We start from the raw sequence: 288,358 nt of genomic DNA on the forward strand, positions 1-288,358 counted from the left end.
AAAATGTATGGTACTGATGGTTAAACATGAGCACTTTCCATGTACTAAAATTAGTTGTCTTAGTGTGTTAAGGTGGTGTAACTGAGCAAGAGGGAGTTGAAGCTACGACACCTGGCACACCACTCACGAACTGCCAAGGAACGAGGACGACAGCAATGAAGGGAGCACAAAGCTGACGATGATGATGGCATGCAAACCACGCCCTGAATCGACGGGCCGGTGGTCAACTCAGCAGCCAAGGAGAGCTGAGATCCAGCACCTCTGTGTATGACAAAGAGGTCAGTCCTGGTCTCTCTACACAGTGCGGATCAGGGGCAGCAATGAAGAGGTACAAGAAGGTTTCTATATTTGTTGCTCACCACGTCAGGTGGAGCGACAGCCCAGCTGACCTTTTGTGCCTAATGACACCAACTTTGAGGGCGTGAGCAAAAAATAGGCTCTCATCTGATCACGGTCCCTCCCTTGCCCTAAAGCGTCTATAGAAGGGGCAATGACCTGTGGCTGAGCTGCGAGAGGTCACCAATCACAGATGCACCGATGGGATCTTGGGCGTGTCGGACAAGATGTCAACAATGAGCTCTTAGGTGAGAGCCATCCTGCCTCAAAAAGATGCGGGTGCCTGTGGCGCCATCTCCATAATCGACGTTGCTCTCTTCTCAGCCGTTAGCCATCCCTCAACTTGCTAGTCAGAACTAATGTCACTTCCGTTCCTGCAAGAAACTTGTGCCGTGTGTGTGAGTGTGTCAGTGTGGATTCAAATGAATAACATGCACCTCAACAAAGTACTCATTTGTTCTGTTTATGAATTATGTTATAAGAAGGTTATGATTTTATAAATGTGCCATTTGTTAAAACGTCATATATTTGTCATGCCACGTCTGTTTTTGTTAGAATAAGATTTCATACTTATACCTTGTTACAAATACACAACAGTGGTTGCTCAATATGCAATGATTCTTGTCATTTTGCTTGTGTTATATATATATATATATATATATATATATATATATATATATATATATATATATATATAACGTCCAGAGACAGACACAAAAAAAACCTTTATTTATAAAATGTCAAAGGGGGGTTCACATATAATTTAATGAGAGCAACTACTATCAACTTCACAAAATGTTACACGAATATTGTTCATGTATATTTTTAGTAATTTAAGTCGAGTAGGGATGGATAACTGAGAGTGAATGGACCTTAAGCTATAATTGCGGGTTTTGCCATTCAAATGACAAGCACAGAGGTGCTTAAACATGTGTATTTGGCCTTTGCGACGTGTGTCCTTGTAATATAATTGTAGTTTTCTTTTGAGCACTCTGACCAATAATTGTCTCAGGAATCGGCAGAGATTAAAGTAAAATTAAACTAAATAATGACCACATCTTTAACAGTAAATCCAGTCACTGAAGGCAGGTACCCTAGGAATGAGTGGGAGTTTGCCTCAGAGAGGAGGCAGTGGTAATCAATCGCCCAGAACTACTCATGCAAACGGATTAAAAATACCAGTTATAGAGATTTAATTCTGTACCACAGGTGCTAACACCATAAGAGTCATCACCTGTACTACAAAATTGATTTGAAGAGAGGGGCTATGTAAGACGGCAAGAACTATGCCCCTTACATGAAGTCATTAAAGATCACCTAACTCACATAGAGCGAACAGTAGGGCTGAACAAAATGACTGACAAGGCACAATGCATCTTGTAGTGGGTATAGTATGGATGTAGTGAAATAATTAATGTCGGGTGATGGTTTTAAAGTAATTCACATGACATGAAAACTTTGTGGAAACGAGACACTTTACTGGACGCTAGGGAAGTATTTGACTGCGGCCGGCCGGGGGAGCGGCTAAGGGAAGCGACAATAGGCAGCTTAGGGTGGCTCAAGCTCTGAGAAAGCGGTAACGGTGCGCGGCCTCCAGCCGCCTTAAGATGAGTGACAGTGAGTGGGTTGTTGACCCCAACTCCATGCTGCTGTACCGGGAAACAGATGGAGAACTTGTACGCCTGTTGATAAAAGTCTGTCGTCCCATTTTCTGTGAAACATGCGACAAAGCCGCGCAAGCTACTGTGGAGCGGTCAACAGAGGTCAAAATATGCGTGTTCGTGACTATAGCAACTTCACGCTGAATTCACGGTCCGCAGAGTATGAAGTAAATCAGGTGAAGAGCAACAGCATGAAATACGCCGGCCTCCGATGGGAACGTAGGACCAAGGAGTTTGAAGTACTCTCCTGGGAGTCAGAATTCCGGAAAACTTGGTGTTTGTGCAGACGCTAACCTTGATGGGTGGCCTGGGGGGGAGCTAAATAGAAGAAGTTGAGAGGAAGGGAAATTTTGTGGGAATTTGTTCACTTCCCAGAGCAGGCATTGGTCGGTGCTAGGAAGCGTCGCATAATTAACGCGACTTGCACTGCAATTGGCATAAGTGATTTTGCTGGAGGGGAACCCGAGGCGAAGAGCGGACTGGCAGAAGTCTCAGTAGAGGTCTTCCGTTCCCAGCTTGCCTAGAGTGCGGACGTGGCGTCCTTTACTCAGCTTGCCTGAGAAAGAGTGAGCATCTCTGCAGTTTAGGACATAGCAAATGGAACGATTGAGCTTGGAGATAGAAAGTTTTGGTTCAGCTATGTACTGAGCAAGATAGCTAGGAGTGAATAGACGAGCGCAGCCTTGCAGCACCACGAGGTCGGCCGACGTCCACACAACGACGCCGTATAACCACGCTGTGTTCGGTGATATTGCGCCTGCTCTGGCCACTGATTAATTTGTTGGATCACGTCGGCAAAGTTTCCACGAGGGTTTCATGGGCCGTGTACTGTAGAATTCTTCTCGCACTTCACATTATGCCTGGGTCAGTCGCTAGGAATTACTTCTGAGTTATCGAGCTTTACTCCACGCAAACGCAATTTATTACCACTGCCTGGTAGGAGAGTCATGTAATGTGATGATTGAAGGTCGTAAGTTAAAATAAATTTGTGATAATCGACTGCATCTGTTTTCAATCACGTAGTTGAAATCCCAAGTCACTTTCTTAATTAATCTTATGTTCAACATTTGCATCTGGTGTTCAATGGCTGCATATAGCATCAATGTGCACCCCTTCTTAATTAAAAGTGATCAATTCTGAATCAATTAATGTCAACACTGCAACCGCAGTTCAATCAGGAGTCACAGGGCCTTATTACTTTCTTTGCATTATCCGATATTGCGGCAGTTTTGCACTCTCTGTTGATCTGTTAGTCAATTAGCTGGGGTGAACACACGCCAAAACCAGATAACTGACGGGTGGGGTGTTACAACACATTTAAATGAACATTTTCCCCAGAAATGGATTAGTCGTGCTGCTGTGGCCACCCAGATCACCCAATTTAACACCAATGGATTCTTGTGTTGGGGATGGATAAAAGACATAGTTTATGAGTAAAAAGTCAATACATGGGAGGCATTACCCACTCGTATTATGAAAGCAATAGACGAAATTAAGAACAACCCTGTGATACTAAAACAAAATATGTTCATACATGTGCAGCTAAATGCATTGAACTCGGTGGAGACATTTTTGAATATTTATTGTGAAACTGTATGTACACTGTACAACTTCCTTAACACCGATCTTTGTTTTTCCAGTTGAACATGAATTCGCGTGTGCTATGGTGTTAGTAAATGCAGATTATCTGAAACATTCATAAGTTTCAGTTAATGTTATTATCATCATGTTTCCAAAATTAAATTCTCTATAACTTGAAAATGTTTAGCAATTGTCTCGAATTTAAAAAACAAATTGGGCAAAGTAGTTAATAAATTAAGAATTTTATGAAACTACTTCTTTGCTTCTCTGAATGTTCTGGAAAACCGCTGCAGATAATGTCTGGGACATATTTTATTAGATTGACCAGATGAATAACAACAAAATAAATGAAAATCGGGCTTTGCTTTAACCTCGTACAGTTTTTCAATGGCTTCATATTAGCGAAGTCGCTAAATTCCAGGAAGAATCTTTTATTAGCTGTAGCTCTGTAACTAAGCATTTGTGGACCTATGTTTATATGAATTTTTTTCATTAGTTTAACTTGTAAAATAACATATTAAAATATTTGCATACCTTCGTGAATGACCCTGTATATTCCTATTCTTTCTTAACAGAAAAACCACTTGTACTTCCAGAAGCAGTGAAAGGGTACCTGCCGATCACTGTTTTCACTTTTTTCAGTAATAAAACTAAAACACATTGAAAATGAATGCAGTACAGCAGCAATTACTCCCGACACTTGCGACTGAATGCTTGTGTTTCGAAATACTGCCACCCGGTGGAGGTAGCGGAAGGAAAATGCTGCAACAAAGTAAACCTAGCTGAACTTTTTGTGGCATTACTAATGTTCTTAATATTAGATTGTGATACCAACATGCATTCAAAAGACTTTGGTGCCATCGAACATACATCTTGCTACTCAGTTAACTGATTCTATGGGAAATGATTGAAAGATGATATTGTCACTTTACACTAAGCTAAAGAAACAGCATCAAGTACACTGATATACACACCTTTCAACGTGAATAGAGACAAGTACAGTTTGCTGATGTAAGTAAGCAAATATGCACAAGTAAATACTTGTGCACCTCCCCCCCCCCCACGACTACCCTTATATTTGGCTTAAACCACATGCAGACGTGTAGCTAAAGTGACACAACATCTAATGGCATAGTGAAGTGGCACTGCGGTTGCACACATGAACACCCCCTCCCCCCCACGACTAGCCTTATATTTAGCTTAAACCACATGCAGACGTGTAGCTAAAGTGAACACAACATCTAATGGCATAGTGAAGTGGCACTGTGGTTGCACTCATGAACACCCAAATTTCAATGCCATCACTCAAGAGCCGCAACTTCTACCATGACACAAAAACGAAGACTCCAGGCAGCAGTGGTGGAGGGCAAATGGCGTCACAAAATACAACCAAGTTGAATTTCTTCTTGTGGCACTAGACTGTTCCCCCAGGGGGTGAGTCTAATTGCACACTCGTATAGTCACGTGTGAAGTCATTATGACGTTTACATGCTGTAATTATTGAATCTGACCTCCACACACAGCTTTGAGCTTTCCAGTATGACCAGGGAGATAGACTATTGCGAGTCTGACTTACTTGGCACGAGACATCAGAGAAGTCATTAGTCACAGCTAAAGATAAATTTAACTTCTCATAGTTGCAGCATTTTTGCTGAAAACAGGTGACCAAAGATATTTTTTTCTCAAATAACAGTCTGAAGTGACTGTACTCAGCTGACAGTAATTGCAAATATTTCTTTATATCAGTAAAATGCAAACTTTTCTTAACATGACTCATTTGACACTGAACACATTTTAAAATTTGCTCTAGTACTCACATTGTAATTACCAAATGATGAATACTGGATTGAAAAATTCTGTTTTCGACGAAAATAGGATGAAGATATTAAACTAATTGGAAAAATAGTCTATAGCCTGTTATGCCCTTCTAGATCTATGTTTCGTGTGTCAGGGTAGGCTGCTTTTCTTAAACACATTGTCGTTAGCCATGCCCTAAGCTTTTAGGATTGTGATGAGTAAGACTTCACATTTCACTGATATGATATGTGTAACTGTTTGACAATAAGAAGAACATACTTTGGCGTTAGACATTTCTGTATTTAATTTTAATAACTGAATCATTTCTGAGGGCAATTCACTACTTGTGTTGAGGTACTATGGACTCTGTTTCACACTGCTACTTGGCGGCAATTTTTGTGTTTAAAAAAAAGTTATCCTCACGAGTTTCGAACATTGTACTTCTCTCATGGCGTAACTTCATTTAACTGGCTGTGCCACTGTAATGTTGATGCATGGTTTCCCAAATTTACCATTTAAAAAGCCAATTGTGGGCTCCTTTTTTCCAAAATTTTGCAGGTGCACATTTTCAAAGAAAATACACACAACAGTAGCTTCCAAAATTGCAGTGAATGTACCATTTGAGCTGGCCCTTTAAGCAGCTTCCAAAAATAGCTACCGCAGTTTAGTGCCTCAAACGATCACAAAAGTCTGTATGTGGTCTCTGCTATCTTTGATACAGCGTGTACATTTCATAATGACGTCGTGTGCCACGCTATCAGCGTGCATGCAATAATAGCGGTACTACACATGTGCATATGGCGAATACTGAGAACCGAGCAGCCGAGCGAAAGGGGTATTCGTCATAGCATTCACCGAACATTCACAAAATGGTTAGCACTTCGCACCACCCATGCGCACTTTGCTGAGCATCAAGCACTTTGGCAACAATGAATATTCGCCAAGCTCTGTACAGATAGGTATGGATAGCGATTCCGAACTTATAATTAATAGTTCTGTTGCATTTTTGGTAATGGTTTGCAGCAGAATGTTGATCAAGAAAAAGAAAGAGAAGCAGACAGTGTCACTGAACCAAATCAGAGAAACGTGTCATCCTTTGTGATGTGATATTTGCACCAGCTACCATTTTAGTGCATATCTAGTTACAGAAAAAGTCTGATGAAATAATAGTTTTTATTATAACTAACATACTGTAAGTGTGAAGTGATTTTTCCATTTTGTCCCCCTAATGCAAAATAAATATTTGTTTTTATTTTCTTGTGGGCGAGATGCTCACTTGTCTATCAATACATGGGAGGTGAAACTCATGATAAACAACTGTTTGTTACTGCTCATTAATTTTATCATCAACTCTAATGTTTTTCATTATGTACAAAACGTCTCTTTATTATGTGTGCTTTTATCACGAACTTTCAGACACCAGAATGTGAAATATAACCACCTCTCAATGTTCCTCAAAATAAAAGTAATTCGTCAGTCGCAAACAGCTATTTATCGAGAATTTCATCTATAACATATTTTCGTTTGTTAACAGAGGGATTCTGTTAATATAATGGTTTTGTTATAAGCATAGTGACACACACACACACACACACACACACACACACACACACACACACACACACATAAGGTCAGATTTGTTAAAGAAATTTTCTGGACGATTCGAAAAAATCTGCAGACTGCAAACGAACTTTTTACAGAATTAATTGTAGTGGAGATAAATACGAATTGGGGAAAGGCAATTTCAGTGACCTGCCGTTAATCTGACATTTCTGGCAAAAGACGACACTTTAAAAGCTTTCACTACCTGTTCAAAACTATACCACAACTTATTTCCAAAATAGGCCCAGAGGTTTGCACTGCCATGATCAAAAAGCTACCAAACATTTTATATTGCAGACAGTATTTTTTAAATAAAGTTTATTTAAATGGACTAACAACATCATTAACAGTGAGATATTCTGTAGTATCTGGAGAATCGCTAGAGTAATAGTGATGGTCAGAAGAATAGACGATTTCTATACCATTTGTTCGTTATTGTACAACTTCAAAACTAAAAAAAAAAAAAACAATTCAAGTTAAAAAGCAAATAAATAAAAATGTAATATGCACTGCTTTTGATGTCAACATAATTAAAGCTTCTAGGTAGTGATTTATTCATCGGGTACCGTGACCTAACCCAAAAGTGCACTACTATTATCATTTATATACATAACTGCTGATTATTCACTATGTCAACGAAAATAATCACATGTGTAACAGACTTAGTTAATCCCAATAGCACGCTATGAAAAATTTTGTATCATAACTACACAAAAAGTTACAATGAGTCATGGTTGATAAAAAAATTGTTTATCCAAGAGCATTTGCAATAGCACGAATATGATGAGGTGAATCCAAAGCACTGCTTAGCGATTATTCGCTCCCTTTGAAGTGGGAATAAAGACCGATACGGAGCAGGCACGGTGAACATTGGTCGATTTTCGTATTTTCGTTCGGAAAGCAGTAAGTGACCCTACCACACTAGCTGCAGTTCAGCGAAGAGGCGCTTCGTAATCCCCATATGCGGGCTGCCTGGCGCCGCCTTAAGACTCGTTCCCTTGACAACAGGGACATCTATCGATGCCTTCGAGCAAGGCAAAGTACATGTTTAAAAGTAGCGTAGGTTCTAATTAAGGCGCGTTGGAATATCTTTGTGGTATAGTCTGTGGTGAGGCTTTAACATGTGTTTATGTTATGGAAAGCGCACGTGGGTTGTGTGTTTATGTTGTTACAAATTGTGAATTGTGGCCGGTTACTTTCGAATTCCATCAATGAAGCTTTCAGAAATGGTTTGTACAGAAGTTATGGAAGACTATGTTGAAGGAAAAATCGGTGCCAAGCAACTACTGATTGCTTATATGACATTACATATAACGTGTTTTCCTTTATTTTCTGCAAACCACTTTACCCACGTCACTAGTATGTTATTTGATGAGTTACATTATCAGATATAGAACAACAGCTCTATTTTCTGTAATATGTTCTAATCTCTCTGTATGTAGTAAATTGCTGTAAATAATCAAAAAATCCGTAGTCAACTCGTGCAGTTCTTGATGTACAGGACTTCCATTTGAGACTAGAAGGGGAAACGTCGCCTGTGCCCAATGCCATATTGCTTTTCTATACCGTGTTCCTTACTCTTTGAAACACATTGGGGTTGGAAACTATGTTATGTGGCAATTCCGATAGTCTGCTTAACTTTGCTTATTTGTTTGCATTACTGGAATGTGTGAAAACGGCTTTTGCTGTACGTGTTATAGACGTAAAGGAGTTAAACAGAATGTTTGATTCTATCTGGTTGGATGATTCTATGACCTAGCGCCGCATAGTTCTGGTCGTAAGGATCAGAATACATAGAATTTTAATTTCCCAGAGAATCTATTATTTACTAGGCATATTCATATGCCTTTGTATGCAGTTGCCTCTGTCTAAAATTCCTTCTCTTTACGTTCAAAATACGTTTCCTCCTCAACTTGTTTCTTTTCCTAAAGTACTTAATGGAATTTTTTGATTGTAATCATGAGTTTTCAACGCAGTCATCTGTAATTTCGAAATGGATATTATATGCACTGTTGCCAAGGACATACTTTTCGTTAACATTTTTAATTGAATGTTACAAGTATTAAGAATGCAGCCGTGCATGATAGGCAGTATCTTTAACATTAACTGTCTCAGATGCTGTTTTGGGATTTTTGACAGCTCAAAAATTATGCCTTTCATTTGGACATCATTTAGGACTCCTTCCCAATGTCTGCATTTTTTTGTGATATACACAGTATGCACCAAAATACTCCTTGGAGATTTGTCTTTTACCAAGTGAGGTGGCACAGTGGTTAGTACACTGGACTCGCATTTGGGAGGATGACGTTTCAATCCCCCGCCCAGCCATCCTGATTTAGGTTTTCTGTGGTTTCCCTAAATTGCTCCAGGCAAATGCTGGGATGGTTCCTTTGAAAGGGCACGGCAGACTTCCTGCCCCGTCCTTCCCTAATCCGATGAGACCGATAACCTTTGGCCTCTTCCCCCAAACAACCACAACCAAAGATTTATCTTTTATCTGCTCCAGCGTTTCTGCATTTTTCTTGGACTTTAAATTTTTATAATGGAAAGTTGATTCAATATGGATTGGACATAGACATTGGCCTAACTACCATTCAGTCTATTACTCCAATAATTATTTTGTATTCACATTTGTTGGCGTTTTATCTCATAATGGTACCATCAGCTTCCAATCTAGTGAAGACCTCAGTTTATGCTACAGGGAGGGTTAATATTGCACACTAGCCTATTTCAGTATCTACGTCTACATGGTTACTCTGCAATTCACACTTATGTGCATGGCGGATGGTTCATCAAACCGTTTTCATACTACTTCTCTACCATTCCACTCTTGAATGGCGAGTGGAAAAAAGGAACCCCTAAATCTTTCTGTTCAATCTCTGATTTCTCTTACTTTATTATGAAGATCATTTCTCCCTATGTAGGTGGGTGTCAACAAAATATTTACACATTCGGAAGGGAAAGTTGGTGATAGAAATTTCGTAAATAGATGTCGCCACAAAGAAAACTGCCTTTGGTTCAGTGACTGCCACCCCCAACTCACGTATCATATCAGTGACACTCTTGCCCCTATTGCGCGATAACACGAAATGAGCTGCCCTTCTTTGCACTTTTTCGATGTCCTCCGTCAATCCTACCTGGTAAGGATCCCATACCGCACAGCAGTATTCCAGCAGAGGACGGACAAGTGTAATGTAGGCTGTATCTTTAGTGGGCTTGTCGCATCTTTTAAGTGTTCTGCAAACAAAGCGGAGTCTTTGTTTCACCCTCCCCACAATATTATCTATGTGGTGTTTCCAATTTAAGTTGCTCATAAATGTAATTCCTAGGTATTTACTCAAATTGACAGCCCTTAGATTTGTGCGATTTATCGTATACCCAAAATTTATCGAATTTTTTGTAGTATCCATGTGGATGGCCTCACACTTTTCTTTGTTTAGTGCCAATTGCCACTTTTCGCACCATACAGAAATTCCCTCTAGATCATTTTGTAATTGGAATTGATTGTCTGATGATTTTACTCCGATGGTAAGTTATAGCGTCATCTGCAAAAGATCTAAGGGGGCTGCTCAGATTATCACCTAGATCATTTATGTAAATCAGGAACAGCAGAGGGCCTTCACACTACGTTGCGGAATGCCAGATATCACTTCTGTTCTACTCGATGATTTACCGTCTATCGCTACGAACTGTGACTTCTCTGGGAGGAAATCACGAATCCAGTCACACAACTGAGATGATACTCCATATGCAGGCAATTTGATTAATAGTCACTTGTGAGGAACGGTATCAGAAACCTTCTGGAAATCTAGGAATATGGAACCGATCCGAGATACCTTGTAGACAGCACTCATTACTTCAAGGGAATAAAGAGCTGGCTGTGTGGCACAAGAACGATATTTTCTGAATCTGTGTTGGTTATGTATCAATAAGTAATTTTCTTCAAGGTGATTCATAATGTTTGAGTACAGTATATGCTCCAAACTCCTACTGCAACTGAGGTCAGTGATATGAGTCTGTAATTCAATGGGTTACTCCTATTTCCTTTCTTGAATATTGGTGTGACCTGTGCTACTTTCCAGTCTTTAGGAACAGACCTTTTGTCAAGTGAGCAGTTGTATATGATTGCTAAGAAAGGTGCTGTTGTGTCTGCATACTCTGAGAGGAACCTGATTGGTGTACCATCTGGACCAGAAGACTTGCCTTTCTTAAGTGATTTGAGTCGTTTCGCAACACCTAAGGTATCTACTTTTAAGTGACTCATGCTAACAGCTGTTCTGGTTTCGAATTCTGGAATATTTACTTCATCTTCTTTCGCGAAGGAATTACAGAAAACTGAGTTTAGTAACTCTGCTTTAGTGGCACCACCCTCTGTAACATTTCCATCACTATTACGCAGTGACAGTATTGACTGTTTTTTGCCACTGATGTACTTTACATATTACCAGAATCTCTTTGGGTTTTCTACCATATTTTGAGACAATATTTCATTGTGGAAACTATTAAAAGCATCTCGCATTGATGTCCGCACCAAATTTTGAGCTTCCATGAAACTTAGCCAGTCTTGGGGATTTTGCATTCTTCTGAATTTGGCATGCTTTGTTTGTTGCTTCTGCAACATTGTTCTGATGTGTTTTGTGTACTATGGTGGATCAGTCCCATCTCTTATTAACTTATGCGGTATGAATCTATCCATTGCTGTCGATACAGTATCTTTGAATTTGAGCCATATCTGGTCTACACTTACATAATTAGCTTGGAAGGAATGGAGACTCTCTCTTAGGAAAACATCAAGCGAATTATTATCTGCTGTTTTAAATAGATATATTTTGCGTTTATTTTTAGTGGTTTTGGTTGATATGGTTTTGAGCCTTGCTACAATGACCTTGTGTTCACTAATCCCTGAATCTGTCATGATGCTCTCTGTTAGAGTAGGATTATTTGTGGCTAAGAGGTCAAGTGTGTTTTTGCAACCATTTACAATTCGTGTGGGCTCATGAACTAATTTTTCAAAGTAATTCTCAGAGAAAGCATTTAGTACAATTTCGGAAGATGTTTGCTGTCTACCACCAGCTTTGAACATGTATTTTCACCAACAAATCGAGTGTAGATTGAAGTATCTGTATGAGACTGTATGAGTGGGGTACTTATTTGTAATGAGATTCAAGTTTTCTGTACTGTATGAGTGGGGTACTTATTTGTAATGAGATTCAAGTTTTCTTTGAAGCGTTCAGCTGTTATATCATCTGAGTCAGGGGGGTGGGTAGAAGAAGCCAATTATTATTTTGGTACGGCTATTGAGTATAACTTCTACCCATAGTAATTTGCAGGAACTATCTATTTCAACTTCACTAAAAACTACTACTAACAGACACAAACACACCACCACCTACCTTATTTAATCTATTCTTTCTGAACACGGTTTGCGCCTCTGTAAAAATTTCGGCAGAATTTATCTCTGGCTTTAGCCAGCTTTCTGTTCCTATAAAGATTTCAGCTTGACTCATTTCATCCTAACTTAGACTTCGGACTACACTAAAGTTCTGTTAGTAACTAGATTCCTGGGGGAAGGCACTCCACGACTTATAAAGCTTCAGGGACACTGTTTATGTAAGAAATAATTACCAACTTGTGATACTTCCATAAAGAATTTTTCACTCTGCAGTGAAGTGTGCGCTGATATGAAACTTCCTGTTCAGACCAAAACAGTGTGCTAGACAAAAGTTTCAACTTGGGACCTTTACTTTCAACGGGCAAGTGCTCCACTGACTGAGCTACCTAAACGTGACTCATGACCTGCCTTTGGGATTAACGAAGACAGGGATATCAGCTGTCTCCTTTGACCAGTGAAGTCATCGCCATGTCAAACGTCACCATGCATGCTAAAAATCCATATTCTGATAGTATCCAACATGGCGATCAAAACATAGACAGTGACACCCATAAAAATGCAAATAACATGTGAACCAGTACACTGACTAAATCCGATGAAATTAACAGGCCAGCCACTGAAAGAATGGGACTCTGGGTGAACACACTAATTTTCAGTAATAAAAACACCACCACCATTCAAAATGTAGCACTATGCAAAAAACATAACACTCGAAACTGCACAAAACTAAAACCCTACAAAACCATTCCAAACTCACCATAAGATCATGGTATTCCAAATCTCCATTTCATCTATATAGCTCAACCCTAGACCAGGTTACCAGTAAAACCCCCACCCTCCCAACTTCAAAAGCGTTTATCCCAATCTCCAGTTCACGTACATAGCTCAACCCTAGGCTGAGATACCAATAACTAACTCCCCCCCCCCCCCCCCCCCTCCCCACAATTACAAAATCCGATATCCTGCTCTCCAGTTCACCTATATAGCTCAACCCTAGACTGAGATACCATTAAACACCCACACAACTACAAAAGCTGGTATCCCAGTCTCCAGTCAATGGCATTTCTGTTGCATGCTGCAATTCGTAACAGTTTGTGTGTGCAGTGAATTATGAGAGGTGAACATGATGAATGATGAGTCGGCTAGAACAAGATGGTGGAACCCATGAAAAATGGTTTTGCGGTAAACGTTGTAAGTTGATCAAGGTTTTTATAGCTAAATCATGGGAGAAGGTAGGTGGATCAATGTTTATTAATAAAAGTGTCACATGTTCTATATGTCAATAAACATTGAGTCATCTGCCTTCTCCCATGATTTAATTAAGAACATTAATCCACTTACTCGATAGTTGAGTTAGCACCTAAAAGAACAGTTCAAATTTTACAATGTAATCTGTTTCATATGACAGCATTCTGCTCAATATATTCCATTGTGCAACCATGTAATTTTGTACACTCCACGTCATGACATCTGTAACACAGTAAATGACACTATAACAGACCTCACAAACACGTCACCACTGCATAATTAAACCACTACAGTACTCCACCTCTTCACACACCGTGCCCTCTACAGCATTTCACTTCCACTTCAAAACAAATATACCATGACGTGATGACTTTACACAACACGTCGTGGCACAGTATAACTATGTCACGGGTCAAAAGAGACAGGTGGTATCCTATAACCAAGTATACCCCCCTGTCCTCACACCTTACTTCCATCAGTACCATACCTCCTACCTTCCAAAATTCACAGCAATTCTCTTGCGAAACTTGCGGGACTAGCATCCCAGAAAGAAAGGGAATTGTGGAGACTTAGCTTACCCACAGGCTGGATGATGTTTTCAGAAAGAATTTATCACTCTGCAGCAGAATGTACACAGCTGTGGAACTTCATGGCAGATTAAAACTGTTTGTCAGACCTAGACTCAAACATGGGGCTTTTGCCTTTTATAGGCAAGTGCTTTGCTGCTATGAGGACAGGTAGTGAGTTGTCCTTGGGTAGTTAAGTCAATAGAGAACGTGCTCATGAAAATCAAAGGTCCAAAGTTTGAGTCTCAATCCAGTGCACTGTTTTAATCTACCAGGAAATTTCAGCTTATGAAACTTGTTTGCATTTACAATACAGGCCACGAATTTTAATGTAACTTTTGTTACAAAATGTCCCATACATTTCAAATTTATTGAGCACTCACAATACGGAATCTTTTTGTGGGAAATACGGAAGCGTCCGATCCCGCCCGTCTGCTTTGACCCATGACGTCACAAATATGGCGGAAACGACCATAAACCACGATTCCAATATGGCGCATATAAAGTCATTACGTACACATTATGAGGACGAAAATACATCGAAAAACAAACACAAACACGTTCCACAAAAAGCCTAATGACACTAACGGGACAGGCGCGGGAAATAGGGGGTTTTTGGGTGGGGACAAACTAAATATAAACAAATTTAGACACCCATCCCCATACAAAACCACGCAAAACGACGAAAGAAACTGCCATCACAAAACTCCCCAAATACCACTAAACATAATATCACCTGGAATCGGACACCTCCCTTGAGCTACATAGCTCAACAGCAGCTCCCGATCCCATAAATTGGGATTGAACACTTCCCTTGACCTATATAGCTCAACAGCAGCTCCCGATCTCATAAATTGGGATTGAACACTTCCCTTGACCTATATAGCTCAACAGCAGCTCCCGATCCCATAAATTAGGACCTAACACTTCCCTTGACCTATATAGCTCAAAAACATCTCCTGATACCAACATTCACAGCCACACATTGGGATCGAACACTTCCCTTTATCTCTTATCGTTACGACATCTCCACATTCAGCCGTCCATGGTCCGCGACGCCGGAACTTTAAGTAAGCCTCATTTCTTCACGACATACTGAGCACTTCACGACTTCATCCAAAAATCCGAATAGTTGAAGAAATTTTATTAGAGACAACGCACTGTCCCCCATCATAGCCGACAACCGAAAACTGTTGACCCTGTCAGTCATATCCAAACCTACCAAAGACATAAAAAAAGCAATTTACCAAAACTCACACACGACGCCACATTCGCAAACTAAACCAAAAACATCACCTAACACGCCACCAGAGAGCACCACTGATCGCATGAAAACAACACCTACAAACACGCCACTCTCACAAACTAAATTCCGCGCCGTCGTGACGTCACACACCACAACAGCCTTACGTCACGGGTCAAAGCCGACGGGTGGGATCGGACTCTTCGGTCGACCCTTTTTGTGAAGTAATTACTACATATGAATTTGAGTGATTTTATGTCAAGTGCTCTAGCTTCAGAGATGTGCTTCATTTATCTGTCCCATTTTTCATTACAGTTTTGCCAAACAACAAAAGGTAAGAATAAAAAACCTTGTAGTTGGCAAATTTTAATACAACCCATGAAGGAGTCATTAAATTTTGTCAGGATAAAATTAATTTCAGGTGTTCATATCGTGCTCTTTTCACATAGATGATTTATGAGGCACAGCTTTTTTTGACTTATTATCTTAAATTATGAAACCTGCAAGTTTTGTCACTTGAGGGCTTATAGTATATTAGTATATGAGATGACTGAAGTGGGGAGGGGGGGGGGGGGGAGAACTGGAGAGATGAGTGGCTTTTTAACTCAGAAGGGTACAGGGTTCAGATTAAGAGAACTATTCGATAGAAGATGTCGCCTTTGACCAGTGATGTAGGAAACATGTGACAAATGTCTAAACAATATGGCAAATATAATGATGTGACCATAATCAGGTTTTTTTTTATTTCTACATTTGTCACCTTCCAACCTAACATAGACCTCCACAAAGCTAAAGATGAATCTGTTGGCTAAACCAATTTACAACAAAACTGTGAATATATACACCAAAATGTGATGTCACAGCAGCCGCTAACAATATACCACTGGTCAAAGGTGACAACTTATATAGAAACTTCTCTTGACCGTTGGTTTTTACTTGCACTAACTGCCATTTGAAAGAACATTCTCTTCTCTACAAAATATCAGATTTCTACAATTGCTTTTTTCCTACCTTTACCCATTAAATTTTCACGTACAAATCAATATTTTTGAGCATCACAGGCTGTACTAGTGGTATTGTAAGATACTTAATTGCCTGCAGCCATCTTTATGATCTTATTTACAAGATCATAAGGATGGCTGTAGGTGTTTTATTTTCTTATAATGGTGAATGGCTGTGGTCCCCAAGACCTCCAGTCAAAAGAAAGGACATACAAAAACTTACTGGTAATGTGTTGAGAAGTGATTATAAGTGACAGTCAAATTAATGGTTTGTGTTGCTCCATTAAGGTTTTTGCTGCTACCAGTTGCTTAAAAAGTAATGGGTTGCCCAAAATGTCTAGTACCAGTCATCACCTTTGACTCGAGGTCTATTTGTTTTGTGCTATGTGCTGTCATGATTGCGCAGTGTATTTGAAATGGATCATGTTTGAAGAGGACATTTTATTGTGTGTGATGGTGCTCTCTAGTGTTGTGTTGATGTTTCAAAGTTGCTTTTGAGTGTTGTTAGCAAGTGATTGGACTGATGCAGTCCAGTTTGTCCAGTGTTATATATTACTTGACTACTTCTTATTGCATTTATATGTTTTGAACTACGTTACTGAATAATTGTAGTGTTGGCGGTTACTGTCTGTACATTTGTGGGCGGCTTTGGAATTGTTAGTTGGTGTGTGGTTAATGGTAAGGTGTTTAATTTTTGCGTTGCATTATTGGTTGTGGATATGTCTGGGAATTCGTTAGTAAGTCTTTGCATGTTGCAATGGGCGATGATGTGATGACATCGCAAAGTTCAAGTTGTGTGGTCTGGCCAAGAAGTCAGTCAGCTTGTGGAAAATTTATGGAATTAATTAAAGTTGCCGACTAGGAATTAATATATGTGGTGTGACCACCATAATAATGTTTGACGATCTATTCAGAGGGGTTTACTGCTTCAGGCTAGGCTGTTCAGTCATGATATTCTTTTGTTTGTCCCTGCCCAAAAATCCCTAATTCCTGCAGTTGTCCCGTTGGGTTTCATGTTCCTCTTTGATTTATTTTGATTATATTTTGTATTATGGGATGGTTTCACCTACTTGTATTTTTAATTTTTGAATGTGTGACGTCATGCTCACCATGTTGCGTAAGTGCAAAATGGTGATGTCTACCATCTTGATGACCTCATGGGTCAAAGCTGGTAACCAGTAGTGGACGTTTTAATATTTCCCGCCAACGGCGCCCTCTGAGTGTTCTAGGCAAGGTTGGGCGAACTTTTTCAGGTTCCCAATTTTGTAAGCTAGCTAGTTTTTTAATAGAGGTTCACAGGCCTTGTGTTGTTTTATTAGGTAACTCTCTAAGCCCTTGAGATACTTAGCACAGGTTCCCAACTCTCGTGTATAGGTATTTTTATCGTTTGAATAGAAATTCCTGGGGGGAGAGTGGGAGGGAGAAATGGGGGAAAAAGAATAAATAAAAAAATAAAAAAAAGAATTAGTACTGCGGTGATTCTAAGTTTTTGTCAGCTGTTTTGTAACAACTGTTTCTGAGAAACTAACACCGATCCAGTGACACATAACAAGTGGTTAGATTTGTGGCAATATGCTGATCAGGGATTCAACATATAGGGTTTTGAACTGGCCAATACAACTATCATGAAGGGCCTGTATGCTTCGCGAACTTTGTCAGTCCATCATTCTCCTCAAATAAGATTATACAAACGTTGACAACAAAATAGCCATTGTCATGCGTAAATTTATACATGTATTGCAGCATACTGTCTTGTTTACAGGCTGAAATCCCACATTTTGTAGATCTGTCTGTTGGTTCTGTTATTTTTGTAACAATTGACAAGTCCTTGGACACTAATTTCATCTTTTTTTCCAAATTAATTTAAATGAATTGGTGATATTGTCTTTCTCCAACAATTTTTAAGCTGAGGAAAATCTTTCTTCCTGAGAATTTCAGGCTGATACAGTTGAGCCTTCTAAACAAAAATGAATTTTCCTTGATGGGTAGTGTTTTCCTTGTGTATTCAGGTGATAGGGATAGTAGCCGTTGTCATGCAGGATACACATAATTGTTCCTTGGGCTTCGCATAATCTGCCACCTCCCTACACCTTTTGTCTGCCGAAAGGACCAATGATCACTCAAACATCAAAAAAGGACTTGGAAATATTGTGTTATGTGATTGGTGTCTGTGAGCGTACTTGGTTTCGTATAGCTGTGCTGCCTCTTGATCATTTCCATCTGCATGACAGTTCACAAACACCACCTCTGCTTGTTCCCAATGTCAATACAAGACCATTCTGCTGCTTACGGTATGCTGTGTCCATCGGGCAGCCTGCAGCCTACAAGGAACGGGAAGTTCTTGGTCAGAGAAACTGTCATTCGTCAGTGCTATCTACCAAGGCAGTGATCCGGAAACATGTTCATTTTTTCCCTCCAGGTTCCACATGTTTTTCCTCTAGTGAGGAATCCATCTTTTCAGTTTGTTGATTTTATTAATGATTACCCTGTGTATACTAAAAGTACGTGAGAGATGCTGTGTTTCCATCCTAATTTTATTGCCTCAAAATATGTTTCACAGATTGAAACATTCAAAGAACAAACCAAAGATTCAGTCAGCAAGCAAAAGACAAACAAAAAATTACACAGTATAGTTCACGCGTGAATGGCCGAAGGGCAGGCAGAGCAACATTGAAGACTCTGCCAGCACATGTCCCTGGATGTGAAGCTTGGATGGTATGACTTGGAGAAGGGGAAGGAGATACTGGACTCATACTTGTGCCTGTGTGTGGACAGTGTACAGAACACGAGACTGGCATTTTCAACATATTGTGCCCGCTGGACACTGACATCCAGCTGTTTACCCATGAACTGTTTCTTCACAAATTATGTTGGTGGACGTTGAGGAATCACAACAAAAAATTTAATTCACATAACTAACTTAATCCTCATCTCTGTCTGGCTCAGATAGAGCGTAATGTAATGTTCCACTCCTCAGCAAATTGCGGTAACATTTTTAGTATTACTTTGGTAGCTGTGCTTCATACATTTTGAGGAGAACTTTAATTATTTCTTTTGCAGTCGGCAACTTTATGAGTGTGCCTTTGGAACAGACATACATGCTGAAGGTTGTCTCTTTCTTTATAAGGCCACTTCTGTAATCACCTTTATCAAATTCTGCTCCATAAATTGCTGAAAAGTTTGTTTCTTTCATAGTTTAGGGTGCAAAAACTATACATTGGATTTTAAGTATCTCTTTCTGGTCACTTAATGTTTGTCATACAGAGTAGTGTTGATGAGAAAAGGACAAAGGTTCCTCATGTACCTTCAAATGATTTGTATCCAGAGACGTACACTGACACATGCTTTTCTTCTCTTACCTTGATGGGAAACAGGGCGCACTCCATATTTTTCTATTTTAAGAGGTACTTATTGCTTCGCTACACAGCACAGTCACATACATACATGGGAGGAGATCCGGAGCAGAATCCAAGGGAAGCACTTATTCCTAAATTAGACAATTTGAGCATAAGCAAAGCAAAGTCTGTAAGGCCTCCTGGAGCAGAGTCCAAAGGACAGCAATCGTTTGTTTGTCCAAAGATTAGTCTGTAAGCAGAGGCCAGGTCACAGCGATGTCAATGATGGTGTACAAAACTTGAGGCAGATGGAGCATGTTGAGAGCAAGACATGAAGTCCAGAATGATGTTTTCACTTTGCAGCAGAGAGTATGCTGATATGTAACTTCCTGGCAGATTAAAACTGTGTGCTGAACCTTTTCCTTTTGTGGCAAGTGCTCTAACTACTGAGCTACTCAAGCACGACTCCATACCCGTCCTCATAGCCAGTATCTTATCTCCTACCTTCCGAACTCCACAGAAGCTCTTCTGTCTTGTGAGTCTAGCACTCCTGGAAGAAAGGATATTGCAGAGACATGGCTTAGCCACAGCCTTGGGGGGGGGGGGGGGGGGTGTTTCTGGGATGAAATTTTCACTCTGCAGTGGAGTAGGTAGAAGATGAGGTACCAGTGGAAGTCAAGCTGTGAGGACAGGTCATGATTTCTGCAAGGGTAGCTCATTCAGTAAAGCACTTGCCCACAAAAGCAAAGTTCCTGAGTTCGAGTCTCAGTCCAGCCCACAGCTTTAATTTGCCAGGAAGTTTCAAGACACAAAGTGCCTGTAGCTGATTCTGGCCAGTCTTTTATACAGCCTTGGTTGAGTGGAACAGCCCAGGTCACTTTGAGCTGCCAGTGTGGCTTGGAGATCAACTGAAAATTGGCAGAACCCTCTCACTGTGTTCCAGTAGTGCGGGAACTAACACCGGTTTGTATAAACCCTACATGTTATCAATGGCAGTTTCTATAGGTCGCTACTAGTTAATGTCTAGCGGCTGTGTACCTGCCTCAGTGGTGCTGTCTGTTGTTGCAGTCTGTCTCTGGAACTAGCTCCATATTTATGTCTTCTATTTCTAGCCAGAATAAACATTTCTATGTGACAAGTTAAAAAAAAAAAATGTGGTAGACAAGCTACAAGTTTGGATGGTTCTTACACAGGGTGATACATATAGAAACAAACATAGAATTTTGTGCCGACCCACATTCGTCCATCTGACAGCACTGCCATGTGCGTGATGTCTGGTAGCGCTGTGATGTAGTCGCATGTAGACACACATGATGATTTAAACTGACCCTCTTTTTTACATTCATCTCATTCCACAAGTAAAAGGTGCTGTATTGATTTCCCAAGTTGTTTATGGTAAGGCTAAATGTTATCAATTTTCCCATGTTACATTTAGGGGTTAGTACAACTTATACAGGGCGTCCCGGGAAAAATGATGATTTGAAGCAAAAAAGTCTAGCAAACGTGGGCTCTAAAATGCATATCTTAAGAGCTATGAGCACTTGTTCATCCTTGCCAGTGTGAAACACATCTCTTCTACTGAGCAACTGGTCATAGTTCTTAAGGTGTGCATTTCAGAGCCCTTGGTTATTTGATTTTTTTGCTTTGAATGTTTGCTCCTGTCACATTCATAAATATTGACCATTCCTCTTGGGGCACTCTGTTGGTGGAAATTTACAGCCACTTCTCTTGAATATTCATTATGCTTCTTTTGAGACAGATCTTTTCTCTGTAAACGCTTGTCATGATTTTTATCTCTTCAACAACTTCTCTGTAAGTGATGCAAATGCAAAACATTTACAATGGCAATTTTTAATTGATTATAGAACTGTAAACTGTTCTCATGGAATATTTGGCTGTACTTTAGAAAATACTTTAACTTGCAATTGTCTACTTCACATTTGACTTTATAATCATTTTTCTTAGTGTGCCTCCATAGATGAGTGCTCAGTGTGTCTGCTATATGGAGAACCTGGGTTCAATTCCTGGTACTGAGAGGGACTTCTCTGGTGGTAGGACTGGAATGGGAACATTCATATTTGTGATGTCACTTAAGGAGATAACTTAGTAATTGAATGTGACATAGTAACTTCATGGTCTGAAAAGCTTACAGCAGCTAGGAAAGTGGTGTGCTAACCCCCATTCCCATCTTATAGTGCATTCAAATGCTTCCTTTTGGCACAGGATGATGTGGCAGCTGGGCAGCATTGTGTGGTCATGTAGACCTGATCATGGAGCTCTTTTGTAACTATAAAATTCAAGATCAAATAAAAATATCTCCTACGTGAGTTTTGTTTATGGTAGTGTAATTTACTGAAAGAACAACTGAAGATGCTCTGCTACATGATCGTCACCACATTCTGATAGTTTATTATGTGGATTATGTCTGCCACATTTCCCTTGCTCAACAATACCATCACAGAATTTAGTAATCAGACTTGCACATGTTCACTATTTATTGTTTGTCACCCCATCAATATATTGAAGCATTCTCACATCATTGATAATATTTACAAAAGGTGGCAGTTGATAACAAGGTTTTACAGGTTAAAATGTCAAACACTCAAAAGAAAGTGTGTGCTGGAATTATATTAGATATTGCTTGCAAGCAACAGAAAACATCCAAAAAGTTGAAATGGGCCTGAGAGTGGTTGAAAAAAGTGGAGGGGCTGGTTACATGTTAATTTACTGACCAAAATCAGAACCACAGATCTGAAAGATTTCATAAATTATTTTCCAGTGCGTCCTGCATCATATGACAAGTTATTAATGCCATTATGAGACAAAATAGTGAAGCAGAATAAGTAGATTAGAGAGGCAATCACAGTTGATGAGAGATTAGGAGTAACTTTGAGATTTCTGCCAACAGACAAGTCGTCCAAAAGTTAAGATCTGTAATATCATCAAACATAGTAAAATTCTGTGGAAAGCTGTGAAGAAATGATATGTGGCTGGCAAGGGTAAACTTCTGGCAATTAACGTAACACTTTTTTTTACGTTCTGGGATAATTTGGTGAAATGGACATAGATGATGTGACTTACCAAACAAAAGTGCTGGCAGGTCGATAGACACACAAACATACACCAAAATTCAAGCTTTCACAACCAATGGTTGCTTCATCAGGAAAGAGGGAAGGAGAGGGAAAGACGAGGGTTTTAAGGGAGAGGGTAAGGAGTCATTCCAATCCCGGTAGTGGAAAGACTTACCTTAGGGGGAAAAAAGGACAGGTATACACTCGTGCACACACACACACATAACCATCCGCACATACACAGACACAAGCAGACATTTGTAAAGGCAAAGAGTTTGGGCAGAGATGTCAGTCGAGGTGGAAGTAAAGAGGCAAAGATGTCTTTCCCTCTCCTTCCCTCTTTCCTGATGAAGCAACCATTGGTTGCGAAAGCTTGAATTTTGTGTGTATGTTTGTGTTTCTATCGACCTGCCAGCGCTTTTGTTTGGTAAGTCACATCATCTTTTTGTTTCAGATATATTTTTCCCACGTGGAATGTTTCCATATATATATCATTGACCTCTTACTAATCGTAGCAGATATATGACATTTTTTAATAAATGGATGCATTTTTCCTTACTGCTGTGTAATTCACTAAGCTGTACTATATTTTCAAATTAACAAATTCAGCAGTGTCATAGAACATCCTGTGTGACCACCCTAAAGTGGTTTAAACAATATTTACCCTTGCATAGATCTATTAAAATTGTTTTCTTTAAAAAGACTACTTGAAAAATTGAACTTGAGAAATGATGTGCATAAGGCGAATTGGAAACATAAACAGTGCACACTAGTGCCATATGATTGGTTCACGAAGCTTTGTCAACATCTAAATGGAGAATATTGGCAAACTGTCAATACTTGACATCACACGGTCAGTATGTGTTGATAATACGAAGAATATTTTGAGAGCCATTGGTATTGCTTGTCAATATCTCTATTATTGACAGTATGTCAATATGGGCCTTCAGCTGATCAGTTTGGCAATATTATTGAACATGTGAGGACCCCTTAAGAGCACTTTTCACCATAGCTGCTGTCAGTTTTTAACAAATCTTGGTAAGTACCTCTTTTCGCCTTGTATTGTGAGCAAATAAAAATAGCTGAAATGCCTTTAAGTATTTTGTATATTCCTTGTTGTGTTGGAGAGAGAGAGAGAGAGAGAGAGAGAGAGAGAGAGAGAGAGAGAGAGAGATTGATTTTGATTGAGACTTTGCTTTATAAGTCGTAACTGGTACCTGAATTTTGTTTGCCACCTCCTTAAATGATCAGCTTCTTCACCAGTTGGTGTCGTATTATAATGGAATAAGTTATTGTTCTTTAAGATGTAAAGTATGACTCTGTTGGTTACTTGGCCATATTGCGGATAGCTTTGAGCCCAAGTTTTTGTAGCTTATACCTAAGGGACCACTGTTGTAAGTAAATACGATCAAACAGCAATCTGCTTTTCATGAGAAAAGGAGATTGCTTGGCACACAAACTTCCTTCAAACCACATGTCCTGCTACATCAAAATTGGTCAGTGGAGTTCAGCACCATACTATTGTACAAGATCATAATCCAATAACTGTAACTAAGAAATTGTGAGAGGTTGTTACGTATTGAATGAAAACTATAGAGAATGCATTGCCTTTCCTGTATTTTAGTGAACTTTGTACACTTATAATTCTGTCGATTGATAGCCAGCGATGACAATGAAGTTCACCTCCTTTTCCAAAAACAAGATATTTCTATTCTTCACTTCCAGAAAATTTGTATACATAAATGTTTGGCAACTCTTACACGTACTTTACTCAGTTTTATCACTGCAATAGCAATTTTCATTACATGTAACAATACGTAATGGCCTAACAACAGGTCCTCTTTCCACAAGATACAGATTAACATTCTTCTTCTTCTTCTTCTTCTTCTTCTTCCTCTCTCTCTCTCTCTCTCTCTCTCTCTCTCTCCCTCCCTCTCCCTCCCTCTCTCTCTCTCTCTCTCTCTCTCTCTCCCCCCCCCTCCCCCCTCCCCCCCTCTCTCCCCCTTTTTTTTCCCCATGCTCAAAGATTCACAACTACTATCATTGCGGGGACTGCACACTAAAAGAGTCTCTTGCTGTCCAGCTGCACTTCACTTCAAGTACTTTTTGAATCTCATTTACATTTACAGTATTACATACATTACTGAGCTTCTCAGAATACAATAAGGAACAAATTAGTTTAAAAAAGGGGCAGTGAGGCTCACATAACATTGCATGGTCTTATGTTTCTGAAAGAACTGTGTATTTTGATTTTGTGGCTTTATTAGCTGATATAAAATATTTGTGCTTACCCCTTTCTGACAAGTAGCAGTCAGCATGGATCACCCCAAGTGCTTTGTACCTCTGGGTCCATTGTACTATTCTCCTTTCAGCCCCTATTAATTCCTCAAATTCTTCATCTGATATTCTCAGTTTGTTGACAACTGCAAACCAGGAAATGGAATTGTGAATGTCTCTAAACAGTTTGTGATTATGGTACATTTAGACACCATTGTGGAAGTGACTGATGAAGCTCAAGTGAGTTAACAAAGATGAGTACTTGTTGTACTACAATTTTTACCTAGGATATCATAATGCATGACTGTGAGCATGCATTCTGCAGCTGTTATTACCATGATGTACAGCAGAGTCCTCATTGCTGGTTGTCTTAGTACAGCTTAAAGGATGGAATTCATCAGATGAATCCTAATGATCTGATGCTGACCAAACGAGCTTCCAATAGAGCTAGAATCATCTGTGGAAGAAAGAATGTGTTACTTGAAACTGAGAATACAAGAATTACTTTTGAATGCATTATGGGAACAGCAGTGATCAATGTCTTGTAAATAATTACTATTAAAAACAGTCTTGATCACGATTTATTTAACAAGGTGACCGGTTTCGACCACTACTGTGGTCATCTTCAGACCATTGAGTAGGAACTCCTTTCTGTTGGAGAATGATTCTCCAACAGAAAGGGGTTCCTACTCAATGGTCTGAAGATGACCACAGTAGTGGTCGAAACCGGTCACCTTGTTAAATAAATCGTGATCAAGACTGTTTTTAATAGTAATTATTGAGAATACAAGACTTATTTAAACTTCTTAAGTATAAAAACAAAACATTTTTTACTGAGTAAATTGGTGTACTCTGTACCTATCAAAAGTTGTTATTTATATTTAATGTACCAAACATTTGTTGAGATGCTAATGCACATTTTGTTTTTGACACTCCTTAATAAGATGTTGAAAGCATTTAATTTTCTTTTTACATTTTACCATTCTGATAATTATGTTCCCTCTTTTAGCTGTATTGTGCAGTCAGTGTACATAACAAAACCATGAGAAATGAAACTTCATCTGCATATAAATCAGAATCATCATTTTTGCAAATTACTGACTTTAGCCTAATGCGGATGATAAAATACGTGTTAGAAGATGCAGTTCAATGGTGCCAAAGGCTGATACCATTGCCCAGTGAGATTCTTCCTCTGTACATTTGAAATGCGGGGTGTCCAATTTTTATGTTGCAAAATGTTGAAGGTTAGCTGGCAGTGAAATATATTAGATTGAGAACTTGTAGCAATACCCTTTTCTCAGGTATGGGAAGAGCTGTGACAGGGCGTCAAAGAAAAAAAAAAGCACTCAAAAACTCCTGCTTAACATAATCATTTGGGCCATATTGCACTGCTAGAAGTTCTATTTCAACTGCATGGAGTTCTTAACCATAAGTTGAATGACCCTTTTTTGTTACATTTTCCATTTCTTCCCACTCTTCCTCTACATCAGTTTTCTTGTGTCCCTGCAGAAGAGGAGTTTAGTAGCCGTGACACTATGGTGTGGTGGACTATAATTGGTTCGTGCATCAAGGATCCACTCTTGGAACATATGACATGGGCTACTTGTCCTCACACACACACACACACACACACACACACACAGAGAGAGAGAGAGAGAGAGAGAGAGAGAGAGAGAGAGAGAGAGAGAGAGAGAGAGGGTGGTGGGTGGGGGGGGGGGGGGGGGGTGAATGAATGAATCTGTGCTAGTGGTGCTCCTCTTCCAACTGTTGATGTTGCACTTACAAAGTTGTTGATCACTTAGCAGCTGTTCTTCATGTAGTAAGTGAACCATAGATGGTGTCTGGTCAGGGAGTCCATGTAAGAGCTGTTTAGTAAAATACCAACTTTAACCAAAATCTACTCATTTTGCGACGAACTGTTGCCTTGTAGACATGCTCTGTGTTGCACTTACTGCTAGATTATAATGCCAGCTGCCATTTACGCTGCCTGTGGCATTTGTATACCAACCCTTTTTATAATTTGAAGTATGCCATCACCATTAATGTCTCAGCTTGAATTGCATTAATTGCTGTAATAATTTCTGTATAAAAAGCAAAACACCCAAATATCTATTGACTTTGCATATGACTGTAAACACACATTTTCTCTAGCTATAATCATTTACATTGAGGCACCATCATCTTCGGGTGTCCCTCCTTTCTTCATACCTTTGTACACCTCATCTGAAATTTCTCTTTGAACGTGGTTATTTTCATTATTAATTATTTATTGTCTCAACCTGTTTTATTTAAAAAATATCATCTTAACTGATGAAATATGATGTTTTTCCAGCAGGAGTTTTTGTTTTATAGCCTTCATACTCTTATTGTTTCCAGTTGTTTCTCCTGGCAAATTTTCATTGTACCTTCTCAAATTCTCTTAATGACATTTACAAAAAGGGTTGGTTATTCAACATATTTTGTCAAGATGGCATTTGCTTGAAGTTCTCCTGTTTCATTAGTGACGCGAGTTCTAAATTAATGAAAAATGTTGACTTTGCGCCGCCCGAAGTGGCCGTGCGGTTAAAGGCGCTGCAGTCTGGAACCGCAAGACCGCTATGGTCGCAGGTTCGAATCCTGCCTCGGGCATGGATGTTTGTGATGTCCTTAGGTTAGTTAGGTTTAACTAGTTCTAAGTTCTAGGGGACTAATGACCTCAGCAGTTGAGTCCCATAGTGCTCAGAGCCATTTTTTGTTGACTTTGCTGTAAACACATGGAATAAAATGGATTACATATGATAGGAATTTGTTTCTGCTTAATATTAACCAGTCTTTTGTATCACAAAGCTAGAAATATTACTCCAGCAAGCATATGTTTCTTGTTTGTTGTTATTGTGAAAACTTTCATTGTTGTTGGGCCTGGTGATCTAGCGGTAAAGCACATGCCTGGAAACCAAAAGGTTGGAGAACCAAATCCTGGCCAGACCATAGAAATTTTTAGTCTGCTTGTGATCTAGTCTTCATCTCTCATTGATGTGAAGATTCACCAGGAAGGCCATGTGGTGAGGATTTAACTTCAAACTGTAGGTCCCCTTTCACTCGTTGGTTAACTATGTTAGAGTAGGAAGACACAACTCACTGAAGTGGTGTTCAATTGAAAGACTTGCACTCGGTGACTGAGCCTTATTATTATTATTATTATTATTATTATTGTGATACCTATCATTGGCAAAAAGGTTACATGTGCTGACCAAGTAAAACATAGTTGTTGATAATTTTTTTTCTTTGGACATTGTTATTGTCATCATTCTTCATTCTTGAACATTTATGTGTGTGCTACTTATATGCCAATTATATTTTGTTTGTTTTTAATGGTATAGTTACAGATCACATTGTTTGTTTTTGTTATCAGATGGCCCCTGTAGAAGAAGATGGCGATGATGAAGTCAGTATAAGTTATGAATCTGAAAGTGGTGCTTCTGAAATTGTATCTGACCATGAGGGTTCTGAGAATGAGGTGGTCAGTGAATCGGAAACTCAAGAAGCTAGAAATGTGGTCACAGCAGAAAAAAGGAAATTGGAGGTATAAAAACCCTAAATGTTTATCTGTTTTGTCTCTTATTTGTTTTGTTACTTCTGTACTTCAGTGGTAATTCATAGTCCAGTTTAAAGCCTCATTGACTAATGTTCTAGGGTTCACCTGACAGAAGCAGAAAGAAGAGAAAGGCATCCCAAAATGATTTATTGAAGCCACCCACTGTGAAGGAGTTGAATCGGCTTAGGGAAACACAGAACTTGTTTCATTCAAATATATTTCGGCTGCAGGTTGGTGAACATTTTCCCCATGTATGATATGCAAAATCACAATCCTTAAAAAAACTCTTCACATGTCGCTAGTCAGTCTTTAGTAAGGCTCACTTCAAAGTTTTCTGTTAACAATTTTGACTGGAAAAATTTTAGCTGCTAATGACTCACCACATGCGTCAGGAAGGCAACAGAAAATGAGTGTCCCTGAGTTGCAGAGATCAAGCTTTTATAGGACGTATGTATTACACTTCACAAAATAGACATTGTTGACATTCAAGAAATGTTCCAAACAAACCATTAACTTGCACCATGAGCACTGAATGGAAAATGGCATGTCACAGTGATCATGAAGCTTTGCACCATCAAGATCGAAGGTGAACGTCTTGGGAGTTAAAAATCATGCAGGACATTCACCAAGGTATCCACTCTTGAAGAGTGTGTATAGAATCATATTGGTGTAATGGGCTGATGAGAACTGATGGATTGTGGTGTCATGCAGCTGAATGTGGAACAGTCTGTTGTGGAAATTATTGTGTAACTGGCTGTCCTTTAAACCGTTGCTGCAGAAAATCCAATAATATGTTTTGCAGATGGGGGGATACAAACATCCAAAGGCTGAATTCGTCCAGAGTGTTGCAGGTGGTTCACACACTTTTCAATAGGGGTACAGGATTGTCACAAATTCTGGAAATCGGGGACTATCAGGGAATTTCTAACGTGTTGGGGGGGGGGGGACTGGAAAAATCTTGCTTATGTCTCAGTAGATGAAATGGTTCATTTACTAAGTTGTGTCATTGTTGGAGGGCACAGCTGAGTACGTGCTCTGCTTCCCTACTCCCTCATTCCTGCTGCTTCTCCCTTTCCTACCATTCCACTCAGCTTGCGGTCAGTGCTGCCACCATTTCTTGCCACTAGCCTAGCAGCTGCCAACAAGAGGCAGGGAAGCTGGAAGAGTGATTTGTTTCAATCTGATCCTCAGAGATTGTTGATGCAGCAGACGGAGACAGTGATTTGTATGAGTGACTGTGTGAGTGTGTGTATGCTCTCATTTTCTGACAAAGGCTATGACCGAAAATTTAATTGTGAGAGTGTGATTGTATTTTCTACTTGCCTGTCTGCGGCTCAGTGATCATCTTTACGGTCAGTTGTTACCTATCCTCATTAATATTGATTCTCAGAGTATTTGCACAAGCTATTTGTTGCATGGTCTCATTTCATCAACATGGCGTGTGTGACATGTGAGTATCTGGCCACGTGCGTGGACTTCCACGAAGGGCCAAAACCGCAGGCTATTTCTGCGGGTATCTCTCTAATGGATCAGGCCTGATGATGTGATGCCCTTCATTTCCCAGTAATGTGCAAGCCCTGTCCATCAGATCTAGTCTCACCGATCTGCCTGCAGGCCTGGTCTGTTTGTGTGTGGCATGATGTGGTGGAGTTTAGTGGTTTATGTGAGGACCCAGTACTGCATTGCTCCTCAGCAGGCCATAGGACATGGGTGATGGATTTCAGGAATAGTGACTGTCTCACTGCAAGTACATTGTACAGTGCAGCATTTTATAGATATTCTATTTCTTATAGTACATTTTAGCACTTTGAAAATAATTTATATATTAGAAAGTATGGACAATAAGGAGAAGAAAATTGTGGCAGTCACTGGTGGTTTATATGCTATATACTCATATATTTCTCGAAAGAAAAATCACACAGTACCTGTAAAATAGTAGACGTAGCACAGCGGCTAATAACCGACAATAACGAACGTAGTAGAACCATGGACCTTGCCATTGGTGGTGAGGCTTGCGTGCCTCAGCGATACAGGTAGCCGTACCATAGGTGCAACCACAACGGAGGGTATGTGTTGAGAGTCCAGAAAAATATGTGGTTCCGGCAGAGGGGCAGGAGCCTTTTCAGTAGTTGTAGGGACAATGGTCTGGATGATTGACTGATCTGACCGTGCAACATTAACCAAAATGGCCGTGCTGTGCTGGTACTGCGAATGGCTGAAAGCAAGGGGAAATTACAGCCATAATTTTTCCCTAGGACATGCAGCTGTACTGTATGGTTAAATGATGGGGTAAAATATTCCGGTGGTAAAATAGTCCTGCATTCGGATCTCTGGCTGGGGAGTACTCAAGAGAATTCATTATCATTAGAAAGAAAACTGGCTTTCTACTGATCAGAGCATGGAATGTCATATCCCTTAATTGGGCAGGTAGGTTAGAAAATTTAAAAAAAGGAATTGGGTAGGTTAAAGTTGGATATAGTGGGAATTAGTGAAGAATGGTGGCAGGAGGAACAAGACTTCTGGTCAGGTGAATACAGGGTTATCAATACAAAATCAAATAAAGGTAATGCAGGAGCAGGTTTAATAATGAATAAAAAAACAGAAGCGCAGGTAACTACTATGAACAGCATAGTGAACGCATTATTGTAGCCAAGATAGACACAAAGCCTACACCTACCACAGTAGTACAAGTTTATGTGCCAACTAGCTCCTCAGATAATGAAGAGATTGAAGAAAAGTGTGATGGGTAAAAGAAATTATTCAGATAGTGAAGGCAGACAAAAATTTAATAGTCGTGGGGGACTGGAATTCGATAGCAGGAAAAGGAGAAGAAGGAAAATTAGTAGGTGAATATGGAATGGGGATAAGGAATGAAAGAGGAAGCCGCCTGGTAGAATTTTGCACAGAGCATAACTTAATCATAGCTAACACTTGGTTTAAGAATCATGAAAGAAGGTTGTATACTTGGAAGAGGCCTGGAGACATTGGAAGGTTTCAGATAGATTGTATAATGGTAAGACAGAGATTTAGAAACCAGGTTTTGAACTGTATGACATCTCCAGGGGTAGATGTTGTCACTGACCAAAGTTTATTGGTTGTGAACTGTAGTTTTAAACTGAAGAAACTGCAAAAAGGTGGAAATTTAAGGAGATCGGACCTGGGTAAACTGAAAGAACCAGAGATTGTAGAGAGTTTCAGAGAGATCATTAGATAACGATTCAGAAGAACAGGGGAAAGAATTACAGTAGAAAAGAATGGGTAGATTTGAGAGATGAAATAGTGAAGGCAGTGGAGGATCAAGTAGGTAAAAAGACGAGGGCTAGTAGAAATTCTTGGGTAACAGAACACACATTCAATTTAATTGATGAAAGGAGAAAATACAAAAATGCATTAAATGAGGCAGGCAAAAAGGAATACAAACATCTCAAAAATGAGATTGACAGGAAGTGTAAAATGGCTAAGCAGGGGTGGCTAGAGGACAAATTTAAGGATGTAGAGGCATATATCACTCGGGGGTAAGATAGACACCGCCAACAGGAAAATTAAAGAGACCTTTGGCGAAAAGAGAACCACTTGTATAAATATCAAGAGTTCAGACGGATAACCATATTAATCAAAGAAGGGAAAGCAGAAAGGTGGAACGAGTATGTAGAGGGTCTATACAAGGGTGTGTACTTGAGGGCAATATTATGGAAATGGAAGAGCATGTAGGTGAAGATGAAATGGGAGATAGGATACTGAGTGAAGAATTTGACAGAGCACTGAAAGAAAGTCGAAACAAAGCCCCGGAAGTAGACAACATTCCATTAGAGCTACTGATAGCCTCGGGAGAGCCAGCCCTAACAAAACTCTATCGTCTGGTGAGCAAGATGTATGAGACAGGCGAAATACCCTCAGACTTCAAGAAGAATATACAAATTCCAATCCCAAAGAAAGCAGGTGTTGACAGCTGTGAAAATTACCGAACTATCAGTTTAGTAAGTCACGACTGCAAAGTACTGACATGGATTCTTTACAGACGAATGGAAAAACTGGTGGAAACCAACCTTGGGGAAGATCAGTTCAGATTCCGTATAAATGTTGGAACATGTGAGGCAATACTGATCCTATGACTTATCTTAGAAGATAGATTAAGGAAGGGCAAACCTACGTTTCTAGAATTTGTAGATTTAGAGAAAGCTTTTGACAATGTTGACTGGAATACTCTCTTTCAAATTCTGAAGGTGGCAGGGGTCAAATACAGGGAGCAAAAGGCTATTTACAATTTGTACAGAAAGTAGATGGCAGTTACAAGAGTCGAGGGGCCATGAAAGAGAAGCAGTGGTTGGGAAGAGAATGAGGCAGGATTGTAGCCTATCCCTGATGTCATTCAATCTATACATGGAGCAAGCAGTAAATGGAAAAAAAAAAGAAAAATTTGGAGTAGGTATTAAAATCTGTGGAGAAGGAATAAAAACCTTGAGGTTTGCCAAGGACATTGTACTTCTGTCAGAGACAGCAAAGGACCTGGAAGAGCAGTTGAACGGAATGGACACTGTCTTTGAAAGGCGGCCATAAGATGAACATCAACAAAAGCAAAATGAGGATAATGGAATGTAGTCGAATGAAATCAGGTGATGCTGAGGCAATTGGCTCAGGAAATGAGACACTTTGAGTAGTAGATGTGTTTTCCTATTTTGGGAGCAAAATAACTGATGATGGGTGAAGTAGGGAGGATATAAAATGTAGACTGGCTATGGCAAGGAACGCATTTCGGAAGAAGAGAGATTTGTTAACATCGAGTATGGATTTAGGTGTCAGGAAGTCTTTTTTGAGATTATTTGTATGGTGTGTAGCTATGTACAGATGTGGAAACATGGACGATGAATAGTTTACACAAGAAGGTAATAGAAGCCTTCAAAAGGTGGTGCTACAGAAGAATGCTGAAGATTAGATGGGTCTGTCACATAACTAATGAGGAGGTACACAATAGAATTGGGGAGGAAGAGGAATTTGTGGCATGACGTGACTAGAAGGAGGGATCACTTGGTAGGACATGTTCTGGGGCATCAAGGGATCACCAGTTTAGTATTGGAGAGAAGCATGCTGAGGATTATAGGGATAAAAATCGTTGTATAGGGTATAGGGTAAAAATCGTTGAGGGAGACCAACTGATGAATACAATAAGCAGATTTAGAAGGATATAGGTTGCAGTAGTTACTCAGAGGTGAAGAAGCTTGCACAGGATAGAGTAGCATGGAGATATACATCAAACCAGTCTGGACTGTGGACCACAACAACAGTAGAACAAACATTTTATTGACGGTCAACTGTAGTGTTGGTTTATACAACTCTTCCCTGCCAATACCCTTCTTTCAAGAGGTCTTCTGAAATCAGTGAAGGTATTTTAAATCTGTGTTGTGACTCCAAGAAAATGCAATTTTTGTCACCAAATGTGTTTCTTTTTATTAAAATACAATAATAACAGTAGTCTTAATGAAACACATGTTCTATTTGGCTTGCTTTCTCCATCTACAAACAGTTAATTACAGAAGATGATGTTGGTAGTCATAATTTTTGCTCACATAGGAGAGGAATACAGGAATCCTAATTTTTTTTTGTCAACTGATGTCTTTAATTACACTTGAGATTTCAGAATTTGTCAGTGCAAAATGCTAAAAGTTGGCTGAAAATATTACGGAATTTCGCTTGGGGATACTTGTGGCAACCCTGGGATAGTTAGCTGTAAAGGAGTATGATATTTATATGCAGACCAGGATTCAAGATAAAGCAAGTTATTTTGACCAGCTGTTGGCCAAAAGCAGTGCCCATACCATAATTGTAGTTCTGTTATGCTTATTTTTCCCACTTTTGCTTGCTGTGACGTAAGTGTTTCGTACTGCCCTTGAAAAATCGTGCATATGTGAAAGATCATAGGGGGCACAGCATCTCCAACTCCTCACAGTGCAATAAAAAACTTTCCAGCTATTTGCCATCCAGAGTGACAGTTGACATAATTGTATACGAATGTGCTAAGGCATTGATGTTAGTTGATCTTGATGCAACTCTCGTACCTCTTAATTCCAGGGTTCCTTCGTATGCATTTCCCCTTCAGATCCTGATTGGCTCAAGTGGAAAACAAATTCCTTATTGAATGATGCAATTAGTTTGCTTATCACATTTACAGATTTTCGGACCGATATTATAGTTTGCTGTGCATAGTCAAGTTGACTCTTTTTTGAAATTTCTTTATCTTATGACTCCCAATTCTGTAGCAGTGTTTGAAATTATGCAACCATCCACTGCTTCCCTGGAAATCCCTATAATCTATGTTTCATGCTGTTTGATGTGCATAACTTAGTAGGTCACCGTCATGCACAGCCTGTAAATTGTATTGAGCATCCTTGAAACAGGAAAACACCAGTTTTTGTAGCAAGTGTGCCTTTTTCTCCCTTGAATATTCACAGTTTTTGTTATGCTCTACACTGTCACATTGCTGTGGACTTATTCGGAATCTGTTCATAATTGTTTTTTTAATGTGCTTCGAATGATCTTCCGTGTACTTAATTATGTTTAGTACCCGCTCCTTGGACAATGATTGTCTTTTACTGCATTTCAATGAAGATAGGATTTGTGGTTCTCTGTCCGACAAGGATGATGGACTACATGGGTTGACACCTGTTTCAGTATCACTTTCACTTGCTAAGCACATATAGTCATCATCGTACTCCTCATATATGAGAGGCTGTCGAAAAGCTGCTAGCACGAGATAGTTAGTGTAATGTCTCATACAAACACCACCACCTACTTTTATGGTGACCCTTTGTGGGTATGCAAGTCAAATTTCATGGCTCCAGCTTCATTACTATCGCTGCTAGGATACGTTGTATACCATAGCATAAGCAAAATGGCGAATATCAAGAGAACCAAGAACTGTGTTGTGATTGAATATCTTCATTTGAAGGGAATGATGCCTAAGTAATTTGCGGGATACACTTGAGGACAGTGCTCTGTCTTACGCAACAGTGAAAAACTGGCTGTCTGACTTCAAACACGGAGGAACGAGCATGGAAGATGCGCCAAGGAGCGGAAGCCCTGTCACTGTTGCCACTGATGAAACAGTGACTGCAATTCACGATATGATTTTGCAGGTTCATTGAACAGTGTTGCAGCACGTTGAAACCACACTTGGAATCTCCCATGATATTGTTGTGGATATTTTTGGAATGCGGTAAGTTTCATCTCTGTGGGTCCTGAGAGACTTGAATGCAGATCAGAGATGTGAGCGTGTGCAGTGTTGTGAATAAGTTGTCTGCCAATTTGAAAGGGATGAAGATGAATTTCTTGCAAGGTATGTGATAATGGACAAAACGTGGGTTCACCACTTTCATCCTGAGACAGAAAAACAGTCACAACAATGGAAACATCCTTCATCCTGTACCCCAAAAAAATTCTGGATGCAAAAATCAGGCGGTAAAGTGATGGCATCGCTCATCTGGTATGCAGAAGGGGTAATTATGATGGATTACTTGCAAAAGGGTGTAAGTATCAATGCATCACAGTATTCCACCCTCCTGCACCATTTGAAAGGAGAGAAAAAGAAAAAAAGTTGCGGAAAATTGGTGCACGGAATTCTTTTGCATCAACAACACACCGGCACACAAAGACCTCGCAACTCTTGAAAACCTGTGTGACTGCAGGTTTGAATTGTTATGTCATCCACCATATTCTCCAGATTTGGCTCCATCAGACTTTTCTTTTCCCAAACCTAAAAAAGACCTCACAGGAGGACCGTTTTCCAATGATGATGCAGTGATTGATGCTGTGAACGCTTGGTTGGACTCAAAATCAACTTTTATTTGAATGGTTTGCATAATTTATCTGAGTGTGTCTGCAAGTATATTAGTGTACGTGGGTGTTTTATTGAAAAATTAATTGGAATTATGAAATTTCGGTCATTCTTTATTGGGTAGGCTAGAAACTTTTCGACCCCCCCTCGTATGTTGCACGCACAGTTGAGTATACAGGGTGGTCAATTGATTGTGACCAGGCCAAATATCTCATGAAATAAGTGTCAAACACAAAAACTACAAAAAAACGAAACTTGTCTAGCTTGACGGTGGAAACCAGATGGTGCTGTGGTTGGCCCGTTAGATGGCGCTGTCATAGGTCAAATGGATATCAACCTCTCTCTCTTTTTTTTTTTTTTTTTTTTTTTTTTTTTTTTTTTTTTTTATTATTAAAAAAATAGAAACCCCCATTTTTTATTGCATATTCATGTAGTACGTAAAGAAATATGAATGTTTTAGTTTGCCACTTTTTTCGCTTTGTGGTAGATGGCGCTGTAATAGTCACAAACATATGGTTCACAGTTTTAGACGAACAGTTGGTAACAGGTAGGTTTTTTAAATTAAAATACAGAATGTAGGTACATATGAACATTTTATTTCGGTTGTTCCAGTGTGATACATGTACCTTTGTGAACTTATAATTTCTGAGAACGCATGTTGTAACAGCATGATTGCCTGTAAATACCACATTAATGCAATAAAAACTCAAAATGATGTCCATCAGCCTCAATGCATTTGGCAATAAGTGTAACGACATTCCTCTCAACAGCAAGTAGTTCACCTTCCGTAATGTTCGCACTTGCATTGACAATGCGCTGACGCATGTTGTCAGTGGATCACGATAGCAAATATCCTTCAACTTTCCCCACAGAAAGAAATCCTGGGATGTCAGATCCGGTGAATGTGCAGGCCATGGTATGGTGCTTTGACAACCAATCCACCTATCATGAAATATGCTATTCAATACCGCTTCAACTGCACGCGAGCTATGTGCCGGACATCCATCATGCTGGAAGTACATTGCCATTCTGTCATGCAGTGAAACATCTTGTAGTAACATCGGTAGAACATTACGTAGGAAATCAGAATACATTGCACCATTTAGATTGCCATCGATAAAATGGGGGCCAGTTATCCTTTCTGCCATAATGCCGCACCATACATTAACCCGCCAAGGTCGCTGATGTTCCACTTGTCACAGCCATCGTGGATTTTCCATTGCCCAATAGTGCATATTATGCTGGTTTATGTTACCGCTGTTGGTGAACGACGCTTTGTCGTTAAATAGAACGCGTGCAAAAAATCTATCTTTTTCCCATAATTTCTCTTGTGCCCAGTGGCAGAACTGTACATGACGTTCAAAGTCGTTGTCATGCAATTCCTGGTGCATATAAATATGGTACGGGCTCAATTGATGTTGATGTAGCGTTCTCAACACCGACGTTTTTGAGATTCTCGATTCTCGCGCAATATGTCTGCTACTGATGTGCGGATTAACTGTGACAGCAGCTAAAACACCTACTTGAGCGTCATCATTTGTTGCAGGTCATGGTTGACGTTTCACATGTGACTGAACACTTCCTGTTTCCTTAAATAACGTAACTATCCGGCGAACGGTCCGGACACTTCGATGATGTCGTCCACGATACCGAGCAGCATACATAGCACATGCCCATTGGGCATTTTGATCATAATAGCCATACATCAACATGATATCGACCTTTTCTGCAGTTGGTAAACGGTCCATTTTAACATCGGTAATGTATCATGAAGCAAATACCGTCCACACTGGCGGAATGTTGCATGATATCACGTACTTATATGTTTGTGACTATTACAATGCCATCTGTCACAAAGCGAAAAAAGTGGTCCAACTAAAACATTCATATTTTTTTACGTACTACACGAATGTGTAATAAAAATGGGGTTTCCTATTTAAAAAGACGCAGTTGATATCCGTTTGACCTATGGCAGTGCCATCTAGCGAGCCAACCATAGTGCCATCTGGTTTACCCCTTCAAGCTAGACAAGTTTCGTTCTTTGTAATTTTTTCGTTTGATGCTTATTTCGTGAGATATTTGGCCCACTCACTATCAACGGACGACCCTGTATATGAGATCACACTTTCCAGTGGCTCATCTTGCAGAAAAGCTAATCTTTCATCTACCACTTCTTTGTCACTCTTCAAAATTTCTTAGTTTCCTTTTTGATGGAATGTCAACTTAGGCAACTGTTGTTGTAGGTATAATGCAAAATTTGCTTTGTTTATCTTTGCCTTTGCTCTGCTTTGTATCAATACTAGTATCTCTGTAGTACTGTTGTGAATTACTTATCAACTGTGTTCTGTAGCATCATGCTGTGCTCACCATTGGATATCTCCAGTCCCACCCCGTTACCATTAGCAGCCGGTATTGTGGTTGCTGGTAGACAATATGTGGGGCATCGAATGTTGTAAACGTCATTGGCCTTTTGTGACGTCCCATTCAAGAAGTTCCTTGTTAATTTTGTTTGTTTCACCAATAGAAGACATCAAATGAATATTGATGAGGTTAAACCCAAATAGCAAATTGTCAAATGTACAATAAAAATAATTCACAATGACATATTACTTGCTAAAAGAAAACGAAGATGTGTAACAAATAAGCAACAAAATGATAAGAAAATTGTTGATAAATTTCCTGCTGCTGTTTCTCTGTCTATGTTCTTGTACTGCCACTTGTTATTTCAAAAATTATTGTGTTAGTAGTAAAATAAATCCTCAGTTCATGTTATCATGTTAACATGTAGGTGCTCATTGTGGGACATCATCAGCTGAAGAAATCGTAAAAACCACTTGATGAAGCAAATCATTTTTCATACTGTACCTCCAGTTATAAATACAGCATATTTTTCCCATCAAACCTAATTTTTTGTGTTGTTTGTTTGTAGTAAGAGTACAGTTAAATATTCCATTTGGGAAATGATATAAACAGTGCAACAGAAGAGAAAGAGTGTTAATGAAATTTATTGTATTTCAGATAGAAGAAATGCTAAAGGAAGTTAAAGTGAAAGCAAAATACGTGAAATTATTAAGTAATTGGTTTGAGAATTTGAAATGTAGTTTGGAACAGATTGAAGAATCAGAAAAGTATGATGTAAGTAAGATCATAATTTCGTTTTATTTCATGCTTTTGTCTTCTTTTGTATTTTGTAATGGTCGTATGTGTACCAAAACATCACATTTTTCTTGACACATTTATAGAATTGTTCATGACTGTGCATGCATGCATGCTTAAATAACAATAATTTTTCATAGTATTTTCAAGATAAAATTGTTAATTAAAGTTTTTGATATTTATTTCCTGAGTTTGTTATTGGAGTTTGGAAAAGTACCAGAGATGAAGTGAGGTGTAGTGCTCTCTTAAACTGTAGTGTGCTGTGAGCTACAAGGGTCCCTCGCCAATTCGTGAACAAATCAGAAAACTCAACCAGTACATATTGACTGTGTACAGATTTGGTGAATCTGGGCTTCTGAGCAGGAGGCTTGTTAGCACTGGAAGCCCTTAACGCCTCCAAACTCTGGATTTATCCCATAATATTCTTCTGGGTTGTGTAGTTGTGTACCATTGTATCAGCTGCTACATCATTTTATAACATAATATGGCCTACAACTCTCAAGAATTTTATTTTATGTAAGCTGCTAATGGGTGAAGAAGCCTGTTAACTTAACTTTGAACATGATTTAGTTACCTTTGTTTAACATATCGGTTCCCAAAGCAGTCATTAGTGGAAAGTGGGAGACCTCACATGAAATATTTCCATGCTGCTGTGAATAGTTTCAGAACACGTGTGAAGGGTTTGGAAGCATTAGCACTGGAAACATACTGATTCTACACACATCAAAAAAAGTTTTACATCACCCTGGTTCCCAGAACTCCTGAAGATAGACGTTGACAGTGGATATATTGTCACAGACACAGTCCCTTTGACTGTGCAGAGCTGTCACTAAACCCTCCCAAAGATGTAAACAACCATGCATGAGCAGTGCCTATTAGACGGAGGGGATCCAACAGCCGATCAGTTCCAGTCATTCCACCAGGAAGGAGGTACACGGCTCATGTTGTCTGTAGTTCACCCATGCCTAGACAGTCAATACCGCAGTTTGATCATGTCTCCATTGTCACTTTGTGCCAGAAAGGGCTCTCAACAAGGGAAGTGTCCTGGTGTCTTGGAGTGAACCAAAGCGATGTTGTTCGAATATGGAGGAGATACAGAGAGACAGGACCTGTCAATGACATGCCTTGCTCAGGCTGCCCAAGGGCTACTACTGCAGTGGATGATGGCTACCTACTGATTATGGCTTGGAGAAATACTGATAGCAATGCCACCACATTGAATAATGCTTTTCGTGCAGCCAGAGGTTGTTGTTTTATGACTCAAAATGTGTGCAATAGACTGCATGATGCACAACTTCACTCCCAACGTCCATAGCGAGGTCCACCTTCGCAACCACTACACCATGCAGCGCGGTACAGATGGGTCCAACAACATGCCGAATGGACTGCTCAGTATTGGCATCATGTTCTCTTCACGGATGAGTGTCACATATGCCTTCAACCAGACAATCGTCGGAGATGTGTTTGGAGGCAACCTGGTCAGGCTGAATGCCTTTAGACACACTGTCCAGTGAGTGCAGCAAGGTGGAGGGTCCCTGATGTTTTGGGGTGGCATTATGTGGGGCTGACATACCCTGCTGGTGATCATGAAAGGCGCAGTAACGGTTGTACGGTATGTGACGCCATCCTCCAACCTATAGTGCAACCATATCGACAGCATATTGGTGACACATTCGTCTTCATGGATGACAATTCGCGCCCTCATCGTGCACGTCTTGTGAATTACTTCCTTCAGGATAACGACATCGCTCGAGTGGAGTGGCCAATATGTTTTCCAGGCATGAACCCTATCAATCCTGCCTGGGATAGATTGAAAAGGGCTGTTTATGGACGGCATAACCCACCAACCACTCTGAGGAATCTACGCGGAATTGCCATTGAGGAGTGGGACAATCTGAACCAACAGTGCCTTGATGAACTTGTGGATAGTATGCCTTGACGAATACAGGAATGCATCAATACAAGAGGACATGCTACGCTACTGGGTATTAGAGGTACTGGTTTGTACAGCTATCTGGACCACCACCTCTGAAGGTTTCTCTGTATGGTGGTACAACATGCAATGTGTGGTTTTCATGAGCAATGAAAAGGGTGGAAATGGTATTTATAGTGATCTCTATTACAATTTTCTGTTCAGGTTCCGGAATTCTCGGAGCCGAGGTGATGCAAAACTTTTTTTGATGTGTGTATATCAGCTGACATCCCTGTGCTTGGACATTGGCCCACTCCTATGGCATGAACTTAGTGAAGATGGGCTAAAGCTTGAGTGGTCATCTAAGTCCACACAAAACTTACTCAAGTAGTCGCTGTAAAACATTAGTTTGTATCCAATGAAATTGTGAGTAGAAACAGTCTCTCTGATATAATTTCACAATTCCACTAACAGTTTTGACTTTTAATATATTTTAATGCTCAAAATGTGGGGATACTGGGAGATAAAGATCTCTCTCTCTGTCTCTCTCTCATTTTTACTTTCTATGGACTAAAACAAGTCCAAGCTATAAACGCGCTTTGTTGCTGACTCCTCAACACTATTTTGAAGAGCTTTAAAGTAGCATCTCTGGTCGTTGTAAGAGAATTTTTCTTTTGTGTTGTCATTTGATTTGTGTTTTAGCACAATTTTTATAAAATAGTTGGATGTGTTGGACAGTTCTAGAGAGAAATCCTGTCAGAACTGGATCGAGTGGATCATATTTTAATGAGGAATTTTACCCATTTGACCACAATTTTGCTTATTTTTTCTACATTTAAGGAAAATGTTTCCTGGTTTGGTGTGACCCGCCACAAATTCATCTTCCGTGTCAACTTCTTCATCTCAGAGTAGCACTTGTGGCCTATATCCTCAATTATATGTTGGATATATTCCAATCTCTACCTTCCTCTACAATTTTACCCTCTGCGGCTACCTTTAGTACCATGTAAGTTATTCCCTGATGTCTTAACAGATTTCCTACCGTACTGTCCCTTCTTCTTGTCTGTCTTTTCCACATATTCTTTCCCTCGCTGATTCTCCAAAGAACCTCCTCATTTCTGAACTTATCAGTATATCTAATTTGCAACATTCTTCTGTAGCGGCATGTCTCAAATTCTTTGTTTCTTTTTTTCCGCTTTTCCCACAGTCTGTGTTCACTAATTGTTCACTAACATACAATGCTATACCCCAAACATACATTCTCGAGAATTTCTTCCTCAAATTAAGGCCTGTGTTTGAAATTAGTAGACTTATTGTGGCCAGAAATTCCCATTTTGCTACTGTTAGTCAGGTTTTTATAATCTCGTTGCTGTGTCTGTTGTGGGTTATTTTGTTGCCAGGTAGCAGAATTCTGTAAATCCATCTACTTCTTTATCACCAATCCTGGTGTTAAGTTTCGTGTTGTTCTCATTTTTGCTACTTCTTGTTACTTTCGTCTTTCTTCGATTAACTCTCAGCCCATATTCTAAATTAACTCTCAGCCCATATTCTGTACACATTAGACTTCATTCCATTCAGAAAATCCTGTACTTATTGTTCACTTTCAGTGAGGATAGCAATGTCATCAGCGAATCTTATCATTGATATCCTTTCACCTTGAATTTTCATTACACTCTTGAACCTTTCTTTTATTTCTGTCATTGCTTCTTCAATGTATAGATTGAACAGTAGGGGCGAAAGACTACATCTCTGTCTTGCACCCTTCTTAATCTGAGCATTGCATTCTTGGTTTTCCACTCTTATTGTTCCCTCTTGGCTCTTGTACATATTGCACGTTACCCGTCTTTCCCTACATCATACCACTATTTTTCTCAGTAGAATAAAAAGCATAATTGCTACTCACCATATAGCAGAGCTGCTGAGTCACAGATAGATACAACAAAAAGACTCAAACAAAGCTTTCGGGCTAACAGGCCCTCATCCGAATTTCTTGATGCAATAATTTACCAACAGCCGTATGTATTGTAGAAATGTAATCAATGAATCTGAACCAGGTGAGGGGCTTTGGATGTTTAGGAAGGATTCCTCTCCCCCACCCTCCGTATAATCTCCCAACTGCACCAGCTGCCCTACCCTCTCTCCACACTACATGCTCCCTAGCAACATTTCACTGTCCCCCACCCCTATCCTGCCGTACCTCCCCCTCCTAGCCCCAACCCCCTCCTTACCCCCACCCAGTTGCCTCTCCCATCATGCACTACTGATGCTGCTTGTAATTCAGAAAATCCTGTACTTATTGTTCACTTTCAGTGAGGATAGCAATGTCATCAGCGAATCTTATCATTGATATCCTTTCACCTTGAATTTTCATTACACTCTTGAACCTTTCTTTTATTTCTGTCATTGCTTCTTCAATGTATAGATTGAACAGTAGGGGCGAAAGACTACATCTCTGTCTTGCACCCTTCTTAATCTGAGCATTGCATTCTTGGTTTTCCACTCTTATTGTTCCCTCTTGGCTCTTGTACATATTGCACGTTACCCGTCTTTCCCTACATCATACCACTATTTTTCTCAGTAGAATAAAAAGCATAATTGCTACTCACCATATAGCAGAGCTGCTGAGTCACAGATAGATACAACAAAAAGACTCAAACAAAGCTTTCGGGCTAACAGGCCCTCATCCGAATTTCTTGATGCAATAATTTACCAACAGCCGTATGTATTGTAGAAATGTAATCAATGAATCTGAACCAGGTGAGGGGCTTTGGATGTTTAGGAAGGATTCCTCTCCCCCACCCTCCGTATAATCTCCCAACTGCACCAGCTGCCCTACCCTCTCTCCACACTACATGCTCCCTAGCAACATTTCACTGTCCCCCACCCCTATCCTGCCGTACCTCCCCCTCCTAGCCCCAACCCCCTCCTTACCCCCACCCAGTTGCCTCTCCCATCATGCACTACTGATGCTGCTTGTAATGTGGCTTCAGCTGCCAGAGACTGTGGTCACGCGTGTGAGAGTTGCATTTGCATGGGTGTGTGTGCATGTCTGGCGTCCATTTTTGATAAAGGCCTTGTTGGTCGAAAGCTTATTTTGTGACAGTCTTTTTGTTGTGCCTATCTGCGACTCAGCATCTCTGCTATATGGTGAGTAGCAACTATGCTTTTCATAATATTGTTACATTGCATCCTCGATTTTCCTTTGTTTGATTACTATTTGTTTTACTTGCAGCTGTTTAAAGTGTGCTATTAGGTCTCAACCTAACCACATTCTTGGTCACGTGTCCTGTGCTGTAATTGGCTGACAGAAGCAAGTCAAGCAGATGCCATGTTGATTTCAGTGTCTGTGTATTTGGTGGTTTTCATATTTGTTTGTGACCACTACAAAAATATGCAGTTTCAGTGATACATTGCATTAAATATCTGTCCAAAAGTGTCATTTCTTTGTCCAGTGTGTTGTGCTCAGGTATCAGGAAATGTGACGTTGGTCTCTAAAACTCTTAATAAATATGACCATACTCAACATTATGATATATGGCTGTTCATTAAGTTTATATGTGAAGTAGACTGAATCATCATCCTGTTGGGCTCATGAGAATGTGTGTGGAAGTTTTGTGATAAATCTGTTAAAAAAATATACTCTGTACTTTGGAGCCTTTCTGGCCAGACTTCGAATGATACAAATAAAATACACATGGTTTTGTCAAACATAGAAAGTATTAATTAACAGTTTCAATAGGAATGTTTTCAGTATACAGGGTCATTAAACCCTAATCTTCTACATCTATGTCAATGTCCTACAGTTGATGTACATTGGCATGTTGAAGCAATACCTCCACTTCATCAGTTGCCACAAGCTAGCCACCGTTGGTTGTTGCATCTGGAGGGATGAGCAGTTCCTCTCCAAATATATCTAGGGTCTCACTGAGGCCTTCACAGATGGAAATTACCCTCCCAACCTTGTGTTGAAAAAGCTCTCACTTGCCTTGTCTCTCCAACCACCTACCTCCCCCTACATACCTGCCATTTGGCCAGAAAGCAGAATGCCTCTCATGACTCAGTACCACCCAGCTATGGAGTGAATCACTTTCTCTTCCAGGGTTTTGACTAGCTCTTCTCGTATCCTGAAATTAAGACTATCCTAACCACTATCCTCTCCACCTCTCCCATAATGTACTGTGCCACCCACTGAACTATTGCAATATCCTTGTCGGTCCGTACTCCACCCCTGCGCCATACCTCTTGGCACATGGGACGTATCCCTCTGATAGACCTGGATGCAAGACCTGTCCCATACATTCTCCCATGACCACCTTCTCCAGCCCAGTCAGAGGCTTCTTCTATCCCATCGAAGGCAGGGCTACAAACTGAACTGCAACAACTGTGGTGCTTTTTACATGGGCATGATAGCTGTCTGTCTGCATGAATGGCCACTGCCAAACTGTGGCCAAGAGAGAGCCAGATAATCCATTTGCTGAGCATACTGCCTGGCACAGTGTGCTTCACTTCTGTGATTGCTTCACAGCCTGTGCCATCTGGATCCTTCACACCAACACCAGCTTTTCTGAATTGCGCAGGTGGAAACTCTCCCTGCGATATATCCTATGTTCACATAAACCCTCTGGCTTCAACCTTTGCTAGTCCCTATCCTCCATCTGTCTGTCCCCTTTCCTACTCCCAGTCCAGCTCTACACAACCTTCTAGTCTGACCACAAACTCACTAGTCTTTTTCTTTATCTCTATTTGTCTCCTTTACTATTCCCCCTTCCCCTTCCCTATGCCTCACTACTGAGAGTCTGCATTCCCCAACAAGCAGCACTTCACCTTCCCCCACTCCTACTATCTATCCTGTCCCCTCCACTCCCCATGCCTCCTGCTTACCCCACCAACCATTCCAGGTTGCTGCTGCCACCAGGAGCAGACATAGCCTGCTGTCCAGCAGCAGCAGCTGGAGACAGTGATTTTGGGAAAAGGCATTTTGGATGAAAGCTAAAATGTATACCACTGTGTTCTTTGTGCGTGTCTGTGACTATCTCCTGTATATATGGTGAGCAGCAATCTATCCTTTTCATTATAATCTAAATAACACAACATGTATTTATAAGATACACATTGATGAGAAGTAAGTCACTGAGTCATGTAAACTGCAGTGAAGCCATTGTTCCTTTGAAACAGATTTTGCAAACAGTGAAATGAACAGCATGGAATCAATTCTTCTTGATGTGGCACAAAAAAATTCTGGACACAATGTAGTTGGTGCAAATAACTTCTTGTGGTGTAGAGATCACTCTTCTTCCAAATTTTTGTTTTAAAAATTAATTAACACAAGGTGAGATGTCTCATAATTAAGGAAAGAAGTTCTCACTCTTAAGTCTCATGGAGCATCATGAAACAAACAACTGCTGATGCCTTTGGTGGCTGGGGCACAAACTATTTGACAGCTATGATGTACAGTGGATGACTGTCTCATTTGCTGCATCAGCCACTCTAGGGAGAAGAGGAGGATCATTCAGATATCTTGTTGGTAAATGAACTCGACATCTGGAGTGCATTCTTCTTCAGTCAGGGTATGAGTCTGTTTTGGATAGTTATACTTTTGTTTGAGGCTGTGGCCGGTTTTGAGACACAAGTGTAAGCAGCATTTCTGGAAATAAATATGCTGGTTTTATCCTGTTAATTGAGACAGTAGTATTGTTACCTTTTAGAACCATGTCCAGTGTTCATTCCCTTCTTTTGATCACCCAAAGTGGGCCTTCCTTAGTTTGTAGAGATGGTTTGACACAGTCTGTATGCAAAATATCATGCATGCATTTTTACAGGTTACAATGCATGAAAGTAGGTGCTGTTTGTGTTTGGAGGCTTGGTGTGGGCAAATGGATGCAGAGTGGTTCCTCATGCAACATGATATCTTATGAATCTTAGTCCATTAGCTGTGAAGAGCTCATATTGATGAGTTTGCTTGGCAGCTGAAGTGTCTTGCCACATGTGAGCTCCACTGACAATGAGTCTATGTCTGATCTGTAGATAGTGCGAAGGCCAAGTAAGGCCGTAGATAATACAGTTGTCTAGCTGGTAGTGTTGCTCATTAATGCAACCTGTAGAGATCAGTGCCATCATTCGCTCATACCATTGCTCACCAGGTGGTAACTGGTTGTCTGGTAATGTAGTGTGCCACAGAATTTGCTGAGTTGGTTAAATGACTCTGACTAGAATTGTTGGTCACAGTCCATAGTAATCTATAGCAGACAGCCAAAGTGAGAAACCCAATTTGAAGTTAAGGCAAAGGCTAGCGTCTTCACAATATTCTGTCGACTGCTATAGCTTTAGGCCGGTGGGTAAAATGATCAGTGGCAGTAAATAGAGGACACTGAGTATTAGGAGGAAGTGAACCCAGAACAGCAATGTGCACATGCTCGAAGCGCATGGATGTGTCTGGAAATTCTCCAGGGGCACATTCACATGATAGGCTATTTTACTGTGCTGACAATGAAAGCACGTGCGAACTTACTCTTGATGGTTCTGCAAATCAGAACAGATAAAGTGTTTTGACACCAAGCGAGCTGATTCTCTAACACCACAGTGCCATAGGTTGTGGAGGCTGTCGAAAACAGTCTGTGGAAAGTGGGTCGCATAAATGGGTGTGATCTTCCATTGGAAATGTCACACTATAGATTGATGTCAGAATCAGGAATGTTAACAAGTCGTAATTGAAGGCTGGATGATACATTGAGTGGTAGCTTTTGGAGTTCCTCATCAGATTCTTTTGGATTTGCAAGCAGATCAAAATCAGTAAAATTTGTCACACTGTTACACGTGACAGACAATTGGTAACCAATCTGTTGGTACAGAAAATGTGGTGGCTATTAGTGCTAAATTGAGCAATAAATTCCAGGTGGTTGTACTGCTGTAGTGAACACTTTTTATTGTTCTGACTGAAGTCCTAGATAAGTGGCTTGTGATCAGTAAATATCATGAATTCTCTGGTCACCAGCTATGGCCAGAAACACCTAATTGCTTCATATACTGGCAGAAGCTCAAGACATAACTACTCCATTTCCTTTGAGAAGTGGAGAGCTTACACAAGAAGGAGGCCAGCAGGGTATGCCAAGAGTGCAGCATATGCTAGGCTTTGCTTTGCTGCATTAAAAGCAGAGCTCATCTCATCTGTCCAGTGAATGGATGAATTCTCAGCAGTCTTGAGTCCAGTAAGTCCTGCAGTTAGTGGTTCTTGCAATTCAGCTGAGGGGGCAGATGTCACTAGTAAAAATTCAGCATCGCAAACAATCAGCATAGCTTCTAGTTAGTTTAGTCTCCAGTCCTTATATCTTCATGTTGGCTTCCAGTTACTCTGGTATTGGCAATGATTCCGCAAGCAAATAAGGCCGGGAAAGCTAATCTGAGGCTTGACGAAAATGCACTTAGCAGTCTTCAACATCATCACACCATCCTATTCTAGGCATTTGAAAACCTCCATCAGGTGTTGTTGATGTTTTTGCTGTGGGTGAAGAGGCGAGGATCTCATCCAAGTATGGAAAACATAATGACAGTTTCTGCAGCACAGTCAGTGAACCTCTGCTATTACTGAGCAATATTGCACAAACCAAATGTCAGATAAAGACTTTCGAATAAACTGAATGGAGTAATTATAGCAGTCTTTGGAATGTCTATATTTGCCACAGGAATTAGCGTTTGTTGAGACCAGTATGCTAACGTAGTTGCATAATTGAGAACATAATTGTAGCCTCTTAGTAAAGGTGCTGGATATCTGTCTGGTGTTCTTGCATTCAGCACTCAGTATTCACCACAAGGGTGCCACACACTATGGATTTTGAGTACAGGACGAGAGGTGAAGACCAAGGACTACAAGAAGAGTGAATAACACCTTCCCTGACCATTGAGCTAAATTCTGACTTTTGCATTTGGGAGCTAAATGTCTGGGGTGACACGAAGCTGGCAAACCATTGATATTTTTGATAAAATGGACAGTATTGTCACGTACCTCCTTCGACGTGGCAGGTGGTCAGGTTACGGCTGGAAACTCTCCAGCAATTTGGCATATCTGCTTTGTGCCACTTGAACTAACCTGGTGCTATGAATCACTGCACTGCATTGAAATCAAGAAGCAGAAAGTCCGGTGATACTGTTGGTGAGCTGTGCATTTGCTTCGTCATGTTACAGAAGGTAATAAGCCAGGAAGTTGGCTCCAGTTGTAGGCTCTGTGACACCCACTGCAGTAAAATAACAGATGAAAGGATGACAGAGCCCTAAGTCCACCTCAATATTTTCTGTACCATAAGTGGCTATTGATGAATTGTTAGTGGCAGAAAGGCAGAACAAAGTTGGTGGCCAACAATTATACAGGAAAGTCTATGGATAAATGCATAAATCCGAGCCTATGTCCAAAAGAAATTTCTATTCAATTTTCCAATCACTACTATAGAGATACTGAGAGACTGTATGGCAGTTGGCTAGGACTATGTTTGACTGCCACTGTCATTTGAGTTGGTGCAAGGTGATGTGCACTTGCACCTCTGATTCCCAAATTTCCGGTGAAAGCAAAAACGTACAGGTGACTGCTCTGCATCGCTAGATCTGATGAGTTCATTCTGGAATGTCTGTCTGATCTTCTGCAGTAATGACATCTATCCCTATTGTGATCGCGTTGCGCCAGGATCTCGCTCAATTGACAGTGTGTCCACTTCCTCAGAAGGCAATCATAATCCACCTGCATTACCACTGATAACAAGACACTGTCCCACGAAGTCACTACAGCACTGACTGACTGCAGCATTATTGCATCCTGAATTCTATGAGCCAGAGCAGATCTGCAACAGTGTCGTAGGGAATTTCTGTCTGAGATGCTACTGTGAATTAGACTGAGCTGGAAGATGGCTATTCCTGAGTATATTCCCATGCAGACTTTACTACACAGGTCCCTCAGGTATTGTGACTGCATTCTGTCTTCAATGTCTTCTTGCATTAACATTTGCCATATGCGCTTCTCTTGTGATCTAGACACTCAGTGAATCAACTCTGTCTTCACTTTACAGCATGAATCTTGTACAGGAGATGCTGTGGTGACATTGGCTATTTTGGCTGCATAGTGGTGGTTGAACTAACTGACCACTAGAGCAAATGTTGTAGAATCTGTGGTTATTCCTGCATAATAAAATCTAGCTTCCACTCTTGCAAACTAGAGCACCAGATTGTGAGGTCATTACTTACAAGCTACTCGTTCATGGAAAGCAAGTAATTGAGACTTGTAAACTGCAGTAAAGTGGCTGTTCCGTCGAGGCAGATGACAAAATGAACAGCATGGAAGCAGTTCTTCTTGGCAAGGTGCAGAAGATATCTTGATGTGTCGTGGTTTTCTTGTGGCATAGAAAACTATTTTCTTCAGCACTTTGCTTTCAGAATTAATTAACACAAGGCAGGATGTGTCTCCACTAAGGCAAAGAAGTTCTTGCTCCAAGTTCCATGAAGCAGGATTAAAAAACCAGTGCCGAAATAAGAACACCTCTGGCGGGTGGCCCTCAAGCTAATTGACAGCTACAATGTACAGCAGGTGACTGTCTTATTTGCTACGATGAGTACCAAGGATTATGTAAATACAGTGTTGTTGACTGTCATGTATACAAGCTGTGTAAATTCATTTGAGGTCTTATATTAGGTCTATAACTAGATAAAATTGATTGAAATTGTTAACTGCTCTGATAACATACATGGTTAAAAAGCAATGTTACATTCCTTCCTGAATTTTCCGAAGTTTAATATAAAAAGTATGTTGGGTTTTGTTTAACAAACCTTGAAAACCATTAAACAATGGAAAATCCATCACACACACACACACACACACACACACATTCACACAAGCACAACTCAGTGGGCAGAGACAGTGGTTTGTGTGTGTGTGTGTGTGTGTGTGTGTGTGTGTGTGTGTGTAGGGGGGTGTGTTTTTGTTTGTTTGTTTGTTTTCTGCTTTAGGAGAAGGCCTTTTGGGTGAAAACTCATTTGTTTAGCAGTCTTTTTGTTGCATTTCTCTGCAGCTCAACATGTTTTCTATATGGTGAATAGCAATCTGCCCTTTTCATAACACTGCCTAAAGTGCGTGTCATTTACGACGGCGGCCGAGTTTAGGTTCATTCTGCGCATCTGACGTCACAAAACACAGGCAGCCAATGAACAGAGAACGACGTTGCCAGAGCTCGACTGCAGTGCAGAGCACGGACGAGTGTCTTCAGTTTTAGAAACGTTCAGTCATAAATAAAGTAATTGAACAAAAGCAATGCCTTGATAGCACACTTTCTTTTATAGAAAGTTTGGAAAAAGCATTCTTTATACCACTTGCTTCATATTCTATTAATTAATTAAACCAAACAAGCAATAAGCCTCTTAATTCCGGCGATAGCAAGGAAAGGTGCTTGTATCATACTCACTAACCGCTTTTTCGCAATAAAGAACAGCGGTAATTGTTTATTTCCTATTGTAATTCGACGAAATGTGAATAATTCATAGTCATACCAACAGTGTTTGTCGGTATTTTGCGTGACATTTTAAAGTGCTTCGTGAATTCAAATGAGTGACGAGCTGTGTTAGCGTAATGGTTAAAGTGTTTAGCTGTGAAGTGAAAGATTCTGAATTCAGACCTTGTTCGGTGCTTAATATTTTTTTAATTTAAAAACAATATCGAAGTACTTTACTTCATGAATTTTATTCGTTTGAATGTAATTTTTTGAAATTTCATGTTGCAACTAAAACCGACCATACGGAAAGTATACGCTATGAACTTTTACCTGTGCAAACTCTTCAAAATTTCGTGCAATGGTTTACTACATCTAATGCTGCACAATAACTGCATTTAACATCGAAACAAAATTATGTCATTTATGGGGGGAAGGTATCAGCCAAGAAGATGTGTAAAAATCAAATTTTTGGGCCAAATAGTTTTTGTGAAATCGAATGATAAAGTGTGTCAAAGCAGTCGAAACACCATGTATGTGTCTGCGCAGGTGAGCAGTTCAGTGATGACAAAATCGCGCACAGCGTGGAATGCAGGGAGCACATCTCCGTAGCAGTGAAAGGGTTAATGTGGCCATGGTGACTTTACTTCATAAACTGCGCGCTCTCCCTAAACGTAAGTTTGCGAACTATACTATGGTGCTGCTTCTCTTGGCGTTTGCAACTGGCAATGCAGCAATCTCCCGCATCTGGGCGGGCATGTGCGAACCGCCAAGATAAAAGAATTTAACTATAGTTAACCATTAAATATCTCAAAACAAGAATACTGCGAGTAACACCACTTGAGCTGGGAGGGGCTAAAATGTAAAGCCTTTAGCCATCCAAAGAGGAGAGACATTGCTCTCGCAAGGTATGACAGATATGGTCTAGGTCAGTACAGCCATGGCTTGTTGGTCCCAAAGTATAAAAAAAATTTACTGTCTGCAGGACAATTAGTGTTTACTACATTTTTTATAGGCTCAATTCCAGTTTCAGCAAATCAACTTTTCTTTTAGTTCTTAATATATAAATTTCTGTTATTTATTTCATATCTAGATGTTTTCTATGTCATTGGCCATTCGTATTTCTGTGCACATGGTTCATGGTGTTAAAGACAAAGTATTTGTTAGAATGACTTCTTGCTGTAATTGTCAGTAATGATATACATTCTAAGGGACTCACTCTCTTCATTATTATTTATTTATTTGTTGCAATAAATGATTTATTGTAGTTGCATCACTGTTCATTAATTTATTTTTGGTCTTTCATTCATGAGCTAGACAGTACTGGTAAGTGCTCTTTATTTTACTTTTTGAGTCTTTACTCTGTTACATATGTTCCAGAGCATATTTTTCTTAACTGCATATATTAACATTGTTTATTTTGTGCTAATAGAGAGCAGTGTGATTTTTTTCTTAATGACTACTAATGAGGTCTCTTAAAAAATTATGGAACTTCTATTTTTCATGCAATAAAATATCTTAGTGACATACTGTAAGTGGCTCTGTACCCATCACAACCTTCCAAGGAAACACATTGTTTTAGATCATTAATATCTTGTTCAATTCAAGGCTACTGTTGTTTGAGTAAAGGATGATACAGTATTTGTGGCAGTTCATGTAATGAGTGATTTTCAGGGACAGCAATGTGGTGCAAAATTTTGCAAGTAATCGAAGGAAACAATTGTAGAAACATAAAGGAAGTTTATGGAGAAGGTGCTCTGAGTCAAACACAGTATTATGAACTGTTTTCCTGATTCAAAAGTGTCTGTAAATCAATATTAGGTTACCTGTGAACAGAAAGACCTTTGATCTCATCTGTTAGCACACAACTCTCCTACAAACCATCACTGTATTGGTGTAGTCTTTCACATCAGACTACTTGAAGACACATTATTCTAGGGCAGCCCCACCAGTGGGACATCTGTGGTTGCGTCCCCATCTTTATATGGTCCATCCAGTCTGAGTTTTTTTGTCTCAAGTTGGTATCATGCTGTTGCGTCATTTTGAGCAGGAGAATGGTGTCCCTCAGCACAATGTTTTAAGTCTTACCTTCTTTGCCACAGCCACAAACAGTTACATGTGTTTGGTGAAGAAAGCTGTACAATGATCCTAATTTGTGGGGATTTTGCAGTTTTGTGTTCCTCCTCCATTGTTGCAGCAGTAATTCGTTGCTTGCAACTTATGGTGCAGAATTTAGAGGAGTGGGCTGCAAAGACAGGGTTTACATTTTCTGCAAAAAAGTGGGGGTGAGATTTCTGGGCCTTATTTTTGACTCAAAATTGTTGTGGTTAGCACACCTAAAGGACCTGAAGGCAAGGGCCCAGAAGGCACTGAATATCTTGAAGTGTCTTAGCCACAGGTCTTGGGGTGTGGACAGAGCATGTATTCTCCAGTTTTATAGAGCGATTGTGGCTGGACTGTGCTTGCACAGTTTACAGTCAGCGAGGCGTCCTTACCTGAAGATTGTTGACACTATACTATAGGCCATGGGGGATCCAGCTAGGCACAAGTGCTCCATACCCAGTCTCTGTGCTGGGGATGGGGATCCACTTATCATCCGGCTGCAACTCCTTCCCATTTCACCAGCATAGCATATCATTGCTCGTATAGCTATGGAAGACATCTTTATCAATCATCCATGGGCAGCAAGGCCATTTGGGATCCATGCGATGTGTGAACTCACATCACTTGGTGTGGAGCAAGTTCAGCTCCAAATCCAGGGTCTGAACTGCCTGTTACCCTGGTTGCTACAGATGCCCAGAGGGATTTTAGATTTAGTGCAGTACAGGAGAGGTTGCACATATGTGTATATTTTTAATACATTATTTTATGACATTTTAAGTGAGCACCACAACTCCTTAGCTACATTTATGAGAGCTGCTTTGTTTGCTCTGTTGTTTTCCGTGATTGCGTCCTCAAGTTCCGATTGCATCATGAGTTTATGATCTTTGACATGGAGTTATACATGATGTTGCGGGAAGTGGAGCAGATGCAGATGAGATTTGTAATGTGTGCTAAATTCCTTGTCTGTTCTGATTCCCTGTGTGTCCTTCACTCTCTGTAAAACTTGTACCCAGCAGATAAAGTCGTTCAGAATGTCCTCCAGTTACAAAGAGTGAGGAAGGAGGTGTCATTCTGCTGGCTGCCCGAGCACGTGGGTATTGCAGGGAACAAAAGGGCAGATGTAGCAGCCTGTGAGGAGTGTTGTGATCTTTAGTTAGTTGAGTGTGTCATCCCCCTGCCTGCTATCGCCTTACTGTTGAGGTACAGAATCATGCGTTGGTGGGAGGAAGAGCGGCTTTAAGTGGCAGACTATAAGCTGCGTCTGGTAAAGTCCATAACAAGGCTGTGTTATACAGGCTTCCACCCATGGATACAGGATGGGGTTCTCCTTACTCATCATCGCATAGACCAAAATTCTACTATGCATGGCTTCTTGCCTTGGTGAGTGGACCCTCCAATATGCGGTATTTGTTGTGTACGAATGACTGTACTTCATAATTTATTAGACTACATTTCATTTTCATAGGGCAGCGGCATATTTGTAGACAGATGTTAAAACAAATGTGATGAGAGTTTTAATGTTTTGTCTGAGCATAAGCTGATGTCTTGTCTAATACAGCGCCTCCAGATCTGAGTTGACAATAGGCAGTGTACTGGAGTGTTGTAAAGTTTGCAGTGGATCAGTTCCCAGACTGTCCAATCATTGAAATTCTTTTTAACCTTCCACATAGCAGGCGTAAGTCCAGAAAGTGTGTCCGAGATCTCAACTATATTCATCAACCTATTCCTTGCGATTTAGATTAGTGATGATCTAATTCAACTCTCTGGAAAAGACCAGTGAATTATATTGACATGCCACCCACATGCAAGCAACTGCCAAGCAAAATCTGGAGCTGCCTCCACCACTTTAGAACCATGCATATATGACAGGCAGTCAAAAGAAAACTGAACACCCACCACAATATGATGAAGAAATGATCCCATTCAAAAGTAATCACCACATGTGTTAAGATATTTATCCCACTGGGAGATGAGAAAATTAATTCCTGTTTTGTAGATCACAGTTGGCCACTGACAGATCCACAATTGTACCAACTCCTACACTTTCTCATGTGACTGAAACTGACTCCATGCACGTTTCTCTTCAGGTTGCCGAAAATGTGAAAATCACATGGTGCAAGATCAGGGCTATATGGAGGAAGGTTGCAGTGTTTCTCAGCCAAACTGCTGAAGCGTAACCTTTACCCAATTGTCAGTGTGGGGGTGGGCATTATTGTGCAAGAGGGTGATTCCGTCCGACAGCATTGTGATAGCCTGACGGCAAATGGTAAAGCTAACAATGGAAATGTCCCATATCTCGCCCTCCAAAGAAATCCATAGCTGTCCACACAAGTACCTTTGTAGAATCTGCAATGTGCCGTATAGTCAAAATGCCTGGGAATGCTGTCAGGCAGAAGCAGCCTGTTGTGTGATAATGCTCACCCCCACACTGCGAATTTGACAAAGGCTTTGCTTCAGTGATTTGGCTGGTAAACTCTGCAACTTCCTCTGTGTAGTGCAGATCTTTCTCCATGCATTTTTCACATCGTTCGTGTCCTGAAAAAATACATGTATATATGTCAATTTCAGTCAGATGAGGAAGTGCGAGAACAGGTGTGGCTGTGGATCCATCAATGACCAAACATGTTCTACGAGATGAGAATTGATTGCATCATCTCCCAGTGGGTAAATGTCTTAATGCAGATGATGATTATTTTTGAATGGCACCATTCTGTGGTCCCATTATGTCAGGTACTCAATTTCATTTGAATGACCCTTGTAAAGATGGAAAACAGCCCTTCATAAATGATGCATCGTACATAGCCCTAAATGTGATTATGGCACAATGAATAGTGTATCACATTACTGGAGAATGTCCAAGATTATTGTTTCAAGGAGACTGGAATATCTTCATAAAAGCTTCTCTGAAGGCTATCTCTTGATTAAGCTCCTTGAGCAAAGAACTGTTATGGAACTGTGAAATTAATATCTTTTAACATTAATTTGATCTAATTGAACACTAGTTTGTTAACAATTTTGTTTGTTTGTTTTATTTTTCTATTTAACATGTCTCAAATTTTCCTACAGTTTTACCATGCACTAAAAAGTTTGTTCCTTGTATAATGATCAAAGGGCAGAACAATGATACAGTGAGTGTTAGTGAGCTGTTCCTTGAAAAAGTAGACAGTGACATAACATCCATGTAAAAAAATTATCAGTGGAGACAAACTGAGTGAGGTGACGTAGTGGTTAGCACACTAGACTTGCATTCGGGATGACGACGGTTCAAACCCGCATCTGGCAGACCTTATTTAGGTTTTCCGTGATTTTCCAAATTCGCTTCAGGCAAATGCTGAGATGGTTCCTTGAAAGGGCATGGCCGACTTTCTTCCTCATCCTTCCCCCAATCCGATCGGACCTCTGAACTTGCTGTTTGGTCCCCTCCCCGAAATCAACCAACCAGCCAACTGGAGACAAGTGTGGGATTACAGCTATGACAGTCCAGTTATCACCATGTGTTTGGTGAGGAATTGGGTTGAGGGAGAAGAGATGTGGCAAGACAACTCATGGTTCCTTCCTCATCACAACAAGCCTGCTCACTGAACTTTGCCAGTTTTTACCCCCCCCCCCCCCCCCCAAAAAAAAAAAAAAAAAAAAAAAAAAAAAAAAAAAAAAAAAAAAAAAAAAAAAAAACACCTGCCACAATTCTCTCCAGAGTTTGCCCCATGTGCCTCTGTTATTTTCAAAATCAAAACTGAAAACTGTCCTGAAGCGACACTGCCTGTTTGTGGACATGGAAAGGGGGGTGGGGATACTTTGAAGCAGACCAGTTCTGAATATCTGTGACTTGATTAAAATTACTTGATTATGAGAAAAAAGTTGGTTATTTTTTCAAACAGGCCTCTTGTTAATAGCACATTAATAACAAATACAGGTAATAGTTAAATACGTTCTACAGTTTCAAATATATTTTGTTTTTTGCTTTTATTTTGTAGCTTACAAATCAGAAATGGCTAAAGAAGCTGAAAGTAAGGATGCCTCTTATTCCCAACCTTGTTTGCAATAAAGGTATCTTCCAATTTCTTCGACCAGCTTCTATTTCCCTGATTGGCTCTTGGAGGCTACAGTGCTGTGTTGGGCCAGATGTCACTGTGGACCTCAATGTTGAAATGCCACAGGTTTGTCAATAAAATTATCATTTAAAACCTAATGAAAGTAAATATTGTTAAATGTTGTTGTTCTTTGTGGGACCAGGCTATAAAGAGCAATTGCATAAACAGCAATTGCATGTGATACTGTGCTGACACTGTTGTTTATCTTATCTCTGTGTTAATTATGTGACTAGCATTTTTAGGTTGATAATTGGAAATTATCAAGTAGTACTCCTATGAGAGTAAGGGATCTCAATGTGAAACTTTCATTAATGTGCATACAGTAAATCAGAATGTGTTAACATCAGTCTTACTTTTAGCTAGTTGCTGTGTTATTTCCTTGCAGCTCTTTGTTCTTTTTTTAATGCCTTGTACTTATTTGACAATATGAATAATGTATATTATGATGCACTGAGGGAAAAGTCTGTATTAAACATGAATAATTGAGGAAGTACGTTTCTACTGGTTACTGCAGGTGGTTATTCAGATGATGACGATATCTTACATTTTAGTTTTAGTTTTTATTGGCTGTCAGACATTTGAAACTAATTCAACATTTCATGATGTCATGGGAAGTAGTTTTTCAGCTTTATAATGCAGGGATGCATTTCCTTTTAGAACATCAGTTTTGCTGATTCATATCATGCAGAAACAAATAACAAAATATTTGCAATTAAAATCACTCCACTCCAAAACTACCACAGTAGCACTGGTACTGCAACTGTAATAGATCTTTAGATACAGAAAAAATAACCAAGACTATTTTTTCTGCGCCTACTAAATATTTGCATGTCGGAAATAATATAATTCAAACGGATGCATTTTTATTGATAAAAGATTGTAGGACACTTGTTTGTTCCACAACTCTTTTCTAAAAAAGGTCTGGACATGGCAGGAGTGTAACGTACCACCTATAGATGCCAGTGTCATACCAGTTTCATAAAAAATACATGAAGTTACTGCTTTGTTAAATTTGACAGTGACTGTTGAAATTGGGATAAATGTAATGCATAAATATCTGATGTTGACATTCTGTCCCACTGATTTTCCATCAAATGTGAGTCTGCCATAATATATCCTTCTTGATAATCATTAGTAACTAAAGATCATTTTGCAGTTGTTGTTGGTTCATTGTACTTATTTTTTCAATGAAATGTACTAATGTGGCACTGATGGCACACAAATAATTATCCAGTGTTAACAGGTTTGTCACTCATATAATGAGGTTAATGGTATGAGGAAAAGGAAAGTTTGCTACTCACCATAAAGATGACATGTTGAATTGCAGACAGGCATGACAATGATTACCCTCTCTGGCAGCTCGTATTGGAATGCAGTCTGGAGTGGGGCAGGGGGGGAGGGGGAGGGCTGGGGGGAGTAGAGCACTGTCTGATGGAGCATGCAGAAACTTGATGGAGGCTTGAGAAGACTGTCAGGCACAGTGTTGGGAGGCTGTGGAGCAGGGAGGTGGGGGGGGGGGGGGGGTGGGGGGGGGAGGAGGCAGGGAGTGGTAAAGGGGAGGAGCAGATAAGGGGAAAAATAAGCAGGTGCATTGGCGGAGTGTGGCACACAATGAGGGTTAGGGGATGTGAATAGGAAGGAATGATAGGACAGAGGGGCAGAGGGGATGGAGCCTGTTGGGTGGAGGGTGTGACACAGTAGGTTACCTTAGGTTGAGGCCGGGATAATTAACCCCCACCCCCCCACACCTTTTTATCCAACAACCCTCCAATACTGTGCCTGGCAGTCTTGTTGTGCCTCTGTATAGTTGCTGCATGCTCTGCCAGACAGCACTCTCTTCTGCCTTCACCTGTACCCTGATATCCCCCCCCCCCCCCCCTTTCCTGCCGCACTCCAGATTACAGCTCAACGTGAAAACTGCATGTGACTCCAAAGGCTTTCCCGGCGTAATAATTGATAATATTCTTCTCAGGTGTGCAGCCGTGTTGTAACGTCATCTTGACACAGTATTTCAGCGGTCCAACTGGCCGCCATCTTCAGGTGAGAGTGCTGGTACATGATCTCGCCGCAGTTCCGGCGAGATCATGTACCAGCACTCTCACCTGAAGATGGCGGCCAGTTGGACCGCTGAAATATTGTGTCAAGATGACGTTTTGATCCGGCTGCACACCTGGGAAGAATATGATGACAGCTACATTTCGGCCTGACCTGCCAGATGTGGCAGTGAAGTGTGCTTGAGGTGTCCTTGCTCGTGTGAATGTGTCCTTGTTCATGTGAATGTGTGCTTGAGGTGTCATTGCTTGTCCGAATGTGTGTTTCTTCTTTCTGGCGAGGCCTTTGGCTGAAAGCTAAATGTGTAACAGTCTTTTCGATATGCCTGTCTGCAACGTGATGTGTCATCTTTACAGTGGCTAGCAGTCTTTCCTTTTCCTATTATTGTTGATATTCCAACCTGGAGTTTCCATTGTGTGATATAATGAGATTAAGTCTAATATTTCCTATCAAACAAAATTGTTTGCTTTTCTGACATCAGATGTCAACTGAATAGAACGTACTGTGTGAGAAGCAATTACTGTCACATAGAGGAAAGGATAAACCGTTCAATTGATGTTTCCCAGTTTCACAGCACAGGACAGAGAAAATGATGTATGTTATGGTATTTTGTTATAAACAAATGTTTTTTTCATTATGATGGTACAAAATCACAATTTTCTTGTAATTATTTAGCTTATTGGTTAAATAAAATATTTGTATCCTTACAATTAAGTTCTTAGTTTAAGAATAAAGGAGACCACTTACAAAAAGGCAGAAGTGTTGAGTCATCAACAGGTCACATTATCTATTATGTGTCTGTTGATGATTCAGAAGGAAAGACCAGTTACAGGGCTGATATAGGTGGTGAAAGGATGGTGCATAGGGCAAGTCTTTTAGTCTCAGGGCTTAGGCCATAGGGTAGCGAGGTGGGTGCAGAAGGAGCATAGGATCTGACAAGAATATTGCGGACATTGGGAGGGCGACAAAAGGCTATTCGAGGTGTAGTGGGCAATAATTTAGACATATTATCATCCCATCAGGTAAGTCTCCCCTGACTTGGGGTCCTGGGTGATTTTACCAAAATCTATCCCTTTTCCTAGACCTCTCAAGTCCTTTTTCTCACCCCGCTTCGTTCCCCTTCAACCCTTATGCCTGAAGCAGGAGCCACTGGCTCCAAAAGCTTGCCTAATTATAACTTTCTTTTGTGTGTGTGTTCTGATGCCGCATGGTGAGTTGATTTTGTATCTATTCAATTAAATTATTTTGCAATAAAAGTTCAGTTTCACAACTAATATAGCTTCTGCATCATCTACATCAGATGTAGATTATATGCTTAATTCAGTTTCTGAGGCTATTTTCAAGAGATACCACATTTACAATCAAAATTAATCATGCAGGCCTTCGTAACAAATTTGAACATACTCAACTGCTCTCTTCTCTTTATTGTTTCTCTTTGTTGCCTTCAATAATTGTCACTGTAGTATCTAAAAATCAGATGATGTTTTTTTCCTTATTATCCACTAGAACAACCATCAGATTCTTCTTGCTTTATCCTGTGGGACGAGAGCTGAGAACTACATTTGTATCTCTTTCATCAACATCAGTGAAACTAATTTATTGCACTATGCCTGCTATCTCTGGGTGGAATAATGCTGGAACTTTCCCATTCATTACTTGGAACTGGTGCAGCATCAGACAGTGTTTTACTCCATATTATCATTCATACATTTTGGAATGATAGTGGACCACTCTTCTTCACTATATCATTCATCTCCATTTGCATCAGTTACCATCTTAATCTTAAACAATCACCAGAACGATTTGGTAGTAAAGTCATCAGCACCTTGTTCTGCAATGGAATTTGAGAAAACTTTAGACTTTAAATGTGTCAAAAGCCTCCTGGTGTATGGGGTGCATAATGTAGTGGTGTTAGGAATAAACATGATGTTGATATTTTCATTCAACTCTCTGTTGGAAAATGGGTAACTCGGAATTTAGTATAGCAAGAGTGCCTGCTGCAAGAAAGCTGATGATGTTGCAGTCTGCTCACATAAACTTTCGTAGCGGGCAAGCATAAGGCCAGCTAGTGGCTGCCTTACTCACATTTGCTGTCATACCTTTGCCTTTACAACTGTACAACTGCACAACAACTGCCACTACTGGTTACCTGGACTTGATTTAGAGTTGTGTTGTTCAGTATTTGATCTGATGAGTGTGTCGTTTCCAACACTGCAAGACTCAAGTGGAAATTCTTATTTATGTAGTTCAGTAAACGTGCATAAAGAAGTAGTAATGCTTGGACTTTTATCAGGGTGTATACACCCCAGAACAACGGGAAATCTGGGGAAAACATGGGAATTCTTGCATCTGGGAAAAATGCAAGTAAAACTCAGGAATTTTTAGAACTCCAGGAAGTTTTCAGTAAAATTGTTGTAATTTTGACTGCTAAGAACTGATAATATAATGAAGAATTTTACTTTAGCCCACTGTCACAGAATAATACTGCAGCAATAAAACAGAAAAAAGAGAATAACACCAAAATAAAATGTTAGTTGCAAAGAAAATGCATCATTTACGACAACAAAACACATTGCACCCACAAGCATCTGCCAACCACAAAATGTGTGAAAGGTTTTAGGACAAAAAATATGCGGTATTTTGTAACAGTGAATAACTTTCAATGAGTGTGACGTCACAAGCGTGAATATTTCAAACCGGTCACGGAAAAATATTTCGAATGGCGAATTTAAAAGTGTCACTTTCAAATTAAATTTCCTTTTACGCAAGATGAGTGATGTTACATGTGAGTATATGTAATGAATTTCTTATATCACAGAATGTTTGACTCTCATTCAAAACTTAACACTTTGAGGACCAGCCACTTAGAAAAATTTCGGGCCCAGAAGACAAGCCATTTAAACCATTATTTGAAATTTTACTGCCATATTTGTGTTAGATATATCTCAAAGGGTAACACACACTAAGAAAGATCAAACTTCAAGATCAGTTTTTAATACAGGGTGTCCAGAAAAGGACTCCCTGATTTCAAAATTAAATATCTCGAAAACAAAGATCGATAGAGGAATGCAGTAAACGGTATGTTTATTGTGAAAGCTGTAAGAAGTTTATACAGCAGTTTGAAATAATAGTTACAAAAGCTGCTAACAGATGGTGCTGTAATCGCCATACGTAATGCCTAGTATAAATAGTGATCCGAAGCCCAGAGTGATCAGTTCCACTATTGAAACGTGAAAGGAGGTTAGCGTACCGAAGGAAGAGATTAAAACCATGTACTCCATTGAACAACGCGTTTTTCTGGTGCTAGAGTACCACAGGTTAGAAGAGAGTCCTACGGCAACAAGGCGAAGTTTTCAAGCACGATTTAATGTTCCAAAAGGACCCGATGCGAAAACCGTTTGTATGCTCTTCGCAAAATTTCAACGAACAGGCAGCGTAACTGATGATCTAGTGGGGTATGTTGGCCGCAAGCAAACTGCAGTTACGCCTGAAAATATCGCCACAGTTTCTGGAATTATTCAGCGAAATCCAATGTCATCCGTCTGTAGAATTGTGTCTGAGACTTGTTTGAAGTGTTCCAGCACGCAGAAAATACTGAGAAAGAGCCTACACGTGTTTCCATTCAAAATTCAAACGCACCAGGCCATACCCGTACAAGCTGTGCAACAAAGGGCTGCCTTTGCTAATCAGATGCTCACAATGATTGATAGTGAAGGATTAGATGTTGGCTGCATCTGGTTTACAGATGAGGCACACTTCCACCTGCATGGATACGTGAATAAGCAGAACTGGTGATTTTGGGGTTCCGAAAAGCCATATTGGTGTGAAGCGAAACCCCTGTATTCTCCTAAAGTTACTGTGTGGGCTGCAGTATGCAGCAGAGGCATTATTGGCCCTTTTCTCATTCGAGGAACGGTCACTGGTGCACGTTACGTTGCAATTTTGGAACAATTTGTCGCCACACAGCAAGCGTTAGAGGATCAACCAGGTACTGAATGGTTTATGCAAGATGGAGCCCGACCACATCGGACCGAACAAGTGTTTCGCTTTCTTGAGGAATACTTCAGGAATCGAGTCATTGCTTTGGAATATCCCAAATTTACTGGCGCAGTAATGGATTGACCTCCATATTCGCCGGATTTGACTCCCTGTGACTTTTTTTTGTGGGGCACAGTGAAAGACATGGTCTACCCGAAGCATCCCGCCACACTGGACGAGCTTGAATCGGCAATCTCTGTGGCATGTGAACCCATTTCGGTTGAGACACTACGAAATGTGATTGCGAATTTCATTCTTCATTTGCGCCACCTCTGTAGTGCCAATGGTGAACATTTTGAAAACATTGTGATGTGATTGTTTGCAAAGATTGTTTTCATATGATTATGTCACTTATGTATGCTGATATGAGCTGTACAGCGTCCAGCGCCATCTGTTAGCAACTTTTGTAACTATTATTTCAAACTGCTGTATAAACTTCTTACAGCTTTCACATAAACATACCGTTTACTGCATTCCTCTATTGATCTTTGTTTTCGAGATATTTAATTTTGAAATCAGGGAGTCCTTTTCTGGACACCCTGTATTTATTGTATTTCTTTCATAGATTACAAATTATGCAATAATGATGGCAAAAAGTATAATTATCCTTAAAAAAAAAAAGAAAGAAAAAAAGGCAAGGTGAGTTCAGCAATTTCACATGTAATTGGGTTTTCTATAGAAAAGGCAGAGGGCTTGACAGAACATGTATTTAGCCAGGTAACCCACAAAATATTCAGTGCACAGTAGTAAAATTTATGATCGTGCTTATCACAAATATACAGCTGCTGGGATTTAAACTGTGCTATTAGGACTTCGAAAAAAAAAAAAAAAAAAAAAAAAAAAAAACAACAACAGCGAAAAATTTTTTGATGGCCGACATTTTATGTGAAAGCTTAACTTTTCATGTAGCTATACTGTATGTATATTACTTTAAACCATTAACTTTTCTCGTTTGCGTATTTGCACTACTTAACTTGCTTGGCAGACTACATAACTTGTCCTACTCTTTGAGTATCTGCTATTGTTGGCTGATGAGATCATGTGACATGAACTATGCTGGGTTTTGTTTCCTAAAGTGCCAGGAACTTCTACGCCAGTTTATAAAACCCATACCATTCAAAGGATTGACAAATTTGACAGCTCTAAGGGAAAGTATATTTCCACTTAACACAGGAAAAATGTACTCTCACTCCAGAGCTAGTGTATTCTCACATGGGGAAAGGTGTATCTTCACCCAGGAAAAAGTGTATTTTTAACCACGAAATCAGGAATTTTTTTCTTGTCCACATATACACCATGTATATTCAGTCAGGAACTATTGCATATCAGTCAGGAAAAATTGCATATATTTTTGTCCAAGAGCAATTATTTTGTTTTCTTTTTTGAAGACAAGTTTAATCTGTTGTTAAACAAAGTTTATTTGTGTTTAGTAAATGTTGCAGACCCTAAAGAGAGGGTTACAGTAGAGGAAATTATTGAGGAGAAAAAAAGGATAATTTTTAAAAGAATTTTTATTTGCAATGAAATATTCTCAGAATATCAGAGTAATCTTGAAGTGACAATTGAACACATTTCCTACTCATCATCTTCAGTTGAAATCTCAAGATGATGAATCTCATTGAAACTCAGTGAAACATTGCTTCAGGATGTTATTGCCATGAGAATAATTCATCAGTGAAATTCACCAAGAAAGCCTGAAAGGAATTTTTTTCTTTCCCAAATATGTCTTTGATTTCTTATTCAATTTTTTGGTCGAAATCAATGGAAAATGAGAATGCCATCCAAACAGAGGAGAACATAGATTTTAGTTTTCTTGAGACCAAGTATAAGTTTTTCGCTAATATAAATAAATGTTTAGCTGCAACAAATTCCTGAGTGGAGCAATACATAAAATGAGGGAAGGCAACCACTTACCTGTAGTGGACCAGTGCGTGGAGCACAAAAACACGTTAACAGGAACTGTCCACATATACACCATGTATATTCAGTCAGGAACTATTGCATATCAGTCAGGAAAAATTGCATATATTTTTGTCCAAGAGCAATTATTTTGTTTTCTTTTTTGAAGACAAGTTTAATCTGTTGTTAAACAAAGTTTATTTGTGTTTAGTAAATGTTGCAGACCCTAAAGAGAGGGTTACAGTAGAGGAAATTATTGAGGAGAAAAAAAGGATAATTTTTAAAAGAATTTTTATTTGCAATGAAATATTCTCAGAATATCAGAGTAATCTTGAAGTGACAATTGAACACATTTCCTACTCATCATCTTCAGTTGAAATCTCAAGATGATGAATCTCATTGAAACTCAGTGAAACATTGCTTCAGGATGTTATTGCCATGAGAATAATTCATCAGTGAAATTCACCAAGAAAGCCTGAAAGGAATTTTTTTCTTTCCCAAATATGTCTTTGATTTCTTATTCAATTTTTTGGTCGAAATCAATGGAAAATGAGAATGCCATCCAAACAGAGGAGAACATAGATTTTAGTTTTCTTGAGACCAAGTATAAGTTTTTCGCTAATATAAATAAATGTTTAGCTGCAACAAATTCCTGAGTGGAGCAATACATAAAATGAGGGAAGGCAACCACTTACCTGTAGTGGACCAGTGCGTGGAGCACAAAAACACGTTAACAGGAACAGTACCTACAATAGCTGTTGAAGCACTTGCTCTTTTTCTAGCAAAAGTACACACATTCACACATACACAACCACACACACACACACACACACACACACACACTCCACAGGAAGTGTGTATTTGGGTGTCTGTGTGGTTATGTATGTGTGAAAGTGTGTACTTTTGCTAGAAAAAGAGCAAGTGCTTGAAAGCTAATGTGACTGCTGTTTCTGTTTGGCGTTTCTGTGCTTCACGCATTGGTCGTCTATGGATAAGTGTGATGCCAGAAATTTTTTCAAAATAAAGCTGTTTCACCCAGAATAAATTCTGCTTTGTTGAGGAACTTTTCTGTGTCACATTTTGCCTCAGTGCAACTTTAAACTCTTCTTCATGAATTTGTCTGTCACAAGTTTCACTCTTGTATCTTGTAAACCAAATTTATGCTTCTTTGGGCAGAGAGATGTAAATCTATTATCCACAATTTTCATCAGGCAAAAAAAAACGAAGGAAAAAAAAGTAGACTAGTGACCTGTTCTGGCTTCATGTGGTAGCACTAAGTATTTACAGCCAAAGACTTGTCTGGCATAGCAATAATAAAATATATACACAAATCTTCATTTTGAATCTGTCCATCCATTAGTGAAAACAATATCAAAATACCTATAGTAATTACTGTGATTAGCTTTCACGTACAAACAGAAACAAGTGATGAGATACTTTAATTTATAATATGTGTAGATTCTGTTCAAGCTTTGCTGTACTCCTCACTCACAGCAGTTGATTCCTCAACTGCTTTCCCCATGAGACACCACTTCATCTACAGCTGACCAGCTCTTAGTTTCCATCATTGCCATTAGATGTCACTCCTAATGCCTATTAAATATGGAACAGGTAACAATACATATATTACACACTCATGATTGCTGTAATTACAAATTACATTCACAAACCTTCATCAGGAATTGGTGTATCTGTTAGTGAAAACCATATCAAAATGCCTGTAACACTTACTGATATTAATGTTGACATGCAGACAGAAAAATGTGGTGGATGACATTGATTTAGTAATTTGTATAGAGTTGTCATTTTCTCTGTTCTGCGCTGTAGTAGTATTATAAAAGTCCTTCACACTACGTAGCATATTATTCACCTCCTAGAAAATATGCCAATGGAAACATTTTGAACATAGTTGAGTTCCTTCAGTTGTGACTCGTATGTTTCTGATGGTAGTTGTGGCAACTTACAGCCATGTTTGTTAATGGTTCCAGGAATTGGGGATTGTGTAGCAGGAGAATTTTGTGGTTGGGGAGAAGGTACTGCATGGAGGTTTGGGCTTGGTTGATATGCTTTTGCAGGTCTATGTTGGTGGGGGCTAAGGATTGGCAGAATCTGAACAGGTGGAGGTCATTGTGAAAGGAGGGGTGGCAGCCAGAGGTGGGTAATTTGATGGTAAGGGAATTAGGGGGGGGGGGGAGATACCACGAGCCAAGCAACAATGCAGGAACAGAATGTGGGACTGGGATCTGGCTAGGGATAAGGAAACTTTTCTGTATTGATGCAGATGGAAGGAGAAAGGATCCATGGTGGTGGAAAAATGCGAAAAATTACATAAATAATGTAGAATTGCATCCAAAAAATTTTGCAGAAGTACACCCAATAAGTGTCAAAATTTTCCAAAAAGGATGAAATGGATTCAAAAGCCGGACACCACCAGCAATACCTCTACTTCGACAGCTGCCACCCGTTCCATACCAAGAAGTCCCTTCCATACAGCCTAGCCACCCACTCTCGTCGCACCTGTACGAAAATAAATCTCCCGTTCCTTATCTTTCCACTACCTCCCAAAGTCCCACCATCCAGCCACAGAGGAGCATTCCCCTCGTAACTCAGTACCACCCAGGACTGGAGCAAATGAATTACATTCTCCGCCAGGGTTTCGATTACTTCTCGGCCTGCCTTGAAATGAGAAATGTCTTGCCTACTATTCTTTCCATCCATCCCACAGTGATATTCCGCCATCCACCAAACCTACACAGTATACTTGTATATCCTTACACAACCGCTGCTCCCAATCCCTTACCTCATGACTCATACCCCTGTAATAGATCTAGATGCAACACCTGTCCCATACATCCTCCCACCACCACCTACTCCAGTCCGGTCACTAACATTATGTATCCCATCACAGGCTACCTGTGAAACCAGTCATGCTGTCTACAAGCTAAGCTGCAACCACTGTGCTGCAATCAATGTAGGCATGACAACCAACAAGCTGTCTGTTTGCATGAATGGCCACCCACAAACTGTGGCCAAGGAACAAATGGACCACCCTGTTGCTGAACACACTGCCAAACATGATATCCTTCATTTCAATGAGTGCTTCACAGCCTGTGCCATATGGATCCTATCAACCAATGCCAGCTTTTCTGAATTGCACTGACGGAAACTTTCACTGCAATACATCCTACGTTCCCGTAACCCTCCTGGCCTCAACTTTTGTTAGTCACTGTCCTCACCCATCAGCCCCTTCCCTGATCCCATTCCAGCACTACACATCCGTCATTCCACCACCACACCCAGTCTTTCTATTTCTCTCCTTTTCTGCTACCCCCCTCTCCACATCTCCCCTGCCCTCCGTCTAACCTGCAGCACTTCACTGTCCGCGACCCCCCACCATACTATCCCTCCTACTCCCCACCCCAGTCTCCTCCTTACCCCCACCCAGTCACCATTCCGATCATGCACTGGTCCTGCTGCTCGTAGTGTGCTTTCAGTTGCCTGAGGCTGCAGTCATGCGTCTGAGTTGCATTTGCGTGCGTGCGTGCGTGCGTGCGCACGTGTGTGTGTGTGTGTGTGTGTGTGTGTGGTGTGTGTGTGTTGTTGATGAAGGCCAATGGCTGAAAGCTTTAATTGTGAGACCTGCAAGCATGTCTGAAGGAACAGACACTGCTGACAGTTTGCAGCCATATTAAATTATGAAATGTATTCTAGCAAAGTGGCAGGCAGGCACTACAGCATGTCAAAAGTGATAGCTACTTTAGTTTTAACAGTTAAAGGACTTCCTGTATGCATGGTTGTTGTGTTGTATGCCACATCAGCCAATTCTAGATAAACAGTTAAATCATTCTGAAGCTCCAAGTTCAATTATTCTAAAACATGGAAAATTTGCTCATAAAGCTCATAACAAGTGTGGTTTCTTGATAAAAATGTTAAACTTGTGAAACATTCATGTACACACTTAAACTTAAAGGCTTCTCTTCTATGCGGGTGTACTCTCCATATATTTGTGATAACTGATAACTTGGAGTGAAACTTGAGGTACATTTTGATGAAGGTGTTCTCATATAGTGGCTTCCATATGTTGGTATCAGATGTGTGGCTGCCTGACTCACTTGACTTTTGAATCAGTGAGTTGGTTTCTAAGCGAATGTGCCCTGTGTTGTCACCGCCATCACCATCAATAATACTGGAGAATGAAGCTTATGTTTTTGTAACAACAGTGGTTATAAACATTTTACTAATGTCAGGAGTCCATGCTGTAGAAATGGTGAGTAATTGCCCATTGACTCATAGATGGTTTAATAATCTCATTTTCTGCTTGTTATATCTTCAACTTTTTTTCTTTGCTGCCTGATTTTTTGCAGTTGTGATAAAGTTTGAGGCATGAGTGTGTTTAGAATAATTTCAAGTAACCCAAAATCCTCAAAAAAAGTTCTTCTCCTCTCCAAAATGAATTTTCACTTGGAAATGGATCCTGCACCAGTTTGAGACATTCTGGCAGGTTAAAATTGTGTGCCAGAATTGGATTTGAGCTCAGAATGTTTGTCTTTCACAGGCAGTTACTCGACCATTCGAATTATTTGAGCACAACTCACAACCCATACTCATAGGAAAGAGACGTGTCTAAAGTAAACTTGTGAGAGCAGTTTGTGAGCCATGCCTGGGCAGCTCAGTTGGTTGAACAGTTGCCCATGAAAGGCATAGGCTCCGGGTCTGCATTCTAGTCTAGCACACACAGTTCAATCTACCAGGATGCTTCAGTCCTTCCCCTTTCATTTCCTGCAAAACGTTCCTCACACTTGGGTTTGTGTTCATTCATTTCCAAGTACTGCTTGTGTGACTCTTGTTTTCCACTGCTTTCTGTTTATTTTTCTCTTTTGTGATTTTCCTGTCACATGACCAACCATTTTTTTTAGGTTGAGCGAGGGTTGTAGCGGGGATAACCTTTTACCACCTGATTGGTTATTTCTGAACTTAGTATTCCCAGTATCTTCTGTTTCAGTATCAATTTCTGTTGAACTAGAAGTTCATCCTTGCACATATGTCAGATCTTCATTGTCAGAATTGACAAAAATTTTCAAAGTCTTTCTGGGCCTGAATCTATCAGAGAGGGGAAAAGAAAGTGTCTGAGAGCATTAGGATCATCGAAATTGATGTAGACTGAATTCAGAATTTTGCCTCAATGACATACTGATGCAAACATTGGCAACAGCAAAATGTTGTTTCCTCTTGTTGTGAGCTGTCATCACCCTTTCTGCACATACAAACTATCTTGAGTCCTTTGACTAATTGTAGTCACTCTTAATGCACTTGAAATAAGGCATTTTATTTAGACAAGTAATACCATTGCGAAGCAAATTTTCACTACAGATGCATTAACAAGCCTGAATAATGCTAGGAATACCTCTTTGAACTAATAATAATAATAATAATAATAATAATAATGATATTGCTAATGCAATGTCAATAATGTGATAGCAAAAGCAACAGGAAAGACAACAGTGATACCAGGAACCTGAGCTATCTGAGTCTATTCAGAAGAGTGTATATGGATGTAAACCTTTTTTGTTTATATTAGAAAACTGGGGGATGAGAGGGACTTAGGAAACTGGGGGATTAGAGGGACAAATCACTTATTTCCTTCTGCTCAGAGGCTCTATATATTTATGCATGTTAACCCGCAAATGTACAGAGTCATACTGTCTAAAGAATTCTTAATAGACATACATACTTTCGCTAACATAAAGATATTACTATTCTTTGTCTCGCTTTTACTTGTTTTTGAACTTATACCCCTTTGTGTAAAGAAAAGGAAATTGATGTTGTAAACAATTAAATCATCCTGAACTGGTGGGATAACAAGATGGATTGTTTTGTTCTTTAGTTAACTCTTGATTGCTACATAGATGCTCTCCGTATTCTGTACTGTGTGCAGCTTTGATGTTACCTTATTGCTCGCATAAGGGTGCATTTATTCCACCACCGTGATGCTCAGTGGTGTGACCCAGCGATGATGTCTCACATCCACTGTGTCTTACCAGCCCATTTAACCCGCACAATTGCTGCTCACTGCACCACTTGATCCAATCTTCACCAGACCATGATATCAAGGTGATTTGTGTTTTGCACTGCAACCATTGCTGTATCTACTGGAACTTGAGCCATGATTGGCTGCTCCAAGGTTACTCCAGCAGTGCTGCATTTGCTTCCACAAGCACTCTGCTAGCTGTGTGAGTAGCTGCATTGTAATTACCCGTGGGAGCAGTGAGGCTGCAGCATAAATTCGACAAGGCTCCTGGCGGGCAGTGAGGTGTAATGTGCCAGCAGCGAGCAGCGAATTGCCAACGGTGAAGCTGCAACATACATGTACCCTAACAGTGCAACCTGTGCTGAGAGACAAGTGTTCCAGCTGCTACAAAATACACATCTGATTTTAAGAAAACTGTTTGCTGAAGAATATTGATTTTTGCACATTTTACTGTCTGATACCTTTGCTTGATAAAGGATTTAATTTCTTTTGCTATTTGCCACAGTTATTGTGCACCATTAAATTACATAAGGCACTGCACGAAATTTTAAAGAATTTACAGAGGTAAAAATCATTGCATTTGCTTTGCATATGGTTGGCTTTTGGCTCCTACGTTTCTGTGTATGAAATATAGATAAGATGTTGAAACTTTATTTAAAATTGAGAGCAGGATGAGACCTCGTTTTGTTTTTGAGCTATTGGTTGTTATATCTGGCGGATGGCTTCATGCCGCATGCCCAATTCCATCCCTGCACATTGGGAATTGTGGTCATAACAATTTTCATATTTCATAAACACTTTGAGATATCAAAACGAGGTTTCCCACAAATGATAGCATGCAGTGAGGCACATATGTTGTACAGTAAATACTCGAAACTGTTTTTTCACTGAGATGTAGAAGCAATTCATTTGCAGTATTGAGAGAGTTGACGGAACGGGATGTGTATACACATCGATAGTGCTTAAGGAAAACCCAGGGCTGTGTTTAAACATGTCATCAGCATCTGGGGAGTGGTAAGCATGACAAGTCAACTTGAGCAGTGAAAGGGTAAAATCTACATGTTAATGCTTAATTTTGGATTGAACAACTACTGTCTTTTATACATTTTTCTGCCCATTTACAAGTAGAACTTCTAGTGTGTACAAATACAGTTCTGCTCCAGTGATAGATCTGAAGAAGATCTGCGTCAGGATAGACAACACTCATTATTGCTGTTGCTGCTTCATGGGAACCAATGGCACAGCTATTATAATTGATGTGTGATTTAATCATGACTTTTGTAAAATGAAGAATACAGTTAAGGAAAGTATAAGTGGAGTTTAAGTTATGATCTGATACTTTTAAAGTTTTCTACGTACTATTTATTTTTATTAACACTTCCCTGTTTTGTAATTCATCATTTTTATGATGGTCTCACAGTTGCATTCTTTATGTGTGGTTTTATCTGCCAATGATTTAACATTTTCTTCCAAAAGATCAAGTTGGTTTCAGTGTACTACAGTTTGCTAGTTGTTACACTGTGGTATATGCTGAATAGCAAATAATATTAACTTTTTAGATTTCTTCATTTCCAAGCCAGCCGCTGTGGCCGAGCAGTTCTAGGTGCTTCACTCCAGAACCACACTGCTGCTACAGTTGCAGGTTCGACTCCTGCCTCGGGCATGGATGTGTGTGATGTCCTTAGTTTAGTTAGGTTTAAGTAGTTCTAAGTCTCGGGGACTGATGACCTCAGATGTTAAGCCCCATAGTGGTTAGAGCCATTTGAGCCTTCATTTCCAACATTTTTTGTTTTCTTTGAATCTTGCATCTACACACTTGTTGCATGTTGTGCATCAGGAGTCATTCTTCTGATTTAATTTCTGTTACTATACATTTTTTTGTGTTTTTAGTTAACTGTTACTAATTATGACATTTCTCTTGTTTTGCAAGTGTAGGCATGCTTCCTAAAAACTGATTACTTGAACCAGAGGTATCATCAGAAACGTGCCTTGTACCTTGCATACTTGGCTTCATATTTACAAGAGAGTGATTTACTTGAGGAAGTGATGTTCCATACATGGTGTGGCAATACATTGAAACCAGTATTAAAACTAAAGCCAGCTGGTAAATTAAGCAAACATGTAACTGTGTTGTTGCATTTGTCAGCTGAATCAACATCTTTGAAGATGACTCGATTTTCACCTTCAAAAAATAATGTGAGGCAATCATGGTATTTTGGTGACTCTGATGGTACTGATAGTGGTAAGTTTTAATAAATTTTTTGTTGTTGCAGTAGTTACAGATAAAAATAGCCATTTATACTTGGTACCATTGTCAAAAATTCTTGATTGATTTAGTGACATATATCCTGTAAATATAACACTGATGCTACGTAAGATAATTGCTTACTCAAAACAGGGAGGCCAAGTATAATAAATGGGAAATGTGTTGCATATCACTAATGGAAATAATTTTCATTTGAGTAGAAGATATATATCCTACAAAATCAAATGTCAGTAATTTTGTTCTTATGAATTCCAAAGTTAGTTACAATTTGAAAGCTGTTAAGTTCCATTGCTAATTTCATGATATTAAGTAGCGATGTAAAGCTAACTCTGGAGTTATGGTTGCATATTATTCATTTTGTCACTATGCTATTTCTTCGCACTCCCCAATATCTCTCTGTCAGACTTGGGTTTCTGAAAGTACTGCAGTTATTCCTGGATGTTAAGAGTACAATCCAGTGTCCAGATTCTTGAAATAAATGCAACACCTCTCGGAAATGAGGTGCTGTATATTAAACTCTCATTTACAATGACTGTGCATATCAAAGATTGCTTATTACTTGGAAAATCACAAATATATTAATATGGGTTATATCCAAAAAAGCCTGTAAAATTTAACAGATTCCATTTGAGTATCACAGATAACAATTTCTCCCTTGATCCTGTGATATCATTGTGGTTGTCACAGCCATCATTCTTCCACAGGTCACACATATCTCCAAGGCAGGACCTGACTCTGTGGAACAAATCGTGCAAGCTGCAATTATTGTGAACATAATAAGACTGCTATTATTGTCCCAGCTGGTAGATACACTGTGGCTGTCCACTCCAGAACACATCCACATAAAGAAAACAAACTTCCAAACAACAGGCTGTACCAGTTCATTGCTTAAATGAACTTTGTTGTTGTCTTCAGTCCAGATACTGGTTTGATGCAGCTCTCTGTGCTACTCTATCCTGTACAAACTTCTTCATTTCCAAGTAACTGCTGCACCCTACATCCTTCTGAATCTGCTTAATGTATTTGTCTCTTGGTCCCCCTCTATATGATTTTTACCCTCCGCACTGCCCTCCAGTACTAAATTGGTGATCCCTTGATGCCTCAGAACATGTCCTACCAACCGTTCCCTTCTTCTAGACAAGTTGTGCAACTAATTCCTCTTCTCCCCAATTCTATTCAGTACTTCCTCATTAGTTACATGGTCTACCCATCTCATCTTTCAACACTCTTCTGTAGCACCACATTTCGAAAGCTTCTATTCTCTTCTTGTCTAAACTATTTATCATCCACGTTTCACATCCATACATGGCTACACACCATACAAATACCTTGAGAAAAAATTTCCTGACACTTAATTCTATACTCAATGTTGGCAAATTTCTCTTCTTCAGAAATGCTTTTCTTGCCATTACCAGTCTGCAGTTTATACCATCCCTACTTGAACTATCATCAGTTATTTTGCTCCCCAAATAGCAAAACACATCTGCTACTTTAAGGGTCTCACTTCCTAATATAATTCCCTCAGCATCACCTGATTTAGTTAGACTATATTCCATTATCCTCGTTTTGCATTTGTTGATGTTCATCTTATATCCTCCTTTCAAGACACTGTCCATTCCGTTCAACTGCTTTTCCAGGTACTTTGCTGTCTCTGACAGAATTACAATGTCATTAGCAGACCTAAAGGTTTTTATTTCTTCTCCATGGATTTTAATTCATATTCCAATTTTTTCTTTTGATTCCTTTACTGCTTTCTCAATGTATAGATTGAATAACATCGAGGATAGGCTACAACCCTACCTCATTCCCTTTCCAACCACTGCTTCCCTTTCATGCCCCTTGACTCTTATAACTGCCATCTGGTTTCTGTACAAATTCTAAATAGCCTTTCACTCCCTGTATTTGACCCCTGCCACCTTCAGAATTTGAAAGAGAGTATTCCAGTCAACATTGTCAAAAGCTTTCTCTAAGTCTACAAATGCTAGAAACGAAGGTTTGCCTTTCCTTAATCAATCTTCTAAGATAAGTCATAGGATCAGTATTCCCTCACGTGTTCCAACATTTATACAGAATCCAAACTGGTCGTCCCCAAGGTTGGTTTCTACCAGTTGTTTCCATTTGTCTGTAAAGAATTCATGTCAGTATTTTTACTAAATTGATAGTTCGGTAATTTTCACAGCTGTCTACACCTGCTTTCTTTGGGGTTGGAATTTGTATATTCTTCTTGAAGTCTGAGGGTATTTCGCCTGTCTCATACATCTTGCTCACCAGACGGTACAGCTGGCTTTCCCAAGGCTATCAGTAGCTCTAAAGGAATGTTGTCGACTCCCGGGGCTTTGTTTCGACTTTCTTTCAGTGCTCTGTCAAATTCTTCATGCAGTATCATATCTCCCATTTCATCTTCACCTACATCCTCTTCCATTTCCATAATATTGCCCTCAAGTACACGCCCTTGTATAGACCCTCTACATACTCCTTCCACCTTTCTGCTTTCCCTTCTTTGCCTAGAACTGGTTTTCCATCTGAACTCTTGATATTCATACCAGTGGTTCTCTTTTCTCCAAAGGTCTCTTTAATTTTACTGTTGGCAGTATCTATCTTACCCCCTAGTGATATATGCCTCTAAATCCTAGATTTGTCCTCAAGCTACCCCTGCTTAGCCATTTTACACTTCCTGTCAATCTCATTTTTGAGGTGGTTGTGTTCCTTTTTGCCTGCTTCATTTAATGCATTTTTGTATTTTCTCCTTTCATCAGTTAAATTCAATATCTGTTCTGTTACCCAAGGATTTCTACTAATCCTCATCTTTTTACCTACTTGATTCTCCACTGCCTTCACTATTTCATCTCTCAAATCTACCCATTCTCCTTCTACTATATTTCTGTCCCCTGTTCTTGTCAATTGTTCCACAATGCTCTCTCTGAAACACTCTACAACATCTGATTCTTTTAGTTTATCCAGCTCCCATCTCCTTAAATTCCCACCTTCTTGCAGTTTCTTCAGTTTCAATCTACAGTTCATAACCTATAGCTTGTGGTCAGAATCCACATCTGCTTCTGGAAATGTAGTATGATTTAAAACCTGGTTCCTAAATCTCTGTCTTACCATTATGTAATCTATCTGAAACATTCCAGTGTCTCCAGGCTTCTTCCACGTATACAACCTTCTTTCATGATTCTTAAACCAAGTGTTAGCTGTGATAAAGTTAATGCTCTGTGCAAAATTCTACCAGACAGCTTCCTCTTTCATTCCTTACCTTCTACTTTTCCTTCTCTTCCTTTTCCTACTATCGAATTCCAGTCGTCCATGGCTATTAAATTTTCATCTCCCTTCACTGTGTGAATAATTTCTTTTATCTCATCATACATTTCTTCAAACTCTTCATTGTCTGCGGAGCTAATTGGCATATAAACTTGTGGTATGCGTGGGCTTTGTGTCTACCTTAGCTACAGTAATGCGTTCACTATGCTGTTCATAGTATCTTATCCGTGCTCCTATTTTTTTTTTTTTTCCCCCATTGTTAAACTACTCCTGCATTACTTCTATTTGATTTTGTATTTATAACCCTGTATTCACCTGACCAGAAGTCTTGCTCCTCCTGCCACCGAACTTCATTAATTCGCACGAAATCTAATTTTAACCTATCCATTTCCCTTTTCAGATTTTCTGACCTACCTGCTTGATTAAGGAGTCTGACATTCCATGCTCCGATCCGTAGAATGCCAGTTTTGTTTCTCCTGATAACGAGAACACCATCATCATTTAACCATACAGTAAAGCTGCATGCCCTTGGAAAAATTACAGCTAGAGTTTCCCGTTGTTTTCAGTACCAGCACAGCAAAGCTATTTTGGTTAATGTTACAAGGTCATATCAGTCAATCATCCAGACTGTTCCCCCTGCAACTACAGAAAAGGCTGCTATCCCTCTTCAGGAACCACACATTTGCATCACCTCTCAGGAGATACCCCTCCATTGTGGTTGCACCTACAGTACAGCTATCTGCATTGCTAAGGGACGCAAGCCTTCCCACCAGTGGCAAGGTCCATGGTTCATATTTGTCGGCTCATCAGATGGTTGTGCAACACATAACATCAGCAAAGTGATATGCTGTACTGTAATGCACTAAAGTTTAAGAATCAATTAACTTTTTCAGAATATATTGTTTATCCACTGCTAATTCACAGAAAATATGAACAAATGAATATTTTCTCTTCCTAATAGTGTTCTATCATTATCGATTACAAATAAATGATGAAAAAGAGGAGAATCCAGGGTGGAATGTGATGATATGATGAAAAGGATAGTTGCTGCTCATCATACAGCGGAGATGCTGAGTCGCAGATAGGCACAACAAAAAGACTAACAGAAAGTGAGCTTTCAGCCAACAAAGCCTTCGTTGAAAATAAAGAAAAACACACACACACACACACACACACACACACACACACACACACACACACACACACACACGCACACGACCACTATTGTCTCTGGCTGCTGAGGTTAGACTGGGCCAGTATGACCTCTGTTGTCTATTTTTGATGAAGATCTTGTTGACCAAAAGCTGACATTCTGACAGGCTTTTTGTTGTGCCTATCTGCGACTCAGCATCTCTGCTATATGATGAGTGGAATCTACCCTTTTCAAAATAAATTATGAATGTACACATAAGAGTCTACATCCAATAATTATTTCTTTTGCATTATTTGCTACTTGTACAAATATACTATCTGTCAATATTTCTTCATAGTATTACCACTTTTTCTGTGTTTAGCTGCAGTAATCAGAAGTGATTGTTTATTTGATTACTCATTGTTGACGGGGATAATGTGGCTGAAAGTTGTTGTGAACCATGCCTTGATTACGGGCCTTATGCAGTAACTGGAGGAAATATGAGGCAGTGGTGTCACGCGTTTATGGAACACTGTTAAATGTAACTATGGATGCGAGACATGGTAGCCTTAATGTGCAGGAAGACCATTTTGTTGATCTTATGAATACACACTGTTGGAAAATACTGGAGGGTTGAAAATGAACTTTTTATTCACATTTCGACTGCTTATAAAACATACATTTCTTTCACTAGTGTGGAATGTGGAAAAAGTGTAGTACATCATGTCAGTTGTGATTGTGTGACCAAATAAGCTATGCTGTTAATGGATATCAGGGAATGGTAATAATATGTGAAGGGTGTTGCCAGACTCTTTTGGAAACTTACACATTCTCTTCTGAAACAGCGCGTGGATGATGTAAACAAAATCAGTGTTTGACCTTAGAAGAAAATATGGAAACGACATGATGTGAAGTTTGGATTAAGAATCTACACTTTTAGATTTTAATGTTAGTGCAGCATTTCGGCAGGTGATCTACAATGGGGTGAGCATTGTCTTGGATAGGGTGGGCAGAGGTAGAGAGATGTGAGAGGCAGGGAAATGGGCTGGGTTTGGATGGCTAGTGGCTCAGAAGGAGGCAGCTGGTTTGCTGACTAGGGTGTGAGAGGGGGAGGGATGGCAGGTGCGCAGGCTAGGTGCGTGATTCACAGTTGTCGAAGCCTATGGGAGTGGTGCACAATGAAGGTGACATAGGGACAGTTATCATTCCTTTCATCATATCGATTCCTCCCAACTCCTCCCCATATTACCTTGAGTGTGCACTGCTCCCCAAAGGCTCTGACAACTATGCATCACACACCTATCCCACACAACTGCCACTCCACCCTCCTGCATTCCTAGCTGGCAAACCAGCTGATTCATTCTGAACGGCTAGCCCCCCACCCCCAAACTCTGCTTCCTGCCTCTCTCTCTCTCTCTCTCTCTCTCTCTCTCTCTCTCTCTCTCTCTCTGCCCATGCCACCTGACACAATCCCCACCCCACCCTAGTCCACCCGCTGAAATACAGCACTAGCATTGCGTGTCCACTCAGTGCCACATGAGGGCATAGGCATCTGCACACACACACACACACACACACACACACACACACACGTGTGTGTGTGTGTGTGTGTGTGTGTGTGTGTTTCTTTCTATCTGTCTGTCTACCTGAGTGTCTGTCTTTTTACTCTAGCTCGAAAAAAGATTACTCTGAAAGCTATTAAGCTTTCTTTCTTTTTTGTGTTTGCACCTGTTGACAGCAACACCTCTGCCTTTTGGTGAGTGGTCTACTTTACTCCTGAAGTATTTACATTGTGCCAGAACCTTTGTACAAAATTATTATGTGTTGCAATTGATGGCTGTATAACAGACTGTTGTTCATAGCCAGAATAACAGCTGTCGAAAGGGGACTGCTTTCCATGGTTGGTGTATTTGTACATGAGTTACAGTGCATGTACAACCACAGAAAGGTTGAGGCACCATGTGTATGTGGGATTTTGATGTAAAGCAGGATGCATCAACAGTGACAAGGATGTTGGGGGAGAGGGATAAGAATGGATTTGAAACTTTTCAGGAGATTGTGGTTATCTTTTGTGTGTCATGGGAGATGCCCTTGAGATGCTGGTCTACCTGGACTGGGATGTGTTTGATAGGGACTTTGAAGCCCTCTGCAACAGGATAACCAGGATGGCTGTGTTTGTTTATTTTGGGAAGTAGGTAAAAGGTTGGCATGCTTGGGCCAGGACTGGCAAGGAATTCTGTGGATAAAGTTGTGATTTCTTGTGAGGGAGTTTATAAGATTTTCTGCAGCTCAGTCTGGATGGATGGCATACGGTCGTTAGGAACAGTTGTGAGCTAAAGATTTAGTTTGTAAAAGGAACAGATGTCGCAGGATCAAAGAGGGGCCTAGATGAGAAGTTTAGGACTGCACTTGTGGTTTGATTGTGGCTAGGATATGCGAGGAGGAGGACATTAAGTAGTTAATGCATACTGGGCTTCTTGGAGTGGAGTTGAGTAGTTATTGGGGACGGTGTTGTATATTGTGATTGTGGGAAAGAGGTGCTACTTTTGAAGCATTTGTCCAGTAAGATGCATAGTTGCCTCAGGTGGTGTGAGCCTCAATGAAAACATCAGAGGAATAAAATCCATTTGAGAGGGGGAGAGAAAGAGAGAGAGGTTGGTGAAGTTGTTGAGGGGTAGATGTAAAAGAGAGGTAAAGTAAATATGTTAAATATTCAGTTTTTGCAGACTTGGTAAATGTCTGGCTGCTGAATGTGTTATGAGGCCAGAGGAAATGATGAGAAACATTTTCAAGGCTCGCATACAAAACAAACCCACATAATCAAAGACCTCGCATAATGCACCGTAACGCTTACCTGGCAGACTCATATCAAGAGTGCATATGGTTAACATGTGTGTGAATTACCTGTGAAAATACAATGGATAGATTTTATTGGCCTCCAGACTTACCATATTTTCTCTTCCTCTTTGTTGCTGCAGATGGATGCATCAATTGGATATTGGACATGAATAAGCAGTGGATCTCATTAACTAATGAAGTTAGTAGAAGTTCAGGATGCCATTTTGAATATTTATTGGGATTAATGATCTAGTTAAACTCAGTGATTTGTAATGTATAAAAAAAATTTCTTTTCAAAAAAAGAAAAGAAAAGTGTGAATGGAATCACAGTCCACAGTCTGTGCTGCTATACTTATTGTATTAAAAAACAGAAAAATCATAAAATCTTTACAATGAGTTGCATAGATATATGATCAGAAACCTATCTGAGAACTGATTCAACTGATCTATGCTCTAGCAAACTGCAGCAAGGTTTTGTACATAATTGTACACTTTTGGGAGCCTTCAGCTGACTGCAAACAATAATTTGCTAATCAGTTGTCATACAAATCTTTTTTCATTGTGCTTATACAATAGAAGTCTCAAATTTACTCTTTCCCTTAGTCCTCATGATTTATCATAATTCCTTTTCTGTAAATTCTTATTAAAATAGCTAACTGAATTGTTGGTTGACTGTCAGGTTATCCCTGTGCTGTTTCCTCATGTCAAGTTGGAATTGTCCGTACGACCTTCGGTAACATTTTTACATACGTGATTTCACCATTTGTTGGCACTGGCGACTGCTGCTGTGTGGTTAGTAGAAGCTTTTTTCTGCCTTAATGTGGGTTTTGTTTAGTCCTGGAACCCTCTCTTACATATATGATCTCTTTCTCTTGAGTTGCAGACAGACACAATGAAGAGATTGCTTAATGTGTGACTTTCAAACAAAAAATCCTTCTTCAGAAGCAGGAAACACACATGCACGCAAATAGACACAATGAAGAGATTGCTTAACTTTTGATTTTCAGACAAAAAGTCCTTATTCAGAAGCAGAAATCACACACACACACACACACACACACACACACACACACACACACACACACACTGCCTTTATTTCACTCCAGATATTCTCCAGCATTGGCAATTGAGAGCTATTTTCTTTTAAAGAGTGTTGTTGGAATTTCTCTGTTTGTATTTAATGTTTGTTCAGAGACTGCTGTGAGTTTATTATACAGTTTTCTCCTAAACAGTGAATGAATATCAGAATGAATATTTTAATGCAGAGTATGCACTATTGTGAAATTTTCTGACAGATTGAAACTGTGTACTGGATTGGAATGTGAACTGGACTCTTGCCTTTCATGGACAGTGTTTGTTCTTTTTTGACAGAGCATTCAGACACTGCCCATGGCCCGTCGTCACAGCTTCAATTTAGTCGGTACCTTTCCCCTGCTTTGCGAACTCTGCAGAAGCTGACCTGCATACCACACTAAATTAGCACTGCTAAGGGACAGAATATTGTGGAGGATGATTAGCCACATTCTATGTTTCATTTCCAGAAGGAATCTTACACTCAGCAGCAGAATGTAGCATTGCAGCAGCACTATTATGATATTTCTTGACATTAAACACTCGGATGGATGAGAAATGAGTCTGAACCTTTGCCTTTCACAAGCAATAGTCACATTAAGTGAACTAACTAGGCCTGACTCAAACTCCACCTTCACAGCTCATTGCAGCTATTTGTCTTTGAAATATACAATAGGTATCAATCTTCCCAAAGTATACAAGTAGTATAATGCATCTCTACAGCTCAAGAGAACATTATTTCCTTATTTGTTTCTCAGAGAATGTCTTTTTCCTCTTTTCAACCACAACACTGGACAAAAGTAGAATTGATTCTGACAGGCATTGTATCACTGAGTGCTGTTTGCAATTGAAAGAATTCATAACAAGATATAACATTCATCTTTGTGTGACAACATATGTGCCAAAACCAGAACTTCTAGTTAAATAATGTGTGCTGTTATTTATGTTTGTTGTATGTAGATGCCGGAACGCCAACCCCTCATTACAATAGTAGCATTGCCAGAGATGTTGCTGCCTTAAGTTACAACGATTATCTTGTGCAGTTACTGGAGACACATAGTAACATTCGTGATGGGATTGTTTTATTGAAGGTGTGGCTTCGGCAAAGAGAACTTGATCAGGTATGGCTAGATATTTGTCTGAAACTTATTTTTCATTTAAAATATTATGTTGGCATTTGTGAGTCACTTCTGTTTTGTTTGATCTGTCTACATATTCAATACATTCCATAGGGTTTTGGAGGCTTCTCTGGCTTTATTATGACCATGTATGTTGCGTACCTTCTCAACATGCGTCGACTGAATAATTCAATGAGCAGCTACCAAATAGCACGTTACGTCTGGAACAGTTTAGGTATGTATAGTGAAATAGCCTACTTTACAGAGTTTGTCTGTGAAGTAATGAGACTAGCCACCGAGCAGCACTCCAGTCGCCAGCAGTGTGTTCCTCAGTGGGGGGATTTGTGTTGGGGGTCTAAACTAAACAACACACCAGGCAGCAGTCGTGTCCGAGCTCTGACACTGTGAGGATCATGCATGACACAAAAGCTGTTTTTGAGTCACAGTAGAAAATGTGAAAAATGAAACTTTCGCTGGAGCTTGTTACACAATTAAATTTTGCATTTATCTAGGCAAAACTGCTTCTGAGATACTTTCTGTGATTAAGGAGGCTTACAAAGATGACACCCTGTTATGGGCCTAGGTTTCCTGTGGTTCAATGAGTTGCAACGGACGGGAGACTGTTGAAGACATGGAGCGATCTGGACGCCCTTCAATGAATATTTTGGATGAAAATGTGGCCGAAGTGAAAAGTGCAAGGCATTTGTACCTCTGGGATGAACGTCAATTCCATTTTCTACAAAGACATTAAAGAGCACTTGCACAGAACCATCCAATTGGAACTACCAGAGACTGCTGATCATTGGAAGCTCCACCATGACATCACTCCGGCCCAAATTACCTTCATTGCTACCACCTACCTGCCTGGATAGAGATTGCAACCTTGCTGCAGCCACTGTAGATTCCAGATACAAGCTTATCAGACTTCATTCTATTCCCAAAACTGAAGAGAAGCCTGAAAGGTCTCCGTTTTGGTGATGTTCCTGCCATCCAGTGGGCTGTCACAGTGTCTGTGAAAGAGATTAAGTCAGCTGACTTGCTGGGAGCCTTTGCAACATGGAAATTGCATTGGCAGTGGTGTATCGGGACCCAAGGAGACTATGTTAGCAATTTTAACAATGTGCACCAACTGGATCAATAAATTCTTTTTAGCAGACCCAGTCTCTTTACTTTATGGACATACCCAGTATATAAGACAAATTTAACGCATAAATTGCAACTTTCAGCTCATATAGAGTTTTTAATAGTGTATATTTTCTTTTGTAGCACAGGCTGACTGGGTCACCAATGGTATTAGTTTAACACCAGCTGATGCTGATAATGTACCAACATTATCAGAATACCATGAACATTATGAAGTTGTGTTTGTGGATATTTCTGGTTTCTGTAACATCTGTGCCGATATGACAAAGGAGACCTTCCAGATGGTAATTAATTGCATGTGTTTTTGTTTACTAGAGCAAAATAGGATGTTTAAATCATGATTTATGTTTATTTGAACAATACAGAATTTGTACAGTTAGCTAAATAATTAATGCTCCTGATTTTGTTTAGCACTTTGCAGTGTGTAATGTATTTGGTGTTTTGGAGGCAGTTGTGTAATTTACTGTAATGCTTGATCTGAAAAGGACTGCATAGCAATAAAAGCACTTTGTGCTGCACACATTTTTCCTGATGACCCTGCTTGTTGTGTTGTGTGCACACCATGAGTTTTCTTGCTCTCAGTAGATTTTTAACATCATAGACACTCACAAATTGTGGTTACACCTGTCAGTAATGTTTTTAGTGCATTTCTTAAGTTATTATAATAGTAGCCAGACTTTATTATGATTGTAGTTCTCATTGACATGTGGTGTTGCAAAGATTAGAATCAGTCAGATGCTTTCATGCAAATTCTGTGAGAAATTCTGAAATTTTATGTGTTTGTTTGATGGGAAACTGACTTTCACCAAAGAAACAGAAGGTTGACTAGTATCAGGCACATAATTCAATTCTCAACTAGAAGAAAGGGATGAAACTGTAGAATGAACTAGCCAATGGAGTGAGAACTAATGAAAAGTAGATGAAATATGTGATTACTGACATTGATCTCGAAAAGTAGCTGTTGTGTGAAGAGCTGTGGATGATTGAAGTATGGATCATCACAGTATTATGAGCTTTAGAGAAGATTTTTCAGCACTTCATCAGAGTAAATTAACAACAGGTACGTGGTGTTCACTATTGTATACAAGATATGCGATACATTTGTAATTGAAGAATATCCTGAAGGCTTGAATGAGAAAATAAATGCTGATATTATATACGTAGTGCAACACATTTTTCATACATTTTCATTCTATAGGAACAATACATTTTCTTGAGAGATGCAATAATGGGATCATCATTCCAGTTACTGGCAGAGAAGGTTGAGAATACCACCGTTGTTTAACTAATCATGGCCCTCAGCTTGTAAGTCAAGTGGAAGATTGAACGAAAGACTTCAAAGGTTCTGTGCCAATCTAGGATGTGACATCCTAAATTTGTGTCATAGCATTGAGAAACGTAGGGTCCCCCTAAATGGGCCAGGACTGCAGTACACACCAGTGGGCAGCTACCAAATAGCATTTACATCAATAGGTGTGTATATTAGAGTAGTCTACTTTGCAGAGTTTGTCTGTGAAATAAAGACTGTCTGCAAAGCAACACACTAGTTGCCAGCAGTGAACTTACTGGCAGGGGGCTTTGTGTGTGCGGGGGGTCTAAGCTAAGCAACGCATCAGGCAGCAGTGTAATGTGCTAATAAAATAATAAAAATAAAAGTCCAGGTATTAAACATAATGTTACTTTGATCTACCATGACTATGTACGTAAAAGTGTGATTTACTTGACAGTTTTCATGGTGAACTGGCACTGGTACTATGTTCACTTTTAAGGGTTTCACCAATGAGTGTTGGAACTTAAATAGTGGCAACTATTTTTTCACAACTGATACAAAAGAGTTACATGTTTGCACCTGTTACTGTCCTTCAGAGTAGTCACCAGCATTGTGTAGAGGAAGCCACTTGGTAGAATTTTGCACAGAGCATAATCACTAACACATGGTTTAAGAATCATAAAAGGAGGTTGTATACTCGGAAGAGACCTGGAGACACCACAAGGTTCCAGATTGATTATATAATGGTAGGACAGAGATTTAGGAACCAGATTTTAAATTGTAAGACACTTGCGGGGCAGGTGTGAACATTGACCACAATTTGTTGGTTATGAACTGTAGATTAAAACTTAAGAAATTGGAAAAAGATAGGAAAATGAGGGGATTCGACCTGGATAAACTCAAAGAACCAGAGATTGTTGAGAGTTTCAGAGGGAGCATTAGACAACAGTTGACTAGAACAGAGGAAAGGAAACAGTTGAAAACAAATGGGTAGCTTTGAGAGATGAAATAGTTAAGGCAGCAGAGGATCAAGTATGTAAAAATATGAGGGCTTTTAGAAATCATTGGGTAACAGAAGAGATACTGAATTTAATTGATGAAAGAAGAAAATATAAAAATACAGTAAATGAAGCTGGAAAAAGAATACAAATGTCTAAAAAATGAGATTGACAGGAAATGCGTAATGGATAAGCAGGGATGGCTAGAGGACAAATGTAAGGCTGTAGAGGCTTATCTCACTAGGGGTAAGATAGATACTGCCTACAGGAAAATTAAAGAGACCTTTGGAGAGAAGAGAACCACGTGTATGAATATCAAGAGCTCGGATGGGAAACCAGTACTAACAAAAGAAAGGAAAAGGTGGAAGGAGTATATAGATGGTCTGTGCAAGGGAGAGAAACTAATAGGCAAGATTATAGAAAGGGTAGTGTATAAGGATGAAGATGAGAAGAATTTGATAGAGCTCTGAAAGATCTAAGTCGAAACAAGTCCCCTGGAGTAGACGATAGTCTGTCAGAACTATTGATAGCCTTTGGAGAGTCAACCATGACAAAACATATATGTCTGGTGAGCAAGATATATGAGACAGAAGAAATATCCTCAGAATTTGAAAATAATTTGATAATTGTAATTCGAAAGAAAGCAGTTGCTGACAAGTATGAAAGTTGCCAAACTATAAGTTTAATAAGTCATGGTTGCAAAATACTAATACAGATCCTTTACAGAAGAACCAAAGAACTGGTAAAAGCTGACCTTGAGGAAGATCAGTTTGAATTCCGGAGAAATATAGAAACAAATGTGGCATTACTGACTTGTTTCAGAAGATAGGTTAAAGAAAGGCAAACCTACATTTTTAGCGTTTGTAGACTTAGAGAAAGCTTTTGACAGGGTTGACTGGAACACTCTCTTTGAAATTCTGAAGGTAGCAAGGGTAAAATACAGGGAGCAAAAGGCTATTTACAACTTGTACAGCAACCAGACAGCAGTTATAAGAGTAGAGGGCCTTGAAAGGGAAGCTGTGGTTGTGAAGGGAGTGAGACAGTGTTGTAGCCTGTCTCCGATGTCCTTCAATCTGTACACTGAACAAACAGTAAAGGAAACCAAAGAAAAATTTGGAGTAGGAGTTAAAGTCCAGTGAGAAGAAATGAAATTTTTGAGGTTTGCTGATGACATTGTAATTCTGTCAGAGACAGCCAAAGGACTTGGAAGAGTAGTAGAATGATGTTGACATTGTCTTGCAAGGAGAACAGAAGATGAACATCATCAAAAGCAAAACAAGGATAATAGAAAGTAGTAGAATTAAATCAGGTGATTCTAAGGGAATTAGATTAGGAAACGAGACACTGAAGGTAGTATATGAGTTTTGCTACTTGGGCAGCAAAATAACTGTGAGGACCGAAGTAGAGAGGATATAAAATGTAGACTGGCAGTGACAAGACAAGCATTTCTGAACAAGAGTTTTTTTTTTTTTACATTGATAATAGATTTAAGTGTTAGGAAGTCTTCTCTGAAAGTATTTGTATGGAATGTAGCCATTACGGAAGTGAAACATGGATGATAAACAGTTCAGACAAAAGAGAATGGAAGCTTTCAAAATGTGACTCTACTGAAGAATGTTGAATTATAGATGGGTAGATCACATAACTAATGAGGAGGTACTGAACAGAATTGGGGAGACAAGAAATTTTTGGCACACCTTTACCAAAAGAAGAGATCAGTTAATAGGAAACATTCTGAGACATCAAGGGGTCACCAGTTTAGTATTGGAGGGAAGTGGGAGAGTAAAAATCGTAGAGGGAGACAAAGAGATGAATACAGTAAGCAGATTCAGAAGAAAGTAGGTTGCAGTAGTTATTGGAGATGAAGAGGCTCGCACAAGGATGAGTAGCATGGAGAGCTGCACCAAAACAATCTAAGGACTGAAGATCACAACAAAAACATCAATTTATTTTAAACAAAATGTTTTAATCTACATTATTGGCCAGTTTAAACTGTTCAATCATTTTAAAGTGCAGATGTACACTATGTGATCAAAAGTATCGGACACCCCCAAAAGCATGCGTTTTTCATATTGAGTGCATTGTGCTGCCACCTACTGCTAGGTACTCCATATCAGAAATCTCAGTAGTCATTAGACATCTTGGGAGAGCAGACTGGGGAACTCTGTGGCACTCACAGATTTCGAACATGCTCAGATGATTGTGGGTGTCACTTGTGTCATATGTCTGCACACGAGATTTCCACACTCCTAAACATCCCTAGGTCCACTGTTTCCAATGTGATAGTGAAGTGGAAATGTGAAAGGACACGTACAGCACAAAAGCGTACAGGCCGACCAAGTTTGTTGACTGATAGAGACTGCCAACGGTTGATAAGGGTTGTATTGTATAACAGGCAGACATCTATCCAGACCATCACACAGGAATTCCAGGAATTCCAAACTGCATCAGGATCCACTGCAAATACTATGACAGTTAGGCGGGAGGTGAGAAAACTTGGATTTCATGGTCGAGCAGCTGTTTGTAAGCCACACATCACACCGGTAAATGCCAAATGACGCCGGTAAATGGCAAATGACGCCTTGCTTGGTGTAAAGAGTTTAAATATTGGACAATTTAACAGTGGAAAAATGTTGTGTGGAGTGATAAATCACGGTACACAATGCGGCGATCTGATGGCAGTGTGTGCGTATGGCAAGTGCCCGGTGAACATCATCTGCCAGCACGTGTAGTGCCAACAGTAAAATTTGGAGGCAGTGTTGTTATGGTGCTGTCATGTTTCTCAAGGAGGGGGCTTGCGCCCCTTGTTGTTTTGTGTTTCACTATCACATTAAAGGCCTACATTGATGTTTTAAGCACCTTCTTACTTCCCACTGTTGAAGAGCAATTCGAGGATGGCAATTGCATCTTTCAACATGATCGAGCACCTGTTCATAATGCAAGTCCTGTGGCGGAGTGGTTACATGACAATAACATCCCTGTAATGGACTGGCCTACACAGAGCTGTGACCTGAATCCTATAGAACACCTTGGGGATGTTTTGGAACGCCGACTTCATGCCAGGCCTCACTGACCAACATTGATACCTCTCCTCAGTGTAGCGCTCCGTGTAGAATGGGCTGCCGTTCCCCAAGAAACCTTCCAGCACCTGATTGAATGTATGCCTGCGAGATTGGAAGCTGTCATCAAGACTAAGGGTGGGCCAACACCATATTGAATTCCAGCATTACTGATGGTTGGCGCGACGAACTTTTGTCATTTTCAGCCAGGTGTCTGGATACTTTTGATCACATAGTGTACATACATCCCGTACATACAGTATTAATAGATCATAAACTATGTCATAATAAAGAACACAGCCTGAGACTATACTTCAAGAGGATTGGCTTTTTGTAAACCACACTAAAAAGCATAATACTAGGTACTTCATCATAAATTTGGGCATACCTTCAGCACACTGTTTGCAACCAAGTATGGTGTTGTTTAGAGTATTTATAGGGTTCTGTAGTATTCCTTTATGATTGTTTTTTTTATTGTATTGTGACATGGTGTATGATGCTGTTAATTAATGCTGTAGTACAAGCAGAGAGAGGTTGAAGGTAACATGTGTACTGGCTATGCTAAGCAGATTTGAAAGACAGCTCTTAAAGTGAATTAGCCTCTAAATAAAAGCATTTTTCAGGCAGTTTGTCATCAGCATTATTTACAATTTTTATTAGTCAAGCATTGAAGGGATGTTGGTGTGAAGTGGTAACTCTTTAAGATTTGTGTTCGCTAGGATGGCTGTTTAAATCGTCGCCTATCCATCTGGATTGTGATTTTACTTGTTTTCCCTAAATTCATAAGGCAAATGCTGGAATTGTTGCTTGGATGAGGACAAGGTCAATTTTATGTCCTATCCTTTCCCAGTCTGAGTTTATACTCTTCATATAATGAACTTGCATCTACAAGACATTATAATGCAATTTTCATTCCCTGAATGGTATTTGGAAAGTGTATACACATGAGTATTCTAGCTGGGGAGTTGTTAAAAGAGAGCTGTTACAAGATTTGTTATTTTCTAAAGGTGGTCCGCAGCTCATGGTCTTGCGGTAGTGTTCTCGCTTCATGAGCACGGGGTCCCGGGTTCGATTCCCAGTGGGGTCAGGGATTTTCACCTGCCTTGAGATGACTGGGTGTTGTGTTGCCATCATCGTCATCATCATTCTTCCCCATTACAGTCGGAGGGAGGCAATGGCAAACTACCTCCACTAGGACCTCGCCTAGTACGGCAGTGCGGGTCTCCCACATCGTCCCATATGCTCTGTCAAGGAGTATTGGACATCATCATCATCACCACCACCACCACCACCACCACCACTCTTTGTGGTCAGGGAGTTGACAACACTTTCATGCAGCTTGCTGACAGCACTGTAACCTAAAGGAAATAACTGTCATTGCCTGATTTAATGAAATATGGGATCACTTAGATATCATATTCACTTCGTAGCTTTTGGAATTATCCTGTGACAAGATAGAGTGGGGACTTCTCCTCTCTGTCACACACGCACACTTGTGCCCCTACATGGTGCCAACTTGAATCATCTACTGTATTGTCTACCAAATACCATATTGACATACTCAGCATGTGTGAATGCGTGTGGCATGCTTAAATACTACATTAGAATTGGCCAACAAATTGCAATCACAGTTGAAAAATTCAATTATGTAAACTCATGCACAACTTGAACTTCAAAACAAAAATGTGAGTCAATAAGTAAACCCATAGTAACTGGAATACCAACATGCCAAGTGAAGTCATATCTCTGTGACCACTAAAAGTAGGACTCACATTTGAAGGAGTGTTTTATGTGAATTAGTTCATACTACCAACTTTTAAAATATTTAATATTCTTCCAGAAACACCCTGTATGTATCTTGTAGCGATCATGGAAATAAAATGACAGAGGTTAGGGCATGTAGGAGTTATTCGGTTAGTCATTAATCCCTCACAGCATATGTGATTGGAATAGGACAGTGAGTGACTAAAATGATATGAAGTACTTTGCACTAATGCAGACTAAAGTTGTGGATGTAGATCTGTGCTAGACTAGGACTTGAACACAGAGTCTTGCTGTTTTTTTTTTCCTATTTTTCTTTTTGCGAGCAGTACTCATGCTAATGAGGTATCCGTGTGCAACTCCCACCTGCAAAATGGATGATTGGAATTTATGAAATAATGGAATGATTGTACTACTTCTGCACTTTAAACTGGATTTAAGAAAAAATGTCATTTTTATCAAATATGTATTTTTTCCTGTGTGGTAACGTTTTCGTAAGGAAAAAGCAATAGTGTTTTAAAAAACCTGGTTGGTCTATGTATCAGTAGAGTTTGAATGCTTCATACTGCTTTCTTTTAGTAGGCCGGAAGTTCCGTGATTAACCACATGTGGTTCAAAATCTGCATGCCTACTCGTGCATTCCTACAGTTGAGCAAAACAGACTCCAACCAGCCATCAGACTAGTGACTTTGGCAGTCTGAAGAGTGGATGTTTTGCTTCTTTGCTAGCACAACTACTACTCTTAAGCAGTTGAACTTTGTTCTGTGATAAGTGCTCTTATCTGAATACATTTCAGTATGGCATCAACAATCACTACTAAGATTAAAGGAGGATATTCCATTTCTCTTTGTTTTTTTATCATTGGACCCCATTAGGATGAGATGTGTGATACAATATTCTAGACTGTGTAATTTTTAAGTTCTGCATATTTTGAGGTTATCTGTAGAAAATGCTAATTTGTTAGTATATCTCTGCTTAGCAAGCCATAAATGCTCATTGCCTCATTTTCTGTTGGAAACTATATCCTTCTGTGTCTATATTTTTGAAACATTTGAATAGCATTTGTTGTATGCAATGTCCAGTAGAGCGCTCACACATTTTACTATGCTTTCTGTATTTGAGTGTAGTTTTTTTTAGAATATTTCAGGATATTTGTTAGATTATCATTGTTTTTACTAAATTAGATCTGAATTGTTCTCAATGTATTATCAGAACTAAATGTTTTGAATGATTTTCATGACATAAGAACATTACGTGAAGGCCACATAAATTCATTGTTTCTTTCAGGTGAAAAGTGAAGCAGAACTGGCCATTAAATTTCTTGACAGTAACTCAGTCAACAGTTTCCAAGTTCTTTTTATGACTCGTATGCCTTTCTATCGTCAGTATGACCACATCTTCTGGTGAGTGAAATCTTTTTATCTAAAACATTAGGACTCTTAACTTTATGTAAGCCTGATGTGACCTAACATACAGATGATGTTGCAATTGGTATCTAAGACGTGTTGCAATAGAGTTGACAGTTTTTTAAACTTATGTATTTTACAGCAGGCATGATGGTTCGTGAAATAGTACACACACTATTCAGTTGTCATATAGTCATTTTTTCTTCTCATTTCATCTCTACATCTACATCTATGTACATACTCCCCAAGCCACCGAACAGTTCGTGGCGGAGAGGACCCTGTACCGCAATTAGTCGTTTCCTTTCCTGTTCCACTCACAGATAATACGAAGGAGAAATGACACTCTATATGACTCCATATGACCCCTAATTTTTTTGTATCTTGTCTTTGTGGATCCTATGCGAAATGTGTGTTGGTGACAGTAGGATTGTCTGCAGTCAGCTTCAAATGTGGCTCCTCTAAATTTTCTCAGTAGTGTTCTTTGAAATGAATGTCTTCTTCCCTCCATGGATTCCCACTTGAGCTCCTGAAGCGTATCTGTAACACTTACATGCTGATAGAATAACACTTGCATGATGATTGAACTTACCGGTAACAAATCTAGCAACTTACCTCTGAATTGCTTCGATGTTGTCATTCAGTCCAACCTGGTGCGGCTCCCAAACACTCGAGCAGTACTCAAGAATAGGTCACACTAGCATCCTATATGTGGTCTCCTTTACAGATGAACTACACTTTCCTAAAATTCTCCCAATAAATTGAAGTCAGCGATTAGCAGAAATTATATTAAATGCTTGTCTAAAAATTATGGTGAGCAATTAGTTCAGGAGCCTGCTCAAAGTGTAAATGGTTGTGAAAATATACTTGATCTCAACAAATAAGTCTGAGCAAATAGGGAGCATCATGACAGATACAGGAATTAGTGACCACAAGATCGTTGTCACAAGACAGACCACTGAAACATCAAAATCCACCAAAAGTAAATGCAAAATACATCTATTTAAAAAAGCAGATAAAAATTCGCTTGTAATCTTCATATGAGACAGCTTTCACTCTTTCCTAACTATGTAAGTGTGGACATGATGTGGTATAAGTTCAAAGAAATAGTATCTGAGGCATTTGAGAGATTTTCACCAAATAAATTAATAGAAAATGGTGCTGATTGCCCATAATACACAAAATGGGTCAATAACTGTTGCAGAACCAATGATGGTGAATGTTGTACTGAAGCTCAAAACTTAGCATGGATTTCAATGCAAGATGCTTTTAATAGCTTCCACAGTGAAACTCTGTCCTGAAATCTGACAGATAATCTGAAGAGATTCTGGTCATATGTAAAATATACCAGTGGCAAGACACAATCAATATCTTCACTGCACGATTCCAATGGTAATATAAATATTCTAGAATTCAAATTGAGAAAAACTGAGTAACTTAGAAGTAGATATTTTTGGTGTAGCAAAGCAGTTTAAATCATTTACTAAAGGCAAGTCTTACATTCCAGATAGCATACCAGTAAGATAGCTTTCAGAGTATGCTGATACAGCAGCCTCATACTTAGAAATCATATACAACCGCTCACACCGACCAAGGTGGCGCAGTGGTCAGCACACTGGACTCACATTCAGGAGGACGACAGTTCAATCCTGCGTCCGGCCATCCTGATTTAGGTTTTCCGTGATTTACCTATATCGCTTCAGGCAAATGCCGGGATGGGTGCTTTGAAAGGGCATGCTCGACTTCCTTCCTCATCCTCCCATAATCCAATGAGACTGATGACCTCGCTGTTTGGTCTCTTCCACCAAATCAGCCAACCAACTGCTCACTTGACGAGAGATCCATACCAAAAGACTGGGAAGTTGCACAGGTCACACCAGTACTCAACAAAGGAAATAGGAGTAATCTGCTAAATTATAGACCCATATCACTGACACTGATTTGCAGTAGAATTCTGGGAACATCTTCTGTGTTTGAACAATATGAATTACCTCAAAGGGAACAGCCATTTTATAAACGGTCAGCATGGTTTCAGAAAATTTCATTCTTGTGAAACACGGCTAGCTCTTTATGCACATGAAATAATGAGTGCTATCAGCAGTGGATCTCAAATTGATTCCATATGTCTATATTTCTAGATTTCTGGAAGGCTTTTGACACCGTTCCTCACAAGAGACTTCTAGTCAAACTGCGTGTCAATGGAATATTGCTTCAGCTGTGTGACTGGATCTGAGATTTCCTCTTAGAAAGGCCACAGAATGCAGTAATCAATGGAAAATCATTGATTAAAACAAAAGTGATAAACAACATTCCCCAAGGAAGTGTTTTAGGCCCTTGCTGTTTTTAATGTATATAAATGATTTAGGAGGTAAGCTGAACATTCCAGTTAGATTATTTGCAGATGATACTGTCATTTACCATCGAATAAAGTCATAAGAAGATCAAAACTAATTATAAAATGATTTAGACAAAGTATCTCTTTGATGTGAAAGATTGCAACTGACAATCAATAATGAGAAGTATGAGGTCATCCAAATGAGTACTAAAAGGAATTCATTAAATTTCAGTGACATGATACATCACACAAATCTAAAGGCTGTCAGGGATTACAATTACAACAATTTAAATTGGAACAATTATGAAGATAATGCTGTGGGTGACGTCTAACACAAGGAAGATGCAGCAAATCCACTGAAGAGATATCCTACACTACATTTGTCTGTCCACTGATAGAATACTGCTGTGTGGTGTGAGATGAGATCCTTACCAGATAAGATTGCCAGAGAATCAATAAAGTTCAAAGAAGGGCAGCTTATTTTATATTATTATGAAATACTCTTGAGAGTGTCTTGGATATAATATGCAAGCTGGAGTGGCAGTCATTAAAACAAAGCTGTTTTCATTGTAACAAGGTCTTTTCATGAAATTTCAGTCTTCAACTTTCTCCTCCAAATTCAAAGATATTCTGTTGATGCCCATCTGCACAGGGAGATATGATTATCATATAAAATAAGAGAAATTGGAGATCACACGGAAAGATGTAAGTATTCATTTTTCCCATGCACTGTTAGAGAGTGGAATGATAGCGAATAGTCTGAAAGTGGTTCAAAGAACCCACTGCCAGGCACTTAAAGTTGAATTGCAGAGTGGTAATGTAGATGTAGATATTCACAGGTGCATTCTCAGTGCCACTTTACTCTTCTGATCCTCTGACTTGTTTTGCAGTTGCAATCACTTCATTTCATATGTCTGTACCATTTCTCCCTTATCCCTGCCTTTACTTGAAATATGTACCTCCTTCTCATAGATTTCTGTTTATCATTATCATCATCATCAGCATCTGTTACTTCAGTATTACTGTTGGAAATAACTTACACCATAAATGTGGAGTGATCCACCATCTTATATCAGTTTCATGAGAGATAGTTGTAAATTTTTAAATGTCATGTGTAAAATTCAGGCTGTGACCATGAAGCTTTGTGATGGTGTTAAATGCACCTCTACATATTCAGCCTTCAGTACAAAATTTTTTTCTCATGAATGGATGACTTGATGGAGCCCTTGGTTATTGATATCTGCATCTTGGCTGTTCAGGAATTGTTTCATCTTGAAAATCAGCTTGTTGTCATTCTGGATATGCCTGCCACACAACAGTTTCTTCATCCAAGCAGAAAGGAAGAAGTCACTGTGTGCCATGTCTGGAGAAATTGGAAGCTGAAGAAAAATTAGATAGCTCAAATAAGCAGCATGTGTGACTGTGTAGTGTGCAGATCATGCTAGAATGTTGAAGTGGAAAAGCACCACCTTGGACAGCTTTCTGCAACACTTCATTATGACAGTCTCCTGTTATCTTATCAGATGATGTTGGTAGTATGCTCCTGTGATAGTTTCTTTTATGAGCATAATCTGTTAGCACCATGCCGTGGTAGTCCCAAAAAACACTCTGCATCACATTACTTGATGGTAATTGGGTCTTTTGTCTTACGTGGTGGTGGTGAATCCACGTGTTTTCACATCTTTTAGCTCCTTAGTTTCGTTGTCGTCTATGATAATTGGTTGGTTACAGAAGTCATTTGGCTTGGTCTGATACAGCTGCAACATTCCCTCTTTGGCGTCAGTTTGGTGTGCTTACTGAATGGGTGTAAGCAGTCCCAGAAGCCTGTGGGTAACGGCTTTCAAAATTTCAATATGTTGTAAATTGCTTCATGACTGATTTTCACTTTTCCACTACTGCCTCAATTGTGATACTCAATTCATCAGACACCAGGACCTCCTCTTCTCTTGCAATTTCTAGTGTTCACAGAGAAATGATCTGCCACATAGCTCATCATTATGACATATCTGTTCCTCGTAACCACTGTGTCGTATGACGGTGCATTGTTGCTGTGCAGTCAGCACGGATTATTGTGGTATTGCTCCCCTTCAGATGGAGAAAACTAATTATTGCATGATACCATATTTTTGTGGTGTGTTGTGTCGTTTTGTTTTGGCTCCTATGACAGCATGCTGTGGTAGCGTGGCATGGGATTTCATTATGTACAAGGGCTGCAAAATACGCCTACAAACAAGCAAAAAATTAAGTATGTAACTTCATTCTTTTAAAAGTAATAATTAAATATTTGCGACTGGCCCTCATGTAAAAGTGGTCTTTGAATTCAAAAGCTTCAGTTATTTTCTGTTACATGTATGTGGTGTGTTCATTGCTTGTAACTCTTATTAACATGCTAAGCGATTTTTTTTTATTGATCTTCTGGTCTTACTATCTGCTGCCCATAAAGCAGGGATGGCCAAGAATTCAGCTGTTGAATCATGTTCTGGCTTGCATGTCATAACCCTCAGCCTAACTGCACACTTTCCCCACTGCCGCACCATGCTGTCTGAACTTGAAGATGGTGGAAACTGCTAATGTGCTGTATTTAAGAAGTGGCAATGGAGTAACACTGCGCGAGACTTGATTTCATATTTCTCAACAACATAGAGCACAGACGAGACAAGTTTTCATTATTATTTAACTATTTTTGGTGCATGAAGATATAATTTTTATCTGGTACAAACTGTCACCATACAAACAGATGCAGACAGTTTCAAAGATTTTTGCACACAGTCTTCCACATAATTGTGGCTTATTTAGTTTCATAATTAAAAAAATGTTGTCACACATGCATGTTGATCAAAATATTGTAGCACTTTTGCAGTCTCATTATGGAGATGTGGAAACTCTAGCTGAGAAAAATAATGTATATGACCTGGACAGTTTTGATATAAAAGTATTTGTTTTTAAAACAGAAATTGCATTGCACATCAATCAGTTATGTCTGCACATGATGGGGTTGCTTTCAACTGAAAAGGCAAATGGTCTCAAACGCAGGTGTAAGACTGACAGTGTTTCAAAATGTTTGAAAAACTATCCTTGTAATTTTTTCAAGGCCACACTAAGTATATCAAACTTCGCATTTTCTTTAATGCCAGTGAACTTAGCCAACTCGATTGTGTTTTTTGTCAGAATTTTCCCCTTTGACAATGTGATTTTCTTTTTAATGCATTCCCATCAAGTCAGAAAAAAGTTCTTTGTAACCTTGCAGTGTCTCACTGTGGGTACTGTGTAATTAACTCCTCTTAAAGTGTGAGGTCTGTAATCCATTCAGGATGTTCTAATGTTTGTTCCTATACTCCTTTTTCCTTCATAAATTCAACAATAGTGGGTTCAAAATCAAAAAATTGCTTCAGGCATGCCGTTTGACTTAACCAACATACTTTTGCTGTTATATATAAAGTCTCCATTCTCCTCATTCAAGTCCACTGAAAACTGTTGCAACTGACATGAAATAATGAGTGTGACTTCAGAAACTTTACTATGCATATCAACAATTTCATCATGCCTGCAAATTTAGTGCAAACTGCTTCTTGATGTGCAGAACAATGAATCCCATGTGTTGATCATTGTAATTTGTTGCTCTTTCTTTGTCAACTAAATCTCTAAATCCTTTCTGCTTGGTGCTGTACTATAGTTTTACAGCAAATTTGCGTAGCCGTCATTTATGCAACTGCATAATATATATTGAGAATTCTCATCCTTTGTTTCTATCATTCCCATTGATTTTTCCAGGCTTTTCATGATAGAGCACTGGACTACCTCTTTTTGTGTAAGCAGCAACTGGACCTGTGAATGCCCTTCCTATCATGCTACAAATAGCAAACGATAAGCAGTGCTGACTCCATGATTCTGTGAAACTGAAAAGAGTTCTGCCAACCGAAAAATGCTGCAGAACAAACTAAATGAAATTTTCAGATGTACCAAGTACTTCTGAGAAGGACTGATCAAACCTGAGAAAGCCTGAACCTTGGCCTCCACATGCATCATACATTGTGCTCCTGTGTGGTTTGGTACACCATGACCAACCCTGCCATAATGTAATATCAGTGTCAAGAAAAAAACAAACAAACGTACTTAATTTTGAAATATGAAATGATTTGCATAAGTGCCAAGAAGCAAGCAGCAGTTAATGGAGCAAGTTTAATTATCCATTCATCGTGTAATGGAGATGATGTGCAGTCCATAGGCATATAAAAGCTGTAACATGACAGATGAGCTTATGAACTTAATTTCTTCTCCAGAGTCATACTGTGCATAAAGTTTCACCATTCTCACATGGGTCATGTTGGTTGGACCACATTGAACAAGCAAAATAGAAAGGAGTGATGAAGGGAGGGGAGGGGCAAGGGCTGAAAGAATGCAGGACAGCAGAAGAAGGAAATAGTTACTTTATATAGCATTAGGCAGAGCTGGAGCAGGCTTGGGTAGGGGTGTGTTTCTTGTGGTGACTTGGGAAAAGAGGAGTGGGCATTAAGGAAGAGTTGCAGGATAGGAAAGAGGAAAATCATTGAAAGAGAACAGTATAAAGATTCTTTGACTCATAAATCTCTGAATCAGATTAAAATGGAGCCAGAGTAAAGAAGTTCATTAGAATTGGAGAGAAAAGGAGTATGGGAACAGGAGACAGGGGCTGAGGAGGTTGAGGTGCAGGGACTAATAGAGACTGAGGCCAGGGAGATTGTGGTTGTAAACTACTTATTTGAGGGGCAATTCTCGCCCATGCTATTTAAAGAAGCAGTAACGTTTTTCTAGTGTGGTATGTGAGGGGCATGGGGGTGGAGGAGGAACGATGGCTTGAGATGTAAATCAGCTGTTAAAGTTGACCATGTTGTATTCACTGGCATCATCTGCTTTTAGGGAGTCAAACTTGTCCTTGCTAGGTTGACCACCCAGTTGCTGAGTACATCTCATGGCAGTCTTAGTGGTAATTGGGCCAATAACACATATTTTGATCCTGCAATCCCACTGACCTCAGTATCTTTAATTCAGTGTCTTCTATTCATCACTGTCTTGTTTTACCCCCCACCCACACCCCCATCTTCTCTGCCCTTTTCACAGTGTGCAACATGCCATCACTTCTGTTTACACCCAAATGAGCTTTTGTTGGTGCCATACTTCTCTCCCACTTCTTGTTGTCCCTTCCTTTCCTAGTTCTTACCTCTCCCTTCCATTTCTTCTTCCCCTTTACTTTGTTCATCTCATCCACTTCAACTGACAGGACTTCTACCTTAATGTAGCTACAGACTGTTCAACTGTGGTAGTATATGTACTCTGAAGAAGACTGAAAGTTCCCAAACTCCAGTTTTCCGGGTATTGTTAAAGTACAAATGTACTGTTCAGGGCCCTCTGTCATTGGTGACTGAGTGCTTTTCATTGTTTAAATTGAATCTTATTGAAATAACTATGAAGTTAATTTAAAATTTTAAACTGTGATTGTTAGCATTTTGTGACAGTATTTTGGACAAACATGTATTCTGACTTGTATATACAATCTTGTGTCTTTCCATGAAAATGTTTTTGTATTTTTAAATCACTTTCATAAATTAATCAGCCAGTTTATCCCAGTACTAACAGTTTGGCAAATTACATAAAAATGAAATTTCAAACAATGAAAGGTAACTGAAATAGCTGTATCTAATGCAAAAATGTGCACTTATAGGTGACAGTAATGCCGAGAGCAAGAATGTATGAGATTCTCTACCTCATTTTTACCAGGAGAATGCAGGCTGAAGTGGATAGTGTGTAAGTGTGCTGGAAGGAAATCTTACCATACTTTCGAGAAAGGTGTGTAAATTACCAAGTGCAGATCGACTGCTACATACAGCAGTTCATAGAATAAAGATGCATCCATTAATGGACAAATTGAAGAAGGAGAAGAATAAGTACACATTTTAAGAGCAGTGTGGTAATTTATCATGAATAGAAAAAAAAAGGCAGCAGATGAAATTGGAAATTCGTAGGAGTTAATGAAACATGTCTGAAGATAGAAAATTCACCGTGTTTGAGAGAACTGACAAGATAGAAAACATTTAGTCAGATCTGTGCATGCATAGATGGCTGATGAAAGGTAAAATAAAAAAATACAAGACCAGTGAAAGAGCAGGAGAAAAGAGAAAAATTAAGAGAGGAGAAAGAGGGAAATAAGACAGATGAAGAAAGAAGTAAATGATATTATCATAGGAAGACAAAGAAGGGCATTATTTGAACATATTTCTCCCTAGATAATTCTTCAAATGGAAGATATTTTTTTAATTTGTGGATAAAGGGGTTATTCCTCTCCGTAAATACAAATAATTAGTTGTTATTTATTATTATCTCAAAACTAACAAATACTTAGACTACAACAACATTTACTTGGTGTATTTTCTGATCAGCACTGTCACCTATAAGTGTTTGTTCCTGAGCTTTCTGTTGGATAAATACATAATTAATGCATGTTTAGGTGGTATGACTTGATGGCTTAGTGGGTAAGTGCCAGACTAAAAACAGAAAGGCCATGAACTTTGTTCTCAGTAAGTCCTAGAATTTTTCTGTCACTTACCATTTATTTCCCCCTCTGGAAATTATTTGTACATGTGAAAAATACCACTTTGCACCTATGTTGGGAGTCCATATTAAACTACAGGTACCATTATGACAAACTGGGAAAGTCAGTTCAGAAGCCATAAGAATACTTTCTTCATTAAGATGCCCAGTTAAACACTGTGGCATCCAAAACCAACCACAGCTTTATTTACTTTACGTAATAATAAGCATAACATAGATGAATGGCTTTGACAGTTAACACTACCAATGCAGCACAATTCAAGTGACCCCTGCATTTGGCAGTACTTCCTCTCCTTCCCATTGTGGAAGCACTGTGTGTAACTAGGAAAAGATGAAAATGCAGCCGACAGAGACAAACTGAACTGACTTCCTCAGTTGTACCAAGATTTCTAAAGTTAATGGATGTGGATCGGCTTCATATAACAACGCAGTTCTTTCCTGTCTCTACTGCTTCAAAATGAGTAAACAGAATAAGGCCGTGATGGCTGGTAATAGTCAACATTCTTTAAATCTAAAGTCTCTTAAAACTGTCATAAGCAACTTAGATAAAAATGATTCACCATCATCACTGTTTCTACTCAACTGTAAGTTTTTCAGACTTGAAACTGAAAGTCCAAACAGCGAATGTATTGTGGCTATTTATAAGTAAGGGTTGCTCACCTAAGATGGTTTGAATTATTGGACGTGCTAATTCAGTGTTGAAGTTTTTGAGCCACTTGAAATGAAAACGAGATGAACAAGCTGCTGAAGAGTATTGTGCTTACACTAAGGAGGTAAACAAGGTCAAAGAAGACTCACATTTACAAATAATGATGAATCGTCCAATTATGTTTTGTGAGATACATTTGACAGTGATCTTGCTAAGTTTTTGTATCCATTCCATGATTTTCTTGAATGCTATTCAAGACCAACTTTTTATTGAAATGCCTCTTCTTCATCTGCACATGTCCTACATTGGTGCAGGATTGGCACGGCTAATTTAAGGGGTGGCCAGATGCCCTTCCTGTCACCATCCTATTACGCCATGGGATGGAATATGTGTATCCCAAGTGGCTACATGTAGTGTTATTCATGTCAAAGTGAGCAAAAGTGTGTAACTGTTTGCAAAATCATGTAACTGAGGTGGGACTGGAGCACCAATCCTGTATCTCACCAGGTGAGATGTGGAAAACAGCCCAAAAAACCGTATCGAGGTTGGTCGGCACACCGACCTTCATCATTAATTCACCAGGCAGATTTGGTCTGTGGCTTGCACACCTCCCTGCCCAGCTTTAACCTGCCCCAGCTTTAACATGCCCAGCTATCTGAGCGGCTCTTTTTACTGAAATGCTAAACAATTTAAACATTTCAGATTAGACATAATTGGCTGAAGGACACTTACCAGAAAAATAAACATTTCCATCAGGAACAAGTTGCAGTAAAAAAATATTATTGTAAGATGAAGAATATAGAGGGTGGACCATTTTAATCTGTAATGTGGAATAAGTCAAGATAGAGATGAAATACAGCAAAATGTGTTACTTAAAAATTGTAGGTGGAAAAGAGGGTCACACTTTGCTGCTAATGGCCATGTCCTTGAATGTGATTTTCAAGGCGATTTTTTAAAATGGGAACCCTAATGTCTGATTTACGATTTGAAAAGAGCAGCAGATTTACGTATAAAATGATGTTATTCGAGATCATGGCAAGGTTCAATCAAGGTCAAAAAAGCAAATATGCTTTTAGTTCTAGTAGAGATTAATTCAGAATAGAGGAGGGGTACAGCAAAATACAATGTTAGATGCAAACAGGAAGGGGTATAAGGGTCACATATCATTACCATTAACCATGATTTTAAAGGTAATTATCAAACATCATTCGAAGACTGGGTTTTGTTTGGTGGAAATCCCCATTTGTGACATCGAATTTGGAAAGACCAAACAGAGATTTGAACTTCAAGTTGTAATTAACATGTTTATTGGCAAAAATAAATACATCACAGTGTATAAATGTTGCTGTGGCATTTGCAAGACAGAACAAACATAAATAAAAAGTAGATCATTTGTTTACAAGTCGTTGAATGAGTCCTCTTGCCTCTCGTATCTCAGGATCCCCTTTCAGTTTGTATCTAGCATTATATTTTGCTGTATCCCTCCACTATTCTAAATTAATCCCTACGAGAACTAAAAACATATTTGCATATTTGACCTTTATTGTGTGAACTATGACCTTGAATGATGTATCATTTTATATGTAAAATTTGCAGCTCTTTTCAAATATTGTGTTAAATATTAGGGTTCCCATTAAAAAAATCACTTTAACTTCCAAACCATCTTGAAAATCACATACAAGGTCACAGCTGGTAGTAGCAATGCATGACCCTCTTTGCCACCTACAACTTAATGTCTAAAACATTTTGCTATGTCTCATCTCCATCCCGAGTTACTCCCCATTATGGATTAAAAAGGTCCACACTGGTATATATGTACAATTTTTGCCACCTGGTTAAGCTGTAAAATTAGTTTTTTGGGTTATGATCCATCGAACTGATAACCTTGTTAGACATCCAAAACATAAGCATGGCGGAGAATTTCTGGAACTCATATCTACATTGTGAAGTCACAATGCTAGATGAAATTCACAGAGAATCAAGTTTAGACCCAGAAAGAGTTATTGCAACTGTAACTTATAATAGAAGCAATTTTGTAAAAGTATTAAAAGAGTTTGTTGTCTCTGTCAGTAGTTAAGTGGAGTCAGAGAAAGATTTGACAGATGAAGATGATGATCACGACTGTGATGAAGACGGTCATCTAGAAGTGTTGGAGTATTTCCATTTCAGTGAAAGTGCAGATATCACAGAATATGGCATCCAGTTGCCAGAACGCTTTCCTTGTGCTGCACATACACTAAATTTGTGTGATTCCCCAAGTGATACTAATATCCTGAAAATGGAGAATATATATAGCATAATTTGAAGTACATCCCAAAACAAGACAAAAATGTAAAGCTTTGTGAAATCCAGCTAGACGTGGAAAACCATGTGAAATAATTGAAAGTGATTTAGGACAAACTTGGACCAGCCATAGCATTAAAAGGTTGAATACTGTGTACAAATTTATTTGATATGAGGTGGGTTGATGCAGTTACATAGAGTTTTGGGTTTCAAAAATTTTGTAAGCAGAACTGAGCATGAATGCATAAAAGAGGTTGTAATGTGTTCGGGCACTATTGTTCAAGCTGTGGTATACTGCAGGACATATTATGGACTTCTCGTTCCATGCTTTGTGATTCTACATGAAAGGATGCAAAGACTTTTTTCATCTTTCTGTACCAATGGGAGAACATACAGCTGTTGCAGCACTGTCTTTCACACTGTTTAAAAATAAGTTGTTCACCTGCATTAATTGTCCCTGATCAAGGGAGACTTTCAACAAACTTCAAACATATAGTACTCAAGAAGTGTTGCAGGAATTGGGTGACGATTCTGAAAATGAAAGTGTGACAGAAAAAGAAAATTAGTTTCTCAAATTTGAATCAGATTCATGAGCTGAAACCGACAGGGAACCACAGCAAAGTTATTCACCAAAAACTAGAGCAGAACTTATGATTTTTCAAACTTTTGCTGAAGAAGATCTTGATTGAAGTCTGTGGTTATCCTGAAATAAAGACAGTTTTCAGAAGATCTAATCTTATATAATTATTTGTTAAAAAATTATCTTTTATTCATGCTCCCCTTTCTTCATAAATATTGAATAAATATTTTTATTTGTGTAAGTGAGTAGTCATTCAAATAAATATTTTTATCTGTTGTTCACAAATAATAATTTTTATTTGTACTCATTATTCCTCATTTGCATGGATTTTGTCCAGCTCTGTTTGAGACAGTAATTAGCTCACTTGGAAAAGGTGGTGAAGTAAGAAGTTGTTGGTTATTTAAAGACACCATCCCAACATTGGCCTGAAGTGATTTTGGGGCATCTCTGTAACTAGTCTGAGATCTGAGTGTTGCTCTCTCTTGGCTGAGAGTCCAATTTATTAACTATACTTGGAGTTACAAACAATAGCATGCAATTCAGACTTGTTCTTCACACCTATTTCATGCATGCATTCTCTTACAGCTGTGTATGTTGTAGGCAATTCAAGTGTTAAACATGATCGTAGCAAGTTATTTAGTAAATTTTTATTCTATTTGTTGTGAATTATCATTACTGATGGTGGTGGTAAGCAACAAATTCTACATTAGTGAGAGAAATAATTTGCAGGATACACGATTCTTTTTAGTGCAAAACGTGTGTGAATTTACCAGAAGTGTCACTTTGAACCAGCAACAATGCGTACCTTGTCCATGCCTTGACCTGAGCCAAGTGCCATCATTTGTGAACTATAGAGTGCAATCTCATTCAGTCTATTGCCTGCAGGATTTTGTGGTGCTTGTATTGGGAGTTTTGTATCCCATCAACATGTGTGTGATATTTTTACGATAAAAATAGCTAAGCCTCACTATGCTCTCGCTACTATGGGAAAAAGAATGAAAATATTGTTAACTGTTGTCTTGGTCACGAAGAATGAAATTAATCTCATATAGCATAATTATTCCTGAAGTTAAGAGCTGTATTTTTCATTTGCTTCCCCCCCCCCCCCCCTTCTTCTTCCTAGTCACCATCCACCTCTAACCACCCCCCCTCCCGCCCCCCTCAACTTTCCCTCTGTCATGTGTATAAACTGAAACAGACATTTACATGTTTAGTATGATGTCCTTTCATTTTAGTAAAATGTTGCAAAACTGTTGCTTTCCTACACCCTCAAATGTCCCACCATTTCCATTATCTTTTCTAAGTAAAATTATCCTGAATTGATGTTAAATTTATTTATTAAATGTGAAAAGGATAATACTGAAATGTTGTTTATATTGCAGTGTGAGAGATATGGAAAGCGTTGTGTCAACTCAAAGCCCCAAAAGTAAGCAACTAGACTGGTTAGGACAAGTGAGACCTTTGGCGTTGGCACTGATTCTTCCTCTAATACGAAGAGCTCTCGGATCTCGTGTATTGTTGTTGGGAGTCAGTTTAGGTGCTTCAAAGACTTGGAACCCAAGGCAGAAGCCACCTCTTGATGAACCTCATCTGGTGTTTGGATTGAGGCTTAACCCATCACATGCTTACAGTATCCTTGACAGAGGTCCTGAAGCTAATGTTCCAGAGGTAATGTCAGCACATTATGTATTAAGGTTAAACTTTTATTCATTCACTTTTATTTTAGGGACAGAATGAAAGGATTGAGGTATAGGAACAAAAATAATCTCTTTATTGTACTTCATTGAAATTTTATGAAATTATCAACTTGTGTTCTTGTCACTTAACTCAGTTTATGTTCATTGGTACAAGGCAAACTCCAATAGTTAAATTTTTCCTCATTAAATATTTAAGTCTTGTAAATGTTCAAGGCTAACATAAAAACAAGAAAGAAAGTTAATTCAAATAAGCGAGTGTAAAATATGTTCTCTTAGTTATGTAATCAAATCTGGCATGTGTTTACATTAGCAAAACATATAGTGCAATCTTACTATTACACTTGTCAAGGGCTTTTTAAAAAAATGTGTAAAATGCAGCAAAAATTAAAAGGTGGGAAATTTTTTTAATTGAATAATTGGTGTATGGAATCCCTCTCCCCTATGGTATATGTACATAATATGCACCAAAATATTCTTCAGAGACTTGTTTATTATCTGATGAAGGTTTTCTGAAGTTGGCACTATGTTTAGTCACTGATGTGATATCTCCTGGCACTTTGGCACAGCAAATCACACTAAAAGTAATGAGTTTTGGAGAGAGACAAACAGTCGTAAACTGAGGAGTAGCCATGTTGATGTAACTTTTTATGAAGCTATTGTGCCATATAATTTTCATATTTATACTTGTGTACTGTGAAAATATGCAGTTTAAGTGTTGTGCCATATTGAAGATCTCTCCAAAACCCATCATTTTAGTGCAATTTATTCTGCTAAAGTGTTGAGCAAAGCAATGTCAGTGGCCTATTGCCACAAATTGTTCTGACGTTTACCGATTCAGATCCGCTAAGTAGAGCTCCCACTGCTTGAAAATTAAAAAAAATAACTGCATAACATTTGCACCACAACAGTGTCATTTTATGCCAGTTGTGCCAGTTTTTTTCCATGAACATTGTTTCGTAAAATGGGAAATCGTGGGTTAATTATAGATATGTTTCTTAGGCAGAAGATTTCAGAAAATTCTGGGGCAGCAAATCAGAATTGCGGCGTTTCCAAGATGGAGGCATTGCAGAAGCAGTTGTATGGAAAAAAGGTGCTACATTGTCTGACAAAAGAGTTATTTGCCGCCTCATTGTTGAACATATTTTGAATATGCATCTTCAGATTGATCCAACTTCAAGCATTACTTATATAGCAGACCAAGTGGAGTCTGTTTTACAGTCACGGAAGGTAAGGACAATTTACTGGGATTTTCTTATATTCCTCATAATTATAATTACATTGTTATTACTTTTACTTCCATGAAAATGGAACTAAACTTTAATAATGATAACAAAATAGTTCTGACAAAACATTTAACACAAGAAATAGAAAAGATTGTATTTTATTTTCACCGTTAACGTGTACAATTAAGTATGTCATGGTGACTTATCACATTAATCATATTGTTGCCATGTATTGGTTTATCTTGATCTCTCAGCTGAGCTGTAAACTTGTAACATGCTGTTTCTCTGGTCATTTTCAGTTGGTTTCATTTCTGTCTTGTTCTACAAGGCTTGTTTATTATGCCTCAAAACTTGTGGGTTGTTAAACTCTTAGGTGTGCCTGTTGTTTCAGGCAGTGTGTGCCAATAAGAATCAGGCAAACCATGTAAAATGTCTCTGCTTAACTGTTGTGCATTTGTAACTAATGATGTGACTTAATTGGCATAATGATTAGGACACTGGAGTCACATTTGGGTGGAGTGGCATTCAGATCCCCTGTCTTGCCATCCAGATTTGTTTTCTGTGATTTCCATTAATTGGTTTAGGGCAATGTCTAGATGGTTTCCTAAAAAAGGATGTGGCTAATTTACTTCCCCATCAGTTTCCTATCTGAGCTCGCACATACACTCCTGGAAATTGAAATAAGAACACCGTGAATTCATTGTCCCAGGAAGGGGAAACTTTATTGACACATTCCTGGGGTCAGATACATCACATGATCACACTGACAGAACCACGGGCACATAGACACAGGCAACAGAGCATGCACAATGTCGGCACTAGTACAGTGTATATCCACCTTTCGCAGCAATGCAGGCTGCTATTCTCCCATGGAGACGATCGTAGAGATGCTGGATGTAGTCCTGTGGAACGGCTTGCCATGCCATTTCCACCTGGCGCCTCAGTTGGACCAGCGTTCGTGCTGGACGTGCAGACCGCGTGAGACGACGCTTCATCCAGTCCCAAACATGCTCAATGGGGGACAGATCCGGAGATCTTGCTGGCCAGGGTAGTTGACTTACACCTTCTAGAGCACGTTGGGTGGCACGGGATACATGCGGACGTGCATTGTGCTGTTGGAACAGCAAGTTCCCTTGCCGGTCTAGGAATGGTAGAACGATGGGTTCGATGACGTTTTGGATGTACCGTGCACTATTCAGTGTCCCCTCGACGATCACCAGTGGTGTACGGCCAGTGTAGGAGATCGCTCCCCACACCATGATGCCGGGTGTTGGCCCTGTGTGCCTCGGTCGCGTGCAGTCCTGATTGTGGCACTCACCTGCATGGCGCCAAACACGCATACGACCATCATTGGCACCAAGGCAGAAGCGACTCTCATCGCTGAAGACGACACGTCTCCATTCGTCCCTCCATTCGCGCCTGTCGCGACACCACTGGAGGCGGGCTGCACGATGTTGGGGCGTGAGCGGAAGACGGCCTAACGGTGTGTGGGACCGTAGCCCAGCTTCATGGAGACGGTTGCGAATGGTCCTCGCCGATACCCCAGGAGCAACAGTGTCCCTAATTTGCTGGGAAGTGGCGGTGCGGTCCCCTACGGCAATGCGTAGGATCCTATGGTCTTGGCGTGCATCCGTGCGTCGCTGCGGTCCGGTCCCAGGTCGACGGGCACGTGCACCTTCCGCCGACCACTGACGACAACATCGATGTACTGTGGAGACCTCACGCCCCACGTGTTGAGCAATTCGGCGGTACGTCCACCCGGCCTCCCGCATGCCCACTATACGCCCTCGCTCAAAGTCCGTCAACTGCACATACGATTCACGTCCACGCTGTCGCGGCATGCTACCAGTGTTAAAGACTGCGATGGAGCTCCGTATGCCACGGCAAACTGGCTGACACTGACGGCGGCGGTGCACAAATGCTGCGCAGCTAGCGCCATTCGACGGCCAACACCGCGGTTCCTGGTGTGTCCGCTGTGCCGTGCGTGTGATCATTGCTTGCACAGCCCTCTCGCAGTGTCCGGAGCAAGTATGGTGGGTCTGACACACCGGTGTCAATGTGTTCTTTTTTCCATTTCCAGGAGTGTATTTTGACAAAATAATAAATAGTAATGCTGAACTGAACTGTTATGTACTTTCTGCTTTCTCACTCAGTTTGTGTGGTCGTGGAATGATAGATGCTGAACACTATTCACTGTACTGACTGTGCAGTACACTGTAATAACGTGTTGTTAGAAAATGCACTGTTATCCAGTTGCACACTTCACTTGATTGATGTGTAAAAGGAAATTTAAGATTTGTTTATATAAGTGTCGAGTCTTTAACAAAAAATTCTATCATTATTGACAAAAAAATACCTTTGCCAGTCCAGCTTCCAGGGTATAATTAAGCTTCTTGGAATGGGCACTAAGTTATCATTTTAACTTATTTTTAAATATATGGTCACTAATGAGGCATTTTGTTAAATATACTTTTTTAAATTTTTAGAGTGCATTGTGCATATCTTATGAAGATCTCTATAAATAACTGCTTTCACAGATCAAACCTGCTGAATTTGAATATGGTACAGGTGAGGAGGCAACCCTAGCAGTGCTCTCTTCGTATGATGGACTCACAAAACAGCTTCGACAGTTGAAAGATTTGCCTCTGGAAATAAGCACTGTGCAGGGCAACTCAGCTGTATTTCGTTACTGTGAGGTAAATTTTTCAATTATATGAATCTTCAAGTTGAATGTGAAATTGTGTCATTAAGATTTAGTATTAGTTTGCAGTAGGTGCACCAGAACAAAGATGTGAAATAACAGTGTTATGCTGTTTATAATTTCTCACAGATTTATTGCCTATCATTCCATCCAGTACCAGTAGTGTGCAGTTTGAGCTGGATAACACTTGCAACTATCCAGTTCTCAGGATCTCACTGCCCCTTTATGCATTAAAATAAATTTGCTATAATTAATTGTGCTCCCCCTCAGGGGTGTAAATGATCTATTGTGAAATACAGTGACTAAATTTTGCAGTATGAAGAAATATTTATTAATGATATTCTGTCAGCTTCATAGGAGTATTAAGTGTTGTTGATTATCATCTTGTTGATTGCATATATTCAGCATTAACAGTATAAATTGTCTAATAATGTTTATGTAGTTATATTGATTAAGGTTTGTGGTGCAGTTGTTAAAGTGCAGATAATTATTTAAAACAATATACAATGATGATTCCATTTGGTATTAGAAAGCAAAAAGTTGACTGAATGTAGGGAAGAAAGAAAATCATTCTCTTCATTTAGAAGATAGGCTTATTATTGAATGATGCAAAGAGATCCATCCCATGTGTTCTATCTTTTGATTAATAATCATTTAAGTGCTTTTTACCCCCTCCCCTCCAATCTAAGTTCTGTCATTAGTTTCATGTTATTTTGCACCTTGATTGCTATGTCTTTATGTTACAGGTTTTCCCTCCACTTTCTACAACACACAAGTTACAACGAAGTACTTGTGCTGACCGCTCCTTGTGTTATATTTTTCTTGAAGATTCACCACATAAGCATATTCCACGATGGGTACTACCTGTTGAAGGTATGAGTTGTGATTCTGTCTGGAGTTGTAATTTTTAGCTTGTGGCATTAACACATTTTTGAATCAAAATAATCTTATTAATAGAAACAATGACAATACAGTTTTTCCTTAGTAAGTACTTTTTTTGCACAATCAAAGTGATAAATTTGAAATTCTAGCTGCTTGCATTTTATCATGACACTGAATTGCATTATTTCAGTGGAGTAATATATTGTGGAGTACACTTGGTTTTGTGACAGTTTTGCATTAAATTTAATTGCTGACATGGTTCCTTTGAAAGAATGTCATCCAGTTCCTGTCACTGTTGTACCCAATTTCAAGAAAGATTTGTAAGTGGTATAGAAAGAGGAAAGTGCTAGTTCCAGATTTAATTATTTATTTATTTTACAATTTTGAGTCCTCTAACTGGTTTGATGTGACTTGTAATGAATTCCTCTGCTGTGTTACTCTCTTCATCTTAGAGTAGCACTTGCACCCTATATCCTTAATTATTTGTTGGTTATATTCCAATCTCTGTCTTCCTCTGCAGTTTTGATGTCTACAGGTCATTCTGGTACCAAGGAAATTTTCTGTGGTGTCTTAAAAAGTGTCATATCATCATGTCCCATCTTCTTACCAGTATTTTCTACACATTCCTTTCTTTGCCTGTTCTGCAGAGAACCCCCTCAGTCCATAGCTTGCCACTCTATCTAATTTTCAATATAATTACATAACATTGCATCTCAGATGCCTTGTTCTCTGCTTTCCTGGTGTCCGCAGTCTGTCAATTTTGGTCAGAACACTGTCTTTGCCATTGCTAATCCACTTGTTATGTCCCCCTTTCTTTGTACATGATATGTTATTTTGCATCCTAGGTACCTGAATTACTCAGCTTCATCCAGTTCATGGTCACCAGTTTTGATATTTAATGTATTGCTAATATCATTTCTGTTACTCCTTATTACTTTCATCTTTCTTCAGTTTACTCTCAATCTGTATTCTTTACTTATTAGATTTTCCATTCCCATCAACACATTCTGTAATTCTTCTTCACTTTCACTGAGGATGTCAGTGTTATCAGTTAATCTCATCATTGATATCCTTTTACCCTGAATTTCAGTCCCACCCTTGAAACTTTCTTTTATTTTTGTCATTGTTTATTCAGTGTTCAGATTAAACAGTAGGAGAGAAGCACAGCATTCCTACCTGACACTACTGTTAGTCTGAACACTTCATTCATTGACTGCCATTCTTTTGTTCTCTCTTGGTTCTTGTGTGTATTGTATTGTATATTTCCTGTAGCTAAGCTACTGTTTTTCTCAGGATTTCCAACATCTTGCACCGAACAGTGGAAAGTTCAGGATGGAATAACAGCAGTATTATGAAAGCCCGAGCTCTTGGCCAGCCAAATGGCCTTATTTGGAAGGCGCACAGCCACTGTGAATGTCTGTGTGTGATTTTGTGTGTGTGTGTGTGTGTGTGTGTGTGTGTGTGTGTGTGTTTCCAAAAGCTTAAATTTTTGCAGTCTTATCTCTGTGCCTGTCTGCAACTCAGTGCCACCTGTATGTGATGAATAGCCTGTCCTTTTCATATCATCTTGCACTATTTTACTTTTTTTTTTTTTGTTTCTGTGTCAACAAATCCAGCAAACGTGTCTTGATTTTTCTGAAGTCCCCCTTCCATTATCAAGTGTAACAGCAGAACTGGTCTCTTTACCTGTCCTGAAGAGAAACTTGCGATTCTGTAATGGCTTCTCGATTTCCTTTTCCATTCTTCTGTGTATTATTTTTGTCAACAACCTAAGTGCTTGAGTTTTCAGGTTACTGTGTGATAATTCTCTCACTTACCTGTATCTGCTATCTTTGGAATTTTGTGGATGATATTTTTCTGAAATTCTGATGGCATGTGTCTGGTCTCACAGATTTTACATACCAACTTGAATAGTCATTTGTTTTAGAAATTCCAAAGGAACATTGTGTATCCCTTTTGCCTTATTTGATTGCAAGTCTTCCAAAACTCTATTTAAGTTAGACCATAATTCTCTATCACCTGTATCGCCCATTCTCAACTCCCATTTCTTCTTCTATCATGTCACCAGACAAGTCCTCCTCCTCGTAGAGACCTTCAGTGTACTCTTTCTACCTAAGCCCTCTCTCATCTGTTTTCAATGTCCGGCTCTGTAGCTGAGCAGTCGGCACAGCTGACTGCCATGCAGGGGGCCTGGGTTTGATTCCCGGCTGGGTTGGAGGTTTTCTCCACTCCGGGCTGGATGTTGTGTTTTCCTCAACATCATCAATATGCAAACCACGAACATGCCATCAACTAAAAGGACTTGCACTAGATGCCCGAACTACACCAGATGAGGTGCTTCGGTCAGTAATGCCGCATGATCGTTTCATTTCAACAGTGGAATTCTTGTCATACTCTCAGTGTTGATGCCATTGATTTTAATTTCACAGAAGTTTGTTTTTACTTTTCTGTATGCTGTATCAGTCGTGATGACCATTTCTTTTTCAATTTCATCACATTTTTCGTGGAGGCACATTGTCTTAGCTTTCATTTCTAAGTGATATATATTGTGTGGACTTTCTTTCACTGAACATTTTTGTATCACTTCATTTAGTTGAATTAAAATATTTTATCTGTTACCCAAGTTTATTCACATTTATCTTCCTTGGACTGATGATAGTGTGTCCAACTTCTGTGATCGCCACCTTTGGAGAGATCCATTTCTCTTCAACTGGACGGTCCATTGTGGTATTCAGTATTTCAATATTTACAGCCTTAGAGAACCTCAAACACATCTCATTAGTCGTCAGTATTTCTGTACCCCACTTCTTTCCACACTGATTTTGCTGGACTATTCTCTTATTTCTGGACTATTCTCTTAAATTTCAGCCTACTCTTCATCATTACTAAATTGTGAACGGAGTCCATATCTGCTCCTGGGTATGTCTAACAATCCAGTATCTTTGTTGCACCATAATGTATTCCAGCTGAAATCTTCCTGTGTCTCCAGGCCTTTTCCTAATAAACCACCTCCTCTTTTCATTTTTGTGTAGTGTACTCACTACTACTAACCAAAATTTATTGCAGAACTCAATTAGCCCTTCTGCTCTCTTATTCCTACTACCAAGCCCATATTCTCCTATATCTTCCTCTTTCCCTTCCATTCCCTTCCCTTTCCCTACTATCATGTTCTAATCCCCTATGATTATTAGATTACTATCTCCCTTTATATACTGAATTACCTATGAAGTACACTTATATACTTTCTCTACTTCTTCATCTTCTGCTTGTGACGTAGGCATGTGTACCTGCACTATTGCTGTTGGCATCAGTTTGCTGTCGATTCTGATGAGAACATCATTAAACTGTTCACAATAGCTCAGTCTCAGTCCTATCCTTCTGTTTGAAATAAAGAAGAGTAATGGATGTTCCTGGATTGAGCAATAGGAAAATAAGAGAAAGGCAACCGTTCACCTATAGCAGATAGATATGTTGAGCACAGAAACATATAACAGCATTCACACTATCTTTCAAGCACTAACTCTTTTTCTAACAACATTACACACATTCACACACACACACACACACACACATACACACACACACAAAAAAAAAAAAACCAAAAACCCAAATGCACACTCTCGTGGGCTTCACAGGTCTCAATGAATCATATTCTCATTTACCATTTATTCCTGCTGTTGATGTTACCCTGTATTTGTCTGACCAGAAGTCCTTATATTCTTTCAATTGCACTTCACTGAACACCCCCCCCCCCCCCCCTCTCAAATCAATCCCACCCACCCAAAAAATAAAAGGAAAGAAATCTTGGAAGACAGCAGTTAAGTAATAGGCTGTAAAGAGCATGGATTCAAAACAAGGGGCATCCTAGGGTAACATGTTTAATGCCTCATTGTTTCAGTTGACAGCACAATCATATTCAGTGTATCTATTGTGTCTTGCAGTACTCATTTTAAACAATTGTGTATATGATTTGTCCTTTTTCAATGCAGTTAACTCCTTGTGTAGTTAGGTGGAATACTTATGCTTCCTTCAAACCATTATTCTTGATAATCTTATATGTATCTTCAAAATATACTTTTGTTAAGTAATTACTATTCCCTTATTTACAGCTGTGCCATTTGCAGAGTGCATTAAAGAGGGTAGTAAGTGTGCTTTTAATCAGTTTGTATGTTGTTATGTGACTGATGAATTATAATTTTATGTAAAACTAAAAGTTTATTTCATCTGTCCTTGAGAAACTTCACTTAATGAATATTCATGGCTGTATTTCTTAATACTGCATTGTAGTGTGAGGAACTGAAGAAGAGTTTTTTGTTCTCAGTGGTCATTATATTGGCAGCAAGTGGAAAATGGCCAAATGACATAGAAGCTGTTCGCCGTATTCGAGCTGCTTTTAACATTAAAATATCTCAGTGCCTTCATGACCAGTTTAATTTAGCAGCACAACCATATCAGGATTATGTTGACATACTCAAGGTACTGCTCAGATGTCTATCTCTTTGTTTTATCGTTCAAGAATTTGAATGTAAAAATATGTGAGAAAGAAAGTTGCTACTCACTTTTAGTTAGTTAGTTAGTTAGTTAGTTATTTAGCTTAGTTAGTTAGTTTGTGTGTGTGTGTGTGTGTGTGTGTGTGTGTGTGTGTGTGTGTGCGGGCGGGCAGGCAGGCGCTCATGCGCGTATGTGCATATGTGTATGTGTATGTGTGTCTGTTGTTGATGAAGGCCATAATGGCCAAAAGCTTTAATTGTGCGAGTCTTTTTGTTGTATCTATCTGCAACCCAGAATCTCCTTTATATGATGAGTAGCAACTTCCTTCTCATATCTTAGTTTTATCTTTGTACTTTTTGAGTTTATTTTTGTGCTTTTTGATTAGTGTTTCATTTTTTGTGTTCCATGTTTTGTTCGTATTTTCTATGCTGATATGTCAAAGTTGTCAAGCCATTATGCTGTGAAAATGATGTCTGAATTTGCTGTTGGGATAGCATAAATCTGCTTATTCATTCTCATTAGCCCGGGTGCTATGGCACTACATTGTTTTATGCGAATATTGTTAAATCGCGCTCTGTTTCCCTTAATGAAACAGGTCGGTGTACTTGTCTATTACACATTTTCACAAAATTCTTGTAGCATAACTGTAGTATCTTGAGGCACAACTTCAAGAATATAAATTAATGAATGATACAACTATATCTCCTCAAATGGACGTAAAAAGACCCATGAAACTTTGGGAAAATTTGGCAAACAGTATACAGTTGCAGATATGGTGTTTAACTCTTCTTTAAGATCTAGTCTGTGTGCATGGAAATGAACAGCATAGCTAATGATTTATAGTCAGTTAGCCTTCTCAACTGATGAAACAACAATGGCTGGAATTGTTCTTAGCTACAGCACTGAATCCTTCCTTTTCCTCTCTTTTATCAATTGGAATAATTAAATTCAGGTTGTTAGCTTCACGATTCCTCAGAAGATGAGACTATGTTTTTTCAACCTTATTTGCTCTCTGATCACCATGCAAAATCCCGGATCTGTCCAGTAATTGGAATTTACTAACCATGTGCAGATCCCATTTGCTTATCCTACTAACACACTGACAATTTCTACACATCCACAAACATAAAATTAAAATTTTTGAAAAACTGAAGCAACTCTTAAGACTTGCAGCCAAAATGTACTTTTCTCTTTACACAATATTTTGACAAGTCCAGTAGTTGCTGTCATCATGTGCTGAGTATGGGTTTCATTGTGTGTTGTTTGGCCTGCAACTAATTTGATACAACTAAGACAACTACAGTATATAAACTGTCAAAGAAGGTGTTAAAACTGAAATGACAACACACTTGCAAATCCAAAAATCAATTTACTAAGAAAACCTCAAGGGCCGAGCAATTTCTTCAAAATGTTTTAGTTGATTCTTGATGACACTTAACCTTTTCAAGATGACACACTTTACTTTAAACCAGATGCTGTTGATTTACAGTTTTGTACTTTGTAATATCTTAATTCAAGAGCAGTGCAACTACAATTAGTAGTTGCTTCTAGCTTTCCTAATACTTGCTCAATATATTCTGTTTCCTTTGTGATTCTGAGGTGACAAGACTCATCTGCAGATCGAGATGCTTCTTAGTAGGTTACATCTAGTTTTGGTGCATAGTAAATCATCCAGCATTTAAATCTTCTGTCACTGTGTATATCATGGACATTTTCCTTGATCTGCCTTCCCTCCTAGTATTCCTGGTGGAGAGAAATCTAATAAACCTTTAATTTTTTTAACTATCTACTGCTTTTTTCATACTTAGTAAGTTTATTTATGTACACCATGGAAAGAAAATGTCACATTTCTCCTTCTTCTTCTTCCTCTACTCGTAGTACTACTACTACTATTACTACTACTACTACTACTACTGCCACTACTGCTGCTGCTGCTGCTACTACTACTACTACTACTACTACTGCTGCTGATTTGTTCATGCTTTGTAAATAAAGTAAATGATTACATATGTAATCATGAGTATCTGCACAAAGCATAGCTTAGTTGTCTGAATTTTATGTGCAATAGAATATTTAAGTTTTTTTATTATATAACTTTAATTTTTTACTATTTGATTTTTTTGCAGAATTGGAATAAACTTGTAATTCAAAGAGAAGTTCACATAACTTCAATAATGTGTCTTTAATTTTTTTCCAGGATGGTTTTGTGTTTAGACTTCGTATAGCTTGCACTAGAGAAATAGCATTGTTAAAAGAAATGACCACACCACTTGGAGTAAGAAAGTACAGAGACACTCCACAGTCGTTAGCACTTGAAAAGAAAGTTGTTCACTCACCAAAATTGACAAGTGCATTGCATGGGTAATGTATATTAAGAGTAATCTTTTTAATTTATTCATACAAAACACTTTGGAATTGTAAGTTTTTTTTGACTTGATAAGAACTATGGTATCTAAGGTACAAATAACACTTGTATAGGTTTCTGTTACAGCTTTAGATAATTGTGTGTTATTGGTTTTGTTATGTTGTGCTTTAGTATTTCTCTTCCGTACAAACTAGAGACCTGGAATTTAATCATCAGTTGGCTCCATGATTTTTTGTGGCAAAAAATAGGATCCCCCCCACCCTCTCTCTCTTTCTCTCTCTGTCTCTCTCTCTCTTTCTCATGTGGTATGGCCATGGCTTAATCTGACATGAACTTAACTACCCGGACAGTTATAAGACAACTTGCAGTTAAACATAAATTCAAAACTACAGTGCACCTCGTACTTAACACATATTCAATGTACACTGCCAGAGATGAATGTATCAATAATCTAGAGGAAAAGACATTAGTACTAAATGAGGATTGCACTTTTAACCTTTGGATTTATCATTTTTTTCCATTTGCCAAATTTACTGCAAGGGAAAAGGGCTAACTCAGATCATGATTGCTGTTCTGCCATAAATTGTAGGATTTCTGTAACGTAATTCAATTATTTGAAAAAAGAGCATGTAAGGCTTCCTGCAGTGCAGTAGCTAGTAAAGACTTGTTGCCATAAACATTTTGATTGTCAGTTGCTCTACTCGGAATTTCCAGCATAAGTGGCACATGACTAAAATAATAAATATGGTTGTTTAATGTAACTCGGAGTCAGACTAGTTTCAAAATGTTACCAAGAAGGTGCACTTCCTTGACTCTGTGCGACTTACTGCCATTCTTATTTCTCCAGCCCATATAGTTTATGGTACTCATTCAAAATTTTATGAGTGAAAAGCAATAAATATGTTTGAATGCATGAATAGCTATTGCAATAGGCCAGGTAAAGTGTCACCAAGACTCAACTCATTTATTAAATAAAACACTTTAGTCAAGTACAACAAAATTCATGTTCTCAGAATAGGTCAGTTCCTTACTTTGCTGAGCCCTTCCTACATCCACTGTATGACTTCACATCCACCTAACACAGTGGGTACGTTTATTAACGTGTATCTGTGTCCAAGTTGGTGTATTATCTGAAGTATAACCCCACTTTTACATCCCTGGAATTATTATCTTCCCACTGTTTATGACATTTTTTATCGATCTCTAAAAATTCTCTGTGTTCAGAATGTTAATTCCACTTGCTTCTGCATCATCATAACATCTATTTCCCACCATTTACACTTAATGAATCAATGTTAATGGAGAAAAGGAAAAAAAGAAAAAGTGTAATTGAGATACACTAAAACAGAAAAAGTGCCAGACCACAAAGAAATAATCCAAATGGTACAGTAATTTTTAGATGTGAGGTACATGTCCAGACAAACAGAAAGTTGGATGATTTATTTAAGAGAAAGAGCTTCACAAATTTAGCAAGTCGATAAAGTGTTAGTCCACTTCTGGCCCTTATGCAAGCAGTTATTTGTCTTGTCAGGACCACTTTGGCTGTCATCCATGACACACTGATAGCACAGTATTGTGTCGATGGTATTCTGCAAATAGTTTTGTTGCCCTTCATGGCAAGCCATCTTGGGCTTACATTTCAGCAAGGTAAGGTCCACCTGCACACGGTGAGAGTTTCTACTGCAAGTCTTCTTGCTTGACAAACCTTACCTTGGCCAGCAAGGTCACCAAATCTCCCCAGTTGAGAATGTTTGGAGCATTATGTGCAGGGCTTTCTAACCAGCTCAGGATTTTGATGATTCTGATGCATCAATTGGATAAAATTTGGCACGATATCCATCAGGAGGACATCCAACAATTCTATCAGTCAGTGCCAGAGGTGGACTAGCATGTTATTGACTTGCTCAATTTGTAAAGCTCTTTCTCTTGAATAAAACACCCAATTTTCTGAAATTTTTGTCTATACATGTACATCACATCCACCGATTTCCATCCCATTTGGACACTTCTTTTGTGGTGCGTCGTTCGTGCGCCATTCCCCTATTCCCGCCCCCAATCTTAGAGTGTATAACGTTGCCAGCAAAGTGTTTATTTTCAAGTAGTGTTTAGAAATATTGCACAATAAACTTCATTGAACTTCCTAGGTTTGAATCAGTAGATGATGTTAAAAGTTGGAACAGTTCATGCCACTAGTCTCACTGCCAACTTAAATGTAACCATACTGTGTGGTATTGTTTATAGTTGAGTTATTGAACAAGGTGTTGGGTTGGGATAAAACTTCAGTAATATTCCTAATGTAAGAAAATTTGGCAATGGTAAACACAGCTATGGTAGTACGTCTTCCGGATAATATACGTACTTCTTTCAAACCATTTCAGGTGTGGCACCTCTTTGTGAAGTACGTGGGAGTTGTTGAAATATTATTTTGTAAAAAAAGAAATAAACTTTAACTTTGATTTGCAGGGAGATGTTATAAAGTGGTGTATGGCATATTGCTTTTTATGGAATATGTACAGCAGTGTTTTCCTAAGTGGTTCGTAGGTTGGAACTAAAAGAAAAGACTAAGCAATTTTAATAAAATCATATTCGTCACAAACCTTTGGCACTTCTTTCGGAATACGTCCTGGTTTTCAAGGCACGGGTTGGAAAAGGACCTAACAACACAGCTAAAATTTAACTGCAAATTCCATTCTGTATTGTGCCCTACATTATATTTCATGATGATGTTATGTATCTATGTACATATAACTTCATGACGAACTTTGTAGGATGCCACGTTAAGCTTTGAAACTGTCCAAGTTTTGTGACAGAGGGCAAAGAGTTAAGATTTTGTCAATATGCGATGTGCGAAGTGGACTCAAAATTTACTCTTTTTCTCATTTATAGATGAAATCGGGCATAAATTTTAACACTTGAATGGCTTGTATTAATACCGGTATTATGCATGTAATTGTGCAGTTAACTTAATTTCTCCAAATTCCCAACATTAATGCAGTGGTTATTGTTTTTACATTTGGCCAGGCAAAAACAATTTGGAAAATTGTATTGATAGTTTTACGTAAAATAAGGGAAAAAACATTCACCTACCTATAGAGGATTGGGTGTTGCACACAGAAACATGTAATAGGAAACTGTTAACACTAGTATAAGGCCCCACACTATCCTGCTACCAGCCGGCTGCTGTGACCGAACAGTTCTAGGCGCTTCAGTCCGGAACCGCGCTGCTGTTACGGTCGCAGGTTCGAATCCTGTCTTGGGCATGGATGTGTGTGATGTCCTTAGGTTGGTTAGGTTTAAGTAGTTCTAAGTCTAGGAGACTTATGACTTCTGATGTTAAGTCCAATAGTGCTTAGAGCCATTTGAACCATTTTATCCTGCTACCCACGCCTTGGCTCGTGTGACCTTCCCTACCCAGTCCCCACCTCTACCCAGGCAACTACTTGCAATAGGAAGTGTCACTGCTACCGCAGGTTAAATATACTTCTTGTCTGCAGTTTGATGTTTCGCTGGCTACTATTATTATTTGCTTTGTTTTATTATTACTCGCGTAACAACTAATATATGAAATTAAATATGTTACTACGAAAAGAGCCCCAAAATACCTTTTAGTGATGCTGTGCTGTGACTTTCTTTCGATCATTAATTTTCAACAAAACAAAATATATTATGTTCTTATTCTTCTGGGTGTGGCTTTCTATTAAAGGAACATTTTTTCGTTACTGTAACTCACTATAAAGTTCAACGTATCTTCCTTACTTTATAGTTATTGAAAAGGTTAATGAAAATTACTTTGTTATCCATAGTGATGTTACAGTACGCAATGATTGTTCAACGTCAAAATTTTGCAGTGGATTTTTGTTAACAGTAAAACACCAATAAGTACCACGACTAACACGAGAACATGAGACTATTATCGGAGAAAAAAGATGTTTTTACTATTAGGTTTGCCAGACCAGAACTACGCACAGCAAGATTTCTTTTATGTTATGAAGGTAAATTATCTTTTTACACTGTTAGTAATATATTATCAGCAGCCCGCGTCAACCTGTAAAACACATCATAAAATCTGCTGCTCTGCTCTGCAATTCCGAAAGCTGAAAGAAATAATTTTACTTCACTATTACCTGCCCGCTTCTTTGCGGTATGATAGATTTCATTTAATGCAGTTTGAATGTGCCGCGGCAGCGGCTCGTTCGTTCGTAGCGCAGCTCTGCACCACGAATAATATTTAAATAACTGAAAATGTCTTAAAGGGATGGGATAAAATACCAGGCAAGCTTATTACAAATCACAATGCAAGGTTTCAATAAGTAACTCCATTCCAAACATTTAAACAAATCAATTAATTACACACCTTTCCAAGTCTATGTCTAATGGCGTGCCTCTCACAATCTTGACAAAAGAATGCTACGCTAGCGTACAATATAACGTCACAGGCTATCCTACTCACGTAACTCCAAGAAGACGACAGAGAAATTAATGTTTGTTCTGTACTATTTATACTAGTCACATATTCTCATCTTTGTTTGATATTTAATAAGTATCGTCTGTGGCGGTTTCAGTACTCGCCGACACAGATATTATCTAAATAAAAAAAAAAAAAAATCAGTTCATAATTCCATACAAGAACAAAACATGACACACAATGTTTTCTCTTTATTACATAATATGTCTTTTGCTAAGAGACGTTACAGATGTCATATATATATGTATGGTTGTATGTAACATTTGTCCAGGTCTCATAATTACTTTCAGACTTATGCTAAATTTTTGCAGCACACATCAAAACTTTCGAATGTTTCTATGAATTTGAAAACCAGATAGCAAAAAATTCACCAGAAGTAATTGGAGAAAAACTAAATCCTGGATTTTTCATCAAATATGTTGGTTAATAATAAAAATCAAGTATATGCTTGAAACATAATTTCCCAAAATTTACACAATTTTTTATGAAGTTCCCTGAAAAGTGTAAAAGTGTTTCACTTTATTTGCTATTTTTACAAGAAGACTGTGGCTAGTGTTGTTACAAGTTCATGATGATGTATTTTAAATGTGGGTATGGCTCTAGTGGCTCAGAACTTCTGAAGGTAACTACAGTATCCATAAATCAGTAGGGTCTTTTTAATTTTGTGTACCCATCTACATCTGTATCTCCTCCTAAACTTATAGTTCACAAGCCATCTTACAGTCGTCCATCCTGATTTAGGTTTTCCGTGCTTTCCCTAAATCGCTCCAGGCAAATGCCGGGATGGTTCCTTTCAAAGGGCACGGCCGACTTCCTTCCCCGTCCTTCCCTAATCCGATGAGACCGATGACCTCGCTGTTTGGTCTCCTTCCCCAAAACCAACCAACCAACCATCTTTCAGTGTGTGGCAGAGGGTTCGTCTGGTATCACTATTTCCCCACTTACCTGTTCCAACCTCAAATGGTGCACAGGAGAAACTACTTTCAATGAGCTTTCATATGAGCTCACATTTCTCTTGATTTTCTTCATTTGGTCAGTTCACGAAACATGTGTAGATGGAAGTAATATATTGCCTGACTCTTCTGGGAACATACATTCTCAGACTTTTAACAGTAAACTTCTCCATGATGCTTGTCTTGTAGCATCTGCAACTGGATATTTCTTAATAATCTTACTCATGCATGAGATTGTGATGAAAGATGCTACCCTTTGTTATACCTTTTATGTCTTTTCTGTTAATCCAAGACTGACAGGCAGTACTCAGAATGGGTCAAACAAGTATTACGTAAACCATTAATTTCATTGGTGAATTACGTTTTCTGAAGATTCTCCCAGTGAAGAACTTTGGCTTTCTTCCCCCCCCCCCCCCCCCTCCCCCCTCACACACACACACACACACACACACACACACACACACACACACACACACACACACACACACACCTAGATTTTGTGTCATTCTAATACAAGTCACTGTGGATGCTTACTGTTAGATATTTTACAGTTTTTACTGTAAACAGTGATTTAGCACCAGAAGTGCAGTTTAAAAGCGACGGGTTTATCTGCGTATTTGTCCACAATGCATTACAATAATTTATATGTAAGGTCAACTGCCAGCCCCCGTACCAATCGCTGAGCCTCTGCATGTCTTACTGCATTTCACTGCAGCCTTTTGGTCTTACAGCCTGCTTATAAGCAACAGTGTAATCCACATGGACTTTCTTACGTGTCAGTTTTGCCCTATTACGAATGATTGTTGAGTTCTGTCTGCTAATAAGTTCTGAATCCAGTCACAAATCTGGTTCAATACAAGGTAAACTCATACTTTGTTTGTTAAATGACAACATATAGCTGTATCAAGTGCATTCCAGAAGTCAAGGACCATCGCATTAACTGGGATGCCATTGCCATTAACTGGGATGCCATTGACTGATGCACTCTGGATCTTGTGCACAAACAGGATGAGCTGAGTTTCACAACAATTTTTTTTGTGGAATCCATGTCAATTTTTAAAGAGGTGATTTTTTTCGTTCTCCATACAGATCATAATGTGAGACTATAAAATGTGTTCTATAGTTCTGCAACAGATTTATGTCAGCGATACATGCCTATAATCATGTTTATCACTTGAATGATTTTTCTTAAAAACAAGAATGAGGTGCACTTGTATCGAATCATTAGCTACCATTCATTGCTGTAGTGACATACAATAAGCTACTGTTAGAAGGGGAGCAATGTGTTTCGTGTACCCTGTGTAGAATCTCACACGTGTCTCATCAGTGCCCTTATATTATTGATAATTTTAATTTATTTATTATTCTGCAGTCACTTAATTCAGTAACTGCCATCTATTGATTTGTGTGATGGTTGAAAGAGGAAGCCAAATTACAGTCTTCAGAAGACAAAATTCGCTATTTCGGCTTTCTTTCTGTCATCTTCCATTTTGGTGCCAGTGTGGTCACAGAGTGACCAAATAGATGATTTTAATCCACTTACTGGTATCAGGTAAGGTTAAAAATTACTAAGTTTTTTTAGTCAAGATTGGTTAGCAAAATTTTACTTTTGAGTTAATTGAACACTTCTCACATTGCCTCTTCATACTGAGTTTGGCTTCATTCTGCTTTTATCAACAAGACTTTAACCCAAATCTGTGATGAAGATTTTTGTTTCTGAGAACTTTTCTAGTATTGTGGATTGTACCATCTCTTACTGGTCTAAAGCATTTTGTGCAGTGATTTGTTCTGCTTTATATTTTCGGCTCTGGAGTTAAATATATGATGTTGACTGCTATGATATTCTTTAATTTTTTTTTTTGTTACTCTTACGTAACAAACATATTCTTCTCACCTTTGTTAACATTCCTTGGAACACCTGCAACAACAGTAACATGATCACCGATACTCTGCTCTTCATTAACTGGTTCAGGAAGTTCAAGACTTTTGGTTCTATAACTAACTGCTTGAAGTGTCTTCCAGATAAAACATTCAGTTAGTCTCACTTGAATCCCTGTCACTACAGCTATGAAGGCAGGTGGTATACTGTAACATCTGATTACCACATGTGACCCACCTTTTACACTATTCTTTACCTAGTTTAATTTACAATAGGATCTGTAATAAAGTCACTAGATATTGTTGAGTAGTTTACAACTTTAAATACACTGCCACTATTGGCATCTAGCCTGTCCTAGCAAGAATTTGAATTCAGAATTTCGCTGCCAGATCTTTATTTGATAGCATTAAGAGGAGTACTGACAACTTATGTGTAGAGAATCTATGTTGTGACTGTCATGACATTAAAAGTGTAGTAGCATTTCACTACACGGCTAGTCATAGTTGAAGCCATTTTTGCCATCCAAATACCAGGGAGTAATGATATATAGTAAAATAAGTATCTTGTAAAGAAAACAAATGCAGATTACAGACAGTCTGTTACTAAACACATCACATGAAGATGCCATTAGTGATCTTTATCCTTGTAGGGCAGACTTGTGCTTGTATTCTTAGTTTCTACTTTATTTTATGTTCTAGAATATATAACACTATTATCATTTTCTCTTTTATTTGTTTTTGTGGACCAAGATTATACAGTATTCTGCTGTTGCAGTTTGCATCAGGAGTATCCATCATATGGACCAACCACGTGTTTGGCAAAACGGTGGCTATCTTCACAGATGCTTGATGATAGTCATATGCCTGCTATGGCTGTAGAACTAATTGTTGCATCACTGTATTCATCTCCTGGGCCGTATCAGCCACCTCAACAACCACAATGTGCTTTTTTCCGTTTTCTTCATAGACTTGCATACACTGATTGGCACATGGAGCCATTGATTGTCAACATAAATAATGAACTCGACAGTAAGTTGAAGTTTTTTGCCTTACAAAAATTAACTGTACATTAAAATTAACTCTACATGGAAAATTTTCTGTAATTTTATTCAGTTGATTACCTGTCACTTCCCTGCAGCTAGAGTTAAAAACGCTGTGTACAGTAAAAGTTTAATATATGTTATTTTTAAATCAAACATCTTGGGATGTGGCACAAAAAATGTTTATATGTATTCTCTTTCCTGTGAAGATCTCATCAGTAAAATGGAATGAAACATTCATAGTTGTAAAATGTAAGAATTTTAACAGTACTAGTAAATATCTGGATTACAAATATTGAGCTCCATCCTAATTGTGTAAAGAGAAAAGTGGAGAAACCAGGACTATATGAAAAGACTTGATTGTTTACAAAGTGTTCAACTAGTCAGTCAGACTCAGACTATGAATAGGGGTTAGTGTACTGGAATTCATAAAAATATTCTTTTTTTTCCTCTGAAATGAAGTGCTATTTTATTTGTAATGCTGCTGGCTCAGTTGTGACTCCAGGTTCAGTGAGTGCAAACCATTCATTAATCTTTATTGTTGTTTATAACCTAATTTTTTTATTACGATAATGAAAATTCACACCCCAGAGTTGGGTGACAGTGTTTACATGTGGTTGCCCAGGAAAATGAATACGTTGGATAGGAAGTGATGATGGCAACTGGGAGAAGGGAGATGTTTGGGTCAAAGAGGGGATAGAGAGGTACTGGTAGATGGGAGAAGTGGAGATGTGTATTTCAGCAGCAGTGCCAAAATGAGTGTTAAATAATGACAGAACTGAGTGGATAGTGTGTGTCACTATTTAATTGGCAACAGAAATTCATCCTTATTTGGTGATGATTTATAAGGAGTTTTCTCCTTGATTTTCAGATTGGTAACTTAATACAAACATACTTAAACTTTGGTTGAAAATGATCTATGTGGAGAACACCCCAAAATCATAACCATAGATATAAACATAAGGGAAGTACACAACATTAACTGAAGGATGATTAAATGTTTATTAAATAGATTATGCTGCAGGCATAGTTCAGGAAAGAATATAGTACAGTTTAGATAAGAAATTAGTCATGAAAACAGCTTCTTCTAGAGGTTTGCTACATTTGTTGATTGTTAAAAAAAAAGTTTTGCATGCTGAATTACGAGGGCAGTTCAATAAGTAATGCAACACTTTTTTTTTCTCGGCCAATTTTGGTTGAAAAAACCGGAAATTTCTTGTGGAATATTTTCAAACATTCCCGGTTCGTCTCGTATAGTTTCATTGACTTCCGACAGGTGGCAGCGCTGTACGGAGCTGTTAAAATGGTGTCTGTAACGGATGTGCATTGCAAACAACGGGCAGTGATTGAGTTTCTTTTGGCGGAAAACCAGGGCATCTCAGATATTCATAGGCGCTTGCAGAATGTCTACGGTGATCTGGCAGTGGACAAAAGCACGGTGAGACGTTGGGCAAAGCGTGTGTCATCATCGCCGCAAGGTCAAGCAAGACTGTCTGATCTCCCGCGTGCGGGCCGGCCGTGCACAGCTGTGACTCCTGCAATGGCGGAGCGTGCGAACACACTCGTTCGAGATGATCGACGGATCACCATCAAACAACTCAGTGCTCAACTTGACATCTCTGTTGGTAGTGCTGTCACAATTGTTCACCAGTTGGGATATTCAAAGGTTTGTTTCCGCTGGGTCCCTCGTTGTCTAACCGAACACCATAAAGAGCAAAGGAGAACCATCTGTGCGGAATTGCTTGCTCGTCATGTGGCTGAGGGTGACAATTTCTTGTCAAAGATTGTTACAGGCGATGAAACATGGGTTCATCACTTCGAACCTGAAACAAAACGGCAATCAATGGAGTGGCGCCACACCCACTCCCCTACCAAGAAAAAGTTTAAAGCCATACCCTGAGCCGGTAAAGTCATGGTTACAGTCTTCTGGGACGCTGAAGGGGTTATTCTGTTCGATGTCCTTCCCCATGGTCAAACGATCAACTCTGAAGTGTATTGTGCTACTCTTCAGAAATTGAATAAACGACTTCAGCGTGTTCGTAGGCACAAAAATCTGAACGAACTTCTCCTTCTTCATGACAACGCAAGACCTCACACAAGTCTTCGCACCCGAGAGGAGCTCACAAAACTTCAGTGGACTGTTCTTCCTCATGTACCCTACAGCCCCGATCTCGCACCGTCGGATTTCCATATGTTTGGCCCAATGAAGGATGCAATCCGTGGGAGGCACTACGCGAATGATGAAGAAGTTATTGATGCAGTACGACGTTGGCTCCGACATCGACCAGTGGAATGGTACCGTGCAGGCATACAGGCCCTCATTTCAAGGTGGCGTAAGGCCGTAGCATTGAATGGAGATTACGTTGAAAAATAGTGTTGTGTAGCTAAAAGATTGGGGAATAACCTGGTGTATTTCAATGCTGAATAAAACAACCCCTGTTTCAGAAAAAAAATGTGTTGCATTACTTATTGAACTGCCCTCGTATTACTGTGGATGTCGTGTTTGGCACTTGGGAATCATAGGAATTGTTGAAAAATGTGGCATATTTATGGGATTTGCTACCCTCTGGAAAATTCCAGAAGCTAAAGAACTTTGTGACTGGAAAATGTTTAATCAATTGAAATGATTTTGCCAAGCATAAAGGGCCAGAAGCACCTTGGATGATGCTTCAGAAGGTGAACTAGGGGCACAATTGGTGCCCTGGTACTTAAGCCTGCTGGTTAGTATGAGGAATTGGGAGCATTCGGAATCATGCTTGGATGCAGCGATGTGGGCATCAGTGACTGTGGTTGCAGAGGCTGTGTGGAGTCCTCCACCTCCATGCCTGTGTCCATGGAAACCACTGCTGGTGTTCTGCAAGGGCGAGCTTTTTATGTCAGGGTGCATCATGAGCAGCAGTGCAGCCAGTTGGCACAGACTGAGTTGGCTGGTATGCCAGTACTCCAAACCCCTCTCTGGCACGTCTCATCAGACGTAAGGCACCAGCCATCAGTGGTAACATTGTCTCCCATGGAGGAGCTCTGCTGGGCCGTGATCATTTATGGGAGTGGTTGTATACGGAGGAATATCTTGAGCAATGCTTTGGTGATGGTGGTTACCAACAGCTTCAATATTTGGTGCTTAAATGTATGTACCATACATTCAACTTTGTCATTGGAGGATAGGTGAAATGGTGGACTGAAAAGGTTTTTTGTGGTATTGAAGGTGCAGAAATGATGTAAGAGCTGTCACTATCAGTTGGAGACCATTGGCTGATATAGTGGTTCGGGAAAGTCCTTCAATGGCCAGAATGTGGAGGAGCACTTTAATTGTCATGTCCATTATGATGGATGCCATGCTGACCACATATGGATAATTAGAATAAGCATCCACAACTATTAACCACTAGAGCCCAGAAAAGGGCCCACAAACTCCAAATGAAGGCAGCCTAGTAGCAATAGTGAAGTCGAAAGCAGGAAGAGTGATCGCCTGACCATATATCATGTTGCCATTTATTATGACCAGGATTTGCCAAAAGATTGGGGACAACTCGGGGAATCCACTGAGGCTGGCCAACCAACTTGGGGCTGTCAGTACGATGACAACAACAGTAATAATGGAGGAAATGAATACTGGAGACAGCATTATAACAAACAAATTCTGCAAGCAAACTAAGAAAGAAACCAAGATGTAGTGGAATTTAAACAAAGACACAGTGGTATGTTACGGCTAGCGATAAAATTGCGAGGTGAATACATCACTGAAAGCGTGAGCTTTATAAGGGTGCTGGAATCACTTATTGACTGGGAAGAGGGGAGTGGCATTGCAGTACAGCAATTCTAATGTTTGTATCGGTAGCAATGCCACATATCAGCTGAGATCAAGCAAGATTCATGCATTCCGGCAGGCTTTGAAAATCATTTACGTGATCATCCAGTTTTTTGTCATATCTTTATGTTTGTGCAGCCAAACATTCCTCGTTTTGTGTATGTATACCATAATCTTCCCACCCTTCTTCACTCCCTTCCCATCTTTGATAAATATTGCTTTACTCTTTGTGGCCACCATGAAGAACATTTTTTGGCCTGTGTTGACACGTGGACTATTCTTTTAAAGAAAACAGTGTCACCCGATATTTATTAGTGAATTCTTTTTGAAGATTAAATCACTTCTGATTACTCAGAATAACCTGTTAAGTTTTATAAAAATCATTGTAAGAACTAATACTCTCTGTTTCAGACAAGAGTTACTTTATCTGGCCAACACATTCAGTAACTTCCCATTTATGAATGTGGCCTCATGATTTTTTTGTATTTATTTAACATTGCTGTGTGGTATATCATGTCTCTTTGCAGTGTTTAATTTATTGTTATTATTATTATTATTATTATTGCAGATGAGACCGTGACTTCAGTTGATAAACATTTCCACAATGCTCGCAAGTCTCTTCCACCACTCTTTATTGCCACACCAGGTGACACTGTGCATTCAGTATGGACTAAAGAAGCTCCATCCTTAGCAGTACTTGTACATGTCACTTCCCTTGCAGTGGAAGCACTGAAAGTTATAGAAGAGCAATTATCTACTTTTTCTCTTCATTACCAGGTAACATATCAGCTTGTTACAAAGCTTATGAAATAAATGTGAGTCAATATTTTGTTTTAAAAAGATTTATTTGTAATTTCCTTTTATTTATTTATTTTATATTTATTTATTACAGGCACTATTTTCTCCAGCATTAGATTTTTATGATGTTGTCATATACTTACATCCATCATTAATTTCACGAAGAAGTGAATCGTTGCAAGCTAAAGTTGACAAGGAACCTTCAAAACTTCCACCATATAAACCACAACAACCAGAAAAAATCCCCATTGTTGGATTTGATCCAGTTCAGTGCTATTTAAGGGAATTGCGAGTAAGTAATCATGATTCACTAAATTTTAGGAGGAAGTGATTTGTGATCCATATACTTACTAGAATAAACTTAAAAAAGATGGGCAAAATAAAAGTGGCACATAAATTTTTTATAAGGCTGATGTAGAATTGACACTTGTCAGTGAACAGGAAAACTGCCCATCAGAGAAAATGCTGGAAACTGTGAATTTAATATACCATTGCTTACTTTCATATGTCTGCATATGCGCATCTCCTGCATGCTCTATTCAGAGTACTTTGCTTTGTCATTATGTTTGAGTGAGTGAGAGGAGAAGATGTGTTTAGTGACCAATGCAACACAAAATGGTGTTCATGATAGAACAGCACGTGTTCATTGTCACATGTTATGCGAATCACAATTTGTGGAAAATGTGTGCAAGATTCTTTGTGCAAAACCTCTGGCAAAGTCTTCAATGGAAAACTTAGTGACAAAATGGGATGAAATGGACCTGGCAAATATAACCTGTAACCATCTGAAAAGAATTAGAACATCAGAAAAATTTTCCGAATGAAGGAAAGCGTCAAACAAAGTGCGACAAAACCTCAATGCCATTTACCTGTGCAAATGTGAATTAAGAGGTCATCATGTTGAAACGTTATGAAGAAGAACTTTCATGTGTATCCTTACAAATTTACTTTTGCGCATGAATTTTAAAGTATCCAGCTGAATTTTCATGTGTTGGATTCTGCTGGTGGTTTTTTAGTGAGCTGACATCAGTACTTTTCGATCCTCAGTTTTTCATTTCTTCAGTTTAGGCCTGGTCTAGCTTGTATGTGAACTCATGGAACATGCACCATTATGGATCAGAAGATCCCCCTCTTTACTTTGAAGAGCCATTGCATAATCTCAAGATTGGTGTTTGGTGCCCATTACCCAGTTTCCACATCATAACTGTTAAAATGCTGACCATTATGTCCAGAAACTGTTCATGATCATTAATCTGCATGTGGATCAACTCAAAAGAAGGTCTAACAAGAGCATGCAATGCCTTGGTAACCTTGTGACGAGTATACGAGGCATTCCGTGAGGAGAGGACAATGAGCAGAGACAGTGCAATCTCCTGCCTATCTTGATCGCCTGATCTCTTTCCCTGGAGTTTTTTTTCCTGAGAGCCAAATTGAAGGGTCAGATGTACTCAAATAATTTTCACACACTGAAAGAGTTACAGCAAAACATTGAAAATGCTATTGCTGCCATCCATTAGAGCTGCTACAAGTCAAGAACAGCATTGCATCAATATCAATGACTGTCATTTCCAGCATCTTCTGTGATGGTCATTAACAGGGGTCAATATCATGTCTGTCTTATTCTAAATATTTTCCAGACCAGTTTTATTTTGCGCACACTATAACTCAGAATAATAATACGAGGGTTGTAGCAAAAGTGAGGTTCCCATATGTTTTAAAAATAGAAAACATTGTTTATTGTTATTAATTTATATATCATTGAAAAGCTTACACTTTTGTCTATTTTTCAACGTAGTCTCCATTTTTTTCGATGCACTTTTGAAGACGGTGCCCCAGCTTTTGTATCCCTATGTCGAAGAAGTCTCCCGTCAATCCGTTGAGGAAACGTGTGAACCCTGCTCAGACTTCATCATCGCTCTTGAAACGTTTGCCACCTAATTGTTCCTTTAGCTTGGGGAAGAGGTGATAATCGCTGCAGGCTAAGTCCGGGCTGTACAGGGGCTGGGCCACAACAGTCCACCCAGATTTCTTCAAAAGCTCCTGTGTTTGATGAGCGACGTGGGGTCGAGTGTTGTCGTGAAGAAGCACTACTCCCTCCATCAGTCGTCCTTTCCGGCGATTCCGGATTGCTCGCCAGAGTATGGTCAATGTTTCACAGTATCTGTTGGAGTCATCCCAGGTTGCATGAAATTGATGAGGAGTACCCCCTTCCAATCTCAAAATACAGTCGCCATGACCTTTCCTGCTGACTGCATTTATTTGAACGCCACTGACGAGATTGTTGTTTTGTTTTGGGGGTGTAATGAAACACCCACGTTTCATCTCCTGTGATGATAGAGTCCAACAACTTCTCCTTGCTGCCTCCCCCGTCATACTGTCGAAGAAACTTGCAGGCACAGTCAAGGCGTTGCTCCTTGTGTCCGTCAGTCAGAATCCGGAGGACCCAACGTTTCTGTTAAAGTTCTTTCAATTGTGCCATGAGACGTTTCAGGAATGCGTTCAACAAGTTCACGGACAGTGACCCTCAGATCTTTGAGCAGCTCACTGTTGATCTTCTGGACAATTGCATCCGAAACTGGTGGTCTTCCATTCCATTCTTCATCTTGAACTTCTGTGCAACCCTCAGCAAAGCCCTGCACCATTTGCTGATGTGCTGAATGGGCATGCACTCTTCACTATGAACCTCAGTCAGCTGCCGATGACCAAGCGAGGTGGCGCAGTGGATAGACACTGGACTCGCATTCGGGAGGACGACGGTTCAATCCCGCGTCCGGCCATCCTGATTTAGGTTTTCCGTGATTTCCCTAAATCACTCCAGGCCAATGCCGGGATGGTTCCTCTGAAAGGGCACGGCCGACTTCCTTCCCCATCCTTCCCTAATCCGATGAGACCGATGACCACGCTGTCTGGTCTCCTTCCCCAAACCAACCAACCAACCAGCTGCCGATGAATCTCCATGGGCAGTAACTTCCTTGTGTGGAGAAACTGGATTACTGTTCGAACCTAGCACTTAGCGGGAGCGGTGAATAACACTTCCACCTCTGATGACTGCCAAGCCAACACCGAGCGACACAGTGAATTGTGGACAGGTGGGCTCGAGAGTAGGGGAACCGCTGCGCACGGCACTGTTGTCATATTTAGCATAGCACCTTCCCTTGAGGCTGTAGCTCATTTGGAACCTTACTTGTGGTACATCCCTCGTATGAGGTAGGCATACTGGAAAATCTTGTATAATAATACACTGAACTTGCATACACTTCAAAATTGCATACACTTTAAAATTTCTATTGTAGATGTTCATAGGCATAGGTGTTTACGATAGGATTGTTTTAATAAACTTATTCTTTCAAAATTTATGTGTAAATATATTAAGTCTGATCATTACATGTGAGGAGACTCATGAGCAAGGTTAAGCTTTGAGGTTCTTGTAGGAATGTAGAAAGGGAAAAGTTGAAGAAATGCAGATGCAAACCAAAAAGTGCACGTTTCATTTTATTATACAGGGGGTGTCACACAGTTTGGGTCAAGTTGAAACAGGTGATAGTGGGTTCACAACTAATTATGTAAGATAGGTAACCAATGGTCTGAAACATATTTATTGTGGACTTACACAGCATACACTGCATAACAACAACATGAACAGTAATTGTTCAGACAGATAACTGCCAGTCTTAGTGCATATATGGCAACAGCACATGAAGTTCCAGTGCACTAGATGTTCTGTCACACTATCTCAGAGATCTCTGTTGTACCAGAAGACAGGCAACTTGGATCCTAGCAAGCAACCTTCATTCGTTCCTATGGGGTTTATACACCAATGTCTTGATGTGACCCCAGGGAAAAAAGTTCAGAGGCATGAGATCTGGCATCCGCACTGGCCTTGGAATATAGGACAGGACCACCTGTTCCAATCCAAAGATGAGGGTGCTCACAGACATTAATATTGAAGTGCGCTGGTGCACTATTGTGTTGAAACCACATTTTTTTATGGACAACAAGGGTTACAGTCTCCAAGAACTGTGGCAGTACATATTGCAGGAACACCAGGTAATGCAGACAAGTCAGATGGGGAGGCAGCAGATAAGGCTGTGTTACGGTGATCTTAGACAATGTCCCCCATATGTTGCAAGAAAATCATTGCTGGTGGCCACCAATGTGGGTGCTGTGGCGGTTGTCCTGATTCCAGACATGGCTGTTGAAAATACCATTGTGGGTGAACGAAGCCTCATCCATGAACAATAGAAACTGTAGTAAGTTCGGCACTGCAGTGGATAATCGATTTGACAGAAGTGAACAGAGTGCTCAAAATCTGTTAGTCCCATTGCTTGGACACATTCGTTATGATAGGGGTGTAGTACCTGTTCCACCAGTACTCTCCACACTGTGTCCTTCAAAGTGCACATTTCACGAGCAAGTTGACTGGGGCTTATTGCTGGGTGTTGGCCACATGATTGAGCACCATCTCCTCAAAGTCTGGTGTTCAGACATGTCTTTGGCGGGAACCTTGGCTGGTTCCCTGTGGCGAGAATGACCCCATCTCTTGTAAGTTGGTATTCAGGAAAGCAAAATTCTTCCAATGAGAATGATACCTTTTGGGAAATCATTCTCTATTATTCATGCTGCTTTACCATTTTCTGTACGTTCGTGCTGCTTTAAGGGCACTACATCCTACTGGTCCTTACATTAAATGCATGTCTGCCAACTCTCCTGACGAGAAACATTTCATCTTTGACTATGCATCTTGCACTGTACGCAGTAACACATCACGAGCTGTCTGGTGCAATGGACAACTGACATCAGGGATAGTGGCATGCACACACCACAGGTTAATGTGCTGGTGCGATGCATTGGTTGTCACATGACACATATGCTATGAACTAAGTTGTTGCTGCCCGTTCCAGTGTCTGTCCAGTGTACATCAGACACCCAGGATCTTTGTGAGAGTGTGGCAGAACTGCATGCACTGTTTCAATACATACATTGAGACTGGCAGTTGCTGCTTTGAATGGTTACTATCGGCTACATTTTTGTTATGCAGTGTACACGTATGCTTTGTATGTCCATAACACAATATATATGCATTTCCAATCATTGGTTTCCTACCTTCATGTAATCAGTTGAGGACCCACTATCGCCTGTTTCAATTTGACCCAAAAGGTTTGAGAAACCCTGTGTACTAGCTAAAATTCACACGTTTGGTGGTTGATACACCAGAGCTACTAAGAGAATAGATTGGGAAAATAAACACATTAGAGCATTAGAGGGAAACATGAATTAAGTAGCACAGGAGAAAAGTTGGAACAAGACATGGTAACAGAAACAGAAAGCCACAATGAATTGAAGAGAACAAAATGGGTGAAATTGAACAGAAACCACTAAAGGGATAGTTCCTGGGATTAAAGCATCTTGTGCTATGAAAAGGGAGGTCTGTACTTGAGAGCTGAAATTCCATTACCACCAGCACTGTAAAGTCATACAGTCTAATATAGCACTGAATATAAAGAATTTTGAAAATATAATGTAACTTGATAGCTAAAAAAAACTACTTACCAAGTGATAGCAGGAGGACACACATATAAAGATTAAGGAAAAGTGCAGGCTTTTAGAGCCACTGGCTCCTTCTGGCAGAAGAGCAGAAGGGGAAGGAAAAGGAATGAAGGAAAAGAACTAATGAGGTTTGGGAAATGGACTTCTACCATCTCTAATACTCCAAAATCATCCAGTCTGTTTTTTAAAAAGTGAAACAGGTGCAATACACTCAGATAATAAAAAAGTGGGAAAGTGAGTAAAAAGCAATAAGAAAGAACAGCATTAACCAAGACTGTAAGAAAAATACTGTATCAAATGAAATTAAGCCCCCATAAAATACACTCCTGGAAATGGAAAAAAGAACACATTGACACCGGTGTGTCAGACCCACCATACTTGCTCCGGACACTGCGAGAGGGCTGTACAAGCAATGATCACACGCACGGCACAGCGGACACACCAGGAACCGCGGTGTTGGCCGTCGAATGGCGCTAGCTGCGCAGCATTTGTGCACCGCCGCCGTCAGTGTCAGCCAGTTTGCCGTGGCATACGGAGCTCCATCGCAGTCTTTAACACTGGTAGCATGCCGCGACAGCGTGGACGTGAACCGTATGTGCAGTTGACGGACTTTGAGCGAGGGCGTATAGTGGGCATGCGGGAGGCCGGGTGGACGTACCGCCGGATTGCTCAACACGTGGGGCGTGAGGTCTCCACAGTACATCGATGTTGTCGCCAGTGGTCGGCGGAAGGTGCACGTGCCCGTCGACCTGGGACCGGACCGCAGCGACGCACGGATGCACGCCAAGACCGTAGGATCCTACGCAGTGCTGTAGGGGACCGCACCGCCACTTCCCAGCAAATTAGGGACACTGTTGCTCCTGGGGTATCGGCGAGGACCATTCGCAACCGTCTCCATGAAGCTGGGCTACGGTCCCGCACACCGTTAGGCCGTCTTCTGCTCACGCCCCAACATCGTGCAGCCCGCCTCCAGCCGTGTCGCGACAGGCGTGAATGGAGGGACGAATGGAGACGTGTCGTCTTCAGCGATGAGAGTCGCTTCTGCCTTGGTGCCAATGATGGTCGTATGCGTGTTTGGCGCCGTGCAGGTGAGCGCCACAATCAGGACTGCATACGACCGAGGCACACAGGGCCAACACCCGGCATCATGGTGTGGGGAGCGATCTCCTACACTGGCCGTACACCACTGGTGATCGTCGAGGGGACACTGAATAGTGCACGGTACATCCAAACCGTCATCGAACCCATCGTTCTACCATTCCTAGACCGGCAAGGGAACTTGCTGTTCCAACAGGACAATGCACGTCCGCATGTATCCCGTGCCACCCAACGTGCTCTAGAAGGTGTAAGTCAACTACCCTGGCCAGCAAGATCTCCGGATCTGTCCCCCATTGAGCATGTTTGGGACTGGATGAAGCATCGTCTCACGCGGTCTGCACGTCCAGCACGAACGCTGGTCCAACTGAGGCGCCAGGTGGAAATGGCATGGCAAGCCGTTCCACAGGACTACATCCAGCATCTCTACGATCGTCTCCATGGGAGAATAGCAGCCTGCATTGCTGCGAAAGGTGGATATACACTGTACTAGTGCCGACATTGTGCATGCTCTGTTGCCTGTGTCTATGTGCCTGTGGTTCTGTCAGTGTGATCATGTGATGTATCTGACCCCAGGAATGTGTCAATAAAGTTTCCCCTTCCTGGGACAATGAATTCACGGTGTTCTTATTTTAATTTCCAGGAGTGTAGCTCTTGCAGGAACGCTGAGACATTCAAATCAATGATCTCCAAATTCAGTGATTACATCTGTGCAAACATTGCATGCACAAGCAACAGGCATTACTTTCAAAATTATTTAAATGGATAGTTAAAAAATCTACTCACCAGGCAGCAGCAGAACACTCACGTAAAGACAGTTGTAACTGGCAAGCTATCAGAGCCAGTGGCTCTTTCTTCAGGCATAAGGTTGAAGGGGAAGGAACAGGAGTGAAGGAAAAGGGCTGGAGAGGTCTAGGAAAAGGGGTAGATTTTGGGAAAGTCACCCAGAACCGCGGGTCTGGGAAGACTTACTGTACGGGATGAGAAGGAAAGACTTTCCTTCTCAATGTACCAGTGCTTTTAAACAGAATTCATTTAGAGCTTTTATGTTCTTGCAAGGTGGCAAGGACAGTGTGCAACAACTGAGGACTTTCATAGTTGCACCTGTGTATACCTTTATTAAAAGCACATATGTTTCTGGATAACAGCTTAGATCGTCTGCGTTCACTGAGTAACATAAGCAAGTCCGATGATATAGCAGTCCTTGATGGATGTTAGAACAGTGTCTGTAGAGCAGTGCAGGGCGATGTTTTGGGGTGACAGTGTGGTGTAGTGAGTCCTGTTATGATGCCTTGATGCGAGGATGGTCTGGCACAGAGACAGCTCAATGTGGAGACGTCTCAAAGCAGTGACAGCATGGTGCAGAAACAGCTCAACACAGAGATGGCAGTCCAGAACTGAGTGAGCGATGAAGTGCAGCTACCTGCTGAGGATCATACTGTACCTTAAATATCAAGCAGGCAGAAGAATATCCAAGGGAGTTTGACAAGCATGTGACCTGTGTATGGAAACTGGTCTCATGACGGGACTGCTGCTGTTTGTTGGTGCGCATGCTGCTCGGGAATGTGGCTGCTGCCCCCCTGGTGGCACCTGGAACAACTGGTGTGTAAACATATTGTCTGTAAATGATACCATTTCTGCAACACACAATGCTCATGTGATATTTTTAAAGAATCTCTGCCGAAGGAACACCTGTGGGCCAAGTGCAGGCAAACCCGTAGGGCGTAGGCATTGTTCTGGAAATAGCTGATGCATGGGTGGGTATAATAATAGCACTTAACTTATGATATAAAATCCACCACATACAGGCTTAAACTGCAAGAGACATAATCCAGTATGGCTTCCGATGTAAAAGCAATCTAAAGCAAAAATCGGATTGATCTGATTCTGGCTTTCATACTTGAAAATGCACAACATGTAAGTCCATGTTCTGATGTCACAAACCTGGATCAGCTCCTCATCCATGTCGCATTTGAGGATGGCATAAGCAAATTACAGGATTCATCATGCTGCTAAAAATTAGTAATTCTGTTGGCTTTGATGGTGTTCCTTGCAGAATATTAAAAACATTGTGTTGACTTGATAGGATTACTCTTAAGTTATTTTCGGAATCAATTACATTTCCTCACAGCAATACTATGCCATTGAAAGTTCTCTGTGATGTGATCTGTAGAATATGGTTAACAAATGAATTAATTAAGTAGTTAATTAATGAGAGAGAAGGAGAGAACTGTGAGGGAAAGAAAGGGGGTGGAGCCGGAGTATGGGGTATTGATAAAGCTCTCAAAATAGATAGCATCAGAAAACCAACACACATAAAAATGATGAGTGCTGAAGAATTGTCACCAGGATGCAAACTTCAATAAGTGGCACTGAATGAGTGACTAAAATGCACTGCTAAGGAGGCCGCAAAACTGAGAGAATACTTTGTATGGCAGTGTGACTCAGAATTAGCCAGTGTTCATGTAATTTTACTTTTAATGCTTGGCAGCACTTTTAACTTTTAGATGGTCATATGTTACACTTTTGGTTCAGATAACAATATGGGAAGGATAGAATCCTACTTACCATGTAGAGGAGGTGTTGAGTTGCAGACAGGCACAATGTGTCTGTGATTCAGTGCCTCCTCTATCTAGTGGGTAGCACTTTGTCCTTTCCATAATGCTATTATTCCATCCTGGACTTCCCGTTTGCTTTGGTACAAAAATTGACAACACTGAATTGCAGAGTGCAGTTGTCTGGCTGGGGCTTAGCTGTATGGCTGTGAAACACGTCTGCATCATGTAAAACAAGTTAAAACTGTAAGATCTTTTCTGTTTTAACAATTTTGTTAGTAAAGTGGGTATCATGTAAGTGAATTGGAGGGTGTCCTCTTATTGTCAAACCATGCAAGGTAAAGCAATGATGTATCCAAGAGGAGAGGTAATTTCAGACTTGTTAACACAAATGTTTGCATTTTTATTCCTACTTTATATTTGGTGAAACTAGGAACTTACAGATGATAACTGTTATGAGAGTAGCACATTTAATTGTTTTATCCTGTTATAATATTTTACAAAAAGTGAAAATAATTTTTAATTCCAACAGCAAAATTATGGTGAATATGCCCTCTTCTTTCATGATACTTATGGTGGAGATGTAATTGGAGTATTATGGAAACCCACAGCAAAGGAGCAAAAAGAATTTAAGGTGAGTCAGTAATATTTGAAATATGAAAATTTACAGGATATTCTTAAATAAACCAGCGTCCTTTCCAAAATAAGCCAGCTAAAGAACACTACTCCATGTGCATTGACACATTCACTGCCACAATGCCACAGGTAGACACACCAGAGCCTCATGCCTGATGCTGTGTGCCTACTGGTGGACACAAGATCCACTCTGTTTGGTACAGTCTATCTTTGGATGACGTATTTGTAATACAATCAGTCAGTTGCAACCTTTTTATGAAACATACACAGTGGATGAACAGTGCCCATAAATGTTATCTTGGGTTGGTGAGATATTGTCAGTTTAGCCCTGGTTGCAATTGCAGCTTCTCACAGTTCTATGTCGTAGAGATTTCTTGCACTCCATCACCATCACCACAGTCACTGCTGTTGCTATCACTTGTATCCACAATCTCATTTTCTATGTCAGAAAACTCTGATAATGCTACATCACGGACATCAAAATTTGATATTTCCAACAGCCTTAGTAATTCATCGGTGAAACGAGTCATTTTTTGACATTTACCAAGTCGTACCATCCCACTAGTTAACAGTTTGGAAACAATTTGAACTAAAACCTCTTACGCTTGTACTATATGATAGGAAAATCTCACTGTTGATACCAAAATATGAAACAGCAGTCACTTTTATTGTGGATTTAGAGTGATGTTGAAATTTTCCAAGAATCAGTAATACGAGGCGTGTTTTTTAAGTAAGTACCATTTTGAAATAAAAAAAAAAGATGTGCTAAGATATCTCAATAATTTTATTTTTACATGAAAGCCTGTACCTTAATCTACTTTTCTACATAATTTCCGCCAATATTGAGACACTTGTCATAACGTTGTACCAGTTTTTGAATACCCTCCTCATAGGAATCTGCTGCCTGACTTGTTAACCATTGTATCACCACACCACTGTTTTGACTTCGTCATCGTCTTGAAGACACTGACCGCCCAGGTGTTTCTCCAAGTGCAGGAACAGATGGTAGTCACTGGGCGCAAGATCGGGCTGTACGGAGGATGACCTAGTGTTTCTCATCGAAAAGATGTGATGAGATCTTTGGTCTGATTCACCACATGTGGACGGGCATTGTCTTGCAGCAAAACGATGCCCTTGCTCAACTTCCATGAACTGTTGCTTTGATTCTGGTGTTACGTAGGCCACCCATGTTTCATCGCCTGTAATAATTTGGCTTAAGAAATCATCACCGTCGTTGTGGTAGCACTCAAGGAAAGTCAATGCACTGTCTAAATGTTTGGTTTTGTGCACATCTGTCAAAATTTTTGGTAATTCTAGTGCTTGGTCACAATGCCATACAAAACACTACGAGAAACATTAGGAAAGTCATCCCGCAGGGAGGAAATCGTAAAGCGTCTGTTTCCTCTCACCTTATTGTCCACTTCCTGCACCAAACTTTCATTAACGACCAAAGTACACCCACTCTGTTCTTCATTATGCACATTTGTGCGGCCATCTTTAAATGCTCTCACCCACTTTCTTACCTTTCCATCACTCATAATGTTTTCTCCGTAAACTGCACAGATCTCACAATGAATTTCCTTTAGCACTAAGAAATCTTATAACAGCCCATACTTCACAGTCGCCGGGACTCACGATTATCGGAGGCATTTTAACACTCAGTACACAATGTAAACAAGGAAGAATCAGACTGTAATGGTGTCCGTGCATAGATTAAGGTATAGGCTTTCATGTAAAAATAAAATTATTGAGCTATCTTAGCACGCCTTTTTTATATTTCAAAACGGTACTTACTTAAAAAACATGCCTCGTAATAACCTAGTTGAAGGTAAAGTTGGAAAAAAAAAAAAAAATGTTGAACAAGATATTGTGTCTGATTTAGTGTACACAGGTGGTGACTCAACCAAGAAGTATATAATAAAGCGCAGTATTGCACTATATGCTGTATTAAACAGAGTGGAGCATGTGGCCGCCACTGGGCACAATGGCATCAGCTGTAAGGCTCTGCTGCATGTGCCCATAGCCTTGTGGTAGTCATCATGTTAAACAGCAGAGCAGAACATTCCTCGAGTCCCTTAAAGCTTTTATTAACGATTCTGACAACAGTTGCAGCATTTATATTAGGCGAACAGTTTCGAAACTTGCTGCTTCATTTTCAAGCCTAGCCTGCTGAGGCTACAAAAAGCAGAACATAGTTGTTGGTGAACAGTGAATATAAAGTGCTTTTACAATAAAAAGTTCAAATATAACAGAAATTAATTATTTGAATACAAACATACCTGCACTGACCATGTCTGATCTTAATAATAAAACATCAAAGTGGCAACACATGCATTATGCATGCTTACCCATGCATCTTACCAAGTCAAAATAACTGGAAGTCAACATAGCCCACAGCACCAGGAAAATTTTGGTGGCAGTAGCGTTATGCCTCATGTACAAGCGCACATCCGTAGCCAATGAGCGTGTTGCGTTTTAAATATGGATGCATCTAAGCACCCTTATTAAACCTAACATCTATACAGTGAATGGCAATGACAAATGTACAAGTATGACACAAATATAGATACTAGTGTTGCATGTACCCATTACATATATGAACATAAGACAAGCATTTCGTGTTCAAGTGCACGTCTATGGCCAATGGACGCATTAAATTAAAATGGGGTCATCACAGTAACTTAATTAACCAGCACATTTAATATAAATACAGTGGAACAAATCATGTTTGAGTGGAACAAATCATGTTTGTTTCTCCATTACAAATTTTGCGTTATACATACAGATGGTTGTCTTCAAAATGTCCACATAAACAAATACACTGAAGAGCAAAAGAAACTGGTACACGTGCCTAATATCATGTAGGGCCCCAGCAAGCAAGCAGAAGTGCCGCAACATGAGATGGCATGGACTTGACCAATGTCTGAAGTAGTGCTGGAGGGAACTGACACCATGAGTCTTGCAGTGTTGTCCATAAATCCGTAAGAGTACAATGGGGTAGAGATCTCTTCTGAAAAGCATGTTGCAAAGCATCCGAGTTATGCTCAATAATATTCATGTCTGGGGAGTTTGGTGGTCAGTGGAAGTGTTTATACTCAGAAGAGTTTTTCTAGAGACACTCTGTTGTAATTCAGGACGTGCTGGGTGTCACATTGTCCTGCTGGAATTGCGCAAGTTCATCGGAATGCAAATGGACAGGAATGGATGCAGGTGATCAGACAGGGTGCTTACATAAGTGTCACCTGTCAGAGAAATGTCTAGATTTATCACGGCTTCCATATAAGTCCAACTGCACACACCCCACCCCATTACAGAGCTTCCACCAGCTTGAACAGTCCCTTGCTGACAGGCAAGATCCATGGATTCATGAGGTTGTCTCTGTACCTGTACACACCCACTCGCTCGAGACTTGTCCAACCAGCCAACATGTTTCGTCATCAGCAGTCCAATGCGATGTTGATGGGCCCAGGCAAGGCATAAAGCTTTGAGTTGTGCAGCCATCAAGGGTACACGAATGGGCCTCCAGCTCCGAAAGCCCATATTGATGGTGTTTCATTGAACGGTTCACCCGCTAACACTTGTTGATGGCCCAGCATTGAAATCTGCAACAGTTTGCAGAAGGGTTGGACTTCTGTCACATTGAACAATTCTCTTCAGTCGTCGTTGGTCCTCTTCTTGTAGGATCTCTTTTGGACCGCAGCGATGTCAGAGATATGATGTTTTACTGGATTCCTGATATTCACGGTACACTCGTGAAATGGTCGTAAGGGAAAATCCCCACTTCATTGTTACCTCGGAGATGCTGTGTCCCGTTGCTAATGTGTCGACTATAACACCACATTCAAATTCACTTAAATTTTGATAACCTGCCAATGTAGCAGCAGCAACCGATCTAACAACTACGCCAGACACTCGTTGTCTTTATAAAGGCTTTGCCGAGCTGAGTGCTGTATTTGGCCTGTTAACATATATCTGTATTTCAATGCGCATGTGTGTATCAGTTTCTTTAGCGCTTCAGTGTAGTTTACATACATGAAACATTTAAAAACAATACCAATCATTTGTTTAGCCAATAAGTTTGTAGAAAACAGTTACATAGTCTTGTTAAAACAGTGTCTCATGGCACAGAATAATTACATCTCATCATATGTGACCATCTTGAAATTGCCTTCTCCTGTACTCAAAGTGTGTCCTGTTCATGCGAGTCCTGTTGTCACATATGACAGAGAGTAAATACTGAAATACGGATACTCAAGCATTTTACATAATTCCAAACAATTACTGGTCATGCTTGCTGCATGAACAACCTGTTTCATACAGTGCCCCATTGATTACAGCGCCAGTCAGATACAAACATCATGACCCGAAATAATTTACTAACTAGCCGTGCTAATCTAATTACAGATGCACTTAAATGCTCTCATATGAAACATTGTGTACATTTCATAAAATAGGCAGTATTTCCTAGGTATTCATTGTGAGATCGTCATAAATTATTTTGGGCACCTAATGCTGTAGGTAAAAATTGAAAAGGCCATTTTGTGAAGCCAGCATGTGCGTAAACCTACACACTCTCACCTAAAAACAAACTAAAATTAAATTAAATTAAAATTAAATTAAATTAAAATTCAAGAAATAAAATTTAAAAAGTGAAAACACAAAATTTAAAAATTCAGGCCATTGTGTTTAGCTTTTGTGCGTCAACATTTTTGCACACCGTAGAATATTTAGAAACCATTTAATCATAGAGAACACAATATACTTACCTTAGTCTCTGTTAATATCCTTGTAATACCATCAAGAAATTATCTGGAAATGGCACTGGTGTTCCAGAATGTGTGAAAAAAAAAAGTGGTGACATTAAGTGGGCATTTAGTGAACAAGCACAAGGCAGTCGCTTATGATGAAATATCGTAATGATTCTGTGCCACGAGACACTGTTTTAGTAGGATTGTGTAACTGTTTCTTACAAAACTTATTGGTTAAACAAGTGATATGTATTTTTTTAATTTTTTATACTCGAAAACTATTTATGTGTGTAGACTTTTGGAAGACAACCATCTCTATGTATAATGCATAATCTGTAATGGAGTAACAAATGTGATTTGCTTCATTGTACTATATATTAAATGTGACTGTTTAATAAAGGTGCTGCGATGCCCCCTATTTTAATTCGAAGTGTCCACTGGCCGTGGGTGCGTACTTGAACATGAAATGCTATTATTATGAAATATGTAATGGGTACTTGCGACACATGTTTTTGTGTAATACTTGTACATTTGTTGTTGTCATGAACTGTATTGATGTCAGGTTTAATAAAGTTGCTTAGAGGCTTGAAGCTAGCACCATCAAAAGTTTCCTGGTACTTTTGGTTATGTTGACCTCGTTTCATTTTGTCTTTTTAAGAGGCATGTGTGGATTGTGGTATTTATTCTGCAAACATTTATAAAGCATGTGTTACCACTTTGTTTTTTATTAAGATCAGGCACCGTCAGAGCAAATATGTTTGTATTCAAATAATTAATTTCTGTTGCTTTTGAACGTTTTATTGTAATACCATTTTTGTATTCACTGTTCACTGATGACTGTGCATGGCTTTTTGTAGCCTCAGTAGGCCAGGGTTGAAAATGAAGCTGTAAGGTTTGAAACTGTTCACCTAGTATAAATACTGCAACTGTTGACAGAATCATTAGGAAACACTTTAAGGAATTTAATAAAGATGCTGGGTCCCTGTCAACAAAATGTTGAAACTGAAGAAGCCTCAAGTCATTTTTTGTCATTAGTTGTTGTCACAATGGCTTAGTTTCTTTTAATTGGTGCTATTTTAATTAATTACTGTTGTATAATCCATAGTGTACAGGATTTCTTTCCTGTTTTTGGTGAATGCTGATAAATTATTTAAAGATTTATTAGCTTTTGATGGGAGGGATATTCTGTCCTTGTGCAGACACACAGAAGAGGCATTAATTTTTCAAAATCATTCACTATCCATTCATGGTCTGGGGTGTATGATTAGTGGGTTGGATAGAGAAGGTTCAAAGAAGAGTTGTGCAGTCACTCACATGTTTGTGTAATCAGTGAGAGAAATTCACAAAAATATTGATCAGACTCTAATGAGAAATGCTACAAGTATGGTAACGTGCATGTCGCTGCAAACAATTTTCAAAATTCTAAGGTCACACATTTTTTATTCCAACTTACAACTTGTGTTAGAGAAATGTGTCACACGCAGAGGGGTAGTAACAATATTTATTCTAGAGTGGTATATTTATTCTTGATTGGATCTTACACTCTGCAGTGGACTTCCTGACACTTTAAAACTGAGGGTCAGGCCAGGTCAACCTCTAGGCTACGGTTAAGCCATTTTTCCACAATATACTTTTTTCCAGGAGTGTTAGTCCAGCAAGTTATGCAAGAGAATGTCTGTGAAGTTTGGAAGGTGGGAGATGAGGTACAGGCAGAAGTGAAACTACGAGGCCAGGTTATGAGACATGCCATTAAGGGGGACTGGAACTGTGCATCTCTTTACAGTGTATAATATGTCTTTGTACACTATAAATAATTGTTCTTATTTGCTTGTGGAACATGCTATCCAACACATTCTTTGCTCCAAAGTACTTTCATTACTCTGTTTTCTTTCCTACTCCTTGTTTCACTCTTTTCATTATACCTCTTTTTCTCTTATTTCTTTATTGTTCCTTTCCTATGTTATTTATTTCTTTGACCACCACAGTGCCCCTCTTCACCTTCATTTCCCTTTGCTCTTCTGTTTGTTCTACCTCCGCAATTTTTTTTAATCGCCAACTACTGTAATAAGAATGTCATAACTCTGAAAGATAAGATTTTAAATGCTATTTTCATTTAATTTTGTCCTTGATTACCCTTTCCATGTTGTTAATGTATAGGTTATGCTGCACATTTCCTCCAGGAAACAGCATTAATTTTTATTTCAAATTGTATCTCCTGTTTCTGTTTATTTTTTCAGGTCTCAAATGTGAGAGGACACAAGTTAGTAAATTCAGAGTCATCACAAATCATTCCAAACATTGAAGCCTTTTCTGATGATTTCCTAGCATTAGGATCAGGTTTAGTTAAATCAGTAAAACAAAAATGTATGCAGTGAAACTGTAAATAACATGTAACTGTAAATATTGCATAAATGTAAATAAATGTTTTTATATTTATTCAGATACTTATTGTTGTTTGTAAATATTCCACTAAACATAACTTTTTTTTTTTTGAAAGTCTCTTCGGGTTTGCTGCCGGATCCTAAAATCAACTTGACTCGATATTTCGGCGATCCAACTGGTTGCCATCTTCAGTAAAATGCTGCTTCTGCAGATGAGTCCTGCTGAGAACTCAGTGGGACTCATCAGCATTTTCCTGAAGATGGCGACCAGTTGGATCACTGAAATATCAAGTCAAGTCGATTTAAGGATCCGGCAGCAAACCCGAAGAGACTTTCAAGACTTATTACGCCGGGAAAGCCTACGTAATCACACCATATTTTGCTTTTTTGTGACAAAAGATTGCTCATATTCAGTTGAGGATTTTATGAGAATATGTTACATGGATTGTAAAGATGAATGAAGTGATGTCATATAAACTAACAGTGCTGATTAAACTCTTTGATTTCTTTCCTCACCTTAGTCAGTTTCATACTGATAAGAGCCAAAGAACAGAGATTCCTGAGTGACAATCATCTTCAGATGCCTGTCCTTGGATGCTGCTTTGTGCATTCTGTTGTAAAGTAAGTGGGAGTCTGTCCACTTATCAGTCTACCTTACATGCGGAATTTTCATATTTTGTTTAAATACCATGCAATTCTCATCTAACAATTCCACAAGAGTACACCTATCAGAGTGTCATTTATGTCAACAAAGAATAACAACTATAGTGAGAATGTAAATTTCATTAAACCACCATCCAACTATTGGCTGTGATGCAAAATGCAATGCATAGTTTGCAGAAATTTTCATTATTGTGCTTCTAAATTATTAATATGTGTTGAAAATGTCTCTTAAGGTTTGAATGATAAAAGATTCTGATTAAAATGTTCCATGTACCACAGTGCAGGAGATTGCATCCAACAACGTTATTTCTGGTTTGTTGTTGTTGTCTTCTTCTTCTTCTTCTTCTTCAGTTCAAAAGCTTGTATGCTGCAGCTCTCCATGACACACTACCTTATGCATAAGTGGTACAACCATTTGTGTAAACTATGTTATTGTACAGGGTGATTTGAAAAGAAAGAACGAAACACATTTCGCATGTCACTGGATAGAGGAAAGCTCCAAATTTTATATTGACCCAGACACTGTACCACACATTGCTAGAGGAACGTGGAAATTGTAGCCCATTTTATTCCATTAACAGATCAACAAATCCTTGTTTATTGAATTGGCAGCTTCAACAATTCGATTTCTCAGCTCTTGAAGAGTAGCTGCCATAGTTGGGACAAAGACTCCATCTTTTGTGTACCCCCCACAGAAAAGAAAGGCTGGTGGTAATCGGGGGGGTGGGGGTCAGAAGCAATGAACAAGATCATCTTGTCCAATCCAGTATTGTTGTGTGGTGGTGGTAAGATAACACCGTACCTCAAGATGAAAGTAAGATGAGGCACCATCATGCATAAAAATGAAATCATTCGAATCTTCATTAAGATGAAGAAACAACCTATTTTGCAGCTTGTCTAGGTGTGACATTCCTGTCACAGTTTCCTCCAAAAATAGGAAGATCCATAAACTTTGTGAACAGAAGTGGCACAAAACACATTCAGTTTCAGTGAGTCTCTTTCACGTTTGATGATGACAACAGGATTTTGTGACCCCCAAATTCTTACGTTAGGGTGGTCTACTTTACCTGGTAGATGAAACATCGATTTGTACAAAAAGACAAGTCATCCAGAAAAGAACTAAAATGCAAAATTCATACCTTCTGTTATGGTCACCGGAACACAATTACTGCAGTATCTGCAACTAGTAAGGCTTCATATCGACATATCATTTCAGAACACACCTCAACATTGGTTGAGGTTCCTGGCTTGCCTATCATATGGACTCCCGAGGGCTCTGTATGAAGCATCTCAGATATGCTCGACATTGTCATCATGTGTGTGTGGCCGCCCAGTGTAGATGCAGCCAGTTTCCAAGATTTGTCAGGTTGTGCAGAGGTGGCTTCTTGCTGAATCAATGGCTGAATGCAGTTCTTTCTTTATGAATCATCTGGTATGTAGGTCTTGGCCTTGCTTAACAACTTTTAGCTTCTTTCTCTCTCACCCCCTCCCCCGCCTTCTCCTTCATTACCAAACTACCCATTGCTTTATACTTCTGAGTATGCTCTACTGACTAATGGTGTTGCCTGTAATTAACTGAAATGGCCTATCAGGCAGTATATTGTTAAGAAGACATTTATTTTTCTGCAGGATATTTACATGGGACAGCTGCTAGATAACAACCTGCCTCCACAAAGTATCATAAGCTGTAGACACGTCAATAAATACAGAAATAGTCTTTAGTTGTTTCTGGAAGCCAACTTCTGTGTAAGTATTCAATGAAAGTAATTGATATGCACAACTACAATTTGGTTGGAATCTGGCCGTTCAACAAGAATCTTTCCAAGTACCTTGATATGTATTCCGTTATACAGCAGTCTTTCAAGTAATTTGTACATCATACTCAGAAGGGCAATAGAACAATAACTTTGAGATTTATTATAGGTTACCTGGTTTTAAGATTTCAATGATCTTCATAAGTCGTAGCATGGATCCTGTTTGCAGGATATTGGAGAAAATTGGACTAGCCATGTCTTAGCAAAGGCTGTTCCAGCTGTTGTTCTTGGTGGCAGTCAGCTGGGTGCCCACGGGCACAGCCATACCTACTGGGCAGGGGTGCACAAATTGCGCACGTAGTAAAGGAGACAGTTACACACACAGGGATTGGAAAACGGGTCGCATGTCAACAGTGCATATAATAAATCTGAATGAGCAGACTATGACCAAGTAAAGAATTGTAGCATGATGTGTGCAACAGAAAAATTCAGTTTAAGTGAAATATAGTAATATTTTATTGTATTTGCAAAACAAGACATGTCTTTGGGATGAAATATTTGGAGTGAGACCTGTTGCTGGTGCATGTTGCAGAATGCTCTTCAGTGTTGGGTTGTGAAGTTGGGACCTTCCTGCAGTTTTTATCCTGTTCATAATGGAAAACACTTGTTCACTACAATATGTAGAGCCAAATCTAGAAATAATCGCAACTACATTACTGAGTAGCTTTGGAAACTCTCCTGCATGAACTATCTTAACAAACTGTTGTTGTAACATCTGTCTTTCAGCAGAGTGCAATTTTACTGCATTCCAAAGGATCAGTATCAGGTGCAGCAGAAAAATTGTGTGCTAAATAATTTGAATTCATTTTCTAGGTAATGAAGGTCTTTAAAGCTGGTCTGTAAAGACAAATGGAGTTGCACAATATCTTGTTGATAAGCCACGAACATGAGTCTAGAGGTAATTGTAGTGATGGAAGGCTTTTGAAAAAGTTAGATTTCAGGTAGCGAGCTGCAAACAAATGCAGCTTGTCCCTGAATGCAATTATTTTGTCATATTTGAGAGCACATGTGAGCAGCTTGGTGTGGAGGAGATAACAATTGAAACGAAAGAAACACGTGGAATCTGTACCATCATTTTTAACTCATTATGTACATAGTTGCAGTTTCTTATTCAGATAACAGCACTCTGGCTTTGATTGATGATTGTAAAATGTTAATTGTATTCTAAAAATTACTTCTTTTGAAAGTGAAATGGAGGAATCCCTACTTAAGGGTCTGGAAATATTAATTCCTGATATAAAACTTGAGCAAGCCCCAGTTTCAGTGCATTTAAACACACAGCTTTGAATAAAAGTTGTCTACAGCTGCTTTCATGAACAGATGACACTACAGTTCGAGTTTTGGTCATTGGATGCCTTGATGTTGTAAAAATTATAATAAACGTGTATAGAATAACCCAAGAGAATATGAACAATGTAGGAAAAAACAGATTGCTACTTACCATAAAGAAGACATGTCAAGTTGCAGACAGGCACAATTAAAAGGCACTACATAAAGCTTTCAGCCACATCCTTCATCAGTGAAAAACACACAGACACACACAACTACCAACTCCAGTATCTCGGGCTGAGATGTTGGGGCTGCTGGTCACGTACATGTGAGGTGTGCTTGCTCAAGTGTGTGTGCCATTTACTGACAAAGGCTGTGGCCGAAAGCTTCACACGAGCGTCTTTTAATTGTGCCTGTCTGCAACTTGACGTGTCTCCTTTATGGTAAGTAGCAATATGTCTTTTCCTATATTGCTAATATTCCTTCTTGGAGTTTCCAAGAGAGTATGGCTTAGAAAGGCTGACACAAGCCGAAGCTTTCACTCAAATGTGTGCTTTCAAGCTGGAAATATGTCCCGACCTGTGCATTTCTTTCTGTGCTGAGAATTTTTAATATAATTCACACACTTTCACCAACTTACCTTGTCGCAATGAGTAGCTTCTCAGCAGAAAAAATAGGAAGTCGAAAATGTGTGTCTTGCTTTGTCAGAGCAGTTGATATTAGTTGCTAAAAAAGTGGAAATTGTCTGGACTCATTCTACAGAATTTGTCCAATTTGTGTTCATGTTAAGAGAGCTCATGAGAAACCACAGTCACACTATGTTTGATATAACTGCATTGTACAGGAGCACCCAGTAATTTCTTTTCTTTTTCATTTGCTTGAGCTTTATATATTGATAAGCCGCAATATCGTCCTCTTCAGAAGAGCTCGTGATTGCAACAGGGACAGAATTGTTATTCATGCTATCGTGTTTGTCATAATGAAGACCACATAGCGTATCCTACCACCCATCATATCAACCCAGTGGGAACGCAAGTGTTGCTCCAATAAGTGTTGCATCATACGATCTTTATTGCAATGAATCTAATCACACATCATATCATCTCAATGTAAACTGTGCCAAATTGTTTCTTATTGCTTATCCTGCAAAGGGTAACACAATAATTGGTGAATATTGTACGGTTTTTGGGCCAACTGCATGAAAAATACATCACAAGATACCCAGATTGGAAAAAGAAAGGATCAAATCCTGTAGCATGGTATGCCTGCTAATAAAGATGCTTCAGCAATGGACACACTGAAGGATCAGAAGTACAAATTGTTCGGACATCAGTCTTATTCACAATATTTGGCAGTTTCTGACGTCTAGATATTTCCACGTACAAAACACTCTTTGAATCCAATAGAAATTGTGTCATCTTAAGTTAAGTATTGTGCAGATCACATATAATCATTAGAGACTGGATTATATGCATTTGCATTTTGCATATTCATTTGCGTATTTGCCTCCTTTTCACCGGTTATTTCATATTTTAACTAAAAACTAGTGACGATGCATATTTTCGCTCTATATATACAATATTTTAAAAACTTAGATGGCTGTCTCTAGCCTGATCTAATTTTGATGTCTCAAAGATTGACCATGACCTAGAACTGCGTGGAATCACTAACAACGAGGCCACTGCTGAGCGAAATCATTACAGAAGAGGAGCAGGAACAGGCACAGGCAGACAGAGTCAATGCTCCTGCGCCCGTGCCCCTGGATAATCCCCTCTGCTGTCATAGCGTATGCTTTGACAACAATGAAATTGAACTACACGAGCTTTTAGTCACATGTCCATTGTTTCAGTTCAGCTTTCTATTTACTTGTACACAGTTGAACATGTTTATGACGTGTAGTGTGCATGTTGTGCATAATGCTGCCTGAAAAAAGAAACATCGTTTTGTGGATAGCTGACCATCCTGGAACATTTTCACATGATGGAATTGTTTTATATTGTCGAGTTTGTGAGAAAAATGTTTCGTGAAAAAAAGAGTGTTTCAAATAGACCAGCACGTTAAGACAACTCATCATATCGCAAGAATGCAGAAGAAAGGACACAGCAACAGCTTCTGACAACAGCAAGTTGCAGTAGCAGGGATTTGCCCAAAGATAACCAAAAAAAGTCGGTTTAACATGGATCTATGTGAAACATTCATTGCAAGCAATATTTCACTTCTCAAACTTACAAAACCTATCCTCAAAGGCTTCCTGCACAAATATTGCTTAAATCAAAATATACCAGATGAATCAACATTGCGTAAAAATTACATATCGACAATTTACGTAAATGTTCTGGAAGAAATACACAATGAACTCGAGGACAGCATTATCTGGATTTCTGTTGATGAAGCTACAGACACTGTGGCTGTTACATTGCAAATTTAATTGTTGATGCTTTAAAAGAAGAGCCTCCTCCTTCCTATTTAGCGATCTGCAAAGAACTTGGAAAAGTAAATCATTCTATGTTCGCCAGATTTTTGAATGAGGGTATTAGAAAAATATTTCCAGAATCTTCTGCAGATGAAAGTGTGTTTTTGCTTATTTCAGATTCTGCTCCTTATATGATCAAAGAAGGGAAAAGCCCTCTGAGGATTTTATCCCAATTTGATTCATGTGACGTGCTTTGCTCATGGAGTACATTACCTTCTTGCTGAAGAAGTATGTTCCACATTTGTGAATTTCAATAAACTGATTTCATCCACAAAGAAAGTGTTTCTAAAGGCTCGTGCTCGCATCAAGAAGTACAAAGAAAAACTACCAAATGTGTCTTTATCTCCTGAATCAGTGGTAACTTGTTGGGGTACGTAGGTAGAAGCTGTGTTGTTTTACAATGAACATTTCGAGGCCATTATAAGGGTAGTAAACGACTTCGATAGTGCAAAGGCTTTGGCAGTTTGCCAATGCAAGGAAGCTTTTAATGATTCTGGTATTAAAAAAGCCATTGCTATCAGTAGCACTCATTTTTCCCATATACCTGCAAGTATTAAAATGCTTGAAACTTGAGGTTTGGCATTGAATGAATCTATTCAGTTAATGAATAACATTATTCTAGTGAACTCCTCATTGCCAGAGGTATACCCAAGAAAACTTTGAAAACATTTTAAACAACAACCCAGGCTCTGAATTCTTGTGCAAAATTGATAGTTTTATTAATGGGACAGGTGAACTTTTATCAGAAACAATAAGTGCCAAATTCAAATACTGCTCAGCTACCTCAGTTGTTGTACAATGGTCCTTTTTTGCTTATAAAAATATTTTGAGTGATCAAAGTAGTATTAATTAAAAGTTAATGCTGTTTGAAAAAATTCATGATTGTAGGTTGTTTTTTTAAATAAAATATTACGGAGTTTTTGAGCGTGCCCCTCTGCTTGTGATATATCTCAAAGTTGGTGGTTTCGCAGCAACTCACTCATGTCGCATCTGCTTGTTACCGACAACAATAGCAAAAAAGGAACAATTCTTGCAACATGGTATGCGTCCCCATTTTGCAAATTTTTAGAAAATAATCCCAGAAAGGCCACCTTCCTAACCTCTACCAGAAAGTATTCAGAAAATGATACCAGTGTTCTAAATGTACCAATTTTTTCCTTGGGCAGCACTCTTTCTCGTAACTGATATGCACAAGTTAGACTTTGAGATATAATGCATGCAGTAACCACCATGTCCTTCAATTATTTGATGTTGCATATTTTGACACTTTTCATGCATATTTTTAGCTTTTTATGATGTGTATAATCTTGTCTCTAATAATCACAATTCAGGGATGGAAATTACTTCATGGAAAAACATAGACCTACCAGGAGACTGTGATAAAAAATGTGAGAACTTTATGGATATCACTTTCACTGATAATATAGTGTAACTGAAAAGGTAAAAAATATATTCACCAAGCAGCAGCAGCAGGAGAAAACACATATAAAGGTATTTAAATTTGCAAGCTTTCGGAGCCAGTGGCTCCTCCTGGGAGAAGGGTTTAAGGGGAAGGAAGATGGATAAAGATACAGGAATGATGAGGTTTTGGGAATTGGGAGAGTTTGGAAAAGTTGCCCAGAACTACAGGTCACGGGTGACTTACCGGATGGGATGAGAAGGAAAGACTGATCACCCCTGCCTCTAGCTTTCCACTCCTATTAACTACACTATGTTTTGTCAGTAATCTCTGTCTTGCTTTGAATCTTATCACATATCATATCACCTCAATGCGAACCACACCAAATTGTTTCTTATTGTTTATCTTGCAAAGGGTAACACAATGACTGGTGAATCTTGTACGGTTTTCAAATTTTGTCCGATGCAATCCCCAACAATCAGTGTTTCCTTCCTATCACGTCTGGTGAGTCTCCCTGGACCCAGGGTTCTGGGTGACTTTCCCAAACTTTTCCCTTTTCCCAAATCTAACCAGCCCCTTTTATTCATTCCTCTTCCTTCCACTCCAACCCTTCTGGCACAAGGAATCACTAGCTCAAAAAGTTTGCAAATTTCCTTAATCTTTATATGTGTGTGTTCTCCTGCTGCCCGCTCGGTGAGTGGTTTCCAAACAAAGAATGTCAAGCCATATCTAGGATTAAGACCTGATAGTTGATATTTCCATTAGGGCAACTGTCGTACATATTGATCAAAAATATTTACTAATAACTTTCTCTGTAGCTCTGTTCATTAATTACTTTGCCTTGTTTCCCCCTGAATGAAGACTCAGTTAAATGGATTATGATTTTAAACAAGTTATAAGCTGCTGAATGTGAGAATCACTACATATACCTATGTTTCAGAAAAGACTTGGAGCTGTGTGAGTGTGTGTGTGTGTGGGGGGGGGGGGGGAGGGGGGGGAGGGGGAGAGGGAGTGTGTGTGTGTGTGTGTGTGTGTGTGTGTGTGTGTGTGTGTGCCCTGCGCACTTCTACTTCTGCATGATCAATGTTTTTGCTTCTATGATTTATATTTAGACAGTGTACCAGCTAGGTAAAATAAAGTTGTAATGCAGAACTCAAAACACTGCATACCACTTTTTGTTTTATTGAAGCATTGTATTACTCTCAAAATTATCTCCTTTCATTTGATTCACTGAATTATGATTTAATCCAAAGCTTGTGACACTGAAATATTTGATTTTTCCTCATTCACATCCAGTATTAGACTGTTTGTCAATTACACTTGGATATGCAAATATTTAAGATCCATAATAATTGGTTAGAACAAGTTTTATGAAAAAATTCATCATTTATTTTTTAAACAATCAGTTAGATCTACAGCAGCACAAGGCTATTGCTGCATCTGAAATACTGCACTTACTGATACAGTAACAAGTGCTCTTGAACATCTCCAGCTTACTGGCTGAACAGATGTATTTCATAGAAAAATACGATAATTTATTTATATTTTTCTTTCTTTATTCCTCATCTCCTCATCACTTTGCTGGGTGGTGGCATCAAATCCTGATCATTGACACCAAATCGATGATGTTCAATGAAGTCCAGAAGCTTTTCACTTGTAACTGGATCACGTATACTGTTGCACACAGCTGAAACAACAATTTGTTTTAATCACTGTGTAAATTAGCATACAGATTTTGTTCTTAACAGTAACTTAATTAAAAAAAGTGAGATACAAAAATATCTACTTTTATTAATATATAGTTTCAATTAATTTTTGAGACCAAAGAATTTATAAGGAGATCCATAAATGATAAAATACATGCATATAATGCATGCAGTTTAGTATTGGAGGGCAGCGTGGAGGGTAAAAATCGTAGAGGGAGACCAAGAGATGAATACACTAAGCAGATTCAGAAGGATGTAGGTTGCGGTAGGTACTGGGAGATGAAGAGGCTTGCACAGGATAGATTAGCATGGAGAGCTGCATCAAACCAGTCTCAGGACTGAAGACCACAACAACAACAACAACAACAACAACAACAAATGACCTAACCTTGCAGCATTAGAATTCTCTCTGTGAATAAACTGCTTACGTAACAGTTCAGTATAAGAGTCCAATTTGTTTTTTGTGAAATACAAATAATGGATGTACTAAATGAAATCACTCACACTGTGTAGCTGAAGTGTCACACACACTAATTAATGTTAAACACATAATATGGGAACATGTAGAGTGTATAACAAAAGAATCATTAACAAGAGAATTAAGAATGCAATTAAATGATATGGAGTGACATAATGAAGACAGCAAGTTTGGATGGAAAAATGTGTATTCGAGTTAGGATAAAATAGAAGTCATAAGAATGGAGACAAGTTTTTGTCTTCTACAGTGAGATCTGAGAAGATTAGTTTCTTGTTTGTTTCAGTGTCAATGATGAAATGTATTTCCGTGGCCTGTGTTGATATTTGTGTAAACAGCTGTGGTCAGATAACATAAGACAAGGAACGTCAATTCTGCAAATAGAGAAAACTAGCAAAGTCTTCCACAAGAGATCTAATTAGCCCACAATATAGAAACAGGCAAGTTTCAGATATACAGCTACACACAAGGCCAGGTCATAATCAAACAATTGCAGCAAAAATGATTACAAATCAGACTCGATATACAAACTGAACTGTAACAAACACTCATCAGACACAGCACACACACAATGTGCTCTATGCGCTACATGACTTTAATTATTATACAACAGAAAACAACAGCACACAAAACACACAAGAAGAGGAAACCCATAAAACATGAAAACATGGCATACACTGTCATTTAACAACAAAGTTACCCGTGGAGTGAGAAACATCATGACAAAGACGAGGAATAAAAGTAACATTCAGAAACCCATTTTAAGTTTATACTAACAAACCTGGCAATGCTTCACAATTGCTAAATATGTATAGGAATTGGATATATGTCCTAATCTCCTTCTGTTCTCCCGCCTATACCCCTCTCCTCTTCCCTCCCTCTGTCCATCTTCTGCTTCATGTTAATCTCTTGGCCCACAGTCTCTCTATCCATCTCCTGCTCCCTCATCTCTCTGTCCATATCCTCCTTCCCCTTCTTTAAATCCACTTTCTTCCCCCTTCTCTGTCCCTCTCCTCCTCCCTCCTTTCTCTGATCTTATTTACTGTTATTGAAAATGCAACCTTGATTGGGAACAGAAGTCAAAATGAATGTGTAAATCGGTTGGAACCATTAGCACATGAGGTATGAGAGAGACCTCTCCAGCTGCTAGATCTGTGAGGATAGTAGCTTAAATGACAGTATTTCACATGGTTTTAATCTACAAACAAGTAGGATTATAAAGTTAGCCATAAACACAACATTCCTGTTTTCTGTGAAAAATGACTGAAAAGGAAAACAAAACTGCATATTTTCACAGCACAGCTTAGGGTGTTCTTTCTCACAGACGGTTTAACAGAAAGTGTTTACTTTATAAGATGTCTATGGATCAAGTGGTTTGTGCACAGTCAAGCAGTCAGTGTGTCGGCCAAGAAGGTATTCATTTAACCGAAACTTTCCTTGAATTTGTGTGAGTTGAAACAACACAATTTCAGTAAGAGCACGAATTTATTGAAATGAAATAAATTGGAATTCATTGTTTTGACAATAATTTGTTTGTGTCTTTAATGTGGCCATCAAAATGCTTAGTGATGAACAATATTTCTTTGTCTTTACTTCCAGAGAGAAAATGAACAGTGCCGGTGGTTCAATGATCCTTGGGCATGTCACATACAACTGCCCATGGGAAAAACATGCCAATTTAAGATTTATTCCATACAATGGTTCAATGACCCTTGGGCACGTCACATACAACTGCCCATGGGAAAAACATGCCAATTTAAGATTTATTCCATACACACTGCCAATGATTAGCCTTGCGACTTATTAATCATTATTGCGAATGCAAGGCAAACTAGAAATTGGACATGCTTAAACTGAAACAGCAAGTCAGTTGAAATCAGTGGTATTCTTGAAATCAGAACAACAACTTCATCTTCGAACTTTCCTATCGTTATCATTGCTTCAATCACATTGTTTACCAGCTTCTTAAGGAGTCTTGTTCCATTACTTAGTTTCGGTTGGTTGAGATTGTGTAGCACGTTTATCACTGAGCCGACCCACAGCTGCAAACTGTTCCGTGGAATTCCTGGCAAATCCAATGAATTTAGGAATTTGATTGGATAACTGATGACTTCATCTGGATCAGTAATAGAATCGATCGAATTAAATGAATGCAATTATCCAGAGATCTGACTTTGAATTTTTATGTTCACATTGTCTATGTTCTTATTTTTTGCTGCCAAAATGGCTTGTTCGTAGACCAAACAAGGTTTCTGTAATTTGCAAAAATATTCGGGAACACTTCTGTGATCAGTTCTTTTTCGATGTTGTGAACTGATAAAAAATATGTGGGAATGAAATGAGATCACTGGAAGTGGGCAACTGAGTCCCAGATCACCAAGATAATTGGATAGAAAGTGATCTCCATGTCCTAAAGCACACCAATGCCCAGTATCAGTACAGTACAAAAAAGTAATTACACACAGAAAATCTCATCAATGACAAAACAAACTGTCACCAGTGGCATTATAATGCAAAGTGCAATATCGTAACCTGGAAACTGTGCTGTCAAACACAGCTAAAAGTCTATGAATGAGTGTGACAAAAATGTAAGTGTGTGACACAACAAAAAATGCAACAAAATATATCAGGAAACCTGAAAACCATATTACTCAGCTCTCAGCAAATTCAATTTGTCAAAGTTGACATATGATAAGGTTTTCTTGGCTCAACATACATTTTTATGGAGTTACAATTTACATATAATTTTATCTGAGCTTATTTGTAGCATGGATGGGTTGCTGTATTTACACACATCAAAAAAAGTTTTGCATCACCCCGGTTCCCAAAACTCCTGAAGATAAAAGTTGACTGTGGATATCACATCACAGACACAGACCTTTTGACTGTTCAGGGATGTCACTAAACCTGACCAAAGATGGAAACAACCATGCATGAGCAGCACCTATTAGATAGAGGAGGTCCGACAGCTGATCAGTTCCAGTCATTCCACCAGGAAGGAGGTACATGGCTCACGTTGTCTGTAGTTCAACCATACCTAGACGGTCAATACTGCAGTTCGATCTTGTCTGTATTGTTACTTCATACCAGGAAGGGCTCTCAACAAGAGAAGTGTCCAGGTGTCTCAGAGTGAACCAAAGCAATGTTGTTTGGACATGGAGGAGATACAGAGAGGCAGTAATTGTCGATGACGTGCCTCGCTCTGGCTGCCGTAGGGCTACTACGGCAGTAGATCACTGCTGCCTACGGATTATGGCTCACAGGAACCCTGACAGCAATGCCACCATGTTGAATAAAGCTTTTCGTGCAGCCACAGGACATCGTGTTATGACTCAAACTATGCGCAATAGGCTGCATGATGCGCAACTTCACTCCCGACATCCATGGCAAAGTCCATCTTTGCAATCACGGCACCACGCAGCGCAGTAGAGATGGGCCCAAAACCATGCTGAATGGACTGTTCAGGATTGGCATCACGTTCTCTTCACCGATGAGTGTCGCATATGCCTTCAACCAGACAATCGTCGGAGATGTGTTTGGAGGCAATCCAGTCAGGCTGAACGCCTTAGACACACTGTACAGCGAGTGCAGCAAGGTGGAGGTTCCCTGCTGTTTTGGGGTGGCATTATGTGGGGCCGACATATGCCGGTGGCATTATGTGGGGCCGACATATGCCGCTGGTGGTCATGGACGGTGCAGTAACGGCTGTACGATACGTGAACGCCATCCTCAGACTGATAGAGCAACCATATTGGCAGCATATTGGCGAGGCATTCGTCTTCATGGATGACAATTCACGCCCCCACCGTGCACATCTTGTGAATGACTTCCTTCAGAATAATGACATCACTCGACTAGAGTGGCCAGCATATTCTCCAGACATGAAACCTATCGAACATGCCTGGGATAGATTGAAAAGGGCTGTTTACGGACAACGTGACCCACCAACCACTCTGAGGGATCTACGCCGAATCACTGTTGAGGAGTGGGACAATCTGGACCAACAATGCCTTGATGAATTTGTGGATAGTACGCCGCGACGAATACAGGCATGCATCAATGCAAAGAGGATGTGCTACTGGGTATTAGAGGTACCAGTGTGTACAGCAATCTGGGCCACCACCTCTGAAGGTCTCGCTGTATGGTGGTTCAACATGCAATGTGTGGTTTCCATGAGCAATATGCTGCAGTTGTGCCTTTGGCAGTGTGCACAGATATCGCCAGGACAGGATGGTATGCTGCTAGGCACAGCATCAGGAGAGCAGTGCTGAAGGGGAAAAATGGGAGAGGAGAGAAGTAGAGAGAGGGAAAGTATATGTAGCTGAAAGACTTCCCACTTGCACAACTCAGAAAAGTTGGTGGTGATGGTGGAAAAAATACAGATGGCATGATCTGTGAAGCAGTCACTGGTGTCAACCACATTGTGTTGCATGGCATGTTTGGCAGTTGGGTGGTCCAGCTGTCTCCCGAACACAGTCTGACCTAGACTGTTCAAGCGAACAGACAGCTTGTCAATGGTCATGCCGACATAGGATGCTGCACAAGGGTGGCTGTTGAAGTGGTAAACTAGATTGTTGCTTTTGAAGGTGGCCTGCCTTTGATAGTGTAGGAAATGCCTGTGACAGGACTGTAGTAGGTGGAAGAGAGAGTATGTACATGACAGGTTTTCCAAATAGTTGCTTTGCAGGTATATGCGCAACAGGACAAGAGGTTGGAAGTGGGATGGAATATGGATAGAAAAGGATATTTGTGGAGGTTGGGAGGTCTGTGGCATACCACTGTGGAAAGGATGGGGAGGATATTCCTCATTTCATGGCATAATGAATGGTAGTCGAAACCCCAATGGGGAGAACATTTCTGGACAAAATGGGCTCAGTAATTCCAGTCTATGAAGGCATATTTAGAGAGAGAGGACTGCTCATCACTGCAGATGCGACAACCATGGGTGGCTTGGCTATATGGAAGGGAATTTCGGTATGGAATGGGCAGTAGTTGTAAAAATGGTGGTAATGTTGGTAGTTGGTAGGCTTGATGCGGACAGAGGTATTGATGGAACCACTCGTAAGGTGGAAGCCAACATTGAGAAAGGTGGATTGTTGGGCAGAAGGAGGGCCAGGCGAATCTAATGGGGGAGGTGGTGTCGAAGTTTTTTAGGAATGTGGAACTGTGTCCTCACCCTCAGATACCCTACAGTCTACTTTTTAAATGTGTCTGACATCTGGTACCTTGTTCATGTAGTGCATAGCGATCTACCCTAACTCGAATTGTTATCGTTATTCCACTCTGCATTATCATTCCAGAATTCCCTTTGTTTCAGATACTGAATTGAATTTACAGAATAAAAATGCAGCAAATAAAGGAAGCAAAAGGAAACATAGAAATCTCAAAAATTAGACTGACAAAAAGTTGAAAATGTCGAAGCAGGTAGGGCTCTAGAAGAAACACAAAGCTGTAGAAACATGCAATACTATGGGAAAATACATAAAATAAGGGCAAAGCAACCACTCACCTACAAAGGATTGATGAGTGGAGCACAGTAACACATAACCGACAACAAGATTCATACCAGCTTTCAGAGCACTCGCTCTTTTACCATCAATACATCTTTTACCATTCATGCACACAACCACACAGACTCCCAAACAAGTCACTCCGCTATAGGGGCGTGGTTGCCTTTCCCTTGTTTTATGTATTGCTCTCTCCAGAAATTTCCAATATTGTAATATTAAGGGAAATACATATGGCACCTACATGAAAATTAAAAAGAAGCAGCTGTATAAACATCAAAAGCTCTGGTGACAAGACAGTGCTAAGCAAAGAAGGGAAGGCAGAAAGAAAAGCAAAAGGGTTATATGAGGAGAAACAGCTTTGTGGATAACATTGTAGATCAGGAGCAGCAAGTAGACAAAAATTAGATGGGATATATCTTACAAGAAGAGTTTGACAGGACACTGAAGACTAAAGTTGAAAAAAGACACCTGTAGTGAATGCCATTCCATCAAAGTTACTGAGAGCCTTAAGACAGCCAGCCATGATAAACTTGTTGTACCTGGTATGAAAGATATATGACAAGTGAAATATCCTCACACTTAAGAAAACTGTAATAATCCCAATTTCAAAGAAGGGAGGTGCTGACAGATGTGAATAATACCAAGCCATCAGTTTACTAATAAGTCATAGTTACAAAATACCAACATGAATTGTTTAGAGGAAATCAGTTTGACTTCTGGAGAAATGCACAAAAATACAAAACAATACTGTCCCTATAACTTACCTTAAAAGACAGGATAAATAAAGGCAAGTCTACATTTGTAGCATTCATAGACCAAAGAAAAGCTTTTGACAATGTTCACTGGAATATACACTTTGAAATTCTGAAGGTAGCAGTGATAAAATACATGGAGCCAGATGTCATCCACATGTACAGAAATCAGATCACAGCTATAAGAGTTGATGGGCATGAAATGGAAGCATTAGTTAAAGGACTGAGACAGGCTTACAGTCTAGCCCGAATGTTATTTGATCTGTAAACTGAGCAAGTTGTGACAGAAAGCAAAGAGAAATTTTAATAGGCAATTAAAGTTCAGGAAGAAATGAAAACTTTGAGGTTTGACAATTGCATTGTAATTCTGTAAAGGATCGAAAAGGACTTAGAAAAGCAGTTGATTTGTATAGTTATAAAACACTTGAAATGAAAACACCTCAGCTGAGGGAATCAGATAAGGAAATGAGACATTAAAACTAGTAGATGGGTTTTGCTAATTGGGCAGCAAGATAACTGACTATGGCCAAAGTAGAGAGGATATAAAATTGTGGCTGGCAACAGCAAGAAAATCATTTCAGAGAAAGAGAAACTTGTCAGCAATGAATATAAATTTAAATCTAAGCACGTCTTTTTTCTAAGGTATTTGCCTGAAGTGTAACTTATTATGGAAGTGAAAAATGAACAATAAAAAGTTTACAGAACAAAAGAAAAGAAGGTGCAAAACTTCCTGGCAGATTAAAACTGTGTCCGGGTCAAGACTCGAATTCGGGACCTTTGCCTTTCGTGGGCAAGTGCTCTACCAACTGAGTTACCCAAGCACGACTCACGGCCCGTCCTCACAGCTTTACTTCTGCCAGTACCTCGTCTCCTACCTTCTCATTCTGAAAAGAAAAGAAGCTTTTGAAATGTGGTGTTATAATATATATTAATTAATTAATTAGTACTAGCTGTAGAACTGATATCCCGACATCCATAAGCAACACAATATTTACGAATGAACCTTCATTAATGCCAACTGGAAAGATATTTCAATTGAGCTGTGTGAGATGTAAAACCAGTCAATATTATTTTCAGGGGTAAGTTTTACAACAGATAACAGTTGTCTATAGAACAGTCTGCTATATCGTCGCCGGCCGGGGTGGCCGAGTGGTTCTAGGCACTACAGTCTGGAACCGCGCGACCGCTACGGTCGCAGGTTCGAATCCTGCCTCAGGCATGGATGTGTGTGATGTCCTTAGGTTAGTTAGGTTTAAGTAGTTCTAAGTTCTAGGGGGCTGATGACCTCAGATGTTAAGTCCCATAGTGCTCAGAGCCATTTGAACCATTTTTTTGCTATATCGTCCTAGAATCCTACGCAATACACTATATAATGTGAGTGTACAGGGAAGCCATCTGTTTCAACAGCTCTATAGATGGTGCACACTACTTGTGGCATTACTGAAATTGCAGGGTACCTCAAATGCCATTTTTCAACTGAACCTTGTTACAACTGATATAGGCTAGCTGAAATACCAAAACACCAAAACAAAAGGAGCTGATTGTAATCATGCAACACTAGAATTATTACTGTTGTGAGATTATTATTTTACTGGCAAAAACAATCATAATGGTAAAGATAAAACCCATGCAATTCAGTATTATATTTTCAAAAACTCATTACTTCTTTAGACTGAGTGAACTTACCTTTGGCTGTGTCAAAACTGTTGGGGAATGACTTATCAGTCCTTTCTCTCATGAAGACCCACTGGTTATCTTGAAATCGGCATTCAATTATTTTGTTATCAAATTCCTTTAGAGTTTTGTTGATCTTAATTGCTGCAAATGGCCGATCAAGACCACTTACGAAAAGTTGACCAACTTTTCGAGGTAGTATTCTGAAAAAGGTAACAAATTTACAAAAGTATATTTGGGCCTACACTTTCTTTACAATTTGATCCTTGGCAGTCAATTTCTAGCATCCTGAGAAAGTGGCCGTGTGTGTGTTTTTTTGTTTCTACTGCAAAATAAGGACTTTGTTCAGAAGCTTTATTGTTTTAGCAGTCTTTTCCTTTGTGACTGTGATCAATGCCTACTCTATACGGTGAGTAGCGATCTATTGTTCCCTAATTGTTGTTCACCCTTCTACTAACTTATATGTGAACTTAAACTTTTGTGCTGAGCCATTAAAACTTTGTATTCTTAATGTGAAAATTTAAAAACCAATTGCATTATTACATTGGGAAGTAAATAATTTTAACATTAATGGAATTTTCTGCTGTTGCTTGGCAGAAAATGGTAATGATATTAAATAACTATAGATAATTGAATGCACATATACAGTTCACTGTTGTAAACTTTAAAACCTCCGCCACAGATCATCATCTTTTGTTATATCTTTCTCTGGTTTCTAAGGAAAACATAGAAAATATTTGTCTGTCTAATGTACAACTAATTTTCTCAAGCAGTTGGCTGCAAAAGTTGCTTAAAAGTCTAAAACATATTCAGAGCAAGCTGACAAGCAGTCAAAAACAAGTGACCAAGAAGTTCAAGTTTCATTTTTGGAGTGTGTACTCTGCAAAATACTGTACAGTGAACAGCAGTGTGTACTTTGTGACTTTCCCCCTTTCCATTTATGTATGGAATGGGGGAAGAATGACTACCTATATGCTCTGAACTCACTATAATTTCTCTCATCATATTCTCACAGTTCATAACAGACATACTTTTCCTTTAGTAATGGTTCCCTAAATCTGCCCAACAGGGTTTTACAAGAACAGCAGACTTTCTTTCTAAGCATTCCTCTTAAATTACCTTAGCACCTATGTTACACTTTTACATGAGCTGGAATAAACTGTTAATGTGCTAGCAGTGTGTTTCTGCTGTCTCATCTATTTGATAAGGACTCAAAATGCTGGAGAGCACTCATATCTAACATGTGGTTTCCTTTAAAGATATACAACACTCACTCAGAATTCTTCTAACAAAGCAGAGTATTCCACTCACTTTCATGACTACTGATTTCATGTGTTTACCATAATTCAAACTGCTCTATAGCATTATTCCTAGATAAGTAAGGATTTGACAGTTTCAACATGTTTACCACTGATCCTTATAATTCAACCCTATCAGGTTCCTTCTCTTTTTCATGGGCACCACCGTGCATTGATCCAGTTGTAAAGGGAGCTGCCTAGCACTATGCTGTGTTATGAGCAGTTCTGTAAGGCGTGATATGGTTGCAGAATTTTAATAGTCAGCACTGTAGAAATGCTGGGGCCACGTAGCAATCTTTCACTTGGTATTATTCTGCAAAGCGTACCATCAAGTGCCATACAAGAAACAGTAAATTGCCACGTTTTCCTAAGGACTTGATTAGGATCATTACTTTGGCTGATGTATCAATGGCTTTAGGTGTCTGGTTTGTTACTCAGTTTTCAGTTCAGAACAAATATTGCTTTGTGAATATATCCTTTTGAGAATTGAGTGCAGAGTTATTACAACTTCACTGGTTCAACAAATAGACTCTATAAACAATGTTACATCAACAGTAGGGTACTGGAGGCAACACCTAAGTTGGCAACAATAGACTTATTCAGTGGTGCCCCAAGTGTTTCACAGATATGAATCCACAATTTATGGATCTCTGGAAAAAGTAGTTACAGCAGCAGTTGTAGGCAACCCTATCAAAACTGACTTCCTTTCCTAGTTTAAAGGAACATGAAGAACCGAGGGCAAATTATTTTTGTTACATTTCAAATCAAGCAACAACAGTGGTTTTGTTCCTTTCCTGCCAAGAAAATTATATGAACCAGCACAGGAATTATGTCCGGCAGTAGATTCTAGTAGCTTGTAATTTCAGTAATCTGCAATTTGCTCGCCAAGCACTACAGCCAGCAAACTAATATAGTAGCCAGGAGACTGAAATTTAATCATTACGGCAAGTAATATGGTCAATTGCATGCATAATACCTACAAATCTATATGTTCTAACCTGACAATTCATTTTCACATGTAAAAATTGGAATGTACCCTTTGCTGAATTGCTCGATCTGGACATATTTTTTTCTTTGCCCCTCAATAGAGAATTGCATTCAAAAGCACTTAGTTCAACTGATCTTTATCTCAGCAAAGTGCTCCAATTAGCTACATCATAATTTGAAGCTGGTTCATCCACACAACAGGTTTTGAGGGCAATGTGTTTAATAACAAGACATTATGATCAACAGGTGAGAAAACTATATTTTCATACTCATAGAGTGCATTTCATGAAGACCTCCCATGAGAAGTGGTACGTTAAGACAAAGACTGGCTCCTGGTTATCTCACTGTCAACATCAGAACATTTTTGAATCAGAACTGCAGTGTCACTGTTGGCCTCCAACCCGAGTAGCAGTTTATACAGGTCACATTTCTCCCACAACATCGTCAATAAGTCATGACCTGAGTGTTATGAGAAACACATAAGCCATCACTCCAACACCGAGACACAGAATAAACAGACCAAATACCTGGATATGATGTGTCAATATCACAGCAAGCAGCACTTCTGCATATTATTTCTACTGTGACCAGTAGCCAGCCAACATGACTGGCCAAACTGATGATTTCATTAATCATCATAACTGGCAAGGAGGGTTCCAGGTGGACAATGGAGGCACTGTGTTCCCTATTGATCTGCATTGCTCCCAAAAGTCACCTCACTGAAACTCCAGCTGCAAATCTTGTTTAATCTCTAGTCCTAAAAGTGGCAAGGCATATATGTTGTGAAAGGAGTGATCTGTAACACCATGTAAGTGATATATAAAAAGCCTTGCTAGTTTGGAATGGCATTTTATACAAGCATATGTGCTACTATGCTACTGGGCAAAATGAATTGTCACAGACAAATTGCCTACAATGGCAATACTCAGTACCTTGTTGCTGAGAAGCCAACAGAAAGTTCTGAAGTGTATAAGTTTTTCCGGAAGATAGAACATTGCCTCATCTTTGAGGTACACATTTGGAACAGTAGTATTTCTTCTTCTTCTTCTTCTTCTTTTGCTTCTTCTTATTCTGATATTATGGCTTACAACTGTACCCCTATCCTGAAGGCGAGTTGGTGACTTAATTAAAACCGCTTGACATAATGATACACTGTGGAGGAAACGTACATCTACTCCACAGTATATCGTTATGTCAAGTGGTTTTAATTAAGTCACCAACTCGCCCTGCAGATGGCTGTATGGTTATCTTCAAAGATTTCCCCTGCAGATGGTTGTACATTTATCAGTCAAAATATTGCAAGAATAAATATTGCTGTCCTGGATTCATATCTGAAAACTATGGAATAAGGCTCTAAATTATTCGTTTCACCATTTAGGTAATTTGGATTCCCCTCCCAACACCAGTGGCTTTCAACTCCAGAGAGGGGACTATCTCTACAAAACAGGCTTTTCTTGTGCTTTCAACTTGGCTTCAACTTTTAACCTTGTTTCTTTGTCTTTGATTTTTAGAATCTCTGCTATGGATTTCCTTCTTCATCACTACTGTATAGTTATTTTCTCACTCTGTCTGCCCACTTATCTTTTTGCAAATCAAATTTGTTTCTTTTTTCATCAGGGAGTATTACCTTCTGTTCTTTCTCATACTGTATCTTTTTTCTGGCATCCTTCATCTTTTATACCCATCTGCAGCCTTTCATTTGATTTTGTTTTATCTTCAATATCCCAATTATGAACCCCTCATTATCGGCAGGATACTGCAAGTTGACGTTGTTATTAATTTATTTCTACATCAGAATCTCATATTTCACCTCTCCTGATCCTCTCCTGCAGTACACACAAATCTCATCCCATCTTTTCTGTTCAAACAAAGTCTCAGTTTTTTAAATAATTGAACTAGACATTAAAGATACTGTGTGTTTCTTTTTGAATGTCTGTTCAGTAGAAGCAGACTGGCTCTCATGACGCGATTTGTTTCTGCAGCACATAGGCACAGTTCCTCTCTTTGCTATTGTATTTCTTGACTTATAATGGGATTCATGATGTACGAGAATTTAAATGAGCTTATGCTTCTTGAACAAAATTCCTAAACTTATTTTGTGATTACTTTAAGACAAAAGAAAAATGAAGGTTTATGACACTAAAAGGTAACACTTACCCTGCACCACTTTCTGTCAATATCTTCAACTTGAAGTCAACAGAATTATGACTCAGTGGCTTCCACTTTAAAACTTCCATGCATCGTCCAGCAACATATGGCTAGGGAGGGGAAAAAGCAAATGAAATAAATAGATCACCCGAAGATACCCATACGCAAAGTCAATAAAACTATACAAAGTACCAGTGTTTCACAACAGAAGTAAGGATAATGAGAAGTGTTGACAATATATGAGAAATGGTACCAACACAGCTGTAACTTGAGAATGTCTTTATTCTATCATACAACTAGTTTCGGCAACACATTACTGCTATTCTCAGGCCCCATCACTGCTGCCAAGCCGGCCGGTGTGGCCGTGCGGTTAAAGGCGCTTCAGTCTGGAACCGCGTGACCGCTACGGTTGCAGGTTCGAATCCTGCCTCGGGCATGGATGTGTGTGATGTCCTTAGGTTAGTTGGGTTTAATTAGTTCTAAGTTCTAGGCGACTGATGACCTCAGAAGTTAAGTCGCATAGTGCTCAGAGCCATTTGAACTGCTGCCAAAACTAGTCATGTGACAGAATAAAGACATTCTCAAGATAAAGCTGTGGTGGTACTTTTCCTCATATATATCATCAGCTGAAGTCCCCTGTCCATGTAATAAGATGGGCATCCAGAAACTGTTACGAATGTTTCCGAAATAGTAGCAACAAGAAAATCAAAACACGAATTAAACTAAGTAAATGAACCCAAAGCATCCAACCAGTTGCAACAAAAGGTGGTTTTATTCAACCTTTGACCATAATTTCAATGGGTGTAAACCCATCTTCTTCAGAAATACACGTAACCTAAAGACAATGTAACAGCACTATCTACAAATATGGAGACATACTTGTCGAAATTATGCATAGGTTATTGGCAACTGCATGAAGATTTTATGTACAGTATAGGTTTGAAACCTTCACAAATTGTCTGCAAGCAAGATTCAGTTGGTCATTTAGTAAATTTCTGTTCCTGAGCTCTAGATGTTTAAAGATCTCTAGTCCTTCCCAAAGATACATCTTTCGCCCTTTCACTTCTCTGTTCAAAATAATTGTGGCTTCCAGATTTTTTGGGATATGCTTAGCAATCAATCAGTAAAGGTTTGGCAAATGCAGAATTATGAACATTCACTCCTTTCTTCCCCAATAAATGATTTTTATATCTTATCTTCACAGCTCTGCCTGTTTGATTGATGTAATAGCACGGGCAATCATTACACTTCAATTTATAGACGTCTGAACTCGGGGTGTATAGGCAGACAAGGAAAACAATTTCCGGATGTCCCAGTTAAAAATACACTTTCTCCTGGGTGAAAGTACACTTTTATTGTGTTAAGTGACAGTATCCTTTTCCTCAGAACTGTAAAGCTTATCAATCCTTTGAATGGTTATGGTTTTATACACCGGTGTAGAATTTCCCGGCACTTTAGAAAATGAAACTCAGGGGAAAAGAAAAGCACATTTTGGAAAGATCTTTGATGTGCAGCAACATGTACGCTTCATATTTTTGTATTACTAAAGTATAAATTCAAATTCCACCAAACATCGCATCCTATTTTTTGAAGTACTGAAATCAAGATGGAGATATGGTTTTGTAAGCCAGTTATAGCTCATGTCACGTGATCTTGCCAGCCAATGACAGCAATAGCTACATCACTATTATGTAGAGCAAACACACAAATAGGAAAAGTTTATGGTTTAAGTTAATATACATAGCGTTGCTACAATAAAAGCAAAGCTTTCACTTATAATGTTGGTCTTGAAGGTTAATAAGCTGCAAGAGAAGCTAGGCTTTCATATATAAAGTTGATCTTTTTTGCGTGTGTTACACTTTAAGATACATCACACAAATAAGACAGTAAAATTTTTAATAGCGACATAAAGGTCTGATCTTCTGTGCTCGAAATTTTTCTAAATGGTCGTCCTAAAAGAGTTGTTTCTAAATGAGAGTAAAATGCTCTGTGATTTAAGAAATTCATCGTGCATTCTAGCACGTAATTCATCCTGTGTAAAAGGAAATTTACTTTGAAAGTACCGCTTTTCAAACAACCATTCAAAATATTTTCCCATGACCTGTTAGAAATAGGTTCATTTCAGCAGCTGCCATAGACCACCGGATAACAGGCATCAGTGCGCCTGCGCAGCTACAAGGCAGGAAGCCCATATCTTTGTATGCGTAAAACATTAAACGATCTTACATTATGTCATAAAAGAAACAAGACATCAGATGATACTCCAAGATCATCTGAATTTTGTGAACCATAAGAAAATGCATAATTCGGCTTAAAGTGCACAGTTGTATGTCCAGATTCGGATGTAAATTTTCTTCGCTTACCAGTACTGTATTATCTCATGTTTGGTTCTATAATATGGCATAATTCCATACGTTCTAGAAAACATGCACTTTTGTAATGCAGTAAACAGCTGAAATTAGCCAATAGTGTGGAATTAAACACTTTGTTTCAAATAAATTGGAAAATATTAATAAAAGCCAAATTTGTTTAGTAAACTGATAAAACTAGCTTCATTGTTCTGCAAGGCAGTTAATGCTTGACTGTCAGAAAGGTGGAAATAAAATAAAATCTGAAACTAATAACATATTTTGGCCTTCCGTAATTCTGTGAATGTATTTTAATTCACTTTATAGATCCCGGCCACAGAAATCCGTTTAGTTTTCATTTGACATGAGCACAATAAAGGAAGATGAAACAGCAAAATCATTAAACATAAACATGGGGCATGTTGAGACTATCCACCTCCCCACTGCAAATCAGACTGCTATGTGCATCAGCCCTGGATCAACAATATTTCCGAACCCCTCTCCATCGAGCGCTTGAGGTAGGACGCCAAAAAAATATATATAAAAAAATTGACTTTTCAAAAATATGTTCATTTTGTAGCACACATCTTTCTGAAGAGTCTGATGTATAAAACATGTGTTTGAGGGAATGTAAGGCATGTTATTTGGTCTTAAAGTGTGCCAAAGTGCAGTGTCATGCCTCTTCACATGCATTCTTCTATTGCACGTCACTGTATTTCGCTAAGTGGAATTCAAACATGTAATATTTTGTGGATGCCATCAAACTATATTCGGGACAGTGGAAACTAAAATGTCTTCTGGTGCCTCTCCTGCTCCCAGTCGGCCAATTTGACATCCAACCCCTCTTCTTTTTTTTTCCCCTCGCAATTAATATTGGATGGGATTATCTGTAACCAGGAGAACAAGAACTCTTGACAAGAATTGCACTCTTTATTGCCTATTAGCTAATAACCTGCTTTTTTGCATGACATAAAATTAAATGTAGGGTACATAAAACCAATGAAGATAAGAGACAAGCAAGACAGTACATATCTCTTCAATCCTTAAGTCCTAGCATTTTTTCTCTCTAATCTTGCTACAGCTTTACATGGCATGCTTTCATCAAAGTTCATCAAATGTTATGCTACATGAGAAAGGGAATGTCGTTGTCTAATACTGGAAAAGCTGTTAATACAAATAGTATCCAAGACTGGCGTGGTTTCCCGATCTCATTACATGTATTTTGTCAGCGCCTGCTAGATAAAACGAAATAGGCCTGTCTAATATTGCAGCAACTTTAACACACACCAAATAAACGACACTGTTTTGGCACAAATGGTTACTTTTATAAATGACAGAATATAATTCACAAAGTACCAATATTAAATGCCTATCGGGCTTACTACAAGCAAAAAGCTTTATGTTAGGAAATAGTTTCACATTTAATTAATATGCTCCAGCTTCTCAAGCACAAGATCGAAAAGTAGTAGTATGAAACTTTTATATAAATTTGGAATCGTCATATTCTTCCATAATTTGTGTGATGTCCCTGCTTCTTCTACTTCCTCATTCTAACAAACAATCTTGTCATCATCAATTCTGTAACTATTCCAGTCAGTGTCAAAACTTATTTGTCGGTTAACTTTCCTAACCCTGCCACAATCAATGGTTTAGTTATCCCACATTTATTCTCCGGTTAGGCATTATTACATGTTCATACAACACGTTTTCCACACTACTCCCAGAACAGAACTTAAGGGCTGCTACTGGGGACCGTACATGGCCCTTACTAGTGATCTGGCCAAAAATTTTCTGCCAGAATTTCATTTTCTTGGATACACCAAGAAGATAAGACATAATCTTTCTTACCTGTTATTCCTGTTAGTTGTTTATTTCCACTTTGGTGTCTGAATCTATGGATTTCACTAGTAATCATAACAATGCTGATCATTGCAAACCCAGTCAAGGACATAAACAGTGTCTGGCACTCAACCATTCGACTTTATTCTGCTCATTCGTATAGCCCCATCTCCTTCTGTCTGCAGTAAAGTTTATTCCTAGATTTGACTGGGATTCTCCTGGCAAAGGCATGATGTACATTATGAATGCATTCAAAAATCTACTTATGATTCATTCAGAAATAAACTTGGAACATGATCAAATATGTTCAAAAAACCAACAGGGATGCATTTGAAAACCATATAAATAATCGATAGACCAACATGCGCTGGATTCTATGTGAAATGAGGTTTTTTTCCTTCAAGAATATGAATTTCCACCCCGGGCAGACACCCCAGCTTGCTCCCTGTGAATCTGGCACCTTGTGCATGGCAGTATTATTTTTCTGGGTAGCATCCTGCTGCTCCCGGTTACTGCTTATACAGCTAACAGCCACACTTCCGTAGCCAGAAACAGGAGAATGTACTACACATGCACAACTCAACTGCGCATGCGCGTGAGTCCGCTCGCAACTGCTTAAATGAATGTAATGTAAACACAAGATTTAAGAGGTAGGCAGACCATGGCACAATCGGCACAAAGGTAGCCCTGAGCTTGCTTGCTCGTTCGTTCGTTCAGCTCAGCACACAAACTACGTTTCTACACTTCTTAACTTGTAAGTGGATATTTACATGCAAAAGAGACTTGCTTCTTTTACTGGAATCTGCTGTTGTGTTATCTTAATGTTTATTAGTCCTACACCAATCAGAAGTCCACAGGCCTACTAATAATTTGTTATGTCTGTACTGGGAAAAATGAAATCAAAACCACACCAAAATGATTATCAGTTCCATAAGGCCCCACGTCTTCTATGAAATGAGGACTGTTAAGTTGAAAAGACCAAATGCTATAAACAAGGCATTATAGCATATATGTCGAGCGTAGATCTTAACTTACAGCATACTGCAAAGTGATGTATTTTGCTGTAGTAGTAGTAGTAGTAGTAGTAGTAGTAGTCAGTAAGACTCCAAACAGCAGATTTCAGTAGAAGATGCAATTCTTGTTAGTACTTAACATTCAGTTATGAATTAATAGGCTTAGAAATGCAGTTTGTCTGCTGAGCTGAGCAAGCGAGTGAGGTCAGGCCTACCCTTGTGATGTAAGTGCCGCAGCCTGTCTTTCTCGTGGGCCTCAATGTAAACAGTTGTGACGTCACGCACACTGGAGGCAATTTATTGTTGTGAATCATTGCATAGTCTTCCTAAGGCCTTAGACACATTTTGCTTTTGGCAGATTCTTGTATGAGCACTGTGTTTTGTTGTATATGGCGCATTACCTTTGCAACTTAAGTTTTATTTTAATTTTTTTTCCTCTCATTCATGTTTTATTGCTGCAGTATTATTCTGCAGTAGTGGGATATTGTAATATCCTTTGATCAGATTGTAATATGTAGACACTCATTTGGATTTTGAGTCTTTCCAGCAGTGCATCTGGAGAGAATTATCAGATGCCAGCCACTGATAAATAGATATCATTCTAACAACAAGACATGGTCTCAGAGCAGTATGGATATGAGTTTTATGTGATTTTACTTGTTCTCCTTTGGCACAGGCATGATTAAACAAATATAACGAATTCTCACTTTTTTGGACCTTCATCATATTTCTCAATTCTGTCCCAAGTTGTTTCACAACGTGATTCACACACTCTTTCTCCACAACTTCTATGCTTCTGTAGACATTCTGTTGAACTAATTAAATTTTTTTTCTGGATTTACTCTTCGAATTTCACAAAATCCTTTCATATTATAACAGTGCGCATATATATATATATTAAAACCCACATCCTTTCGTCTTTCCCTCTCCTTCTCTCTTTCCTGATGAGGCAACAGTTTGTTGCGAAAGCTTGAATTTTGTGTGTATGTTTGTGTGTCTATCGACCTGCCAGCGCTTTCGTTCAGTAAGTGGCGGAGTGGGGAGGATTTCATGAAGGATGGATCTCATTTCAGGGCAGGATTTGAGGAAGTCGTATCCCTGCTGGAGAGCCACATTCAAGGAAACATTCCACGTGGGAAAAATTATATATAAAATCAAAGATGAGGTGACTTACCGAACGAAAGCGCTGGCAGGTCGATAGACACACAAACAAACACAAACATACACACAAAATTCAAGCTTTCGCAACAAACTGTTGCCTCATCAGGAAAGAGGGAAGGAGAGGGGAAGACGAAAGTAAGTGGGTTTTAAGGGAGAGGGTGAGGAGTCATTCCAATCCCGGGAGCGGAAAGACTTACCTTAGGGGGAAAAAAGGACAGGTATACACTCGCACACACGCACATATCCATCCACACATACAGACACAAGCAGACATATTTAAAGACAAAGAGTTTGGGCAGAGATGTCAGTCGAGGCAGAAGTGTAGAGGCAAAGAAGTTGTTGAAAGACAGGTGAGGTATGAGTGGCGGCAACTTGAAATTAGCGGAGATTGAGGCCTGGCGGATGACGAGAAGAGAGGATATACTGAAGGGCAAGTTCCCATCTCCGGAGTTCGGATAGGTTGGTGTTGGTGGGAAGTATCCAGATAACCCGGACGGTGTAACACTGTGCCAAGATGTGCTGGCTGTGCACCAAGGCATGTTTAGCCACAGGGTGATCCTCATTACCAACAAACACTGTCTGCCTGTGTCCATTCATGCGAATGGACAGTTTGTTGCTGGTCATTCCCACATAGAATGCATCACAGTGTAGGCAGGTCAGTTGGTAAATCACGTGGGTGCTTTCACACGTGGCTCTGCCTTTGATCGTGTACACCTTCCGGGTTACAGGACTGGAGTAGGTGGTGGTGGGAGGGTGCATGGGACAGGTTTTGCATCGGGGGCGGTTACAAGGATAGGAGCCAGAGGGTAGGGAAGGTGGTTTGGGGATTTCATAGGGATGAACTAACAGGTTACGAAGGTTAGGTGGACGGCGGAAAGACACTCTTGGTGGAGTGGGGAGGATTTCATGAAGGATGGATCTCATTTCAGGGCAGGATTTGAGGAAGTCGTATCCCTGCTGGAGAGCCACATTCAGAATCTGGTCCAGTCCCGGAAAGTATCCGGGGGAAAAAAGGACAGGTATACACTCGCACACAGTCGCACATATCCATCCACACATACAGACACAAGCAGACATATTTATATATATAATATATATTTACATATATATATATATTTATATTTATATATATATATTATATATATATATATAATTTCAAAATTTTCTTGTCAGGCTTTGCCCTTAAGACGACAATTCTTATATCACTTTGTACATGATCTATGGAAGAATACAAATCTAATAGATTCAAAAGTGCTCTAAAAACAGTTGCTGACAACTGTGGATTTGAGATATAATACTACTATCAATGCCTCCTGGTTTCATAAAAAACTTTCAGCGGATGAAACCTTCTTAAATAATAGCAGTCTTTAAAGGTGCTTTCTCCATTCTGAGTTTCTAAGGGAAGACTTACCTCTTTGGCAGGTTGGAAAATGAGACCATCTGGTTCATGTGCAAGGTTTTTGCTGAATTTGTCACTTAATAAACTTTTTGCTTGTGTAACATCCCAAAATTGCTTCAAACGAATACTGAATGGCTCAGCAGCTTTGTTCAAACGACCTTCACCAAATGCTTTATTACGAGGCTGCACAATCTCCACCTGAAGGAATTAGTTAATAAAAAATATGGAAGTAGAATTACTTTGAAAGGAAACCATAAACATTGGAGAACTTACAAAAATGTAACATTTGTTAAAAAATAAAGCCATAAATGGTGAACGAAGAACACTGATACAGCATCACTCATCATGACACACAATTTTCAATTGATTTAATCTACCCACATGTGTGTGCATAAATAAGTTATTTTAACTTGTAAGTTATTTTAATGTTTCACAAAAGAGAGAAATGTGTGAATTAGTGCGCACATCAAACAAAGGCAACAGCTTCAGATAGAAAGATTCAGCAAATGAAAGTAAAAGGATTGGAGGAAATGAGAATATCCAAGAACTGGGCAAGGAATTTATTAATGATACCAACTCAAGGGAGGCAGAACAGGACAAGACAAGACAGAAGGCATGTATTACAGTGTTTACCTGACTATAAGATGATCCTCAATATAACACGATACCCCTTCTTTGATAAGGCACCTCGAAGAATTTTAAAGATACCCTGAGCAATGAAATGAAATTTACAAAGTCTTTTACTGATATAAAGTATCATAAAATTTCAGTTTTTAACAGTACTTATGTATCTGTCCCAAATGTTTATTAGTGAAAATAATCAATTTTTGAAAATGCAGTGTAACTGGATGGATTAAAAAATCTACTCACCAAGTGGTGGCAAGAGAACGCAAATGTAAAGATATTAAAGTCTGCAAGCTTCCGGGGCCAGAGGTTCTTCCTGGCAGAAGCACTGAAGGGGAAGGAAGAAGAGTGAATGAAAAGGACTGGTGAGGTTTAGGAAAAGGGTAGAGTTTGGAAAAGTCACCTACAACGCCGTATCATGGGAGGCTCACCAGAGGAGAGGAGGAGATCAGGAAGAAGGAGATTAGCACATATATCCAATTCCCATAAATATTTGACAACTGCAAAGCATTGCTGGGTTTGCTAGTGGATCTTATACATATTCACCCTGAAAACATTGGCATCACATGAAGAGTGTTTCTCATCTCTGGATTGTACTATAGTTGATGGCAGACTAACTTACACAAAGCTGATCACAAGAAAATTATATTTGTCACTCTCTCAAAAGGTATTACATAACGTTGAAGGCACTCCAATGAAACCGAGCCTCTCCAAAGGTGTTGGAGATTAGTGGACATCATGTTTTCAGAAAATTACAATGGCATTTATAATATATGGCCTGTTCCTAAATGTTAGCAGTTGATAGAACAAATTCTGCCTCAAACCATGGCACTTTGGTGCCAAGTAGACTAGTATACTTGGCATACTCTGAGTCAGAACAAAGGATATAAAATTCATATGATCCAGTGTAGCAAAGAATTTATCATTTTACACACACTTTAGGACATAAACATTTAATTGGCAGAAAGTGATGAAAATACACTGGCAGAATGTCACACATTCTGATAACATACAAAACAACTGCACAGTGACAATACAAAGAATGAAAAATACTGTACAACAACTTGCAGCAAACTCATATTCAGTTTTTCAAGAATATCATTTCATTACAAGTCCACCATGTGTCCTACTACTTGACTGGATGTAGGAATCTGCTTGTGCAAGTGTAAATCTTTGAAAGTTATTGAGGATTCATAAACCTATTTCATTTAATACGATTCTGTAATAAAATCATCAAATGATTAGCAACAAAACAAACAACAAGGAGAAAAAAATAGTCTTAAGGGATTTTTGTAAACAAGTTTTCAAATCAAAGCTTATCACATGTCTTAAACAGAAAGTTTATGATCAGTGTACATTGTCACATCCAAACCACAATCAAGTCCAAATCCGAAGGCAGGATTGTCCACGAAGTTTAGCACTTAGCACTGAAAGAATGTTTATTGCTGTCACCAATGTACACACAGAATAACAATGGACTCCTGGACAGAGAGTGCTGCTCTCTGTATAAACATCGAATATTCCAGATTGCTGTTACAAACACCAAATACACCAGAATACAAACAAAGATATTTCAAGGTCCTTCCAGGAATGATAAACGATGAATACTAAATAACAAACAATGGTCGGTAGTGATACTGAACTGGCGGCCCGCAGTATGCCAGCCAGAGAGACTAACCACTACACCACACTAAATGCATCAGAGCCTGCAACAATATTAACAATTCTGACTTCTGACAGTTGAAACATGAACTTTTAATGGAAATACAGTTTAGAAACTTAAGCCTGTTCAGCCATAAATGAAGAGACATATGTTGTGAAACACTGGAAGAGGGAGGAAGCAAACAAATGGATCAGGGAATAGAATGAAGTGAAGTGAAGGACTGCACATAATTATGACAATAAAGAAAACAAAATATAGGTGGGAAGGACACACATCAGGCAAATAGATAGTTTATGGAGCAACTAGGTTCTTTGTAGCATTCTAAAGGGTAAAAAACAACTCAACGGAAGGTGAGCAGAAATAATAGAAAACATTCGTGAGCAAAATGGTTGTCAATCACTGAAGATCATCTTACAGTAAAGATGAATAGTAATTCAGCCACTCAATTGTTATTTTACTGCAGTAGTATAAAGTACACATAAGTGGCTACACTCAATGAGAAATGGTTCTGTCATAGAGTATTAACGAATTGAATATAGTGGTATTATTGTAACAGATGCACAGCAGATTTTTAAATTAGAGATAAATGTTTTCCTTATCATTACTCTTCAAAATGAATAAGTTTGTACTTACATCAATACATGTTAACCGATCAGGATAAAAAGGCCGTGATGCAATGTCATTGCCCTCAAATTTGATTATATCATACGCAAGATATCTTGGGATGTCCTTTCCATTCACCTTATCTATAACCATTTCCTGCAACAAATGACAGAGACAATTATTTGAAAGATATATTAAGGAAACTATAATTCAGTATTACTCTATTTCTGCCTCTTTCAGGTATGTATCTAACAAGAATCGCTTTACAGTTTTTAAACATGACTTATTTTGAAATGGTGAACATGTAGGAATAAGGAGAGATCACTGAAAAATTATCAGGATAATATAGTTATGAAAATGTTTCACCAATGTTTTAGAATCTTAGAACATATTCTGAGTTCAAACATAAAGATGTATCTCAAACAGAATGACCTCCATGCCAACCAGAACGGAGTCCAAAAACATTGATCATATAAACCCAACTCACACTTTTCTCAGGACATACTGAGAACTTTGGCTTAAGGCAGTCAGGTAGATGCAGTATTTCTTGATTTCCAAAAAGCATTTGACTCAGTACCACATCTACACTTATTATCAAAAATACAATTGTATGGCGTATCAAGTGAAATTTGTGATTGGACTGAGGATTTTTTGGTAGGGAGGATGGGCATGTTATGTTGGATGGTGCATCATTGTCAGATGTAGAAGTAATTAGGGTGTGCCCCAGGAAAGTATGTTGGGACCCTTGCTGTTCAGGTTGTATATTAATGACCTTTTGGACAATATTAACAATAACTTCAGACTTTTTGAAGATTATGCAGCATCTCTAATGATACATGTTTCAAAAAAATCTGCATAAATATTGAATCAAATCTTGATAAGATTTCAAAGTGGTGCAAAGATTGGCAACTTGCATTAAATGTTCATAAATGTAAAACTGTGCATTTCACAAGAACAAAAAACATAGTATCCTATGGATACAATGTCAGTGAGTCACAGTAGGAATTGGCAACTCAAGCAAATACCTGGCTGTGACACTTTAAGGGAATATAAAATGGAATTACCACATAGGCTCAGTTATGGGTAAAGAAGGTGCTAGACTTTCCTCGATTGATAGAATACTGGGGACATGCAGTAAGTCTATAAAGGAGATTGCTTACAAATAACTTGTGTGGCCCTTTCTAGAATATTGCTCAAGTGTACATGACCACTATCAAATACAACTAACAGAGGATATTGAATGTTTACAGAGAAGGGCAGCATGAATGGTCACAGGTTTGTCTGACCAAGGGGAGAGTGTTATAGAGATGCTGAAGAAACTAAACTGGAAGACTCTTGAAGATAGATGTAAACTGTACTGACAGAGCCTACTTACGAAGTTTCAAGAAATGGCTATAAATGATGATTCTAGGAATGTACTACAGTCCCTATGTATCACTCACATAGGGATTGTGAGGACAAGATTAGATTAATTACAGCACGCAGTAGGCATTTAAACAATCACTCTTCCTGTGCTCCTTATGTGAATGGAACAGGACAAAACCTTATTAAGCAGTACAATGGCATTTACCCTCTGCCCTGCACTTCGAAGTGGTTTGTACAGATGTAGATGTACAGTATGAGATGAGAGATGAGAACACTCTTTCAACATGTCAAATATTGAAATACTGCCTCTAGTCTACTAAAATGATCAATGCTACTACCCCGCCCCCCCTCCCCCTGCCGCCAAAAAAAGTCAAGGAATATCATAACACCATAAAAAAAACTTTAAAATCTACAGCGAAACAGAAAACAGCTCACACTGAAGAACTCATAAAAACGAACAACAAAATGAACTTGTTAAATGACTAACTATAAATAATATAGTCTTCAAGCTTGGAACAATGCAATCAAATTATTGGGAAGCAATAATTAGTTCGCATAACAGATTATACTCATCTTGGTATCAAATTAAAGAAATGCTGGATGGGGTGAAGTTTGACAGACAGCTCTGATGCACATTTACAGTAACAGTATAGTAGTTGTTGAAAGACATTGATAGTCTAGATGTTAAATGACAGCACTGCATTCTAAATTTGCTCAATCTGTTGACTTTTGTTGAACAGAAGGGCATAAAAATAAATGTCTACAATGTGGTTTTTGGGATTATGATCAATATTCAGCTTGGTAATATCTTTCTGGAATAATGTGAAAGACATGTTGTCAGTTGAATGTAAGACTTAGACCTTTACAGCACTTAGAAAACAGCAGCATACTAGAAACTACGCATCTGGAAACAGGGTAAACATGTGAATGTGAGAAAAACCAGTAAAACAGGGGCAGCACTGACCACAGTTGTCATACCCATTTCTGTCTTGATTTCACAACCAATCAAGGCTTCAAACACTAGAACTGCAGGCCTTCCTTATACACCACTACTGCTGCAGCAGTAACTGAGGCAGTTGATGGAAGAAAATGTTAACCCAGATGAGCATCACTTTGAGGTATTGCTTGTGGGTTAAAGTAAACACAAGAACAGAGACAGGATAAGACAAAACAATTTATAGAATAGACAGTTCTTTCTAGAGGTACATATGGAAATTCTTGTTATCGACATGTGGTACATTAAAAAACACAATGGCAAATGTGATCGGACTAAGACTCCGAAATTGTGGATTAGCACTTGCCTCCAGTGAACCCCTCAATTGAGCACAGTGGCAGAGCTACCCTCTTTCTTTTATTGTTGGGAAAAGGAAGAAGAAATAGAGAGAACAAACATCTTTGTTTTTGCAAAGAATATTCAAGCACTGAAGTCATGTATTATTTTCATTTGTACTTGTTTTTATTTGTGATTGGTTTTATTTTGGGATAAGAAAACAATAGAAATAAATGTGCGTTAATTCTTTTAGCCCTGAGTCCTGAATGCAGATAATGCATTGCTTCAAGATTGGTCTTTCACATTTTTCACACGCAGGTTTCTTACATGTGTCACATAAGCCAGTCATCTTGGGCTTGTATTGTGGCCATTACTGATTACCAGAAATACTTGTTGGGAAATATTTTTCATGTGTTCACATCTTATTTCCTCCCTGAGATGCTGCAGAAACTGCTACTTGAAGAATCGATGCATTTATTTCAGTAAGATCCAACGGTGGCTATCTCCATGAAGCTAATTTCACAAAAATTTTCTTGCCATCCAGTCCATTACATTCTCTCTACAGTCAATTGTTTTATTAAATGCTTTAGTTTGTGGCAGATGTTTCAAATCAATGTGAATTTCTACACTTGACTGAAGTGCACTGAGAACAAGAACATGTTTGTATTCTTTGTCCTGATAAACAGACAAGTTTGTGTCACTATGCTTCATCAGAGTTGTTTTCAATAATGCTATTCATGATGGTATCTCTCCTCTTGAATAGTCACTGTTTGCATGAAGCTCATACCCTTAATCTTCAATATTTTGGTCAGGTGCGATATTGGGAAAAAAAGTTGTTTGTTAACATGTTTCTTCCACTTCTAATGGTGTCACAAGCTCCATGGCATGCACATGGAAAGGATTTCATTCTCTGGTAAATGTTCATCATTTTCTGGTATGGAAATCTATTGAACAGGTAATTGGTGTCTCCATCTGCAATAACCCACAACTTGATGCCAAATGGCTTACTAGCCATATCTTGTGTAAATCTGCAACTGGCCTTAGTCAGAAATAGCTGTTCATCATTTGTGATGTTTTGTCCTGGACTGTAAAGCAGGGTACAGTTTTTAAGGGAATGATTCCAAACTTATGACACCACTGCAAAGGTGTTGGTTTCCAGTCTTAGCGACTTTTATTCCCTGACAACAAAATGTAAAAATTCCAGAATTTGTTGAGATGTAAGAAGGAAATGATCTCCGGTGAATAGCCAGAGCATTGTGTCAGGCTTCCACAATATTTTGTCAACAAAAATGATTGTTGTCATCAGGTGCGCTGAATGGCTGATGCTAAGGAGCTGGAATGGCTATTATTTATAGCTGTAGGTTCTGCTGGTGATTCAGGGGTTCTGTACTCTGTCCACGCACCAGTGCCTCAGACTGAGTATGGAATGTCTGACAGTGCCTGTAGGTATCAATAGCCACTTAAGTCCCTTGGTAATCTGTCTATCAACATGCCTGATGGCGGCAACTCGTTCTATTGTCAAAATATTGTTCATGTCTGACAAGACAATACTGCCATTAACTTGAGAACTTTTCCTACATAACACCTGCTACAAAAAACTGAAACCTTGCTTCTCGAAATTTATATGCTGATGCAGTATCACAAAAGAACTGCATTCTCCAATTTTCTCAGGAGAAGCTATCAATATTACGGATGTCCAACATGCTGGAGTAATTGTACAGCAGCAACTTCTGTTAATCAATACAACAAAAAACAGCCAAAGTCACAAATTTTACTTCTCGTTTGCACTATTCATTTGCACTTTGTTACTGTTTAACTAGACACTGTTCTTACATTTTGAGAAATACTATTTTGACTACCTGGATGATTTGAAAATGGGTCCAGACACAAAACTAGTAATAAAGTAAATAAAAATAAAATTTACAACTACCTTTGCATGAGTCATCACTGTGTGGGATATAATTATTGCTCTTGATCACTACGCACCTTTGAATTTCACTATCTTTTGATTCTTGCTCTGAAACTCATTGCTGATAATATAAATATTCTGTTACTTCTTTGTATGACAACTTATGAGCCATTTTCAATACTCACAGCATGAGTTACGTACAACCAAGCACTTTAGGTATAACGAGACACAATTATCACCTCAGAAGATTCATTGCACACAGCGTAGCATAATGTGTCAGTCATTTGTAGTAGTCTCAGGTGACACATATGCTTAAGGAAATGTTAAGCAATCAAAATAACCAATGCTTAAGTTCTAGGTATACAATGTGAAATAAAAGTAATGAATACAGCACTGGTCTAATTACTACAGTGCAGTCTCTGTTGAAAAGACATAGAAGCCACAAAATTTCAACTACTCACAAAGAAATTGTCATTACGGATAGACAAAATGTCAAAACAACCAATCTCACTGCTTCCATGGTTCTAGCAGTAATGCCTACAACTTGCAAAATGACTGTTTTGGTTATCGTTTTTCTGAGAAACGTAGAGGATTCATCCCACATATAGCGAGTGAGATACAGAGTTTGTTTCTCCATTTGCCAACCCATAGGTCCACACTATTTGGGGAGCAAAATAACTGATGATGGTCGAAGTAGAGAGGATATAAAATGTAGACTGGCAATGGCACGGAAAGCGTTTCTGAAGAAGAGAAATTTGTTAACATCGAGTATTGATTTAAGTGTCAGGAAGTCGTTTCTGAAAGTATTTGTATGGAGTGTAGCCATGTATGGAAGTGAAACGTGGACGATAAATAGTTTCGACAAGAAGAGAATAGAAGCTTTCGAAATGTGGTGCTACAGAAGAATGTTGAAGATTAGGTGGGTAGATCACATAACTAATGAGGAGGTACTGAATATAATTGGGGAGAAGAGAAGTTTGTGGCACAACTTGACCAGAAGAAGGGATCGGTTGGTAGGACATGTTCTGAGGCATCAAGGGATCACAAATTTAGCATTGGAGGGTAGCATGGAGGGTAAAAATCATAGAGGGAGACCAAGAGATGAATACACTAAGCAGATTCAGAAGGATGTAGGCTGCAGTAGGTACTGGGAGATGAAGAAGCTTGCACAGGATAGAGTAGCATGGAGAGCTGCATCAAACCAGTCTCAGGACTGAAGACCACAACAACAACAGGTCCATACTTTTCTCTCTTCACATAAAACACATTCCCATTCCTACATTGGTTATGTGCTTCTTCTCATCTGTTTCCTCCATTCTTGATGTCTCAATTTAATAGCCCATATGAACTTGGATAAAGAAGTGTTAATCAGGCTTTGACGTAAGAATAGTTTTATGGCCAGCCACAATGGCATGCAGCTATCTGCTGGGGATATGAACAACAGTCCTGTGCTGCACACTGCAAGAAGCCAGATTGTATCTGAAGATCTGGAAGCTGCACCCAGGCAAGTTGTTAGTGTCCAGCCTCGCTGTCGTAACTTCAGGCCTTCAATGGTGAGTTCTAGTCATATTCATTATTTTGTGACAGATGATGCCGTAACACCATCAACTCTTCACATACTGTTGAGCTCAAACACTGTAGATTAGTTTGTTCTCTTTACATATTTTGAAAGCCTGTTTAATTATATAATACGAGCAGGTTGAGGTATTCAGTCTACCACAGTCTATCCATATTTCATGTTGTGTTTTGTATCTAGATCGCCATGTGACATGTCTGGATAATGTATTGTTTCCCCCACTAACATGGGATCTTGTATACTCCTGGCACCCTTAGGCTAACTTTGCCCTTAACGGAATCTAGCAACATTTGTATTCTATTGAGAAAAGTGCTTTACATCAGAAGTCTTCCAGAAAAAACTCCTATGTGAGATAAAGGATCACACATAACAGCAACTGTCAGTTTGTCCAAAACATTGGTAGCTAAATGAGTAGTAATTTGAAATAACCAAATGTTTGAAGAGATGTACAAGGTCATCTTATCCCATCTGCCAAACTCAACATGTGTAGCATGTTTATGTGCAAATTGCTTCATTTCAGCATTGCACTGTCTGACTGATACACATTACACATCTCTTGAAAGCACAGTATCATCTGATAGGACTGGCAGACTTCAGTCGACTGGCAGGGGACTGTGAAAATGCAGTCAGTCTACAAATCACTTATGTGATCCAAGCGCTCAAGTGTGTGGGACCCACGCTAAATAGGACTAACAATGGATACAGAATATATATAAAGAAAGGTGGCATGAATGGTCACAGGTTTGATTCATGGTGGAGTGTCATGGAAATTCTGAAAAACTTGATTTGGTGCAAACTTTAAGATAGATGCCAATTATCCCATGCAAGCATACTTACAAAGTTTCAGGAACATGTATTAGGTGAAAAATCTACACACTTTGTTCAGCCTCATATACATCACTCACAAAGGGACCATGACAGGATTACACCAATTACAGCGTGCACAGAAGGATTTAAGCAGTCATTCTTCCCATGGTCCATGCACAACTGGAATGAGTAAAAATCGTACCATGCTTTTAGTACGCTCTGTTATGAACTTCACACTAGTCAGCAAGAATACATATGTAGACAGCACCCATAATGCACTCGGTGGATGTCCTAAAAATGAATCGTGTTTTCATGTGTGTGTGTGTGTGTGTGTGTGTGTGTGTGTGTGTGTGTGTGTGGCCAAAAGCTTACTTATTTGACACACTTTTTGTTGTGTCTGTCTGCGACTCACCATCTCTTCTATATGGTGAGTAGCAATGTATACTTTTCATAACACTGCCACTATTCCATCCTCGATTTTCCATTGCATGCACATGTACAATTAGACCGGCTTGATAATTAAATTTTTTCTCAATGTGTGTATATAACTGCACCATTAAACAGGGCAAAAAGATATCAGCAGTAAAATTCATACTCATTAATGCTACAAAAACTCACCCCATCTAATAAAGTATTTCCGATGTGCCTGTTAGGATCTTTCCTGTGTGGAAACTTAAGACCAGAAACTTGAAATACAGCATTATCTCTGTCGATGAAGTAAACTTCATTTGCCTGGAGGATCAGCATCATATACCTAAAAAGAAATTTTCTCTTTAAAACAGAATATCTATGGAGTAACAGACAAAAATACTTAAATGAGAATGATCAGTTATCACTGAAACTGGAAAAAGTAATGCTTAAGAAGCAACTTGCCTTGTCCCATCTGCTTTCCACGACACTCTGTAGGGCTTTTGGTGCAGAAGTTGAATGTTCGCTGTATCCATAGACACTGGCTGGCTGCCTGGAAAGCCAGAACTGCCAAAAGAGGTATTTTGTGACTGATATCCTTTTGGCATGTGGAGCAATATTTTAAAGTGAAGAAATGACATCATATAATATAGTAAGGAGCATTTTAGTTTATTTTTATTATTTATGGTTTAATTTATTATTATTACATTTATTTTAATATTTTAAAGTTAATGCCCTGAGACTGCTGATTAAACTGAAGAGATGTGGCATCCTTTGTCCAATTTTGCTCTATTCACATGGTAATGAGACAGTATGAGAGTGACTGATTACAAGAGATTGAAACTAAAACTTATTTTGTATTTTTTGTTATTATTTTTGCTTTCTTAGGTCTATTTCATTAGCTGATACATTACATCATGTGACTGTCACAGGAAGCATCTAGGTTTGTCCTCAATGGGAACAAGTGAGGAGCTATCTGAAAGGTAAGTAGGGATTTCCTGTTTTGGAGATAGACTGTTAGTAGTGCAGTGTGCTGATGCAATGAGACAGACTGGATCAGTGAACCTAAAACTGTAAGTTTTATGCATGTTTTTGTGGTCTTCAGTCCTGAGACTGGTTTGATGTAGCTCTCCATGCTACTCTATCCTGTGCAAGCTCCTTCATCTCCCAGTACCTACTGCAACCTACATCCTTCTGAATCTGCTTAGTGTATTCATCTCTTTGTCTCCCTCTACGATTTTTACCCTCGGCGCTACCCTCCAATGCTAAATTTGTGATCCCTTGATGCCTCAGAGCATGTCCTACCAACCGATCCCTTCTTCTAGTCAAGTTGTGCCACAAATTTCTCTTCTCCCCAATCCTATTCAATACCTCCTCATTAGTTACGTGATCTACCCACCTAATCTTTAACATTCTTCTGTAGCACCACATTTCGAAAGCTTCTATTCTCTTCTTGTCCACACTATTTATCGTCCATGTTCCACTTCCATACATGGCTACACTCCATACAAACACTTTCAGAAATGACTTCTTGACACTTAAATCTATACTCGATGTTAACAAAATTCTCTTCTTCAGAAACACTTTCCTTGCCATTGCCAGTCTACATTTTATATCCTCTCTACTTCGACCATCATCAGTTATTTTGCTCCCCAAATAGCAAAACTCCTGTACTACTTCAAGTGTCTCATTTCCTAATCTAATTCCCTCAGCATCACCTGACTTAATTTAGCATTCCATTATCCTCGTTTTGCTTTTGTTGATGTTCATCTTACACCCTCCTTTCAAGACACTGTCAATTCTGTTCAACTGCTCTTCCAAGTCCTTTGCTGTCTCTGACAGAATTACAATTTCATCGGCGAACCTAAAAGTTTTTATTTCTTCTCCATGCATTTTAATACCTACTCCAAATTTTTGTTTTGTTTCCTTTACTGCTTGCTCAATATACAGATTGAATAACATCAGGGAGAGGCAACAACCCTGTCTCACTCCCGTCCCAACAACTGCTTCCCTTTCATGTGCCTCGACTCATAAAACTGTGCGTTTTATGCATGTTGTTGTGGTCTTCAGTCCTGAGACTGGTTTGATGCAACTCTCAAAATGCAAAAAAAGGAGCTATAAGTTGCAGAACAATAGGCAGCTGCAGCAGTCAGAATGCAGTCAATGAAAACATATTACGAATGAAGATATATTACTGCAATTGAAGACGGGAATAAATAAAGCTGTCAAACAAGTTACAAGTTGCTGGTTGCTGTTTTTCTTCTTCTTGGCTTCAGTTTCCTAAAACCAATACCACTGTACCAGTTTATTGCCTGTGCTGATGTTGACCAATCAATAATTTAAGCTAGTAGCATACACAAAATGGTTACAGTTGTTGAAATATTATACATCAGTAGTAGTAATGAATCTGTATGACAAGGGATTCAAGCATGAGATTCTGTGAAGGAGGAGGTAGTGAAAATACGGGTAAACGATGATCTTGTGAGCTGGGAAAACAGTTTAGATCCAAGTACTTCACAGTGGGTTGCATTATTGCAAATTCCCTGAGAACAACCCTACTTAATAATGGTTCAGGCAGTAATACAAATGGACTGTGGCCCAGAACTTAATGCCTGGTCCTTGCTTAACATCATCATCCACCACTGGTTGGGCACTTGCGTATAAAAGGGGGTAACAGCTCCACCGGATGTTAATTAAGTAGGTGGGGGGGTGTGGTCCAGGAGCAATCCCTGCACTTCAGCCAGTAATGACAAGTACAAAACTTGTCAAAATATGGCTTTAGGATTATCTACATCTACATAAATACTCCACAAGCCACCATATGGTGCATAGTGAAGGATACCTTGTACCACTGCTAATCATTCTCTTTCCTGTTTCATTCACAAATGGAGGGGTGGAAAAAAAGGCTATGCTACATGCAACCATATGAGCCGTGATTTATTTTATCTTGCCTTTCTAATCCTTATACGAGACGCATGTTGGTGGCAATAGGATGATTTTGCAATCTGTTGCAAATGACGGTTTTTTAAAATTTCTCAAAAGTATTTTATGAAATGTATGTCTTCTCACCGGCAGGGATTCCCAATTTAGTTCATTGAGCATTTTCACAACATCCATGTGTTGCTCTAATCTACTAATAACAATTTTAATAGCATGCCTTCAAACTGCTTCAATGTATTCTTTTAACCCAATCTGGCAGGAATCCCAAACACTCAACCAGTACTCAAGAATGAGGTGTGCAAGTTTTCAGTATGCAGTTTCCTTTAGAATTGGGTTGAACCATTCAAGAATTTTCCCAATGAACTGAAGTCTACATCTACAGCTATGTAGATACTCCACAATCCATGTTAGAGCACTTGGCAGAAGATATCCTGTACCACTACTAGTCATTTCCTTTCTTGTTGCACTCCCAAATAAAGCAAGGGAAACATGGCTGTCTATATGCCTTCTTTTGAGCCATAATTTCTCACATCTTATCTTCGTGGTCCTTACGCGCTATGTATGTTGGAGGCAGCAGAACCACTCTGCAGTCAGCTTCAAATGCTGGTTCTCTAAATTTTCTCAACAATGTTCCTCAAAAAGAATGTTGCCTTCCCTCCAGGGATTCCCATTTGAGTTCCCGAAGGATGCCTGTAAAACCTGCGTGTTGTTTGAACCTACCAGTAACAAATTTAACAAGTCAATCATTCACCTTCCCTACAACAGATTTTGTGTGTTCGTTCCATTTTGTATTGCTTTAAAACATTATGCCTAGATGTTTAATCTATGTGACTTTCAAGCAGAATGGCACTAATATTGTAGTCAAACATTACAAGATTATTTCTCATACTCATCTGCTGTAACTTACATTTTTCCACATTCAGAGCAAGCTGCTATTCCTCAGACCAAACAAAATTGTGTCAAAAATCATCTTGTATCCTCTTACAGCCACAGAAAGCTGATACTACGGCAACATCAGCCAACATTTGCAGACTGCTGCTCACCCAGTCCATCAAGTCGTTTATGTATATAGAGAACAAGAGCAGTCCTAACACTTTCCTCTGGGACACTTCATATAATACCTGTGTTGTCGATGAACACTCCCCATCCAGGACAGTGTACTGGATTCTGTTATTTAAAACGTTTTTCGAGCCACTCACATATCTGAGTACCTATTTCATATGCTCAGACCTTTGTTAACACTTTTCAATGTGGCACTGTGTCAAATGCTTCACAAAAATCAAGGAATATGGAATCTGCCTGGTGCATTTTATCTGTGGTTTGCAGGGTATCATGAAAGAAAAAGGCAAGCTGAATTATGTGTGTGTGTGTGTGTGTGTGTGTGTGTGTGTGTGTGTGTGTGATGGGGATGGGGCTGGGGGGAGGAGCAATGGCTACAAATGACAGATAAATTGCAATACAATGGCTATGGTTTGAGTTTCACATTACACCATCCTCACTGTTCAATGTGCATGACTGCATAATTTTGTCAGTCAACAGTTGGTAAGCCCATCCCCCATGGCATGGTTGTTCCCTATCAGATGCAAAAAATTAGTGTTTAATTGCCCTGAGGCCAAAAACTGTATAAAAATGAAAACGACATGGGTTTTTAATTGTCCTGGGACCAAAAACCACATAAAAAGCACAACAACATTGGTTTCTAACTGTCATGAGATTGGCGCAAACATGTTCAATATGCTGTATCCATTTTCTGCCACAAATTTAAATCAAGAAACGGCATATTCCACAACATACTGGAGTGTCTTGGGGGTCACATTCAGAATGCATTGAATAATGCATGCCTTCAACTCAGCTGTGTTCGTATTTTTGTTGTTTTTGTTATGGTTTTTAGGGCACAAAACTGCTACGGTCATTAGTGCCCGGTCTGTGACTTAGAAAAAGGTAAAAAAAAAACGAAACCAAAAACCAGCAGCACTGAGAGCGAAACTCAAAAAAGTAGGGAAACCAAAAACAGAAGCAAAGCTTAAAAAACCACTATAGAAGGGGGGTTAGCTGTGTTCGTAATTGGAGCACTGGCCACAATCATCTTTCACATAGCCCCACAGCCAAAAGCCATATGGATTAAGATCTGGTAACCTGTGTGGCCAGACTGTAACTAAATGATGGCTGATAATTCTAGCATTTCCAAAATGCCTCTGCAGAAGCCACTTCACTGGTTGCGCAATGTGCAGAGGAGCATCATCTTGCATGAAAATCATCCTACTTACTAGAGCTCTGCAAGCTTGTGGTTAATCCATGCGATGTGCGAGAGCGAGCGTGAATACACTTTGCAGATGTCTGTGGAATTTGCCGAAGATGTCCAGTAGTGCCTCACCTACCAACGCAAGCGAGTAGCACTTGCCAACAGCTAAGCATATGTCATGTGCTTTTCCACAGCCATGATGATGTGTGCTCAAATTCATTTGCACACCTGCTACAAATCTGCTGTGTATGCATGCACAATGTACTTCGCTTACCACCTGAGCTGGGCCACATTTACTCAAATGATGAATGACAAAAATTAAAATTATTATTCATCACTCACAAATAAAAATATATATTCGAAATATCATGGCTCTTCACAAATAAAAACATCTATTAATTGTCTGTGAATAAAAAACTATTTGAATAATAGATAAATTTGATATCTGATGACATTTTTTGCCCCAATTCTCTGTCATTCATTAAACAAAAGTTAAAAAAAAAAAAAAAAAAAAAAACTTTTTTTAATCATCTCATCAGAAAGTTTATCTGATTTGTGAAGATCAGCCATTGTGACACACTTCAGAAAATATATTCAGCATATGTAAAGAGGATAATGGTGCAACAGATCTCCTGAAATTATCTTTATATCAGGCTAATGGTACAAGACCTTCAAATCACAATCAACAACAACAAAAATTCAGAAATCGTTAATTCCACTGTAGTTTTTTTTCCATATAATTTATTGTGATTCTATACTAGCTTCTCTCTCCAAATCACGTTCAAAAGGAAGTTTTCTTTTTATGACATAATATCATTTGAAACTCGTGACCCAATTTTCTTGACATTTCTTTGGCTATTACAAGTCAGTAGTTTGTTGTAAGCCTCCCTTTGTTGCAGAAAATCATGCAGGTGAACTATTTGTTTTTAAACTGTAGGTAAGGCATTGCTGTGATAATTGCAACTGATGTAGAAAGAAGATAAAAGTCTCCCAATCGCATCCTTCTTGGTAAATATGTTGCCAGTGTGCTGCGATATTATTAAGTCCAATGCACCCAAAAGCAATGTCTCCTCTGGAATTTTTCAATTTCAATGCTCTATATAACTCTACACACACACACACACACACACACACACACACACACACACACACACACACACACTGCATCAAAAAACCATTCTATCTTCTGATGGAAAGCTAGCTCAGAGTTAATTTTAAAATATTTCAGAATGACTCTGAACATTCAGCACCACCACCCCATAAACATTATATCATACTTTAGTTTAAAGTCGTCTGTTGTTAGTTGCTAGCAATCATCAAGGTCTTGCTTGGTTCACTCATTCTGTAGCACTACAAAGATGAACGAATTGTGTAATTATATCATGGAGACATCCATATTCGATAGTATCAGCAATCTACGGAAGGTGCTGCTGACTGAGTTTTTGTAGACTACATTCTCATCTTTGGCTACTTACGTAGAGTACGTGTGCATGGTAGTAAGGGGAGTGCAGACGATAGAAGTACTGGTAGAAGCACATGGAGCTGAAATGGGCTGTGTCAGTAGCATATTTCCTAAGGCTGCATGCCTATAAGTATTTTTATATTGCATTTCCCCCCATGAACCATGGACCTTGCTGTTGGTGGGGAGGCTTGCGTGCCTCAGCGATACAGATGACCGTAGCGTAGGTGCAACCACAACGGAGGGGTATCTGCAGAGAGGACAGACAAACATGTGGTTCCTGAAGAGGGGCAGCAGCCTTTTCAGTAGTTGCAGGGGCAACAGTCTGGATGATTGACTGATCTGGCCTTGTAACATTAGCCAAAACGGCCTTGCTGTGCTGGTACTGCGAACGGCTGAAAGCAAGGGGAAACTACAGCCGTAATTTTTCCCGAGGACGTGCAGCTTTACTGTATGATTAAATGATGATGGCGTCCTCTTGGGTAAAATATTCCGGAGGTAAAATAGTCCCCCATTCGGATCTCCAGGCGGGGACTACTCAGGAGGACGTCGTTATCAGGAGAAAGAAAACTGGTGTTCTACGGATCGGAGCGTGGAATGTCAGATCCCTTAATCGGGCAGGTAGGTTAGAAAGTTTAAAAAGGGAAATGGATAGGTTGAAGTTAGATGTAGTGGGAATTAGTGAAGTTCGGTGGCAGGAGGAACAGGACTTTTGGTCAGGTGATTACAGGGTTATAAATACAAAATCAAATAGGGGTAATGCAGGAGTAGGTTTAATAATGGATAAAAAAATAGGAGTGCAGGTTAGCTACTACAAACAGCATAGTGAACGCATTATTGTGGCCAAGATAGACACAAAGCCCATGGCTACTACAGTAGTACAAGTTTATATGCCAACTAGCTCTGCAGATGATGAAGAAATAGATGAAATGTATGACGAGATAAAAGAAATTATTCAGGTAGTGAAGGGAGACGAAAATTTAATAGTCATGGGTGACTGGAATTCGTCAGTAGGAAAAGGGAGAGAAGGAAACATAGTAGGTGAATATGGATTGGAGCGAAGAAATGAAAGAGGAAGCCGCCTTGTAGAATTTTGCACAGAGCATAACTTAATCATAGCTAACACTTGGTTCAAGAATCATAAAAGAAGGTTTTATACATGGAAGAATCCTGGAGATACTAAAAGGTATCAGATAGATTATATAATGGTAAGACAGAGATTTAGGAACCAGGTTTTAAATTGTAAGACATTTCCAGGAGCAGATGTGGATTCTGACCACAATCTATTGGTTATGAACTGCAGATTGAAACTGAAGAAACTGCAAAAAGGTGGGAATCTAAGGAGATGGGACCTGGATAAACTGAAAGAACCAGAGGTTGTAGAGAGTTTCAGGGAGAGCATAAGGGAACAATTGACAGGAATGGGGGAAAGAAATACAGTAGAAGAAGAATGGGTAGCTCTGAGAGATGAAGTAGTGAAGGCAGCAGACGATGAAGTAGGTAAAAAGGCGAGGGCTAATAGAAATCCTTGGGTAACAGAAGAAATATTGAATTTAATTGATGAAAGGAGAAAATATAAAAATGCAGTAAATGAAGCAGGCAAAGAGGAATACAAACGTCTCAAAAATGAGATCGACCGGAAGTGCAAAATGGCTAAGCAGGGATGGCTAGAGGACAAATGTAAGGATGTAGAGGCTTGTCTCACTAGGGGTAAGATAGGTACTGCCTACAGGAAAATTAAAGAGACCTTTGGAGAGAAGATAACCACTTGTATGAATATCAAGAGCTCAGATGGCAACCCAGTTCAAAGCAAAGAAGGGAAGGCAGAAAGGTGGAAGGAGTATATAGAGGGTTTATACAAGGGCGATGTACTTGAGGACAATATTATGGAAATGGAAGAGGATGTAGATGAAGACGAAATGGGAGATAAGATACTGCGTGAAGAGTTTGACAGAGCACTGAAAGACCTGATGATGATGATTATTAGTGTTTTAGGGCGCACAACAATGAGGTTATCAGCGCCCGTTCCCAAAAGTTCAATTCAGAGCCGAATTGTGAGAGAATTGGTATTGTTCAAATTGCAAGATTGGACACAGCACATCAAAACAGGGAGCTGAAAGACCTGAGTCGAAACAAGGCCCCGGGAGTAGACAACATTCCATTAGAACTACTGATGGCCTTGGGAGAGCCACTCATGACAAAACTCTACCATCTGGTGAGCAAGATGTATGAGACAGGCGAAATACCCTCAGACTTCAAGAAGAATATAATAATTCCAATCCCAAAGAAAGCAGGTGTTGATAGATGTGAAAATTACCGAACTATCAGTTTAATAAGTCACAGCTGCAAAATACTAACACGAATTCTTTACAGATGAATGGAAAAACTGGTAGAAGCAGACATCGGGGAAGATCAGTTTGGATTCCGTAGAAATGTTGGAACACATGAGGCAATACTAACCTTACGACTTATCTTAGAAGAAAGATTAAGAAAAGGAAAACCTACGTTTCTAGCATTTGTAGACTTAGAGAAAGCTTTTGACAATGTTAACTGGAATACTCTCTTTCAAATTCTGAAGGTGGCAGGTATAAAATACAGGGAGCAAAAGGCTATTTACAATTTGTACAGAAATCAGATGGCAGTTATAAGAGTCGAGGGGCATGAAAGGGAAGCAGTAGTTGGGAAAGGAGTGAGACAGGGTTGTAGCCTCTCCCCGATGTTATTCAATCTGTATATTGAGCAAGCAGTAAAGGAAACCAAAGAAAAATTCGGAGTAGGTATTAAAATTCATGGAGAAGTAGTAAAAACTTTGAGGTTCGCCGATGACATTGTAATTCTGTCAGAGACAGCAAAGGACTTGGAAGAGCAGTTGAATGGAATGGACAGTGTCTTGAAAGGAGGATATAAGATGAACATCAACAAAAGCAAAACGAGGATAATGGAATGTAGTCGAATTAAGTCGGGTGATGCTGAGGAAATTAGATTAGGAAATGAGACACTTAAAGTAGTAAAGGAGTTTTGCTATTTAGGGAGCAAAATAACTGATGATGGTCGAAGTAGAGAGGATATAAAATGTAGACTGGCAATGGCAAGGAAATCGTTTCTGAAGAAGAAAAATTTGTTAACATCGAGTATAGATTTAAGTGTCAGGAAGTCGTTTCTGAAAGTATTTGTATGGAGTGTAGCCATGTATGGAAGTGAAACATGGACGATAACTAGTTTGGACACGAAGCGAATAGAAGCTTTCGAAATGTGGTGCTACAGAAGAATGCTGAAGATAAGGTGGGTAGATCACGTAACTAATGAGGAGGTATTGAATAGGATTGGAGAGAAGAGAAGTTTGTGGCACAATTTGACTAGAAGAAGGGATCGGTTGGTAGGACGTGTTTTGAGGCATCAAGGGATCACAAATTTAGCATTGGAGAGCAGCATGGAGGGTAAAAATCGTAGAGGGAGACCAAAAGATGAATACACTAAGCAGATTCAGAAGGATGTAGGTTGCAGTAGGTACTGGGAGATGAAGAAGCTTGCACAGGATAGAGTAGCATGGAGAGCTGCATCAAACCAGTCTCAGGACTGAAGACCACAACAACAACAACATATTGCATTTCTTATGCTGTAATCAAAGCAAAGCTGTGCTCAACCCAAAGGTTAGTATGAACACTGCAGTTCTTTACTAGGCATGAGGGTGTGTCTTTGATTTCCTCCCACCTCTGCACTGACTTGTACTTGTACAGCCAGTTAGGGGGGGGGGGGGGGGAGACCTACATTCCAATATGTACTCCGAAATGCAGTGCAACAAGGCTTCATATTTTGCTCATTGTCACAGGTGAAAGAAGTAATAAGTAATGATACTGTTAGAACCAACAGGGGATCGAGCTGCACACTTTTAGTTTTTTAGTCCAGAGCTTAACCCAGTGAGCCACATTTCTGTACAAACCAGTAATAAGTTATATTTCTAATAGACACTGCGCTGAGCCAAGTTACATAATTCCATACAAGAAGCAAAGGAAGGAAATACAGTAGCATTCTATGTTATTTGTGATTCAAGATACAAATAACTTATTCACAAATAGATTTGTTTAAATGATCTACTTATTCAAATAATTATACAAATAGAAATTTATTTGCATAATGTCCACCTCCTGTTATCATTACACCCCATGCTTTTTCCTCTTTCTGTCCACAGTAGGGAATATTATCAACTCTAAGCAAGTCCTATTAGTTTATTTGCTGGATTTACTTATGTGAGCCTACAGTGTAGCTAGATTGAAGTTCTTTTGTTAGTTTTAAAGAAAGTAGCCAATTATAATTAGTTGTCACACTTATCAACATAAATCTTTTTCATTTGTTCTGTCCAAAATACATCTCTGTGTCAGTGCGATGTTTGCTGCATACTGAATGCAAGCATTATTTCTTTAGCTTTCATTCACAAAAATTTAGAGATCCACAGCCAAATCAATGACATTCAATAACACCCTATACTCCATTATCACTTTACATTTCGTTTTACATCATCATGTTCAGACGCAATCATAATATTTGATGTATCTCAGGTGTGCAGCATACATGTTCTTAGTAGAAAACAAGGAAAATTGGAAGCCAAAATTGGAAGCCAACAAGAAATTCTAATTCTAAATCCATTCAGATGCTTGATAGGTCCTTTAGCGCCACTGTGTTGTGATGAAGCTGTGTAAAGTCCACGTTTCCTTGGACACATGGCAGAGCCACGTGCCTGTTGCACCGCAGCCAGAGACTGAGCACCACGTGATGATGAACGAAAATTCATGATACCCAGTGCGGGAACTGCCGAGTGCACGCTTCCACAAAGTGTGCAAAAGTAAGTGATGGGCAGCAAGAGCTACTCATTTGGTTTCGCCATGCACATGCAGTGCTCTATTACCCACACATCCATGCTGTTGCACCAATGTGCAAAAACTCATAGCGTTTAGCAGTGACTGTACAGGTAACAGTACCTGAAGTACTTATCTCCTCGAAAAAATATGATAAAAGATCGTGTCAAACCACACCGTGCAGTCACCACTGAAGAATGAACAGGTACCACTTGATGAGCATGTGGATAACATTCTGTGTGCTGACATGTTCTTGGAGGTGGAAATACGTTTTGTCTGTCCACAGAATGTTCCATGGCCAATAATTGTCCTCTTCCACATGAACAAGAAATTCCAAAACAGACCTTCGTCTTGCTGGCAGCTCAGCAAGAAGCAACTGTTGAACATGGGTTATTTTGATGGATAGCAATGCAGGTTGTTTCATAAGATTTTATGCACCATGCTCACAGGCATGTTCAATGTTGGGGCATTTCCCCGTGCATTGCATGTTTGCACACCACCACTTGACCCCCTCCTGCAAATACTGCGGTGACAGCTTAGACAGAGTTGGATCAACTGCTTTCCTACCTCTGACAAATTGCACTTCAAAAGAAACTGTCTTTTTAAATTTTGTAAGATCCTTAGCAAACATCGGACTGGTGCCTTTTTGCATACCCTTGAGTGTTTGAAACTTCTGCAGGGCTACTGGTACACAGTCACCATTCTTGTAAAAAAACTGAGAAACAGCAGTGTGCCATGAGTCTGTTGCTGTTCATATTCTGGTTACAGTGCCATCTACTGATCAAATTTTTGTTAATGTTTTTTTGTTCCATGACTTTTCCCTCTGTGCCAATAATATGATGTTCAAGTCTGATGTCATTCTATGCAGTGATTCTCTTCCTACAGTATTTTAAAAGCGGAACTTTAGTTATGGACACAATGTATTACATTCAACCTGAGAATGTGCTAAAAAACAAAATCTGCAACAAATCATCAAAGATGATTTTGTGTGATCACATTCTTATAACTTTCTTGTATGCAGCGGGTCACCTGCACCTTTTTCCTGTTGGGTAGGTCTTTATGGTGGGTGAGAAATTTGAAGCTAATTATGGTGCTAATGCTGAAAAGTTTTTCCTGTGAAACCAAAATGGGATTCCATCTGGATCTGGCGACTTGTTTGAGTTCAATTCTTTCACTGCTTTTTAACACCAGGGATGCTAAAACTTTTGTCCTCCAAGTTGAAGTTTGTGCAGTAGTTAAGAGCTGGTATTTTACCTGAACCTCCTACACAAATGAGATTTAAACATCAGACCAATGCTTTTTTGCCAACCCTTCCACAGTCTTCTATTGCAAATCAGACTGCTCTCTGAGTGCCTGAATAGAGGCCTTCCAGACACTAAGCAATTTATTGTAGGAGCAGAATCTGTTCTTATTTAGCCAATTGCTGGAGAAGAATTGAGGTTTTGTATTTATATTTCCACAAAACAGCCTCTACTTTAACAAATATAAAATGAAATGCTTATTCTAGAGGGGAAAAAAAGAACAGCTGAATGGCTTGGCTACCAAAATACAAAGATGCAAAACTAATAAAACATATGTGAGGAGAACTGTTGATATTCTGAAATAAAGTCATCCTAGTGCAAACTTTAGGGCAATGGCTATCAGAAAGAAGGTAAGAACAGTAAGAAAGGAAATGGTGTGCACCCTCTGGGACATAAAATGAACGAGGGTGACCCAGTCTCCAAATGATACAATGCACAGTGGAGAAGAAATGCATTAGTCTGTTTTCACAGACAGACATGTCAAGAGGTAAAATGATGTCCTCACTCAACAGTACTCGCAACCTGTTCTTACTTGCTGCTCTCAAATGGCACAGCTTGTTCTAATAATTTGCTTCATGCTTGTAACTAAGTTACCAGTTTAAAAATTTGCACTGTGATGTACAGGGTGTTTCAAAAATGACCGGTATATTTGAAACGGCAATAAAGACTAAATGAGCAGCGATAGAAATACACCGTTTGTTGCAATATGCTTGGGACAACAGTACATTTTCAGGCAGACAAACTTTCGAAATTACAGTAGTTACAATTTTCAACAACAGATGGCGCTGCGGTCTGGGAAACTCTATAGTACGATATTTTCCACATATCCACCATGCATAGCAATAATATGGCGTAGTCTCTGAATGAAATTACCCGAAACCTTTGACAACGTGTCTGGCGGAATGGCTTCACATGCAGATGAGATGTACTGCTTCAGCTGATCAATTGTTTCTGGATTCTGGCGGTACACCTGGTCTATCAAGTGTCCCCACAGAAAGAAGTCACAGGGGTTCATGTCTGGCGAATAGGGAGGCCAATCCACGCCGCCTCCTGTATGTTTCGGATAGCCCAAAGCAATCACACGATCATCGAAATATTCATTCAGGAAATTAAAGACGTCGGCCGTGCGATGTGGCCGGGCACCATCTTGCATAAACCACGAGGTGCTCGCAGTGTCGTCTAAGGCAGTTTATACCGCCACAAATTCACGAAGAATGTCCAGATAGCGTGATGCAGTAATCGTTTCGGATCTGAAAAATGGGCCAATGATTCCTTTGGAAGAAATGGCGGCCCAGACCAGTACTTTTTGAGGATGCAGGGACGATGGGACTGCAACATGGGGCTTTTCGGTTCCCCATATGCGCCAGTTCTGTTTATTGACGAAGCCGTCCAGGTAAAAATAAGCTTCATCAGTAAACCAAATGCTGCCCACATGCATATCGCCGTCGTCAATCCTGTGCACTATATCGTTAGCGAATGTCTCTCGTGCAGCAATGGTAGCGGCGCTGAGGGGTTGCCGCGTTTGAATTTTGTATGGATAGAGGTGTAAACTCTGGCACATGAGACGATACGTGGACGTTGGCGTCATTTGGACCGCAGCTGCAACACGGCGAACGGAAACCCGAGGCCGCTGTTGGATCACCTGCTGCACTAGCTGCGCGTTGCCCTCTGTGGTTGCCGTACGCGGTCGCCCTACCTTTCCAGCACGTTCATCCGTCACGTTCCCAGTCCATTGAAATTTTTCAAACAGATCCTTTATTGTATTGCTTTTCGGTCCTATGGTTACATTAAACCTCCGTTGAAAACTTCGTCTTGATGCAACAACACTGTGTTCTAGGCGGTGGAATTCCAACACCAGAAAAATCCTCTGTTCTAAGGAATAAACCATGTTGTCTACAGCACACTTGCACGTTGTGAACAGCACACGCTTACAGCAGAAAGACGACGTACAAAATGGCGCACCCACAGACTGCGTTGTCTTCTATATCTTTCACATCACTTGCAGCGCCATCTGTTGTTGAAAATTGTAACTACTGTAATTTCGAAAGTTTGTCCACCTGAAAATGTACTGTTGTCCCAAGCATATTGCAACAAACGGTGTATTTCTATCGGTGCTCGTTTAGTTTTTATTGCCGTTTCAAATATACCGGTCATTTTTGAAACACCCTGTATGATTATTATGTGATACTTACATTATAGCATAATGGCAAAAATATGGAGTAGATGTGCACTATTACAATATGGCAGAATATATGAAACATTACAATAAGTTTACACACCCTCTCCACCCACATAATGACTGAGTTTTTTTCTGTATTTCTGACAACTTAGGCTGGGTTGTGACTGGTGTAACACCATTTACACCTTCCATGAATGTAGGATTTTTCTTTCGAAATTCCTTCCTTCGTCTCTGATTGCTGAAACAGAAACAGCTTATCTTACCTCAACATCCAAATTCAAGTTGCGAGCAATAGGTTGATTATACAAATACTTTTTCTCCTTAAGATGAGAACAGAGTAATTACCTTCCAGCTGCTTTCCCATTTTCTTCTCCACCGACACTCCCACCAGCACCATCATCATCATCATCTGCTTCTTCTTCCTCTACAAAATTAATACATAATTTTATTTTTCATTTTAAGTACAAATATAATTTCAGGATCTGATGAATAATGTCCCCCTCACACTATTTTCCTTATAATCATTAGCTTCATAAACTGCTATTGTTCAAGTTCCGTTATCACTCTGCTGGTAGGATTTGCCAAACACCAGGACTTGCAGTATTAAAATAAAAGTATTTTAACATCTCTTTTCCATTACACTTAGTGAATAAAGTAAATTGTACTTCGAATAGCATGAGACTGAACTTAATATCTGAATGGGAATAGATCACTATTCACTAAATAGAAGATGCACTGAGCAGTTGAGAGGCACATGTAAGGAACAATAAACATATAGTACCATGTTTGGTGTCAAAAATCATTTGGTCATATCTTAATTACCACATCATCTTATCCACTAACAGACTTTCCCATTTCCATTCTAACTACACTCATATTTTTCCCACTTTATTTTCAAAATTATTTATCTCTGACTTAATTTGGCATGTACGGTAAGCTTCTTTAACAATTAATTTCTAAAACATCTGAGTGACTTGATATGGTCAGCTCCAAATAAAAAGCACTGCAACATATGTGACAAGTTAGTTCTGCAAACATTCAATCTATTTGATATCATTCAAATGACATCCAGATAAATAATGTAACTCTCTTGAAAGCAAAAATTCTCAAGAAGTTGATAACATTTGCAAAATATTACAAGCACATTCTTTTGATATATCTACTGCACCCAACCATGTACTTAATGCACCAGTTCCACAAGGAATCTTTCCAGACAGACTAAAGTATGCCATTGTTACAAACCTCTTTAAGAAAAGTAGCAGGGCAGAGTTCAGTTATCGACTCACGTCAATATTAACGTCTGTGTCAAAAGTTTTGGCAAAGTTAAAAGTATTTAAAGATAGATTCTGAGTCAATCAAAATTCTAGACAGGCTTCTCCACTGAACCAATCATCTACTATTTCATTGACATGTGTATTACAATATCTTATCACAAGATTTCACCTACCAGAATTTTTTGTGGTCCATCTAAGGCAATGCATGTGCTAATCACAACATTCTTTTGAAGAAGTTTCTGGCTTTCAAGATACAATGATGGAAAGGAACATACTGTATATTCTGAAAGCACTGGTAGATAGGCACAATAAAAAACACACAAACACACACACAAAATTTCGAGCTTTCGCAACCCCCGGTTGCTTCGTCAGGAAAGAGGGAAGGAGAGGGAAAGATGAGAGGATGTGGGTTTTAAGGGAGAGGGTAAGGCCTTCAGCCCCACTCCCAGATTCAACCAAACTGCCCTTGTCAAAGATTTACTGTCCTACACTCGTAGTCTCTGCTGGAAATATCACTTTGCCACGAAGAAAAATAATCCTGATCCCACTCCTAATGATCCAACTCCCCAAGACACTATCCAAATTGCACCCTGCCTACAACAGTTCTGTCCTCCATCACAGCGGGACCCACCTCCTCTTCCTCAAAATCACCCTCTCCAAACCTTCCAGGAATTCCTCACTTCCAGCCTTGCCTCTCAATCTTTCTTGAAAAACCTTAATCCTACTCCCAACATCACCACAGCCGAAGCCCAGGCTATCCGTGATCTGAAAGCTGACCGATCCATCATCATTCTTCCGGCTGACAGGGGTTCCACGACCGTGGTACTTGATCGTCGGGAGTATGTGGCTGAGGGACTGCGTCAGCTTTCAGACAACACTACATACAAAGTTTGCCAAGGTAATCCCATTCCTGACGTTCAGGCGGAGCTTCAAGGAATCCTCAGAACCTTAGGCCCCCTACAAAACCTTTCACCTGACTCCATCAACCTCCTGACCCCACAGACACCTCGCACTCCTACCTTCTACCTACTTCCTAAAATTCACAAACCCAAACATCCCGGCCGCCCCATTGTAGCTGGTTACCAAGCCCCCACAGAATGTATCTCTGCCTACGTAGATCAACACCTTCAACCCATTACATGCAGTCTCCCATCCTTCATCAAAGACACCAACCACTTTCTCGAACGCCTGGAATCCTTACCCAGTCTGTTACCCCCGGAAACCATCCTTGTAACGATGTGATTCTTGAGTTTCTCCCGGCGTATTTGATAGTCAAAATATCCACGGGTGTGCTGCCGGTCTACAGTGTCCAACGGGCACAATATTTCGGCGATCATACATGTCGCCATCATCAGGTGAACTGACGGACTGAGCTCCTGTGAACGTGCCGGCACGGAGATCCGTACGCTATGGCTGCTCAGAGGGAACTGGGTTCGGTCGCGGCGGCGGCTGATTTAAATACCCTCCGCCCGCGGCGCGCTCCCTCCGCCGTCCGCACCCCGCGCCACGGTCGCGCGGTGGAACAGATTGCGACGGCGTCTGAGATGACGTCGGAGTGATGGCTCTGTCCGCCGTGGTCTGCACGTTCACAGGAGCTCAGTCCTTCAGTTCACCTGATGATGGCGACATGTATGATCGCCGAAATATTGTGCCCGTTGGACACTGTAGACCGGCAGCACACCCGTGGATATTTTGACCATCCTTGTAACCATTGATGCCACTTCCCTATACACAAATATCCTGCACATCCAGGGCCCCGCTGCAATGGAGCACTTCCTTTCACGCCGATCACCTGCCACCCTACCTAAAACCTCTTTCCTCATCACCTTAGCCAGCTTCATCCTGACTCACAACTTCTTCACTTTTGAAGGCCAGACATACCAACAATTAAAGGGAACAGCCATGGGTACCAGGATGGCCCCCCTCATATGCCAACCTATTTATGGGTCGCTTAGAGGAAGCCTTCTTGGTTACCCAAGCCTGCCAACCCAAAGTTTGGTACAGATTTATTGATGACATCTTCATGATCTGGACTCACAGTGAAGAAGAACTCCAGAATTTCCTCTCCAACCTCAACTCCTTTGGTTCCATCAGATTCACCTGGTCCTACTCCAAATCCCATGCCACTTTCCTTGACGTTGACCTCCATCTCTCCAATGGCCAACTTCACACATCCGTCCACATCAAACCCACCAACAAGCAACAGTACCTCCATTATGACAGCTGCCACCCATTCCATATCAAACGGTCCCTTCCCTACAGCCTAGGCCTTCGTGGCAAACGAATCTGCTCCAGTCTTGAATCCCTGAACCATTACACCAACAACCTGAAAACAGCTTTCACATCCCGCAACTACCCTCCCGACCTGGTACAGAAGCAAATAACCAGAGCCACTTCCTCATCCCCTCAAACCCAGAACCTCCCACAGAAGAACCACAAAAGTGCCCCACTTGTGACAAGATACTTCCCGGGACTGGATCAGACTCTGAATGTGGCTCTCCAGCAGGGATACGACTTCCTCAAATCCTGCCCCGAAATGAGATCCATCCTTCATGATATCCTCCCCACTCCACCAAGAGTGTCTTTCCACCGTTCACCTAATCTTCATAACCTCTTGGTTAATCCCTATGAAATCCCCAAACCACCTTCCCTACCCTCTGGCTCCTACCCTTGTAACCGCCCCCGGTGTAAAACCTGTCCCACGCACCCTCCCACCACCACCTACTCCAGTCCTGTAACCCGGAAGGCGTACACGATCAAAGGCAGAGCCACGTGTGAAAGCACCCACGTGATTTACCAACTGACCTGCCTACACTGTGACACTTTCTATGTGGGAATGACCAGCAACAAACTGTCCATTCGCATGAATGGACATAGGCAGACAGTGTTTGTTGGTAATGAGGATCACCCTGTGGCTAAGCATGCCTTGGTGCACGGCCAGCACATCTTGGCACAGTGTTACACCGTCCGGGTTATCTGGATACTTCCCACTAACACCAACCTATCCGAACTCCGGAGATGGGAACTTGCCCTTCAATATATCCTCTCTTCCTGTTATCCACCAGGCCTCAATCTCCGCTAATTTCAAGTTGCCGCCACTCATATCTCACCTGTCATTCAACAACATCTTTGCCTCTGCACTTCCGCCTCGACTGACATCTCTGCCCAAACTCTTTGTCTTTAAATATGTCTGCTTGTGTCTGTATATGTGTGGATGGATATGTGTGTGTGTGTGCGAGTGTATACCTGTCCTTTTTTCCCCCTAAGGTAAGTCTTTCCGCTCCCGGGATTGGAATGACTCCTTACCCTCTCCCTTAAAACCCACATCCTTTCATCTTTCCCTCTCCTTCCCTCTTTCCTGACGAAGCAATGTATCAATATAATAGAGGGAAACATTCCACACGGGAAAAATATTGAATTTTGTTTGTATGTATGTGTCTGTTTGTGTTTCTATCGACCTGCCAGTGCTTTCGTATGGTAAGTCACATCATCTTCGTTTTTAATATACACACACACACACACACACACACACACACACGAAAGCGCTGGCAGGTCGATAGAAACACAAACAAACACATAAATACACACAAAATTCTAGCTTTCGCAACCAGGTTGAGAGAAGTTTCACAAAGAGTAAGATGCTGCGAGGAGAAGCACTGTTTAGGAACATGGAATGTAAGCTCCATGTATAAAGGAAACTAGACATAGTTGAAAGAGAAATGGAGAGAACTGGCATTGACATATCGGAAGTAAGTGAAATGAGGTGGACTGGCATAGGAGAATTTGCCCTGGATGGCTATACGGAATACTATTCTGGACAAGAGAACACAGAAGTAATAGAGTAGCATTCATTCATAGTTAATAACACATTAAGAAAATCTGTAATGGGGTGCAATTATAAAAATTTAGACTTCAAGGTCAACCCATTAATATAGTCAAGTTTATATCCAAACCACTGATGCTGAAGACGACATTATTGACCTGTTCTATAGAGATTTGCAAGAGTTACTGTTGTTGACACTCAACAAGGATGTTGTTTTCACAGGTGGAGGTTGGATGTCAAAATGGAAAATCAAAATATAGAAGCTGTAATGGGAAAATTTGGTCTTGGTACAACAAATGAAGCATGACAGATTCCTAAAGTTCTGTTAGAACATTTCACTGGTTATTGGTAACACACTTTTTCAACCACCTAGATGACACCTGTATACCTGAACTTTGCCAGACAGCCAATACTGGAATCAAATTGATTACATACTTTGTCATCAGAGGTGGGAAAGTGCTTTCCAATCAACACCACAAGACCTGGACCTGACTGTGGATCACATCATGAGTTGTTTATAAAATTATGGCTGAAACTGATGAAAGAAGCCAAAGCTATTCCATCTTACAGATATGACCTTAAGAGCATACATTCAGATTACACAGTAGACCACCCTGTGGCTGTACATAACATGCTTGATTTCAATGGCTGCTTCAAAACCTGGGCTCCAAACCTTCTACCCAACTGTTTCTGTCCCCTCTGATTTATCACTTCCTCCCAAATAACATCTCTCACCTTCACTGTCCCAATGTACTCACTAATCTCTTCCCCTTCCCTGTTCCTCTCTTTCTGCCCCCCCCCCCCATTTCCCCATCCCCTCCCACAGCTTCCCAATACTGAACCTGGCAGCCTTGTCCTGGAACCTCTAGTTCCTGCACACTCCACCGGGCAGTGCTCCACTCTGGGCTGTTGCTCCTGTTTGACATGTTTCAGTTGCACTCTGATTATAGTGGCTTGCAATGGCAGTCGTGTGTGGGAGGTGTGCTTACTTGTGTGCACTTTTCTTTTCTGAAGAAGGCTCTGTCCAAAAGCTCAAATGTACAGTCTTTTCATTGCGCCTGTCTGCAAATCAGTGTTTCGTCTTTATGGTTAGTAGCATTCTATCCCTTTGTAATGTTGTTGACATTCCAACTTGTACTTTCCATTGCCTGGACATTAAAAAAGAAAAAAAAACCACACAACAACAACATGGGTAGAATATGAAGTATGATCAAAAGGTAATGGGAGTTTTTGTTTTTCTTAAAGAATCTTTATGTATTCATCGACAACATCTTTGTTCCCTTCAAAGTTATCCACCTTAGATAAAATACAACAGTATTAGAGAAGGAAAGTTGCTACTCACCATATAACAGAGATGCTGAGTTGCGATAGGCACAACACAAAGATTCACATAATTATCACACACACACACACACACGCACACACACAAATGCAACTTGCACACACGTCTGCAGGTCTTGCAGTGTGGTTTCAGTTGTCTGAGACTGCAGATGTGTGTGCAAGTTGTGTTACCATGAGTGTGCGTGTCTGTTGCTGACAAAGGCCTTAATGGCAGAAAGCTATGATCATGTGAATCTTTTTGTTGTGTCTACCGTGACTCAGCATCTCCGCTATATGGTGAGTAGCAACTTTCCTTCTCTAATATTGTTACATTCCATGCTGGATTTTCCATTGTTAGATATAATACACTTGTACCAGCACTTTTTCCAATCTTGGAAGCGCTTCTGGAACTCACTTTTCATTATAGTGTTCACCTCCTTCAGCAATTCTGTTTATATCTTAGCAATTGTGGTATAACAGCATCCTTTCTCTTCAGTCTCAGGAATAGAAATAAGACGAAGGGGGCCATGTCCACCGAATACTGTGGCTAGGCAAAATACAATTTTTTTTCGTTAAATGAAATTTCTATGAGTGGTTTTGCCACAATTCTGGTTGTCATCTTCGTATTGCTTCACACAAATGGTGCATAAGTTTGGGATAGTATTCCTCACGGACCACGTGACCATAAAGCAGGAAATCATGATGCACTATCCCATTGTCATCAAAGAAAACAATGAGAAGAACCTTCACATGTTATCGAACTTGTCTAATTTTTTTTGGTCTTGGCTCTTCAGGCAGTTTCCATTTGGTCGACTGCACCTTGGTTTTGATGTCACACTTGTACACCCACATTTCATCACCTGTTATAACCTTCTTTCGAAGTTCTAGACCATTGCTGACTTCATCCAGCAATTCCTGAGTGATGTTGTTTTTGGTCAAAATTCAACATTTTCGGAACAAAATTTGCTGCTACACATTTCATGCCCAAAACATCTGAAAAAACTACTTAGCATGAGACAAAGGATATGCTGACATGATCAGCAATCTCTCTGACGGTGATTTGGTGATTTTCCAGAACCATTTTCTTTACTTCTTCCATATTGTCATCAGTAACATGTGCTAGGGCATCCAGGACAGTTGTCATCTTCGGTGTCTTCTCAGTTCTCTTTGAAACATTTATACCACTTGTAAACTCTTTTCTTAGTCATAGTCAATTTGGTAAAAACCACAGTCAACATTTAGAGTGCTGTGCTGTACTTTATTCCATTTTTCAAGCAAAATTTAATGCAAATTCTTTGAGCCACCTTTTTGGAAAGTAAAAATTCACTGAGCACTTCAAAACATGTATAAACTTTACGACTGTCAACAATAAACTAAATATTCAAAGCAGCCGAAAATGCAAACGTACATCACGGGAAAAAACTGAAAATAGGATGTTAAATTAAAATTAAATTAATTAAATTACAATCCAAAAATTCCCAATACTTTTTGATCACACCTCGTATGTAGAAGATATATATAAGAAAGAAATACAACTAAAAACTGATGATGATGATAATGTGATTTCAGAACCATTCTGGAGAGTGGAGTCAAATGGGTCCTAGAAAATATTGCTAAAAACAGGGCAAATGAATATGATGGAATTCCAGGAGAATTGTTCATAGTCACTGGTAAAAATACAGTGAAAGTTCTGCATTCAGAAAATATTGAGAACTCAACAGTAGCCAAAAAACTGGAAAAGTATTCGCCCTAATTCCAAAGGAGGAATTTCTACAGACTGTTCAAATTACTTAACAACTACATTATCTCACATGCTAGCAAAGCCATGCTTAAAATTTTACAAAATAGACCTTTGCCAGTAAATAGACCGAGAGCTAATCGAAAAGTGACCAGAGATCAAACTGCCAATATGTGATGAATTATGAAGGAGGCAAGGAAATTCCAGACAACATTTACCTCATGCAGAACTTGTACCCTGACTGTGAGACCAGGGTACAAACTATATATGGAGTGACTAAATGAGTCAAGACTCAGAAAGGAGTATGACAAGGCTGCATACTGTCGCCTCTTTATTCACTTTGTATGCAGAGCACATTATGAGGAATGCCGGAGCAGATGAAGAACAACTTGGAATTAAAATAGCTGGGATAAATATAAATAATCTTAGATATATTCACAGCAGAAAGTGAAGAAGCATTAAAGATGCTCTTACTGGAGATGAAAGAAGAAAGTGCAAATGCTGGTCTAATATTGAATGTCTGATGATGGTCACAAAATCAAAAGCTGTTTGTCACTTGGCAGAAAGGCAATGTCCAACCTTGACAATGTTTTGAGGAGTGGAGACGTAACAACAAAGATCTGTGTAGAAAGGGCTAAGGTCTTTCCACTTGTTGATGTACAGAGGTGAGACCTGGACTGTAAGAAAGCTTGAACAATGTAGAAAAATCCACCTTTGAATTGTGGTGTTGGAGGAAATCCTTGGGAGTTCCATTGACTGTAAAGAGAATGAATAGGTAAGTATCAAAGAAAACCAGATTGCAACTTGGAAGGCCCAATACTGAAACAGAAACTCACCTACTTTGGCCACATTATGGGATGACACGGTTTACTGGAAAAGACATTAATGCTTGGAAAGATGGCATTACAGAAGTGATGGATTCCAACCTGCAGAGTCTGTGGGAGAAAGAGTAGGACAGAAGATACTGGCTTTTATGAAATATATTAAGGCTGTGCATCACATCAGCACCACACCTGGTCCTTTTTCCCCCTTGTACCACACAGACCATTGGCACATGACAAATCTGGATCACAAAAGCCAGATGTGGCATAATGATCCAAGCAGGTACGGCACAACCATCAGAAAGCAACTGGGCTTCTCTCCTTCATGTGGTATCAAAGAAACTGATCAACTGGAGCCCCTGAAGTGACTGCGAAGGGCTCAATTCTCAGACTATTGTTGACTGGTGCCCTACATGTCACAATGGAGATTCTGGATGCCAAACTGGTAGGCAACGAACTGTGTCGGTGTGCCCGTGCAGCGGCCGGGCAATAAAAGTATGACACCATTGCCCCATGTTTTTGAGTCAGCTGCCCCCCCCCCCCCCTCCATTCCCACAGCTTTTCCACCATTCCTAGAAGCAAAAGAAGATTGGGACACACACGTACAGCATTTGCAGTAGCATTTCAGGTAGAAGATCAATCATTGCAAGAAGTTTTTATCTTATCAAGGATTGCACCTGAAATATTTCATTGGCTTCAAAAACTTGCCCTGTTGAAAACCCATCAGCATTGTCATTTACTGAAATTTGTGACTTCCTTAGTGCTTATTACCTTTAGCAAACCCATGTGGTGATTCCCCATATGGCGTTCCACCAGTGGCGAAAGCAAGCAGGCCAGTCCTATCAAGTATGGGTAACGACCTCCATGGGCTCAGTAGGAAGTGTAAAATTTCTGTATTCTCACTGCCAGCACTCCTATGCCAATTCTCTGATTTGCAACATTGTCATTCATTCTGCCTCAGACAGAGAGGTACTTTGTGTGGTCTTGTGTTTAGAAGATCCACTAGTTGTGGTGGTTTTGACTATAGCTAAGGCTTTCAAAGTATCACAAGCTACATCTGAACATTTTGAGGATGGCATGGATGTCGCATCAGTGCACTCACTGGCACATCAGCAGCATTCCCGGATAGCCTCAGTTTGTTCCTCTAATGTATTTGGGTTGCAATTGTATGTAGCTGGTTTCTGCCGCAGGTTTTCATCGTGTCTTGATTGTTTCTGTGTACACTCCCGGTGCCGCTGTGCGCACAGTATGTGCTACTTGCCATAAACAAGGTCATGTGGTCGACTCTGTCATAGGTCCCTATGCAGTTGGCCTCGGACATGAATGTGGAGTTCACAGAAGTGCATAGTAATATGCCAGTAAATTGCCTCAAGCTCAACATCCCCACCAGGATTTACATTACACTGTTGATTCGACGACAACCATTCCACTTCCACGTCGACACCAGGTGCTCTGTGTCCCTCAAGAAGCTGGAAATATATCACGAATTGGGCTAACCCGCTCTCTCCTCTGGATGTGGAATTCACAGAAGTGCATAGTAATATGCCAGTAAATGGCCACAAGCTCAACATCCCCAGCAGGATTTACATTACACTGTTGATTCAACAACAACCATTCCACTTCCACGTCGACACCAGGTGCACTATGTCCCTCAAGAAGATTGGCAGTTGGGTTGTAGGGCCTGGGCATCATTGAACTGGTTCCCTCTAGCTAATGGACTATGCCACTGGTTGTCGTAGGAGGAATCTTCAGAGCACTTTGAGTGGTGATCAAACCCTCCATTAACAGTGAGTCAGTGGTAGATTCTTATCAAATTTTGTGGAGTGACAAAATCCTTGCAAAACTGGGGGGAAGTGAATGTTTTTTAAAAACTGATATTGTGGTGGTATATCTTGTCCGGATTCCACTTCGCAACAGATCATGATTAGCAACATCCCATTCAGGTTACACGTGCTTACCTTTTGGCATCGCGAGGGCCCCCACTATTTTTCAGCCATTCTTAGTTCAGTTAATACTTGATGTCTCCTGTTGTGCAAACTATCTCGATGACATTACTGTCCTGGTCCTCACAGCAGGAACAAGTTGGCAGCCTTTGGACTCTTTTCACTAAACTGCAAGAGGCAGACCTCAAGTGCAACCAGTGGTAGTCACAGATCTTTCAACAGAAATAAGATATGTCAGTCATCTTCTTTTAAACCATAGCATCCGTCCTACGCAGCATAACCTAGCAGCTATTACCAACCTTCCTAAGCCATGAAACCTGAAAGAACTCTATGCATTTTGCGAAAGACAGTTATTATTCATAATTTATCCCCAATGCTATGGATGTCAGTCATTCATCAAACAACTTGCTCCTTTTGTATGGTTGGTGAACTGTGACAAGGCATACACCCACATCAAGTTGTTGTCTTGTCTTCCTCAAGTCTCAGTATCTTTACACTAGGTAAAAAACTGGTTCTTGTCGTAGAAGTATCCCGGTACACACCTGGGGTAGTTTTGCCTCACAGGGAAGCTGATCAATCCGAAAAACCTCTGTCAGATGCCTCAAGTATGCTGACAGCAGATCAATGCAAATATTCACAAATAGAAAAGAAAGTGTTAGTGTACATCTATGTGGTACACAGGTTCCACATTTTCCTTTATGGGAACAAATTCATCTCATCACCTCCCATAAACCATTTGTTGCACTTTTAGACACCCTTTCTGAACTTCTTGACAGTACTGCACAAAGATTACAGCAGTGGGCTTTATTTCTGCGTGCCTCTCAGTATGAGATTAATTATTGTCCCAATACTCATTACGCCAACTATCATGCGCTGCTGCACTTACCCATTGGTCTTGACCTAGAATTCGACAAAATGGAAGTTCTGTTTTTCCAGATTGATGATTATGTGCAGCAGGTGTTGGATAGACTCCCAGCCACAGCAAAGTCCATAGAGAAAGCTACATGGTAAGATCTCTGATAGGTGTCTCGTTTTGTACAAGCTTGGCCTGAATGGCTGCCCATTAAGGAGTCAGGTCTGCTCCGCAATCTTTTCCTCTGTAATTGGCTGGTGGTGGTTGATGGAAGATTCCTCCTTAGTACGAATTCGGACGAAGTCCGCATTATCATCTTGCTGGTCCTGTGGTCCTGGATTCGGCTGCTTCTCCAATGTGGCCACTGGAGTGTAACCCTCATGAAAATGCTAGCAAGATGTTTTGTCTACTGGCTCAGAATTGATTCAGTGACTGACTATGGCTTATGGAACACGGCAACAGTTTTCAGCACTTTATCGATGAAGTTTTGTGGGGACTGGACTTTGGATTCACATGTGTATAAGATGTGAAAGTGGAATCATCACCCTCAGAACAACAAGAACAGTGTCTACACAGAGTTTCAGAAGGTTTTACAACTGCAGAATCCACATTAATCAGGCTAAATGCATCATTGGTTGCAGCGAAATAATGTTCCTGGGATTTTGGGTTTCTGCAACTGATATGTATTCACTAACTGAGTGCCTCATTGAACTTTCAATTTATTTGACTCTCAAAACAGTGCATGAAGTAGTGCTTTGGTACCTGAAGATGATAAACTTTCACTGCTGTTTTTTTTTTATTATTTATTTATTTTAGCAGAAGCTGCCGAGGCCTAGGCACCATTCCATGCTGCCCTCATTGGTCCCAAAGTGTACAAATAATGTATGTCACCTGGACTGATGAACTACAGGCAGCTTTTGAAACCTGCCAGACAAGCTTCATGCGAGCAACCCTCCTCGTGCAACTGATCGCTGTCATTCCACTAACGATTTTCTCGGACATGTGATCTCACACTGTTGTGAGAGGGTATAGAATTTTTACAGATTTCAGAATTTTCCCATAAGTGTTAGTACAATGTGTTCTGTACCCTCATTGGCTAAGGCAAGACAGCCCTGCTCTTGTATCACACGCCATGTCAGGCACAGAGGAGCTGGTATACTGTGATGAGTTAGCAGGCTGACAGCGGTCGTATGTGCCTATCCTATTATGGTGATGGGTTTTCGACTTCCTAACTTCGGACTGAGCCATCAGGGAATTCGCACTATGAGGGTGCTAGTACTACAGCATTTTGTGTGGCCTGTATACAGAAGGACTGCTGTACATGGAGTGAGACATGTGTTCCCCACAAAAAGTGCAAAGTAATACAGCACACACCAGCTCCACTAGTAAATTTTTACATCCCAGATGCATGATTCTCACACATCTACCTGGAACCGATCAGACTACTCCCAGTCACATGTAACTACAGGGTGCAGCAGAACCGACTAAGCAGTTTCTATTGATTACATCTGGGGCTGTAGTAGGGGTAAGCAGTTGCATGTGGTCTGCCTTTGTTCAGTATTTGACCCCCACTTCAGTAGCCAACATGGTCTGCACTGGTCCACATCGTGGTTTTGCTGGTCATGCTTACTATGAAAACAACAGATCTGTGATCGCTACACAGTGAGCTTTTCGGTGACTGTTCAACATTCCATGCAACAATGCTATTCCTAATGCAAACACAATTCGGTCCTGGGTTTGGCAGTTGGAGGAAACTGGTAGCACACTAATAAAATGTGCAGCGGGTGAGAACAACAGTTCAACTATCACCACAACATTCTGCTGGACGACATGCTGTTGCATTGGGGATTTCAGACCACAGTTTGAGAAGGATTCTGGAATGCTATTTGAAGTTCCATCCTTTCAAAATAATGATTGCTCAAGAATTACGCCCAGCAGACTACGCCAACCATCAAAATCTGTGTGAGCAAATGCTTGCTCAGATCCCTCCGAATTCAGCTTTCTTCAGTAGTGACGAGGCACATTTTCATCTTTGTGGGTGCGTGAATAAGCAAAACTTTCGCTACTGGGCTGAAAATAACCCCCGAATTATTCACGAAAGACCACAGCATTCTCCTAAAGTGACAGTGTGGTGTGCCATATCACAATTTGGCATGGCAGGCCCTTACTTTTTTGGGGAGGAAGGAGTGACTGTGACAGTGAATTCCACACGTTATGTTTCAATGTTGCAAAATTTTCTGCAACCCAGAATGGACGAGATTGTTGAAGAACATGGACTAAGGGACTTGTGTTTCCAACAGGATGGAGCTACTGCTCACACAGCTCGAATTTCACTTAATGTTTTAAGAGAAATGTTTCCAGGACACCTCGCCTCTTTGAGGGTTGATGTCGTGCAGCTTGTGCGGTCACCGGATTTGAGCATTTGTGACTACTTTCTTTGGAGATATCTGAAGGAAAAGGTTTTCAAAAGCCACCCTTACACCCTACCAGAGTTAAAAGAGTGGATTATTGACGAAGTGAATGCCATACCCTGCGATGTGTGTGCAAGAGCTGCTCAAAACTTCAGGGATCGTCTACAACAATGTATTGATGCTAATGGCCGACATCTCAAGGACATTATTTTAAAAACTAAATGTATGTAAATTGGTATATTGTACTAATTTAGAAAATAAAAACGTTTTCACTCTATACATACATATTTACTTTTTATTGCTTCTTAAAACTGTTTAGTCGGTTCTATCGCAACTTGTACCAGTAGAGTCTCATAATGATTGACAGATACACTTGGAAAAGCAAACTGCCAAGAATGTGGTGCATGAATTCATCTGCAACTGGATTTCAGATTTTGGATGTCCCCAGCAAGAGGCTTCTGACCAGGGCCAACAGTGGAAGACAGAAATATTATGTGCAGTGACCCAGCTGTACAGGATACACTTGAGAATTTCACCATAGCATAGAACCACAAATGGCATTGTGGAGCACCCGTACCATTTCTGGAAGGCTGCTATAATGAGCCATATGACAGACACTCAGGTTGACACTCTTCTAATATTGCTGCTGAGAATGCACAGTGCATAGAAAGAAGCCCTCATAGCTCCCCATGGAGCTGGTGTAGGGCAAAAACACATCCCAGCTCCTACACTTTACTCTAAGTTTCCTTGTGGAACTCCAGAGGCAAATGATGACTATGCAACTGAATAGAACTACACAGCACAGGAAACAGTCTACTTTTGTTGTCAAATACCTAGCAACAATGAAGTATATTGTTGTACCCAGCCATATCTCCTGGCCAGTACAATTGCTAGCACTACACCCGTGTATTGCAGGTTGTCTTGTTGTTAAGCCCCAGACACCAGCCAGAGGCGCCAGCTGCTGAGCATCACATGCACAACTGATAATGGTGCTGTGATTGTGGGCCATTTCTTTATCTGCGATCACATGGTTATATGTGCATATCTGTCCAACTGCCAACATAGGCTGTGGCATGACAGCAAACAGGCAGACGGATCCCTGTCTCCACTAATCAGTGCAAAGTGCTTGGGAAGCTGTTCTTAATACACTAGGTCTGGCTCTACATTTACTATTTGCTAGCTTTCTGTAGATCTTGTTCCTGGGGGGATCTTTTTATGCACTGTGAAGCTCTCTGTATTAAAGGGGTGGACACAGTAATGTCAAGTGATTGTTCAACCAACCTAAGTACATAAGATAGTACCAAAATTCAGGCCACCATCAGACACAGGACACACACACTAATACACTCGCACAACATCAGAAATAGCAGTGCCACCCATCTTGAAACCAGGTGACTGCCACCTACTCAGATAGAGTCAACTCACAACATTAGCCAGCCAACTGGCATCCAGCCAGAAAGGAAACTCATTACGGGCGAAAAGTGCAGTTCTGGCAGTTAAGCAGACATTTCACAGCTCAAGTTACTTAAATTTTTTTTTTTCGTCTTTTCCTTTTGGGGGTGTTGAGACAGTATGAGTCACTGCCTCCACTTAAGTGTACTAAATAGGTTCATATGTGATGAAAGACTTAATTTAAGCTGAAATGGTGTAGTGAATGTATCGTCGGTACTAGCAGATGTAATGTCAGGCACAGGGTATGGGAGGGGCCTCTGAGAGCAAAGAGCAGGTATTCTTTCATTGGCAGCCATAAGGCAACCTGTTCGTATACTGTGGCTCTTGCCTTTGTGTTAAGTGTTCTGTACAAATTGAACTTATATTCAATCTATCATGAGAAGTATCAAGATATTTAACTGTACTTACTACTTAAACAACTCTGCTACAATATCAAACAATAGGAACTCCAGGTTGTAATATCACCTACAGCAATCTACTTGCAGCACACCCTCCACCCAACTGTTTTTGCCCTCTCTGTTCAATCACCTCCTTCCTTTTCATGTCCCCGAGCCTCACTGTGCACTGCCCATCCTTTCTCCTTCTCTGCTCTCCCCATTTTTTTACCCCACATCCTACCTCATGATGCTGCGCCTGGCAGTTTCGCCAGTCTGTGATCTAGTCCATGCATGCCCCACCAGATAGTGCTGCACTCTTCCCCCCTCCCCACCAATACCCTGCTACCCCTTACCCACATTACTTTTCATATTACTGACGTATTCTGGTCAGAGCTGCTGGTTGTAGCAGTCATGTGTGTATGACGTGTGCTTGCCTGTGTGAACATGAGTGAATATGTGTGTGTGTGTGTGTGTGTGTGTGTGTGTGTGTGTGTGTGTGTGTGTGTTTTCTTTGCTGATGATGACTTTGGCTGAAAGCTATAATGTGTCACAGTCTTTTCATTGGACCTGTCTGCAACTCATCACGTCATCTTTACGCTGATTATACTAGAACTTCTGATATTCTTCACGGGTTTGCAGCCGGATCGTGTCGTAGTACAGACACAATATTTCGGCGCACCAGCTGGCCGCCATCTTCAGGCGAGTTAATGCTCGTGCACTACCTCGCCGGAAACTGAATTCCAGCCACAACGGCGGAAGCCTTTGTACGCCACGGACAGAGCACAGCACTGTGTGTGCGCGAGATGATGGGCAGCGCCTCCTGGCGGCAAGTAGACACACAGCGCGCTGGTGGTAGAAGGCGGCAGAAACGATTAATTTCAAGAATTTTAAGAAAATATGATATTAAAAGTGTTTTTATGCCAGTGGCCAAGACGAGAGCCCGACTTGGCTCAGTTAAAGATGATTTGGGCTTGAGGACGCCCGGGGTTTATGGAATTCCGTGTCACCATGGAAAGAAGTATATTGGTAAAACTATTCAGGACCAGTGTGTGGAACATCATTGGCACACTCGCTTGTTCCAGCCTGAGAAGTCAGCAGTGGCGGAACATTGCCTTAACGAAGGACACAGGATGATGTATGACAAGACACAATTGATCACTCCTGCTCCTCGCTATTCGGAATGTGTTCTTAAAGAATCCATTGAAATTAGATTATCAAGTAATATTGTTAACAGGAATAAAGGTTTACCTCTAAGTGAGATATGGAATCCGATTTTGTCCGACATTAAATAACAACGGTCTTCTTTTCGCTCATTGGATTCTTCCAACTAGTGCTGTTGCAATTTATCGTTTCTGCCGTCTTCTCCCACAGGTGCACTGTGTGTCTACTTGCTGACGGAGACCACTTAGTGCCACAAGCAGCAGCAGAAGCCTGTGCCAGGAAGTGGGAAAAACACTGAGCAGCAGCACTAACCATGCAGCACCATCAACAGCACTGGCAGAACAACGAAACAGCTCCATACATCTTGTGGAAAGCAACGAGGCTCCAAAAGATACATGAAAATGATAAAAAGTGAATTAATCTGTGTAGCACAGTGGTTTTAAGATGTAGCGAGTTCACAAACTGTACAAAAATTGATAATTCAGATAGTATTTGTAGTAACTGGGTCACTACTGATGGCGAGTCTGGAGGCAATGAGATCAATGTAGGTTGACCTAATAGCTCTGAAATGAAAGTGGATCCTGTAAATTTAATGCTGCAAGTTCTAGCAAAAACAAATGCCCAACTAGATGAAATAAGATTGTAAAAGATCAAGGAGCTGAAGTTAAGAAAAGCATTCACTCAATGGGATACATTTTGCATAAGGGAGTAACTGAAGCTGAAACCAAGCTAAAGTCGATAGAAAATAACTCAAGTCAATGCATGTGACTGAATAGTAAGGTAAGGGGTGAAACTGACAGGATAGGCAATAAGTCAGGCCTTGAACATTCCATGTTCGTGCAAGGTTAACATGAATATCTGCAGCAGCTAACAAATTTCACTGAATGTGAGAGAGTCAATGTATCATGGTGTAATGTGCCTTTTTGTGTTATCAAAATTTTGTCACTAGTTAAAATATTTCTTGTGTGATGCTGATTTTTGTGTTGATGTTACTGATGATTTTGTGTGTCTTAATGGTGGGGTGAATAGCAATGGAGGAACTGATGGAGGGGTTGGTAGTGATACACAAAAATAAATAGCTGATTTTTGTGGTAATGTAGAAAATGCTGATGAGAGAGAAGTCTTTCTAGTAGTAAAATCTGAAACAACAGCTGAGAAAGAAGTAAATGACACTGTGGAATGAAGTAGATTAATATCTAGGATGGGTTGTATCGTGGAAGCCACGCTGTTGGTGTTGCTTAATTGATGGAGGTGTAACGTCGGACACTGTTACTGATAAGGTTGATGGAAATGGGTGATTTTTATAAAGTGATGAAGAGGTTGGAAGAAGGAGACAGTACCAAAGTATGGGATAGTCAGATTTACATTGATTATAATCAGAGGGACTAGAAAGAATTTGCCTGTCTGTGCAGCAAATACTTTTGAATCATTGGAAAGCCAATGCAATGAAGTTTTCCAGGCAATTGCTATGAAAACAAGTTGTGGAAGGAGACACAAACAATTACGTGAAGTTGAAATGGCAATAGAGCCACTGGACATGTAATGTAGAACAACAAACATACAGCCAGTTGCTTATACATGTATCCTTTTAAGAAATTCACTATGAATTGTTAATAGAGAAAAGAGCTGCAAAAAGGAAAGGAAGACATAACAAGGAGGTAAAAAAAGAGATTAAATTTTACACTGAGGCCATGTTTTATTTTGAATTATAGAAAGTCATGTAATTTTTTTAGTGTGTGGTGAAGTCCCTATGTGGATAGAATATGAATGAATGGTGATTAACAGTGGTTTAATATTTGTATGAGTTTGTCTGATTTGATATTTTTTCTCCATTTAGGAATGTTTATTGTAGTATCCAATGATTTCATAATTTTTAGGGAAATTGTTCATTCATATGGTAGTTATGTAAAAGATATGTCAATTAATGGAAAGTGAGAGTAAAAAAAAAAGTTTCTTTGTGGTGAATGCTGAGAGGTGGGGGGAGGGGGAGGGGGGGGGGGGCAGGCAAGGGGAGTGCAGGGCGGGGCGCACTACTATCTGTGCCAACCATGTACATGTAAATTTTCTTTGCTGCCATATCAAATGGATAAAGTTAAATTACAATGGCTGTTCAAAAAGTAAACAACTTTTATTTATAAAATCAATCTTTATTCAGATACAATTGTTTGACACTAGACATCTTCAAGGTAGTCTCCTCCTACACGTTTCTTCCAACGCTGCTGCCACTGCTGGAAGCATAGCTGGAAAGAATGTTTTGATATGGAGCACAGCTGCTTCATCAAAGTCTGCACAATGCCTTCCCTGTTCTAAGATCTGGTCCCTTTCAGAGCCTTTTTCAGTTTAGGGAAAAGCCAATAGTCACTTGGTGCTAGGTCAGGGGAATAGAGAGGCTGACAAACCACAGTCACGTTGTCTTTGGGAAAAAACTCTGAATTAATTGAGAATGATGAGGTGGTGATTGTGGTGAGGTGCCGGCTGCCTGCTATCCACAAATCTGGCCATTTGTGTCTCATTCCTTCATGATGGTGACACAGAACCCCTTGGTAGTACTCCATACATTACCTTTTGGGGTGTACTCACAATGGATCACATAACTGGAATAACAAAAGATGGTCAGCATGACTTCCAGCTTGCTGTGAACCTGCCTCACATTTTTGCTGACATCCTCTTGAAGTCCAAATGTTCTGTTAAAATGGACTGAATGGACCCAAGACTAATTTTAACCTTGTCTGCCAGTTCTCTGATCATGATTCGTCTATCCTGCATCAGCAGAATCCTTATGTGATTAATACGAACCTCATTTGTGCATGTTGAGGGCCTACCTGAATGTGCTTCAGTCTTCACTAATGAATGGTCATCTTTGAAGTGGTCAAACCTTGAAGGTTGTTTCAAATTGAGAATCACCAAGCTTAAAGCAAAATTTGATGCAGTAACATTATTCAAATTTTTCTGTCCTTTTGTCCACAACGGAAAAATCCGATGACTACCATTGACACAGGTTCATTTGTCAATGGCTAGCTAGCGACTGGTTGTTTCTGCATTAATAATAATAATAATAATAATAATAATAATAATTTAAAAAAATTAGGCATGCACACTATATATGCCTACAAACATATATGCCCCGATATTACATATATTTCTTTTTGTTGCTGGTCAGCATATAAACTGAATACATTAGATATATCACCACTTGCATCTTTCTGGTGACCACATGCTGAACTAAGGCACTGAATTGAGCATTTCGTTTTATGTATTTAGTTTTCTTATGATGTTTGTACAGTTTTTAATATTTTTTTGTTACAACAGTTCAACTGTACTTGGCTGGATGTTTTTAATTTTATCCAAGAGTGAATGTAACATATGATATAACGAGTGAGTAGTAGACCAGATGATAATATGGGCTAATTTTTACATCCAGAAAACCGAAGCTGACCTGCAGTGGAGATTGCAGAGGAAATTCATTCCTGTTGCTATGTAACAAGGCAGCAGATTACAATATGTTATGGCAGTGCATCCAAGAACTGAACAACATAATTAGTGTGGTTAAGGGCTTGTAGGAAAATTATGAGTGAATTTCATATGAATCTCTGTGTGATGAGTACTTTATGACTTGAATGTGCGTTCCTCTAAAGAACTGTTATTTTTTATTGTTGTTTTAACCAGAACTTTCCTTATTTAGATTTATGGGATGGAATTCGTATTCCTGTTATAATTGTTTTGGAGACTAACACTAAGGTTATATAAGTAAATTCAAATTTACAAGAAAAATATAATTTATTTGGTATTTCATAGGAATCATTTACACTTCTTTATTAAAACTGATTTTAGGTGCCATTTTCATGGACAAGAGTCTTTAAATGTTAGCTTTGTTGGACAACATACTTAATTAAGGCCATAAACTACAACTGTTAATTGCTTATCTCTGAACACCACTGAAAAGTTTTGTTTTGTCTATTGTTTCAACACTACTTATATTACAGACAGCAGCTATTAAAATAATAATAAAAAAATCACCCTATGTTATTCATATCAAAATTTTGGGTATTTTGACAATGAGTCACAGCCTCCACTTGAATATAATAAATGCACTGACAAAAGAGTTACAGGGTTACTTTTTTTCAAACTGTTCTATTTTCCCTCACTGCAATGCACAAGTCTGAAATTGGGCTCAATGGTGCCAACAAAAATCCTATGTAATATTACAGAGAGAAAGGTGTTGATACAAGTGAAAAACAGACCAGAGTTCAGAAGTTCATGTGAGGTGCAACATGAGTTAATGATGTCACTGGCACCAAATTTCACCGCAATTCTGCCCAACAGCACTGTGGACATGTCGCATGATGGGAATGTCCTCACACTTCCATCTCGCCCCTTCCCTTGACACCTCTGCAATGACAATAGATATCAGAATCATGCCCCCCCCTCCCCTCCCACCACCTACCATTGAAACTGCTCTGTTTTCTTATGTGAGGCTGAGGAAAACATTTCAGACACAAAGCCACTCAGAATCAACACGAAAACACCTCAGCAGATGGCATAAAAGGCATCAATGAAACCACCCCTACCCTTGTGGCATTCATCTACATACATTTTGCAGCCGAAAATGACAGTTTTTTCACTGAGTGGTTTTGAATAGTCCCTAGTGGTTCCACCCTGTAAATCACAACAAAAATTGTGGTTGAACTGCACTCCAAAGGGGGTTAATCATGATCAATGGGGATGCAACCCCACAATAACTTTAGATAAGTGTTAATCATTGGGGGAATGCCAGCAGTGTCAAAGGTTGTCAAGAACATCATACTGTTACCCACCACACTGCAAACAGTCATTTTCGACTCTAAAATGTATGCAAATAAATGCCCCAATGGTAGAGGTGGTTTCACTGACTCCCTTTACGCCACCACCTCCTGACTCCTTTTTGTGTCGATCCTGAGTGGCGGTGTGTCTGAAATACTTCCTCGGCCACCATAAGGAAAACGGGTGATACCAGTGCTGCACATCACAATTCTGACCTCCATTGGGGAGGTGTCAAGAGGAGGACTAAGATGAGGTACGGGGGTGGGGGTAGGGGTGGCGTTAGTGGATGGGGGGAAGAAAAAGAGAGGTGTGATTATCTTCCCATTCGGTGACATGTCTACGGTGCCACTGGGCAGAGTTATGGTGAAATTTGGTGCCAATGTGACATCATTCAACAATGTTACACCTTACGTGAACTTCTGAGCACCGGCCTTTTCTTTCTTTCTTTCTTTTCTTTTTTTTTTTTTTTTTTACGAAAGTTGACACAATGCTGTTTGGAGTGAGCCTGAGTGTGACATTGCAGGGTGCTGCGCTCTTGCACCATTACAGAGGAAGGTTGTGGACACCTTCGAGCTAAGTTGCGAACTTCTACGTTGCAATGGCAGAAAATAACGTGGTTTCAAAAAGGTGGCCCTGTAATTCTTTTGTGCAGTGTAGCTATATATGCGGTCAAAAGTATATTTTAAGTTGAAACAGTGTAGTAAAGGCACCCTCTGCAACTGGTGGATATGTTGTCAGGGAAAGGGGGCTCTGAGAGCAAGGAACAGGTATTCTGCTGTTGGTGACCATGAGGACAATGTGTTTGTATAGTCTGATACTAGCCAATGTGTTTTCATAAATGTGTTATGTACAAATCAAACTTTTATTTAACCTATCATGACAAATTTGTCATACATATATGTGGAAGAGACCTGGAGACACTGGAAGGTGTCGTCTCACACCAGACGAGTGCAAACCCTATTTTTGCGTGGTAGAGTAATGGTGGGGTATGTGTACGTGGAGAACTTTGTTTGTGCAGAAATTGCCAACATAGTGTAGCCGAGGCAGAATAAGGGGAACCAGCCTGCATTCACTGAGGCAGATGGAAAACCGCATAAAAACCATCCACGGACTGGCCAGCTCACTGGACCTCAGCGCAAGTCTGCCTGGCGGATTTGTGCCGGGGACCAGGCACTCCTTCCCCATTCGGAAAGGCGTGTGTTAGACCGCATGGCTAACCAGGGGGGCTACATATCCATTAGTATTACTCCACTTGTTATTGTTTTGGGACCTAGTAAGCAGTTATTATTGTCCTGTCAGGAATATTAATATCCATATGAATTACAGATGCTTGTGCAACTTGCTGGTGCCAGCAGGTAAGATGAAGTCACTGAATTAAAAAGTACCTAGGTACTGTATGAAATCTTTCAAAAACTGAAGTAACAAACTATGTTCAATCAAAAACCTTATGATATTTTTTTCCATTTTACTGGAACTGATCTAACTGATTGTATGTACTTACTGGGTATAGACTGTTACAAATACGCTCTGTATGTACTTACTGAGTATAGACTGTTACAAATACGCTCTGGAGTTCATAAAGACCATGATGTTTATTATTGTCTGTCTGCAGAAGAGCAGATATTTTTTGAAGATCCCAGGATGATCTACAGAGATAAGAGTATAACCTGGACATAACAGCAAAAATGGACAACATGGAGAGCTCCCTTAATGAAACCAAAGTTATGGCCTTCACTGGGAAAGTTCCCAAGAGAAATAAAATTTCAGTAGAGAACACAACCCTCAAACAAGTATCATTATTTAAATACCGAGGTGACAACTACACTTACATTACAGAAAACGATGTGCAACATAAAGTCACAGATTTTTCACGGAATGGTATATTGGGGGGGGGGGGGGGGGACACACCAAACGGTGAGGTCATTGGTCTCGCGATCCAAGATGGGCAGAAATTCTATGCACGACAAGGTGCTGGCGCTCTCACCACCCCATTCAATTCACGACACAAGATCGAGGGACACAATGGGGACAACACCAGCGGAAGAAGACACGAGAAAAGGGGAAACAAAACAGCACAAAAGACCAAACAAAACAATACTGGGAAGGGGGGGGGGGGGGGGGGGAGAGACCTGGCTGGCGTGGAGGCAAGGCCAAAGGTATCTCAAAGCAATGCACACAATAACCAAGGGGCTCCCACTCTGGGGGGAAATTCAGGTACTCTCACCTGGAATGACAAACCACTTTCATGAAGAAAACTCAGGATGGATGTAGCCATGTGCTGGTTGTCTGGTGACACTTGTGACAAGGAGATTGGGAGAGCATATTTAGTGTGAAAGCCCTGAAGGCAGGGGCAGTCCAGCAAAATATGGATCACCAGAAGAGGGGCCCTTCATCTATAAGAGAGGGGTGGGGCTCATTACAGAATAACAAACCATGGGTCAACCTGGTATGCCTGATACAATGACAGAAGAGGATGGTAAACTCCCACTGTGACAGATGGAGGGAAGAAAGCCACATGGTGGGAAGCCCTTTAATCATACAATATTATTAGAAAGTGGGATCGCCAATCCCAAGAGTCAGCTCAAGATGAGCGGAAAGGAATTTAATGTGAAGCTGCAAATCTGTCACTGGTGGATCATGGAGAACAGGTGTACATGGCTGCCTGTCCACACAAACTTCATAAAAGTCACAGGGCTAACAAATAGCATTTTCCCACCATCTCTTGTTCACTGACACACCAGATTCAAACTATAAAACAACACGGCTAACCCTACCCTCTTGTATGGCAGTGAAGCTTGGGCAGTCCATAGTGATGACAGATGGAGGCTAATGAGTGCCGAGCTGTGATTCCTGAGGACAGCTAGCTACACACTATGAGCAGGAAAAGAGAAACCAAATTTCAACACAGTACTGAACTACAGAACATCTTGGAAAGATCGTGTACCACAGACAAAGACTGGCTGGATTCCCCAGAAAAAACTTCAAACGACAATCAAAATACAGAAGAGATGTAGGAAGACCTGCAAGGAGATGGAACGAGACTGTAACAGGCCACCCGGCCTAAATACTGGATAGAAAGAAGCAGCAGCTCATTGTAAGAATCAAACCCACATCGACCAAGCAAGATGGTGCATTTGGGAGGGTGGCAATTCACATCCCTGTCCGGCCATTCAGATTTATGATCTTCACGATTTATTCAAGCCATTACAGATAAATGCCAGAGTTTCTTTGATAAAGGCAAGGCCAATTTCCTTCCCCATCCTTTCACAATCCGAACTTGTGCTGCGTCTCTAATAACTTCACTGTTGTCTGGAACTTAAATTCTAAACTACCGACCTAAAAACCCATATTAGTCTTATGGCTTATCCTCTTGGACAGTTTTATTTTGTCCATCCTGTATAAGAAGCTACAACGTGACAATGAGTTTTTTTAACATCTATATATTAAATAACACTGGAGCAGCCATTAAAAGTAGTATGATAAGCACAAAAGTATATTACATATAATGCAGCAAACAATACCTCTGCACCAGTCAGGAAGTTCTGGTGGGGCTGGCGTGTCTGCAATATCTTCAAATCTTTTGAAAAGTTCCAAAAGGTAATCATGCTTATAAATTCCTGGAGGTCTGTGAAAAAAACATTATAAATATTGATATACAAAGTAAACATGAAATTAAAAAACATAATTTGTAGAAAATACTGATAGGGGCAATAACAACAACACGGAACAGATAGATAGCTACTCACCACATAGAGGAGACATTGAGTTACAATGAAAAAGAATGCTAGAAATATTTCAGCTTTCAGACAAAGTCTTCCTTCAGAAGTGGAGAAAACGAAGAGAAAACACCACATTCACACAGCAAAAACACACTCTCTCTCTCTCTCTCTCTCTCTCATGCATATGCACATGCCCCTCCCCGTACCCTACACACACACACACACACACACACACACACACACACACACACGCACACAAACCACTGCTACTGGGTGCTCAGACTTCACACAAATGCATCTGACATGAGCAGCAATCTAGCTGGAATGGGTAGGGGGTAGGTGGAGGTGGTGGAGGAGGAGGAGGGTGGGGGTGGAGGGAGGCATTGGGAGGTGGGGGTGGAGGGACAGGCAGTTAGAGATGGGGAAGGGTTCTAGTGCTGCCTGTAGGAGCATGTGCAGGCATGTGGTAAGAACAAACAGAATTGGGCTGGATGGTGCAGCACTGAGAACCAGCGGTTGGTGGGACGGGATGGGACCGGGTGGGGAGGGGGGTGGGGGTGGTGGTAGAGGCAAGATAGGTTACCAAGTGGGTCAGGTAAGTAGTGGAATGCTGTTGTGGGAGGGGGAGTGCTGGGATTCTGGATGTGGATAGTGTGTCATTACCCTCAGACCACATCATGAAGATGGCATCAACAAATCTGAACCAGGTGAGGAAAATTAACAGGTGTACATGGGTTGGAGGGTAGTGGGGCTGATTCACAGTTGGATGGAAGAGAAACTGAATTAGGTTGTGATCAATATCGGTTTTGGATTGCACCTGACTGGTAGGGTTAGAGGAGAAAAAGTGTTTCCACTTAGGGATTAGGAGAAGGAGAGAAAGTCTTTAACAAGCATAGCATATTTGATTTTAAGTTTGGGGCAGAAGATAATGCCTTTGGAAAGGACTGATACTTCTGTAGGACTGAGGCTTTTGTAGGATAAGTTCATGACAGGCACAGTTTGGCAGCTATGAGGTGATATGGTGGAGGTTTGATAGAGGCTCTTGTAGTGGTAGTCAAAGGTGAACAGCTTGGACAGTTTTTTGAAGTAGTGTGGTTCAAGCTGATCTAGTTCCTGGAGAGCAGGGGTTTTCAGTATCAGAGAAGGGATGCTGGAATTTAGGATTGCAGAGCAGGAGAATGTTACATGTGGAGAGGAGTTAATTCTAGGAGGTTTGGGCCTGATTTACATGGTTTTGCAGGTAAACATGGGTCATTTGATTTGGGAGGAGCTAGGCGACAAGGCAGGAACAGTATGTGGACTGGGTTCTGGCTAGGGATACAGAAACTTTCCTGCACTACTACTGGTGCAGATGGAAGCAGCAAGAATCCTTATTGGGGAATACAAGATGTGTAAAAATATGTGGGGAGATCACCAAATGGACAAAATGGATGAAGTATGGCGGCCAAAGATGAAATGCAAGTAAGTAGAGCCACTAGTGAAAAACAAAAATGAAATAAATTTACTTGAAAATGGGACAAGGTAAAAATGAAACAATAAATAGAAAGATGATAATGGAGAGGGGTGCAGGTTGCTGGGTGAATATGTGTAAAGAGAGAGTCATCATGTGCCATTTGACTAGGTAAAGTCAGTAAGGTGTGTGCTTAAACTAGGGAAAAAGGGGAGGGAACTGTTAGGTATGGAGTTAACAAAGAATATATGGTACACAAAAATACAGGAAAACCGGCGAAAATATGTGAAGATGAGGAAGGTAGAGTGATCAATTTGAAAATCCCAGGATAATTATATTGGCAGAAAGAATGTGGGAATGAGACCCTGCAACTACAATCAGTGCAGACACATAACCCTGCACTGTGCACGGATGAGACCATTGATGCAGGATACTCAGATGTCAAAGAGTGTGACAATGAAACATAAGAAAGAAAAGGATGAACAAAGAGAAATTTAATACAACAGAGAATAGTACTTAAGGCAAATGGCACTAGCCTGTGGGTTGGAAGAGAAACAGACAAAAATTAAATATCGTCCAGTGGAATAACAGCATTATGGAAAGGACTGGTTGCTACTCGCCACATACACGAGGCACTGAGCCTCAAATAAGCACAATTAAAAAGACCGCTACAAACATTTCAGCTTTCAGACAAAGTCCTTCGTCAGAAGCGGAAAATTCACATAACAATAACATGAGATGAATCTTGTCCTTTTTGGGGGGGGGGGGGGGGGGGTTAAGGAAGAGGCATGGGATTGACAGCAGGGAGCAGGGGTGGGGTGGGAGACCTCCTATGTTCTGTCTCACCAGCCACTTACCATCCTGAACATATCCAATGTCCGGCCACAAAGGAGCACTCTTCTGCTGATTTAGTACTGCTAACCACTGGAGCAACTGAATCACATTTTCCACCAGGTTTTCAAATACCTATCATCATGTCCTAAAATTAGAACTATTGTCCTCACTTATCCCACATTGGTATGCCGCCATCCACCCAATCTTCACAATATCCTTGTCCATCCCTATTCCATCCCTGCCCCCAACACCTTGCCTCGTGGGCCATATCGCTTGCAACAGAGCTAGAAACACCTGTTCCACATCTTCCTACCACCACCTAATCCAGTCCTGTCACTGGCATTTCCTACCCATCAAAGGCAGGGCCACCTCTGAAAGCTGCCATGTGATTTATCAACTTAGCTGCGACCACTGTGGCACATTCTATATGGGCATGACAACTAACAAGCTGGCTGACTGCATGAATGTCCAGTGCCACACTATGGCCAAGAGACAGGTGGACCACCCAATTGCTGGACATGCCACCGAACATGATGTGCTACACGCTAATGACTGTTTACCAGCCTGTCCCATCAGGATTCTTCACACCAAAACCAGCTTTTCTAAATCATGCAGGTGGAAATTTTTCCCATAACACATCCTTTGTTGCTGTACACCCCCCCCCCCCCCTCCCCCAACTTTGCTAGTCTCTGTACTCCTACTGCCTATCCCCTTCCCAGCACCCAATTCCAGTACTACACATGTCTTCTGCCCTACCAACACATCTACATGGTCATCCTCTTCTTTTCCCTCTTTTCTCTCCAACACCTTTCCCTCCCCACAGTACTAGAGCTGCACGTAACAGTCCTATCCTGTCCCCACCACATCTGCCTACATGCTCCCTCAGGCAGCACTATCGTGTGTCCCCAATCCTACACTGCTGTGTCTCACATCACCATCCAACACCTCTTCACTATCACCACTGCTCATCCCAGCTAGACTGCTGCTCATGTCAGACGCAATTGCAGTCAGCCATTAGTGCCCAGTGACAGTGGCCATGTGTATATGAGTTGTTCTTGTGTGTACATGTGTGAATTTTCTTCTGAAGTATGACTTTATCTGAAAGACAAAATATTTTTAGCATTATTTTTCACACTGCCTGTTTGTGACTCAATGTCTCCTCTACGTAGTGAGTAGCAGTTTACCCTTTCCGTGGTGTTGATAAGGAAAAATGTGTTTCCTTTCCTAAAGTATTTATACAGTACAGAAGATAATCATTCAGTTACATTGACTGCTGATGTAATTATACAATGATCAACAGATCAGCCTCATACGGATAGAGGAACATTGCAGCATTAAAGAAAATGGAATGGTAAGGGTTGAAGCAGAGGTGGCAACTCATAATGAGGGCATTAGTCATAGTGGCATCATAAATGATAACTTTCTATGACAAGTTAGAGATGTAGCCTCGAAAATTTGAAACAAAGATTGACAAAAGACTTAAAGTACTGAAAGAAGATCTTACACATAAATTTACCTGACACTAATTAAGCATCATTTGCACCACAATTGCTGATATTTCATAACATTCAGTACCAGTGTTAGAGGCCTGCACTCCAATATGACTGCTTGAAGTAACATCTGCAACACATTAGTCTTACACCATTCCACTGCATGCATGTACTGAAGACAAGGGCACCAGCACATCATCTTCAGCTGCATAAATTGCAACAAGTCCACAAATTCTCTATTGAGGATCTGTTACAACTAAACTATCCCTTCCTGACTTCAATAATATCATTACTGTGAGAGAAGAACTACATGGTTTACAGACTTTTAGTCAACTTGAGTATTTGCTTTTAATAGTGAAACACACACTGTGTAGAATTGGTAGCAAACTGTCTCTCTGACTGCACTGTGTTTTCAGTTATCAGTATAATATAATAGCATTAGCTGAAAGAGATGTACTCAGATATCAGTTTAAAATGGCAATTCGAATAACCACAAGAACACCAACAGTTCACAAGAGAACAAACAACAAGATAAATGACTGGTAAACTTCTGCGGGAAATGTTGCCTCAAAATCATTTGACACAGTTTCTGACACCAAAGAGGAAATTATACAACTGAAAGACACTCAAAAGTATATTGGTGAATTCCAGATGTATCATGAGGTCACTTCTAACAGAAACATGGCAGAAATTCTAATGTAAAAACAAAGGAGGGAATTTGTCAAATCAGATCATCATCATCAGCTACAGATAAAGCTCAGACCTACAATTCAAGAAGGAAAAAATGTACAAGAAATCAACGAAACTATCAAAAATTGGAGACTTCTAAACATCCTAAAATCCGCCATCCAAGGAGCAGGAAACAAAGGTGGGGCAACATCATAGGCAACCACACAATAGAGGGAAGGATCAAAGTCAGACCACATTTCAGCAGTAACAAAACATCTGAAAGATGACAAGAATTTACTAATATGCAAAAACTACCTGTACAGCTTATGTGAAGAGAAAAGCTGATGTGCAGAAGAGTGACAAGTTCAAATAATTAATTTTCAACTGCATTCTCAAATAATTATCAGGGCATGAGAAAGAGAAGCCAAAGGAAACCAAATTAGCACATCAAAAAAAGAGATGACTGCCATTAGCAGTGGATCTCGCAATTCTCGCAATGGACAGAGAAGAAGCCACAGACACCATAGAAAACCTTAAGAAAATGGCATGGAAAATTGGTTTTCAAATTTAAAACAGCACACTGAGAAGGTGCCACAAGACAATGATATTATCAAGATGGTGGACACAGCCATATCACCGCTACTCAATATGGTAACAACAACATCATAGATTAAGGACAATTAACAAAATAAAAGCAAATTCAAAATTTAATCATAATAATTTGAAGAAGAACATGAAACTAACAGAACAATCATAGGCACTGGGGGGTTTTGAGCAGGGAGAAGCAAAACAAATGTCATTCCTAGTCTAACACATACATAAAAACCAAAACATATGCAAAAATCAATAATGCCAACATTACATAAATCCCACAAAAAACACCACCATTTGGTATCATCATCTTCAAATAAATTATTTAGGTAAACTGAACTATATGATACCAGAGAATAAATCTGCAAAAAATTGTATCAAAACATAACTATTTAAAAAAACTAAACCTTCTGGCATTGAAGACTTCACTTGACATATGAAGCTAGACTGAAGTACCCAGTACCAAGAAACCTAAACTCACTGCAAACACTGGTTCTGGTATCGACAAATTCATTTGACATTTGACCAACATGGCTAGAATAAGGCCCATGACTCAGGAATTCTTAATTCAATGCAAACTAATACTAAAAACATTATTAGAGCCATACAGGTGGGAAAAAACCATACAATACCCACCAATCACAAGGAAACACTATTAGCTAGAGAGAGAGAGGAAGCAACACACAAATTCATACAGTTTCATTAACATTACCTTACATGACAAGTGAGTGAAAATAGTTGTGCAGATTGCTGTAATACATTGACATCCATTGATGTGGCAAAAGTCTTGGGATAATGATATGCACATATACAGATAGCAGCACTATCATGTACACAAGGTAAAAAAGGGCAGCACACCAGCAGGGCTGTCATTTTTATTCAGGTGATTCATGTGAAAAGATTTACAACATGACTATGGCAACATGATGGGAATTAACAAACTTTGAACGTGGAATAGTAGCTGAAGCTAGACGCATTGGACACTCCATTTCTGAAATTATTAGTGAATTCCGAGATCCACAGCATCAAGAGTGTGCCGAGAATACCAAATTTCAGGTATTATCTCACTCCACGGGCACCGCGGTGGCTGACGGCCTTCACTTAATGACTGAGAGCAATGGCTTTTGCGTAGAGTTGCCAGGGCTAACAGACAAACATCACTGTGTGAAGAAACTGCCAAGCTCAATGTGGGACGTGTGATGAACGTATGCATTGTGACAGTGTGGTGAAATCTGGCATTAAAGGGCTACAGCAGCAGAAGATCGACGCAAGTGCCTTTGCTAACAGCACATCATCTGCAATGCCTCTGCTGGGCTTGTGATCATAATGTTGGACCCCACACGGCTGGAAAACTATGGCCTGGTCAGATGAGTCTTGATCTCATTTGGTAAGAGCTGATGGTAGGGTCTGAGTGTGGAACTGATACCACAAAACCGTGGACCCAAGTTGTCAACAAGGCACTGAGCGAGCTGGCAGTGGCTGCATATTGGTATGGGCTGAATTTACATGGAGTGGACTGGGTCCTCTGATCCAACTGAACCAATCATCGAGTGGAAATGATTACGCTTGGTTACTTGGAGACCATTTGCAGCCATTCACAGAGGATGACAATGAACCCAATCAACGGGCCACTATTGTTCGCAATTGGCTTGAACAACATTCTGGACAATTCAAGCAAATGGTCTGGCCACCCAATCGCCCAACATGAAACCCATCGAACATCTATGGGACATAGTCAAGAGGTCATTTTGTGCACAAAATCCTGCACAGGCAACACTCCCACAATTAGATGGCTAAAGAGGCGGCATGACTCAATATTTTTGCAAGGGACTTCCAACAACTTGTCAAGTCCATCCCACATCGGGTTGCTGCGTTACGCTGGGCAAAAGGAGGTCCAACATGGTATTAGGAGGTATCCGTAGACTTGTCACCTCACTGTACAAAATGGAATGTTTCTGCTCTTAGGTTCCTGCCTAACCACCATCTCGGGAATCTGAACATTTTGAAAATACCTCGCCAAATTTTTCAAACAATCATTTTGAAAGTGACTGCTGCCAATGAATGACCAAACGTCCACATTCAAGGCTATACCTACAGATCAGTCCGTCACCACAACTAGTTTTCTTCACCAACTCACAACCAAAGTTACATTCGATTTAACATACACTGGGCTACCATACTGATCAGCCCTTCACCACATCTACCTTTCTTCCAATCTAGTTCACATATTTACCAAGAGAGATACAACTTCAGTTGGTATGTGACAATAGCTCCTACATAATACACAAGAAGCATTACCACATCCCCACTTCGCACTAGCAATCCAAGGTAATACTTAAATTTAGCCAAAAAGCAAACTTTCATTAGCAAACAAAACATTTAAAAAAATTCCATCCCAACTTCCTTAAACCACAAACAGTCCACCAATAACTACTCACCCACCCACCAATAACCACTCGCCGACCAACAAATGCCCACCCCCAACACAGAATATAAAAATAAATACAAGTAACATAAATTAAATCATACATTCCTTCGAAAAAGACAAGAATGAAACAAAATGAAGCAGCAGCTGCAGTCGTATTCATGTATTTGGCATGGAAGCATCTGATTCCACCCATCTGCTTTGACACATGACATCACCAATGTGGCGGAAACTATGATTCACATCAATTCCCATATCACGCCTATGACGCCATTACATAAACATGACAAGAAACACGAAAATAGATTAAAAAACCATCACACACATCTTCCTCCAAAAATATAATGAAACTAATGGGTCAAGCGTGGAAAATTGGAGGTTTTTGGGTGAGGACAAATTAAATATAAACACATGCCACTGTACAAAATGACACAAAACGACCCCACAACCTTCCCAAATTCCACTACACATCATATCTTCTGGAATCAGTCACTTCCCTTGACCTATATAGCTCAGCAGCAACTACTGATACCACATTATAGAACTTCCAAAACTTTCACCACCACCACAATTATTGCTACCAGAAGAAAACCATAGAAAAACCAAATTGGAATTGAACACTTCCCTTGACCTATATAGGACAACAGCAACTCACAATACCAAATCACTAATAGCAACATCCAAACAACTCACAACGCCCCCCCCCCCCCACGCACAAAACAAAAAAGAAAAAGAATCCCGACCCACCCTGGCCTCCCCAAACCTCCCCCCAAAATCAAAGACACATAAACAAAACAAAAATATCTCAATCACACACTACAACTCAACAACTGCAACAAAAGAGATCCTCCACAACAAACTCACACACCTACCTCCAAAAAACCTTGCCAACAACTAACCTTCCCCCACCCCCGAGCCCAGTAGCCCTCAGGGACGCTCTTCCGCCAACAGTACTCATCTAATTGAGACTGAAGGTTAGAAGAGCACCTCTTCCCCCTACCAATAACTGACTTAGCACCCCCCCCCCCCCCCCCCCAAACCCCTCTATTGTAATCATACAGGCCCCGGTCTCATAATTTTTAAACTAAACACTATGATTAACTACTAAATGATTGTAGCCTCGCTCACCCAACCCCCTATAAGATGAAAACACGTCTGAAACTATGGTTCTCCCCTCTTCTATGAAATCCTCAATTAATCCCACTAATTCCCTTTTCGTCCGCCCCTCCAAAGCCCTAAATACACTTTCTGAAAAGCGATACCCTGATACAACAGCCCCCCACACCCATACACCAACCAAAGACTTACCCCTAACATACTACTTCCTTCCAAACTGCGATTCGACAACCTCCACCACCACCACCACCACCACCCCAGCCCCCCCCCCCCCCCCACACACTCTCTCTCTCTCTCTCTCTCTCTCTCTGAACATACTTCACGAAAAAATGAAAACCAATCAAGCACAGTCCTCTCACTCACACCAAAATCATGTGCACAGAAACTGTGAGAGGACCTATAACAAAAATGATATGTCATTAACACAATTTCTTGCATGTCCAACCTAGACTTCTCGAACCAGGAACCTTACCTTACAGAGCACCATACGTTATCCCTACGGCACCTTCACATGTAGCCATCCCTGGTCTGAGACCCCGGAACTTTTATCAATTGCATTTCCTCCCGACAGACAGAGCACTTCACACCTTCGGCCAAAAGCCCAAAAAGCTGGAGAAACTTGATGAGGGACAAAGCATTGTCCCCCATCTACAACACAAACACGTACTGTTCAATTTGTCAGTCATATCCATACCTAACAAAGGCATGAACAAAGTAATTTTAAAAAACTCACACATGACTGAGCCGTGTCACGACTCAGCTCATTTGATTTACCTGCGAGATTATTCACTTGTTTTTGCCGCAGCGATAGGGGGCATGATCGCTGGTGCGCGAAACAAGAGTTTTGGGAAGGCGGCTTGGTCAAGAGATGGCGAGAGGACCGGTCAGTCAGTCTCGGCGAGTGTTCAGTCGGTTAGTCGCACAGTCTGGGAGTCGGTGCAGTGAGGCGACAGAGCCAGTCAGAAGGCAGACATTTACATGTTAGTTGGTCGGCTCTAAGTCTCAGTCGCTGTTGGGTTGTGCACTGAGTCGGGTTCATTGTTACTCCACGGTTGGACGAGTTGGCAGTCAGCAGCAGGCAGATCCGCACGGTGCAAGTACGAGCCGGGGCCGTGGTCGACGCAGACGGAAGGCCGCTGGTCGATCAGTCAGCTGGTCGTCGGGTGGCGACAGGACGGAAGTGGCTGGGAGTCAACTGGTGCCTGCCATTTAAGGACTGCGATAAGATGGCTGTTTGCAAGCATGTGGGGAGGACGGAATGCTCGCTTGCTTAGCGTGGTTCTCCATGACCAAATGTTGTTTGTTGGGCCTAGCACTCGAGTGTAACAGGAAACTGCATTGGTGTGGTTCTCGTCACCTGGCTAAGGCCGAAATTTTCATATACTTTTATTATATTTCATGATCGTTACTTATTATGGGATTGGTACTTGTAGCCAACATTTTGTGATTTGGAATAACTTGGTGCGTTTAAATTGCAAATTTCCTAATTCTATTAATATTGCTTGAGATATAGATTTTGAGCTGTGTTGTGTACGCACTTAAAAGGACTGTTGTGAGTGAGAAGCACACTTGAGTGTGTAATGTTTTTCAGTTTCATTGTTATTTATATTGCACGATTTGTTGGATTTTGTAGTGAGTGGAACTTTAATTTGTGTGATTCTGGTTGGTAGAATGTTTTTCGTGGCAGCATTTGAGAATCAGTTGTTACAAGAAGTTGCTAGCTCTGAATTGCCACCTCGTTAATCAATCATTTACTGACAGATGTGTTTGTCTGTAGCAAGTAAGAGGCAGCAACTGTAGCTTGTTAGTATAAAAAACTGTTATGCAGAAATTTGAATGGAAAAAACAAGTCATCTTTATTATAAAGTTGTTTTATAGTATGTTGGAAGATCATTCTTTTGAGCTGTGTTTATTCTGTATCAATCAAATTTAGGTATCACACAGCTGGCAGAAATGACTGTTGAGCTCCTAATAGACTGTATGTGTGCAATAATTCATGTGATTTTGTGAGTGATGTGTTAAATTATTTATTTGTAAGTTGTTTTGAAGATCTGCATTTTTGGTGTTTTCACCTTATGTTGAACCAAAACAGTATTCTTGAGGTCTTGATGACTGCACATGATATATGATATACCTTTTACTAACAGTGCCTTTATGTAATGTTTCAGAGTGGGGCTGCATGTTCTTCTGGAGAACATTCAAAAAAATTCTATTGCTAAAATTTCCTTGAAACTGTTAATTGTATTAACTTGGATGTATTGTTAAATAATAAATTTGTGCCAACAAGGCTTGGGCCAAATACATGTGCCTACACCTTCCCCATCCTGGCTCTGCTACCGTCTGTACATGTCAATGACAAACAGCAAACAACATTACAATAGCTTAGACACAACTGTAAACACACAGTCAAGAGCAATACGGAACGCGCCAAGGACTAACACACAACTGAACCCAATACACCACATAACACGCAACCCATAAACACACCACCAGAGAGCACCACCGACCGCATCAAAACAACACCTATAAACACTCCACACTCACAAACTAAACTCTGCGCCATCGTGACATCACATACCACAACAGGATTACGTCACGGGTCAAAGCCGATGGGTGGAATCAGACACTTCCACTGACCCCACCAATGCACTATACAAATTTGGCCAGCAAGCCATACATTTACAAAAATTTGATGGTGTTGATCATTATCACGAACCATAGTGACATTTAATGAAAACTACTAAAAATTCCAGTCCATAAAATGAAAATGCACCACACACTACCTTTAACTGCAACCACTAACTAACAACATGATGAATAAGCTTAGAAACATCAAAGTTACTTACTACCAGAAACCCTCTTCAAGTATGCCACACAGCCAGGATATCACATAAAACAACAATGTTATGTCACAAGGCTAAGGTGAAGCCCAGTACCGTACATTACGGTTGACACGAACAGTCTCCCTATAGTAACAACCCAGCAGAAAACTGCACAAATTCTTCATTTCAGCTACTTAGAAGAAATTATTCAACCACCAGGAATTGACTTGAAATGAAACTGAAGGTGATCTCAGTCAAATAGAAATGACAACCGTTGACATGACAGCTCAGGGAAATTTGAGGAATGCTATCAACAAACATGAATGTGAAACTACAAGACAGTAAAGAAAACACAGTGTAAGAGGACAGAAGAGTGAAACAAACAGTACAGGGAACACTTGAAAGGAATCTGGGAAGAGAAAAAATAAGAAAGCTCACAAAGAAATCATTAGAAAGGAACTCAATCCTCCGTTAACCAGAGAATGATCATAAGTAGCAATAATAATTTTAAAAAAATACAAGAGAATTTCACAAAATTCAAATGTGTGCGATGGGTTACAATAAAATGAACTTACCTAACGCGTGCAAATTCCCTGACAGCAGCATCGACACTGCAGTCCATATTTTCAACAAGATATGATACAAGCAGGAATCCTGTCCGATTGAAGCCATGTGTACAGTGCACACCTGAAATATATGGAACATACAGCATACTTATATAAATTCAAATTTTAATTTTATTTTTACAGTTGTGAAAGAAGTAGTACTGATACTGGAGTTTTGTATAAAGCTTCTGTAGTGTACATGTACAGTATTGGTTACTATTATATGCTGTGTAGTCAACATTATAATTTTCCACATTTAAATTAAAATAATGCAGATTGTATTATAATCATGAAAATTAACATAGTTCAGGAAAACAGTGAACGTTATTTGAAGCTATTAAAAACAATGATGAAATCTTAATATAAAACAGCCCCAGAAGATCTGCTCTTCTGTAAATGTATACAATATAACATACTGATGGTGATCTTAATAGCACGGAGATGAAGGACATAATCATGCGCCATCAACACTGATGTCACTACAAATGAACATCAGCTCAAGCAGTAAAGGAAGGAATCAGTCAAGTATATACCAGATGAAATTTATTGCAGAATGGTAAGTAAGTTCTCTTGAATACTATGTCAGCACTTTACGTGATGTACCAGTGAGGTTGGTTGGTTTGTGGGATTTAAGGGACCAGACTGCTACTGTCATCGGTCCCTACCAGTGAAGGGGACAATGAAGAGCTAACAAAGATGGCAATTAAGAAAAAGTTGAAGACTGTGAAAAGGAAGAAATTAGTGTCATGGACTCTTTCAGATGCTACTGATTCAGCATCTCCTCTTTTGCAAATTTATCAGCTATAACAGTCAGCAGAAATGCTATCACTGAAGGCTCCAGTAACAACATACATACTTATAAAAATGCTGGAAGGGAGATCAGATCGAAAGCATACTGATACTTTAGAAAGCACGTGCACATGGTACCTATACTGTAAGAGGAGGACGTTCCAGTTAATTTTTTTCCTTTACCCAGGGCCAAATCAGCTTGCTAGGTGATGGAGAAGAGACAGACTGGCTGAACAGCTAAAAATTGTAAATATGCAGCACGCAGATAACTTAAGTAGAGAATATGACAATTAATAGTTAAATTTCTATGTTATCGGAGGCAAAAATACTGTTAACAATAAATACACTCGAGAAATTCAGAATTTGTCGTACGGAGTTTCTTTTCTTTCAAAAATCATATTTCACCTTTGATTAATGAGGTCTTTTATTTATTTATTTTTGCTTCAAAAGCAAAGCACAAAACTTACAGAGTAAATGCAAAATGCTTCTAACTGGAGGTTCCACTGGTAGTGCGTCCGATATATTAATAGTATTCCTACACGATTATTTGTGGTGTCAGATGCGACACTACAGGTACATCGGAGTGTCGTTTGATCCATATAAAACTATGGGCATAAAGCTACTGGTGTTTTCAGACTTCTGCGTGCTGAACCACATACATAACTTATTAGCACACAAGGCTGTAAAGAGTATTTGAGTCAGTGCACTTTTTATTATTCTAGATTTTAACATAAATGAAAGCAACATTTAAAAATAACGAAATCAACAAAAACTGCATTTGCAGGGCAACTAAGCTGATGCATGGTCAGTAGTTCGACCAAACCCTTATTCCTCACGCACTGGGTCAAATCTCCAGTTTTTCACCAGATATGGCAATTTTTACTACCACAATTCAATCTGTGTCAATGTAAATGTCTGCACCTATGCCACAACAAGTGCAGTCATTTTTGTAAGTGATTTTTTAATTTCCGTTTCTTACTTACCAATAATTTCTAAAGGATGGTGACTGATGAAGTGACTGCAAATACGTATAAATGTGGCCGTTTGTTCTTCTGATGGTGTCTCACCATGCCCTCGGCACTGAAGTTTTAGATATTTGCAGCCATGTTCCTCTACGTCATCCTTATTATAAAAACGTGAAGTGTTGGTCAAATCAATCCAAAGACCTATTTTCACCTGCATAACAAATTGCTTTAACAATCTATACCAGTCACAACTTGTAGTAAATTAATTAATGTGTATTATATTAGCAAATGAAAATCAGATTGTATGTATGCAAATTTTATAATTATTATCAATAGTGAAGATTCACTGATGGTGTAATCTGTCCAACTAACATAAATAGCTTAAACAGAAATAAAATAAAATTCATTTTTTTTTACCATAATTTTAATGTCTGAAACAACAAACTGCTTTAAGTTGATATGACAGCAATATATAATTACTTTGTTTAGAACATTTGTGGCACTAATGAAGCTGATCTACCTATAGTAAAGCTTTGTGTTGTCATGTCTCATGTATTAGAGGGGAATGTTTCTATCTTTACTGTAAGAATGTCAGTGTTAACAAATACATTTCTTTAGACATCCATATTTTGTGACATCTGAATATTTTTTTAATGCCTTATTCACATTACGGCTGATGGGAGTAGGCTCTAAGAGGCACTGAAAATAACTGAACAAAAGTTATATTCTGTATTTTTATAACATTTATTTACAGCGAAAAAAATTACACAGATCAATTATAACAGATGTAAACATAATTGGCTAGTTGATGAAATACATCACATTATTTACCTTGTAGCTTTTCATTAAATCAAATATCATTTCAGGTGGAAAGCGGCATTCTTCGGGAACTTGGTCATCATAACGTGAACTCAATGGTGTTTTGAATGCCAGGAATTTATTAGCTACTAAATCGTGTGCTTTGCGTGGGCAATGTAACCATCTGGGAGGAATTGGGCCTGGAGATCTATCATTATGATTACTCATACTTAAATTCTCACCACGCGCAATTTCTCATTAAGCTCACCACTTCTGCGACACTACTTAAAATCACGTAAAACAACAGTTTACTTTTTAAAACTGGGTCTTGTCACTTGCTTGTCTGTTTACTTGTCAGATGATTGGAAAAACTGCAAATTTAACTACGTCTACTCCATGCCTGATCGCACTAGGCGCTAGAAAATGTGTGGTCAAAAAGTCAAATCACCAATATGTTTCCAAATAAAAAAAACACTTCCCATTACAGCTTTTTTTTTCGCACAGCATCAAGCCTTCTTCTTCTGCACACACAACTTCCTATTCTCAATCGCAATCGCAGAGCTACTCACACCAAAGATTGTCACGAATCTCGCTCGCACACAAAATCAATATTTCGAATGCGACGATTCGATAGTTTTGTGGAATACAGTCACGTCAGAAATAAAATAAAAGTTCACACTGAGAGCTGTAAACATTTGCCCCAAGGGCACTGAATTTTATAAGATACTTATTTTCACAGGAAAGCTTTACTTTCAAGTAATGACAACTCTATCGAAAGTTGTGCCATCGACCTAGTGGACAGAGGTTTCTGCTTCTATATTTAATTCTATATAAGTGCAACACAATGAATATTACGAAGGGATGATTAATTACCATGCCAGTTATAATTATAATATTACCTCAAATATTAAATTGAAGAGTTTCTATAAAGATAATCGCCTGCGGAGTAGAAAGATAAATCCACATTGTCCGTCACTACAGGCACGCCACGTCACGCCAGTAACGAACGGTGAAAGTGAGGATACCGTGATATAAAAAGTCGGGGTATAACATAATAATTGATTGACTAAGACCGAAAAGTTTCACTAATGGCCAAAGAAAATTTCATAATTTATGCTCTTGAACAATATTGGGTGGTTAATTGTTTAGTAGTGAAACTACATTTCAGAACATTGACATCTAATTCAGGTATATATAGATAAAAACCTATCAAACAATATTAATAAGGGATAACAGACTCTGTTCACCTTATACATTATGTTTTCTCCTTAGGCAGCTAATAACGCCATAAAGAACTGTAATTTCCTCCTCCATTAGAGCTGACTTTTTCATTTAAAATGCTATTTAATGAAAATTGCTTAATCAACTTAAGTTCTCATTTATAGGCAATATAATGCCAGTTCTGTTCTTTTATTGTAAAACCTAAATAATTTTTCACTTTCAGATATATGATGTCGATTGTGGAAGACCACTCAATGGAAAAAAATATCCAATTTGCCATGGAACATTTACAATTCGCCAGGGAAACAAAAAAAATAACAAAACAAAAATTAAGAAGTCATAAGACCCATTATTATAGGTTGAGTAATCTTGGCGAAAGTAAGTTAACTTCCAACGTTAGCAGAAGACGACGCTGTCGATACTTTCTTCTTAGGAACCTTGACGTTGGCGGCCTGTGTGAATACCGCCATTTGCAATACATTGTGGATTTCCTGTATGTGACGTGATGGGCAGTGTGAATTGGCATGAAGGAGTTGCCTGACGGAAAGTTATTTAATTCAGTCTTAAGATATGTTCGTTTGCAAAGACCTATCTGTGCACACACATTACAGTGTGGGGACCAGAAATTTCGCAGATCTGAGGTGTGTGCAAAACCGATGGTTGAAGTTGGTGTTTGAGCATAATTGCACCCCCCCGCCCCCCTCCTTAGTGTGCGAAAAGTGCTTGCGTCAGCTATTTGTTCAGCCCAGTATTTCTTGTGTTTGTGTGCATACTGAATTTTTGAAATACTAATAGGTGTAGAGACGTAATAGAAGAATTTATTGAAATATGTAGGAGCAATACATGTTTGCAGAAAATTAAGACTATGGAATACAAGAATAGGGAGAAGAAGGCAACTGCTTGCAATTCTGAGAGTTTGTTCTAAAAGTCTATAACAGGTTTCTGATAAATTTCAGGCATGGAAATGAAAATCTCCTGTTACTCAGAGACAAAGTAAAAGGTAACACCTTTGCTACTCCTGTGATTTATTAGGACAAGCGCAATTTCAAACATGTGTGAAAATGGAAGGTGGCATTCTGGTCAACGGCAGTGACGTCAGAGCATCTATGAAACGAGATAGTGTTTGCTGGGTAGTCCCACTCCCAAAATCGCTCTTTACACAGTCACAGACGGTGCAGTATGGCACAGAGAAGATGCCTACCAGGCTCTCTGTGGTGGAGTGCCATAGAAAGAAAGGAAGCAGGACGGTTGCAAACTGATGTGGCCTGATGGCTTAGTTTGAATCGTTCAGTTGTTTCTTGGATGTGATGACAATTTATATACACTAAAACTCAATCTAGATATAGTAGGGGTCAGTGAAGTGGCAGGAAGACAAGGATTTCTGGTCAGATGAGTATCGGGTAATATCAACAGCAGCAGAAAATGGTATAACAGGTGTAGGATTCGTTATGAATAGGAAGGTAGGGCAGAGGGTGTGTTACTGTGAACAGTTCAGTGACCGGGTTGTTCTAATCAGAATCGACAGCAGACCAACACCGACAACGATAGTTCAGGTATACATGCCGACGTCGCAAGCTGAAGATGAACAGATAGAGAAAGTGTATGAGGATATTGAAAGGGTAATGCAGTATGTAAAGGGGGACGAAAATCTAATAGTCATGGGCGACTGGAATGCAGTTGTAGGGGAAGAAGTAGAAGAAAAGGTTACAGGAGAATATGGGCTTGGGACAAGGAATGAAAGAGGAGAAAGACTAATTGAGTTCTGTAACAAGTTTCAGCTAGTAATAGCGAATACCCTGTTCAAGAATCAGAAGAGGAGGAGGTATACTTGGAAAAGGCCGGGAGATACGGGAAGATTTCAATTAGATTACATCATGGTCAGACAGAGATTCCGAAATCAGATACTGGATTGTAAGGCGTACCCAGGAGCAGATATAGACTCAGATCACAATACGGTAGTGATGAAGAGTAGGCTGAAGTTCAAGACATTAGTCAGGAAGAATCAACACGCAAAGAAGTGGGATACGGAAGTACTAAGGAATGACGAGATAAGTTTGAAGTTCTCTAACGCTATAGATACAGCAATAAGGAATAGCGCAGTAGGCAGTACAGTTGAAGCGGAATGAACATCTCTAAAAAGGGCCATCACAGAAGTTGGGAAGGAAAACATAGGTACAAAGAAGGTAGCTGTGAAGAAACCATGGGTAACAGAAGAAATACTTCAGTTGATTGATGAAAGGAGGAAGTACAAACATGTTCTGGGAAAATCAGGAATACAGAAATACAAGTCACTGAGGAATGAAATAAATAGGAAGTGCAGGGAAACTAAGACGAAATGGCTGCAGGAAAAATGTGAAGGCATCGAAAAAGATATGATTGTCAGAAGGACAGACTCAGCATACAGGAAAGTCAAAACAACCTATGGTGACATTAAAAGCAACGGTGGTAACATTAAGAGTGCAACGGGAATTCCACTGTTAAATGCAGAGGAGAGAGCAGATAGGTGGAAAGAATACATTGAAAGCCTCTATGAGGGTGAAGATTTGTCTGATGTGATAGAAGAAGAAACAGGAGTCGATTTAGAAGAGATAGGGGATCCAGTATTGGAATCGGAATTTAAAAGAGCTTTGGAGGACTTACAGTCAAATAAGGCAGAAGGGATAGATAACATTGCATCAGAATTTCTAAAATCACTGGGGGAAGTGGCAGCAAAACGACTATTCACGTTGGTGTGTAGAATATATGAGTCTGGCAATATACCATCTGACTTTCGGAAAAGCATCATCCACCCAATTCCGAAGACGGCAAAGGCTGACAAGTGCGAGAATTATCGCACAATCAGCTTAACAGCTCATGCATCGAAACTGCTTACAAGAATAATATACAGAAGAATGGAAAAGAAAATTGAGAATGCGCTAGGTGACGATCAGTTTGGCTTTAGGAAAAGTAAAGGGACCAGAGAGGCAATTCTGACGTTACGGCTAATAACGGAAGCAAGGCTAAAGAAAAATCAAGACACTTTCATAGGATTTGTCGACCTGGAAAAAGCGTTCGGCAATATAAAATGGTGCAAGCTGCTCAAGGTTCTGAAAAAGTAGGGGTAAGCTATAGGGAGAGGCGGGTCATATACAATATGCACAACAACCAAGAGGGAATAATAAGAGTGGACGATCAAGAACGAAGTGCTCGTATTAAGAAGGGTGTAAGACAAGGCTGTAGCCTTTCGCCCCTACTCTTCAATCTGTACATCGAGGAAGCAATGATGGAAATAAAAGAAAGGTTCAGGAGTGGAATTAAAATACAAGGTGAAAGGATATCAATGATACGATTCGCTGATGACATTGCTATCCTGAGTGAAAGTGAAGAAGAATTAAATGATCTGCTGAACGGATTAAACAGTCTAATGAGTACACAGTATGGTTTGAGAGTAAATCGGAGAAAGACGAAGGGTATGAGAAGTAGTAGAAATGAGAACAGCGAGAAACTGAACATCAGGATTGATGGTCACGAAGTCAATGAAGTTAAGGAATTCTGCTACCTAGGCAGTAAAATAACCAATGACGGACGGAGCAAGGAGGACATCAAAAGCAGTCTCGCTATGGCAAAAAAGGCATTTCTGGCCAAGAGAAGTCTACTAATATCAAATACCGGCCTTAATTTGAGGAAGAAATTTCTGAGGATGTACGTCTGGAGTACAGAATTGTATGGTAGTGAAACATGGACTGTGGGAAAACCGGAACAGAAGAGAATCAAAGCATTTGAGATGTGGTGCTATAGACGAATGTTGAAAATTAGGTGGACTGATAAGGTAAGGAATGAGGAGGTTCTACACAGAATCGGAGAGGAAAGGAATATGTGGAAAACACTGATAAGGAGAAGGGACAGGATGATAGTACATCTGCTAAGACATGAGAGAATGACTTCCATGGTACTAGAGGGAGCTGTAGAGGGCAAAAACTGTAGAGGAAGACAGAGATTGGAATACGTCAAGCAAATAATTGAGGACGTAGGTTGCAAGTGCTACTCTGAGATGAAGAGGTTAGCACAGGAAAGGAATTCGTGGCGGGCCGCATCAAACCAGTCAGTAGACTGATGACAAAAAAAAAAAAACTGTGTCTCGATCAGGGCAGGGCCGACCACGTATGACTTCAGAAGAGAGGACCGTGTTTGGCTATAAGGACCCGATAGTATCGCCTTAGTATTGCACAGCAACTGGCATCTGAGCTCACAGCATCCACCAGATGAGTTGTAGCGAGGCAAATGGTGTACAGAAGGCTACAGCCTAGTAACCTGTATTGTCGGAGACCTACTGTTCATGTAGCTCTGATGCGTCTTCACAGAAGGGCTCCACTAGAGTGGAGTCGTCACCTGGGCGGTCGAACAGTAGGCCAATGTTGTTTCCCATATGAGTCTCGATTTAGTTTGGAGAGTGATTCTCAATGGATTCGCATCTGGAGGGAACATGGAACACGATTTCGGGACCCAAACATTGTGAAAAGAGATCGATATCGAGCAGGATCGCTAACAGTGTGGTCAGGGATTTTGTTTATCACTAGAACCTCTACACATGAAATTGTATGGGTGAATTGGCAAAGATTTAACTGCTCTCAGGTATCGTGATAAGATCTTGGGACCTCATTTGCCAGTTATTGCGAGGTGCTGTGGGCCCAGACTTCGTACTGATGGACATTAGTGCTCGACCTTATAGAGCACAGGTGGTTGATGTTTTCTTAGAAGTAAAAGATATTGCACACGTGGTGTGGCCTGCTCCCTCTCTCGATTTTGATCCCATAGAGCATGTCTGGGATGCGCTAGGGAGATGGCTTGCATCACGTCAGCGTCCACCAACCCCTCTCCAAGACTGCAAGCAGCTCACCAGGAAGAATAGGACTGATGACATTATTAACAACATGCTCCATCGTTGTCAGGCCTGTGTTGCTGTCAGAAGGGGTCACACCCCATACTGAGCACACTGATCAGTGTCAGAATGTGTGTGCAAATCCATGAAGTTGGAAAAAACGAAGAACATTTTCTGTTACCATTGTGTATGTTGCAGTTGTTTATGTTCGGAATTCTTTGCATCGTTTCTACTTTGCTATCATCTGTTTACACTGTTTTGTGGCAAAATAAAGGAAACATTGCAAAATTTCTAATTTGAGACTCCAGAGTATTGTATGTAACTTGTTACACTTTATATATTACACAACTTGGGTACTTGCCTTCGTAAAGCTTTTCTTCTGACCACTATGTACATCTACATCTACATGATTACTCTGCAATTTACAATTAAGTGCTTGGCAGAGGGTTCATCGAACCACAATCATACTATCTCTCTACCATTCCACTCTCGAAAAGCGCGCGGGAAAAACGAACACCTAAACCTTTCTGTTCGAGCTCTGATTTCTCTTATTTTATTTTGATGATCATTCCTACCTATGTAGGTTGGGCTCAAGAAAATATTTTCGCATTTGGAAGAGAAAGTTGGTGACTGAAATTTCGTAAATAGATCTGGCCGCGACGAAAAACGTCTTTGCTTTAATGACTTCCATCCCAACTCGCGTATCATATCTGCCACACTCTCTCCCCTATTACGTGATAATACAAAACGAGTTGCCCTTTTTTGCATCCTTTCGGTGTCCTCCGTCAATCCCACCTGGTAAGGATCCTACACTGTGCAGCAATATTCTAACAGAGGACGAACGAGTGTAGTGTAAGATGTCTCTTTAGTGGACTTGTTGCATCTTCTAAGTGTCCTGCCAATGAAACGCAACCTTTGGCTCGCCTTCCCCACAATATTATCTATGTGGTCTTTCCAACTGAAGTTGTTCGTAATTTTTAAACCCAGGTACTTAGTTGAATTGACAGCCTTGAGAATTGTACTATTTATCAAGTAATCGAATTCCAACGGATTTCTTTTGGAACTCATGTGGATCACCCCACACTTTTCGTTATTTAGCGTCAACTGCCACCTGCCACACCATACAGCAATCTTTTCTAAATCGCTTTGCAACTGATACTGGTCTTCGGATGACCTTACTAGGTGGTAAATTACAGCATCATCTGCGGACAACCGAAGAGAACTGCTCAGATTGTCACCCAGGTCATTTACATAGATCAGGAGCAGAGGTCCCAGGACGCTTCCCTGGGGAACACCTGATATCACTTCAGTTTTACTCGATGATTTGCCGTCTATTACTACGAACTGCGACCTTCCTGACAGGAAATCACGAATCCAGTCGCACAACTGAGACGATACCCCATAGGCCCACAGCTTGATTAGAAGTCGCTTGTGAGGAACGGTGTCAAAAGCTTTCCGGAAATCTAGAAATACGGAATCAACTTGAGATCCCCTGTTGATAGCGGCCATTACTTCGTACGAATAAAGAGCTAGCTGCACTGCACAAGAACGATGTTATCTGAAACTATGCTGATTATGTATCAATAGATCGTTCCCTTCGAGGTGATTCATAATGTTTGAATGCAGTATATGCTCCAAAACCCTACTGCAAACCGACGTCAATGATATAGGTCTGTAGTTCGATGGATTACTCCTACTACCCTTCTTAAACACCAGTGCGACCTGTGCAATTTTCCAATCTGTAGGTACAGATCAATCGGTGAGCAAGTGGTTGTATATGATTGCTAAGTAGGGAGCTATTGTATCAGCGTAATCTGAAAGGAACCTAATTGGTATACAATCTGGACCTGAAGACTTGCCCATATCAAGTGATTTGAGTTGCTTCGCAACCCCTACAGTATCTACTTCTAAGAAACTCTTGCTAGCAGCTGTTCGTGTTTCAAATTCTGGAATATTCCATTCGTCTTCCCTGGTGAAAGAATTTCGGAAAACTGCGTTCAATAACTCCGCCTTAGCGGCACAGGGTCTCTCAGAAGAAATGGTCAACATTTGGGGACATGATAGGAATGACAATTCGAAGCTAGAAAGTCAAGTAAACATGGGCTCTAAAATGCACACCTTAAGTGCTATGCGTGCTTCTCCATCTTCGATACTGTGAAACAAATCTCTTCTTCTGCACGCTCTTTGCTTTCCTTATTTTGCTATGGACCAAAACAAGAAAAAAAATACATTAAATGAGGGCTCTAATGCCATACATTTTTGCTTCGGATGATATTTGTGTCATATCCTTGAATACTGAACATTTCTACTTGGACACTCTGCATAGCTTTCCATGGGTCATATAGTAATTCCCTTACTGCTTGCTTTGACACTACTGTCAAAAATTTATAACTTATTCCTCTTCCCAGGATTAAGAAGTTTCATTTCTCAAACAAGTATGGTGTGAAATTATGTGAGGAGATACAAGTATCAGTAAATATTTGTACATCTCTATGTACATTTACAAATAATTCACAAATGGTGAGATTTGTCTTATAACTCGTGAAGTAAATTAATATGTGAAAACTGCTGTCACCCAAGAAGCCGCATTTAGATAGTTTAACCTACTTCTGACACATCGTTTTCATTTTTCGCAAGAAATTTTGAGAATGAAAACAACAGAAGAATATCCACCATTACGAAACATAAATAGAACACAGCCATTTTGAGCTAAAACTTTTTTCCTCGACCGACAGTGGTAAGTCAGCAGTAGAATGGAACTGTGTCATGTGGACACATGCAGTTGTGAGGATTTACTGCATGCATGGACATCAGTGCAGAGATCTACACAGACAGGTTCATCACATTATGAATATGACATTTAATTTCCTCTGACAAGTTACTGAATGCACGTCTAACCGTGTATCTGAATCTCTTCTCTACTAATTTTAACACCTCAAATTCTTTCGGCCCTTGTGTTACATTCTTGCTTTTCGCAATTTAATCAGAGAAGAGAAATATTGGTAGTGACAAAAGACATTGTTGTTGATATATGTAAGAATAAAAGGGCGAATTGGAACCAAATATACACACCACCCATTCCTCACAGTGTTTCAGGAAGAGGCCATGCCCCTCTGATTACACAAACTAAGATGGCAGTAAGAAACGTCTTTCGCCTCCAATCAGAATCCAGTATTTTAACTGCCATTAAAGTGAAACATCCTATCACATTCCAGGATATTACTGGCCAATAAAATGAAACAGTGAATCTCAGCCAGCTTCTTCTCCAATCTTTAAAACAAAACTGCCAGTCACATCCCTGTAATTTACAGGCCATTAAAATGGAACACCCAAATGCATGATAGCCTCAGAATTGTTATATCAGTTCAAAAATGTTCGAAGTATCTACACACACACACACACACACACACACACACACACACACACACACCACAAAAGACATCAAGCAAAACCTGTGAACATCTATCATTCGATCTCTGTACTATACTCTGTGCAAGGCACAATGGACTCTCATACTAAATATTTTACCATCTAAATTGTTCTATGATGCATGTCAAATGTCACAATGTTATTTCCATTTATAAAAAAGATACAAAAATACATGAGCATCATAAAAGTGTACTACGTTTCTCAAATGTCACAAAGTTATTTCCACAGTCACACACATATCTGTCAACATTAATGTCTGAAACACGACTGTGAACTCTCAAGTTAAGTATCCCCAACACTGCTTCCATGTCTAAATTGTCACAAATCACACATCGCTAGAAAATAACATTCTCAGCAATTAGCTGAATTCCATTTTAGGCCTAACTGTAGCAATGTACCAAAACTAACCAAACAAAATCTATAACTGCACAAAACACAGGATGGTCTAAGTACTGCGTTAAGCAGGTAGGCACACAAATAAATAGGCAGTCTGAGTTAAATAAATAGGCAATCTGAATTACTGTCATCAACTGGCAGGTTGCATATAATATGTGATGACTAAAGTATGACTGTGACCACTTAAAGTAATTGTCAGAGTGCTAATTATGGAACTAAAATGTTGTATAATTGTACAAAACACATGTAGGCAGTTGGTATTTCATTTAAGGCCTAAATGGAAGAATGAACAAAAACGAACTCAAACAGACCCGTTTTTGGAGGGACGAAGATAACAACAAACTCAATGTTTATATCAAATGTCATGATGTTATTTTCACTTTCAGAATGTCCATCAACTTATGTAAAGGTGTACCTTACAATATGTATGTGTCTCAAATGGATATTAAAAAATTACAGAAGATTTTCAGTAATGCTTCATCCCTCCAAGCATCATTTTAGGGATGGGGAGTGAGGGGAGCAGATAATGCATCATGTTCTATGGCAGAAAAATATAACTGATGATGTTGACATGTTGTTCCTTTCAATTCATTCGATCTAGGCCTGTTTGATGTTATGTACAAAACAAAATTTTCGAGGAAGGCTGCAATGTTTACTAATCAGATCTATGCTTTCAAGGCTCTCAAAAACGTTTACAGACTACTTTTCCATAATCAACTACTAAGTAGCACCAAAATGTAATAATGATGATCCAAAATATCAGATGTAAAAACATGCAACACAGCCAAAAGCCAACGCACCTGACCAAGTAAGATTTTACCTTGGAAAGAAGAGTTTTGAAGAGATCTTTATTCCATTGTAACACTCCAAGTACATACTTTTCTAACATTCAAGGACAATTTTATAATGCATTGAATACAAATGTAAACATGACCATAGAAATTGGTGGAACAAGGTTCCACAGGGAGTGATGAAATTTTGATCTTTCCTTGCACCATAAATCTCTGAGTGGGAGTGAAAATTTAATTTTTGAACTAAAATAGAATTATTTATCAAAACCAGTAAAGATTTTGGGTACAAAAACACATATGCGTAGCTTATTGTATATGCACTTATATTTAAAATCTCTGACTGTGAAAGTAAATTCGGTCTCTGCAGGAACATTAAATTTTTCTACAAAATATGTAGGATTTCAAGCAGAAACGCACATGGCTCTACTGTCATAATTTAATCGTTCCATAAGAATAATAAGAAATTTACATGGCTTGCATATTGACACTACGATATAACTTACAGGTTAAGGTGCACTGACGACGACCGAAATTCGATTATTGTGCCACGCTTTGCAAGGTACAACAGACTCTCAAATTAAATATTTCCTATTCTAAGTTGCCTGTGTTATTTTTCAAAATACACAACTATCTTACTGGTACTACTGAACTAAATTATAGGTTAATCGAAGAACTTAGTTTGATCTCTGTATCATGCATTAAAGAAACCAAAGTACATGAAAAAATTTCCCATCACATTCATTGTTGACATTGACAGAATCTTATGTTCACAAAATACAGTTTCAGCTAGCTAACCACTCATCTGTAGATATTAACATGCTTTGAATAAAAATAGCATACCATTATGATCAGAATGCCTGCCACCCATAAATGATTTTTGTTGATATGTCAAACAGTGATTGTCCATACCATTAACAAAGACATCTGAGAAGGTAGAGCTGTTCTAATCGTAGTCGCCAGTATAACAAAACACGTGTTTCCCAATTCACCGTCTTACCCAGGCTGGGTTCAATCAGCAACTTGGCAAAGATTCGGCCCAGTGAACTAAGTTCATTATGTTTTATCTTAACATCTCACTTCTCTAAGCAAGACTTGAGCTTCTATTGCAGTAACATTGGGAAGCACCTGAATTGCCTTGCTAGGAAACTAAATGCAGTAGTTTTATTGACAAAGACATATGTTAATTGAACTAAAATGAATATTAGAGTCAACCAAAAATTATAGTGACCCTATGCTAAGGTATTAACTTTATCTTGCAGTACTAAGCATTTGTCATCTGCTACTATCATGACACTTCAACCCACAAATCATTATTTTACAGCAAAATTGCCACATACTTCCTCTATGCATCATCAAGGTGGAGCAGTGGCGGATACAGAAAAACTTCAAGGAGGGGGCGCTAAAGATATCATGAGCTACCTTTTCTTTTACCATAATAAAAACTAATCAAGTCACATGTAAAGTTTAAGAAAGTTTCATTTCAATTGATTATAAACAAATACAAAACAATGCCTTCTTACAATATAAAAAAGTTACAGTTGTGGTTCTCTTCCTTAAATGATGAATTCTACACTTGCTACAATTAGGACTTTTTCCTTCTTCATTCTTCAGTCTTAATATTTCTGCTTTTGAATGTAAACTAGCTTCCTATTTGGCGAATAGTCTGTATTTATAATGGTACATATCGAAGGTTCTCTGTACGAGAAAACAGTAGGGTATTCGCGACTTTTCTCAAACAAATACTAGACGGAATAATGTTTCGAGATAACTAGAATGACCGTGACTTTTCTCGCAGGTATGTGTTAGCTATCTATGTGTCAGACAGAAACATATAAAATACAATGATGCAGACGAGTGTGCTACATAGGAAAGTACAACTACTCGATAACTCGATTTAGTCGAGTCGACTGACGAAAGAAACAAACAAATAGCATGGAGCTGACTGGCGGGGACAGTGCAGGTGGCAATGTGGGCGGCCCTGCAAGGGGTTGGGGGGAGGGGCGCCCCAAGGGCCCGCCCATATGTATCCGCCACTGTGTTGGAGCAAATTGTGCCAGTGTTCACAATAATTCTCAATATAAGCTAAAGCCAGTAAAACCATAACAAATAACCCCCCCATCCATCACCATTGTTACTCGAAATTATAACAGATTGGGGTAATTATGACAAATTTACAGGGTTATCACCATTAACCCCAGGAATGGCGGGCAATAATAATCAGTTTACAAGGTGACTGTCATTACTCCTGGGGACAATGTTGGTCAGTTTATTGAGTGTTTGCCATTACGCTGAACACAACTGGGACAATGATGGTTAGTTGAAAAGTAGACAATGATGGTTGGTTTACAGAGAAAGATTTTTTTTGAGTCATTGGTCTTCTGACCAGTTTGATGCTGCCCACAAAGAACTCCTCTACTGTGCCAACCTCTTCATCTCAGAGTAGCAATAGGAACCGACATTCTCAGTATTTGTTACATGTGTTCATGTCTCTGTCTTCCTCTACAGTTTTTAGCCTCTCTAGCTCCATCTGGAACCATGTACTGATTTCTTAACGCATGTCTTGTCATCCTGTCCCTTCTTCTTGTCAGCGTGTTCCTTTCTTTGCCGATTCTGTGGGTAACCTCTTCATTCCTTGCCTTATTGGTCCACTGTATTTTCAACATTCTTCTGTAGCACTACATCTCAAATGCTTTGGTTCTCTTATGTTCCAGTTTTTCTACAGTCCATGATTCACTAACACACAATACTGTGCTCCGAATGTACATTCTCAGAAATTTCTTCCTGAAATTAAGACCTATGTTTAAGGTTAATAAACGTTTCGCCAGGAATGCACTTTTTGTTTGTGCTACTCTGCTTTATATGTCCTCCTTGTTTCGACCATTATGAGCTATTCTGCTTGCGAGGTAACAGATTCCTTATCTTCATCTACTTCATGATCAACAATTTTGATGTAAAGTTTCTCACTGTTCTCATTACATTTGTCTACCTGTTGTTTATTTTCAGTCCATATTCTGAGCTCATTAGGCTGTTATTTACATCAAATTCTTCTTCACCTTCACTGAGGACAGCAATGTTATCAACAAATCTTATCATTGATATTCTTTAACTGTGAGAGATTAGATTAGATTAGATTAGATTAATACTAGTTCCATGGATCATGAATACGATATTTCGTAATGATGTGGAACGAGTCGAATTTTCCAATACATGACATAATTAGGTTAATTTAACAACATACTTAAGTTAATATAACAACTTTATTTTTTTGTTTTTTTGTTTTTCTTTATTTTATTTTATTTTTTAATTTTTTTAATTTATATCTAAAAATTCCTCTACGGAGTAGAAGGAGTTGTCATTCAGAAATTCTTTTAATTTCTTCTTAAATACTTGTTGGTTATCTGTCAGACTTTTGATACTACACTTCTGGAAATGGAAAAAAGAACACATTGACACCGGTGTGTCAGACCCATCATACTTGCTCCGGACACTGCGAGAGGGCTGTACAAGCAATGATCACACGCACGGCACAGCGGACACACCAGGAACCGCGGTGTTGGCCGTCGAATGGCGCTAGCTGCGCAGCATTTGTGCACCGCCGCCGTCAGTGTCAGCCAGTTTGCCGTGGCATACGGAGCTCCATCGCAGTCTTTAACACTGGTAGCATGCCGCGACAGCGTGGACGTGAACCGTATGTGCAGTTGACGGACTTTGAGCGAGGGCGTATAGTGGGCATGCGGGAGGCCGGGTGGACGTACCGCCGAATTGCTCAACACGTGGGGCGTGAGGTCTCCACAGTACATCGATGTTGTCGCCAGTGGTCGGCGGAAGGTGCACGTGCCCGTCGACCTGGGACCGGACCGCAGCGACGCACGGATATCCGCCAAGACCGTAGGATCCTACGCAGTGCCGTAGGGGACCGCACCGCCACTTCCCAGCAAATTAGGGACACTGTTGCTCCTGGGGTATCGGCGAGGACCATTCGCAACCGTCTCCATGAAGCTGGGCTACGGTCCCGCACACCGTTAGGCCGTCTTCCGCTCACGCCCCAACATCGTGCAGCCCGCCTCCAGTGGTGTCGCGACAGGCGTGAATGGAGGGACGAATGGAGACGTGTCGTCTTCAGCGATGAGAGTCGCTTCTGCCTTGGTGCCAATGATGGTCGTATACGTGTTTGGCGCCGTGCAGGTGAGCGCCACAATCAGGACTGCACACGACCGAGGCACACAGGGCCAACACCCGGCATCATGGTGTGGGGAGCGATCTCCTACACTGGCCGTACACCACTGGTGATCGTCGAGGGGACACTGAATAGTGCACGGTACATCCAAACCGTCATCGAACCCATCGTTCTACCATTCCTAGACCGGCAAGGGAACTTGCTGTTCCAACAGGACAATGCACGTCCGCATGTATCCCGTGCCACCCAACGTGCTCTAGAAGGTGTAAGTCAACTACCCTGGCCAGCAAGATCTCCGGATCTGTCCCCCATTGAGCATGTTTGGGACTGGATGAAGCGTCGTCTCACGCGGTCTGCACGTCCAGCACGAACGCTGGTCCAACTGAGGCGCCAGGTGGAAATGGCATGGCAAGCCGTTCCACAGGACTACATCCAGCATCTCTACGATCGTCTCCATGGGAGAATAGCAGCGTGCATTGCTGCGAAAGGTGGATATCCACTGTAATAGTGCCGACATTGAGCATGCTCTGTTGCCTGTGTCTATGTGCCTGTGGTTCTGTCAGTGTGATCATGTGATGTATCTGACCCCAGGAATGTGTCAATAAAGTTTCCCCTTCCTGGGACAATGAATTCACGGTGTTCTTATTTCAATTTCCAGGAGTGTATTTGGTAAGTGACCAAAGACTTTAGTGCCAGTATAATTCACCCCTTTCTGTGCCAAAGTTAGATTTAATCTTGAATAGTGAAGATCGTCCTTTCTCCTAGTATTGTAGTTATGGACACTGCTATTACTTTTGAATTGGGTTTGGTTGTTAATAACAAATTTCATAAGAGAGTATATATACTGAGAAGCTACTGTGAATATCCCTAGATCCTTAAATAAATGTCTGCAGGATGATCTTGGGTGGACTCCAGCTATTATTCTGATCACACGCTTTTGTGCAATAAATACTTTATTCCTCAGTGATGAATTACCCCAAAATATGATGCCATATGAAAGCAACGAGTGAAAATAGGCGTAGTAAGCTAATTTACTAAGATGTTTATCACCAAAATTTGCAATTACCCTTATTGCATAAGTAGCTGAACTCAAACGTTTCAGCAGATCATCAATGTGTTTCTTCCAATTTAATCTCTCATCAATGGATATACCTAAAAATTTGGAATATTCTACCTTAGCCATATGCTTCTGATTAAGGTCTATATTTATTAATTGCATCATACCATTCACTGTACGGAACTGTATGTACTGTGTCTTATCAAAATTCAGTGAGAGTCCGTTTACAAGGAACCACTTAGTAATTTTCTGAAAGACAGTATTGACAATTTCATCAGTTAATTCTTGTTTCTCAGGTGTGATTACTATACTTGTATCATCAGCAAATAGAACTAACTTTGCCTCTTCATGAATATAGAATGGCAAGTCATTAACATATAATAAGAACAACAAAGGACCCAAGACTGACCCTTGTGGAACCCCATTCTTGATAGTTCCCCAGTTTGAGGAATGTGCTGATCTTTGCATGTTACGAGAACTACTTATTTCAACTTTCTGCACTCTTCCAGTTAGGTACGAATTAAACCATTTGTGCACTGTCCCACTCATGCCACAATACTTGAGCTTGTCTAGCAGAATTTCATGATTTACACAATCAAAAGCCTTTGAGAGATCACAAAAAATCCCAATAGGTGGTGTTCGGTTATTCAGATCATTCAAAATTTGACTGGTGAAAGCATATATGGCATTTTCTGTTGAAAAACCTTTCTGGAAACCAAACTGACATTTTGTTAGTACTTCATTTTTACAGATATGTGAAGCTACTCTTGAATTTTAATCACACTCTTGTACGTGTATTTTATTTCCATCATTGCTTCCACAGACTGAACAGCAGGAATGATAGACAGTATACCTGTCTTATACCTTTTTAGTCCATGAGCTTTGTTCTTAGTCTTTCAGTATTATTGTTTCCTCTTCGTTCCTTAAAATGGGTAATGTTGCTCAATTTGCATGGTGACTACAGTTTCCTGTAGGGGCAATCATGTGTGTGAAGGATGACTACCATTATCCCAAATATAACAACTGAAAATGATGGACAGTTGAAAGAGGGATTGGTGGTCAGTTTACAGGGAGGGACAGCTGATGTTCAAATTACAGTTTGACCACTGTTTACTTCTGGAGCAACAAGAGCCACTTTACAAGATAACTGTCATTACCCTGAGGGCAATACAGATCAATGATGGGCATTTGGCAGACAGTGATTACTATTGTCCCAGCTGGAACTGGGATGCAATGGTGGTCACTTCACATGTGGTGACTACCAGAACCATGAATTCACTATGAGGGAGGGAGCAGCAAAGAAGGTTGGTATATAGTGTGGGGCAATTATGTTGCAAAATTATAACACGTTGTCCCCAAAACAGTAAAATAGTCACAAATTAGCCACTCTCCTGCACCACCATTATTACATGAAATTATAACAAAATGGGACAGCGTTTTTTTTGTACATAATGTCGAGTAGATCTAGAATGCATTAAAAAGTAATATTAACTTGTTATCATCATAATGTAATCTTACCCTCCCACACATCACCACTAAAGTTTGTGTCCTTTGCACAAATTCTGTAAACTTCAAGAGGAGTAAGATTACAAAAGAAGAACTTTTTTGCTGATCTTGATTATCTCATTGTTGTTGCTGATGCTGACTCAAAATCTTGGTGCATACATTTTTGCTGCAGAAAATTTTGATTTAACGTTGTGGGTTCTTGACAATGAAGTAACTGATGAAGAGTTGCCTGTTGCTATGAATATCTCTTTATTTTATCCCATTCTTCTAAATAACACTGACACTACAATTTTCACATTCAAAAAACCAATAATTACATTGCTGGTGACCCCAAACTTATAAAACTGTCTACTTCCATCTGAGGCATGCCCCCCACTACTTACTTTCTGTGGTACTCACAATTTCCGAAGAGTTTACAAAGCAAAAGAGTTTAAAAAACTTTGTTGACAGGAGAAGAATCTTTACCAAATTATATCATTATTTCATAAATATATCCAGAAACAAATTTAATAGTTAGCATTAGATTGTGCAATTAATATTATGAATTTTAATTATGTCCCAAATTTTGTAATGTCAGTTATTCTTAAAAGAAGAGTAATTTTGACTATTAGTACATATCAATTGTAACACATGTGTTTCTTTTTTATACATTTTAGCCTGAAATACAATACATCATGTACAAAATCATATGAATTCTCTTAGCAAAACAGCTGAGATAATTTTAACCTATGCAAGAATCGAGATTGTAAGTAGTAACGATGATTTTTTTTAAAAAAGGTAATATTAGAGGAGGGTGACTCATTATAATATCCGCCTTACAAAATTTGGAAAGAGAGTGCTTGCAATATTTTGTGTCAGACTATAAGATGTGCCAAACGGTGTACAAAATGAGGCCCAGGATAGCAGATAGATGTATAAAAGTATATGATACATAACATATAACAGAGAATATAAGAAAAATATTTACTACAAAAATCATAATCCATACATATATCAGGATATGGCATTCAGATTTTCAGATCTGTCACAAGACATATAATACAAGGTCAAAACTACAACATTACATCACTAAACTATAAAAATAGTTATAGAGGCAGAGTAAATTATTTGAATTTATGAATTTTTAGTTAAGATCTATACACTAAAACCTTCAAAGTCCTCAAAAGAGAAGAGAAAAATTTCAGAGCCTAAGTGTATGACTAGTGAGCCGACTCGACAAACTCACAACAACAGGTACAGACCAGAAGAATATACTCAGTCATGAGCAGAAATAAATCAGCCACATAAACCAGAGGAATCAAGGATATGTTGACTCATGAGAGGACTAAATAATGGAAAAATGTTAGGATCTGATTTTACAATATGGGGACCGACCCACAAATCCAAACCACACCGGGTACAAACCACCAAAAAATGTTTTGATGCAAAAAAAATGGAGTTCATAATCATATCAATAAGTTCAATCATACACAAAGAGTAATTGTGAGAAGCATCTAGCTTCAATCAGTGGTTGTATGTTCTCCTTGAGTACAAACACACAGTCATGATGACCAGGGGTACCCAAAACAGAGCTAAGGATGAGTCTGTCTAGATCTCAAGATTCAATCATATACAATATTGCACTATTCAGGATAAATACAGATAAACCATCATAGTTAGCTTTGAATGATGACACAATCCAGTAGTTTGAGAACCAAAATCAGAGTATGAAAGCAGACACATATACATATTATTATATTGTCCATACTAGTAAATGTCTTCCACACTAACCTATGTATACAAAGACTTAGAAGATTCATTTACAATTAATAAAAATACATACTGATTTCAAGTTACATAATGATAGGAAAGCCAATCCCGAATTTTTTTAAAAATATACATTTATGCTGAATAACATTGTTTCACGCAGTCTTAGCTAACAATTCATAAATATTAGTCAGAACACACATTCCAGTTGACAGATGCTCGGGGATGTTACCCAGCACCCACGATATCTTGCAAGGTGACTAGTCCAGCAGGGTACAGCCATACAGCAGTGTGGGGAGTGGATGTACCCACATCTTTCAGATTCCTCCTTAGAGTTATCATCACATGCTTCAACAGATAGGTAACTTCCTGTATAGCATTCACATCAAATCCTGAAACATTGTTTTGTGTACTAAATATGCTGTTTGATACCCCCTTCACATCACATGAGATATACTGTCCATCTTCATTTTAAATAGTCGATTATATGGGATTTGAGTCAGGTGCAATTAAAAAGTGTTCAGATATGAAACATTAATAATCAGAGTTAAATGCAATAAAATGGACTTATAATGTAATGCTCACAGATATGCCCAAATACTATTCCTCATCTTTGCAGTACAAATTATGAATATTGTCCCATTTCAAAAATGTAAAAAGGTCTACTCATTTAGTCTCATGGCATCTATGTATATATTTAATTCTAAAGCACAAATCTAATAGACAAGATAAAACTATAAAAATCACATCTTACATACTAAATCCCAGACAAACAAAATACAGTTACATAGTCTTATGAATCTACAGATAGCTTAAAACTCAGTCAATGGATAAAATGTAACTCTAGAAATCGGATCGTCTTACATTCATGACAATGGAAAAAAGAACAAACAAATGCGAATTAGATATTTATGGATCATGTCTATATGCTTTCAGTTCAGTGATGTTGAGTAATCCAAACAACTTCTCAGATTTTGGATACACAAGTCTGTATACATTAGGACATAGATTTCCAAGTTCTTCGAATGGTCCAATATAAATACCGAAAAATTTCTTTGACTCAGATGTCCACACTTTAGATTTCTCTTTGGCTTTCACCAACACAACGTCTCCTACTTCAAACTTAGAAGATCTACCTTTACCCTCATGTCTCTGCTTTTTCCCATTCCCCTGGTTTTTCATCCTCTCTGTCATTCAGTAGGTAAAACAGAACTTTAAAACTACATGATCTTACATACTATATTCATACTACATGATCTTACATACTACCAACAAAACACAGTTACATAATCTTAAAAATCTACAGACATAATGAATATTTTTTTCTACACTAGGTATCATTATGTATTAATTTTCATATATATTGTCCTCTATACTAAATGTTAACAGTAGTTGCTTACCAATGTCGCCTCTTATCTTTACACCTGAAACGGGCATTTCCACAAAATTCTTACTATACTGGATTTTGTCTCTAAATTGTTCAGATATACCACAAATTGGGCTACCTGTATCAATCAAACAGTTCCCTTCCCAATGATCAATCTCTGTTATCAGACACTCCATGTAAGATATCACCTTCAGTTTCATAAAATTCTGCATCTACACTGCTTTTGCAGGGTTTTAGCAACTTCACTAGTATCATAGCATTACTTTGGTTGCACATGTTGTCAGGTAAAGTTTGAACACACTGGAATGGCTCCATAGCACAACTAACATAACTTATTACAGAAGGAACACGAAAAACATTACTGTCAAAATTACACTTTCTACTTAGATCTTCTTTCACTTCATTCCACCAATATGGATACGGATTTTGACTAACCACAGCTAACTTATTCCAAAATGCAAATTTATCTACGTTATCATGAAAATGGTCCCAAGCAAATTTAAAAAAAATTCACCTTTATCCTCTAAGCTTACAGATAACCCATCTTTACTGTCTGGATCATTACTCTGCATGACATCAATGAAAAACTGTTTTGACTGGACAAGTATTCTATGACTCATTTACATCATCACAAACATCACTTACCTTACCTTTATTTACAAATAACTCTGAAATTCATTACTTTTAAACTCCATGAAAACCTCATACTCATCATCATCATTATCATTGTCATATTCCTCCAAAATTACTTCATCAATTACATCATTAACTACACAATTCTCATCACTAACAAAGTCACACTCCTCTCCTACATTCATTTGCAGTAAGCTAACAGCCTCAGACTTACCAAACTCAGTCATTTCACAGCTCTCATTCGCATTTACATAAAAAATACCACCTAATTTAGATCCAATACAGTTATTACCTGTTTCACATGCATCAATAACACTACTTTCTGACCAAGAGAAGAAATCATTAGTACCTACTACATCAAAATTCTCATTACTCTCACAATGCAGTTTGTGATTAGTATTTACATCATTGTAATTAAACATAGTATTCCAAAATTTCTGATCAGAACATAAATCAGAAACGTGATGTTCCTTCTTTCCAACTTCAGATACCTGTGCCACATCATTAATACTATTATTATTGTCTAAATGTACTTGTAAATTGGGGGTCCTGTACTTGTTGTGTATCCTCGCCCCAAAACTGTGGATCTTCTTTGAGGCGGACCATTTCACGAATTGTTCTTCAATGATTGTTTCTCCTATTATAGTGCCTGTGGTTATCGTTATTATTTCTGTTCTGCTGAGGTTCAAAATTTCTGTCTCTGTTACCATTTTGACCCTGATTGAAATTACCATTATCTCTGCTTCTGTAGTTATTACCAATGTGATCTGTATCATTTCGATTGTTATGGTACATGTTTCTTCCAAATGCCCTATCCAGACAGTCTGCATGTCGTAAAAATTGTTCTAGACAATCTTCAGGTCTGTGTACTAAATCCCACTGCAACCTTTCTGGTAATCTCCTTTTGAGTGCATCAATCAAAGTCATTTCATCAAATGGCCTGTCAAGTTGTACTAATTTCTTATGTTGATTCTTACAAAATTCTTTCAGTGTACTGTCTCTATACCTATAGTCTGGACCATTCAGAAATTCACTTTTAATTCTCCCTTGTTCAGCGCCTGAGCAAAATTTATTTAAAAAACTTTTTTCGAAACTGGTATGTCTCCCGCTGACTTACATTTAGATTTACCCAAGATAGAGCTTCACCTGCTAGACATGTTTTAACAAATTAAATTTTTTGATCGTCCCTGATGTCTGAAGGTGTAGAAGATACACTGGGTGTAAATTATCTGACAGAAAACTTTTGATTGGAATGTTGAACCACGCAATACCATTGTTTAAATACAGATTATTGTGAATGCAATTTTCCTGAACCACTGAAATTTTTTGATTTAAAACATTTATATTAGTTAGCATAAGGTTTTCAACTTTTTTGGTCTTAACTACTAAAGTTCGGTTCAATTTTTTCTGCTGCAGCTTTCTGTTCAACCCTGATGTCATAAACATTCTTCTCCTCTTTTGAAGATTGTGCCATGAACTCATTTTCCAAAACAATAAATTTATTTTCTGAGACATCGAATTTCTTATTCACACTTTTTAATCCATCTGGTAACCCATTTTTTAGTTCTGAAACCTAATTACTAAGTTGGTCTATTTGGTATTGTACCCTGTCCATTTTACTATTGTTTTCATTTAATTTAAACATGTCTTGGCTGGGGGCTACAGCTTTCACTTCATCACCACTACCACCATCTCCATTCAATTTGCTAGCAATCAGATGTGTCCATCAAGAAAACTTAATTTCACAAATGATTTGTACTTATCTTTTTTGATGTCTTTTGTCATAGTCGTCAAGTCTCCTTTAAATCCATCCAGTCCATCATCGTATGAAATTCTCATCACTCTTGATATGACTTTGTTGGGCAGCTCTCTGGTCTTCTTTCTCAAGGTGACTGGACTTTTCATATGTACGACGTGCGACACTAAAGTAATGAGACTGATTTTGTTTGCAAGATGTGGCAACCAGGCTTGATTTGGCACAATATCTTTAACCTTGGTCTATAAGCTGCTTCTAGTCCAAGCAGCACATCGATGTAACTGCTCAGTCATGAGTTGTGCTGTAGTAAGTTAACAGGTGTTTGTGTCTCTCATCACAGAAATCGAACCGCATAATATTGCGCAACGGTATGCCATTTCTTTTTGCATTAAATTGGGTGAAAACGCGACGACAACTTACGGTAAGCTTCAGAAGGCTTTTGGAGAGGAGGTTATGTCAAAAGCTCAAGTTTTTCATTGGCATAAAATGTTTAGTGAAGGCAGAAAGAATGTCAAAGTCAAAACTGAAATGCATGCCTAGGTGCTTCTTTGATTCCAAGGGAATTATTCATAAAGAGTGGGTGCCTCCTGGATAAACAGTTAACCAATATTACTACAAAGAAATTGTAGAAAGACTTCGTAAAAGAGTTCTTCGTGTCCGTGCCAGCATTGCTGATAACTGGATTCTGCATCACAATAATGCGCCATCCCATTCTGCTCTGTCAGTAGCGCAATTCTTAACCTCAAAACAAATTTCAGTACTACCACAGCCACCTTATTCACCAGATATCGCTCCATGCGACTTTTTTCTATTTCAGAGAGTCAAAACGGCGGTCAAGGGACAGCATTTTCAAACAATACAAGATGTCCAAAAAGCTATGACGAGGGTCTCGGAGGATATTACAGATGATGAGTTCCAGAAATGTTACCACCAATGGCAGAAGTACTGGAAAAAGTTTGTGCTGTCAGAAGGGAACTGCTTTAAAGGAGACAACACTAAACTTGACTTAAACGGTAAGCAACATTTTTTTTCACATCAGTCTCATTACTTTATTGATGCGCCTAGTATTCAAAAACTGTAAATGTTGTATAATTGTCCTTTCTTCTTCTGTAACAGACAAAACTTGGTTATCAGTTAACAAATCACAGCTGATGCCTCTACACATCACCATTAAAGTTCTCATTCCTTGCACAAATTTTTAAAACATCGAGAGGAGTAAGATTACAAAAGAACTTTTTTACTTATCTTGATTATCTCGCTGTCGATGTTGTTGACACTGGCTCAAAATCTTGTTGTAGGTAGGAGTACATTCTTGCTGATGAAAATTTTGATTTAACATTGTGGGTTCTTGAAGACGAAATAACTGATGAAGAGTTGCTTGCTGCCGTGAATATCTTTTTATCTTATCACATTCTTCTAAATAACACCAACTTTATAGTTTCCTCATTCAAAAAACCCAATAACTACTTTGTTGGTGACAAACTTATAAAACCATCTACTCCCATCTGAGGCATGTGCACCACTACTTACATTCTGTAGTACTCACAATTTCCAAAGAGTTTAGAAAAGAAAAGAGTTTACAAACTTTCTTGACAAGAGAAGAATCTGTACTAAATTATATCATTATTTCATAAATAAATCCAGAAACAAATTTAATAATTAGCATTAGATTGTGCTATTGATAATATGAATTTTAAATATGCAACAAATTTTGTAATTTCAATTATTCTTTAAAGAAGAGTAATTTTAACTGTTAGCATATATCAAGTGTAACACATTAATTTCTTTTTTATATATTTTAGCGTTAAATATATACATTGTACACAAAATCATATGAATTTCTTTCGTGAAACAGGTGAGATAATTTTAACTTATGCAAGAATCGATAGTATACATGTTATCAGTTATGTCTATATAAAAAGGTAATATTAGAGGAGGTTGACTCGTTATAATCAGTTACATCTTTCTAATGTGGAACATAATGTATTATCTTTTCCCCCTCTCCCTCCCCCAGAAAGGGAAGTTTGGTGAGGTGAAGCTCTACTTAAAAACCTTTACAATGCATATAAGGCATAGGAGTATTGAAAGTTACTTCTTTATGTATTTTGATAGGCATACGAAGTGTAAAAGAAGCATTGTGAGACTTAACATAAACATTGTGTGTGTTTCTACCTTCTTTACCTCTAAAATGGCACTTGTTTGGACATGTTTTTGTGCAAAGTGTCATTTACGTCAGGGATGACATCTCACTGCCTTCTTAGAATACTACATGTGGTTTACACAATTGTAGAACATTGTAGATGTGGAACTGGTATTGTAGCAATAACCTTGAGAGTACACAGCCATTTTATAGGGGTCACATTATTCTGATAGTTGAAAGTAATTCAGGCTGCCTATTTGTTTGTGAGCTTGTCAGCTTAGCATTATATTTTCGTCAACATGTATTCTGTACAGTTATAGACATGGTCAAGTTCGTTTTGGTACATCGCCCCGTTTAGGACTAAAAATGGAATGTCAGCTACCCACTTAAAGAGTTCTGTTTTAGCCAAATGGGTTTTTCAACGATTTAGAAATGAAAATAGCACGCGGTCACTTAATTTGACAGTCCACAGTCATGTTTTAGGCACCAACTTTGACAGATATGTGTGTGAGTGTGGAAACAACGTTGTGAGACTTGACATAAACTTCTCACGTTTTGTATTGCTGACATACTTTTGCTTCCATTTTAGAAATGGAAACAACACTGTGACACTTGAAAAGTACCATGGATCAATCTAGATGTGGCTACACTCTGACTGAATTCTTCATTTTGACAGTTGATAATGTAACTGGGCTGTGATTGGCTTTTTAATTTTATTGGCTGGTAGTATGCTGGGATATGGTTAGTTGTGTCATTGTAATGACAGGTAAAATACTAGGTTCTGATTGGGGGAGTTCTTGTATTTAGTTGTTTCATAAACCTATAGTTTGTGGAGCTCTAGGGAAAGTATTGATCCAAATTTACTGAGTCATGTCCAGACTCAATGATAATCCATTTTCCTTTAACTGTCTGTTGATGTTCACCCATTTTTCATTAGCTAACTTCTTAGTAAAGGGATTGGTGCCAATTTTTAAAATGTTTTATTTGTATCAACTGCTAAAAGGACAAAATTTGCAACTCATGTAACTACAATGTAATTGATTTGTATCAGAAACAAATGAGGATGCAGAATAGATCATTGTGGTGTATGATATCTGATTGCTTCAAATGGTGAGTGCCTATTGTTATGTAATTGATACAAAATTGATTCACTTTGCTCTCTGTCATTCACACAAGATAAAAACTATCGATTTACCATGTATCATGTTCTATAACATTTCAATTTTTGATTGTATTATGATTGAGACAATCAAAAGTCTTCATCTACTCATAAATATTTGTAATAATAGCAATTTCTGATACACTAATTCTGTTATATAATATGTCCAGTTAATGTAGCATGTGCAGTTGATAGGTCTATAACTGTTTGCTACTCAGTATATTTTTCACACTGTGTTTATAAAATCTACTATACATATCACCTCTGAAATTTTTAGAAATATACTGACAGTAATGAGATGTGTCAGTACTTTTCTCATTATTTACTTTAGCTCATTGTTGCTGCATCAGCGTTCTTAAGCCTCCCTGGGAAAGCACCAGTGTGAAAAGATCCATTACACACACTGATTAGCCAAAACATAATGACCACCTGTTTAATAGCTCGTTTGTTCGTCTTTGGAACAAAATACGATTCTACGTATCACGGATCCAACAATTTGTTGGCAGCCTTGTGGAGGTATGTGGCACTAGATGTCTACACACAGGTCATGTAATTCCTGTAAATAATGGGCCACTGATCTGCGTATGTGGTAATGACACCTGATGGCGACCCAGATGGATTCCATTGGATTTACATCATGCGAATTTAGTCAGCGAGACATCAACCATAATACTGCTCAAACCAGAGTAGCTTGGTTCTGTCTCCATGATATGGACAATTATAAAGCTGAAAGATGACATTAACATCAGGGAAGACATCAAGCATGAAGGGATGCAGGTGGTTTGCAGTCATCAGCATGTCTTCGATTACCACCCCAGGTCCCATGCAAGCGCAGGAGAATGCCTCCCACAGCAAAATACTGCTCCCACCAGCCTATGTCCGTAGCATGCTGCACGATACGAGCAGCCATTCACCTCGATGATGGCGTCTGTGTAGATGACTAGCGACCTAGTGTAGCAAGAAATGATTTACCTGAAGAGCCAACACGTTTCCATTGATCGACAGTCGGATCCCGATTATCCCATGCCCACTGCAATCGTAACTGACCATCTCGATGGGTCAAAATGTGAACACACAGGAGTGGTCTCCTGCAGTGCTCGATGTTCGACAATGTACAATGAATGGTGTGCTCTGAAACATTTGTGTGTGCACCAGCATTGTGATCTTTTGGTAGAGATGTCACAGATCGCGTTCTGTTCCACTTTAAACAGTGGACAAGTCTCTGAACCTCACTTTCTGTACAGAGTCATGGAAACCCAACCGTTTAGCACCTAATAATAATAATCTGCCCTTTGTCAAATTCGTTTAGCTCATCTGATTTGCACATTTTCAGCCCATATCTGCGCTAGGATGACCTGGTCCATGTCTGCTCTGCTTATATACTTCTGTTACAATGTCACGTGACCACAACGCCACCAGGCAGCACCCAACATCGTGGTGGGCAGGGTCATATTGTATAGGTTCATCAGTGTAAGTAATTCATAATGTTATTAAGTTAAGCTGAACATTTCATCATTTTAGTGCCGATTGCTTGACAACTACTTTAATGTTTATGTTTGAGACAGTTGATATCACTGAAAACTACTTTTGAAGATGTAAGGTGAAGCTGAATATCACCAACCTTATTTTTGAAGGTTTTTTCTTTGAAACTGTTGGCTATGTGTTAAGGAACTGTTCAGATTTATGTAATCCACTACTGACAGAAAAAGTTGTTAAAAGACAGGAATTCTGGAGCTGTCTTTGATCATTTCATTATCTACATTTAAAGTAATTTCTTCAGTTTCTAGATTCGTTTTTCCTCTTTCAGTTTATTTACCACGTTTCAGCTACTTTTTAGCTTGTTGCTGGAGTAGTTTATATTTTACTTGAAACTATTTATATTTTACTACTCCAATAACTCTGCTTAGAATTTTCATTGCAGTATATAATACAATTCAACCCTCATCATCCATGTCCTTGTTGCCAATAGAGCCTTATTTAACTTTTGCATGATATTCTAATCACATTTGTAATCCAGGGTTTACGTGCAGTAAACTGTTTTCACCAGATGACTTCATATCAAAAACAAAAGTTTCTATTGACCACAAAATCCATACATATTATAAAAATGGAGGTGTGTGTGTTCCACATTTTCTCCATACCCAGTGGACTAGTTTCAACCAAACTTGGTACAAATATACCTTTACTGTCAGGCAACAATTGCTGTGGGGGTAAGTTAGTTAGTTAGTTATGTATTCCATTGACCAATAGCATGGAAAACCGTTATGATGTGGAATGTGTCAAATGCACAAGAAATGCACACAGGAAACAAGGTTTTTTCCCCTTCCAGATTTATTTACTTATATTCAAGAATTCATCTATGGTATAGATGGAGTGGTCGAGAAGGTATGATTTCAATTTGTTTTTGAAACTATTACTGCTGTCTGTCAGACATGTTATTTTATCTGGTAATTTATCAAAAAGTTTTATAGCAGCATATTTTACCCCCTTCTGTGCCAAAGATAGGTTAAGTAAAGGATAGTGTAGGTCTTTCTTTTTTCTGGTATTGTAATCATGAATGTCGCTGTTGATTTTAAATTGGTCCATGTTGCTGAGAAAAAATTTCAGTACTGAGTAAACGTAGTGTGAAGCAGTTGAATGAATTCCTAACCTTTTAAACAGATGCCTAAAAGATGTGCGACTATGAACCCCACACATTATTCTAACTACTTTCTTTTGAGCAGTGAATACCTTTTGCCTAAGTGTTGAGTTGCCCCAGAATATTATTCTGTATGACATCAGAGAGTGGAAGTATGCAAAGTATGTTAGCTTACTAATTTCTACATCCTCAGAATTGGCAATTATCCTGATTGCAAAAGTTGCTGAACCTAGTTTCTTTAGGAGATCCGAAATATGAATTTTCCAATTAAGATTCTCATCTATATGTACACCCAAAAACTTAGTGTGTGCTACCTTGGCTACTGACTTCTTTTGATGTGTTATGTTCATTGAAGGAATTATACTTTTTGCAGCATAAAATTGGATGTACTGTGTTTTTTCAAAGTTCAGAGCAAGCCCATTCACAGAAAACCAGTTAATAACTTTTACAAAGTCCTTATTTGTATCATTTTCTGTCGAACTTTATTTTACTTGATTAATAATTATGTTTGTATCATTAGCAAACAGTGTCAGTTCAGCTTCTTGTTTCACATAAGAAGGGAGGTCATTCACATATATCAAGAACAGGAGGGGACCCATGATCGAACCTTGTGGAACACCTCACGTAATTTCACCCCAGTTAAATGAAGTGGCAAACTCCTTTCAGTCACTTGAAGCATATAAAGAGACTTTTTGCTTCCTATTCTGTAGATATGACTTAAACCACTCATATGCTGTTCTATTTATACCATAGAATTGTAATTTCTCTAACATAATGTCATGGTTCACATAATCAAATGCTTTTGATAAGTCACAGAATATTCCTACTGGTGACATTTTTTACTATTTAAAGACTCTATTATGTGGACAGTGAAATTGTATATTGCTGTCTCAGTGGAACAGCATTTCTGAAATCTGAACTGTAATTTACTAAGTATCCCATTACTGTTGAGAGGGCTAACCACTCTTGAGTACATTGCTTTCTCAAAGATTTTTGAAAATGCTATAAGCAAGGATACTGGATGGTAATTATTGACATCTGTGGTTCCCCTTTCTGTAGAGAGACCTGACAATGGCATATTTTAACCTGTCTGGAAAAATACCCTGAGTTGGTGATGCATTACATATCTGACTAAAAATCAGCTGTAATTGTTCCACATTGTTTTAATAACTTGTTATAGATGTCATCTACTCCAAAAGAACATTTATTTTTGAAGGATTTAATAATTTTCCTTATTTCACAAGAGTTTGTTAGATGAAACATAATCTGATTAAAACTTTTCAAAACTGACTCTTCCATGTACTGCCTGGCTTTTTCTTTTGAACCATTCTCACCAATTTTTTCTACTACACTTAAGAAGTGATTGTTAAATACATTGGGTACCTGTGTACTGTTGGTTAAGATGAAGTCATTCTCTTTAACAGTAATACTACCTACCCCAGTGGTTACTTTTTCTGTCTCCCTTCTAACAACATTCCATATAGATTTGATTTTATTGCTGGAGTTGTTAATTTTTTTCTCTGACATACATATTTCTTGATTTCCTTACAACTTTTCTCCTTACAATAATTTTTATGGTGTAAAACTACGTCTGGATCTTTACTAGTTATTGCTGTCTTGTAGTTTTCTTTTTCTTTCTGAAGACACTTTAATACCTGTAGTAATCCAAGGTTTCTTTGAAAAGTTTGTAGTGTTACATTTAGTAATTTTCTTAGTAAAACAATGTTCAAAAAGGGATATAAATTTATCAAATTAGCATTTGTCTCATTGTATACATCTTCCCAGTTTGTATTTCCTAATCTTTCTCTGAAGTGATCTATAGATGGGTCGAGCACCCCACACTTTTACTTAATGGTTTCTGAAGTAGACACTCTGTTAGGTTTTGTAAGTTAATCAGTAATGCATCATGGTCAGATAATCCATTTACCACAGGGAAAGCATGTGTTTGTTCTACATCCTCTTGCTGTACAAATACATTATCTATTAGAGTACTACTGTCCTGAGCTATACGTGTAGGGAAACTGATCACTGATTCTAAGTTATATGTTGTTAACAACACTTCTAGTTCACTTTTCCTACCAGAATTGCTTAGAATATTAACATTGAACTCACCACAGATGAATAACTTTGTCTTTTTGTAAATGCATCAGGATAAGGGTGAAAAAGTAGCATAGTCTGTGTTATGTGAATTCCCAGATTTCATTCATCCAGTATTGTAGAACGAGAGTATTTAGTGACTTACATCAAGCCTTTACGAAATTCTTTCTACCTGACAATCCCTGCAACATGATGAAACGAAAAAGTTTGTTGCATAATACTTATCTACTGTTAATGCAGTAAAGATACCACATGAGGCATGATGTTATAATTTGATACTCCTTTACTACTAACTGTATGCACAACACATTTTACAGACAGTGTGCACATATAACACTGAATGTAAGTGCAAAATTATATGAGTGTGCAATACATAGTTCATGAGGTTTGATGTGTGAAAAACTGCCTCATCATGTATGATGTTTAAATGTGTTAATTCTTTCCTCCTTACTGCATTCACAATAAATTTCGCAGACAGTATCCACAAATGTCCCTGATTGTACATACAATATTACATCAGTGCGCAGACAGTATCCACAAAATTGCCTGAATGTACCTACAATATTACATCAGTGCACAACAAATAGTTCAGAAGATACGACATCATGAAGAGTGTGATATATGTAAAACTGCCACATCTTGCACAACGTTTAAATTAATTACTTTGAGGTGAATGTTCGGGTCAGTTGCACCAAACAACACCTTATTAACAGTAGTTCATTTATCCACCTCTTTTCACAAGCAAGGCTTACAAAGAACTAGCTGTGGCGGAAGAGAGCAAAGATAATCTTAGCTTAGCATCCGAAGACGATGCTCGGAGTATAGAGACAAACGTATATCGATGCTGGTGTCGACTCATCGGCGCCACAACTTCTTTGCTACCAACTCCATTCACAACACATCTTGCAGACAGTTTCCCTATAATCCAGTGAATGTACCTACAAAATTATAGCACTGTACGACACATAAACATTAAGAACAAGACCAGACATTGCACGGTATGGATGTAGATTCACAGCTATAAATAAATTTATTTATTTATTTTTAGTACTTTATTACATTTCTGTAAATCATTTATATGATGTAGGAGTTGTCACAAGTATAATTAACATGCAAAGTACATGTAATACAAATGTAATAACAGAATATCACTTAAATAGCTAATTTCAATGCTTTTTTGAGAGTACAACATTTGTCATGAACATGTACATAAATGTTAAGACAATAATTTTACACACATTCAAAGTACTCATCTACGTCATAGGAACTTTTGCTTAAAACGTAATTTTTAAGCTCAGTCTTAAATATTACTTCATCTGTTATTTCCTTCATGTACACTGGCAAAGCATTGTAAAGTTTCATTTCGAAGTAACTTCCATGCATTTGGGTTTGTGTTATCCTTGCTGTTTCTAAATGTAAATTTTTACAGCTGCAAGTATTATAATTGTGATAGTTCTCATTGGTACATAAATTGCTCAGGTGTGCCTTGTACATAGAATGCTTTTAAATATACGCAGTGATGATATTGTTAGTATTTGTAATTGTTTGGAGAGGGACCTACAGTGAGTTCTTGAAGAATTGTGTGTTATAATTCCAATAGCTCTTTTCTGTAGTTTGAACTTATCTATTAAACTTGAATTAGTTTTACTCCAGAATACTATACTACAAGGCACAACAGACTGAAAGTAAGCAAAATACCCTAACTAGCACACTCTATGCTGCATACTCCAGGTATTATCCTCAATGCAAGACATGCCAAATTGAGCCAGTATTTGATACGGTCTTTCCAGTTTAAGTTTTGACCAATGTGCATATCCAGAAACTTTGTGGATTGCACATTCTCTATTTCTGTATCACTCAGTCTTAACTGGAGGTCATTTCCTTCAGCTACTTTGCCAAATTTTATATAATTTGTTTATGTAAGTGTTAACTTGTTAGCATTACACCACTGTGGTATATATTTCAGTACTATATTAACTGTGATGGATAGTGATTTTTTACCATCACTTATAATTACGCTCATATCATCTGCGAACAACATAATTTTGGTACCAACTTTTGGATTCTTTATGTCAGTTATATAAGGCAAGAATAATAAGGGACTAACCCTGAGGGACACCTACTTCCATTTTTTGTATCTGAAACCCACTTGATTTTCTGGTTATTATGATCTGAGATGATTTCTATAACCTGAGTTTTGCCTTGAAGATAAAATTTAAAAGCATTTCCACACAACTCCTCTCACTCCTATTTCCTCCATCTTATTTAACAAGATTTGGTGATTTACTGTATCGAAGGTTTTAGATAGATCTAAGTTAATTCCCGCTACACATTTTTTATTGTCAAGATTCCAGACTGCTGATTCTGAGCTGTGGCCTGAATGTAAGCCATGTTGAATGCAGTTTAAATGTTTGTAAAGATTTAAGTAATTTATGAGTCTGATTTTCATGAATGTCTCTAAAATTTTGGAAAACGATTAGACAAGGAAAACTGATCTCTAATTTTCTACCATATATGGATTCCTTTTTTAAACAGAGGTCTAACCTAGACTAGATAGAGAAGATCCAAAGAAGAGCGGCGCGTTTCGTCACTGGGTTATTTGGTAACCGTGATAGCGTTACGGAGATGTTTAATAAACTCAAGTGGCAGACTCTGCAAGAGAGGCGCTCTGCATCGCGGTGTAGCTTGCTCGCCAGGTTTCGAGAGGGTGCGTTTCTGGATGAGGTATCGAATATATTGCTTCCCCCTACTTATACTTCCCGAGGAGATCACGAATGTAAAATTAGAGAGATTAGAGCGCGCACGGAGGCTTTCAGACAGTCATTCTTCCCGCGAACCATACGCGACTGGAACAGGAAAGGGAGGTAATGACAGTGGCACGTAAAGTGCCCTCCGCCACACACCGTTGGGTGGCTTGCGGAGTATCAATGTAGATGTAGATGTAGAACCTTTGAGATTTTCAGCCTTTGTGGAAAAATCCCTTCACTGAATGACAAATTGGCAATATGAACCAGGGGCTTGGTAATTTGTTGGTCAACTTTTTTAATTAGTAACACAGACATTTCATCCACATCTGTAGACATTTTTGGTTTTACACTCTTTATCACCTTAAATATTTCATTTTCATCTGTGCAACGCCAAGTTTCTGTGCTAGTACATTATATTTTTTTCATGTAAATCATAGATATAGTGTACATCTTTAGACTCAGTATCTTGCGAATCCTTTTTAAATTCCTCAGTTCCTTTTTCATTTACTGTCATTGCAGTTTTCCAGTCCATTTAAGTCACGCACTTTGATATTAAAATGTAGTGTTTAAACATAGTGGCTGGTGAGACCATTAAGTATGGGAATTGCTCTATTGTTTTACAATCTTGATGTGGCTACAAAAATGTTATTAACCGCAATATTGATTGCTGTCACAAGTGGCAAGTGATATGAGTAAAATTCTACAATAAGTATGCCAACAATTTCATTAAATATCCCCACCAAACTGTAAGATACTTTGAAACAAACAAGTAGGAGGAGATTCGTATTTAACATCCCATCAACAACGAGTTCATTAGAGATGGAACACAAGCTCCGATTAGGGTAGGATCGGGAAGGAAATCGGCTGTGTCCTTTCAAAGGAACCATCCCAGCATTTGCTTGAAACGAATTAGGGAAATCACGGACAACCTGAATCAGGATGTCCGGAGACAGGTTTGAACCATTGTCCTCCCAAATGCGATTCCAGTGTGCTAACCACTGCGCCACCACACTTGGTGAAGCAAACAAGGAGTAGCTATGATAATGCAGAACAGTTTGGAAACTGACTTTCTATGCATGCATCATCTAACAGCACTTGAAATCATTGGAGTTTTTGCATTGCTCGAACAGCAAGTAGTCACTTGGTGATCCCATCTTGTTACCACTTGGAGTGCAGAGAGTTGTCTGAACTCTGCAATCGTTTTTATACAGGAGTATGCACTACTTTGTGGATGGAGGGATATAGCAGCTGTCATATCTAAAAATGTAATTGAGTTTTTGAAACAGTTTACTTCTTTACAATTGGTTGAGTATGAATAAAAAGCAAAAGAAAGATCCAGTTAATTACACCTTGATTAACAAATGATAAAAACAAATTGGCATCTATAGGCATTCACAATGATTCAATACCATCCAACATGACTCAAAGCCACACCACTCTGACATCACAAACCAAGGTGGCGGTTTTCCAGTCAGAACCTAGCATTTTAGAAGCCATTAAAACGAAGTAACCAATCACACACCAGTATGCTACTGGCCAATAAAAAGAAACAGCTGTTCACAATCTAGTAACTTAATACCAGATGATACAATTCAAAGTTTAAACTAATATCTTTAGAGGGTATCAGTTTACATTAGATCTACAGTACTTTTAATTATGTAATGCTTTGTTTAATAAATGTATTTCTCACATTCACTGAGTTTTTTCTTCTAGGCTTTCACAAATAATTTAAGTGGAAGATTGTGAGATTTAGTTTGTTGTACAGAGTGCTGTTCACTACATTTTGCTATTTAAAAGTTTACAATTCCCTTGTTTCAACATACAAGAGAAAACTAAAATAACATCAGTGTTTCAGTTTTGGGGCTGGATTGATCATATGACTTCTATCATTTAAGAAAGGTGTGAGTAATCAGAATTGAGGCATCTCATTTCCTGGACCTTTGTTTCAGCTAATCCAAAGGAACCAGAAGTAGAATTCTCTCTAAATTGCACTTAGGTGACAGCATAACTGATAGAATTTACTGCAAGTTTATTTTCATTTGTCACGAGTATTTGGTTTTTATTTACCAACAACATTCATGTTAGAATAATAGTTATGAGATTAAAAGTAATGACTGAAGAAGCTATGTGGAGAATTAAACATTTCAGACTTTTCAGCCATTATTGATTCCATATTGTAGATGATATCAAAAAATGTTTATGTGATGTAGCTATTTTCAATAGGTCTGGTATGATTAAAGAAACCTGACAGAATCTATAGTTTTCACCTAAGTAAAAGATGAATGAAATGTTAGTGTCTTGATCTGAGGGGAAATAATAAACTTATTTCCACAGGAATTCAAGGACATTACACTACATTCCTCTGCAAAGAGGAACTCATTACAGATCTGTATTAAAGTCTTAAGTTATAATTCTCACATCATTTCACAACCTAGTTGAAGTGGTGGAAAGCAGACAATATAATTATGTTAGGACTCAATGACTGCTTTATTTTTACTTTTCTGGTATTAACTGAGAACAAGGAACTTGAAATTTCAGATAGGCATAAAAAATCTAGATATGGCTCTAATTTCTGTAATTAACTGTCACATCAATATATGTTCTGTAAACTAGAGGTGATGCTTTGCCTTGCAGTTTTCTTGGCATACAGCTAGAGACTTCTGGATGCTAGGCCTTGAGACACCATGCAAATGCAAAAGAGGAGAGATGGTAGGACTTTGGTGCACAGTTTGCTAGTAGCAGAAACACGCATCTGAAGATTACCCAGGACAGTGGAGAGTATTGTTTTTGAAAGGCAGCTGTGGGAGGTGGTTGCGTGGTGGGTGCAACATGTAAGGTCATGGATTCTTTCATGGCATTCCCATTGCTGTTATGGAACATTCAATGTAGTGAAACCAGAGTCTATTCTGCCACTAACGTACTTCACTGAGCTACACCTGCTGCAAAGCTGTGTGGCACCTACTACCATCATACAAGGGAAGTTAATGGTAAGCTCCCATCTGCTGTCTTACATAATGACTGAGTTGTGCCAAAGGCCAGTGAACCTACTAACCATTGTGGGAGGTTGGTTGTGCCCATCATTTATACACTCATGCTCATAAATTAAGGATAATGCTGATACATGGTGAAACAATGTTCTGGTGGGCAGTTTGCAGGTTTAAATCACCTCGGAGTATGACCATATGGTGCATTAGACCTGCAGTCATCGCACTGTGGCGCTGGCAGCAGTCCATATACGCAGATGTATTGGTGTATGACAGAGTACGGTGCAGTGAGTAAGTGTGCAGACGTTTTCAGACGTGCTAATGGTGACTGTGTGTTGAAAATGGCTCAAAGAACACATGTTAATGACGTTATGAGGGGTAGAATACTAGGGCGACTGGAGGCTGGTCAAACACAGCAGATTGTAAAACAGGCCCCCCACATGCCACAAAGTGTGATCTGAAGATTATGGCAACGATTCCAGCACACAGGAAACGTGTCTTGGCGCTACAGTACGGGACGTCCAAAATGTACAACACCACAAGAAGACTGATATCTCCCATCAGTGCCCACAGACGGTCATGATGTAATACAGGTAGCCTTGCTCGGGACCTTACTGCAGCCACTGGAATAGTTGTCTCCAGATACACTGTCTACAGAAGACTGAACAGACGTGGTTTATTCACCAGGGGACCTGCAATGTGCATTCCACTGACCCCTGCTCACAGGAGAGCCTGTAAAGCCTGGTGTCAAGAACACAGTACATGGTCATTGGAACAGTGGTCCCAGGTTATGTTCACGGATGAGTCCAGGTATAGTCTGAGCAGTGATTCTCGTCGGGTTTTCATCTGGCGTGAACCAGGAGCCAGATACCAACCCCTTAATGTCCTTGAAAGGGACCTGTACTGAGGTCATGGTTTGATGGTGTGGGGTAGGATTATGATTGGTGCAAGTACACCCCTGCATGTCTTTGACAGAGGAACTGTAACAGGTCGGGTGTATTGGGACATAATTTTGAGCCAGTGTGTGTGCCTTTTCAGCGTTGCAGTGGATCCTACTTTCCTCCTGATGGATGATAACACACGGCCTCACCGAGCTGCCATTGTGGAGTGGCCTGCCTGTTCTCCAGACCTAAACCCCATCAAGCACATCTGGGATGCTCTCGGTCGATGTATCACTGTACGTCTTCCAACCCCTAGGACACTTCAGGAGCTCTGACAGGCACTGGTGCAAGAATGGGAGGCTATACCCCAGCAGCTGCTCGACCACCTGATCCAGAATATGCCAACCTGTTGTGTGGCCTGTGTACATGTGCATGGTTATCATATCCCATATTGATGTCAGGGTACATGCGCAGGAAACAGCGGCGTTTTGTAGCACATGTGTTTTGGGATGGTTTTCTCAACATATCACCAATACGGTGGACTTACAGATCTGTGTCATGTGTGTTCCCTATGTGCCTATGCTATTAGCGCCAGATTTGTGTAGGGCCATCTTGTGTGGCACCACATTCTGCAATTATCCTTAATTTATGAACATGAGTGTATATTCCTTTTATTCTAAATTCTGATGGGAGTACCAGTGGCGCATTGGGTGATTTGATTTCGTTCATGATCATTAGGCAGTCTGGGTGGCATTTTATAATAAGCTGCTTAGCGTTTAACCCTTTCGTTACCAGTAGGAGATTTGTGTCCCACATATAAATTTATTTTCCTGAGCCAACAGGAATATGAAAGTCTTACATCGGTGTGCTGTTGTGATCTAGTATTGAATGTATCAAATGTTTGGAGCCAACTGGCTCATTGTTTGCTGCAAGATATCACTTAACTGTTTCAGTTGTACATTGTGTACCATGTGTTTTAGTATTTTTATTTAATTTTTTCTTGTCAGCAACAGATAAGCTCAGTAAAGGTATTTATTGCCTTTTTTACATTGAACACCATGTTAGAGTATTTCTATTTGAGCCTTTTGTTCATATTAGAGTCTAAATTTTTACACTTATGTATTTTATTTAATGGTTGGTTGGTTGGTTTGGGGAAGGAGACCAGACAGCGTGGTCATTGGTCTCATCGGATTAGGGAAGGATGGGGAAGGAAGTCGGCCGTGCCCTTTCAGAGGAACCATCCCGGCATTTGCCTGGAGTGATTTAGGGAAATCACGGAAAACCTAAATCAGGATGGCCGGACGCGGGATTGAACCGTTGTCCTCCCGAATGCGAGTCCAGTGTCTAACCACTGCGCCACCTTGCTTGGTTATTATTTAATGCTGTAGTCTTATTTTGTAGTTAACTTGATAGTTAGTTAGTGTTCATGGATCATTTCATAGAAAAATCGTAATGATGTGGAATGAATCATTTTACATTCACATCACAAATGAATTAGTAAACATGGCTACATGGTGACCAAAGCTATTTCCTTTAATTTTATATGGAACAGAAAACTCTGCAAACTCCTGGTTTGTTTTTCTTGCCTTTCCCCCCTCTTTATGTTTCTCCCAGTTGAAAGATGTCTTACAAGAGCAAAGCGGAAAAGAAGTTAGTGTCGTATTTTCCTCTGTTGTTACAGTTCCACATGATAAAACTGATTACTATCGCAACCTCCAAAAAAAGAAAAAAACAAAAAAAAAAACACACCATATAAGTGACTTACTGTGAATAGCATATCTTTCTTCTCCACTGGTTGAATCAGTCTAGAGCTCACAGTACACCTGTGAACTCTGCTAACGATACAAGGCTTGTACCATCCCTATTTTTCCTGTGACAAATCTTATAGCTTTTGGATGGTGAGCAGTTGACAAAACTATAACTGGCTAATTATTTTGCCACTCTAATGCAGATATGGACCATTTGGTATGGATGATGTGTGCTTATATGTGGTTGGAAAACATTTTCCAGTAAGGAGCACAAGTAATGAGGCAAACAATGCAGCACATGGTAGCAAGAGGGGACTAATTTCTTGTATAGCTACTGCAAAATACCATTTTGTATTCAGCCAGGTTTTGAAAAATTTCACAAAAATGTTAAATTTTGTTTGGCACATAATGGTATTTACATCCTTCCTGTTACAGATCCTAATCCTTGGTATAAAGAATTATCTTAAGTGGGATGTATATGTCCCACTGGGATAGAGGAGGAATAAATTTAGGAAACTGTTCATACCTCCTCCAATTCAATGGGTCATATATGTCCCACTCAAAGTAATTCTTTCACTGTAGACAACAGTCGAAATTTGGAAAACTGATCTGACTCAGTATCCAATCCAAAAGCAGGAACCCAAGTTTTACAGTAATCTGCGAAATTTAAATTAATTTGGCTGTGAAAGGATTAACTGCCTGAGCTGGCACTTGGTTAAATGTGTGTACTTTGGCCAGATAGGTCGTCTGGAAATTGATTATTCATTTGTTAAATTCATTTATGTTCTGTATGATGAGAAAGACCCAAAACTAATTTCTCCTCTTACATGACATGTAGCTATTGTAATATGTTATTGTGTGTATGAAACAGTACAGTTTTTTTGTACTTTCTGGAGCCCTTAAACTTGGTTGTTGGTAAGTTATAATAATTTTTTATTTTTACATTTTTTAACATCGTATTTGGAATTTTTAAAGTGTTTTGATGCTAAACTATCTTATTATTGATGTGTTAAATAGTTTTTTGGTGATAATGCTCACTGGAACCTTTAAATTATTTTTATCTTTTTAACATTGGATTTATTTAGTGGCCCTTTTAAATAACAGCTGATGTTGAAGTTCATGTTAAAGCATTAAGTCTGTGCCTTTAAACTACTTTCTTAAATATAGAGTATATTGGTTGGCATCTTTAAATTCTTGTGGATGAAGTTGCTCATTGGCATCTGTGAACTGTTCTTGATGCCTGACAATTCAGAAATTAGACGACTTTATCAAATGTGCACAATTTAGCAGAGTGTGCCATACTTAAATTGTTTGTGATGCAATAAAATTCCAGTCTTTCTGCTGAGTCTGGGCTCAGTCATTTACCACTTCCAGATCCCCATATCCCTAATCATTTTAATGGTAGCATATTGTGTGGTTATTGGGTGGGTGGTTGGGTAGCTGTAAATGTGGGTAATGAGCTAGGGGTTGTTTTACATATCTATTGTTGTGTTTGTTTTGCAGAGTATTGGTCTTGATAACAAGAAGGCTGACTCATTTAAGGAAAAGTTGTCTGTAATGCGTAATGTATCAGAGGAGGGCAGCATCAATGGGGCGTGTCAGTGGTTGTGGGCAGCATTAAGTCGTATGGTAAACATAACGTTGTTGATGATTGGTGAGGTAAGTGCCACCTGCTCCATTTGTAGTGCATTACCTTTTGATATGCAAGAGAATATTACTTTGTTACTTGGTAAATCACACACAAATGTTTCGTTTACAAGCACTCTTAGGTCTTGTCACTTATAGGGCTTGTGATATGAGTCTGGTTAACATGGATCCTAATCTTTTACTGGACAATCAGACAGCGCAGGAGGAGATTCTGTTATTGAAACAATGTATTTCGTTTCTCAGTTGGAAGGTAGAGAATGAAGCAATTAATATTGATTGCAAACAATATTTACATTTGACTGAGCAGTCCAATCAAAGTGTAGATATGTGAACAGAATTTAGTAAACTACCGAAACCCTTGACTGCGAATCTTCAGAACATCCAGATGTTATGTACTGAAAACACTAACCAAATGTTGGAGTCATGGTTAAGCATCAGACTGTAAAGGCAGGTCAAAGTGTTGCAAATTCTGCACAGTAAATGATGTGTCAAATGATTTACCCACTAGCAGTCAGCCAATTTAGTAGACTAACTGCCAAAGTTTTGCAGGGTAATAGGTCGCTAGGTGAACTCTCGAAGAAAATTCTCTTAGAAAATATAGGGACTAGTAGACGAATGGAACACATTGGGGAATGAATCCTTAGAGGATTATATCAGAAATGCACATACAGCTTTTCTTGGACGTTTCTAAAGACGTGGCTGTCCTTAAACATTCTGGATGGCTTGCGGCCAGAGGGTCGGTTGAGAATGTTATTTACAGCTAAACTGCACACGTTTTCGAATTTAGATAAAATGGTTGTCGGCAGTGAGAAAATCAGATTTAGTTACTAAAAGGGGCTCCTGAGGGGGATGATGGGTGGGGGGACAGCTGCAAAAAAAGGTTAGGTATTTTGGCTGCTTCTGCCGGCCCTCATAGAACACGGTACTTACCTTGGGGTATATGATTTCATTGCGGTAAGCAGCATCATTCCATTAAGGATTATGATGAGCTGCAAGAGTGGCGCCTCGGGAGTTGGCAGTGCCCAGCGGTGGTCGACGCAATAGTCGCATTTTACTGCTGAATGGCTGTCCTACAGTGTACACTGTTGATAAAATATGTCTCCCTTTTGTTTATGGTGCCACTGGTCCAGAATTAGTTTGTGCTTTTCTCGATTCCAGTAGTAATGTTTCTCTGATTGATTACTGCTAGTACTGTAGGTATCACTAGGTGGGAAAATATCCTAGTTTGCAGGCTTTCGCAAAAAGTGCCGTTCCTCTTCAGGTGATTCATTAAATGTGTAGGGCAGGCCCATTTTAAATTGAGAATTCCAGACTTTACGTGAAATTTAAAATGTAGTGTCGCCAAAGGACTTACTACTAAGGGGCTGTTACACTGCATGTTAAATGTTATATGTTGGATTATGGGGGGAAAGGTTCCTTCTTTAAGTTCCAAGTTGAAAAGAGATGTAGATTCTGCAGTCATGTTGGGGACGCAGCTTTCCATTGGAGAGCCAAGAAACCGTTACACCTAATATCGTGTAGGGTCCACGTGGGCACGCAGAGCACCGCAACTCGACATGACATGGACTTGACTAAAGTCTGAAGTAGTGCTGGAGGGAACTTGCGACCAAACTGCCTGATTGCTCTGTCAGTAAAACAGGTATATTTTCAACCGATTTGGTTGTTTTGCCCCTTCCACTGACAGAGTGACCCGCTTCTTAATTCCGTATGCGTATCACGAATACAGACTTGTAACTATCATGCGTTTGTGCTTACTGCTACGTGTATTAACAGTAATTAGCACGGTCCTATTGGTAAGAGGTAATAGTGACTGCAAGTTGATAATATTTGAATACAGCACAGCTGCCACACTCTCATTTCACTTTTACTCTGCTACTACCCTCGGCATTGCGCAACATTAACTAAGTGCCACTTGGACCTTGCTAAGCTATTAAATTCACTTGGGTGTAATTTTCGACCATATTTACATAAGGATTAAAGCACACTTCTAACCAGACTATGACCCAAAGAGCTGTGGTGATTGAATGGGTTCGATACATGGCCTACAGAGCCCTACAGTTCACATGGTAACACTGCTTACCTGACCCACTTAACTTTGTAGTGAGCTTAAGTATCTAATCATCACTGCTAGAAACAGTGGGTAATCCTTCCAGCATGACCAGAACAGCAGACTTACCGTCGAATCCTCCTGAAAATACTTATAACTATGGTCGCCAGCTCTGAAGGAGTGTTGCTCAACCACTTTTGTGTGAGCACACTTACACTGGTCCGATCATGTCAACACTACCCAAGCTACTCTCTTTGTTCAGTCCCTGTGCCTCCAGCTACCATGAGCGATGCTCATCTTCCCAAGAGTGGGGTTTTCCCTTTCCACAAATTTATCAAAATCATTTAGTGTTTAAGCAAATTATATCTATTACCCTGGAGTTAATATCAGTCATAATGATTCACCAACTAGTGCTTAACAACATTAAATTATACAGTAATAACTTACTATTAACAACAATAAGAATACATTTAAGTCTGAGAGCTTAGTGTGTTGGCTGACAGATAGCGTGGCGATGCCTTTTCGCTCGTTCTCGCTGGCCTCAGCTCGCACTAATTCCAGGTTTCGCCAAGAGATGGCATCAGGATGCATGCCATGGCCATCTCACGCCAGTGCCCTCGCTTTCGATGCGCGGGACTCCAAATTACTGGCAGCCTACGATCATTTCAGTTCCG

The 288,358-nt window shown here is 39.5% G+C and overlaps 2 protein-coding genes across 2 annotated transcripts; one reads left to right on the forward strand and one right to left on the reverse strand.

The window, feature by feature from the left end:
• The first annotated feature begins 8,086 nt into the window (after positions 1-8,086).
• On the forward strand, positions 8,087-149,329 carry LOC126412463 (nucleolar protein 6). Its single transcript, XM_050082074.1, has 21 exons — positions 8,087-8,206; positions 28,502-28,672; positions 28,783-28,914; positions 39,531-39,647; positions 58,118-58,300; positions 74,187-74,493; positions 83,780-83,940; positions 84,052-84,172; positions 85,204-85,364; positions 93,456-93,571; positions 107,386-107,671; positions 108,700-108,927; positions 111,461-111,619; positions 112,371-112,497; positions 116,828-116,982; positions 119,195-119,358; positions 127,434-127,687; positions 132,075-132,283; positions 132,399-132,596; positions 142,034-142,135; positions 149,123-149,329. The coding sequence occupies exons 1-21, from the start codon at positions 8,189-8,191 to the stop codon at positions 149,258-149,260; spliced, it is 3,507 nt and encodes a 1,168-aa protein (XP_049938031.1). The 5' UTR covers positions 8,087-8,188; the 3' UTR covers positions 149,261-149,329.
• Positions 149,330-158,250: 8,921 nt separating this feature from the next.
• LOC126412310 (mRNA-capping enzyme) lies at positions 158,251-245,196 on the reverse strand. The gene is made up of 13 exons (XM_050081831.1): positions 244,673-245,196; positions 243,860-244,052; positions 242,058-242,169; positions 229,888-229,991; positions 204,739-204,817; positions 204,494-204,631; positions 189,885-189,986; positions 189,630-189,765; positions 182,115-182,240; positions 179,207-179,392; positions 171,444-171,544; positions 167,014-167,204; positions 158,251-158,571 (listed from the first exon to the last, which is right to left on the reverse strand). Exons 1-13 carry the CDS (start codon positions 244,865-244,867, stop codon positions 158,447-158,449), a joined length of 1,788 nt encoding a protein of 595 aa, XP_049937788.1. The 5' UTR covers positions 244,868-245,196; the 3' UTR covers positions 158,251-158,446.
• Between the last annotated feature and the right edge of the window lie 43,162 nt (positions 245,197-288,358).

This window comes from Schistocerca serialis, chromosome 7 (genome assembly GCF_023864345.2).
Source record: "Schistocerca serialis cubense isolate TAMUIC-IGC-003099 chromosome 7, iqSchSeri2.2, whole genome shotgun sequence".
Taxonomy (NCBI): domain Eukaryota; kingdom Metazoa; phylum Arthropoda; class Insecta; order Orthoptera; family Acrididae; genus Schistocerca; species Schistocerca serialis.

Coding starts and splice junctions, on each gene's coding strand:
- LOC126412463 (XM_050082074.1), top strand. Junction 107,672..108,699: donor CTGAAGCTAATGTTCCAGAG/GTAATGTCAGCA, acceptor TATGTTTCTTAG/GCAGAAGATTTCAGAAAATT. Junction 127,688..132,074: donor CATAAATAATGAACTCGACA/GTAAGTTGAAGT, acceptor TTATTATTGCAG/ATGAGACCGTGACTTCAGTT.
- LOC126412310 (XM_050081831.1), bottom strand. CDS start 244,867: ATGAGTAATCATAATGATAGATCTCCAGGCCCAATTCCTCCCAGATGG. Junction 179,393..182,114: donor ATCGGTTAACATGTATTGAT/GTAAGTACAAAC, acceptor TAATTCCTTCAG/GTGGAGATTGTGCAGCCTCG. Junction 158,572..167,013: donor CAGTTTTGACACAGCCAAAG/GTAAGTTCACTC, acceptor TTGTTGTTTCAG/CTGTGTGCAACAGTATACGT.